General features: G+C 38.1%; 3 protein-coding genes and 1 long non-coding RNA gene across 4 annotated transcripts; 1 reads left to right on the top strand and 3 right to left on the bottom strand.

Moving 5' to 3' along the window:
• Window positions 1-5,081: 5,081 nt before the first annotated feature.
• On the bottom strand, window positions 5,082-40,146 carry LOC150076203 (uncharacterized). Its single transcript, XM_090387867.1, has 6 exons — window positions 40,036-40,146; window positions 34,721-34,770; window positions 23,109-23,210; window positions 11,504-11,542; window positions 11,003-11,047; window positions 5,082-5,208 (listed from the first exon to the last, which is right to left on the bottom strand). Exons 1-6 carry the CDS (start codon window positions 40,139-40,141, stop codon window positions 5,137-5,139), a joined length of 414 nt encoding a protein of 137 aa, XP_090243993.1. The 5' UTR covers window positions 40,142-40,146; the 3' UTR covers window positions 5,082-5,136.
• A 13,132-nt stretch (window positions 40,147-53,278) lies between these two features.
• Window positions 53,279-89,908, top strand: LOC150076204 (uncharacterized). Its single transcript, XM_090387285.1, has 7 exons — window positions 53,279-53,395; window positions 53,697-53,746; window positions 70,781-70,894; window positions 78,315-78,353; window positions 80,285-80,329; window positions 89,284-89,394; window positions 89,846-89,908. Exons 1-7 carry the CDS (start codon window positions 53,293-53,295, stop codon window positions 89,906-89,908), a joined length of 525 nt encoding a protein of 174 aa, XP_090243411.1. The 5' UTR covers window positions 53,279-53,292.
• Window positions 89,909-94,529: 4,621 nt separating this feature from the next.
• LOC150076205 (uncharacterized) lies at window positions 94,530-128,092 on the bottom strand. Its single transcript, XM_090387009.1, has 6 exons — window positions 127,970-128,092; window positions 119,929-119,978; window positions 114,166-114,276; window positions 111,349-111,387; window positions 99,735-99,779; window positions 94,530-94,601 (listed from the first exon to the last, which is right to left on the bottom strand). The coding sequence occupies exons 1-6, from the start codon at window positions 128,082-128,084 to the stop codon at window positions 94,539-94,541; spliced, it is 423 nt and encodes a 140-aa protein (XP_090243135.1). The 5' UTR covers window positions 128,085-128,092; the 3' UTR covers window positions 94,530-94,538.
• Window positions 128,093-155,247: 27,155 nt separating this feature from the next.
• Window positions 155,248-195,457, bottom strand: LOC150076206 (uncharacterized). Its single transcript, XR_016547829.1, has 6 exons — window positions 195,344-195,457; window positions 186,566-186,615; window positions 175,728-175,838; window positions 164,652-164,690; window positions 162,326-162,370; window positions 155,248-155,336 (listed from the first exon to the last, which is right to left on the bottom strand). It is a non-coding gene; the product is annotated as an uncharacterized LOC150076206 (long non-coding RNA).
• Between the last annotated feature and the right edge of the window lie 92,901 nt (window positions 195,458-288,358).

Here is a 288,358-nt window from a genome sequence, read left to right on the forward strand (position 1 = left end):
TTCATAGAGAACCGACATGGTCAAGATTCTGTTTGTCTGCAGCATGTTGGCTCGATAACACCTCCTACATCTCTGAAAATAACACCCATAAAATTCGTACACAGTGTTATGTCAGATCCCGTCGATGAAAAAGGGCCCAATCCGATCCTCGCCCCACTACGAACGGGCATGATGTATTGGTGCTTTCTCTTGCTGTTCTAGCCAAACAACCAGGCAGGTGCTTTTCGGTTTTGTATTGAACTCATATATCCCCTTTAAGGAAATATAACCATCGTATGTAGTAGAAAGTTTCTAGCGAAAATTTTACTGCATGTTCCTGCAATGGTTATATCATTGCAGAAAGGATCGACTTCGGAGACTTCGATTATTAGAGATCTGAACTTATTATAACTGTCGCTTGGTATGCATACATCGTCGAGGGTATAGGCCAGAAGCTCCACTTTTAAGATGTATGATTGGTCTTTTCTCTCATGGTACCATGCTTGAAATTCTGTGCAATCTTATTCCTATTCCTACCTAGAGGAACTGCTATGTAGGAATAGGAATCTAAGAAAATGAGATTCAGTTTCAAATGGAATATTCCTAATATTTTAGAACCATCGAATATGATACGAGAAGGCTCGTAGTTCCTGGTGAAGAGGTATGATAGCACAAAGTAACCATTAAAACCTCACAAACTGTGTGTTATTATCCACACATCTTTGGATTTGGGTTTGAGGTGGCGAATACTTTGCCCATCATGACCGTGTTTTGACGATTCACGGACTGCAAAAATTTTGTCCAGGAATTCTGTGACGCAGTTCTGCCCCTTGTATGAATGAAACTGTTCCCCAAAGCTTTCTACACAGAGCACAGGTATATCCCTGATCACCCTGATGCAAAACCGTCTTGGTGTCAAAATAAATCATAGATACGGATTTTTCAGAGTCCTCAGATTTCTGAACATAGCAGTGCTGTGGTTGATGAGCTGCCTTACATTTTTCGCAGTAATCCGTGGGTTTACTTTTGTGTTACTTCTTTTTAGGGAAGGTTTGCAAACACTCACGACAGTGGTGAAATAACGAGCATTGGTTTTTGAATTTATGAGAGTCAAAACAGATATTTCCGCGTTAATAACGATTGAAATTGCCACACAGTACTAACTCGGCTATCTCAAACGTCTATCAAGATCTAGAATTCCTATGCTAATTAATGATTCAAATATCTCTATCAACTGACCTCTTGGCATTGCTAATATGTTTACGCACTTTTTCGAAACTTTGTTCTTCCGAACAGCAACGCTCTATTTCTTGTTATCCATTTGAATATAATAGTATTCAAAACGGATTCTTATGTTATATTATTTTAATAAATTAGTTCTCACTACCGATGACGTCCAGTCAGCCATTTCTCGGCATAAAGATTTCACTTCTCCTGGCCCTGATACCCATGGCTGTTACCCTGCTCTTTTCTTCAAGAAAAGTAGTTCGTATTTAGCTCCAGTTCTTACAAATTTCTTCAATCACTGTCTTTTTCATGGCTGTTACCCTTAATCGTTCAAAGAGGCTTATATCATCCCGATTTATAAAAAAAAGGGTGATAAAGCTATGCCTAATATCTACCTACCTATTACTATACTGAATACAATTGCGAAAATTTTTGAACTCCAACTTTATAAATATCTTAGTTCCTATCTTCACCCTTTTATCAATAATCATCAGTATGCTTTTCTTCCTAGGAAATCAACTGTTTCAAATCTTGCCTTGTTTTCTCACTTCCTACAAACTAACTTGACAAAGGAAATCAAACTGATTTATCTTTCCTTGATATTTCACGTGCATTTGACTCTGTCCACATCGATCTTTTGCTGTTCAAGCTGTCATCGTATGGTCTACGATCCCCTTTACTAGATTTCCTTGATTAACTACTTAGAAATCGTAAACTATTCGTAATTAATAATTGATGGTACTTCATCGACTCCGTTTACTGTTTCGCATGGTGTTCCTCAAAGCTCACCATTGGGTCCGCTCTTTATTTTTTATATCAATGATTTTTCAATCTTATTTCAATCTGTTAATGTTGGGTGGCAACTCTATGCAGATGATATTAAACTTTACAAAGTTATTCGTTCTTCAACTGACAGAGATGAACTCCAGTCCTGTCTTGATTCCCTCTCACTCTGGCTCAATAAAAATAACTTGTTTCTAAACCCGTTAAAATGTAAATTATGTCGCTTTCGCTCGAATCGTATAGTTAGACCCCTCCATCCTTACCGATTATTATATTGGAAACTCTTTAATTGCAAGTACTGATTCGTTCAAGGATTTAGGTGTCCTATTTCAAACTGACCTTCATCCCTCTTCCCACTTTTATCATGTAATATCTCACACTTCTAAACTTCTTGGATTAATCAAGCGTTCTTCCTCTGTTTTCAAGAGTGACAAAGTTACAATTCTTCTCTACAAGCAGCTTATGCTTCCCATTTTTTGATTCTTGTGATATTATATTGGCCCCACAACAGGAATATCTTTCTCACAGACTTGAGAGAATTCAAATTAAATTCATTAAATTCTTATGCTCTCGAAATCACATTCCCTTTCACCGTCGAAATTATGGAGCTCTTTGTGGTAGCTTCAGAATCATTGCTCTTCACTCTAGACGACAACTCCATGGGTTTCTTTTTGTTTACAATATCATAAACTCTGTTATCAATTCTTCATATCTTCTTGAACAAATACCTTTTGCTATACCACGTTTGAATTCTCGTTATAAAATTAATTTCTCACTGTTCCTCGTACTCATCACTTACTTAGCAGTCCTCTGTTTCGTTTCCTTCAGGTAATGAATAACTACAATATTGATTTTACTCCTAATCCGTCTATCTATAAGAATTTGCTCCTTACTCTGTTTTCTTAATGTAAATTTTGTATATATTTTAATTCTAGATCTATATTGATTACTACTGTTTTGTATTTTATGTAATTCCTAACGTTCTCACCTTTATTTAGGGTCTGTGTGCCCTGTGTGTGAGAAACGTGTATATAAATAAATAAATATCATACTCCGGCCGCCTAATTTTCCAGATTTCAGTTCAATTAATCATGTCTGAGATTTGTTGGAATGGCAGTTCGGCTTCGCAGTATTCTACCAACCATAAACAGCAGCCAAATATTCTGATGGAAGAATGGTTAAATCGGGAACCGGATACCCTCAGATATCTAGTGGAATTTATGCCACGATGCCTGCAGGCTGTAATTTGGGGAAAAGGTGAGCCTACTAGATATTGAATTAACGTTTAAAAATTTTTGGCAAGTGAATGTAGTTATATTTTAATGGAAATAATCTGTTAAGATAACGACTCGTTCAAATTCATGATTAGGTACAGTGTCCACTGTTTTATAAAGTATTGTTAGCGTTGCTAATATTAGGATGCCCTAGAAAAGCCAGGGCTGAAAAATTGTATTGACTGGCGTTTTATACCTTGGTTCCGCGAAGAAGAAACGGTTCCTTCTTCGCCAGTTAAAATGGTCTCGGTTTGGTACTAATAACAGTCAATTTTAACCTGTTGGATATATGTTTAGCAGAATACTGGTGGGATTCATGCTGCGCACGCAAGAAAACCATGTCCTAACGCACGCCATTAACAGTGATAGAAGATACTTTGTATTTTTTACCACGTGTGTGTGTGTTCACCTGGGGTTTTTAGAGTACTATAGACTTTGATGATGAAAGAAGCTTTATAGAGGAAGTTTGTTTCTGACACAGTACACCCACAGTGACTTCGAAAGGCTTGTATACTCATTGTTACCACTTTAAAGAAACTTGGCTTGCAAATATTTTTGCAAGCCAAGGAAGTTCCATGTTGATCGAACCATCATAATAGGAAGTTCCTATTATGATATAGGAACTTCCTATTATCAACATGGAACTTCCTATTATCATAATAGGAAGTTCCATGTTGATGGTTCGATCTCTCATACTTGTTCTCCTGGAAAGTTGGGATTTTATTCAACAAACAGCAAACCGAAGGGCCAAGAACACACACACACACACACACACACACACACACACACACACACACACACACACACACACACACACACACACACACACACACACACACACACACACACACACACACACACACACACACACACACACACACACACACACACAGAAAGGGGGCTATTTTACCACGTTTAAAATAACTTCATGCAGACCGTTCTGAATAACCTTCCTGCATTTATCATCGTGAGGATGGCGGTTGTAGTACAGTAACCACCTCGTCTCAGTGACTCCAGTGAGTCGGATGATCTCGGGTGAAAGGTGCACGGTTTTATCTGCCTGAAACTCGGTTGTTCGTCTATCAAACCGATCGAAGAATACACACAGTTACAGACAATATACTGACGCTTCATGACCTTGGTTGTTTTGGAGCATAATACGTACCTGACCTAACCGTTTGAATCACTCGTTTACAACAACAGCAAACAGAAACTTGCAGGCTGCTATATATATATATATATATATATATATATATATATATATATGAGTGTATACAGAAGACAAGTGTCTACACTTGTCTTCTAATGCATTTGCATTGTGCTTTCTTTTATGTGGTTATACTATGCTTTACTTCTGTCTGTCCAGTCATATTCTATTCCTGGTGATGAATGCAAAAATTTGAATCATTTCCAGTTAGAGTCATATATTTTACATCACAAGTCTCTGTCTGTGAGTCCCTCATAATTAAGAGTAAATATTTACGAAGATTAATTTCATTTGATGCATATTTTAATTATTAGTGTTATCGGACTGTATTAAAATTCGTATGATCAAGTAAAGACGAAAACTAATGGCACACTCCGTAAGAAGTTCGCAGTGTGACAAATTCGGAAGTCGACATTATATGAACATGCTCTGATGGTATTATGTATCCGAATAATTACTGTATGATATTGTAATGGTATAAATAAAATATGAGGTTCTGAATATAAAACCTTTTACCATAATTTAATGGAGTATTGAGGCTGAAAACAAGGCTATTCCAAAAGTTTTAATTGAATTACAACAGTCAGCGATTAATATACATCAGATTAACACTGAGTTTCTTGTTGAACACTTTTTCAGGTTTCAATCACGATCCTTCAGCTGGGGTTAGGGATCATCATCGCATAAATCATCCCAATCTGCGTCTGTGCACTTCATTATAATTGGCATTGCAGTTATCTGCAATAATGAGAAACATTAATGCATCCACTTTTAACGAGAAACATGCGTTTCTCATTAAAACTTTTTAAAATCTATACCAAGCATTATAAATTTTACATATCATTTATTTTTCAACATTAACGCTAGAAACATTCATTACTTTATCCAATTATGGAAACTTGCTGCGTAAAAACGCTCCAGTTGCTATAGTAACCAATGACTATACAGTATTATTTTCAACTTGCGCATCGTTAAAAAAACATTTTATTATTATTATTATTATTAGCCGTATGGTGCAAGGAAGCCTGAGGCTTTTGCTGCACGAAATATACATCAGGTTTTTGTGTTTACCAGTAATACGTATATCGTACTACAATTTAGAAAAATAGTTATGACACTGATCAGTTCTATTCTATTATTTAATGCAATTAATAATGTTTACATATGTAAATAGATGGAAGTAACGTTGGGAAGGGTTAACATATTCAACATTGTCTGCCTGCCCCCACCTCACCCCTAAAGGAAAACAGTTATATTGTAAGTGTGCAGTTTATTTGCATAATAACTAAAAACTGGCAGATTGTTTTGTTTTGTTTTTTCTCTGTTTTTCTTAGCATTGTATTGTTAAAATGTTTAAGTAGAAGCAAAAAAGAAAGTGTCTTAATCATCCTGACAATTTTTGCTATGTGTGTAGACGGTTTACAAAAATCAGAAGAAGAAAATCCTATTGTGCAATTCGCATCAGTTCCTCCCTTCAAGGAACATAGGAAAGTATGTCCAAGGTCCCCGGTACAATAAAGTACCATGCCTTTGTTTGCAATAATATGTGTTGATATCAAGGTAATTGGATTAGTTACTGGTTTACAGAGAGGTTTCAGAATATACTGTTGTTTCTATATTTGTGGGACATCGTGCAATAGAAATTTATTGCGCAGTAGTGAGAAAAGAGGGAAACATTTTTACCAAGGAGAAGTAGTATAAAATATGTTCCATTGGTTGAATCAAAAAAGGTTCTTCTTTGACCTTTGCATATAAAGCCTGGATCAATGAAGCATTTTGTTAAAACTTAGATAGGAGAATCTACTTCCGTCTTTATCCAAATATGGAAATAAATTCTGCTCCCTAAGGAAAGTGTTATCCGGTTTAACAGATGCAAAACTGAAAGAAGCAATTTCATTTGGCTTCAAATAAATAAAATCCTCAAAGATGATGTATGTGAAACAAATGTGAGATACTGAACCAGCGGCTTGGCAATTTAAATCTATTATATATGGATTTCTTGGAAGAAAGAAAGAAGATAATAATTATGAATCTTTGGTGTCACTTTACTGCAATGTTGTCAAGACAATGTTGTAAAGTTGCGGATATAATTGAAGATTCATTTTCTTTTTTCCCATCTCAGTTTTTTCCCTCCAAATTGTGGAGAACTAAGTGAAGAACAAAAGGAACGCATTCATCAGGTCGTATCCATGATGGAAAAGCTGTAATATATTCGCAGGGATGCTGCCTTGAGAGAGCATTACTGCTGGTTCCTTAAGAAGGAAACCAAAATGGACTATAAGAAAAACTCTGAGTGGCAAACATTTGTAAGGAAATAGAATGTATGCAGCACATTATATGTTTGAATATAATGATTGTATCATTATTATTTATTTATTTATTATTTTGTTTTTTGACGGTATTATGAACTGTCTCTTGCATTATGGTCTGTCACTTGTGATTCGGCTGGCTCTTTATATGCGGCCTTGCATTGTAATCCAGGAGTATTTCATGTTTCAAACACTCCAGTAATCAACAACTCGCTGGGTATAAGAAAACTTTCTACAGTCTAGTGTAAATCGCTTCCCCCGTAATTTGGATTTATGGCCCCTAGTTTTGGAATTCTTTATATTGAGGTTTACCTTATAAACCTCAATCAGGTCCCCTCTAAGATGCCTGGTTGCCAAGTTCTGTAGCCCAAATAATCAGTCTTTCTTCGTACTGTCGCCCTTTTGCCGATTTTACGAGTTGCCCGTCTTTGGATCCTTTTAAGAATGCTCAATGTCTTTTTTTCAGATGACATCACCACACTTGGACACTGTATTTCAAATATGGTCTTAAAATTTCCTTATACATTTGGATTATGATTTCCCTATCTCTACAGAATATTGTTCAATAAATCATCGATAGGACACCGCGGGCTTTCCTAGCCGCCTGGTTACACTGCCGAGAAAATTCCACATCTACCCATATCATATCTCCCAGATCCCTTTCTTCTTCTACTTTTTTTTTAATTTAACCCCACCTATACTAAGCAGACCTATACTAAACAAATATCGAGAGAGAGAGAGAGAGAGAGAGAGAGAGAGAGAGAGAGAGAGAGAGAGAGACTGCACCTGCATTACGTCTCAGACAAAGTCACAGCAACAAAATATGTCAGAACTATCATATACCCTTGGCTACTTTATGCAGCAAAAATCTGGGCGTCGGCATCACCCACGAACACAAAACTCATCTGGGCAGCGGAGTACTGGCTCCTAACTTAGGTAACCTACAAACACAGGATACCACCCCAAGCCCATACGACTGAAATAGCCCTGGCCCTGGGAATTCCCAGGCTGCTTTCTCTCATTGAAGAAAGAAGCCTGGTAATCACAATAAAGATGCTGACCAGTCTCATCACATCTCCTTCATTCTGGGATCTTTGTAGCGGGAGGATTCCATCTGCCCAGCTCAGTGCCACTCCAACAATTTTCCCTCCTCACTCACGCCTCAACTTATCAGATCTCTTCCTACCCTACCTTACTCGGCCGAATCCAGGACATCGATGCGAACTTAAAGAAATTTGCTGTTGAGCGACCCTATAGAAACGTGATTCTGGGCCCTACACATTCCATGCCCTTCAATCACTCAACGTACACAGAGGGCATCGTCGAAACCATCAAGTCAGGTTCCCGCCAATAAGGAATAGTCAATGAAGGTCCGGACAGTCTGCAAAACGAAAAGCCTTCTCTTCATCGCATCCAAGCCAACATTCTCTGCATTCACCACTTTAATGCTTCGGTTAATTATTGAGAATACCGGGGAAGGAGCCAGCAGTATAGGCATCAACTGCTTCTGCTCATGATGTTCTCTCCCACGAACTGTGAAGTCAAAAATTTCTGTAACATATCTGGTTGTTATCATCTCTGTGTTAACCACTGTCCTTTTGGCCATGAAGGGAAATTGCAACACTATTCAATCTTGTAACTGTTACAATTGAAGGTGGTGCAATAAAAGATTCTCTCAAGTGTATAAGCGGGTTGCTATTCCCCATGCATTTTGGTGCATTAAATTTTATTGAAATCCATGCTTGGAAAGTCAGTAGAAATATTGTAGTGCAAGAATGTCCCGTTACAACAAATATCTTTTTGACAAAAATATTTCTGGTTCCTCATAAATTTTCCTTATTACTAGCGCTTTGTAAGTGTTGCTTTTAATGGTTTTGACCAAAAATTTAGTACAACGAATAATTATCGTAGTACGCCCGTGCCTAAAATGTATTGGTTTACAACTAAAGAAAATCTGTACTGGAAAATCTTAAATGACACCGGAAAGATCATATTGTAAAGCTATGGCAGCATTCCCTTGAAGAAATAAAAAGTAAAGTTTTAAAGGATGCGGCAAAGATTCATTACAATGCCCTTTACGTTTTTGTAAGGGGTGTAACTATTTTTTGTGAACAATTAAACGTCAAAATTCGTTTAAAACATTTCTTTCTATACATTAAAAAAAGTTTTCCTCCTAGTGATATTTATCTGAGCCAATGGGAGAAGAGGTCGAGGCAATTACATCACTACAAATGAAATTAATTATTGACAACTGCCTCCATAGCGTTCACCAACCTATTGCACGTGCTTCAATCCCTAACATTTGATTTCCCAATTGTAACGTTTCTTGTATATTAATGAATATTGTATATTTGTAAATAGTTTAGTATTTTGTAAATATTTTAAATATTTGTATAGTTTGTAAATATTTCAGTTAAATATTTTAGTCCTGCTCTTTCGGATGCAACAATATTCCTCATGCATTATGGAACCCGAAGCAAAAGGCCTTTTCCTAAGTGACCTATGTAAACGCAGGTAAATACTTACATATTGATATTTATTCGACCTTGAGAATACCACGCACTACAAAGGCACAGGTAAATAATTACATAGGTCATATCCTGATTAGATATCAATCAGTGCGTTTTACATAGAAAAGATTTTACTTACTCCGTATACCTCTACATTTTACTCAGAAATGCGTACGCGGGGGTGGGCGAGCAAAGCGCCCTAGTTGAACATTAAAAACAAAATGAAATCGAATATTAATATGTGAAACGTAACAATAAGCTGAATCTAGTCTACCGTATTTCTCTGATTGTGAGGTATTTCTTATAAATAAACATGCTTTCAAAACGACACTCCAAAAAGAATCTTTTTATTTTTCGAATGCACGTATTTCGTCATTTTATTGATTTCAAAGTCGATATTTAAGTATGATTTCAATAAATAATAATTCTTTAGAAATAGTTTTCAGCGACGAACTGCAGTACAACGAAATGATTCGTGCACCCGACCCTTTCCCAGTAGTTCGTTGTATTTTACTGTATTGCATTCTTACGAAATTTTACGTATCTTTATCAGTAATTCACAATGCTGTTAAAACCATATAATAAGAATATTATTAATGTTATGTAATAATCGTTGGATTCTCGTGTTTAATTATTAAATGGAAAAAGAAACTGAACTGTAAATATAAATGTTGATAAGATAAATTAAATTATATTTAGAAAAATACGAAACTAGTCGTAAGGTAATGTTTCAGAGGCTCGAAACCTGTTGGCCGGTTCTCGCAGGCCAATTCTCGCAACGCCGCCTGAAAGTTATCGAACTGTTCATGATGTTTTCGCTATTTTATCTCTTTTGGCCCATAGTCACAATAGATTAAATACTCCTGGGAAAGACTGGGTTGGTAGAAGTTGGACAGCTGTGATCTAGTGACATCTTAGCTTAATGCACTTTGAAAGGATTGAAAGGATACAGCTGATTTGTGGCACCAATAGCTCACTAATCATATGGTGCTTCAGAATCATTAAATCATGTTATTGAGTTTTAGACATGGAATAGTCTACATTTAATTTGCATTTTGGTAAAGCTTTCTCATAAGTTGTATTTACTACATATTTCATTACAAGATGAAATAATTTCTTCAGGTCTCTCTCTCATATCCTCGTCTGGCTAATGACATCTGTGTTTTCGTCTACTATATCACACAAATGCGCAATATATATGCATAATGATCTGAGTATAACTTTGGGATAAGAACCTCACCTTTCGGTATCACTTCTCTATGAAAATAAACTAAAGTGAATAATAAGCAATACACTTGAGTCTTAAGCTGGAGTTATAAAACAGAAGGGTTGTTCAACCTTCCCATTATCGGTTGAACAACCCTTCTACGATATCAGTTCTGTTTTGAGTCGCATCATGAAAATTGTCGTCTCTTCTCGGAATGTAAATTTATTACAGCAACTAATTATCCAACAGATTATTTATTACAATGCATGCAGTGCAACGAAAGAAAGAAGTCCCTATCCTTTGAATAAAAAAAGATTAACATTTTTCTGGCAACTGAGTGTAATCATTATTTATACTTGCACTTGTGTTGTTTTAATAAAGAAATAAACTTAGGTTTTGAACTAAAATTTATCTTAATTAAGTATTTTGGAAAATATGAAAATTACTAAACGGAAATGAATATGAAAATGACCAGCTTCTGTTCATAAACAACCTTATTAACTTACCCTGATACCCTCAAAACACTCAGTTTCTTCAGCGGTGCAATTTTTCTGAAATAAAACAAAGAAGTAAAATAATAATAATAAAAATAATTTTTTATTATTTTTAGTTAATTGTTTATCACAGAATCCCGAAATAAATAAATCCATTTAATGGATTCCGTAAGTTGTTCAATTTCTTCCGATAAACGTATAAACGATCTTCGCAATCCAAGATCTATCTATCTTGGATTGTGCGGATAGATTATGTGCAGTTGTATGATCACAAGTTGCGTGATAAGCGTATAGTATTTATACCAGATAAATACTATACGTTTATCTGGGGCTTCTTAGTCGATTTGGACATGAGTATGCACAATAGGCGATGCACAAATTATAAATTCAGTTAAAGTTCTTAAATTCATCAAAATAAATATCATTTGGTGCTGTGCCATTCCATTATGTTAACAGAATTAATGCATTGTTTCAAGGTAGCAAGTTATAAGTAATTTCTAAAAAAAACCTTACCAAGAAAATGTCCAGAGTATCCAAAACATCATTGAAGAACTAGCAAAAAAAAAAATAAAATAAAAATAAATAAATAAAATAAAGAAAAAAATAAAAATAAATAAATAAAAAATAATTTAAAAAATAAAATAAATTAAGAATTATCATTACAATGCTCGTCATATCGCTCTGTCTCGCTCTTTCTCAAACACACACAATACAACTTTTAATTTAATTTTATTTTTGTAAAGTACAACGCAGTTCAATACAAACATCAATATTTATCGCACATTTAGTTTATTTGCATCTCTCTCTCTCTTCTTTTGAATGCCAAAAAAAGCCCAACTTGCTATATCGACTTAGCAAGTTCACTATCCTAGTAATAAAAAAAAAACTACCTGTTTCATCAACACATAAATTGTGAATGAATTCGGCAAATATAGTAAAAATAATTGTTTCCTAACGAAAAAAAAAAAAAAAAATTCAAACGTTCAGCTAGTTTTCCAATTCTCACGCGCAGATTTAATAATGTCCATGCTAAACTGCTAACGGTATTTTACCGTTAAATACCAACAGAAGGCGCTGGTATTTTATACATACGAGGCAACAATAAAATACCCAGACTGGTGTAATGAAAAGAACCCAAAGTGAAGGAGCTGAAAAATGGTTTTAATTTTATTCAAAGTAATCACCTGATTGAATACACTTCACTTATTACAGCGTTCTAAAAGTTTCTGAAAAGAGTCAGCGAAAGCGTCATGATATTCAGTTCAGCGGATATGTTTTTCTCAAAGTCCTCAACATTCTGAAATCTCTTTCCTTTGAGGGAAAATTTCACCTTGAAAAAGAGGAAGAAGTCAGCTGATGCTAGTGCAGGGGAGTAAGGTGGACTTTCTCTTCACGATACTATGTTTCGTCAGAAATGTCATCACAATAAGTACGGAACGGGTGAGGGCATTGACATGCAACAAGAATCAGCTGCCTATCTCTCGAAATTGTAGCCTCATTCTAGAAATGTACTTCAATAGTTCTTTCAATTATACACTGGTCAACACGTAAAATGTTACAAAAACGATAATACCCAATCAATAGGACAAGAACTGAGCTCCACACTTATTCTGCACTACTATTCATCAAAACTGAACGCGTGGAAGGATCCAAAGGGATGTTTTATGCCTTTCAGTGTCCAGGATATGGAGGGAGCCAACAAATCATGTCACAGACTGTTACTTCTGTATGGTGCCTCCTATTAGAAAAGGAATAATAATGAAGAAAAAGTGGACAGTGACGTATCTAAATATACCATCTGCAATTGGTCCCGTGCCTCACGGTGAATTACTATCTATTCTTGGACCACTCGACCGTTTTTCTGTACACTCTGATAAAGATGAAAACACTGATGAACATCTACTTGATATACACGAAGAAGTACAGAAGCCATCTACATCAAGTGATCCAACATTTTGTCCAAACCTTTATCCTTCTGCACCACATAAGATCAAAGAAAGTGCGCTTAATGACCTCATTAGGGATCTCGAACTGCCGAAGAATAAGGAAGAGCTTTTGGCAGCGAGGCTACAACAGTGGGGCCTTCTAGAATAATCTAGATCATTCTGTGAAAGTGACAACATTTCGTACTCGAAATAAAGATATGATAAATAGTCTTTATTTCGAGCTCACACACTTCCGAAATGTCTGACTATTCACTGGTCTAATGGCAGCAATGAACATGAGGCACGTTCCCGAAGAATGGTGACTATTTATAGACGCTTCTAAGGTTAACCTTAAGGCTGTATTATTACACAATGGAAATATGCTGCATTCAATATCGCTTGCGTCGTGCCAAGGATTTGCACTATGAGAAGAGGAGTTGGTCTTAACGAAAATCATTAAAACCTGGAAAGAATAATGTAGCATTTGAACCTCTGGTAGATCCAAATAAAAAATTGTGCTTCCACCACTCCACATCAAACTGGGGCTCATGAAAATTTTGACGAAGTCTTTGGAAGCGAACGGTTCTGCATTCACACTATCAGAAGCATGAGCGGAAAATATGTGGTGATTTAAAGGTAATCGCCATGCCCCTTGTAATCGCAACTTTTCAAAGACGAACAGTTCAAATTTGCCCTTAGTGATAGTGAGAAATCAGCGTGGAAAGATTTTCTAGGAAATGTTAAAGCCGACAACTACAGGCAGCTTGTGGAAGATCTCATTATTTCCAAAACACTGGGGTACGACATGTCATTGAAGATGCATTTCTTGCGCTCACACCTGGATTTCTTCCAGCCAAAGTGTGGTGCCGTCAGCGACGAACATGGTGAGCGATTCCACCAAGACATCGCAGCGATGGAACAAAAATACAAAAGCAAATGGAGTGCTGCCATGTTAGACTGTTTTTTGAAAAATACAATCAGCTTCTTGGACTTCTGTAAGCGAAACTTTTTGGGCCTTCGTGATGATTTTGAAGTCCACTTCCTTCTCTGATGCTTCATCTCTGGGTCGTATTGGAACACCCAAAACTCTTCCCCAGTGACAACATAGTCGAGGAAATTAGGAATGGCTTGACAAGTCTGGGTGACATCTTTGCATGATGACACTTTCGTTGCTCCTGCTCATCCGCGAGGCTGTGCGGCGCATTTTGTACAGAGCTTCCATTCCCTAAATATTTATGCAGAATTTGACGAATCGTTTCCTTATTCATATTCAGCTCATCAGCCATTTTGTTTATCTCTTGGCGCAATTTCCCCGAGTTTTGCAACTCTATTCTCATTTTGAAAGGTTGACGGATGCCGACTTTTTGGGTCATTGCTAATATCCTCACGCCCGTCTTTGAACTGCTTGTACCATTCAAACACACTAGTAGGACTTAATCACTATAAACAGTTTTTAACATTTAATACGTTTCTCTTGCAGTTTTCTCAGTTTAAAGCCAAATTTGATGTTAATTCGTTGCTCTTTCAAAATCGTGGTACAGAACGTTAACGCTACAACGAAATTGGTTGTTACTTGGTTGTTCTCAGCCTACTGGACAATCTCTGTACCACCATTCGCTGGAGGACATTACAAATCGGTACATAGTTAGACGAGAAGCCCTCGAGGGTACCATGGTAGTTATAATCACCATCCTTCCACATCCCATGGAAGGACTGTGGAAAAAGCCTGAGTTGAATCCTGTGAATAATGCGCAGAATTTTAGTGGGCTGGTTTTCGCAATGTGGCTGAGTTAGTCGGTCTCATGCAAGAGTTGCATAAGTTTTATTTCTTGGAAATTTAAGTTTCTAGTACAGCAAACAGTAAACTGACCGATGGATTACTGAGAATGACGATCGCAGAATAAGAGATTTATGACCGAAGAATTACAGAATTATGATCGAAGAGTTAGAGAATTATGACCAAAAAATTACAGAAAATATAATGATGACTCTTAGCCTCTTTTGTTTTGAGCTTAACACACACACCTAACCTTCAGTCAACATTGAGCTTTTGAGAAAATGAATTGATGGAAAAAGGCCTCAATGTAAAATGGCTGCGAGAAGGGATAAATTTTTATTATGTCTGCAGTTCTGACCAGAGGGATGGAAGCCTTATGGATTAACTTTAGACTTGAATGACTCTGCATGACTTATGGGGGGGGGACGTTTTTCAGCATGATCTGCCCTAGTTAACATAAGAAATTTGTTTTGAAACTGCTGAGTCCAGGGAGTCGTTAAAATGACGCAGATTAGTGGCATGGCCAAAATTACATTTATGCCCTCCTTCGGAACATTTGTATCCCACCTGTTATTGCTTTCTGCACGGTCAGAAATAATGAAATAGGTGCATACATTATACTGCTCGTCAAAATTAACAGAACGCGTACAAAAGGTGGTGTAACTCATGAAGCTGGACAAAATTTGGTATGGTGGTACTCCATAGAATAACTATGAAATATGGAGACAGAGACACTTTGGACAAGTATAAAGGAAATTTATAGGAGTTGTATAAGAATTATCAATGAAGGTCACATTACAGGAGTCGATACAAGGTGCTCAAAATAGCGTCACATGATGTCAGTATGGTGTATGATCCCCTCCAACGGCTAAACAGGCGGTGAACCATGCCTGACAGCGACGAAACGTGATCAATATAAGGTTGTCTATAAAATTCTGTGGCAACAAATGCCATTCTTCCACCAGCACAGACGTTAGCTTACAAGGAATTGGTTGTGAGGTGCAATGCGACGCCTAAGGGCATCTCACACATGCTCGATCGGATTTAAGTCTGTGATCGTGCTGGCCACGGAAGTCGTTGTATATGTTCAGTTTCAAGATATTCCTCCATCACTTGAGCTATATCTGCAGTAGTGTTCTCCCCTAAAACGTCGCACAATGGATTCAAGGATCTGTTCTTGTTACCTTCGGCGGAAAGTTACGGTATCCCTATCAAAAACATGAAGAGGGGTGCGGCCGTTGATCATTATTCTTACACGAGAACACAACCTCCACCGTAAGTGTCGCTTTTTCTAATGTTGGAGGGATGGCACCGCATTCCTCGTTGTCACCAGATGCTAATTTTGTCGAGTAGTGTACTAGAAGACACATACCACTAGAAAAACGTGTTTAAGCCACTATAAGTTACATATCAGGATTATTAAATGTCAAAAAATATAAAAATAAATAATTTACTTATATGGTAATGCTATTAAACGAATTTTAGCTTTTTATTAAGCCAACTATGCTCGACAAAATTAACAGAAAAATGTTTTTCATGGATATTTTATTGTGAAGAGTGTCACCGAAGGCGAATATTTGATATAATACGCATCCTGGCATGCAAATTCCGAGTCCAATAGAAATAGATCTACTGCCTTACAGAGCTGCACATTATGCAAATTATTCACGCCTATAAAAACAACATGTGAAGTGATGTTACAACATCACTTCATTCCCGTTTTTAGCTTGCTCAGCGGGATAGCACTTCTCCAGTACTCCGGATGGCAAGTTATCGTCTTTTAGTCTAACCATTATAATTATGACGAGTGTTTCTCTTTGAACCATTTTACGAATTTCATTGGGATAATGCTCTTCTTTCTTTTTATGCATTCTTTCACTCTCTTTCTTTTTTCTCGCTCTGCTTCTCTTTCGTTCTGTCTCCTGGTCAAACTTTAAAATGAATATCAAGAAACGTTCAGAGAGACCAGCAAAATTATGTTTTCGCTTTTCATCAACTGAACTTTTTTAAAGGGAGGAAACTGGAAATATAACTCCGTTAAGAACCTTTTTAAAAGGTGACCGCCAGACAAAGGATGGGTTTTCAATACAACCGCTGCAACTTAAAAATATTCATTACAAGTTGGAATTTCATTTGGAGTTTGTCTTGTTTTAACACATCACATTTCACGTAATAATCAACAGCTGAATTAAATAAGGAAATATAACTACAAAATTAATCTTTTCTTGAGAGGTTGAACAAACTCGGGTCTACACTCCAGATAAACACAAACTAAATATTTTCTTAAGTTGAATAAAAACAAACATAAGATGTATGTTTTTTTTTCAATCTTTTTGTAAAAAACTGAATAAACGCAGGGCTACAGAAGGCTGCTATTCAGTTTGTCTTTTTTTACCCAGAGCAAAAATTTATCTTTTCTTAAGCTACAGATAAAAGAAGTTGATTTTTTTTTAGGTAAAGTTGGAGTTTGTTTCTTTTTTTGCACAAACATTTCTTAGGACTAGCGGTGAGACATAATTCTGGTAAGACAGTCCGACAAAGTGTATGAAACCGCTTAATAACAATTCCTTCAATTAATTATAAACCATCTACTGGGAAAACTAGTGGAAAATTAAATATTTGATTTAAACATGAAAAAAAATCTTAATGAGTCTAATTAAAAGCAGTATCCTTGTAATCAAAAGAAATACTCAGAATGCCACCTATAGTAGTGCATCTATTTTTCATTCATATTCATATGTTAAAATTAGCGGACCCCAGGGTTTCCCTCATTAGCCGCTCGTAAACATCTTGTGGTGAAGCCAACGCAAATTCCGGCCATGCAAGGCGGCCAGGATCAAATTACATCTTGCCACACTTACAGAGGTCAAGACTCTGTAAGTGCAATTGAGAAGAAATAGAAAGGGTACATATACAAGTTAGGTAAAGTATCGGTAATGGATGGGATTGGGTAAATAGAGTAGAAAAGAGAAGGATCACAGAGGTACCCATCATGAAATAGAAGTTAGTAGAATGAAAAAGGAAAAGTAGCAGTATAGAAAGTGGAAGTTCTCTTACTGTCACGTCTTCAAATTCTGAAGAAATGAAATTGTTTACAGCGTATATTTACATCATATAAAACAGCAGAAAACAAAGAGAGTGGAAGTAGTCGACTGTCCCCTGTCACCTCTACACTCTCTGAAGAAATGAAGTAACGTACAGCATATAATTACATCAAATAAAAGAAGGACTCATCGTCCAAACATATCTTCAAACCTTGAAGAGATGCAATTATTTACAACATGAAAAGTTGCAACTATTTACATGATATGGAAACAGTATATATAATATCGGGAGTTGGTTTCCAGACATATCTTCAAGCTTTGAAGAAAAGCAATAATTTAAAACATAATTTGCAGCATATTGCAGCTTATATGGCATTTACCATTACATAGTAATCGCTAGTAACAAACAAGACATCAAACTAACACTATAAGACTACAAAAATGACAAGTTAAATAGACAATTCAGTTACATCAATAAACTTCAGATGTAAGTAATTAACATATAGCAGTTAAATGAAGTAAAAAGGTAATAAAGAGTTTTAGCTAACAAACATCATATCAATTCAATTAATACCTCACAAAAGACCAACAACTGTGGTCCAACGATTAGCCCAGCCAGAGCTAGTATCAGGATCAATTTAACAATATTAAGTTATGTCAAAAGCATTTGCCAAAACAAATAAAGAAAAATTGATTGTAATACATAGCAAATATATCATCTGTATAACACATAGCATAAAATCCTCGGCTTCCAAAGCGAAAGTTCGAAAGGTCGCCAATTTCCCATAACTTCCAGTAGGAAGTCGACTATCAAAGAGTGAAAGTTCAGAGGAACCCGAGTAAGAATTGTTATAAAAACCTTTAATTAACAATATAAATATATAATATACATACAGTTACAAGGTATCACACGATCTAGAAGGATCAATAACTTATAAAACTAATTCAATAACTTATAAAACTCATCAAAAGTCCTATAATCGACTTCCATATGTGAAAGTACGAGGGACCAGCTATATGAGAGGCAGCAGCAATGACTTACGCGTAGTCGCGAAAGTTCATGCGCACCGTGAGATTCACTAGATCAGTATAGTAGCCACATATGCAAGTGATGCCTTCCAAAATAATCCAAGAAACATTAAAAAACTTTTTCCCATGTATCATTCCAAGGTTGAAATTTTTCACAAACAATTCACCATATGCATATCAAGAAGTTTGTTGCAATTGCTCTCTTCTTTTGAAAGCACGATTGGCAAATGTATTGAATTTTACAAAGACAGTTTGAGAAGCAACCAACATCGTTTTATTGACGTGAGAAAAGTCATCAACATGATCCTCTAAGTCCATCCGCAGGTCATTGTAAGATGAACAGTGATACAAGATGTGATCTACAGTTTCTTCTTCATCACAATGACATAACGGCGAAGTTGCCAGTCGAAATTTATGGAGTTTGCTGTTTAAACTACCATGACCGGTAACTAAAAACGTGGTATGAAGGCTCGGGAATATCCAGAGGGAATCTTTCATTGCCATTTATTGACAAAAAGCATCCGAAGCCTTTTCTTTTCTTGGGTTTGGCTATTCTCCAAGTTAAGACTGATGCCACCAATTGTCGCAGGAATTTGTTTCCAAATGGTAAACTAAATATCTAAATTGCACCTGGTACTGTATTGGAAGTTTACCAAGGAGCCCTTGAAGAGCTGCAGTAGAAGTGGTTTTGCAAGCTCTGGACATCAGGAGCATGGTTGCTCTCTGAGCTTGTTGCAATTGCTTAATTATTATCACTTTATCAGATCTATAGCCCCAGGCACCGGCCTAGGTTAAAATTTACAAAAATATACAGTTATAATATTACTGTAAATAATAGCAAACAAAATACGTTATGTTTTTTAATTGTTTAAAATAGAAAATACTGTAAATAATAATAATAACTGTAAATATAAATAATAGCAGTGCATCGATTGTAAAAATTAAAAATTTCATAAAAAAAAAATGAAGGAATTTTTTTGAGTCTAATTAAAAACTAAACCCTCTTTATCAAAATCAGGACGCCACGTAGCAGGCGACATTGAGCAGTTGCAGCGCCATCTTTTGAAAAAAAAAAGGAAATTGGAGGGAACATGCAAAATGCGATAGACAATGAAAAAATACCCTTGTAAAGGAGTAAAGTGGCCCTGTTGGGGAGGCCATATAGTCTGTATGCAAATGTGTTAGAATCCCTAACATATTTGCTGCCACCTACTGTCTGCCAAATACTAACAGTGCATCTAGGTGACCTGGCTTTATGTTAGTTTCTCCAAATACGATATGTCCATCAACTCGAGAGAATTGCAATTGGATTCATCAAGAAGTTTGCCTAAATGGAACAGGAGGGCAGTGGGTCAGTATGAGTTTCTTTGCTGTTTCATCTGATAATTTAGCAATTAATTTTAGTAAATAGAACTTCCAAATTGAAGGAAATATGCCTTCATTCAAAAATTTATTAATTTTGGTAAGACAGGACAAAGTGTATGAAACCTCATAATAAAAATTCCTTCAATTAGTTATAAACCAGACTGAGGTTTTCATTTTAGCGACAGTGAGAATAACTTCACTTTAAGGGAAGAGATCACTCAAAGCAGAGATCAAAAAAGAGATCACAGTAGGGATCAGAGAAGAGATCAAAGAAGAAGCAGCCAAGGAGAGTACGTACAGAGATCAGTACGAATTTGGCAAATGCTCAGGAAGGTCATTGGATTATCTCTAGATATGGGAACCGTAAATAGAATTAATGGTATCACACCAAGTAGTGGTTTCATTAGTGCTAGCATTCAGCTATAAACAGCAGGTGAATGGACCTTATTCTGGCTCAGTTGATATATAACTCTATCTCTCCAGGAGTTATGATTATCTGAGGTGCTTATAAGCTCTTGCCATGGATTGATTTTACACCTATTGATAGTTTTAACATAGTGTCTCTTATTTCCTAGTAGGTTTCCCTAAGGCGATCGATATCAGAGGACGGCCAACTTCTCTGATGACACTGGAAAATCTTCCAGACATGATGAATCTGGCGACATAGGAGTGTTAGCTCGTGGTTCCACCAGAGGGGGATGCTCAGAGAGCACGTTTTTTCTAGAAGAAAGGCTGCAAGATCAGTGGCAGAATAAGTGTTCAGAATCAGATTTAATATTTTATTTATTTATTATTCAATTTATTGCATACGCTTCACCCCTGAACGGCCTTCAGCTAGGAGGGTGCCATTATAACTTAGACAGCAAACATAGAAGTCGTACTTAAATTACGCGTATATAAACATTATTTTCTATAAAATAATACAACAAATAACATCTAATGTGAGCAAATAAAGCACATACACATGTATACAGTGACACAAGCAAGAGGTAGAGACATATAAACGCATACACATCCTAATATATGCATATACAAATAGTACATATACATACAAACAAATAATAATTTAAAACAAATTAATTCTTCAGCAAAGTAGAATTCATGGGAGATTCCATCCTGAAGGAGATAATCAGGAAACTTCTATAGTTGTACGAGGTGGTACATGTCCTGTATCTTCTCAGATCTGTATGCTTTCTCATCACAGAACTTGTGGGAATCAATCTTCAGGGTGTTGTAAGTTTGGAGGATATTAGACGGAAAACATCTTCTAAGCATAGTTAAATTCTGTAATAAGCTTCTTGGGGGAATGCATGCACTATTGCAAAGGACCCGGGAAAGCCGAAATAGACGTTTCAAAGTGATACCTTCGAATTCAATTTAACGAAGAGCATTGGGGATCTTGAAGAGGAAGACTAAATGTAGAGGTTATAGAGGAGGTGATAGCCTGGTTTCATTACAGCAAAGAGATTTCTAGTTTTTCAGTAAAACTATAAACTGGATTTAGCGCTGACATCAGTCATGATTGATAAGCGAGAAGTTCCAACAAGAGAAATAACACAATCTAGGTAATACAGATGCTGTTGTTATTTGGTTTTTGGGAGCATTAGCAACTAAGGCCATATTGTTCCGTGGATATGCGGTGGTCATTTCCTGACCTTTCCGCATCCTCCGTATTTGGTGGTAATACAGATGCTGAACAATATCAGAGATGGGAGGGCAATATAGGGATCTCCAAAGAACAGTGAACTAAATAAGCCTGAAACATTGATGTAGATCGAAAATTGATGGTTCCAAGAAATAGTGCCCAGATTTGTTAGAGGATGGATCTGTTCTTCTACCTTAATATCCAATATTTTAATCCAAGGCATGTATTTATGTAGAAGGCCGGAGCAGAGGACCAATTTCTGGTATTGGTTTAAGGCACTTCAAGAAGTATTGGTATATCAGTAATGGATTACGCCGTCCTTCGAGCTTCTCTTTTGTCATCCTATTGAAATGAAATGAGGTCGGAAAGTGATCTCTTCATCTCAGGTGAGGTCTAGATCCGTGTGTGATGTCACCCTTTGCACTCGTTTTCCGCTTACTAGGATTTCAATATCATTTCTATTTCTCTCTTTGGTTATTGTACTCTGAGCTGATTTTGAAGTGTTCATTTGGAGTCCATTTGCTTCTATAGCAAGTTTCCCCTCTTCTATAGCAAGAAATGTCTATATCAAGATAGACTTTTATAGTTATCTTCTTCTAAGATAGGCTTCTTCTTCTAATTGACTCCTGTGTAATATATATATTGTTTTTTTCATAGAAAGTTTTCTTCCCGATTGTTTTAGTCAATCAGTGGGTAAATCGAAATTCATCATAATAACAGCTCACTTGCAGTATATAATTATATTACAAAATAAAATAATAATATAAAATCATTATAATAAAATTGTAGTTTTAATAGTAATTTATCAGAACACAGCATTTTTTGTAATATTTTAAAACTGAATTAAAAATTCAGTTTAAAGTTGTTCTTTAACTCAATTTAGCACTCATGACGAATCGGCACCTAAGACAAGGAATTCATATACCCTATTTACACCTTTGGAAACAAGAACGATTTGTTCAACTTAATATTCAGTTTCACAAGAATGACATAACAGTAAGTGAAGTGATCAATATACACTAACTTCCACAAAACATGAGGTTCTATTTACCAAAACAATCCTCTAATGTTTGTTCGTGGAAGTTGTTTGTATATCTCTTTTGGGAGCTTCGAGAGGTAACAAGCAGCTGGGCATTATGAAGGGGATAGTCATTGAAACCTGCACTGGGGGGCAGGTGGCCTAACTCGTAGGGACAGGTTCCCCGGAGTACCCTGCTGGCTCTGGATGCCGCTTATTTCTTTCGCTGATCAGTCCACTCATCGTCACGTAATTCCTGTCCAAAACTGACGAGAACTTTATAATAAAACTAGTAAATTAAAATTAAAAACTCACAATTTGCTGTTCCCCAATCGGGCATTTACAAATTTCTACAATGCAGGGAGCCAGACTATCTTGGTTGAATCTTTTGCAATGATTTAGTATTAATGTCATCAACTGGAAAAATTAAGAAAAGAAGTTTGAAATAAAAGAGAGAAAATTATTTAATTCTCTAAACAAAAAAATCATAACGTGTGTACTGATGGTCTGAAAAATGCAAATAAGTTTCGTGAGCATTACCTATACTGAAAAACATCACTAAGAAAACGTCTTTTTGTGGAATTAGCACAATGATATACACCGATGAGCCAAAACATTATGACCACCCACCTAATATGATGTTGGTCCTCCACGTGCAGCCAAAACAGCTCGTACCCGGCAAGGCATGGATGCTATAAGATTTCTAATTATAGTTCGACTTATTACCTACATATACATCTTCACAACCTGGTCTTAATTCAGGTATCACCAATAACACTTGGCTTCTATAATCTGAGTAAATACTGTACTAAAATCATACAAAATATGATGCCAGGTTTCCCCAGTACCACAACAACAATTAGGGCTCACCACAAGACCAAATTTAAACAGTTTGTCATTTAATGACCCATGCCCTGTCAAAATGTAAGACAGTTGCATACTTGGATAAAACCAACTATTCTTTTTATGACAATTAGATGAATTGTAGGATTCCTTAAGGTACCAATTCAATTGACTTAAGGTACCAATTCAATTGACTTGCCACATCGTGGCAACTTTATTCATAACATCCGTCTTGGTAAGTTTAGTTTGATCTTCGAATTCATTTAATAAATTCATATATGAATAATTTAACCCCTTTCTTAAAAATACCAACAAGATCTATAAATAATATACAAGTCCAAAGGAATCTGCCCTGAAATAACTTGCAGTGCATTCGTAGAAATAGTTTTATAGACTACTAATCGCTAATAACATTGATCTTTGAATAGAGAGTAATTTCTTCCTAAATTTTATATTATCCATCCTCTCATACCAAACAATAAATCCATAGGAGACAATGGGCAGAAATACCGCCTTATAATATAACTGTAACACTCTCCTTTTCGGACCCCAATCTGTTCGAGTAATACGTATTACAGCGGACGTGAATTTCTTAATCTTTTCACTTATAAAGACCAGATGTGGCACAAACAGCAATCTATTATCTAAAATAATTCCGAGATGCTTAAGCTGTGATACTGTTGGTATCTGTTTACCATGTAGTAAAATTTTTGGTGGTCTACCAGGATCTGGTTTTCCTTTAAATACCCTACCCTAGCCCATCATTACTGTCTTTGAAGGGGTTACTTTCAGTTTATGTTGGCTAGCCCAAACTAGATAAAATTGCCTCAGCTCTTTCTTCTAAAATTTTCCTAGATCTATCAGGTATACACAAGACGAGATCATCGGCATATGCAACTTTGTAGCAAAACTCATGTTCTTATCATAACCATTGGTTCAGTACCAGGTTCCAGAACACAGAGCCTTACACTGAGCCCTGTGGGCAGCCTCTGGACCTTGCTTTCATAAACACCTTGTGCTGAGCCTTCAATAATATCTGTCTCCCATTTGAATAACTAACATTGTACGGTATAATCATCATTATCAGCATCATCATCATCATCATCAGCCATTTTCAATCCACTGCAGGATGAAGGCCTCTCAAGCAACTTTCCAGTTCCTTCTGTTTTGAGCACTGGCCATCCATTTACTACCCACGAACTCATGAATTTCATCTGTCCATCTCCGTCGTTGTCTTCCAGGTTTTCTTCTAGCTCCTCTTGGGTACCATTCTGTTATTTTCTTAGTCCATCTGTCATCATGTCTTCGAGCTATGTGTCCTGCCCAGGACCATTTTAGTTCTTTAGGTTTGATAAGAATGTCCTTTACTTGAGTTTGCTGCCTAATCCATATGTTTCTCTTCTTATCTAACAGTCTGATTCCCAATATAATTCGTTCCATTCTTCGCTGTGTAGCTCTCAGCTTCTCTTCTATTCTTTTGGTGAGTGCCCAAGTTTCACTTCCATAAGTCATGGTGGGGAGTATACATTGGTTCATTATTTTACGTTTCAGACAAACTGGGATATTGCTCTTCAGTATGTGACTATATTTCCTGAATGCTATCCATCCAAAATTTATTCTTTTCTTGATTTCCAGCCATTAACCATTATTAGTATTAGTATTAGTATTACTATTAGTATTAGTATTAGTAATCGCCGCATGGTGCAAGAAAGCCTATGGCTTATGCTGCACCAGCCAAAAAAAACAAAAAAAAAACCCGAATAAAACAATGGTAAAAAAAATAATAAATAAATAAATAATAATAATTAATAAAATAAAAGGAAATTAAACCTATCATCCTATGCGCTTCCCTCACCCGAAAGTACTATCCAGATGACCTTTGAATATCCCCAAACTGTCAGCCACTACCACCCATGTAGGCAACTTATTCCAGTAATTTGTAACTCGCTAAAATAAAACTTCCGGCAGTAAAATCTAAACATCCCCCCCCCCCCGTAATTTGAATTTATGTCTCCTAGTTCTAGCATCATTTATAATCTTGAAAATTTCGTCCTCATTCATTTTACTGATGCCTCTCAGAGCCTTAAACATCTCAATCAAATCTCCTTTAAGGTGTCTAGTTTCCAAACTCTGAAACCCACATATTCGAAATCTTTCTTCATAAGGACGCCTTTTTGCCGATCTCACCAGGCGATTTACCCGTCTTTGCACCCTTTCAAGAAGCTCGATGTCTTTCTTTAGGTGCGGTCTCTATTCTTGAACACAGTATTCCAAGTGTGGTCTAACAAAACCCTTATATAATGGGATTACCACGTCCCTATCTCTACTTGCAAAAGTTCGATAGATCATCGATTGGACACCATGGGCCTTCCTTGCAACCTGTTTACAATGCTCAGAGAATTTCACGTCTGACCGTATCGTAAACACCAAAGTCCCTTTCCTCCAGTACTGGGTTTAGTTGAACTCCACCAAGTGAATAAGTTATTTTGGGATTACTGTTTCCCAGGTGTAATACCTTACCCTTTGTTGGATTAAAGCATAGCTGCCATTTTTCTGACCATTCCTGAAGTCTATCTAGGCCTTTCTGAAAAAGCTAAGCTTGACAGTGATCATTAACTACTCTACCAATTTTAACATCATCTGCAAATTTATACATCACGCCCTCTGTCCCTTCATCAATGTCGTTTATGAAAACCAAAAACAACAGTGGTCTTAATACTGATCCTTGGGAACCCCACTTCTTACATCAACCCAATCCGAGGAACAGCCATTTATCACAACCCTCTGCCTCTTGCCCTGAAGCCATCCTGCTATCCATCTAAGGATTTTTCCAGTGATACCAACCTGTTCCAGCTTATAAAGCAATCGCTCACGTGGGACTGAGTCAAAAGCTTTGCTGAAATCTAAATAAACAATGTCGAAATAAATTATTCCCCAAATCCAGTTCGTGAGTGACCCTTTCAAAATTGTGAACTAGATTTGTTAAACATGATTTTCCCTTTACAAAACCATGCAGAGTATCCTTGAGAATTTCAATTCTGTCCAAATGATCCTGAATTCCACCCTTGATCATTGCCTCCATGATTTTCCCTCCCACTGAAGTCAGACTGACAGGTCGATAATTTCCCACTTCACTCTTAGAGCCACCCTTATGTATGGGAGATACATTAACACTTTTCCAATCCAAGGGAATCTCCCCAGAGTCTTGTGATGCTCGCATAATTAGCCTCAATGGTTCAATGCACTCACTTGCCGCCTCCCTTAAGATTATAGGGTATATTCCATCAGCTCCAGGAGCCTTACTGGCCTGTAGGCTAGAAAGTTTTTTCATTAAATAATCTTGCGAAATTTCAATATCATTAATTACATATTTTTCAACTTCGCTCACACAATTTCCCATTGCCACAAGAGGTTTTTCATTTGTAAATATCGATGCAAAATAAGTGTTGAGTTTATCTGCAACGGCAGCTGGTGTATTTATTACTGTCCCCTTTCCCTTACGTAAAGGTCCGATCTGGTTTGTCCTGCTCTTCTTGGCATTTATATATGTGAAGAATTCTTTATCCCCCATCTTTGCTCTGTTTGCTAGTGATTTCTCATAAACTGCCTTTGCCTGTCGAACCTTTTCGGTGGCTCTATTACAGATCATCTTGTAGATGTTATTATTACAGCTAATGACTTGTCCCAGATAAGTATATGACACCACCTTTTCAATTACTGCTCATTCAATCATTATTTCCCTTTCTGTGGCATACTTGTTCATCATTACTTTTGTTTTAGCCATATTCATCTTTAGTCCAAAATCCTTACTAACTGTGCATAACTGATTAAGATTTTCCTCTAATTCTTTGGGATCGTGGTGTATGACCACAATGTCATCTGAAAATCGTAAATGATTTAGGTACTCTCCGTTCACATTGACTGCTTTCTGCGACCAGTCTAATCTATAATCTTCTGAAAGCTTCATGAAGAGCAGCAGTAAACAGCTTCGGAGATATTGTGTCTCCTTGTCGAATTCCTTTCTCGATTTTAAATTTGCTACTGTCTTTGTCTAGTCTAATAAAGGAGATAGCGTTCTCATATATTTTCTTCAAAATCATAATATATGGTGTATCTGTGCTTTGTCTTTCCAGTGCCCAAAACATTGCCTTATGCTGTATGAAGTCAAATGCCTTTTCGTAATCCACAAATGCCAGGCATAATGGTGTTTTATATTCATTTGCTTTCTCCATTAGCTGTGATATTACGTGAAGGTGATCCATAATTGAGAATCCTATCCTAAAAACCAGCTTGCTCTTTTGGTTGATTCTCATCAAGTATTCTTTCTAATCTGTTAGTAATGACCAACTTGTAGATGTGGGATAACAAGCTAATTGGTCTATAATTTCCAATTTATCTCCTTTCTTATGCAGCAAAAATATGATTGCATTATTCCACTGCTTAGGCGTCACACCTTTTCTAATGCACTTTGTGAAGAGCCTTGCCAGTTTTTGTGTTATGTCTCTTCCTCCCAATTTTAACAACTCTACAGTAACTTCATCTTCCCCCGGGGTTTTCTGATTCTTCATTTTCTTCAATGCACGTTCTACCTCGTCAGGAAGAATATCGGGTATGTTGTATATTCCTTGTACACTTATACCCAAATCATCTGCAATTGCCACTTTGTGGCAATCCAGAGATTCATCTTGCAACCACTGGTTTATGACTAAGTTACAAATCACTGGACCTAAGACTGAACCTTGGGGACATCCTCTATTAATGAACCTTTTAAATTCTAAATGTTGAGAACTTGCAACAAACTGTCTACCATTTAAATAATTTTTAATTGTATTATATAATCTGGACAATCAATGATACGTAATGACCTGAGGACGCGTTCGTACCAAACAGTATCAAAAGCGCTCTCAAAGTCCACAAACAAGGCTAACACATATTTACTGTTAGTTTACCTACGATAATCCATGAGATCAATTATAGCATCCTCTGCAGAGCATTTTCGTTTGAAACCATACTGGTACGGAAAAGTCAAATTAGCTATGTTAAGCAATTCTTCCAATCTCAATAGTAATAGCCTTTCAAAAACTTTACCCAGATTTGCTAAAAGAGAAATAATTCTATAAGCTCTTGGATTTGACCTATCCTTACCTGGCTTCAAAATCAATTTTAAAAGCGCGATCTTCCAAAAATTAAGAAAGATCCCTGCCACAAAACATTTATTGAACATATTGAAAACGGTCTCAGGGAAATACTCAATAGTTTTCACTATACTGTAATTTTCAATCATATCCAGCTCAGGAGTCTTATTACCATTAAGTTTAGAGGAAATTTATATTAATTCATTAATGTTAAATAACTGAGTATTACTCGGCCCACAATATTGGTTATTTTTTATTCTAATTCTTTTCTGGACCGTATTATCATCCTCAAAAAAATCAACTTTTAAGAATTCATCAGTAATCGTTTGAACTATAGATAACCAATCAGATGTTTCTGTATCCCCAGTATTAACAGTATAAATGATATTATTAACACTTAATTTATTCCTTGTTAACTTAAATAAAAGTCCCCAAGGGTCATCATTATCAACACTAGATTTAGATGATACCAAATCTTTCCAAGCTTTCATTTTATGCTTAAAATCTCTTTATGATAATTCGTTTTCTTTAATTTGTGTAACTCTTTATACCTTCGAGCCTTATTTGACCCCCTGGCCCTGTACCTTTGATATAATCTCCTCAAACCAAAAATCTCTTTACGTGATTTAGCCATTTCATTAGACCACCATGGAGTGTGCCTTTGCATTTCCTTTTTTCTTTTGCAGAATAGTCTATAGCAAAAGATATTGAATTCTGCACATAATATGCGCATTGGAATGCGCATATTATGTGCAGAATTCAATATCTTTAGTCCTGAACTTAATAAACATTTAGTTTATTAAGTTCAGCATCTGGGTAAGAAAAACTAACATTTAAGGAACGTTTAAATTTCTCCCAATTTATTTTCTTATAATTAAATCTCCTGCATTCATCAAATATCTTAAAACTATTAATATCACTTTTCAACGATAAGTAAAATACAATAGCTCTGTGATCACTGTTAGTATAATCAGTTACCACATTCTAAAAAAAAGATCCTCCTGTCCATAACCTGCGTTGCCAATGTTATGTCAATATTAGATGATCCGTGGATATTATCAAATGTTGAGGGCTTTCCACTCAAATTTAACTTTGATTTGGCATTAGAATCAATTAGTAAATACAAAATTATTACCTGAAATAAATTCATTACACTTTCCAAATACTGTATGAAAGAGTCAATACTCATAGTTGGGGGGGGGGAATATACTCCCGCCAATGTTTAGGCAGGTGGTAGACAAGAGAGTTCCCCGCACATGGATGACTGGACCCAGGGTATCCCAGCAGAACATCGCCTAAAGCATGACACCGCCGCCACCGGCTTGTTTTCGTCCCACGGTGCATCCAGATGCAATCACTTCCCCAGGTAAACGACGCACACGTACCCGGCCATCAACATGATGCAACAGGAAACAAGATTCACTGGACCAGATGACCTTCTTCCAAACACTCAAGGTCCAGTTTCGATGATCGCGTGCTCACTGTAGGCGCTGTTGCCGGTGAACTGGCAACAGCACCTACAGTGAGCTGTTGCCGGTGAACCGTGGGTAGTATGGGCACTCAGAGCGGCCCCATTTTCAGCAGGGTTCGATGTACTGTGTGTTGTGACACATTACTCCCGTCATCAGCATTCCAATTACCGGCGAGTTGCGTCGCAGTCGCCCTTATGTTGTCACGTACCATGCGGGAGAGCCTTCGCTCACCTCGAGCATCGATGAGCCGGCGGTTCGTCGGTTTTCTTTCCTTGGACCACTTTCAGTAGGTACTAACCACGGCTGATGGTTATGTTTCGGGTATGCTCTCACCCAGTCGTCTGGCCATTACAATTCGTCCTTTGTCAAACTCGCTTAAGTCCGCTGCCTTTCCCATCCGAAGAACAATAGTAACACTGATTAACGGAGCTCAGTATCGGGTGTTTTTTATAGCGTGTCCCGACCCGCGCACGCGCTGTAGTTCACGTGCAGTTGCTTCGATTTGCTTAACGACTCGCTGGTCATAATGTTTTGGCTCATCGGTGTATAAGCGCTTTATCTTTCAAAAAGGAATTTTATTTATGTTGTAATTTATTACATTGTATTTTAATTATTTTAATGTTTTTTTACCTAATGGATTATCTTTAATCCTTGTATAAATAATGATTTCATTTCAAGAACTAAACAAAGTGTAATAATGGCTACCATCTCAAGGGTAGCCATTATTAATTTGGAGAGATTTTTTTAAATTAAAAACAACTTACGTGTTTTGCTGTTAAAAATATCCTCTTGTTAATGATGGAATCCCTCCTCGTTCCCACCTATTTGTTCTCCTGTATTTGTGAACTTATTTTTCTTGACCTCGCTTAACTTTCAAGCATTTCTTCTAGTTGCCAAAATTTCGCTGTCAGAGTATATACCAGAATTTACAGTTCTGTTATTAAATTATTGATCCCTTTAATATCATATTAAATGCAAGATTCAGCTCTTCGCAATAATATGATCAAGACTAATTAAATTGCTGTAATGAAACATCTTTCTTCATCTTCCAACTAATGACTCCGTGATCACCTGCCAAGAATTCCTGTAGTTTAAGCCATGTGACGTCATCTGATTTGTGACTATTGATGAGGCCAAGAATATTCTTGCTCCTAATATTTTCTCAAAAATGATTGACAAATGAGGTGAGTGTTTTTTATTTGACCGATGCTATGTAAGCTTTCTTCCTCGCATTATTTGCCACTACTAATACTACTACTGCTACTATTAATAATTGAATACTTACAGTACGACCAGAAGTTACAGAAATCCATGCTGAGAGAATCACTGATGTGATAGTAGATGTATGGGTGATAGCAACTGAAGAGACATGTCTGGTTTGCATAGAGAGCAAAGACGACGTGTGACGTCGTCGTCACTGCTGATGACATCACACGTCTGTCTACTTTCAATTTTATTTTCCCAGTGCTTATAGCACACCAGAGTGATTCGATACTGCACTTTGTCACCCAAACCAACTGGATGCACTGCCTTAGATTAAATATTATAAGAGTGTAACCCCTTCACCTCTCCTGTCCTTTCTGTATACGTCGTACTCCTGATATTCAAATTCACCGTGGTTTATGTCTGAGTGACATCACATCTCCACTTTTCCTACGATGTCTGCATTCAACTTCTTAATCATACTTAAAATTCATCAAATTTATCTACAATGCTTCTAGCTTTAGTGTACATGCACGTGTTCTTAATCTTAGTCACTTTAACACAGCCCATGTGTTGATTTGTTCCATGATGAGGCATAGCAGGGCCGGAAGTCCCAGACACCTTGCTTTCTAGGCTGCTGCATGTACCAATAGCGGCAATGGAAAATTACTTTCACCTTTGCCTACAGCTGTAGTGAACTTAACACATAGAACTAACACAACGAAGAAAACACAGGCATTTAGACTACATGGTTAAAAGCAGCTGACCAAGTCTGCGCGTGTAGCACAACGATGTCGTCACTGTTCTCCCCACACCCAGTGGAAAAGGCCTGGGTTCGAATCCAGTAAATGACGCGAAGATCTTTTATGGAATTTTTTCAATCCGTGGCTGAGTTAGTCGTTAAATAAGAAAGTGTTTTATCCGGAAAAACTGGGGCTTTTCGTTCAGCAAAGGCAGGCAAATCGACCAGAGATCGCACGCAATTTACAGACACAATACACATGGGTATTTGAAAGTAACTTTCCAGGTGACCCAAATATAATAGTTTACTATATTTAGTTTAGTCACCCTGGCCAATTGCAACTTTCTACTAACCCCAGTCCCAACACATTATAGTATTGCATCAAGTGATATTTGTGAACCGGTACATATTTTCAAAGAATACAATTTCTTATAGATTTCACGTGGATTACTACTCAAATATCTTAAATTACGAATCACAGAGACTTGCCATCTTTTTCTAACCCAGTCCCTCAAGGTATGCGACCACAATCCCCCGACAACGTAGCAACGTTCAACTTGGAGACACGATTGATGGCACCTTTTGAGCAAACGATTGCAGAAAGTATTTTTAATACTATAGGATTAAATGATTCTGGTAATTAATAAATGTAGCGCGATAGATATGAAAATAAGCAGCTATTTTCTTCCCTGTAAACTGAATTTTAAAGCTTAATACATGATATTATTGTCTTTGTATTCACTCCAATGATATTTGGAAAGACGAATGTATGCTTCCAAATTCTCCAAAGCGACCAATACTTCAAAGTCGAATGGAATGAAAGGAAATGAAGGATTGTCCTTTCCTAGTCTTACTTTCCTAGTCCTTTCCTTTTCTTACCGAAGAACGTTATATGGTGATTTTACGTGGATTGCGCGTTCCGTACGGAATTGAAACGTTCGGCAAACTGGAGGCTGGAAACAGCCTATGTATGGTCTCAAATCTTTCCAATACAGTTATTATTTAACAGAATCAGCAACAGAATCAACAGTGAATTCCTGTGCTTATCGGAGACATTGATGTCTCCGATAAGCTGAATGTTCCTACGTTGCGAGGGAGTGATGACTTGTCTTGTCGTGGATGGATGCTGCGTTAGATGAAAAAAATGGCAAGTGTCTGCGATTTGTAATTTAAGATATTTAAGTAGTAATCCGTGTGAAATCTATATAGAATTTTATCCTTTAAAAATATTTACCATTTAACAAAATACAGGTTGATACAATACCATAGTTGCTAATTTGTTGTGATTGGGACGAGTAAAAAGTTGCAATCCGTCAGAAAGCTAAAGTACAGCGGCTACTGTAGTTTAGCTTTCTTTAGACATGGAATGCTTTGGTATTATTACAATTTCTTTCGTTGCGTAAGCCCAAGTGGAATGTTCGTGTTAATCTTGTGAAATTTCAACCCTGCATTCAAATGGAATCTGAGACTTGTTTGTTGTTCATTAAGAAGAAGAAGAAGAAGAATTCTTTATTATATACAGAAAGCACATTGCTGTATACAACTCCCTTCACGGCTACAAGCCAGGGGTTTACATAAAAGCGTGAAGAGCGGATCTGACTACAGAAAGGGTGAAGAGCGGATCTGACTACAGAAAAACGTCCGAAATTAACAAAGTATTTGCTAGTAAGGCAACCCAATGTACAGACAATCAGAAAAAAAAAACTGGCAGCAGAGTGTGAGAATGGATTTGTTACTATATGCTGGGCAGATAGCAATATACGCGAAACTGTATTACAGCATTTTGAAGTCCAATTTTTATCAAATAAAACACTGTCCATTGAAAAGCAACTGCTGGCTTTACTGGTGGAGGTGCCCTTCTTCAAGCTTATGGGCAGCATCATTGGATCACATTTATATCGGTGCCACGGAGTGTTTCTAAAAATAATTTGATGATCAATATTTCCTTGATGTGGGCGCACTATATTTGAATACCGTACTCACGTAGTCAGTGACGTGACCACCAGTGAAGTCATTACTAATGACATCACTGGTAGTTGTATTTTTTTGGCTCTCTGTGCAAAGCAGATATGTCTGAACATGTTCAGTTATTATCACCCGTACATCTACTGGCATTGTGGGTTTGAATTGAATTTGGATAGATATATTAGTATATCTTGTCTGTAAATAGGTGTGTTCTATGACCGGTTATTTTGCAGATAAAAATTTTCCATTTCTGAGAGGGAACTGTCCAACTCGCTCCTCAGGTACTGGCTAACTGAGCCATGCATAAAACACCCATATAAATTCCATGGGTCCAATTCCATTGAGACAGCCTTTGAATCCAACCATATTGCAAACAAGATGGTGTCGTACACGATATTACGTAGGTGTAACTAATAAAGTGGATAGTGAGTGTAAATTGGCAGCAAGGGAAAGAGGAAAGTGTAAAATATCATACGCTTTATGATTAACATTGAGTATTTTATTCAATTTTATTAACGAAAACAAATAGGCTTGTTTTAAACTTTAAAGAAGTCGAAATGGACTTACCCGATCTGGCACACGTTTTAGCAATCCCAAAGCTGTAGAATACAGTCTTGCTGAAATAAAAAAAATAAATGAAGTAGTCTCGCTCTCCCTATTTTTATCAAAATGCAACTTGCAGTATTATCAATATTTACTATATTGTTGCTTAATGCAAAGATTGGACATATTTGGTACCACTGTTTCCAAGTTAACTCAGGAACCAAGACGAACGTGATGTTAGAAGGGACAGACAAATGAAGTGGGAAGTGTTTTTATTTGGCTGATACTATATAAGCTTTTTTTCATTGCATTATTTGCCATAAATAAAACAAGAATCGTTGAGATACATGCTATGTGAAAAAATAATAATGAACAATGATTACAATATCGAAATGTTAATATGACAAAATGTTCTATATTTTATAGCAGCGTAGCATGTTTATTATGTACCCAATATTATTACAAACTAGTTAATCCACACAGTGCCTAGCAGAACAGAGATGCTGTTGAAATTAAGTATAAAGACGAGGGAGTTCGAAAAAGATTTGTATTCAACCAGAAGCAGTTGTGATAGAAAGTTGAAACAAACAAACATCCTGTATTACACTTTTTTTAACACTTCCGCAGGCCAGTTTTGCAGAAGTCCTCTGACAGTTCTTCAAACCGCTACTTGGCAGCAGAAATCATCAGCAGCAAAGTGTTTTCCACGAAGAAAGGCGCTCAGGGCAGGTAAGAGGAAGAAATCCGAGGGTGCAAATCGGGGAAATAAGCAGGATGCAGCAATATTTGAAATCCACATTCGTGGGCAAATTTCACTGTAACATGCAAGGAATGCGCAGGGTCATTATCGTGGAGCAGGCGTACACCTTTTCATGCTTTCAACGAATTTTTTCTTTTATAGTATCACGTAGAGTGGAGTTTGGAATAATACTTTGCTTCACAGTACAGCTCTTTTGTAGGTAATCTGTTAGTATTACACTATGCTAATTTCAAAAAAAAAAAAAAAAAAAACTGAGAACACCCTTTGATAGCGCTTAGTTGCACCTTTGCCTTTGTCTTTATTGGGTGGGGTGATTTTACATGCGTCTACTGTTTCGGTATTTGTTTAGTTTTGGGATCATAATGATGGATCCAAGTTTCATCCACGGCGACTACTAGTAACAGTAGTAGTAGCAGTGGCCAATGATGCAAGAAAGCAAGCTTATGTTGGCCAAAAAAAAAAAAACAGAGCATTTCACGCATCCGTACGCTGGAAGAATTTGTCTGGTTCTCCCTTGAATTTATTCAAACCATCCAGATCCATAACAACTAACAGGCTGTTACGACAATCAGACATCCCCTGACTTAAGGAAAACTTCTACACATCTATCCTGCAACCACCATTCTTCAATTTGAATTTATGCCCCTTCAGGCATGTAGTCTCAGGAAGTGGAAGAATACCATTAATATTCAGCTTACTCAATCCGGTGCTCAGAGAATTTTATGTCTGACTACACAATTACCCCCGGGTATTTTTCATTCTCCACCACCCTGAGTGTAGTACTACAAAGTTGATAAGTTACTCTGGGGTTACTTCTACCCATGTACAGTACCTTGCATTTGTCAATGCTAAACTTCAACTGCCATTTCTCAGCTATCTACCCAATTTTCACATATTTTGTTGTAGTAGCTCACTCCGATGACTGTCATTAACATCAACCTTTGTATCATCTTCAAACTTAAATATTAAGCCGGATATACCTTCATCGATATCGTTGATAAATGTGAAACAACATTGGACCCAGCACTGAACCCTGGGGAAACTCCACAAAGAATATTAGTCCAAGAAGAGCAGTGCCCATTGATAGCTACTCTCTCTGTCATTTTCCTCTTAACCATCCCTTTATCCATAGCAGAAACTTGTAACAGTATCAAAAGCCTCCCAGAAATATATTTGATGACAAAATAATTAAAAAAAAAAAACTCCTCTTGCTTTTCCTGGAACACTTACAACATTTTATATGCGCATGTGGCCTTTCCTTCTTCTGGTAAGGGGGTCAGAAGTCTGGGAACCCATCTGGCAGACACTTTAATCATACGCAACTGTTGTTGGATGATATTGTCCACAGATTATGCACATTAATTTGGAGCTCTGCAGCTAGTTCTTTGATGCTAATAGGCGATCTTCCAGGATTAATGCCTCAATTTTTGCAACATTCTCTTCTGGTACAGAAGTTTCTGCGCGTTCTGGGATTTGTTCATCAAGCACTGAAGTTCTCCCACATTCGGATTGTTTATATCAATGTGCAAGAACACTGAAACCCGGGTAGTTTTTCCATAAACAGGGGCCACTTCTTCGTGGATTGTTTTGGGTGTTTCCCCTTGAAAAAAGAAGAGCCGAATCACTGATCTCTATTCCTCTGTATTTATTGTGATACTTAACTTTATTTCGTGACGTAAGAAAAAAAAAAAAGAATTGTCAGATCGAAACCAACAAAACTAGTGTGATTGCGATAGAGATTACAAGACATCAAATAAAATATCTTTCTATCACAACTACTTCTGGGTGAATACAAATCTCTTTTGAGCCCTCCTTGTATTACATAAATAATACATTTATAATGAGAGCTTTTTTTTTTGCCCTTGTGGGGATGGAAGTTGTACGACTCTTCTGTTTGATTATTATTATCGCTTTCTTATCTTAGTGGGTTTTTCCCATTCCACGACGGGTACTGGTATCAGGTTAGTGGGGTGGTGGTGGTTACTATTATTGGTGGAGGAACTCTCTGGGTATCCTACATATGTTCAAGCTTGTGTCTATCTGTGGTTCCATGTATGTGTTCTCTGGGAGGCCTATTTGCTGCTAGGTTATGGTGACTCTTTGACGCCATGCCGATTGTTGACACGTTAATCGGGACGGCCATTACTTGTTCCATATGCCACATTTCTTTGATTTCATTCATTAGGCCTGTACACTTCTTGATCTTATCTTCGTAGGTTTTCTGGAGGTTGCTGGTGTTGGGCACCGCTATGTCGATCAGTTAGGTAGTCATTTCCTTCTTGTTGATGAGGATTATGCCTGGTTTGTTGTGCAGGATCGTCTTGTCCGTTAAATATGGTACGGTCTCGGTATAGTTTGCGAGTAGCAATCTTCTTCCTTGCATCATTTGGCTTTACCAATACTGATACACTACTAATAACACAATCCAAGAGATGATTAAGGATTTGTTATGGGAACTTCTAAATCATTCTTCTTACAGCCCTGACTTCGCTTGTTTGTGCCACTTAAACAACAGCTTGGTGGCAAACATTTTGCTGACGATGCTTAGACTGAAAGTGGCATGGGCCACTACTGATGAAAGTCATCCACTTTCAAATGTGGATGATTCTCCTTGTGCAAGTTTGCACAAACCGACTTTTTTTTTCCTCATGCAGGGTATGCTCTGAACGCTTAGCTATCGGCACGTTAAATTCTCCCTGTAATTTAAAAATGCTCATGCAGGCATAGAAATATCACAGCTCTTGTTAGCACATTGAAAAACGCACACGGTCGGCTCTAATAATTTTGCATATCTTGACACGTTAATCTCCCTAAATTTAGGTAAATAGACATGTACGAAGTGAGTTATACTAGTATTTCAAGCCCGAATGTTTGCTAGTTCTTAAATTAATTAATTTTTTTTATATTTTGTGATTCACAAAAGGAAAACGTAAATGTGTAATAATCTTGTTACCAATTATTCACTAATTGGTTATCTAATAATATATAAAACTAACTATTTTTCACTTCACTGCACATATCAAACAACGTAATATTCACTTCAAGTTTTCTAATACTTTTGTTATGATAATACTTGAAATGAAACACGGGCTCTATGATTTAATAAATTAAACAGTCAAATAATACAATACAATTTAGCTGTGATTAATATAATAAGAAAACAGTAATAATTCTTGATTTATGTATTTAGTAAATTGATGAATGATAAAGCAACATAGACGTTTTCCATTACGGTTGTTATTATATTAATACCGCTTTTATACCATGTGAAATTAATAATATAATTTATTAGGCTGTTTGCCTAAATTACTATACATTAAGGTGACGTTTCGGGTAAGTCTCTCGTGATGGTGACATCATTCTACGAACAGACCTTCTGTTTTCAGGAATAATAATTAATCAATCCATTCCTTTTGTTAAAACAACGAAATATTTAGTTCTTAAAATTGATATCTGCTTACCTTCTTACCACATGTCACGCACTTTGCGATAAAAACAAATCTCTGGAATGTTTGTTCGTATTTCAAAAGAGGAATGGGGGACTTAGTGCTAAAACTCTTCGCTTAATGTATGAGGTAGTTGTTCTTCCCATTGCCACTAACGGAGGCGGAACTTGGTTTCATCGTTCCAAGCTCTTCACTGTTCAATCTAAGCTAAATTCAATTCGCTGTCCTTGTCCCGTTGCGTTTGTTCGCACGGTCTTCACTTGTGCTCTCCAAATTTTTGTTGACACCCTTCCCCTTGATTCATTTGATTCATTTGAGCTTCATTTAATCTTCAGAGGACTTTCATTATACATTCGGAAGGGTTATCCACTTGAATTCCATGGTAATCGGATTGATCAGGAAGCATATCAAAAAGCCGAAAAATCTCGTTGTTTTGAAATCATGATCTCTCGCTGGCAGGAATGATGGTCCTCTTCCTCTAAAGGCAGAATCAATTCTTTCCTATTGATTCTGTTTTTAGTAAGGCAACTTTAAAATGGCTAACCCCCACATCTCTTCACTTGTTACTTACTTTCCGGCCATGGTTCTATTAACACAAAGCTTTTTATTTTAATTTATCTACAACTCCACTCCATTTCTGTGGTCTTCCTGAAGATGTTGCCCATAATCATTTCAATTTTCCTGCATATGAGTTCCTTAGACAAAAATTATTTTTCACCACTTGTCCTGCTATTCCTAGGCACGAAAACATGTTTATCACCTCCAGAAACAATTTTCGAGACTGAAAGAGTTTTCTTTCAAAGTATTCTCCCTAAGAAAGACGTTAACTACTCATTCTTCATCGTAGACTCTGAAAAACTTAAATTGTGACTATATGGTGGGCTATTGTTATAATAATTGTAATAATTTCGGTAATTTATTATTACTGTTATTTAAATTCAAGTTATTTAAATACAAATCTTTTGTGATTATGATTAATCATTTCATTTTCATAACTTAGACACATTTTCCTGAAAGATAATAATAAACTTTTTAGTAACATCGACGTATATATTTTCATTCTTACAAAAATAAACTGGTATGAATTACATAGCTAACAACGAACAAACAAATATAACGAATATGTAACTTACGACAGCACAGATATCTTCTGGCGCACTTGGTGTAAAGGGTGATCTGTCCACAAATCTGAAGAACAGAGAGCGTCGCCAATATCGAGATTATCAAAGCGGTCTTCATCTTTGTGGATGCCATACTGATTAGCATTAAGAAATATTCAGTCACATTCACAAAGTGATCTCTAAGCGGATACTACACCTGGATCGAAACTACATAGGAATCTGCGCTTACGTTTTCTGTTTGTTCAGCTTGAAATTCAGAAGCTGTGATTAGACGACAGTTAGTGCTGATAAACAATAAAGTGACGATGCTGGGTTGCATAATATTAAACAAAAATGTCCTCACTAAAAAAAAAAAAAGATGGGGAAACAACCAATAGAGACGCTGACAGTGAAAGCAGATAAGAAGAAATGACACCAATGAGTTAAAGTTAAGATAGATTGTTCTAAAGCAACAGAAAGAAAAGCGGAAAGTATGGATTCATTTTTTGAAATGAACCACTCTTTTACCACGTGGATAATACAAAACTAGTTTATTAATTAAATGATTTACCTAGTTCCTAAACTTATTACAAAGGTGATCTTCCAGGACCCTTGCTGGATCCGATAATCAGACCATACAGGACCGTTAACAGCTCTTCACCCTGGTTTGTCTGAGTAAGACTCTTAGACAAAGAGCTTATTATAGGATGGAAGGCCGGTAACAGTCCAGTCTAATGATGGAATCCTGCAAAGATCCTGAAACGTTAGTTTTTGTGAGAGTTTTAGGAATTAGGTCAAAGCACTTAATAAACTAATTTTGTATTTGGAAAAAGAGTAGGCCATTTAAAAAATAATCGATGGATAATCGCTGCTTAAAAAACAAAAATATGATACAAAGAAGTGCTTATAATTTGTTATAATTTACTATTTATGCATGTTTTATGTATGAATCCAGCAGTGTCATTCATTTAGATGTGTTAATTAAGTGCATACTAATGTTGTCATATAAGAGCCTCTAATTTTGTATAAAAATTTATTTCTTTTGTTTTTTCATGTTTTTTTTTTGGTTACCAAACGAAGGTGTAAGTTATTCTCAGATTCGATCCGCTCTGCTTGTAAATATGATGTAGCAAGTGAAGCACATACACTGTTGTAGTTGGGTTTTAGGAGCATTAGCGACTAAGGTCATATTGCTCCGTGTATACTGTCTATAAATTTCTTGCATTTGTGGTCGATTTACTGTTTGCTGGAAGAAAAACCCGAGTTTCCGAAAGGAAAAACCATGCTACCCTCGCCTGAGACCGACTAATTCAGCCACTTTGTGAAAAAGACCCATGACAATTTCTCCCGTCACCAACGGGACTCGAACTCAGTTCTTTTACGACCGATGTGGGGAAGACGGCGATTCTTCCATTTGTGCTATCTACGAGGGCTGCATATACAGCAACAATGAAATTTCAGCAGCCTCAAGGAACAGGAATACAGATAGGATACTTACAGTAATAACAGTCAAGGAGTTAAGGAACACATGATAAAAGTTGCACATGAAAAGGTGTGCGCTTGAACACGTTTAATGACACAAAATGATACTTACAATGGATAGATTAATACACCTCAACAAAATTAACAGAACAAAATGTTTCTCATGAATCTCTTATTGTGAGTAGTGTCGCCTAAGCGGAATATGTCATATTATAAGCATCCCGGTATGCAAATTCTGAGTATCCAATAGAAATTAATCTATCACCTTACAGAGCCGCACATTATGCAAATTATTCATGCCGATAAAACACGAGTTGCGACCACATCATTTCACTCCCATTTTTTAGTCTGCTCAGTGGGAAGCCACAACTCCAGTACTCAGGATGGCAAGTTATCGTCCGTTAGCTGATTCTTTGAAATAGTGTTCCGTTGGACTACTTGAAGACGGGCAGTCGCAGGCGGAGGTGGCAAGTTGGCTTAATGTGTCTTGGCACTATGAAAGCAGGTTTCAGGATATAGTATCCATTACAAGAAGAGCTGGCCAAGGTCGCCCGAAAGCTATGTCAACCAGACCAGACCAGACTCTATCTGGCTCTAACAGCACGAAGGAACCCTACGATGTCCTGTCATCAATTGCCTCTTGAGGTTGCTGCGATCAAAGAGGTCGCAACAACCTCATTTCCGAACCGGACACTCATTTCTGAACCGGAAAAATATTTTCGAACCGGACTGTATTAAGAAGGCTTAATTGAAGTGGACTCAAGGCAATGAAGCCAGTGGTTTGTGTCATTAACCCAAAACCATCGCACAGCTCGTCGAAACAGGTGCCATGAACATGTGACGAGGAGCACTGACAAATTGGGTACGGTTCTTTTTTCTGTTGAGTCCCGCTTTAGCCTACAAACTGATTCTAGACTTTTTTCCATCTGGAGACAAGGAGGAATGCGATACCATTCCTCCATCATTAAAGAAAATGGGCACTTACGGTGGTGGTGGTGTTCTCGTGTGGTACGAAATAATGATCAACGACCGCACCCCTCTTCATGTTGTTAGACATGGGTACTGCAATTCAGAGGTTCGGACAACAGATCTTTGAACCCTGTGTGCCACTTTTTAGAGGTGCAGTTGGTCCAGATTTTCTTTTCATGCACGACAACACCCATAAACGTAGAACTCACGTGGTTTAGGAATATCTTGAACTGAAGGTATACAACGACTGCTATGGACAACACGATCACCAGACTTAAATCCGGTCGAACATGTGTGGGACGCTCTTGGGTCTCATTGCATGCCCACAGCCAACTCCTCGGTCACCTGGTGAGCTAAGGTCTGCGCTAGTGGAAGATGGGATTTGTTGCCCCAGGATCTTCTGGCCACCCTTGTATCGAGCATTTAACCGCTGTGAGGCCTGTTTAGCCGTTGGAAGGTATCATATGCCGTATTAATATCATGTGACCATATTTTCGAGCATCTTGTGGCGACTTCTATGATATGGCCTTTTTGGTAATTCTTATACAACCCCTATAAATGTCCCTTATATCTGTCCGAAGTTTCTCGCTATGGTGCACCACCATACCAAATTTTGTCCGTTTCATCAGAAGCTGCATGAGTTGCACCACGTTTTCTACGTGTTCTGTTAATTTTGTGGTGCAGTGCAGCATGGAAATCCATCATGATTGTGGATATATTCAGCTAATCCTCACCCCTCAGCATTGAGCCGTCAAGGTATCGAATAGCGTCTCCTGGGGGTATTTCCCACCAAGCCTGTTCTGCGAACAGGCTTGATGGGAAATAAACTGAATTCGCAGAACATCTGTGGTCTCTTGTGGCTGCGGTAGCTCTGCAGATGGCATCCATGCTCAATGAGGGAAAAATCTGAAAAATCTGAGAAAACCTCTGCGGTGTTTTCAGGCGTTGCTTATTGAAAAAAAGGCGTCACGAACCCTAGTAGAAAGGGGGAGGTAACAGATTCTCGGTTCTCAATGAAATTGCAGCCCACAATCAGATTGCCGTTGACGAACAGAGATGACGATCGACTGTCAAAACTGATCGCTCTCCACACCATAACCAGCTGGGCCTACAGTACTGGGTGCTGTTGTTGTTTGGTTTTTAGGAGCATTAGCAACTAAGGCCATATTGCTCCGGGAACATGCGGTAATCATTCCCTGACCTTTCTGCATCCTTCGTATTTGGTGGTGACGGGCTCGAACCTCGGTCTAATCAAAAAGCGTGTGCTACGCACTGCTGCTCCTTCCCACCTGGCTACGGAGGCGCCTGTACTGGGTGCAACAATCGCTCTAGGATCACTGCGTTCACTACATCATCGCCACCAGTATATGAGGAGATCATCGGGCCCCATGCAGAAGAGACTTTCATCCCTGAAGATCCTTGACGCCATTCTGTATGCCACCGAAATCCAAAAGTACACCAATGAAGGGGAGGATCCTGGCTCTCTCCCCTTCGTTAAAAAAATATTGTTCAAGGCTGTGCTCTCAGCAGGAAAAGCAATTGTAAAATGTAGCAAGAAAGGCAATTGTTTTCTAAGGCTTACGGTGTGCTGTATTTTAAAAGGCATGGGGATACCGCTAATGTTGTTATACACATTCTAAAAGAACGAGGGATTCACATTCGCAGAAAACGACTGGGCTATTAGGAATGCAGAATAAAAGGCTTTATACAACACATAAACCGCTTTATACAACACATAAATCATGCAGCAGCAGCAGTGTCCATTAATGATTTGGGGTGGGAAGTTCTCAATCATTCTTCTGACAAGCTCTACCTCGCCCCTGGTGATCTGGTGGAAAAGGGTTTTCGGACGATGCCGAGGTTGAAAATGATGTATGTTACTGGTCATGACACCAACCAATGTCTTTTCAGCAGCGGGTTTCAGAATTTGATAAAGCAATGTGGTACAAGTATTTTTGGTAAGTGTTTTGAAAAATAAAGGCTGTGTTCAGTTTAGGACAAGAATCTGGGATGCTTTGGTAAAAGTCTGGCAAGAGTGTTGGGGTGTTTGTGAAATTCAGCCTCGATAAAATTCAAAAGGTTTGCCCCAAACTTACAAGCTATGTTCTTATTAACTGGTCATGGTTCAATTAATGCAAAGTTGCATGATTTAGGAATTAATGAGAGATCTAGTTGCCATTGTGGCGAAAGAGAATCATGGGAACATATTATGAACAACAATTTCCATCTACGAATTGAATTGGTATCTCGGGTTAGTAATCTGAATCTTATGGCAGAAGGCTGCGAGACATTTCTAGTTGATAAACAGGAGAACTTCTTGGCCTTCCAAGCCTTTGCAACTGCAATATTTCTTAGGCGGAAGACTCTTCTGCATTTGGAAGCCTTGGATTTGTAATGCGGTATGGTGTATACCGAATTACCTAGAATTCTGTGACATCGTGGAGGTTTGCGTCTGCTATATCCACTGCAACTCCAACTCCTTGAGCCGACCGGGCTAGCTGAGTGGGTAAAGTACCTGCCCGGCAACCCAAAGGTCGCGGGTTCGATTCTCGCCTCGGGCTTGGATCAAAGTACTGCAAAAACCTTGGGAGGTGCAATATGGCCACAGAAGCCGATGCGCCAACAACTACAAAAACAAAAAAAAAAACAAATCGTTGTGCTGGAATTTCTGTTCTCGGCAGCTCCTGGCGCTGGTATTTCTCTTCTCGGCAGCTCCTAGCGCTGCTGGCTTTCCAACAGACTGTGAACAGATGCAGATCTTTCCAATGAAGTTTGGACTTTGTTTGAAATTTAATCATATGTATATTTTATTTTTTATGTAATTTGATTATTTTTCAATTTGTTCATATTAATCTTTTTTGGTCGTGGCAGATTTTTTCCCTCCCTGTACTTGGGCAAACAGGAGCGGGAGTATATAAGAGTATTGCTAAATTATGTGTAAATGACAGCGGGGTTGTCATTGGATGGCTGGGACCGCTTTATGTAATAAATATCAATATCAAATATCCCCCTCCCCCTTCACCTTATGACTTACTGGCTGTCCCTCGTAAAATGCAGCTTGAAGTTTTGTGTTCTCATACTTAATGCTTTCTTATTTAATTGTACAACGATTGGGAATTTCTTATTGAAAAATTTAATTGATTAAAAATATATAAAATTGATGGCACTCTGTTTTATAATATAATATGAGAATTGCTCATATTATATCATAAAAAGCCAGGACGATAAAATTGAAATGGTGTGCTTTTTATATCTCAGTTCTAGAAATGTTCCGATTTTTTTTCTTCAGGGTGCGTTTAATCCCAATATTTTCATCTTTTGTGAAAAAATTCCTTAATTTATGCAGTTTTCATGAGAGCAAGGAATAAGCCTCTTCTTCGCCTGTTAAAACTGCCTCAGTTTTAAGCATACAGCAGTGCAATATAATAGTGTACTGTCAGATATTTGTTTAGGAGAATACTGGTGGTATTCTGGCAACATTTATTCATGAGGCCAAACTACATTACAAAACAGGCATTTGTATGCGAGAAAACAAATGTCTTGGTGCACGCCATTAACAGAGAATGACGCTTTGTTTGCTTATCGCGCGTGTGTGTGCTCACCTGTGGTTTCCAGGGATATCATGTGTTTTTCTGGTAGAAGAAATTTTGAAGGGGAAACGTATCAGACACGCAGAGAAAGCCTTGCGTACTCATTGTTACTACCTTCAATAAACTTGAATTACAAATATTTTTACAGCCCATGTAACAACATAATAGAGTTCTGCGTTAGTAGATCAGTCTCAAGCGAAGGTTCCATGGTGTTTTTCCTCCCAGATACTCGGGTTTTTCATCCAACAAACCGAGCCAAGAATACACACAATGCCATATAACACACGCCTATTTTGATGTGCTATATATTTAAATGCTAAAAAAATGAACTGATGCATTCAACCACTCTCATTTTTGTTGTTATTATGTTCGTACCCTCTATAGTAATATACACTGGTGTTCAAAGAAAGTGCATCACCTAGGAATTTCACATTTCTAACCCTTTTTCGTGATGGTATGTTACATTAATGAATAGCATCACAAATCGAAATATATTCTATATATCCCTACATCAGTTGAAGGACAACATAAAGCCCGAAAGCATTTTGTATTATTGGTTACTGTATGTATTGACATATTATGTTTTTACGGTTTATTGTGTGCATTTAACTTTAAATCTAGTTTAACAACTCGTCATTTTATTTTACTTTCCGTTCCGCTCTATGCTACATAATAGAGAATGTAGAATAATGAATCCAGAACACGAGGCCTCTTTAACTAAAATAGAAATATAAACAAAAGATATTTATTAATAGTTAAGGCAAAGCTAAGTAATATTTGACGGGTACTTTCAAAATATTCCAAAATAAGCATTTGCAACCTTTATACAACAGTTTTGGTAAACACGACAATTATGGCTGAAATGTTATCAGAAGCCCTCAATTTGCTTCAGTTTATCATATTAAATAGAAAACAAAATGAAAAGTTCACCAGGTGCAAACTAATATTTAGTTGAACCGCCTCTGGCCGTGATGACAGCAGCACATCGTCGAGGCATTCACAAGATCAATTTCTGAAGATAATCAACTGATAGTTCCTGGTTCCAAACAAGAATTTTGAAGTTCACGAAGGGCCTTTGGTTTCTTTCTGGCAACTGCAGATTCCGCACGATGCCAACAGGTCTGTGTCTATAGGATTCAAGTCCGGTCGGGCTGTTTCCTGGCCAGCTAAGAGTTATAATGGACCGTTCTTCCAACCATATTTTTCACCTGTAACAAATATAAACACATTAGCGTCGAATCTCTAATGCAGAAATGAAGCTAAAGTAACAACAGAAGTGCCTGCTTACACTTTTCGGCCCCCGATGACTAGGATCAGAGTGGTCCTGAAAGATGCACTTACTTGGCAGGTTGAAATGGTCTCTAATGGTTGGCAGCAATTTGCCTTCTAATATAGCCAGGTATCCATTGGCATCTACAGAACCTTTTATAAACTGCAGGTGACGTACTCCGCGATACGAAATGCACCCTCATGTCATTTGACTGGTAGGGAATTTCACTGTAGACACCATACAGTCTGAATGGTATTCTTAACCACGTCTTCGGCGAATCGTTTGTCTTCCATCATAGCCATGCAGGTTGAATTTCTTCTCATCCGAGAAAATAAGTGACTTCCACTGCTCAGAGGTCCATTTGACATGCTCCTTACACCAAATTAATCGGGCCTTTTTCATTTTTTGTGTGAGGATGGGCTTCTTCTTAGGACGACGGGCCATAAGGCCATTTTTGAAAAGGCGCCTTCTGAGTGTTACTGCACTTGCTACCATTCTGTATGTTCTTACAATTCTCTTTTCAGCTCACGCGAAAAAGCTTTACGGTTTTTAAGGCTAAGCGTTTAAAAACGCGGTCCTGTTTTGGTGTTCTATTTTTGTTGGTTTTCAGAACACCAGATAGTGATTAAGGGGAACAGACGGTGGCATTCGTATTGCGACACTAGAGGTGCAATTCTTGGAGCCTCGCTAAGACGAACTACTGCGAAAGCATTTCTTCCTTTACTTTGGACTTTTTTGCACCAGGGCCAAGTTAATTGGCTTGGACAAGGGTCGCATTGTTTTATCTATCGTAAACATAGACAAAGAGACAAAAGGGAAGAGAGAAGACGAAGAGACTGTCAAAGAGACAAGAGGGAACAGAAAAGACGAAGAGACTGACAAAGAGACAAAAGAATGTAGTAATTCCAGACACACAGCACAACCGCTACCACTTAACATAATTTAGTGTAAGTCGATATCGTACATTAAAAAATAATAAAATTTGTGACTGACATTGCAAAAACTGTTATGAATACTACAGATAAGAACTAAATAACACAAACACAACATTACATACTTTCTGGCGCTTACAGTGTCCTGTATCATCATAATGTACCACGGCGGAGTTGAACTAAATTTCTGGAGCTCATCGTACAGGAGGCCTCGTGGATAGTACAGTTAGTAGAAAAGACCTGCGTTTGAGTCCCGTCGACGGAAAGAATTTTTATGGGCCTTTTTCAAAACATGTTTGAATTAGTCGGTCTTAGGTGACGTCACAAGATTTATTTTTTCTCCTAGAAATTCGGGGTTTTTGTCCAGCTAACAGAAAATCGACCACAGAACACGCGTAATTTGCAGAGTATAATGGAGTAATATGGTTTTTAAGACATTTATATGTATGACATATGAGAAGAAAGAATTTTTATGGTTTACACCAGCATTGCACGGCACATCCCTGCTATCGGGTCATGGCAGCGTTAACAGTAATTTGTTTAAATTGGGACTGCCTCATTCTGCACTTTGTGAGGGCTTGAAAAGAACGTGGATCATATCTTATTTGATTGTCACTACAATTTGGACTGTAGACAAGAACTTCAACTTATTGCAGGACTCTTCACTAGTGAAAATAAATCCTTACTTGTTCAGTTTCAGGTTGCATTTAATGGCCTTAATACATTTGCTACACGTGTCTTCAAAAGGAGAGATGAACTTCGATCAGTTAACTCAAGATCGACTGTTGTTATTCTTCTATTAATTTTGTACTTCAATATTGGTGAACTGAAAAGTTACTACTAACTGCAACCTCTCACAGTGACGAATTCTCACGACTTCTACTAGATGTTAACAATATTTTGCTATATGTATATTATTATATATTAGAACTACTTTTGGATTTCTATTGCATCTGAAGATTCTTCTTTTTAATCCTTCGGAAAGCTACTCCAATGGATTTTCCTTTTGGGCTTGTATTGTTTGGTGAACTGTTGATGCCAATTGAACTTACTATTGATTGTACACCGGTGTGCAAAACTGAAGGACCAACACTATTTCTAAAAGTTACAACAAAATCAAACGAAACAGCCTGTGGCGATTAGCATAACTGTGGCCGTTCAATGAATACGGAGATACAGCTGTTTGAAACTGGTGTGCACAAAGCCATTATGAGAGGCATTAAAGAATGATCAATGAATTACTGTTTGTATTTATTGACTTTTTGAATGATCAAAACCCAAATATCTGACAATTTTTTTAAAGTTCACAATAAATGTACGAAAATCCCAATGCCAACCCCAAAAATTGCAATTTTTGTGGTAGTATGACGTGTTGTTCTTCTGAGGTCATCTTGGCGTTCCTTTATGAAAGCAGCAGTATCCAAAATGCAAGCGAACAATTCGTCTCTTGTATTCACCTTTTCTTTGTATACTGCGCTTTTCAACCATCCCCATAAACAAAAATCTAACAGAATGAGGTGTGGAGACCTTGCTTGATGGCGAATGAACGGGACCGCCGCGGCCTATTCATCGTTCAGGAAAAGTTCGATTTAGATATTGCATCTCTAGACGGGTATAATGTGCATGCTGAAAGTAAACACCAATCCTTGTAGCGAAGGAAACATCCTCCAATAGCAGTGGAAGTTCGTTTTGCAGAAATTCTAGGTAAATGGCCCTGTAAGACCATTTTCTAACACAGCCCCAATCGATGATAGCGCACCGCACGTTTACAGAGAACCGATGTTGAAAATTTGTTTCTACAGCAGCAGCAGTAGCACTTCCACCACAAAAACCGTAGACAAACATCACATCTGCGTATTGAGCATGTGTGAAGATGTGCGGCATTCTTAATAACACTTCTAACACCAAACAGCGTCAATTATAACTGCTTCTTGGTTACATCTGATTCAGGGAGCTGTGCGCGCCAGTTTCAAACAGGTGTATCTCCGTATTCATTGAGAATTGGACACATGTTTATATGGACTTTTTCACTCAGAATAATCGATATTATGACCTCTCAAAATATTTACTGTTCCTCCTGAATCAACCTGTATAAGTGTAAAGGGATGTCCAGATATAACTTGAAGGACACTATTAGCAGCGGTTCGCCAATACCATAGCTCTTTGAAGGGAAAGCAGTTTGGCCTTAATCTTAACATCCGTCACTCTGATTAACGAAACACCTGCAGCATAAGATACGATGGGCAGAAAAATAATTTTATAACGCAACACCAGTGTTTTAGGCCGTAGAGCCCATTCAGCTCTAATATGACGAATAACATTCAACTTAAAGTTCTTGATTTTGTCAGCCAAAGCTTTCATATGAGATAAAAACGAAAATCTTTCGTCAACAGTTACACTTATGTATTTATGTTGTGCTACGTACAGGTTTCTATTGGTTACAAAACTTTTACAATTATTACATTCTACGTATTTGAATCGTTGTTTGTTAAAAGGGCATCGGTCATTTTTCAGGGCAATTTTGATTTTATTTAGTTTTCGTTTAACATGAAGTAGCTCTATCAATTGTTGTATCAGTCAAAGCTATTTTATATGAAAAATCAAGCATTAAAATACTTGGTTTTTGTTAAAAGGGCATGAGTCAGTGATTGATTCCATTGTAGTGTTTCAAGACACCGCAAGACAGCCATCTTGTTTTCCCCAACTTGTTGCTTTGTTTAGACATTAAATTTAGCTGTTAGTTGAATATTTTTATAATCTAGCAAATAAACTGTTTATTTAAGTTTATAATTATTTAAATTTAGTATGATTTTAAGTGATTCTAGTAGTGTTAGTGCAACAGACATTCCAAAGAGAAAAAAAGGAGACATTCTGATGAATGTAAGAGAAATAAAATTAAGAGGGCTGAAGTCAAAGAAAGGAATATGTTAATTAAACAGGAATTCATGTTGTTTGTTATTTTTTAAACGAATATTTGAAACAGCTGTTTGCCATAAAAATTTACCGAACTTTCCCTTATTGTAGCTCTGGTCAAAATAAAAATAAAACACTTTAACTTACAGAAATAAGTCATTTTGAGAAGATTCAGCATTTTTACCCAAATTAGAATACAAAGCTTCTTACAGTAAGATAGGGATTTTGAAACAAGAAAAATATTAAGGAAACAAGACCAATTATGAAATATCAAAACTAGTTATGAAAAGTAGTGAGCCTGGAAAATTTATTGTTCACGGAGTGAAAACAGAAGATATTTTGGATTTTAAAAATTGGTGGAAGAAACATGTGTGGCGCTGGTGGCACCAGCTGTATGCCACTTAAATTAGTGCGCTATTAAAATTAATTAATAAAGAAGGTGTGTCGGCAGTGTTGCTCAAAAAGAAGTTATATTTTAGATAAAATAAGTGTGGGTGAGTGATAGGTTTAAGATTTGGGACCTAAAGGTGGTTTTATTTTTCGGACTGTGAACTTTTGTAAAATGGCTATCATTATTATATTCGGACATAGGAAAACAAAGGAAATTTCAAGGTCATTAAATTTTTAAGGAACTATAATCAGTCACTGGGAATTCTTAGTAGAATAGTTGTACTACCTGATAGCTTTGATGTAGAAGTTTTCAGGATACCAAACTGTATTTAAAAATACTCACGTGTTGCTGAGTTATACATTATTGGTATTTTCAAGGTCACAGTAATTCTACCGAGTCAGCCATTTGGATGTTGCCAGGAGATAAAAGAACTACAGCAGTGCCACCTGCTTGTTCAGTGGTGACTAGAAATTTGGCATAGATTGCGTAAAATTATTAAATTGTGACATCACGAGGAAGCTTCATCACTGAATAAGAGCTACTCCATTTATATGGCTGCGGCAGGTTTAGTAGATCGGCAGCTTAAATCCCAAGCCCGGATAAATGGTGAGGGTTGACGTCAGGAAGGGCATCCGGTCGTAGAAACTATGCCAAAACCAATAGATGTGTTCTGGTTAAGAAGTTAATCCAACTAGAGGAAAAGAAGATAATGTAAAGTGTGAATTGGGAACATTGAATGCCGACCCCATATAACGTTGGAAAAGGCGAAGACAAAGAAGAAGAAGAAGGAGGTGGAAGAAACACAAAAAATATATTAGTTTCAAAAGAAACAAGCATAAGAAAAAATAAAATTTGGAATAAGGAATAGTATCCATTAAAGAGATAAAAATTAGAATTGATTGAAATGGTTGGTTATATACGTGCAGAGCATAAAATTATTTATCAGCAGTTGCTCAATTGACCATTTATTCGAGAGAGAGAGCTGGTGATGAATAAGTTTTTTTTTTTTTTTTTTTTTTTTATTATTTCACATTTTGTATTCAAAGGTTTATTTTCAAATAAATATTTATGTGTTAAATGTATTCAGTTTGCTTGCCCCATCATAAAGTAATTTAAAATAACGTATTTTATGCTTATTATAAATAAAAAAAAAGTTCTAGTGCCAAAACCAAAACCCGCTATTTGTTAAAAGTGCATCAGTCCACAACTTTTAAAATTCAATTAAAAATTAAGTAATTAGTAACGTTCCATTCCTTAGTGGTAAATGATTAATACGAAAAGAGAAAAGAGATGCACTCTCGGAACTTTTGAATAAGAATTTGTGTTAAAACAGTTTTCTCAATTTCCCAAAAACGCCAATCTCTTGACTGATGAAAAACAGGATTCATTTGGGGGAGAAAGAGGGAATAATTAGCGAATCAGATTTAACTCTATTCTGCTGAATTCACTACTTCTTTACGTGTACACAAGTTAAAAACTTTTCCTTCTGAATTCGTTATCTTTCCTACTTTTTTTCCAAGTAATACTGAGAAATTTTACAAGAAATATTGAGTTTGCACTGCTGCGCAAATCTTCCTTATTTGCCCAATAGTAATGTTCACCGAATCGCAACTGTGTAATCTGATGAATGGACAGAAATTTTTGAAGGTGTTCTTGGTCTCAATCTATTTATTTCATTTCTACACTTGTGGAAGTGCAGCATAACTGTTTTTGTGATATTTAACTCCCATAACAGACCTAGAGATGAAAAGTATTCTAATAATTGCAATGCTACTGATAACCGTAATTCCGTTCTGTAGCAGCAAGACTAATTACGGACGTTGTGCCAATTCAATATTGTGCCACGGTAAGTTATGCCTCGTTAATTTTTTGAATAATAGAAAATACCATAAAGATTTCAGTCGAATTTTGTCTTAACATTAAATATTCGTATGTATTGATTACATAGGTTTAGAGGAATAAATTGTTAATTAATACTGACATTTATTAAAAATTAATATGAATAAAAAGATCCTCAATTTAATCAGATATGCCCGTTGAAAGTGAGTTTATTGTTACCAATAACCATTATTATTTCCATCGTACTAACAGGTGAAAGAACGTTAAGATATGAAAATGATTTGAACAATTCATTTTTTGTATTTCAGAAAAACGGATTAAGACAGCCTATGACATTATAGAACAGTTACCTAAACGAGTAAGTAGCTATCTGTTTTTAATTTGAATTCTGATAGCGACTGATTATACTTTTATAATCTTCATTCAGACTAAATAATATCTAAATGATGTCTTTTGTAATTATTAAAAAAAAAAACAACTTATTAATTAGTTGGAAGAAGTATAAACTACTAAAAACATTTTGGTTTTTTCAGCAAGAATACTAATGGTGCAAATATGAGGTTTCCCATATTTGCGCCATATGTACGCTGTGAAGAAATACAGTACTACTGTAAATGCCAGAAAAGTGTTTGTGTGGAATGTGTAGCATTGTGTTGTGTGTCCTGGCATTGGGCCGCAGAGCCCCTGGTGGGATACCACGTTGTCCACACACACCGTTAGCAGGTAGCCAGGCTGTCCATTATTCTCTCACCTCAACAGACAACAAACACTTCTTGCAGTAGTTTTTGATTATGACGTTGTTCTATTCTACAAATGGATTTCGCTAACTATTAAATTGTAAAAATTACCAAATATAATTTCAGTTAACGACCTATAAGAGTATTTCGAAGATGGCTAAAATTCCAGTGAGCGAAATCGAGCAAGAATAAAAGCTTCAAAGCCACCGTAGAAGCCTCCCATTTCGACAAAAAGAACAGGTTCAAAACCATAGAGAACGATAAAATGCAAAGTTTAATAAAATCTGCTTCTCAAGATTTTGATCAACATCAACCTTCTGCATCGACTTATTGTCAAGAAACTGGACCTCAACATCACGAAATTATATCAAGAACTTCCAGAAGATTTCGATCCAAAAGATTTGAGCTCAAATGAATTACCTGAGGATTTTCAATTGATTCCTCAACCGCCTGGACAGAGTATTCTGAACAACCAGCTTCGATTGCATCACCCAAAAAGAAACAAACTCATATTTCAGCTCAATCGCCTGTTGTAGATCCTCCAGAAGTTTCAACAGTAGCCGAGCATGAAATCATTTATAAGAACTCCTATAAAGAATTTGAATGACAATTTCTGAAAAATACATTTGGAGTTGTTTGTGATATCGGTGATCGATTATGGTATAAAAATGATATAAAATTATTCTCTCCAGGAAGTTACGTTACTTCTCAGAATTTCCAACTGCAGACGTAACGACTATAAAGGCTTTTAATACTTGTCGACCATTCCAATATTTTTGAAGAGAAACAGTTTCGTTTATTCTGCCATTCCACCTCATCTGCCTCAATTGGATTTAGTAACCGAGGGACTAATTTTTACTCATGTAATATTCATGCAAATTAGAAGACTAAGACATTCGGCCAATTCGGAATTTTGGGCTGAATTATAAATGTTGCTGTAAATGTTAATTCGATGGTCAATCATTTGACTCGGAGTACAGATGAAGACTGTTGCGTTAACATTCCTATCAAACGTAAGAAAATTCTCAAATCGAGTTCTTAATTGACTTGGTTCGTAAACGAAATGTAAGGGTTTGTTTAAAGTATCTACTTATGACTGCTTTATATCGTTTGTATGATATCGAGATTGACGAAGCATTCTTCGATGAAGACATGGAACACGATGATACTCCTACAGGTGATGAAATGAGTGAAACTATACCTATTGAAGAAAGTTTACTCGCTCGACAACAAACTCTTTTATGGAGCGATTACAAATATTTACGAATAGCTCCTGGTGGATGAACGAAATGTTCCGCAAAGTTACTTTTTGACGAACACGCCGAAGAACTGTCCTTTCCTAGCATTTACCTTGGTCAATGGTCAAATCGTGATTAACATCATCATCATATTGAACATGCAACCTTCAACATGCCACCAGGGCAATGAGCCCTTATGCACTTACAGGATCTCTAACAATTAAATTGAAATTTTGCATTGATTTATATATTCAACAATATAACATATCAATATATAGACCACATTTAAAAAAAAAATCTAGAAATTTGTCGTCTTATCTTCAGCATAACTTCATAAAACCTTATAAAATCAATAACCATAAAATATAAATTTAATCGTAATCCTACGCCAAACTCAGATCTGGCTCTACTAACAGAGCCCACCCAGCAAAAAGTGTTGAACACCATTCAGATCACAAAACAACAGCTGATCGTCGCCATCAATTTTCTACCTGCCTCGTCAACCACTGGTGATGATGGAGTTCCCCAATTCATGCTCAAATGCCTAAGTCCATACATTATTCAGCCACTTTTAATTATCTTCAACCAGTTACTCTCGAACCAGATTTTCCCACAGCAATGGAAAAATTATCTCATCAAACCTTTAGCCAAAGTTCAGTCGCCATCGAAACCTAAACACTTCCGACCCATCTCCAACTCCTCTAGCCTGCTGAAGCTCCTGGAGAAGACCTTACTCCCCATTCTCACCAAGCAGATCTTGCCCAGTAATCCAGCCCAAATTTACTACTCCCTTCCAAACAGATCAACGATCACCAATCTGCTAGCTACCACGAATACTATCTTGTCAGCATTCGAGAAAAGGCACGAACTAGCTGTTACTTACTTAGACATTGAGGCTGCATTTGACGCCGTCCAAGTAAACCAACTACTCACTCTCCTGGAATGCCACTCCAGATCACAGGGAACATATTATTCTTTCTCTCCTCTCTTCTGAATAACAGAGTTATAAAGCTTCATACAGGAGATCGCACCCTTACTAGATCCGTCACCGCAGGAGTCCCACAAGGAGGGGTCCTTTCCGGCCTTCTGTTCTCATCTATTATCTTCCCACTGGTTGCACATTCTCGATGTCTACTGAGCTATGCAGATGATATCAAGATACTCACTCCCATCATCCCTGGTCAAGACCTTGATCTGGTAAAAACGGAAATTTACAATACTCTCATTGCAGTCACATCTTACCTCTGCCAGTTTGGGCTCAAGATCAATCCTGCTAAGTCCGAATTCATGGTGTATTCATTGAAGCAAACTCCTTTGTCTCTCCAGCCTTCGGTCTGCAACACCCTCATCCCAACTGTGTCCAGCCATCGTGATCTGGGCGTTGTATTCGACTCCAAACTTCGATTTAAGGCCCACATAGACATGCTCCTCACACGTGCTTCAAGACTCCGGTGGATATCAAAACAGCATCTCCTTCATGTCAGAGATAAAAAGATAACCGTGAGGTACATAAGAACAATCATCTTTCCACCTTTACTCTATGCTGCTGAAATTTGGGCGTCAGCAGCACCGTCAATAAAGAAACCACTCTTTGCCACAGAATTCTGGCTCCTAAAGTGGGCCAACAGGAAGTACAACCTTCCAGCTCTGGTTCGTACCACGCAGCTTGCCAACTCTCTCGGGATTCCACGGCTTCCCACTTTAGTCGACGACCACGCCTCCTAGCAACAGTCAAGATAACAGACATAATCGCAACACCTTCATTCTGGGACACCTGTGGCTGGAGGATCCCCCCTGCTGCCCTTAGGGCCAATCCCGAGCTCTACTCGCATTCAGCACGACTCCATCTCTCGGACAGGTTCCTCCCTCAGAAGATGCTCAAGCAAACCCAGGCACTTGACGCCGACCTGAACAAATTCGCTGTTGACCGGACTTACCGGAAAAAAATTATGACTAGTAGGACTAATCAGCAATGACTGATGTGTACTTTGCATCTGTTCCTGTCTGATTGAGCTGGTGCTCTTATCTCGATGTTATGTCAGCTCAATCAAACTTAACTCTCGTAAGGAGTTCTCTCCTTTGTATCAAAATATGTTTTCATTTGTAAAATTACTTTTTTTTGTAAATAATTGTTAGATTTTCCCGGAAGTTTCGGGAGGCTGTAAAAATGTAAACCCCTGGCTTTTTGGCCGTGAACGGCATTAAAGATTATCTCTCTCTCTCTCTCTCTCTAAAATTTTACCAATTTTGACATGAATTTAGCCCTTCAACACACGGAACAAGTTTCCTTTGCCTCCGGTTGACATCTCTAACTGCTAGGAGGCATACCTTCCACCGCTAGCCTTTTTAGAATTATATTTCTCCAATTTTAAAAACTGCATCTGCATATTTACAGAATTTTCTCTTGAATGAAACAAGAAAGGTAAATTATCTTCATTAAGCAAAAGCGTCCCTCTCTCCAGATCAGCTCTAAAATCAATGTAGTTAATGGGCACCAGTTTCCATTTCCCCACAAAAAGAAAGACCAGGTGGAACCAAACCAAACTTACTGAGCCTGGACATTAAGCCATGCCCAGTGAGCAAGAAAGAGACATTAAGAGTAAACTGCAGCCACGGCTTTGCTTTAAAGTTTGAGGCAGTGACGGAGGGCAGGAATCTATGCGTCTCTGCCTTTCTCAGAGCTATACCATCTCGTTTGCCATATGTTTATCAGCTCATCATTGATTCTTCTCCTATCCCCTGCCAACTGCTGCCTCGAAACACCCTCCCCACTCACCGGGCAAGACCGAATGCCAAAAACTTCAGTGGCGAGCCTCTCCTCGGAAAATATATTAGCCCAGCACGGGCAATCCTTAAATCATCAAGCATTTTCCCTGCTAAAATCTGCAGTACGTCAGTAGAGTAGTGCGATATACCCTGGTTATGCCTAGAAGAGCAAATCTCTTGGCTGACAAAAAATGTTTTCTAATGACGACATTCGAGAGCCTCTTACACTAAGCCCCGTCGGAATAAGTAATTATGGAGACAAAAACGCATTCATAAAACATGTTCAGAGAACGACTCTTTATCCCCCATTTCACTCTAACCACACGCCGGAGTTGGCGTAAAGTAACTTAACCTTCTGTTTTACATATTTAACATGTTCAGTAAAAACCATTCGCTCCTCCAGGCAAACCCCCAGGTATTTGACGCGTGTAGAACATCTGAGTGAGACATCCCCACACCTGACAAGCGTGGTCTAGTCAAGCTAAGTTTCCATTTCAACAACATAATTACTCTTTTATCCTTAGATATTTGTAATTTATGGTTTGCACTCCAAGTCAATAGTTTCTCCAGAACACAACTGGCCCTCTCTTCCAATTGCTTCCCGAAATCCCCAGAAACTATCAAAACCACGTCATTAGCTAGGCGATGGACAAAACCTTGCATATGTCATGCTCTAAAAACTCATCTAATACAATATTCCATATGAGAGGTCCGAGGATCGAACCCTGGGGGACAAGCACATTCCACCTTCCTACCCACCTCCTCCCATCTAGATTTTACAACCTTACAATCGGAGAAATAGTCCCCAAGAACCCTATATAAATTTGCAGAATAGAGGGCAGTTCTAGCTTTGCGGAGGATGCTACCCCACCACAGGGCATCGAACGCCCCCTTAAAGTCAATGAACATACCGAGTACGTATCTCTGAGATTTATCCTGAACTTTATCAACCAATTTCTTAATGTCATCCTCCGTAGAGGAGCCCTTTTTTAAACCATAATTTTTGTTACAATCAAGTCCAGAAGAAACATACCTTGGATAAAACTTTCCTATTATAAGCAGCTCAAAGATTTTGCCCAAAATGGGTAGCAAAGCAATCGAATGATACGAAGTCGGTTCGTCCAAAGACTTACCTGCACCCTTGAGGACCCTTTTCAAAATCGTAGTCTTCCATAACTGAGGAAATATGCCTTCTCTTAAATATCCATTGTATATATCGAAAAGATGTTCAGGATACGTTAAGTGGAAACGTTTAATAATTTCTGCCTCCAGAAAATCAATCCCCGGAGTTTCCCGTTCTTAACAAGCATGACAGCTGAACACAGTTCCGCTATTGAGAAGGGCACTTCACTCTCAGAAGATATATATTCACATTTAGTTTTAAAACTTCCTTTTGAAAAATAGAATTCTCCTCATAAGAGTCGGATACAATTAAATCAGTCAAGATCTGCTGGACAGATCGAGCCCACGTCACCGTATCTCGCTGGCCCTCTACACGCATACTATATGTTATATCACTAAAATTAACTTTATCTGTAATAATCTTATATACGGAGCTCCCAAGGATCCCTATTCCCAGCAATCTCCACAAAGACCCGCCAGGCCATACCTTTATGTTTCTTAATTGCGCTAGAGTACTCTTTTCTGAGATCAATATAACTCTGTTTCAATTGTTCAATTAAAACGCTATCGGCAGACCGCCGGGAGCGCTGGAAGATCTTCCTTGAGGCCCTCACCCTTCTTCTCAGATTGGGCAGAGCTGGGCTCCACCACGGAACACTACGATTGGGGCGCCTTTCCTTTCTCATAGATCGATTGCTAGCCTCTTGTGATATTGCAGTTACAACTTCCACCATTTGTGTAGCAGAAAATGATCCCCAATCAACAATCTCAATAATGGATGCTCTTATATATCTTTCAAACACCGTCCAATTTATAGATTTACCTAGGCGCCTCCGTAGCCAGGTGGGAAGGAGCAGCAGTGCGTAGCACACGCTTCTTGATTAGACCGGGGTTCGAGCCCGTCACCACCAAATACGGAGGATGCGGAAAGGTCAGGGAATGACCACTGCACCGGAGCAATATGGCCTTAGTTGCTAATGCTCCTAAAAAAAAAAAAATAACAATAAAATAGATTTACCAGCATACCTATCTGTTTCAATCCAAGCTCGGGATTGGCCAGTCACACAGTAATCATACGTGATGCCACTGTGATCACTAGAAACCAAAGCTCTGTGAACCTTCCAGTTAGTTACTTTATAAATGGCGGCATCTGAGCAGAATATAACATCTATGTACGATTCACTTTGAACAGAGGAGAATGTCGGCAACTGCTGCGGATCATTAGCCACGCCACAGCCCTTGGAAGAAAGGAACTCCTCGAGATCTTGACCTCTCTCATCGGAGAATCTAGCCCCCACCCCAAAGCGTGGGGCGAGCATTTGTATCAGCAGCTATAATCGGTTTTCCTCCTAGAAGAATCCACTTTTTACAAGTACTCAATATAGGGGTCTACGATGTCACCATATTTAGAATACAGGGACACCAGGTACATTAAATTGAATCGCAACAACTTTAGCCCACCGTGCATTTATCTGTAAAATCTTAAGAATAAATCCCGACTCGAGTCTACTCACAGTTAGTTTTCTTTTTATTTATCTCTAAAACCAGTTGATAATCAGGACAGGATTTGTCGATAGCGAGATGCTCAGCAATAACGTTCTTCCTCCAACAGCTGATCCATCTGCTTGTCTCCACCCCTCCAAATAAAAATGGCTTTTCACAGAACAGTGTCCACAGTAGGCATCATTTCTACAATATTTGGCCACATGCCCAAATGCCATACATTTATAACACGGTGTTACTAACACAATTTCCCTGACTGGGTGGGAGTCCCAGTTCACATAAATCCGACCCTTTCCCACAATTATTTTATGGTAACAAACAGGCAATTCTATAATCCAATTAGATATATTTTTATTTTTTACCTTATTAATAGATAACACCCTTAGTTCACCAGACACTTTCTCCTTACTAAAGCCACAGTCTTTAAGATTTCTTAACCACAGCTGTTGGATAAAGATTTCCTTATTCATCTCCTGATTCACATCATATATTAATAACTTTGGATTTAGCCTGTTAGGTTTCTCTAACTTTAGACCGAAATCCTGAATTTGCACACAGTTCTTTATTTTATTCAAGTCTTTGCTCAAGAGATCAAGGAAGTGCTACACATTCGAAGATGGCCGTGGTTACCTCCTGAGGCAACTGATATGACTGATACGCATATGAATTAACACCTTCACCTTGTTTAACTGTCATTTCCACTAAAATTTCTTTTTCCTTATCTTCCAATTCTTGCCGTTAAAACTTTATTTTCAATATTTTCATTTGAAATTCATTCGTTAAACCTTTATTTTCAATACAGGGTTATTCAAAATGAAGTCCGGGGTTTCAGAATTTTTTTTGGGAAAGCGCATGTGTCCTAATCATTTGTAGCTATCTCGACTCTTTCCCTCAAGTTTCGTTCCCACGTTCGCGATGTTCGCTATGCTGCACGGCTAACCAGCAGATGGCGTTGGACGCATACCGCTGTGCAGTCGTTCGTTTGCCTGTGACGCCAGTTCTGCTCTGTTGCGACATGGCCTCGGAATGTAATGAGAAAGCTTTTACTGTGTTGGAGTTTCATGTAAGTAAATCTGTTACCGTTGTGCAACGCCACTTTGCTGACAGAGTGATTTTTTCTGATGAATCGACTTTCCATTTGTCGGGGAAAGTGAATAAGCAGAATGTGATTTTGGGCGATTTCAGTGCGATTTCACTAAAGGCTCTCATCTTGAACATTTATGAGGTATGTAAAAAAACTTCATTACTATACTTGCATTCTGGAACTATTTCTTTCTTCCTATGTCTGCACAGGAATTGTTTGAAACCCCGGACTTCATTTTGAATAATCCTGTATTTCTTAGTGAGGCGGGCCTTGATCTCCTTGTGTTCTAGCTGTTCAACCTGCATCATCCCCAGAAATTTTTATGTTCCTTCCGCTGTCATGGGTCATCTCTTCATCGGTTTTCAGCTGTCATGGGTCATCTCTTCATCGGTTTTCAGCTGGTAGTTTCGGCGGACTGCGTTTCTGTGAAGCAATCCATGGGTCTTGCATTTATTTAGACCATATTGCATCCTAATGTCAGTGCTGAAACTCTTCGGTGATCCGGAGTTTTTACCAAGAAAAATCGGCATATTGGAATTTCTTTCGTAATTATTCACAGGGTAAATTTCTATACATCATACCGAAGAATAAAACTCAACGAAAACGAAGAAGTCTAAATTTAATTAGCCCAAGAAAGATTTCTCTATGTGCGATGACCATAACCACTTATTTCTGATTTACCGATTATTCTGCACAGATTTTTTGTTCACTTAATTAACGTTTTATTAACTCTTCGTGCCACTGCTAAAACTAGCGTAATTTTTTTTTGGTAAATCCGGTGGTCTCGAAATGGAAAGTCATCACAAGTGACAGAAAGTTCTCAAGGGGCTCTCGGGGCACACTAATATGTGCCTCTGTAAAAACTACACGCCTTCAAGCGTTGTCAAATGGCAACGAATTCATTATTACATATACAATATTTTCTGCTTTTGATTACTGAGTGTGGAGCATAAGGGATTGGACTATATGGTATGCTAATTTGTAGAGCTTGTTCTCAGACTGGAAGATGAGCTGTTAAGACCTTAGTATGCTACCGTCACAGAAAATGTAACTAGAAAACTTCTAAAATTTAATGAATTTGAAATACTGATTCATCAATGCAGATATTGTATGGATATTGGATATGTCATTCAGACATACGGATGCAGAGTTTGAACATGGGGAGTACAGAATGTACAGAAAGAACAGGAGGGGAGGGGTTATGCTCTTAGTTAAGAAGCATATTAAATCAAAGATAGTGCTCCCAGTCGACGCTGGGGGCTAGTGCAATGTTAACTCAGTTTGGTATGCCAAAGTACTGGGAAAACGAAAATGAGAGTGGAAACACTCTAGACGCCTACTGACTGTGATGTAGTATAACAAGTAGTTATATAGAAGGGGGCCTGTAATTCGTATCTTGTGAAAAAGGGGGATTTAACTGCTCAGGTATTGACTTAATTGTGGTTGGTCATTCACACACTAGCAACACTTTTGTGAATTTATTGGATGACTGTTTTCTACAGCAGCATGTTAGAAAGGCAACAAGAGGAAGAAACATTCTTGATTTGGTTATCAGCAACCTTCTTCATGCATTAACAATCTGCAAGTAAAATACCCACAGATGGTACTGATCACATAGTACTGACATTGGATATACTTGTTGTTATAGGGTTTTAGGCGCATCATCAACTTAACCCATACATAATATGTGTGCAACTTTTGTGTGTTCTATGGTCGATTTTCTCTTTGACGAAAGAAAACCCAAACTACCTTCGCCTGAGACCGACTAACTCGGCCACGTTCTGATAAAGACAAAAATTCCTCGTTTCTTGACGGGATTTTTCCAACCGGTTGGGGAAAATGGCAATTGTGCTACTCACGAGGGTGTAGAAGTTCAGGCACTTTTCAATTTCTATGTAGTAGGACCAACTGATAATGTTACCAACAAAAAATTCTAAACGCGAAGCATTCTTGCAAGTAATGACAGGAGTTGCGAAGGTTTTCATACCAACTAAGAAACTGCACAAGCTTAGACATAAATAGATGTCCGATGGACTGATGAGATTTATGGCATAGGCGAAAAATGCATGGGATGCATATAAATTATCAGATGACACAGAAACCTAAGATACATGTAAACTCTAATCAAGTCACAAAAGAGGTTAGGTAAGTTAAAGTAGATTACGAGAAGTCTCCGGAAGAAAATAATAAGAAAATCAACAAAAATATTTTTGCTTATATTAAGAAGAAGAAGAAGAAGAAGAACTCTTTATTGCATACAAAGCGCACATGCCGTACACAATACCCTTCACAGCTACAAGCCAGGGGTTTACAGTAAAGGCTAATACAAGGTTACAAAGTCTAATACAAGGTTACAAAGGCTAATACAATATTACAGTAAAGGCTAATACAATGTAATAAACAAGGATGAGATAGGAGAAAAAAATAATATTATTACTAATTATACAAGTGTAGGAAAGCAAATGAAAAATTTACATATGAACATATATACACAGCAGCATGTTATCATGTTAAATTATTCTCCAGGGAGCAGTCCTTTTACAGTGCTGGAGTCATCTGACCAGGAGCAGAAAGTTGGAACAATGTAGTGAGGGATCCATGGGAGTGCTGGGCAGGCCCTTGGGAGCAGGTTCTAATGTCCTGTGACGTGTAATGTCCTGGCATCGCAAACAGTCTGACGTTTAGAGATTCTGCTATCTGGGTGGTCCTTCGTGCAGGGGGAAGCCGAAATTTCCATATGGCCCACTTCAATAGCCAAAATTCGCCTGCAAAAATCCGTCTTAGATGCGTTGCGGCAGTTGAGGTCCAGACTTTTGCTCCATAAAGAATGACCGGATAGACACATGTCTTAATATACCTGCTCCCAACGGCCTGGTCATGGACATGCATAAGTTGTTACTTAAGCACCCCCCGGAGTCGACAGAATTTTTTTTGCAGGTGGTCTATGTGTGGTAGAAAGGAGAGCTTCTGGTCAAAAATCACGCCTAGATCGGCGTGTTGTTGAACAGCAGAAATCGCGGATCCTCTTATATTGGGTTGCACCATTGTTGGGTTCCGTTTGAGCGAGAAGGTCAACTGTTTCGACTTCTCAGGATTGATGTGAAGGCCGAAACCGGAGAGGAAGGCCTCGAGGTTCTGGATTTTCTGTACGATTAAGATTTGTGTAGTCAGCAGTGTCTCTGAGGTTGATAGCAGTGAACAACTTTATATCATCGGCGAAGGTGATAATATCAGTTCGGCCCGTCACGAAAGGCAGAAGAACAGCTGAGAACAAAATTCAAGAGAAGACCCCCACCTTGTGGGACTCCAGCTGTAATAGTTCTGGTGTAGCGTCGACTGGCATCGCGAATGAAATACCACCACTTTGCTTATTGGAGGCTTGAAGTGGTGAAACCCATGTTTAGTCTCTAGAGCAAAGTTTCCGGCATCCCCCTCCCCCCCATACTTCTCCTTCAACCCATGCACGGTACTATGTACTATAGGTTTTGATACCTTTCGTATTTGGGGTTTTCATAAAAAAAAAAAAAAAAAAAAAAAAAGAACAATAATAGTCCTGTTTTCAAGCATAGTCTGAATAAACCAGAGCACGTCTCCGCCAATGAGGTAATACTCACATAGTAGCCTTGCCAACGCGTGAACGGATACGGAATCAAATGCTGCCTGGACGTCGATATAAGTAACGGTGGTTTCCGCGCCGTGCTCAAGTGCCTCGAGGATCTTGGTAGTGGTCGTGACTAGATTTGTCGCGGTGGATCTTGACCGGGTGGCATAGTGGATCTGCGGTGGCTGATGTGGCATTATTTGGGTGGTTAACGTTTTCAGAAGAGATTTCTCAAATATCTTTAATAGGCTTGATGCAGAAGAAATAGGACGGAAGTGATTGGGCTGAGAAGCAGAGCGTATTTTTGGCAGCGGTCTTACTAGATAGACATTCCACATAGGAGGGAAGAATTATTGATGAAGGATTTTGTTGAATAACGACAGAATGGGATAAACAATAAATGTACTCAGGCATTTCAGCATAAACTGTGGAATCCCGTGGGCGCCGGATGAGGCCGTAGGTGCTAACCTATTTATTGCATCGATCAGTTGATATTCGGATTAACAGAAGAAGAAGGAAAGAGTTGAATCACATTGATTCATCTCATGTCGATTGTTTACTTTTGGTGATCCTACTAAGGTTACTGGCAAACTGAATAAGTATTTTGCATCTACATTCCTAAATGAAGAATTCCTTATGAATGAACAAAGCAAGGATTTTATCAAAATCTAACAGTGAGCTAAATGACTTTGCGTTAACTAATAGGAAAGTGAAAGGGAATTTGTTGAAGCTAAACATAACAAAAGCATCTGGGGTGGATGAAATCTATCCAATTATATTAATGGATGCAATAAAGGAGGTAAATAGGCCATCATCTTTGGATTTAAGTGAGATCCTATTGCCTGGAGATGTGCAAATATATCCAATTAATAAAGGGACATCAAAAAATCGACAGGAGAAATTACAAATTACAGACCTGTTAGCTTAACTTCTGTTTCACGGAATAATGGTCATTGAACAAAGAATTAAGGCAGAACTATTTAGACAGGAATGCAATTATACTGCTTTCACAGCATGGATTTGCTAAGGGGCAATCTGCCTGACCAGTCTAATTGGATACCATAATGCAGTAAAAAAGGGAACAGGACGCAAAAAATAATTTTGATATCCTTGGATTTTAGGAACGTTTTTGATATTGTTGCAAATAAAAGACCGCTATACAAATTGGAGCAGTGTGGCACTGAGGACAAGTTACAGCTATGGATAAAGGGATGGTTGAGTGGGAGAAGGCAAACAGAACTTTGGTTATTAATGGACACTGGTCTTATACACTAATCTTATTAGTTGAGTACCTGAGGTTCAGTGGACCCATTGTTGTTTTATATATTTATTAATGCTTATCATGAAGGTATATTTGGCTTAGTGTTTAAGTTTGCAGATGATATAAAGGTGGCAGGGTGTTAATGATAGTAATCGAAGTCTGCTACTAAAACAGGATGCATTAAATTAATAAAATCAGCTAAGACACAGTAGATAAAGTTTAACATTATCAAATGCAAGGTACTGCACATGGATAGCCGTAATCCTTTGATAAACATACCATCTGTGTGGTGCTACACTCGGGATGACGGAAAATGAAAAATACTTGCAGGTAATTGTGTAATCAGATATGAAGTTCTCTGAGTAATGTAAATAGGGCAGCTCGTGTACAGTGTACATGAGCTGTCTATTTGTCAGCAGTGTGCAGGAACTTTTTTAAATTTTCGTTGATGAACAGGACTTTGGCAGCAGAGATAAGGGGGTGATTTTCCCATTGTGCAAGGCAATGGTTACGGCGCATCTTGAGCATTGCATACAGGTCTGAAAGCCTAATTTGAGGAAGTATATAGATGTGCTTTAACATGTGCAGCAACGAAATGTGAAGGTAACGAAAGGGTGGTCTTTGCAACGTCTGGAGACTGGACACCTGCGAAGTGAGCTGATTGAGGTGTTTAAAGCTTTGAATGGAATGAGAAAGCTCAATGCTGATGGCATTCTTCCTTTTGCTTAGACTACACACATGGGGAAGCATAAATTCTCATTGAAAGTAGATGGTTTCAAGGTTGATGCGCGAAAGCTTGCTTCAGCCAGCGAGTGGTTGATTGTTGGATTGAACTACCGTGTGTTGTTGTGGAAGTGAATAATTTGAATACATTCAAGGAAGAACTATGTAAATTATTAGAAAGGTGAACAGGGGATATGGAATTTTTTTTTAGTCTAATGTTTTATAAGCATGCTTTCTTGCATTATATGCCACTTCTAATATTTATACTAATCACTTACTCTACACAATCGTAGGTCATTGCCTCGAAATTTTACCAAATGAACAAAGTTCGCTCCTCTCCGATGTCATAGAAACCAATCCTGTAATTACACATATAATATCTCGCTATCAACCCAAGCTTTTTCTCTCTCTCGTCACTCTCACAAAGTTTTTGCTACCAATTTTCTCTTTGCTCTAATCAACTTCAACAACTCACTCTACAATATCTCTAACTTATACATCAACTCAAGACGTTCATAAGCTGTAGCCAGCCAAACCCGCTATGTTACTTTCCTCAATTCCTGTCCCAACAGCACATCTAGAGTAGGCGAGTCTTCATTCTCTCAGTGCTCACCGGTGTATAATACAATACAATAATAACTAAATATTATTGCTGACACCATTTCATGGCAACGGTCTTCCCCTCTGGAGGTGCCGTCTTTCAGCAGGATAATGCGCCATACCATACCGCCCGTATTGTTCGAGACTGGTCGCGGAACATGAGGAAGACTTCCAGGTATTGCTCTAGTCTGCGTGGGTAGCACAGTGATATCGTCACCGTCCTCCCCACACGGGGTAGAAAAGGCCCGGGTTCGAATCCCGTCGATGACGCAAGGAACTTTAATGGGCTTTTTTCACTCCGTGGCTGAGTTAGTCGGTCTCAGGCGTAGATAACAAGGTCTCCTTCCCCCAGAAACTTGGGTTTTTCGTCCAGAAAAACAGACAAATCGACCATAGAACACATGCAATTAACAGACATAAATACACAGCACAGCAAATGAATTTAATTATTCAGGTGGCCTAAAAATAATAGTTTAGATATTGTCCTGGCCTCCAAATTCCCTAGACATCAATCCCATCGAGCATTTGTGGTTTGTGTTGGAACAGCAACTCCGATCTGCGGCGTCTGAACCAAGGACCTTACAGGAGTTAAAGGACCTGCTGGTTACGTGTTGGTATCAGTTACCACAAAACACATTTAGAAATCTTGTAGCGTCCATGCCCCGCCGGGTACGAGCTGTTTTGGGTGCACGTGGAGGACCAACATCATATTAGGTAGGTGGTCATAATGTTTTGGCTCATCGGTGTACAGTTAATCTGAATATTCCCAATTTATTTATCTTGCTCTCATATTTTGTACACTTTTTATGACTCTAATTACTTGTCAGATTATGTGAATAAATTACTCTGCTGTTCAATTTCAAAGCATGCTTATAATAATTCCAACCTACAACATTTATTCTACATATTGTTCGTACTTCTACACAGTGCTGGGGTACTTAACATACCCCAGGGAAGTAATGGTGAATTACAGTGGACACAAGAAAGGAAAAAGGCAATACTAACTTAAAGTAGGATATAAAAGGCATGCATACCCAATGACAAGCATTAAGATAGAAAGGCTCAATGATCCCTTCACAGAAATTGTGTAGTAGGTTGTCACATAGTGGGGAAAGTTGATTTGCGAGAGAGTTGAAAGTCTTGGACTCCCAGACTTAATTGTTAGAAACTGTGCATCCCAGGAAGACAGAAAGCAATGCGATCATTCGTCCCAAGCTTGGTAGATTACCAATAATTACCTCAGTTCGTGTTGGTAGCTGAAAACGATAGTGAAATAACACCGCATAATATGTGAAATAACATTTCATAAGTGTTACAACCAGGGCAAAAGAACAAAAGGAAGACCAAGAAAAAAGTGGCTTGATAACATCAAAGAATGGACAGGGGGGGGTTCTTACGACAAAAACTATTTCACAAAGCAAGAGACAGAGTTGGCTGGAAAATATTGGTCTCCAACGTTAAAATGAACCTGAAGAAGACGACGAAGTGCACTACCAACAATTATCAGTAAGCCTAAGTTCTCCACGAAAATCACCGCTTATTGTGGCTTGGAAAACCAAAGCATTGGACATTATAGAAATGGCCGAACATGATGTTGGACGACGAATTACAGCATTCAGTCCAGATATCAGATGGATGCACCTAGGTGTGGTATATTTCCAAATAATGGTTTTACTCAGATTGTATTACACCAATGATGAAGTATTTAGTAGTGATCGTGTGGTGGTCGGGGTTGTTTTATATAGTTTGGGGGTTTGTCCACTTGTTTTCTTCAACGAAACTATGAATGGAGTTATGCACTGTGATATTATGAACAATTTGGAAAATGGCTTGTGTCGCCCTCGTGGGTAGTTAAATTGGTATAATCATCGTCCTGCCCATACCGAGTGGAAAAGACCTGAGTTAGAATCTCGTCGGTGACGTGATAACTTTTTATGGACCTTTTTCATAACGGGACTTTGTGCATTCTCAGGTGATGGTAGCATGCTTTTTTCTTCCGGAAACTCGCGATTTTTGTCCAAAAAACAGCAAATCGACTACAGAACACACGAAAATTACAGGCATATTATGTACGGCAGCACAATATGGCTTAAGCTGCTAATGCATCTAAAAGCCTACAGCACCCATCCAACCAACCAATGGCTTATGTCAGCTTGATAAAACCCATGAGGGCGCTTGATTTTGTGCGTTTTAGCACTACAGGTGATAGTGGATTCAGACCAGCACATTAGGCTGACACGAACGCCAACACTTTTTTTGGGCCCGATCTGCAGAGGTTCTGCTGCGCCACCACAGATGAACAAGGTGGAGATGGGCAAATGCTTAGAAGCCACCAGCGATACCACACACACACACACACACACGCACACACACACACACAGCTCATATCTGAATATCTGAGTCGATGCAAACATCTACTATTAGGATTTAAAACAACAGTCGAGATCCAAAACAAGGTGTTCTAGTTCAATCACAAAACTAGCCGCAGCCTTGCCAGAGGGGTAGAGCAAGGTCCATTACTCGAAATTTATAAAACCCTGTCCCCTTCATTTAACGTTATTAAAGCCAGTGGGGGGGATCTTACTTTTCTTTCTTATTTTTTTTTCTAAATACAATCTAAAAAAGACTATTTTATACTTCATAGTAGTGGTCCTCTACACAGAGACTAATCTGTGTAGAGGACTAGTTTTAAGAATTTGTTTTTTTTCTTTAATCAAATTTACTTTCTATTACTTCCGTGTTTCTTTGGTGTTGCAGTTAACCGAAGATGCTTTAAAATTTATTGGAAATTTGATCAGGAACGAATCCTTTGCGACTTTTGCTCAATTGATCCCTGAACTCTGTAACATCACAGAAGAACAGCGAGAATGGGTGAGATTTTAATTTATTTTTGTTCGTTTTTTTGGTGTTGGAAAAAATGGAAAAAAATCCTGCTGTATTTATTTATTAATTCTAATAATTGTCAAAACCTTTAAATTTATTCAAACTTCTCACTTCCACACATTAAGTGTAAGTTTATTCCAATAAGCGATTACTCTCTGGGTGACAGAAAAATTTGGCTGATGTATTCTACAACCTTTTACTAATTAAATCTTCAATATTTTACTAATTAAAATTTTTCTCCCCTGGTGTGCGTGTCATATGAGAAAGAGTAAAGATGCAATTAGCATTATACTTACTTAACCAATTTTAAGCCTTATACACTTCAATTATGTCACGACACTGATGTCTATTTTCAGATACTGCAATTTACTGAATCCCAGTCTTCATAAATAAGACCAACCCGACCTAATCTCATTTCTCTTCTCTGCACCCTTTCCAACATATCTACGTCCTTCCTAAAATCAGGTTTCCAAATCTCTGTGTAGTACCTCCATATGTGGCCAAAGCATTGTCTTACACAACGGAATGATCATCTCTTTATCGCTGCTGGAAAAGGTTCTGGAAAGGTTCTCATGAACTTTTCTATGCCTGTTTGCAATATTCAGAAAATTTAATATCGGACTGTACAATTATTTCTCAAGTCGTTGTTCCTTATGCCTACCTGAATTTTGTGCTACAAAAGTGGTATATTTTTAAAGGGTTACCACTGTCCCAAATTCAGTACCTTGCATTTTTCAATGCTAAATCTCAATTCTTGTTTTCAGCCCCTCTGATTTGCTTATTTAGATCTTCTTGAAGTAGCACATCCTGATTACTGTCTTTAATCACTTTGCCCACCTTTGTATCATCAGCAAACATTAGACTTAAAAATCGTACATCAATATAAGGTATTCCCAGGTTTCCTCTTGCCCGCAGTTCCAGCTCGGGTTGTCGGAGATTCCTAGCTCGTGGAGTTTCCCTCTGAAGGAGCCATGTCCCGTAAGAAGGAAGGTGGTGGGCAAGCCACGGGAAAATCAGGACGGGGAGATAGGATATACCCTGCTGACATTGGGTATAAATTTTTTGGTGACTTGCCCTTTTGTGGTAAGATCCCATCTATTTTGCCAGATAGATTGCAGGTGTTCCGTTAACCTCTTATTTTCTGAGGATTTGCTTTTCTGTGGATCTGTTGTGCAGTCTAGATAAGTTGTGGTTCTTCCTTTCGAATGTTGGTGCACCAGCAGTCCACAGCGCACAATTTCCAGGTCCAGGGAAAGGAAGCCTGCCAGGACCTGGAGTGCATGGTTGCTCACCGTGCAGCAGGCTGTAGTTGTTGTCAATAGTATGGATTGGTGGATCGACTCCAGCTTCTTCTTGTTGACTGCTGTGTTTGCTTTCTGATACCAGGTGCCTGCACCATAGGCCAGGATAGGGATGAAGAGAGCTTTGTATGGAAGGGAGAGCGCCCTCTTCTTTAGTCCCCAGTCCCTCCTGGTGATTTTGGTTATCAGGGCGGAGAGCCTCCTTGTTTTGGTTCGGTGGTAACAGAGATGAGATGTGAAGTTCAAGTTTCGGTCTAGTATTATTCCTAAATATTTAGTTCCCATTTGAGTTTGATGGTCGCTCCATTTATTTTGATTAGTGGAGGTCTACCAGGGTTAAGAGCACCCTTGAGGAGTAATGAGTTTGTTTTTTCGGTTGAGATCGTTAGAAGATTTCTCTAGGACTAATCCTGTAGCATGTATGTGGCATGATTGCCTGTGGCCTCCAGTGGAGCCTTGCTGTCTGCTTGAAGCATCATAATCAGATCATCAGTGTATGACTGTATAGTGACATTTGGAATATCCAGATTTAAAAACTGATCAAGCACCAGGTTCCACAGGAGCGGCCCCAGGACGGCTCCCTGGGGGTAGTCCCTTTAAACCAGTCTGGATACAGAGGTAAAGGGAGTGTTGACCGTGATTTTTCGGTTTTCCAGGTACGATTTCAGGCAGCGAAATAGATTTGATGGGATTTGAGCCTGCCGGAGCCTGGCCAGAACACTGAGCCACTAGAGGGATTCAAAGGCTCCAGCGAAGTCAATTGAGATGAGGAGGAAATATTTCCTGTTACAGTTTCTGACTGCATCGATGATCAGTGCGTCAGTGGTGGAGCATCCCCTCCTGAAACCGAATTGGTTTCTTGACATCAGTTGAGCATTTTGGTATCAGTTTTCAATTCTGTGGTAGATGAGTCACTCAAAGAGCTTTCTCAGCATCGACAGCAGAGCGATAGGTCTGTATGAGCCTGGGGGGGGGGGTCCTCCATTGATCAAGAATCGAGGGCAGTCCATTAAGTATAATTCTACAACTAAGTGTTTAGATATGTATCTTGATGACGCCTTAAATTTTCTACCTTATGTAAGGTACATAAAAGAAAAATGTAAATCAATTCTAGCAAGATTGCGATTGATAACCAGAAAGGAGTGGGACTTGAGAGGTCACTCTCTCAGACTATATTACAATAGTGTACTTTTGTCTATTATTAACTATTGTGCCGTTGCTTGGGGATATATAGCTACTAAGTCTGCTGTGATTAAACAGTTGTTACAGGCTCTCCTGTGATGTCTAGAGCATGTAGGACAACATCTACTGTGGCTTTACAGGTTATATTGAGGACACTACCAGTACATTATGAAATCAATAGAGATACACGAATTATCATCTGAAGAAATTACACCCTATTTCCTTGGAAGATGTGCAGCTCGATTTGAGTGCTTCTTTGGCTTATGAAAGGAAACGACTGCGTTCCAGCTACATTGTAAAGTTGCAAAGAGATTGGAATACCTCAGATCTTCATAGTGTAACGAGAGAATTTTTTCCTTTTGTTAGAGAGTTGAAGAAGAAAGAATTTTTATGGTTTTATCCAGGATTGCATGGCATATTGCTGCTGTCCGGTCATGGGAGCATTAATAGTAAACTGTTTAGATTAGGACTGTTTCCTACTACAATTTGTCCGTGTGGGGTTGAAGAGAAAGTATACCATAACTTACTTGATCGTTACTACTATTTGGAATATAGACAAAAACTTCAACTTATTGCATGAATCTTCACTAGTGCAAAATAAATCCATACTTGTTCAATCTCATATTGCATTTAATGCTCTTAATACATTTGCTACACGTGTCTTCAAAAGGAGAGATGAACCTCGATCAGTTAACTCAAGATAGACTTTTGTTGTTCATGTGACTCTTTGTACTTTAAGGTTGGTGTATTGAAAAGTTACTTGTAGCTACGACTTATCAAAGTAATTACTGATATTAGATAGTAACAATGCTTTGTTATATATTATATATTAAAACACTGCTTTTGGATTTCTACTGCCTCTGAAGATTCTTCTTTTTGATCCTTGGGAAAGCTACTCCAGCGGATTTCTTTTTGGGCTTTTTTTTGGTGAACTGTTGAAGCCAATTGGACTTGATATTTGTTAATAATTTGTTAATATTTGGTAATAAGTGTATATATTTGTGAATAATGCATCTTGCCCTATTGATGGATTGTGATGGAGTGAAATTTAGTCCGTGATCTTTGGACTCCTGTCTTTTTAAGTATAAGCAAAGAGCAGATAAAGGGGGAACTGCTGACTATAATACGTTGATGGAAAGTTGGGTATTTATGATAAAGATACTTGCTATTCTGGACTGAAAGAAACATGGGAGCATGTCAGCTATTTGGTGAAGATTTGGTCCAGTTGTTTCAACGCACTCTATCTGAGGACAACTCAGTGGATGCGGCACAATCAAATAAAGTGTACACCAGTAAAATGGTGGGCAACTGAACTAAGCTTTTGATGAAATCAATCTATAAAGATAGGAAGAAGACTCAGCGAGTGTAGAAAGGACAAACACAAAAGATATGAGGAGTCTGAAGGAGGAAGTTTTCAGAACTCGAAGGAATTATGTATATATGATTGCAAAAAAAGAAATAAGAGGCTTGGAGAACGTTGGTTAAAATGGCTGGTAATGATAACCATTGGGGACTACTAGTTTATTGGATACTGATAACAGAGGAACAGGACAGATTAACGTGAAATGTGTTACTTGAGAGGAATGTATGAGTGTGATTCTGGATCGATTAATTTGTGGTTCATACACTGACGTTTCGTTGCACATAAGCAAAATATATTGTTGAATAGAGACAATAACAATAAAGTGGACGAGCCACCATTATTTACCTTAGTTGAGTTGGATCAAGCAGTGTGCAAATTTACGGATAACAGGTATCCAGGGATGGATCTACTAGAGAGAGAGAGAGAAGTAATTAAAAGGTTTTATCGTTTGTATCTGATTTTATTACTAACAAGGCTTTATATTTGTCTTAGAGATTGTTGCTTTCCACGCCTCTGGAATGATGCAATGCTAAAAGTTTTGTTAAAATCACCCTTCAGACTTAAAAATAACAGAGGTTGGAAGTAGGATTGGAAAAAGTGGAGTGTCCGATGAGTCTGGATTTAAGCTTTTTAGACTCAGCTCATCTCATCTGTGTTTCTGTTCTATGGTGGCCCCAAGACCATCATAGAACAGAACAGCAGCACAAGGAGCTTTTTATACTGCTGGAAGTCTGTTGGAGGAAGTATAATGATATATGTATTTTGTGGCGTACCCTTGGTTTTTCGATTCTGCTGCAGGGCATTATGAACGCCAGACATATCTGAATATCGTTACTGATCAAAACTATCCAGTGGTATTACACATTTATCCATAGGGACTGGGTTTTTTTTTTTCAAGGAGAGAATGCCATTGTCCACTACGCTAAATATTGGAAAGTAGTTTGAAGACTTCAAGTAACTGCTAGATAGCTGTCAATTGCACGAACCATCTGTTGAATGCAATGGAAGGGTACGTTGTTCAGATCAAGGCATTGCCTATATTGCTCCATCGATAGGAAAGTTAGAAAACAGGCCTTGTGGGTCGGGTTGCATATCATCCAAGTTTCCTGTCGGTCGTTGCAAGAAACTTGGATGAAAAGACAAGTTGTTACATGAATAGACCAATATTGCTCGTATCACTTTTCAGCACCTTGTTCGTCAGCCTTTAGCAAATGGTCTTAAAAAGTGGCAGGACAGTGCACATCTTTTCGTTATCCATAACTTCAGAAAGTTTTATCTGATCCTAAGCAGAAAATCAGGATTGGTATCAGTTCATTTGGTATATTGGATGTCATTCTGCGTAGTCTTTATTCATCATTCTGAAACAAACCTATATAATTTTACTACCGTGAAATAAAAAATTAATGAAATTTTTATAAGTTTTCCTCAATCATATTACTGAAACAATATCATCGCAAGCAATATACACCATAACAAATGTTTTCATAGGTAGCACAGTTGGTAGAATTGCCGTCCTCCCCATGCTGGATGAAAAAGGCTTGCTTTCCAGCCCCCGTCGACGACGTGAATAATATTTATCGACCTTTTTCACAACATGGCTGAGTTAGTCAGTATCAGGTGAGGGTAACATGATTATTTTCTCCCGGAAACTCGGGGTTTTTTTTTCCAGAAAACAGCAAACCCACCACTTAATAGCTGGAGAATACCGAATCGCCCATTGGGTTACAATCAAGTACCATACTCAGTTCCTCACAGCACTTCTCGAGTAGGCACTTCAAATCATTAGAATATTTACGTTACTTTTCTAGTGAAGGCTTATTGTAACTTTCAAGTTGTTGGCGGGATGATCTTTTTCCCAAACATTTGAGAAGTCGTTTGGGTGAAGCTTCCTGATGATGACTCTCAGTGAGAAGTTCCTTCTCTGGTCCATCAGAAAACAACACCTGGCAAAGTTTTCTTTGCAGATCTTGGGCTACAATAGTTGGAATGGAATAAATAGGTTTGATACGAATCACTCCAAATTCGCAAAGAATATAATATATTGTAGGTAAATCCTTAGACAGTTCTAACTACTTCCGCCTCAATAATTTTAACTGCGTCTAGCATCTAATTATTGTTCCTTCTGTATAATTCTGCATGGCCTTTGTAAATAGGTTACATAATATTATATTAAATTATATTATATTAGGACGCATAGCATTATATTATATTATACGAACAAAAGTATTCTGACATGGACTGGTAGTTGAAAAAAAGGACTTTAATTTAAAAAATCTGATGCGTAATAGAGACATCTTTGGCCTGTTTGATAACCTTAACCATCCTTCATAATTTCTATCAATTTCTAATTGGTTTCATGCCAAAATTTGCTACTACTGTCTTGAAAAACAGGTGCCATTATTCTTGCAAAACATGTGACAGTTTGGAAGAAGACCGTTTTCGCCCCAGCCTAATACACCGCTTCAATTTATCCCACATGTTCAGTAGGATAAAGGTGTGAACTCTGAAGGATCAGTCCAGCCTTTCGACACCATTATCCACAAACCAATAGTGATATGACACTTGCTGTATGCCATGGAGCGTTGTTGTGAGATACTTGGAAACAGAAACAGGTATCGATAGGAATAGTTGCTATCGTACTACCACAAAGAATACCGTGAATACTTGTCTAAAGCGTAGAACAAGATCACGAATTTCATGGTTTAGGCACAACGACTGAACTGAGAATAAATCCCAGCTGAAACACTATCATCTGACCCTACCATCAAACATCAGGAGGTAGAAATAATGCACTTTGATAGGAAGCGTTCTCCAGTCTATCTAGATCCCAAAACACGTTCATCAGTACAAAACATTGTAAAGATTTGCCACTCCATACCATCTTTTACCACGGTGTTAGAGACATGTATGTTGGAAATAACAGTAATTCGAACACCATTGCAATAGTCATCTTGATAAAAGTGTAAAGTGTACTTATTGTCTAACGGCACCAGGGGTTTTCCCCATCTCCGCGTTGCTTTTATTGTGGGTGTACCAGTTGACTGTGGGTGTACCAGTCATCTTGATATTGAGTTCATGCCATTAAACCCCAAGGCTATGCAGCTCCAGAAGTGATTAAATGTTGGCACGTTTTGAATTTACTCCTTATTTATCGCAAACAGCATGCGAGAAGCCTAAACTATCCTCTTTATGGTTCTTCGAACGCGTTCCATAATTGCAGTTCCGAATCGCAGTTGCGAGCACAAAGGATAATGACGTGGCATCCAGTCACCATTAGAAATTGAAAGTCTGTGAGTTCCAATTCACTACATGTACTGACTTCAAATTATTATTACTGCATAGACAAACATACACGACATTTATAATTTTACCTCTGGGTTCAAATACATGCTTTTAATAATTCCGAAATAGTACAAAGTATTAAAAGTGCGGATGTTCAAATAATTTAAATCACATAGAGTAAGTTCAGTGTAAAATCCTTGGCTGTCATTGCATCTCTGATGGGTGTTGTTGTCTTCTATATCTTTACAGATAATAACTTTTATTTTGTTATTATTAATAGGTATTTTCAAAGGTGCTGGACTGGCTAGATGGATTCTTGGTAAGAATTGTTTGATTTTTATTTAATTATTATCCCCTAACTACTTGTATTAGATATAGTAATAGCATATGCATGTACGTTGAATATAGTTAGTACTGTATTCACGTACTATGTTAAGTAGTTCATTGAATTTAAAAATTTCTGTAGCACTTAATGATATATTAATCCGCACCATAATTTTATGTTATAAGATTAGAAGACTTTAATGCACATAAATAAATGCAGTCCGCATGCGATGAATAATAACATAATAACTAATAATGAAACTTAAAGGTGGATATATATAGAACAAGGCCGATGAGGTCATTAAAACTATTCCTAACCGCGAGGACATATTCAGAATTGTTTTGCTTATAACCAGTACAAGTGCATACTTCCTCTGCTCATCAGAATCATTGCAAAAGCTGAAACATTTCTTCCATCAGTGAGGTAGACGATTCATCTCAAGCTGTAATCGATCAAGTACGATGACATAGTGAATCTCTGACAACGGTGCTGATGGGGCTTACATATTTATAGTACCCAGGGCCGCCCCAAGCTTTCTTAGTATCCTAGGCGAAAATTTTAAATTTCCCCCTTCAATATTGATTAGTGATGTAAAAATCTATCTTTGCTGCAAAAATTATATAGAAGCAGTTGGTTCTAAAAGACCGTTTTTATTTCAGTTAATTGTTTATTTCGAATAATTTGAAGAAGGACTCCGTAATATCGATTTTATGTTGTGTCTTTAATTTTATATGTTCAATAAAAGAATAAAAAAAATAAATAAGAGTACAGGAGAAAGGATCCTACAATTCAGATATAATTGTTGTAGGATATATTTTAAAAATATTAAATAATAAAAATTCATGGAAGGAACTAATATAATGTGATGTATGACATAACAATAGAACACTTTATTTATAAAACCAGACTTTTAGGGTTCTAAAGAGTGCAACTACTTTATCATGTTATATAAAATATAATGTTCTACACTGTCACTTCTACGCTAAACAATAAAAATCTTCTCACTAAAGAATACTGTTCTCAATTCTGTTTCATGAACAGAACTATTGAAGATTGTTTATCATAACCTTCACTGCCGTTTTCTCCCAGAATTCCTATAGATCAAGAATAAGGAACTTTGAATAGGTTTAATTGCACTCAGGTTTGAGGACTGTGATCTTTCGGTATTGAAACACTTTGAATTCGTCTTTATTAAGTGACAGAAAAGCCAAATCCTGTTTCTGAGTATTCGTGTTTGAGTATTATTTAGAGAATTATCCTTATAATATTGTTCTATTGTCCTTCCAGGCGCCGTCTCTGCTTCCAGAGAGCCTAGGCGATCGCCTGGTTCACCTGTACCTCGGGCCGGTCCTGATAGTACTATAATACTTTAAACAACTTTATTATGAACAATAAGGATACTTTGTTTGTTTTTATTCTTTTAGGTGAACACCAGATAAGCTTTATGGTACGCTTTCTAAAACTCGACACCTTTTTAAATCTTTTTAAAATTATTTTTAAAAGGCTCGGCCTTTTTAAAATTTCTGGATTTTAGCGAGACATACCTCATGGTTGAGCAGTTTTGGAGAAGCATATTTCAAGAAATATTAAGCACTAACAAGGAACTTATTTGCATCTGTAAGCGTTTTTTAAATTATTTCTTTTATTTTTTGTAAATTGTGCGGGATTTTAAAGAATTGTTATGTGCCAGATTGTACAGTGTTTTCTGTACACATTAATCCCATTATTACAAAATTTGCAGGAAATATCTTTACAGATATTACATTAATTTTTGAAAATTCACTCATGGAAGGGTTAATTATTATCAGAGAAAATTAACTAACTGGCTGACCATAAAACAAAACTGTAATGTTTCATATGGATGTATTGTTATTACTGGAGATGTTTGTGATCCCCCGTTTAACTTATTTCTTTTTTCATTCCAGCCAACCTTAACCACAGAAGAAAGAGAAAAATTTGAGAAAGTCAGAGTAAGTAAACGATGCAATTTCTGAAGTGAAGGTCCTTATTTTATTAGTTTCGGCCCATCAGACTGTCACAGAAAATTTCTCATTTAAGCCAAGCCGAGCTTGCTACCTGGGAGTCTAAACGCTGTTGGAACTCAGGTGGCACTCAAGTCAAGTGGACCTGATTTTGGTAATGTCCGGTACCTCTATGACAGCCAAATCCTCTGCTTGTACCTTCACGATGGTGGGACTGTTAATAATCCTGGCTATAACTCGCATGTGCAAGTTTTCAAATACGGCATCTAACATACTAGAGCTGACCACCCAGGAGTGAACCAACGTAAGAAGGGGTTCAGGTGTGGCGGCCACACCACACGAAGGAATGCCATCCCTCTGTGTTACCAGGCAATACTAGGTGGTAGATGACTCTCATCAACCACTGCAATACTACCACTTTGCTTATTGGAGGCTTGAAGTGGTGAAACCTATTATTTAGTCTCCTGAGTAAAGCTTCGCCATTTCCCCCATCTCTTCCATCATGCTGTATGATTGATGTCTTTTGAGGTGATGATGATGGATTTAATGGCGAGATCTAATGTTCCTTACGTTTCGAGGGTACAGCTCTAAAACGGTGTTCGCAGACCGACCGCTAGATCGTCCACCGGACAAAACCTATTTGTAAATCTCTAGGGGCTTCCGGATCAGCTGGTGTATAAATTGCTGCTACTCTGCCAGATAGTAACTGGAGGAAGTGAAAGTAGTCTGTATGCGGGGTGCATTGTCAAGATCGCGTTATGTTAAGGAGCTAGATATATTCTTGCCATGTGTACACCATATCCAAAAAATTTCATTACTTCATACAGAATGCCCTCACCACCTTTTCTTTCAACTGAATGCATCATCAGTTGTCCTACCAATAGAACATCCTTACCTGCGAAAAGATCTAAACCTCTCAAAGACTTCCTCGTTCATTTTACAAATATACATGATCTCGATTCTAATCTCAATAATGTCCATATCCATTTACAGTCTACCAAACCCCATGTACGTTTTCTGACAGAATCCCAGTTATCGTTTGATTTAACCACTGACTCATATTATTTGTCTGATTTATATTATTCACTGTATGATACCTTAAGCTTCAAAGGTGGCACTGTGGGGGTTTATCTTTTCTTCTTTTATTAATTTAATATTAATATTAAATATCTTATACTTGTTTTGTTCCCTAATAAATATATAGACCCATTGTCTATATCCTCACTTACACATCTGTCTTTGGATTCACAGGAGAATACAGGTTCGAGGGAACTTCTCAATTATGTATAATTCCCTTCGGTAAGGCTGAGTGTTCAAGAATAACAAACTCACTAATTAATAAATAACATAGTTTATTTACATATATATATATACAACATGATAAAGTGATCAAAACTCAGGCACATACTAATATTATTCAAATTTGCCTATGTAGTATCAGATATATATGCAATTTAATACATTGGGTTATTTACTAGAAGGGTTATTTCATCCTACACAACATAATTAATATCCTTACAGAAAACTGCTATAGTTTCTTCTTTCTTCACACATCATCAATAAATACTCAAGAGGTTTAGTTAATACCTTTTCTCCTATGTAAGTCAAAATCTTACTTTATAAATTGATTTAGGAATTTCACTCTTAACTTTTGATTTATTTAGTGCCCCTTTTATCTTGGGGAATATAATTTCACAAACTTTCTCTAATCAAGATAAATCGTACATTTGACCTCAATTTCTGGACTAATGCTTGTCCAAAGGGTTATCTACATTCAGAAGACTATTCTTTTCTCTGTATTTCTCTACCCTTCCCTTCCAAAATATATCATACATATATGTTAGACAATAACTAATAACAAATATCAAATTTCTCTCCTTTACTTTTCTACATATGTCTAATCATACATTAATCAAAACCATAACTATCATCTGACTTATCCCTATATTTATGTATACATATTTATCGTTTTTGTACATCCTTCCCTTAGTATCTTACTAAACTTCTACTAATCCGATATTAGGGTTCCTACAGTCCTTTATGCGTAAGGGAGAATACTATATAACTAGTCACTTACTTAATTTTACGAATCGGACTTTTCTGTTTTGGGGACTTCTGCTTCTTGTTTGGGACTGGCATCATCGTTGGCCAGGCATTCATCTAAGGGCTTCCAGGGAAATTTCGTGCTGGTTCCAGTTCTACTACTCTGATAAAACTCACTGTTCCATCTGGTCTGGGCTGGCTCTTTGACGTACGGTCCTATTCCGTCGTTACAAGGACAGTAATCTTTCCTTCTGCGGCCTTTCTCCACCTGATCGGGCTACTAATTCCGCTTACGACTTTGTCCACCTTTTTAAAACTCATTCACAAGGAGAAAGCTCACAGGGTGTTTCCCTCGCTTCCCCGCCCCACCTTTTAAGAAACTCATTCACAAGGAGAAAACTCACAGGGAATCTCTCACTAACTCCGACAAATATCTCAACTTTGTCTACCTGCTTACTCATATTAACTAACTCCGACAAATATCTCAAATTGTCTCACACTAAACCATTTTTACCAACACCGACAAAACTCAACTCTGTGTTTTTTTCTCTCCCCTGGTTCCCTCATTTTGTTCATCTCAATTCTGTACCGCCCCTAATTCACGCTCGCCCTAGTTCCGGGTCTTAACCAATCTTCTCATTTTATCAAACCTTTCTTTCTGTTCTATTTCCCCATGTATTCTTTCCCAAGCTGTCCCTTCAGTGTTCGATCCAACCTCTCATTTTAATAAATTTGTAAATTTCTCAGGCTGCCTGCGTCTTTGAAGTCCGTCGCCATTTCCGCAATCCCAGGTTCACTTAGCACCTTTTCTTCATAAGATCCACAAAGCTTGCCATTACCGACAGCTAGACGCCAGTCTTAATAAAAATACGAGAATTTGTCATGTATTTACTTCTCGTCCCGTCTCCAGGTGTTACCGATCAAAGGAATGTTCCGACAATCTCAGCCCTCTGCCCTATTGTTCTTTCAGAGCCACCAATTTTTCACACTTATACACCAACAGCCGCTGCTACCTGTTCCCGTTGTTTTGTTGTTTTGGTTTATTCCCGTGTACTCGGAGCTGAAGTGTAACCCATCTGTTACTAGTCTTTCCTTTGTTTACTCCTCCCTTCTTGTTCCTTGTCTAATTTAATCCCTGGCGAGTGATTCATTATCTTAAATAATATTTGTGACTGGTAAGGTTTCACCGTCCCATACTGTCATGCCAGAAGCTTTACTTTTAATTAATCTCTCCTGTGTATGAAATATTTTACTTGTAAGATTTTATATCTTACAGTACTTTTGCATGCATATGTCTGTTCTGATATTCCCTGTCATAGACTTAGTAATTTTAAATGTCATCTTTTCGATGTTCTCTGGCTTAAAATCTCTCTCTCTCTCTCTCTCTCTCTCTCTCTCTCTCTCTCTCTCTCTCTCTCTCTCTCTCTCTCTCTCTCTCTCTCTCTCATTCTGTCAAATTTATCCGTTGATTCCATCGTTCTCCTAACTCTAATCATGATTTCTCACTCTTTGACTTCCTCTCTTTTAAACTTGACTTTCTCCAGTCTAACTTTCTTAACAGTGAGGTGATAGTAATGTTCACAGCTCTAGCTGCCTTCCGTTTTTTAGTGACACGGACCAGACTGGTCGAGATGCTGAGGCTTTTACAGTTACTAATGATTGCACAGGTTGTTAATTTATCAGTAGACCTCCAAACAATCCTAATCACACAGTCAACAAAAGCGTCATTTTTATCTCACAAACACCTTTCTAAATACAGTGTCGAGGTGAGTGGTGCTCTAGGCACCTCAGATGACTACATGGTGATAGTCTCTTCTCTAATGGAGTCTTTATCTTGTGGCCATTCTTAACCTCGTGTTGTTTGGCATTACAAGAATGCAAAATGGAATGATCTGCGAGATTTATTTTCTTCTTTTCCTTGGTCAGATTACTGTTTCAAATGTTCTGATGTCAACGTTTGTTCAGATCGTTTCAGTGAAACTATCTTTGCAAGGAGTCTGCGCGGGTAGCACAGTGGTATCGTCACCGTCCTCCCCACTACGGGTGGAAAAGGCCTGGGTTCGAATCCCATCGATGACGCGAGGAACTTTAATGGACTTTTTTCACTCCGTGGCTGAGTTAGTCGGCTTCAGGCGTAGATAGCAAGGTTTTTCTCCCCAGTAACTAGGGTTTTTTCGTCCAGCAAAACAGGCAAATCAACCATAGAACATACGCAATTTACAGACGCAAATACAGGTTAATGTATTTAATTACGGGTAACCCTAAAATAATAATAATATCCTTGCAGGGAGTCTGCGCGATAGTACTGTGGTGTTATCACCGTTCTTCCCACACCGGGCAGAAAAGGCCCGCCTTCGAATCCCGTCACTGACACGAGGAACTTTTATGGGCTTTTCTCACTCCGTGGCTGAGTTAGTTGATCTCAGGAGTAGACAGCAAGGTTTCCCTCCTGGCAACTGGGGTTTTTCGTCCAGCAAAACAGGAAAATCGACCATAGAACACACGCAATTTACAGACATAACACACAATGTGCGGCAGATGAATAAAAATATTCGAGTGGCCTAATATGATGATTTTTATTCTTGCAGGGATTCTACACTCCACTTTAAAATTTCATCCTTTTTCAAAACCTAGGTTTTCCAATTAATGTTATAAAGCTGTTTAAGACAAGAACGTTGCATATTGTAATTGGCTTGAATCCTAATCTTTAGGTTAATTTTCTGCCTACACTAAAACTCGCAACAATTGTAAAGCAATTATTAATCAGTCCAAACTAGATTCCGAACAGGCTAAGAGTAGAAAAATTGCTTCTTGTCCAAATTGGTATTCGAGAAATTCTGCTCTCTTGTCAAAAAGTATTGGCCGTAACTTTTGCCCATCTCTGTTCCCACTTCTGTCAAAACCAGATGGTTCTATTGCCACGTCCTATAAACCACCTCCCACCATTACTAGTGCGCTACATTCAATGCCTCCTATTGTCAGCGTTCCGTCAATAGGATGTCAAAATGATTTGACGAATCTTGGTACTAAGAAAGCTGCAGGCCTTGATGGTATTTCTCCAGTTGTTCTCAAAACTTGTGCTCTTGAGCTTACTCCTGTTCTGTGTCGCTTTTTTCACTTTCTTTTTCCAGAAGTGTTTTTCCTTTTTCTTGGAAATTTGTTCATAGCCAGCCAGTTGTTAAAAAGCTTGACAAATCCCTCCCATTCAATTATTGTCCCATTGCTCTCACTTGTACTCTTTCTAAAGTAATGGAGAAATTAATTAACCGCCAACGTTTATCTAGAAACGTTACAGCTGATCAACGATAGCCAGTATGGATTCCGTCAGTGTAGATCCACAGTGATATTCAGGCTTATGAATATCACAGTCTGCACGGGTAGCACAGTAGTATTGCACCGTCCACCCCCACACCGGGTGGAAAAGGCGCGGGTTCGAATTCCGTCGATGAGACGAGGAACTTTAATGGGCTTTTTTCATTCCATGGCTGAGTTAGTCAGTCTCAAGCGTAGATAGCAAGGTCCTAATCCACAGCACAGCGAGTACTCAACCATCTCTCTACCTGGACAACAATCAACAAATTGCAAATTAACCCTGCCAAAACTAAGATGATGGTGTTTAAAAACCGACTCGACTTACGAAGGCCCCCCCCCCCAAGTCAAAATCAATGGAACCCAGCTAACCTTCATAGAACAGACAAAAGTCCTGGGATTAGTAATAGGTAACCGCCTGTCTTTCTTCCCCCATCTACAGCATCTGAGTTCCAAGACTAAAAAGTTCTCCGCCGCAGTTATACGGATCTCAAGAAGTGAGTGGGGACTATCAAAACGAACCCTTCTTCTTTATTATAAAGCTGTCTTTCTCCCAATAGTAACCTACGCTGCCGGGGCGTGGTTTCACAGAGTTTCCATCATTAAGATGAAAGAAAAGCTAAACTCTATACAAAGAGCTATGTTTCTGGCGACCCATCGAATCCGCCGTACAGTTTCTACAGTAGCTCTCCAAGTTATAGCAGGCACTCTCCCTCTCGACCTTTATACAATCTACAAGGGGATCTGCTATCGAATTAAAAAAGGTATTCCGGCAACGATCCTAGATATAGAACTCTCACTAACTACGGATATAAAGCAGGAGAAATCTCGATGTCTCAATAAACTCTTCAATGTATGGCAGACCAGATGGGATTCTTCTACTGTAGGGGTTGTAACTCGGAGTTTTCTTCCGGAGGTAACCTTTGCAACCACTAAAAAGAACGCCCGATGGTTCTCCCTCAGACTCGAATCTTCCTTTCTCATTACCGGACACGATTCTCTAAATGAGAAATTGCATACACTGACTGACACTTCCTACTGCTTTTGCGGACAAAGTGAAAGTTGGAAACACTTGCTTCTGGAGTGTGTACATTACAACGACATCAGAAACCGTCTCCAGAATAAGATCCAGGATTCCCCCCCCAGCCGATCTGCATCAACTGATATGTACCCAGAACAATCTCGAAGCCTTCCAGACCTTTGCAGCTGAGGTATTTGCCTGGAGGAGGACACTTGATCGCCAGTCACCGACGTGGAAATCCCGATCATTAACAATGCCACTGCCAACTGAAAGTCACTTCTTCTATTGACTGTTACTTCAGTGCAATTTTTTTTTTTTTTTTTTTTTTAACCGGCATTCTGCACTGTTTCCGGGTCCTACCCTGGTACTAGAAGCAGCCTTGGCTCACGTTTTCTTCTTTCTCACTCTGTGTAGGATAGATATCCACTCTCCCATTTTTTTATTTTTTTTTATTACTCTCTCTCTGCTGGCACCCGACTTACATCTTCCTCTTCACTGTAGCCAGGGTATAGGATTAAAATTATTTATTTCTTTTCATTTACTTAACTTCATTTTTTTTTTTTCACTCGCGCTCTGTTCTGACACCTGGGATTTGGACTGTCACTGGTGCCAGACAGCACTCTCTTTCCTTTTTTATCACAGGGAATTTATTTATTTATTTTTATTTTTATTTTATTATTTTTTTATTATTATTTATTTATTATTATGTTTTATTTATTTATTTTATTTATTCATTTTATTATTATTATTATTATATATATTTTTTCCCCTCTCTGGAGTGGGCTCCGAGAGAAATCTGGCTCACCTTTTAGCAACATCAGGTGGTTCAGAGTCTCGTATCGAGACATTACGTGCTCAACTGGGACTGGCCCACCTTCCCGTGGTGTGGACGAGTACCCAGAATCATCTGTCCAGGTGACTGATGCTTCTGGGTAGCCAAGAGGCCAGAACAGAACAACAGAACACACACATAATACACACAAACCTACGTCACACACATCTGGCCAGTTTGTAGTGATACTGATCTTCACAGAGATACGAGGCGGAGATGAACTCACGTTCTAGGAGCCGCCTTTTACAAAAACACATGTCCATGTCCACACAAAGGTCCTCACCCCCAGAAACTAGGGATTTTTTTCACGAAAACTGGCAAATTGACCAGATAACACGCAATTTACAGACACAAATACGGGTTTATGTAACGAATTACGGGTGATACTAATAAATAATTTGATTTTTGGCTTATGTTACTTATCTGTGGGCAAATTAAATGAAAAAAAGTTTGGTGAAACTCAAACAGTTGCTTTTGACATAAAGGTCTTCTAAATAAGCTGTTGTTTGGTTTTTAGGAGCATTAGCAACTAAGGCCTTATTGCTCCGGGAATATGCGGTGGTCATTCCCTTGACCTTTCCGCATCCTCCGTATTTGGTGGTGACGGGCTTGAACCCCGGTATAATCAAGAAGCGTGTACTACGCACTGCTGCTCCTTCCCACCTGGCTACGGAGATGCCTCTTCTAAATAAGCTTCCATAATATGTTTCAGAACTGTTTTTTGCAATTGGGTATCCAGTTTTCTCTCTGACCGGTCACTGTGGTTATGGTAGATGGCTGTCTTCTAACATCTCCACTAATGCTAGTGTTTAGCAAGGTTCAGTTCTTTCTCCCACTCTTTTCCTCTTGTATATTAATGACCTTCTTCCATTGACCATAAATGCTATCCATAGTTGTTCTGATAATAGCACATTGCATTCCGTCTTCCAGTTTGAGAAACCTTTTTCTGTACAAACGACTTCAATTTTTCGAATTTCCACTACCAATTCCTTAAATATTGATCTCCAGGTACACTGGATAATTACTCCAGTAATTATCCAGTGGAACAAAGATAACTTAATTGATTTCAATCCTCCCAAAGCTCAGTCCTATGCGTATCTTGGAAGCTACTGATTTATAGACAAGATCATATAAAATATTGCTTCCTCTTCACCTAAAAAACTTGGTTTTCTGTTTCTATGGGCGTTTATTTTCTTCCAAATAGCTGTTCACTGTGTACAAATTGCAAATCCGCCCTACCATGGAATATTTTTCCCATATCTGAGGCGGTGCGGCAAAACCTCTCTCAAGCTTCTAGATTTCATTCATAAGAGGGCAGTTAGGTTAACTAATGACTCCTCTCTAACAGTCTCTCCACTCTCTGTCTCATAGACGTTCTGTTTCTGTTGCATATCTTTTTTTATAGATACTTCCATGGGCACTGTTCTTCTGAATTGGCTTCTATAATTTCCTCTCTCTTTTCCAATGCAGTCCGAACTCTTGTCTCAACTAGTCAACAACCAATCAAAATTCGTGTCCAGTTGGGTAAACAGATTTTTAATTCACAGAAAAAAAAGGGCAACTATTTACTATGCTACACATATAAAAAAAAAAGAGGTTTATAGAAAAAATATGTCTTCATTCTGCCTTCACAGTGTTAAATTTTACTCCATTGAGTCGGACACATGTTTGTATTGAAGCGCATTATTTCTGGTACATTTACGTGCATACTGTGTTTTAATTCATTCAAATTTTTAGGTCGTCCTCTATGCATGTGTTTTTAGGTACACCTACAAATATAAATTTAGCGGAGTGCAGTCGAAATACTTTAGGGAACCACCCTTTAATATTCGCTGGCCATCTACCCGAGTAGGTAAAATAAATTAACCGCTATTTCATTTTTTTTTTCACAATCCCTGTAAAATATATTGGAGCACCGTCATGAATACTGCAATCATTTACGAACTTTCTCTCAGAGTTAAGTCATTCAGGTAAGATAATGAAATTTCTTTCAACGTGGTTAGGTACATCTCCATTAATTTAAGGGACAAAAAAAAAAATAAATTAAAAATCAAATACGTAATTTCAGAACCTTTACCAAAGGACTGGTATAGAGTCAGGAATTCGACATGTTTTTTAAAGGTAATTATCCCAGTGTAACAATGAATTTATTGTATTTATCTCTTAATAAATGCCATTATTTTGGCGATAAATCATCCATAACTGTTTAGGACAAAAATCAGTGCATAGAATTTGGTTGTGTGTTATAAAGTACGTACATTGCTTTTATAAATAAAAAATAAATTCTGTTTTGTTGCAGCTACGTGCAATGGCAATTATTTTGAAGTGCATGGATGAATCTGAGGAAGAGCAAGACGAATAATAGTACTACTGGATCCAATGATGATTGGATTTATTTCGAAACAAATTCATTCTTATAATTACCAAGTATCTCTAATAAAACTGAATCATTGAGTGCTGCTTTATTTCCTTTATTTCACCAAACTTAATTAAACTTGGGTAAAATATTTTTCCTTCATAAATCACATTGTACTAATGAAATGCCTATTCACACTGATAAACATCGGTTTACTTTGAAGAAAGGGGACGCTACCAATTTAAGACGTTACACGACGTCTGTCAACTGGGCAGTTAGCACAGGAATGATAAACACATTAGAAATATGGAATAGTTTTGAATCAATAGCCAGAGAAGCCATTAATTCATATATATTCATAATACATCCCATATAAATAAAACACAAGAAGGATGCCAATATGAAGTACAAAGCTGACCAAAGCAATGGATCAGAAAATATCGGATGGGAAAGTTGGAGCGATTCAAAATACTGAAGCGTATAATTACATTAATGAAGTAATCTTCATTGTACGTAGAGGTACTATACAATGTATCCATCACCATGCATGCTGCCAGGGGTTTCACATGGATAAATATAATAAGATACAGTAAGAAGATAACAACAAAATAATAACAATGTTTATAACAAAATATTAAAATTGAATAAATGAAGTCCAATCCAGGAACAGATACTATGTGAACCACTTCTCCATACATCTAGATTACAGGAATTCGTGGTTCACAGAATAGAGTGAAACAGATCGAGTTTTCAAATTCGTTCCCCTACTGGGTGGAGAGCCGATCACATGCTTTTGTTAGGATCCTTCTCCTGTACTGCTTTTCGCAGGCAAACCGGTTCAGATCAACGTCCAGCGAATGTATAATCGTCAACATTTGTGTGGGAAGAAATCTTTCATTCGTGTGCAGTCACGCATGGGTCGAGCACAACTGTGGCTTTACTCTCAGCGCGAGAGGAGGAACTCTCCAGCAGATGAAGTCCCAGATGTTGGGGACGGAGATCTTTCCCTTCAGCATTTTCACAGTGAAGGTTAGGCATCTCTGTTCCATCTTCACAAGCAATCGTTCCAGACCGAGAGCCTTGGCCATCGCAGTAGTACGCTACTGTGGAGATAACTGAGACTTCCATGTGACCAAAACTTGGCTGCATATCGTGGCTTTGGCGTAGTTTTGGTCGAACCACCCCAAATTTCTGCTTGGTACAGGATGCGTTGGAAGATGGCGATCTGGATGTACCTCTTGGTAGTACATGGGTTTGTGGCGTATAGAAGGTGCTATTTCGCCATCCAGTGATTGTGGCACATTTGAAGGCGCAGATGTTCAAGTCAGTAGTTGAATCGTAACTTTGTGCTGAAGTCACTCCGACGTCACGATGTTTTGGTACACTTCTGATGACGTCACCGTCCTCCCCTCCCCGGTTCAAATTCCTTAGATGATGCGAGGAACTTTAATGGGCTTTTTTATTCAGTGGCTGAGTTAGTCGGTCTCAGGGGTAGATAGCAAGGTTTCTCCCCCCCCTTGAAACTCGGGTTTTTCGTCCAGCAAAACAGGCAAATCAACCAGAAAATGCACGCAATTTACAGACATAAGACACATAGCAAAAATAATAGTTTAGTACACTTTTGATGATTTTCCCTCCATGCGTAGGCTGACTGATTGTCGGCTCGGGCTTCAATGAAAAGACCATGCATGCGGACTTGTCTGGATTAATCTTCACACCAATGAATTTCAGGTAGTTTCTAATTGCGTAAGGCTGTTGTTAATTGCACGTTGTCCGAAGGCTTTATTGTGGTTAACATCTTTGAATCGTCCGATATTATGTCGGTTCTATTGTTTACTAGAGGGGCACTGATAGCGACATCAGGAATTTGAGCAGGTCGCCTTCAGTATTATAGAAGAATTGGAGATGTTTTAGGAGTGTGGAAATGTTGACACTGTCAAACGCCGCTTCCAATTCCAGGTAGGTTATCATTACTTCAGAACTTTCTTCGAATGCAGTGACATTATAGTTGATTATCGTTTGGAGGTTACTAACAGATCATTGATCTGTTAGTCAGTGCATAATGTATCTGAGAAAGTTTTTGAGGTAGAATGTGACTAGTCAGCGTTGTGGGCATTGTCTTCTCTAGCAGTTTGAGGAGGCATTAGAACTGATTGATTAGTCTTAAGTGCTTGGCTGTGGTGGGGGTATTGAACTTTTGTAGCGGCCTTATAGTGTAGATATTCCACACTGATGGGAAGAATTCTCCATTCAGTATATTAAATTTAAGTGTTTAAGATTAAGTGTTTGAGCCCGTCCGTTGATAATTGACGGCGTGAAACACTTAGTCATTAACTGAGGGATTTTGTCCGCTCCCATAGCGTTCGTTACCAGCATGTCATTGATTACAGTAATAAGTTGATGCTTTGTGATTGCTATCTTAAGGAGCATGTCCCTATGTACGCGGCCATCAGGGATACGACGCACTGCATCAGGATCATGGCCATTTCCGTCAAACCTCGTGATAAAGTTCATCCACAACTCAGGATCAACCTAGTCTGGAAACTCATTACAGTAGTGAGAATGGGCAGGATTTCTTTTGCAGGTGTAGGGTCCATATGCTATTTAACTGCCCTTGGTTTAAGGCGAGTGAAGTGTGCCCTAGTTCTAGAGTATGTTACCCTATCTGTCACTAGGGCCGAATTTTTCCGCCTCTTGTGGAGCAATTGTTTCAGTTTAAAACTCTCGTTGAGCGCGGGTGTCCACCAGCCTCTAGACCGTTCTGAGATGGTAACTTTCCTAGAGGCTGCAAAATTAGATATTAAAGCAATACATGTGTCAAAAGTTCAAAGCCCAGTTCCGCATCGCAAGCCTCCAATACTAGCCAAGGGATGGCTGTCGCAGCGGCGAGGCATTTGTCTGCGTCCAACTCCTTTGGTCTCATAATGCACTTGGTGTGCACTTTCCCATCAACATTTAAGTCTGGTGCTGGCAGGTCAAGAAGGAGTCTGCGCGGTAGCACAGTGGTATTGTCACCATCCTCCTCACACCGGGTGGAAAAGGCCCAGGTTCGAATCCCGTCGATGATGCGAGGAACTTTAATGGGCTTTTTTCACTCCGTGGCTGAGCTAGTCGGTCTCAGGTGTAGATAGCAAGGTTTTCCCCCCAGAAACTAGGGTTGCTCGTCCAGCAAAACAGACAAATCGAACATAGAACACACGCAATTAACAGATAAGACACACAGCACGGCAGATGAATTTAAATATTCGAGTGGCCTCATAATAGTTTTAGTAGCTAGGTGAAGGAGGCTCACTAAGGGTACGTGATCTGAGTCGAATCTGTTTCTGGTGTGTGGTCAATGATACATGGATTTCAGGCAAACATAAGATCCAACAAGTTCTTCCCTCTCGTGGGGAAGTCATGGATTTGGTGTATACCGATAGTGGCGAAACTGTTTACATTCTCGCATGGGGATTGAACAGTTAAGGGGAAAATATCAAAGTCTCTGCAAATCAGGTGGACGGCTGATGAGTGGAAGCCTTGAATAAACCAGGTGGTTACTTCGTCAATGGTTTCTGCATCTGATCCTGGTGATATATGAATTACTGCAATATTAATGCGGGTGCTATTGAATACGCAAGTTACTAAGAGGCCTTCGAAGTGAGCAGAACTGCACCAAACATGAATTACACCTTCACTTGAGGGTCTTACAGAAAAGTGCTACTCCACCACCTTCACTTGAAGGTGGCGGAGTGGCACTTTGGAGTGGTGCCTAACCGTAGTGTAGACTGCAGCAGTGGAACATATGGAAGTCTCCTCTCCTTCTTCCAGCCACGTTTCTCTAAGGCAAATTACCTCATCGCTTCGTGACAGTAGTAGCTGTTCCAGCGTTTCCAGCTTATTGCGTATACTACCCACATTTTGGTAAAATAACTTAAAGATAGAAGATAGTAGGCCGTGAAATTTTTTCCGTATCACTTTTTAAGTGGCTTTGAGCAGAGGAATGGCAGTTGGTGATAAACTTTCTGGTGAGATTATCTCGGAAACAGTAATCTTGCAGGAGTTTTCACGTGCGACTGTCTCGAGTGGATGGACATTGGTCCAATAACCAAATGACATCCAGCTAACGGGGATCGGAAACAGCTTGTTGATTCGAGTAGCCAACGGATTATGGCAAGACTTTTGCAGGTTAAGAAAGCGACAATCAGTCAAATAACAACTCGACACATCAGTTGCAACCAAACAGGCAAATCAGAACATACAATTCGTCATGTTTTTCGAAGATGGAGTATCGCAGCCGATGACCGAAGAGATTTCACTTATTGCCAGTACATAAGTTAAAGTTATGCTGTCCATTCTTGCAATACAATATTTAAAATGTAAATATGAATCACCCTGATACGAAAATTCTTTCTTTTTAAGTCCACTCGCAATAATGCAGTTGTATCTGGTTTGTGAATGCTGACAAAGACACTCATGGCTTAATATATTAATATTTTATTACTTTTTATAATCAAGGTTCTATTGAAAACACAGCTTAGTGAAATATTTTGTAACAGATCAGATTTTCCTTTAGAATGAAATTCACAAAGCAAAATATTTTATTTATAGTATAGAAACTTAAATGCTGTTTTAATAAAGTTTTCTTTTCAATTCTTCATTCATCATTAAATTCTTCTGGAAAGCCCATGCATCTCATGGTTATTGGCATCAACTTAGTCTAGAGAAAAAGTGAGAATTTGGAACGTATTAGTAGAAGTAATAAATTAATTACACTAAGTTTTTTTTAATTTAAACACCATATCTAAAAAACAAAACAAAAAAACATGCATATTTTTGAATTAAAATCCACCGAAAGGTTGTCATGCAACATTCCAAAAAGTTTCTGAATATTAAATTGTGTTGAACGGCTGCACAAGGGTAGATAAATTGGCTTCAGAATGCTCTGGTCGATTTGCCTTCTCTGCTAAAAAATTATGTCAAAGTTACAGTTTCATTTTTGTCCCTTTTTACGATTTTAGGATGCAAATATTCTCTTGTTGAATTGTAAAAGATCATTCACAATTCCACTTCCAAATACGTTCGTCCATTGTTATAGAATGCAAGGGCCCTTTAGATTCCTTTAGTTGGGAAAGCGCTCTTCATTGTCTTAGGGAGGCATGCAGTCCGTGACAGCTGTATTTTTTTTGCCAAGTGGCTACTTGGTTGATCGTTCTGTTTCAAGAACTGTCAATGGCGTTCTCCTTCAAGGGCCATCCTAGTCAGTGGTAATTCGCAAGCTAAACTCGAACTGCACCTGGTCACCATAACAGGTAGCCTTATTCCTTGATCTTCTGAAAACAAGTAGAAAATATTTCCTTCAAAGAAAAATTGTAATTAAAAACTTCCGATTGTTAAATTACCTGGAAAAACATTTAATGGTAATTCCAACCACATATCTAGTGGTGCTCGCTGATTTTCTCTTTTGTTTCAGACTTCATGTTAAATACTTAGCACAAAAAATTAATATCCATGCTCACCATTATCATTTGTGAGAGCTGGGGCCTAATTATAACGTCTTGAAGTCTGCTTTAAAAATCTTAAGTTCCTGCCGCTTTTCGGTTTAATAGAGCTAAACTTCTCATCTTTCAAGGAAAATTGGCATCTACATAATTTTTTCTGTCCTTTGATTACGCCCTAGAAATCTACCAGACTTATGCAGTGTTCCATGGGTCAAGCACAACTGTGGCATTGCTCTCAGCGCACGAGGAGGAACTCTCCAGTGGATCACGTCCCAGACATTGGGGGGAAGATCTTTCCTGTTCGTATTTTCACAGTGAAAGTTAAGCGTCTTCTCTCTCATGTTCCATACCGAAAATCGTTTCATACCTTTTCGTTTCTAATCAACCACCTTAAAAAGAAAACATCTTTCCTAGCTTCATTACATTGAGAAAGAGCAATTTTAATTTCATCCTCACTGAAAAGAGGATACCTATGAAAAGTGTGTACAAACAGATAATCTGCAATACAGGGTGGATGAATTAAGTTTTGAAACCCATACGCTTTCAAAGAAGCATTTGCAATTGACGATCCTTAAATCGGTCTATATTCAGTGGGATCATAGCATCATCGAAAACACTCTTGATTTTTCTTTTATGGAATCAATCAATAAACTTCAGAGACTGCATTGTTTTGAGGAATATTACTAAAAAGAAGAATCCTCTAAATGCAGGAAATATATTGGCATGACATCCCAATGAATAATATGAAACAATTTGCAGTTTGACGAAAAATTGTAAATTTTCTCATTTTTATAATAAACATCTCGTAAATGGATTGTTGAAAGTAAATGTAAACCATGCACCATCTTGATGTATGAGTCGGGATCCATAAATATTCGAGACCTATAAAATTCTTTGTGCTTCGCCAAGAACTTTATAGATCTCGAATATTAACTTTTAAGTTGGAAGAACATGATTATTGGCATGTCCTTTAACCTACGAACGAAATGTAGGGCTCTATTATACGTTAATTGAGATGGCATCTTCTGGAAGCAAGAAATGGCATCAAGAATCATCCATACGTTTGCACAATTCCTCATTGGGAGAATGGTTGGTCCAAGCGTTGCGAACATTATAGAGATGGTCTAAAAATAGTTGCGAGAAATCAAATTGACCCTTCTTTGCCATTGCGCTTTGTTCTCAACAACCGCAACAATTTATAGAACATGTTCCTTTCGAGCAGAATAGTGTTCTTCAATCTATTGGACATTGATCCAGGAAAATTCAGTGGACAGAAAATAATGAGGCATTTAAATTTTAGTTATGTTTTCTATGCTAATACATACGTATTAAATGACCTATGATCTCGTATTTATGATCTACATCTATCGTTTTATACATTATTGCTTGCATTATTATTTTGGCATATTTATGTTTTACGTGATATTTGAGCATCAGTATCTTGTGTATGTCTGCTCGGAAAACTGCCACGCTGTAACGGTAACAACTTTATGGCTATAGCACCTACGAACGAAATGTGGCAATAGAGTTCCAAGATTATTGCTGTTTTGATCATGTTCGATCAGTTTGAAAATAAAGTAGAAGTGGCATATTGGAGTTTAGATTTCCTTCAACAGATGGTGGTACATCGATTTCTTCAATAATCTGACAAGTTAAAAGTCTCGTAATCTGTCTCGTTAATAGCGTTAAAGTTCCGTGTCATTTTGCAATGGCGCAAACAACAAATATCAAATTTTGTTTTAAACTTGCAAAATCTTCAACAGAAACGTGTGAAATGTTAAAAATTGTCTATGGTGATGAAACATCAAGCCCAACAAATGTGTCTGAAGGAGGATGAGGAGATGAGGTTGGGTGTTTCGGTACGACCCAAAGATGAAGCGTAAGAGCATGCAGTGAACTTCAAAATCACTATCAAGGCCTAAAATGATTCCCTTACAGAATTTCAGGTTCAAGAGGATACTGATCAGGTTTTTCGACAAACAGAGTTGATTTACAAGTAATGCGTTCCGGAAGAGAAGATAGACCCGGTTAAGGCCACAAATTTAAGAGAAACGCAGCGCAGCTGGTTATTGTTGCATGACAATCACCAAACCATTTCGCACTAGTCGTGAAGACATTTCTGACAAAACTTAATAGTACATGTCAACCATCCACCCTATTCTCTAGATCTAGCACCAGCGGACTTCTTCCTCTTTCCCAAGGTGAAAACATCGAAATCCCTCTTCAAAGGAAAAATATATCAATGTTGAGGACATAAAGAAAAAAGGAACTGCAGAACTGAACGTAAACTGTTTCGATGCTTTTATGCCATTTAAAAGCATAATAACTGCATTAAAAAATGCGGTGATTACTGTGAATGAAAATAAAACCATTTTGAGAAATGAAATGTAATCCGCTGTTCTCGTCAAGTTTCCCAAAGTTGTTTAATCCACTTTTTTGTTTTACCTCCTGTATGTTAATGTTTTTCTTCCAATGACGGTAATTCGTACTCCCAATTTTCTCACCTATTTGGGTGTTTTGGAATTACCACACTTCTGACCAATTTTCTGAAATCACAGCCTTCAGAACTTCAAGTCCTTTTTGACAAATATTTTCAGTCTTCTTAGTAGATGCACTCGCATATACAGTGGCGGACAAAAAAACTTCATCACTTGTAAATTTTGCAAATAATGGGTTTTGCGCTGCATTGTGGGTTGCAGAAATGTTCGAAATGGGATATATATCTCTGTGAATGAAATCCAATATAAAATGCGTAATTAATGGAAACATGAGAAATCATGCAAATGGCAATCATGACAACCAAACATAGATTTTATTACATTTACGTGAACACACTGAAATGACAAGTTAACGTAATAGTATTATGCACTGTAAATCAGCAAAGTAAGTCCTCAATATTTTGTGTTCCTTCTCGAGCTGCAATTACAGCTTTGCAACGATTGGGCATAGAGTTAATCAACTTCTGGATATACGGTTGCCCAATTTCGTGTTACCACACCCTTACAGTACTCTCTTGCAGCTGAATCTTACTTGTTCGCTTCTTCTGAGCAATTTTAGACGATATTATGTACCAGAAATTTTCAATAGGGTTCAAATCTGCACTGTTGCCGGGCCTGTCCAGCACTGTAATGCCAGAATTTCTGAGGTATGACTGCACCTTAAGGGAGAAAAATGAGGGAAAACATTGGTATATGTATGTTTTAAGCCTTGTGAGACAAGAAGACAAACTCATCAAATCTAAATAGCATAAAACTTGTAAATTTTGCTGTGTGGCAAGGTGCTGTGAGGCAAACTGTTGAAAAATACAGTTTTGGACCTCTGTGTGGTGATCCCTAATAACGGGTTTCAGGCACTCCTCCAAGATAGCAGTGTAGGTTTCGAATTCACCGTTCTGTTAATAAACTTAATTCGCCCCACCCCTTTACTTGTTATGCATCCCCAGACCATCTGACCGGCGGGGAACTTTACGGTCGGTGTTATGCAGTTAGGACGGTATGCCTCCGATTTTCATCTTCTGACGTATCGCTTCCCATGCAGGTTGAATTTCGATTCGTCAGAAAAGATGATGGTGTCCCATTGCTCTTTTGTCCAAGAAACATGCGTTTTAGCCCAAGCAAGTCGCTTCTTCCTCATTTGTTGGGCCAACAAAGGCTTCTTCTTGGGCCGATAGGTATGCAGACCACATTTAGAAAGCCGTCTTTGGATAGTTCGTGCACTTTTTTCAACACCAGACGCCATCTCAAAGTCCAGATTTAGACCAGGAGCACTAGCATGGCGATTACGAAGGCATAGCCGTTTCAAATATCGATCTTGGGAAGGCGTAGTCGCTCTCTTACGGCCTGATCCAGGTCTTCTCTGCACCTCACCGGTTTCACACTTTAATTTCAGCACCCGGGATACTGTTGACTTGTGGCAGCCTATTTTATGAGCAATAGCACGTGCAGAAAGCCCTTCCTGGAACAGAGCAACAGCTACATTTTTTTCTTGGTGTCAACTAAACATATGGAGCCATGCTTACACCTCCGCAAAACAACAGGATACTAATGAGTGTGTGTACCCTTCCAACGCCGTATTTATAGAACCGGCTGATGCAATCACTGTCTGATGCAATAGAAGCGTTATCTGAAGCAATATCTTTGCTTTGCGGCAAACAAAATGGCTGTAATCAAACAATATCTTATAAGTTTCACTACAAATGTTAATTTTTTTAAGGTGATGCAGTTTTTCTGTCCGCCACTATAGTTCATGCACTCGAATATACTCGAATGATATACAGTAGGTTCCAATAACTTATAATTTTGGGATTTACCATAAAATATAAACTTTTACAATGAATTTGATGATTTACTTACCCTAATTTCTTCAAGCAACATTCGTTCACTGTCATTGCATTCGCTCTATTATTGTGCAAAATAAATAGCATTATAATAGCAGTTTCCAGAATACTACACAAATTATAATCTTGTTATATCAATATTATTTGTATGAGAAATATAATTATAGGGAGTTTATAATTATGATGCAAATAAGGTAAGTTCTGATTTAATTTAAATAATGATTATTGTCAGACATTTCGATTATTTAGATCTGATTTGCCCATAAAAATACAATTTCGCACATTGCATTGACTAATTAAATATTAAATTAAAAACCGACACAGCGGGAACTTCACGATTTCGCATTTCTATGCCTAACTTGGAGAAAATGAAACTGGAAGTTTAAAGGGCAAGGATATTGGCCACGAAATTTTAAATTTCATCACATTTTACGGATTTATTATTGTTGCATTATATTGTAGAATTGCAAGGAGATTTTTCAACGCAATTATTAAAAGTAAAGAAATTTTATACACTGTGTTTTGATTAATTTTCGATCATGGAGACCATTCCTATTTCACAGAATAAAAAAGAAATTGAGTTTATTCTTGTTCCACAGAATAAAGCCCATAAAGCTTGGACTTTTGTTGAACTTAAACACAAATACCTCTATCTACGATTATGCGTGAAATGGATAATAAGTTATTATTATTATTATTATTATTATTATTATTATTATTATTATTGCTCTTGTATTATTTCTCCCTGAATGGGGGTTCCACCTCGTGACGGGTATTGCTGCCAAGTACACAGGGTACTTGTTGCTATGTCTGGTGTTGGTAGAGGAACTCTCTGACTATCCTAGAGGTGCTCAGGATTGCGACTTTCTGGAGTTCCTTGTAGGTGTTCGCTGGGAGACCTATCGCTGCAGGGCTGTTATGTAGGGTCTTTGGCACCGTACCTGTGGTTGACAGGATGATCGAGATGGTCGTTACTTGTTGCATATGCCACATCTCTTTGATCTCCTGTCTTAGGTTCGTGTACTTCCTGATTTTTCCCCATGGGTTTTCTGCAGGTTGCCAGTGTTGGGTACCGCTGTGTCAATCAGATAGGTAGTTTTTTCCTTCTTGTCCACAAGGGTTATGTCCGGTCTGTTGTGCGGGATTGTCCTATCCGTTATTATGGCGCGGTCCCAGTACAGATTGTGGGTTGGGGTCTCTAGTACTGCCTGGGGTTCGTACTTGTAGTACGGTACACTTTCTTCGATCAACTGGTATTTCCTTGCTAGCTTCTGACGTATTACTATTATCACTGCATTTGAGCTCTTAGAGTAAATTGGAAATCTTTGTCATTTGTAAGTTTAATATTCTTTCTTTTGTTGTTTATTTCGTGCTAGTGTATTAACTGAAACGTCTTGTTTTAAAACTGTCTCAACTCCAAAGGTTGACAGATATGAGTCACAATATTTGCAAAAAAAGTAACCTACCGCTGCGCGTGCTAGAGGTGGTATGCCATGGCTGCAACAATGGGTATTATTATCGATGCTCATTGAAAGAAGCAACCTAGAAAGGAATGGCGAAACGAAAGAAACAGCAGTGGAGATGCATAATGTGCAGGAAAGAAGAGAAAGAAGGAAAATGTGATATTTCCTACTCGGCAGAAGAATACCACGATTTGCTGCATACATCAACCGTAGCAAACGAAGACTTAGAGGTTACGGAAAAGCAGGCGAATACCCTAAGTGTAGAGGACATACTAAAGGAGCTATCCAGTAAAATTCATTTGCTGGATTTACTATTAGAAATTGTACCCATAAAGAAACAAATGGAAGACCTGAAGAGGAAGCTGAAGTTATCAAGAAATCAATTTCATTTGTATCTGATTCCTTTGACAAAATGCAAAAAAAAAAAAAAAATTAGTAAACTACAAGGCTCCAACGCTGCAATCAGCAAACGAATTGTGGATCTGGAAGCTTCATTCAAGCAAAATGAGGAAATTCCAATTTATTTAACTTAAGAATTGACTCAACAGAACAACAGCTGTTAGCAAATAAAGTAGAAATAGCAGGATTAACTGGATTAGCAAGGCAAGATCTAGAGCATGTTATACAGCAGCTAGAGTTTGCATTACAACTAGAGCACAATAAAGAAGACGTAGTATATTATTATATACCTAACAGTAAGAAAAAAAATGCTAAGCCTACACTAATCGTAAATCATGTAGTAAAGAAAAAATGGATTAGAAAGGCTTAGAAATGATCTTAGAAATGGATTAGAAAAGATCAGGTATGCTTTTTGAGGACAGTACTCACAGATTTCTAATTCACCCTTACATTTTATAAATAATCCGAATATTAAAGCTCTGATAGTTGACAAAAATCAGTTCTTTCTGGTAGCTCTAAATATCAGGTCATTAAGAAAAAAATTGGTTTAACTTCTTGCAATATATAAATGCAATGAAAGAATTTATTTCACGTATAGTTTTAACAGCGGTTAACATAAAAAGTGATGAAATTTCTAATTATAACATACAAGGTTATGACAAGGTCTATATGTTGATTGATTTGAGAATGGGTGGAGGAATAATAATATACTATAGAATATGCTTTAAGGCAGTACAGGTTTACCACTTAACTCAGTCTTGTGAAAGCTGTTGTTTGAAATTATTAGGAGAAGACCCTGAAAACACATTCATGATTTGTGCTTTTTATAGGCAACCATTAGATTCTATAAACCGTTTTCAAATAGAATTAGATAACACAATTTGGCAGTGGGATGACATACAGGTTGATAAGACTATACTAGTAGGAGATTTTAATATTAATTTACTTACCAATGAATGTGATAATGTGATACTCAAATAATCTGCGATCTTAAACAATTATGGATTTAAACATACCTTATTTGCAATAACTAGGCAACAAAGAATGGAGGGTGATAGAACAGTAAGCTCTTATTTAGATCACCTTATAACAAGTATAAAGTTGAAGTATGCTAATTCTTACACACTATTAAATCAATTTTCAGATCATAGAACATGTATACTAATAGTAGCTATGTACTCAAAGCAATATCCATGTGAAGATATAAGATTAACAAATGTTAGGAAGAAAAATTATTTGTCATCAGGTAAACTGAAACAAAACATAGATAATATGGTAATACAAGAAGAAGCATCTTACACAACAAGTGTAAACGTCTTTTCAAATAAGATAATACAAATAATAAACAATTCGAGGTTTATCATTTGTAATAAATTAATACAGAAAGAAAAGTAAATCACTCAGCTTGCAACATAAATTCTAGGAGTTGGAGAAATAAGTTTAAGAAACCTTGGATGACTAACGAAATAGAAGAATTAATGGTACAAAGGGATAAATACTTCAGGCAGTATAGGAATTGTCCATCAAAGATAGAACATTATCACAATTATAAAACACTTAGAAATTAACCGACGGGTATGATTAAAAATAAAAAAAAAAAAACATTTATTACAATCAACATTTTATGGATAAGCAGATAACTCAAAAGGATAAATGGAATATTATAAATATCCTGTTAAGTACAAGGAAGAAATTATCAAGGGGAAATCAAATTAAAACGCTATTAGAAAAGATTTCTGCTACAAACAAACAATATGAGGCTGCAAATCGGTTTGCCAAGACTATATTAGATCTCAAAAGGTATTATATTCATTATTTCCAAAAAACATTTAACCAACAAGATAGTTTTCCACAGATAGTGAACTCTTAAGATTTAGTTTCATTTAAAATAATTCCAATATATAAAAAGGGATCACCAGATGACTACTACAAGCATAGACCAATAACAATACAGTCAATTATAAATAAGATAATAAAAAATTATATTTTTTCTCATATTAGCAAATACTTACATCAATATGGACTGCTAAACAACTCTCTATTCTCATATTAGAAGGGCAAGAGCACACAGACCTTATTAGAGAACTTAGTGGATTCTTTTAACTTACATTTAAACAACAATAACTTCATCATGATTCTATTTATAGATTTGACCAAAGCAAAGTTATTAATAAAATAAAATAAAAAAATAATAAAATAAAAAATATTAGGGGAAGAATCAATCGACTTTTAGCATGTTTTAGCGTGTAATGCTAATACTAATGCTAATGTTATTTAACCAAAAGAAAAATAACAGTTGAAGTAGAAAATCATAATGTAAAGAGAGAAGTACCTCAGGGCACTCATGCAGGGCCAATCATGTTCAATATCTCTATAAATGACATATTTGAAGTAATTAAGAAATCTTTCACAAAAATTTATGCAGATGACAATCTTATATACAGCTGGAAAGAACTTAACAAATAGGACTTGTGATTTACAGCTGATGTAATACATTTGCAAACTTGGCTACATGATAATAAATTAGCACTCAACTTTGAAAAAACAAACTTTTTGGTAATTAGACCTCCTCATCAAATCTTGGATAGTCATCCTTCAATTAAATTACATAAACATGAATGCCTTCATGATCAGAATTTCCAGAATTGCAAATGTCAAACTGTGGTAGTAGTTTCAAATCATTGTTATCTTGGGTTATGGATTGACTATAGTCTAAGTTGGGCAATGCATATAACAAATTTGCACAAAAAATGAGATTTTATGTGTACTTTTTTTTTTACTACATTAAGAATAAATTAAATCTTAGACAAAGGTTACCTTATATTATGCATTAGTGGACTGACTCCCAACTCAATTATTTAAAAAATATATGGACACGAGCAAATATAACTGAAATAAGGGAAATAAACAACTTAATTAACAGGATTTTGAGACTTTTAATGGGAATAAACATTTGGAATGACCTGAATCAGAGAAGGCAATTTTTGTTGAAATATAAAATATTTTATCTAGTTCAAAAACTGAAGTTAAATTTAATCCTGAAAAATCTAAACATTATTTTTGAAGAGTTGAATCTGCAAAGGAATTTCTCACATAATTTAAGGAACCCAGTAGCAATTGTTTTGCCTCACCCTAGGGTACTAAATAGATTTGGAGAGAGGCATACAATGAATATAATAAACAATTTGTTGGCTAGGGTTGATTTTAGGTTCAAGAGAAGTTATCTTATCTCGAATTAAAATTCCTAAAAAAAAAATTTGATACTTAATGATTCAGCAGATTAGAATTGCTATGCAGATGAATTACTATCTCTGTTGGCAGTGTGGAATTTACTACGTGTTGTAATTACATTATCTTTTCTGATAAATAACACATTTGTATGAAAAATTGTTGTATGTGAAGAATTATAACTTGTCAAGAAATTTATCTTTCTTAACAAGTTCATCTATTGTAAACAAATTCTTTTGATGAAAATAAATCGTATTATTATTATTCAGTTTAGTAAGTTTGATTTCACCTCCTGTACAGCTGGTTGGCTAGATGGGTGTACATAGTATTATAAAAACATAATTAAGAAAATATATATATATATATATATGTTATATTAAAAGGACGATTTACAGTGTTTGACAATGTACTTGACTGGAGTTGGTATAGTATAAGTATATATATTAACATGAGGGATATAACTCAGGTTTGAAAATTTATGCACAGGAAAATTAAGTTTGCAATATGAATTCAGTTACTCCATTAAAATGACAACTCAAAGCCTTCAAATGCAGAAGTTTCTGAATGTATGCGTATATAGATGGAATGTGATGGACTGGTACATGAAGTGACATGATCGTGTCAGGATCCACTGTAAGCAAAGGCTTCGATGCGAATCTTCCAGGATATTTTTTCTGTATTTCTCGTCTTCCATTAGTTTTTTGGGATCAATTTTCAGCTGGTTGAAATGTTCAATAATATTTACTGGGAATGTATACTTGATCCTTAGATAATTTCTTAGATGAATCCCCAGGGACTCACATCTGGTAAGTATGGGGTTGGCACACCCAGGGTCCTGATCTGGATATCATCATTCTTCTCTTTCTTGGTGATTTCCTTCTACTTTTGACTCTCTCTCTCTCTCTCTCTCTCTCTCTCTCTCTCTCTCTCTCTCTCTCTCTCTGTCAGGGTAACTCGGGATTTTTTTTTTCTGGCTGGTGCAGCATAAGCCTCAGGCTTCCTTGCACCATGTAGCTAATAATAATAATAATAATAATAATAATAATAATAATAATAATAATAATAATCCGAAGATCCGTGTGGGATGAAACCTTGCGACTTTGGTTAAAAAAGGTTTGATGAAATTTTGGTTTCATCAAACCTTTATTAACCTCTCTTCTTCTTTTTCTCTCTGTCTTTCAGCCCTGTAAACTTCTCTGACTTTATATTGTAGTATCGGCATAGAAACAGAATTTTATTTTATTTATTTATATAAATAAAGTCGTACCCTGAAAGATTGTTGCGCAAATATTACCACAATGCAATGCCTCTTACATTCCACATAAAATAGCATTTATACTGGTACAGTTTAGAATAAACGTGTTTCCTATTGCTTCCTGTATGAGGTGTTGCATGTTTACTGGCTTTTGAACACATACTGTATTCCTCTCCGAAAATATTTTTGGTAATGTGCTCGGTAGCCTACTACGGTGTTCAAGGAAATGATAACGGATTTACGTTTATAGGATAAAAGTCGAAATGGAGAATATTACGTGTGTCTTGTCTTCAAACTCTTTCTCTTCTAACTGGACTCCGTGTCCAGGGCATTTATGGCGGTTTTCTGGGTGTTCGGACCAAGCCTGCTGGCAGCCGTTCTGCCAGTGGGAAAACCGCTCAGAATTAATAATAAACTTGGGTAACAGACAGCAGGTGGAAATTCTCCAGAGTTATCTTCATTTAAAGTGTAACTTGAAAATTTCCTCTTTGGATTGGAAAATTTCCTCTTCGGATTGGTGTTAGACCTTCAGTTCTGAGTAAGTGATTTGGAAGTTGTCTGCAGGCTTGAGTTTCTGCATGTTTTGATCGGGGTTGTTTCTATGAGTTTTCTGAAAGAAGGGATACCAGGCGTCTGGCTTTTTCTTCCTCTGCCATCCACCCGTTCGGCATTTTAATTGAATGGTACCTGATCTATCTCTTGTCATCAACTGATATGCGTTGTGGAAAATAGTTATGTACCGACTGAGGTACTTAAAAAGAAGCACATCACTATATACTGAATGTACATCGGCATTGTAACAATATTAAGAAATGAAAAGTGCATATAAAAGATCCTAAACGGATTGGATGATTTTCCTTCCAGCAGCTCAGGTTTTTTTTTCCGGAAAACAAAAAAACCGACCGAAGAATACATGTTGACCCCTCACAGCCTTCGTTGCTTTGGGAATTAACCAGAAGCACATTGCTGACATATCGTAATATGTAGAGTTTAATAAATTTTCATAAATTCTGAGAAATTTATCATTCCAATTCACCAGCCTGCATAGCAATCTGTTTGAGCTATTCAGTGAATATTTCAGTTGTTTGAATCTTAAGGGTTTTCTTTACTATCTCTGTGTTACTCACAGAGATAGTGTCTATTCTTCATTAACATTCTTCTGCCTGTTCAAAAAGACAGTGTGAACATGTCAGCAGTCAGAGCTCGCTCAGATGTCTTAACCTAATATGGATTGTATTCCTTATATCATTGGAATTTCATATATATAAGTCAGAGAGTTATTCAACGCTCTCGATGCCATTTGAGTTGCTGTTGAATTTCGCATGTGTATGCAATACCCATTCTTTACTTTTCGCAGTTAAGATATAAAATTAAAATAGCAAAACGAATGCCAAATTTGTTTTCATATTTTATTTTTATGCTATCGGTTTATTTATTAAAATTTTGATATTTTAATTAACGTGTTGTCGATTATCCCCAGAATTTTCTATGAAATATTCTTTGGTGGTGGAGTTCACGATTGCTTTATATATGGTGTGTACAAATGTTTTATTTATTTTTGATATTCACGTTTTATATGTCGCCAAACGCGTTTTATTCATTTATTTTGATATAGTTTTTAACATTTTCGTACAATTATCCAATTACTTTCCGTAAGATAATATACGTGACAAAGGATGAAACTTGGGACAGGCCTCGCCAAGATGGCTGCAGTCTCAAATACGTGTACAACACGAGCAGTTTCAACAAATATATAACAAAATATATAAAGAAAAATATAACGAATATTAACAAATATTTCCTTTTCTGTTGTAATTCATAATAAATGGCAGCTTCTTTAACTTTTAATCGTATTAAAATTATATATATATATATATATATATATATATATATATATATATATATATATATAGAAGGATACTCAGCATGGTTTTGTAAAGGGAAAATCTTGTTTAACTAATCTGGTTAGCTATTTTGACATGGTCACTCAAGAGCTGGACTTTGGGAATAATTTCGACATTGTTTATTTGGATTTCAGCAAAGCATTTGACTCAGTCCCACATGAGCGGTTACTTTATAAGCTGGAACAGGTTGAAATCACAGGGAAAATCCTTAGTTGGATGGCTGGATGGCTTCAGGGCAGGAGGCAGAGGGTTGTAATAAATGGTTATTCCTCAGATTGGGTTGATGTAAGAAGTGGGGTTCCCAAGGATCAGTATTAAGACCACCGTTGTTTTTGGTTTTCATAAATGACATCAATGAAGGGAAAGAGGGCGTGATGTCTAAATTTGCAGATGATGTAAACATTGGTAGAGTGGTTAATGATCGCCACCAAGCAGAGCTTCCACAGAATGACCTAGATAGACTTCAGGGTTGGTCAGAAAAACGGCAGCTATGCTTTAATCCAGCAGAGTGTAAGGTGTTGAACCCGGGAAACAGTAACCCCAAAATAACTTATACACTTGGCGGAGTTAAAGTAAAGCCGGTAGTGTAGGAAAGGTAATCTGTTTTTTGGCATATATGTGCTCTCAATTCTTCCATGGTTATTATACCTGACAGTTCAGCACCCCCACTTAATACACTGATAATAACATATTTGTCTATTTTTCATTATGGTTGCCATTATCGTATCCAAAGTTTATGGATACCCCGGATCCATAACCCAGTTTAACATTTTTCATTTTTAATACCTTTCTTGTTTGCTAAGACTTTCAGTAATTTCATTACATCTTATTTTCACCAATAGTATATATATTAGTAATAAAAAAGAAAGTTAATAATTATACGACTGTAACTAATATTTATGGGTCAATGCAGTTGCAGAGCAATCATGCACTACAACCATAATGTGTAGAAAATGTTGAGGATAATAATAGAAAATAATAGAAAAAATAAATCAATCAAATAATACCATTCAGGGATTTAGGTAAACGCTAAGGATTTAAAAAAAAAAAATTATTATCGCTTTTTACACACAATCCAGATGTAATAAAACAGGCCTACGTGCTCTGGATTCATAATGCGAAAATTTATTTTTATTTTGTTATTTTATTAATGCTCTGTGTAACAAAATAAAAATAAATTTTCGCACAATCCAGATGATTTCAACTGGGGCCAACCACCCAGACTGAAGGCAAAAAACGACAAGAAGTTCTTTGTTTCTGTAATGATCAATATATGCTAAGTAATTTAAATCTAAACCAAATCTAAACCAAATATTGTAATTAAAAATGGTTAAGAAATTTTAGAAATTTTAGAATCGAAAGTAAGAAAATATAAGTAAATTATAAATAAATTATAAATGTAAGCATATATTAATCATCGTTGACCCGACAGAGAACGTAATTGAATGATTACAATAAGATTAAATATATAATACATACTACATATTCACCGTATCCAGGACATAATATAGTAACGATAATAGTCGTCAAGATAATACGTGGTGCCCCCTATGTGATGGATATGGTAAAAATAAATAATTAAATCATTAACCAATTAAATTTAAGTTAACGCAAAGAGAAACATGCAGACAGTCAGAAGAAAAACTAAAGGAGTATGAATAATAGACCCTGAACTCCATAAAGGCGAAAAATAGTGGTATAGATAAGAAATAGTTTCTCCTACGTCCTCGGATTGCCCTAATAATTTCGGAGAAATAAAAATAAAGAGTGTAGGACAGCTTAAAGACATTACAAGATATAAGTTGTGGCTCGGGTATGCCCGGGATCGCAAACCCGTTCCTATAGTAGGACCCTGAGCTAAATTTGCATGTTACCTCAGCGTGAACTTCAGTAAACTTAAATGAATTTAACTATGTAAAAAAAAAAAAAAAAAAAATGATACACTGTAATTTGCAAGTTTTCTATGCCGTAAGACACAAAGAAAGCAAAGTGTATCCTATGTACATAATGTAGACGTAAACGTATATAATAAAAGAGACGCATTTAATTTCAATGTAGTCGGACTTACAAACTGGAGAACTAATATATCAAAATCAGTGCATGCTAATATCATTTTATCCCAATGTCTGAGGATTCCTTATATTTGCAATAATAATATAAACTGTTCAGCAAACATATTAGTATTGTACAACAAGTTGATTAATAATAATTTCCCCATCGCTTACCTGAAATACCACTTTAGGAAAGCGATATGCATAATTAATTTCAAAAATTTGTTCTCTGAACCCATTGGTTCAATACAATTGTCATATTTAGTGCCATGTATATATGTACATAGGATACACTTTGCTTTCTTAGTGTCTTACGGCGTAGAAAACTTGTACCCACTGGCTTGCAAATTACAGTGTATCTTTTTTTTTTTTTTTTTTTTTTACATAGTGAAATTCATTTAAGTTTACTTAAGTTCACGCTGAGGTAACATGCAAATTCAGCTCAGGGTCCTACTATAGGAACGGGTTTGCGCTCCCTGGCATACCCGAGCCACAACTTATATCTTGTATTGTCTTTAAGCTGTCCTACACTCTTTATTTTTATTTCTCCCATATTATTAGGGCAATCCGAGGACGTAGGAGAAACTATTTTTTATCTATACCACTATTTTTCACCTTTGTGGAGTTCAGGTTCTATTATTCCTACTCCTTTAATTTTTCTTCTGACTATCTGCATGTTTCTCTTTGCGTTAACCTAAATTTAATTGGTTAATGATTTAATTATTTATTTTTATTTATTTTTACCAAATCCATCACATAGGGGGCACCACGTATTATCTTGACGACTGTTATCGTTACTATATTATGTCCTGGATACGGTCGATATGTAGTATGTATAATATATTTAATCTTATTGTAATCATTAAATTACGTTCTCTGTCGAGTCAACGATGATTAATATATGCTTACATTTATAATTTATTTATAATTTACTTATATTTTCTTACTTTTGATTCTAAAATTTCTTAACCATTTTTAAAAACTATATTTGGTTTATATTTGGTGGTTTAGATTTAAATTACTTAGCATATATTGATCATTACAGAAATAGAGAACTTCTTGTCGTTTTTTTCCTTCAGTCTGGGTGGTTGGCCCAGTTGAAGTCATCTGGATTGTGGGTAAAAAGCGATAATATTTTTTTTTTTTTTTTTTTTTTTTTAAATCCTTAACGTTTTCCTAAATCTCTGAATGGTATTATTTGATTGATTTACCTTTTCTATTGTTTTCTATTATTATCCTCAACACTTTATATATATGTGTATATTGTTCAGTACATATTAAAAAATAAATGTATAGAAGATAAGAATGAAATAACAAAAATAATTCTTACCAAACATTCCGGTATAAAATCCACGATAGCTGTGTAGAACTGCATAAAAATATATCTAATTAGAACCAATTGCGTTTTTATTATGATGCAGTGCAATTTTCTAAATATATATTTATGAAATTAGTTTCATTGTTACTTCAAAAGAACCATTCCATCAGGAAATAATGGAAAAACACGGAAAATAAGCGTTAAGTACTTTTTTTTTTTTGTGACTGCATTTTAAATCAAATCAGGATATTTCATTTTGTTAAATCGTTAATTATATAGTACAAGAAATTATTTAAAAAATTATTTTTCTATGGAGAAGGGTTGCAAAATACGTGAACGAAATTCGGTTTGAAAGCAAAGATATTTTGTACTTCATTTTAAAGTTCTTGGAGATGGTTAACGAGTCGAAATTTATATGCCTAGAACTCTCAAGGTCAAGAAAAAAATGACTGAAGGCAACGTTGCCAAGACGTGAAGATTTAGTTGACAAATTCGCACGTAATTTAATGAATTCAATAATACAACTCGTGATAAAAACTTAAGTGATCTATGAAAATACGGTACGTGATAGAAAAAAAACCAAAACGAATAACATTTCTGAAATCAGTGTTAAAACTGAGTTAGCAACAATTGTTTTACAAATAGCGAAAATCATGCAGAGGGTGTAATTAGCCGATTCCCTTTGTGGTTGCTACCTGCCAGTGTACGTAGGATCTGAAGTTAGGCCGATTGGATATACAAAGGGTACTAGGAAAGTTTTGCAATACAGCTTTGTTTATTTAATTTTTTCAAAGTAATTTCCTCTACATTCAATACACCTCTCCATCCTCCGAAACCAATCTTTAAACCAGTTCTGCCAAGTTTCACTAGGGAGTAAAGCACACTCGTTGTCCCAAGTCCGTAGAAGGTCCTCATCACTGGAAAACCGCCTCCCTTTTAGCTTCATTTTCACATGCGGGAACAGTGCAAAGTCGCAAGGAGCAAGGTCTGGACTGTAGGGAGGTGCTCGAGAAGTTTCAGTCCTGTCGTGGTCGGTGCAGGCTTTGGCGCGGTGAGCTGGAGCATTATCGTGATGGAGGTACCAGGTGTCCATTCTTGACTTTGGCCGCAGGTTCTTCATAGATCCAATGACTTTAGGCAGGCATTGTTCAGTATACCACTTAGCTGTGACTGTCTTCTGCGTGTCCAAAACAACACGTTCCACAATTCCACTCGATTTGAAAAATACAGATATCATTTTCTTCTTTACAGATCGGGATTTTCTGACAATTACGGGTGTGTCGTCATCATCAAAGACCCAAACTTTGTTTTGAGCCTTGGTCGGCAGATCGTAATAGTACAGCCAAGTCTCGTCACCTGTCACGATGTTGTTCACATATCGAGATTGTCCCTTATCAAACTTTTTTAACATCTCCCGGCACCAAGTCACACGTCGTGTCATCTGCTTCTTCAGTCAGTTGATGTGGCACCCAGAGAGAACAAAGTTTCTTCACGTGCATATGATCTTGCAGAATCGAACGAATTGCTGGTGCATTTAGGCCCAAAGTATCCTCTATCTGTTGGTAGGTCACTCGCCTGTTTTCGTCAAGCATTTTCCTCACAGCAGTAACGTTTTCCTCCGTAACTGACGTTCGTGGCCTTCCCGGCCTCTCAGAATCCTCCAGAGTGAAATTTCCCCTTTGGAATTCTCTATACCACCTGAATATCGTTGTACGATGTGGACAATCATCATCTAGTGCAAGAGTCATTTCTTCTAAGCACTGGTCTATGGTTAAACCACGCACGAAATTATACCGCAAAACTGTCCTTATCTCATTTCGTGACCCCGATGCCATCGCAAGCACTTTACACTCTCACTACTAATGAATAACTGAGCCCATCGACTTGGCGCGGCGGCTACTATGCACGTATGAACATGTCTCAACATGCAGCAACAAGCAGCTTCCTGTGATTCATTGTTGCGTCATATTGCAAAACTTTCCTAGTACCCTTTGTATATTGTTAAAAGCTAACATATTCTAAATAATTTAGTACGTTACAAATATTGGTAGAATAACTGCTAACCAAACAGACGAAAAGAGAAGTGTGGAATGTAAGTAATAAGCTGAGGCCAAATTTGGGGAAGCGGATTACGATCTCGGTACTAGCTCGTTAATGGATCTAGTACCCTTTCTTCGTTTAGGACAAAGTTTATTTGATTCCCTCATGAATTGCAGGCTCTCTCTTGTCCCAGGATATAAATTATCTCACTGATTTGGTCATTTAGATAGCTTTCATTTTCGATCTGCCCTGTAAATCTGAAATTACACAGATCGTCATACAGAAGATCTTCGAAAACCATCTACAAGATTTAAGATAACCTACAAGAATGACTTTGGAATACACTTCACACGCTTTGTAAGAGGATCTTTTAAAAAACATCATTTTATTCAAAATGATATATCCAGTACAACATTAATAAAATGAGGTTCTAATACTATTAAGCTAAATTTTATAATAATGTCCTAGGCTAAAATTTATAATATAGAATTACACATAATTCAAGGGGCCATACCAGAAAATATCATCAAAATACTCGGCCACTTTGTTCAAATGTTCCTAAAACCTGCTAGTATTAATTATTAATACTGTACTACCAGGTTTTAGGAACTAGAATTCAGTAGTTCAGGTAAATGAGAATAAACTCCTTTAGAAGTCAAAACTGAAATAAATGCTCGTATAGCGTTTTCGAGACTAGCGAATTACTTTTAGTGAAATGGGAAATATTCCGTTAATAACACGCAGTAAAGACATTAATTAATCACTAGACAGTATTATCAATATACTCACTTTTTCTTGCACTTCCATTGAACAACTGCATCCATGTCTAAGGCAATCCCTTATGGTTTCCAATGTTTTGTTGTACTCCCTGCAGCATAATTTTAGAGACCTTTCAAGAAACTACACAAATGAAATCGTCTTATTAATGCAAAAGATGAAATACATTTTTGGTTAGAAGCAGAGCCATATGAATTGAATTCAAAATCAATATAAAGAAAATTATTATCATCTAATTATGACTTTCTTTTTAACTTTATGTTTTGGTATAATTTAATATTATTCTCTTTCAATGAGTGATGCCACATTTCTGAAAGAAACTTTTAATATATAAATATCAATGCATCAATTTCTTGTAGATTAGAAGAAAGGGTGTTGTTTAAAGCGTGTTATTAATTGCAGTCGCCACCATAGAGACAAAACTTACCCCAACTGAATATACACCGCACGACAAATGTAACAGAACACGTAGAAATCGTGGTGTAACACGTGCAGCTTGCGATGATCAGGAAGCTTCATCGCACGCTGGACGAGTTACACCAAAATTTGGTGTGGTGATGTAGCATAGAATAAGGATAAAATGGGGAGAGAGCAAGAAATTTTGGACAGGCATAAGAGACATTTATTGGGCTGGTATTGTAAAAGAATTACGCTGATGCCACATCACGTGACATCAGCACGGTGTAGGATACCATCCAACAGATAAACAGGCCGAACAGTGATGAACCATGCTCGATATAAGTGTGTCGATAACATTCTGTGGCAACAAATTCCATTCTTTCACCAGCGCATACCTTAACCCACCAAGTAACAGAGCAGTTGGCAGCCGATATGCAATGTGACGCCCTAGAGCGTCTCACACATATTCGATCGGATTTAAGTCTGATGATTGCGCTGACCACGGCAGTTTTTAGATATACTCAGTTTCAAGATGTTTCTCCACCAGTATAACTCCATGTGTAGTGGTGCTGTCGTGCATGAAAAAACTTTGGGCCAACCGCACTCCTATATAGTCGCCCGTAGAGTTCAATGATCTGTTCTCGGTATCTCTGCTTAATTACGGTACCTCTATCAAAAACGTGAAGAAGGTTGGGGCTGTTGATCATTATTCTGCACAAGAGGAGAACACCGCCTTCACCTTATACATCCCTTTCACTGATGTTGGAGAGATGGTACCTCTTTACTCATTATCACCTGATAAAATAACGTCTAGAATTGTTTGTAGGCTAAAAGGAGACGCATCAGAGAACAGAACAGTACCCCATAGTTCCAAGTCATATTCATGGCACCAGTTTTGACGGGCTCTGAGGTGGTTTTGGGTTTATAGGACACAAATTACTGGCATCCTTGCATAGAGGTCACTTGAACTGAGCCTTCTTAACACAGGTCAGTTGGAAATATTTTCACCTGTGTGCGCAGCAACTTCAAGAGACAATTGACGACAGAGCATCATAGAGCTCCATCTTGCTGTTAGTTCTAAATAGCGAGCACTTCTGGTTGGCGCAGCCCTCGGGAGACCTTGGCCAGCTCTTCTTTTAATGGTTCCTGTCTTCTGAAAGTGCTTCCGTAGTGCTGAAACGACACTGCGTGACACATTAAGCCGACGTGCCACCTCCGCCTGCGATTGCCCGACTCAGGTCATCCAACGGCCTGCCATCTCAAAGAATGATGAATTGCTATCCGGAGTACTGGAAATGTGTCTGTCCCTCAAAGTTAAAAAAAACGGGAAAGAAGTGACATTATCACAATACGTGTTTTTATAGGCATGAATAATTTCCATGTGTGTGGTTCTATAAAGTGGCAAGATCTATTTCTATTGGATAATCGGAATTTGCATGCCAGTATGCCTATTATATGAAATATTCGCCTTCTGTGACACTTTTCACAATAAAATATTCATGAAAAACATTTTGTTCTGTTATTTTTACCGAACAGAGTGTTTCAGATGAGCTATAATGCAAAATTATGGCAAGAACAAGACTGTCCCTTTTCGATAATGGAGCTTAGTGCTTTAAGGAGGAATGTAGTACCATGAAGTCAGCATTCTATCGAAATTAACAAGATTGCTTCATCATGCACTGCAGTACTCATTTTAGCCAAAGGTGAGTCAAAGCGAACAATTGATATATTTGAACAAATACGTTTAGTTCGTAACTACAAGTGAACCATTACTCCTGGGAGAATAGTGTGCAATGATATACAAAATATTGAGAACTGCTTTTTGAATTCTCTGTTTGTTTGTTGTTTTTTATTTTTGATTGGAATTTGGGTACATTTTAGGCGGGTAGCATATATACGAAAACTTCCTATTGTCTTCACCACGCCCGTGCACATGTAATTGTTCAACTGGATCTGTTAAAAAGTAGAGTAGTTATCAAGTAGGTGTGCAATCCAGTTGGGACTCCACTCTTGTCAGCAGTATTCCATTAGTAATTTTGTAGACCCAAGCAGTTTTCGACCAGTGAATCACCTCTGGATGGAGGTTATTTGGTTGTTGAATTAATCTTGATAAATCCGAGACATGATCTTATTATGAAAACTCCAGTAGGGTTGGACTTTCCAAGATATATATATCGGTATGTCTGGCACGATCTCCATGCTACATTCCCTCAATATTATGACTTGTTTATTCTCGTATTGAATTGCACAAATATCGCGTCCCTATGCATCTGCCCACCTGTGTCCTTTTTTTTACCCCAAGTTGGTATATTTAATACATTTACTGCAAGAGCTCTCCATTTCACTAAAAGTCTGTAGACATACTTAATATATGAACATTCAGTGTATAGAAGCGGTAAGCTCATGAGTCACAGAGAAATAGTAATAGAGGCATATGACGCAAGAACGCAAGCATATGAGCTTATGTAGTTTCAGCCAAAAAAAAAAAAAAAAAAATCGCACAATCATTCTCTCTAAAAGTGTGTTCTGTTCCTCCTTGAATTTATTTAAGCTATCATTTCCACAACAACAGACGGAAGTTTGTTCCAGCAATTAACAACCCGCTGGCTAAAGGCAAATTTCCCACACTTCTTCTACAGCGTTTTTTCCTCAATTTGAATTTATGCCCTCTCAGGTTCATAAACTGACAAGTGGAAGAATCCCACCAGAATTCAGCGTACTCAACCCATTCAAGGCCTTAAAAAACTGCAGCCATTATCGACCCACTGCAGGATGGGAGCCTCCTCAACAATTCATGGTGAAGGAAATAGACCATAATCTGCGACGCTGGTCCACTGCGGGTTGGCAGATCGACCGTATTTAGCAGACAAGGTCTTTAACTCAGGTCTACTCAAAGAGCGTGTGTCACTGCACTCCCGCTCTTACCACTCGGCTACGGAGGCACCTCAATCAGGTCACCTCACAGGTGCTTCGTCTCCAGCCACTGCAATTTTCAGAATTTAAGCCTCTCTTGGTAAGAGGATCCCTTCATTCTCTTCACCAATCTTGTTGCTCTTCTCTGTACACGCTCAAGGAAATCTACATCCTTCATAAAATGAGGCCTCCAGACCTGTACGCAGTACTGAAGGCGTCGCCTGACCATTTACTTATAGAAAAGGATAATCACCTTCGTTTCCCTGCTAGGAAAATTCCTGTATACCATTGACAAAACCCTATGGCCTGTTTTTCCAGCCTGTCTGCATTTTTCAGAAAACTTTTATGACTGCACAATTATTCCTAGGTCTTTTTCATTTTCTACCACCCTAAGTGTACTACCACACAGCTGGTACGTTACTCCGAGATTACTTCTACCCATATGCAGTACTTTGCATTTGCCAATGTTAAACTTCAGTTGCCACTTCTCGGCCCATCTGCCCAAATTAACCAGATCCTGTTGCATTGCACACTGCCATTACTGTCATTAACAACCCTGCCAACTTTGTGTCATCTGCAAACGTCGACACTAAGCCTGATATACCTTCATCAATATCATTGATAAATATAGAAAACAACAGTGGGCCCAACACAGAATCCTGTGGGACTCCACTAATAACATTAGTCCACGAAGAGCAGCGTCCATTGATTACCACCCTATGTCTTCTCCAACTCAACCACCCATTTATCCATTGTAGCAACTTACCCTTAATACCATTCTGCTCCAATTTGTACAGTAGTCTTTCATGCGCAACAGTGTCAAAAGCTTTCCTGAAATCCAAGTATATGATATCAGTTATTTTTTGCATTCATTCCTTTGCAACCACATCATAATATCCAACCAAATTGGTCAGACATGACCTCCCTTTAACAAACCCATGCTGTGTCTTAACTGTTACTGCAGTCTTGTCTAGATGATCACGCAATACTTCTTTAACCAGTGACTCTATTGTTTTCCTCAGAACACAATTTAAACTAACAGGTCTATAGTTGCTTGTGCCACTTTTTGAACCCCCTTTGCGAATTGGCGATACATTTTCACGTATCCAGTCCGTGGGGACGTCCCCTGAGTCCAAGGATGCGCTAATAATTATGGCTAAGGGTTTGTTTAGTTCCTTTGCAGCCCCCTGTCATATAACTGGATAGATCCCATCCACCCCAGGTGCCTTCCTTATGTTTAACTTCAACAATTTCTCCTCCACTTTGCTCTCAGTTATTACAAAATCATTAAGCACTCTGCTACAATTTGATAAACTTCTGGCATTTTCTTTCTTTAATAACTCCTCCTGTGTGAACGTAGATGGAAAATACTAATTTAATTTGTTTGCTATCTGAGCAGGATCATCAACAGTCGAACTATCGATATCAAGTGGACCAATCAGATTCATCCCCTTCGTTTTAGAGTTTATATAAGTAAAGAAATCCTTGCTGTTTTTCTTAGCATCCTTTGCCAAAGATTTCTCGTAATCTGTCTTCGCTTGCATAATCTCCTTTGTGACTTGATTACAGACTAGCATATATCTGCCATAGGCTTCTGTGTCGCCTAATAATTATATGCATCGCATGCATTTTTCTTCTCTGCCACGAGCCTCATTAGTTCATTTGACAACCATTTAGGACTAAACCTTGAACAATATGTCTTAATCGGTATGAAAAGTCTAGTAGCTCCCACGATTAATTCCTTGAATGCTTCCCAATTAGAATTTGCTGTTAGTAAAATCACCAGTTGGTCCCACTGTACAGAATTTAAAAACTATCTCAAACCACTGTAGTCACCTTTATGGAAGCAAAAACCCTTTCCTTTTGCCCTTATGGTAATTATATCTTTAAGTAAATCCCACATCAGTACACTGCGATCACTGCCACCTAATCTGCAAATTCTTAATACACGAATGATCACTTCTGATAACCAGATTAGGAGTATTATCCTCTCTGGTTGCCTCTCGAACATACCACAGAAAACAATCATCCAATAAATCCACAAAATCTCTAGTGTGCGAATGATCAATCCACAAGTTCCAGTCAATACGGGTGATGATTTCTAGTCATTATGCGTTTCAATGGCGTTTCCAACGGAATCATGCAGTGTTCTCTTTTAGCAATTTGACCTGCACTTGTATAACGATTGCCGAAGCAAAAATTCCGAAACTATTACAGTTATGTCGAAGATCTGAAATTTAGCTGCTAATTGAGTTGGACCGATAAGCTCATGGAAGGGGCTTCCATGTGCCCCTTCCATGAGTCCCTGGAAAATTCTCCAAAACTGCATTTTCCATTTTCTCATGCATAAAAGAAGGAAAAAAAAGATAAGAACGACGAATATGAAAAAAAATCTTTTTAAGAAGATAAAATTATAATTTAAGAGACAACTAAAACTTTAAAAATGAAGAATTTAATACTTACTCGTTCTGGTATTTTATCGATCAACGAATAGGCTACTCTCGACCGTATTGCTGGAAGAAAATGGAGAATCAGTGACGATACATACAGAGAAATTATAAATTTAGAAGATCCTTCAAGAAATGATTTTTTATGTACGATGTGACCCTTTTATCCAGTTTGTTCGAATGTTCTTGGCTGCGTTGGGTTTGTTGTTTTTATACAGGCGGTTGAAAAAGAAACCCAACTCACTGATGTAATCATTTATGTTTCAGATTATTAAGTAGCACAAAGTTGTAACGTGCATCAAAGGTTTTCGGGAAGGGTGGGGGAGTTGTAGATGTAGTATCCAAAATACAACCCCGGGGGCTCACATCTGGTGAGTATGGGCTTGGTAAACCGAGGGTCCTGAACTGGATATCATCATTGTTCTCTTTCTTTGTGATTCCTTTGTACTCTCTCTCTCTCTCTCTCTCTCTCTCTCTCTCTCTCTCTCTCGGGGTAACTCGGGATTTTTTTTTTTTTTTTGGCTGGTGCAGCATAAGCCTCAGGCTTCCTTGCACCATATGTCTAATAATAATAATAATAATAATAATAATAATACAAGGGGTTTCCAGAAAGTAAGGAAACACATTTTTATTTCTTAATAATGGTGAAAGGGAATGAGATGAAACGCGGTGGACCCGTTAATACAGTTCAAAAAGACCTCCAGTGCAGTGTTCCGGTACTGTCGCGTCACAGCAGATTCCAGTTGCAAAATGGCGAATACCGTGCGAGTGTGGTCCAAAACAGGTGTCCGTGAAGTTATTCGTGTTTTGCAAGCAAAAGGGTACTGAAAAAGGGTTTTTCAGTACAGGTATTGATAAACTGATTCATCGTTGGGACAAGTGCATCAATAATACTGGGGACTTTGTGGAGAAGTAGTGCATTTTCACTTATTTCTTAGTATGTAATTTCAACTTCGTATTATTAAATATCATCGAGAGAACAAAAATATGTTACCTTCCTTTTCGGGAACCCCTCGTATAAGGGGAATGCAGTATTGCGCTCTTCTTTTGGAAAGATAAATTTACAAGAAAAAGCACTTGAAAGATACCTATCTTACAAGTCTAGAAAAATAATAAATTTCTGTCTTTGCAATTAATAATTTTAAACAGATAGGGTTAGGCTAATGGCTGGTGTATCTGATGTTGCCACAGGCGTTCGTTTGAAGTAGAGTGCTGTCAATGGGGGAAGTTCGGAGTAAGAACAGAACAATTGATGTGTCAGTTGGAGACTGTTCTATTTACTTGTAAATATAATAATTCTGTACATAGGTAATGGTCGATGGGGAAGGAAAAAAGGCACCGTTACCGAATTGCTCCTTAAAGCCAGTAAGTGGTTGACTTAGGATAAATCGTAGTACGGTGAAGATGAAGGAAAAATAAGATTTAAGAATTGACAGTGGAGAGAAAATGCTCGCCAGAAATTGTCTGTACTTCAGGGTAATGGAAGGTAACTTAGGCTTCGTGTAGGTAGAAAGTGAACTACACTGCTATGAAGTTTTAAACGGAAAGGGAGGCTAGGTCTCGCGAAGAGCATAGCAAAAAAGGATTAAGGGATTAACAGAGTGGCTATTAAGGAAAGTAGTCGACAGAAACATTTCCGTACCAACGCTTGTGCTTATGAAGAATTGTGGCTTGTCCATACAGAACACGTTAAGGACAAAAGAAGACAAGAACGAATCAGAATAAAGATGCAGAAAGAGAAATTTGAAGTGATTGGTCAAGGAAAGGAGGGAGAGGGAGGTACAAAAAGGAAAAACGCGGAGAGGTAAGCGACAGAGAAGCCACTGGAAAATCGTGGATGCATGGCAAGACATGATTAGTTGATAGACTTTTTTGGAGGGTGCAGGAGACAGGGGTACCGTATCTTCTGGTGATGTGATGATGAAGGTTGGTAAAGATGAGGATCCGGTGACATTTTCAATCCCTTTAGCTGTAGTGATGTCTGGAAGAGCTTGTGCTATTACTGATTTTAAAAGTTTGTGTTGCTGCTTTGCATTATGTGCTTTTAATGGTTAAGTCTTCTGAGGGGTCAGGAGGTTGCCTATGGTTCTAATTCCTGTCCAATTCCACGTAGGATAAATGATAGGATCACCAGTTGCAGGTTCTGTTAACATTTTATTGTAGAAGAGCGGTTCTGAGAGTATTCCGGGAAGTGATCTTCCCTCTTGAGTGTGGTGTGGAGCTTCTTCCTGTGGCGCAGAGCATCTTTATAGAAGGCGGATAGTTTGATTGTTGCTGGTACCATGTCCATTCTTAATATTGTTCACACAGATAGTGTGAACCTCTTGTGGTGATTGCTATAACTTATCTGTGATGGTTGAATATGGGTGTTTCATTGCAGCGTCTTCAAGAGAAAAATGATCCGGAAGGCTGGGATTTTGTCTTCAAGTGAGAGCACACCCTGGCCGCTGTGAGGGATCGGTTGGCAGACTTTAGAGCAAGAAATCGAGTTAGTTTTATTCCATAGGAAGCTTCGGACAGATGCTTGGATTTGGTGGACAAAATCAATAGGTGGAGTGAGAACTGTGAAGGCGTGCCAGAGAACGCTTGCTGCCATCTGTTTGACAACAAGCACTCTCCCTCTCAGTGAAGATGTAGCACACACACACACACACACACACACACACACACACACACACACACACACACACACACACACACACACACACACTTTTCCATTTCCCGAGTACTCTGTGGAGCGACTCAGCAGTACAGGCCAGTTCTTTTGGAAGAAAGGAAGGGCATTACCGTAATACACCCCCAGAAATATCTATCCTTCACTGGAACATGTGCATCAGATGAGGGAGTTGGTTCTTGTTTTCCAATTACCAGCCCAAAGGCCGCTGTTCTTACAGTGGTTTAGTTTTGCTTTTGATGCTTGAGCATAGAGATCATGTGCCTTTTAGATGTCTCCAAGCTCACTCTCCAGGCATATTGCAATTGTGACGTCATCTGCGCATGCTGAATGGGTTATCTTTAGGTAGGGCTCTGGTATCAGCTGTTTGTTGTTTGTTTGTTTATTTGGTTTTTAGGAGCATTAGCAACTAAGGCCATATTGCTCCGAGGATATGCGGTGGTTATTCCCTGACCTTTCCGCATCCTCCGTATTTGGTAGTCACGGGCTCGAACCCCGGTCTAATCAAGAAGCGTGTGCTACCCACTGCTGCTCGTGCCCACCTGGCTACGGAGGCCGCCCTGGTATCAGCGTTCGTCGGGATTGTAGACTGTTGGCAATTTTTTTAAGGAATGGTTCTATGGCAATTGTGTAGAGTTTTCCAGAGAGTGGGAAGCCTTGTTTTATTCCTCTGGAGTAAGGAAGATTGCAGGTGAACTGATTCTTCAGTTTTAAGTGGGATTTGGCTTCCCTGTATAGCAAGTTCGGATGATGTAAGATCCATGTTCAAAAACTTTCGTGATTTCAAAGAGGTAGCTATGCTGAACTCTGTCGAAAGCCTTTTCTAGGTAGCTATGCTGAACTCTGTCGAAAGCCTTTTGATTTTCATAAAAGACCTTCATCGAGGTCATTTATGAAAATCAAAAACGAAAGTGGTCCTAATACTAATCATTGGGGAACTCCACTTCTTACAACAACCCAATCTGAGGAATAACCATTTATCACAACCCTCCTCCTCCTGCTATCCAAGTAAAAATCACCCTGTGATTTCAACCTGTTCCAGCTTATAAAGTAATCGCTCATGTGAGATAAACTGCGTATATTTACGTTATGTATTTGCTCAAATACATAACACAACAAAATACTGTCATCATGAAAATGACTTAAAACACTGAACAACAAATATAACAAAAATATTCTTAAGAAAGCAAGAATATTGCCTCCTTAGGAATATCACCACATACAAAAAAAAAAAAAACTATACGTGAAGTAAAATAGACATGGAACCTAGCAAGCAACGAATAAACAGCCACCTAGAAACAACATCATAATTCTTTTCTAACTTAAGCCTATTTGCCGGACAACTTGTCCACATGAATAGCACAGTTGTTAGAATCGCCCTCCTCCAAACAACGTGTGGAAAAGACCTGCGTTCGAGTCTTGTTGCTGACGTAAGGAATTTTTATGGGTCTTTTTCAGAGCTTGACTGAGTTAGTTCGTCTCTGAGGGTAGCGTGGATTTTTCTTCCGGACATTAGGATATTTCGTCCAGCAAACACAAATCTACCACAGAACACACGCAATTTAGAGAAAGTGTACACGGAACAATATGAGCTTAGTCGCTAATGCTTCTGCAACCCTACTACAACAATCAGACAACTTAGGAATCTATTCCTCGGTATCGATATATCTTTAACTTTCTCGTCTTACAGTAAAGCCATTACTTTTTTTAAATAGTTACAAAAATACCCAAAAATGTGACATCACAGATGTTAATAATACAGTGCATTTAATTCCTCACAATAAGAGTGTAATTCATATATTGGAAGAACCACAGTAAGATATGGCTCGTGAAATATATCAAACAACAAAGCTTATTACAATAAGGTAAGTTTAAAAACTTCATGTCATACCACCGAAGTCACTACCCATATTCATTCTTCGAACAACTAACCTAAATTTGATTCCGCAAAAGTTTTAACAAAATTCCCTTTTCAAATGGACTTCTATAGAATCACTTGCAATGGAATGATTTAAATATAACACACAATATTTAATTCTTAATGCCAATCTACCCTCAGATGTCTCACCAATTTGGAATTTTAGAAACATCAACTTCCTTATCTGGACAACCTGGATCGTGGGAATTGAAACAGATACACTGGTGTTCAAAGAAAGTGCATCACCTAGGAATTTCACATTTTTAATCATCGTTTTTCGCGATGGTATGTTACATTAATGACTAGCATCTTTCGATCAGCAAGGTGCGACCACTGAAGTTTGAACCCTACCTAATGTAAACCAGGAAACTCTTTCTGCCATGGATGATGTTATAATCACTAAGCAGCAGCTCATTGACGTGATAAATGGCCTGCCCAACAAAGCTACTAAGGGCCCTGACGGTATACTACTGTTTATAGTTAAGGCGTGCTCTATGTACATTGTGGATCTTCTCTTAAACATCTTCCAGAAGATTCTAAAGACAGGCACCATACCGGAAATCTGGAAATCTCATCATGTCAGAACAGTCCCTAAAATTAGAAATCCAAAGACTCCTAAGGACTTCCGTACAATCTCCATAGGATGCACATTATTAAAGATATTTGAAAAACTCAACACCCTGTGATTATTCAACACTGTTTTGCTCACCGGCCACCCTTCCTCCACATAGTCCGGCACCATAGGTCCACGACCTCTAATCTCCTCGATACTCTCTTTAGAGCACAAAAAGCCTTGAATGACAGAGCCCAACTGGACATAATCTTCTTCGATATAAAATCTGCCTTCGATGCTTTCTACATTCCTACACTTATAGGCATCTTAATAGAATATTTCAAAGTATCTAACCAAATTATCAGCATTCTGAAGTCCTTACTACAGCGGAGACACTTAATTATAGCCAATGGAACTCACCAGAAAACAACCTATGCAATGAGATGTGTATTTCAAGGAGGGGTAATGTCGACAACCCTCTTTGCAATCCTATTTGAACAATTCCTCGCAAAAAATTCAAATTTTAGCTCCTTCGCTGATGACCTAAAATTCTTTATCAATTCAAAAGACCCCAAATTGATACAAGAAATTAATAATGAAACCTCCAAGCAAATTCAACAGTTAATTGACATTTTACAACGAGCTGGACTCCAACTCGACAATGCCAAATCAGCCCACATGGCAATCACGAAGAGGAAGGTCAAGAATGACATTCGAGTTACAGTTAATGGTGAGACAGTCTCCTAAGTTTCATTTCATGCTGACCTGGAACTAACGTGGGATGAAGACTTAAATTTCAAGGAACACTTCCTAAAGGCAAAGAAGAAGACCTATGCTGCTTTCTGGGCTATCCGCTAGGAGCTTGCAGGCTGTCGCAACACTAAACTGATTGGACAATACATTAATATGCAGAGGACCAGGAATCTGGTCCTCTGCATATACCTCTCGATGTAACAAATTTCTGTCAATGGAATATTGGATTCTGTGGTGGCTGAACCGTCTGGGAGGGAACTCGTTCATCATCTCGAAATTCATTCTCCTAGTCAACCTAGGCAAGACCTCCTGGAAGCTCACTGTCCTAAAAACACTCACTAAGTTGTTAACTTGCCAGATTGATGTCCCATCAATAGAAGATATCATCGCACTAACAAGAGGAAGAAATAGAAGCCATCACCCACTTAGGATGAAGCTATCAAACTTGGACTCTCTAAAAGGAATGTTCCCATGTACCATTGAACACTCAGCACCTTCTCCATTGATCTGGTAAAGTTTGTAGTCAATAAAACCTACAGAAGCCAAATTATAAACCAAATCTCGAATTGGATTGCTGTGAAAATTGAGCAGTTTTATCAGAAATTTCTATGATATGAAAGTTAAATGCAATAATATAATTAAAATAAATAAATCTGTTATGTTAGTTGCTGGTAAAGAAGTCAACCTGTGTATTTAACTCTCCAGTTATTAAGATCTATGTTATTTCAAAGTGAATACAATTAAGTAAATGTATATATCTATTTTATAATTATTACTATACAATAATTATATTGTAAAGATCTGAAAATTTATATAAAAGTGTATAATGTATATTTCAAAATTTCTGTACACCCTCCTAGCCCACTAGCTGTACAGGATGTGAACCTTGCGTTAATAAACTGATAGTAATAATAATAATAATAGAAATAGAAATATAAACAAAATATATTTATTAATAGTTAAAGCAAAGCTAAGTAAGTAATGAACAGGTAATTGCAGATAGCCACGCTTAATTCCATTTATGTTTTAAAATATTTGGAACGATCTTTTACGAGGTCTTCAGAGAACGAATCAAACGGATTTCGTACTAATCAAGGAAGATTGGCTTTGGTTATCTAAACTCGCTTATTAGCTAGTGATATGGTCCTTCATACCTAGCTGGAACACAACAGCCCAGTATTCGCAGGGCTCAGGGTAGGACTCCACCGGATAAAGAGTCCCATTTTGTATGTAACCAAACAGTCCCATTTTTCGTCAAACTACTTCAAGATGTGCTGCGAAATTAGGAAACAGTCCATTCAATTGAAATTGCAATCACCCATTACGATTGCCGAGAATAGAACATATATGATCTTTTCAGCCCAATTGGTCTTCAAGTGACAAAAGTTTGAGACCCACTGATTTTAACTCTACCTATTCATATTCCGCAAATAACTACACTGGTGTGCAAAATTTAAGGACCTGTAGCTTCTCATAGGAGTGGTCCAGTTATGGAAAAAGCATACCAAAGGAACCTCTTGAGGTACAGAAATGACGAAGGAAACAACACCGACACAACAACGGAAACAAAACAGTACAGAGGGACTTTATTCAAAAATGGCAACACAGCACTGGCTGCCATGATACAGATGCATCACTGCCAAAAATGGACCAAAGGGAAGAGGTGGTCCTCAGTAGGAGATATGGCCACCCCTAATGTCGATGCAGTCTTTGCACCGCCTTTCCATACTTAGAACAATGATGTTGACAAGTTCTTGCTGTAACATCGTCCATTCCTGTGTCAGTGCCATCTTCAGCTGGTGAACATTTTCTGGCGGGTGTGGACGTGCCTCTAGGCGTCACGTCCAGATTCGCTGCTGAGACTGAATCTATTCTCATCAGTAAAGAGTACCTTAAGTAAAGATTTTGTGGTTGTAACCTTAGAAATACTGTTGGTCCTTACGTTTTGCACACCAGTACTATATAGAGTCAATTAGTATATAAAAAGACAACAATAATAAGGGATATATATGTATGAATATCTGATTAAATTTCAGTGTGTTGTTTTAAAGACAAATTTTTATCAGTTAAAAGTAAGCTATAATTAATCCTATGAGGAACTAAAACAAACAAAATTTACTTAAATTTTGGAGTGGTAGAAGTAAATAAAAATTACATACGATGGCATATTATTTTAGACGTACAATATGCATAATTAGAGATTGACAGAGAGACTTGAATAATCGCCGAAACTACCAATGCCATTTCTATTGCCACTATCAGTGCGTTCTTCATATTGTAATTAAAATACGTATCAAGACTGCAGTTCTAAACTCGAACATATTAAATAAATCCAGACCATTTATACAGTAGATGAAACAACCACTGTTCGTATGCAAAGAAATACAACCAATCGTCCAGTTCTGTAACTGCGTCTGTATAAACAACGATATTTGCAGAACGTATTACGCATGCGGTATTTGGGCAACGTAACCAAGCAACTCAATAAAAACAAATTGGAGATTCCATTTTTCTGAAAGAGCAGGAACGTGATCTATAATTTAGTCAATACGCAACTAAATTACAAAATAAAATAGATATATGAATCGTTCTATCGAATTTATCAATTATTGGAAAAAAAGCCTCAATTGGCTTGGCTGGTTATATCTTAGAATGCCATCGAGATACTTCTTGAAAATAGATTATCTGTAACAGTGTGATGGACAATGATTCTTTTGCATTAAAAGCGAAACAACCGCATTCTTTGAATCTGCACAGTGCGACAGTTGGAATGCGAAACTGATGCTAAAAAAAAATAATGATCCCATGTATTAGTAATCTTACCTTGGTTTATTCAAAGTAACTTCCTCCAGCGTCTGCACGCTATATACAACGTTTATGAAGCGACTGGAAAGAGTGGTGGGAGGCCGTGACTATTACATTGTTCAATTTTCTTTACACAGCTTTTTGAATGTTATCAACATCATGAAAATAACAGCCTTTCAGTGGTGTCTTGAGCTTGGGACCAAAAATTGGTCTCAGAATCTTCTGAGACCAATTCTCAGAAAATTCCAAATTCTAGAGTGTGTAAAGCGGTGTGTTAGCAGCGCATTAAAGACGACACCATTTTTACATACGTAAAAAACTTTTAATCAGCATTATATAACAACGTATACATACAAATTCCAAATTTGAATTTTCATACACAGGAATTATGATACAAGACAATTAACCATTTTATTCACATCATCAATCCTTTTCAAATGTTCCTCATATGTATGTATAACCTATGTTCATAGCACAACCCTTCCTTTTTCTTCATTGGTATTCACTCGCTCACACAAAATTTATAAATTTCAACTATTGAATAGTTCAATGATATTTGCGGGCCACCAGACAGCTGACAAAATGCTCTGGTAGTCCCAATTTTCCAAAAAGGCAATATTTCGTAGTAAATAGTACGAAAACATCCTTGGAGAAGAACAAAACGAGTTCAGGAGGGAAGATCGTGCTCTGACGCTTACTTCACACTCAAGCTCCTGATAGAAAAAAGAAAAGAGTTTAATTTGGAAATCCATCTCTTATTCATAGACAACAAAAATGTCTTTCACAAGGTCAACCGACCAAAACTATTTGAAATCTTAAAAGAAGACAATATTATTATTAAATTACAGTTGCTCAGAGCGAAACGGATACAAAAATAGATTGTGACAAGTTTAATAATAGGAAAATATACATATATTAGATTAGATACATACAAATAAAAGCTTTCGGTTGTTTAGTCAACCTTCTTCAGTTAAACTGACAGTTAAGAATGGAGCAGGCGTGCACTGCCAATCTTGTACGTGAAGTGCGTGATTAATTGTTGGATGTTGAAGCCTGTGGCTGTGATGTATGCGGACGTGGCCAGCGTTTGTCAATTGACAGGATTCCTGTTTCGGTGATAGGGTGGACTTGACAACAACTGTTCCTGTTCACTGAGGTATTCGAGCATTTGTTGTTTAACGACTCCAACCAGGCGCGTCGCCGATAATGGCGGGACTTATCCACAATCACGACATCGCGGGGTGGGTCAATGTCGTGGTGGGTTGCCCAAACGTGTTCGGCAATAGCTCCACATCCGCTAAGCAGATTGCTCTTTTGTGTTCGGAAAGGCGTTTTTCGAGCCGTCTCCCATTTTCCGATGTAGCAGCTAGTGCAGTCACGGCAAGAGATGCGGTTGACCAATCCGCTTTGTAGTAGGGTGGGGACAGGTGTTTTTACCTTAGAGATGAGGGATCGTAATTTTCTACCTGGGAGTTGTACGCATTTTATCCCATATGATTTTAAGATTCTACAAACCTGTTGCGATAGGTTTGGGTAGTATGGGATAAAGGCATTCGTTGCTAAGTCATCACCTTGGATGTTTCTGTTGGTCGCTACGTGGCGCGTGGCCGTAGGTGACACCTGTCAAGGGTATTGATGGGATAGCCACACCTCGTAAGATCCGCCTTGACTTTAGCAATTTCGGTGCGCCTTTCATTTACAGAGCTAGAGTGTGTCCAGGCACGAGTTAGCAAGGTTCGTGCAGTGGCAAGAAGATGGCTACATGCATGTGCTGACTGGAAGTTGGTAAATTGGCCAGCACACATAGGTTTACGATGGACAGTTGCCTTCAAGCACGTGCCCTCGCGCCGGACAAGGGTGTCTAACTATGGTATGGTGTTGTCCGACTCTAGCTCGATCGTAAATTTTATGAAAGGTGATAGAGAATAGAGGTGGTCTAAGATTCGGTCACTTGAATTTCTGGGGATAACCACGAACATATCGTCCACATAGCGACACCAAAAGGTAATGAGATCTGGTACATATGTAAATGCACGACCCTCTAATTCCTCCATTAGAGGGTCGTGCAAAAGCCACGAGCGCCTTTATCCCGTACTACCCAAACCTATCGCAACAGGTTTGTAGAATCTTAAAATCATATGGGATAAAATGCGTACAACTCCCAGGCAGAAAATTCCGATCCCTCATCTCTAAGGTAAAAACACCTGTCCCCACCCTCCTACAAAGCGGATTGGCCTACCGCATCTCTTGCTGTGGCTGCACTAGCTGCTACATCGGAAAATGGGAGACGGCTCGAAAAACGCCTTTCCGAACACAAAAGAGCAATCTGCTTAGCGGATGTGGAGCTATTGCCGAACACGTTTGGGCAACCCACCACGACATTGACCCACCCCGCGATGTCGTGATTGTGGATAAGTCCCGCCATTATCGGCGACGCGCCTGGTTGGAGTCGTTAAACATCAAATGCTCCAATATCTCAGTGAACAGGAACAGTGGTTGTCAAGTCCACCCTATTAGCGAAACTGCAATCCTGTCCATTGACAAACGCTGGCCACGTCCACATACATCACATCCACAGGCTTCAACATCCAACGCCTGCTCCATTCTTAACTGTCAGTTTAACTGAAGAAGGTTGACTAAACAACCAAAAGCTTTTATTTGTATGTATCTAATCTAATATATGTATATTTTCCAATTATTAATCTTGTCACAATCTATATTTTTTGTATCCATTTCGCTCTGAGCAACTGTAATTGAATGATAATAATGAATCCAGAGTGCACAGGCCTCTTTAATCATAGAAGACAATATACCAAACCAGTTAATTGAGGCCATCCTCAATATCTATAAAAATAATAGAATAAAAATTAAGATTGAATCACAAACAACTGAATTGGAGAGAATAAATACAGGGGTGTGACGAGGGTGTGGACTGTCCCCGTTTCTATTCGACGTATATATAAATCATATTATAAGAGAATGGAGGAAAATCTCCAAGACAGGTATCGAAATTAGCCGCAAAACAAGAATGGACACATTGCTTTTTGCTGATAACCAGGTGCTAGTAGAAGACAATGAGGAATCATTGCAGAAAGCCATCTTCTCATTAAACAAAATAGCAAAATCATTTAATATGGAAATCGAAATCTCATCTTCAAAGACAAAAGTGATGGCATTCACAGGATGAGATCCAATAAGAAGCAAGACTGCATTGACAATGATATTATCGAACAAGTTAGTACTTTCAACTACCTAGGATACCAACTGTCATATGAAAAAGGAAAAGATATCGAGCAAAAAATAAATAATTACATAGGAATTACTAAAACTATAAATCATATTTTCAAATATAATCTGGTGCATAAGAAAACAAGGACACGGATTCATAACACCCTCGCCAGACGTATCCTAACCTATGGGTCTGAGGCATGGACAATGAGCAAAGGGGACAGGAAGAGGTTGACTAGTGTAGAAATGCTTTCCATGCGCAGGTTATACCGGACTTGACAGGAAAATAAATCAAGACATCCTGTCAGAACTGTAGACAGCTTCAGTACTGAATTATATAGACTCATACAGAAACAGATGGATACAACATGCAGAGAGAAGGGAGCACGGACCTTATCCAAAAGAGATACTAAACTACAAACCTCAGGGAGGGGGAGACAGAGGTAGAACCCTGCAAAGATGGAGAGAGACCGTAAGACCACTAGGCTAATATTGGACAGGAAGAAGAACTATTGAATAGGAAAGGTACTTCTCTTCCTTTACAGGTTTGCACACATGCTTTTTTCATCAGTTGTCTCTTCCCTACCACAAATCACCAATGTCTATCAAATCAACCATCGAATCAATCATCACTTATCGCCTTACATCAGCAGTATTTACTACAAATCTTATTTCTATCAATCCACCTATCTATTGAACACATATCAAATCAATTACTATTTTCATCACTTACATCAGTAATATTTACTGCAAATTACTCATTTCTATCTTAGATACTCCTTTAGTTAGCATCTTAGCTACTTCCCCTTTCTAATACAGGGCAGGATTCATCTTTTCTCTCAAGGTCTCTGAATAAAAATAAATTTATTCTTCCCTTTATACGTTAACTAATTACCTAGAACCTTAGCTGTTATATTGTCATCTGTCAAAACCTTGTCTAGAATAATAATGTAGGTTACCACATTCTGATCCTACTACGCCTATGATTCATCCTATTATTAATTCCTTTATATATATATTTTTCTTTTCTTTATCCCTTTACTACCCTTACATTGTTTCATGGTCATTAACTCTATCTGTAATGTAACCCAACTTAATAACTCACTTGTACATGACTAAAGGACTTCCTTTGAAAGACACTATCAAAATAATTTTCACAGAGATTTGCTCACGAGTCTAAGAGTTCGGGGTTCGACAGCTAGATGCTCTGGCTGAGAATTTTGGCTTTAAATGCGTTACAAGAGGAAGAGAAAACAAAAGAGGAGGAGGAGTAATGATACTCTATAAGAATAATTTCTCTGTAACTAAAAACCAAGAGTCACACTCCGAAAATTTTGAAGCCGTCTCAGCAACCTTCAGAGAAGGTACAAAGAATGTACAAATTTGTATTATATACCTTCCACCCAACCATGACAGCGAAGCCAGAAATGAACTCCTTACTTGGCTCGTCGCAAACTTGAACCCAAATGTAGAATCTATTGTGATGGGAGATTTGAACATGCCTCTTCCTAAGTACAAAGATGCAAAGAGCGAATTGGATGATACTATGGAAACCCTCTCGATGAAACAACTTGAAACGCCCCTCACAAGAGGCAGACAGCGCCTTGACCTGGTATACTATAATGCTCTAGACATCACATTAACTGACAGTACGACTCGCTTCGCTTCGGATCACATCCCTCTCTCAATCCAAGTCAACCTGAGAAGTCAAGCTTGTAGACAAAAAGAGAACTGGAAGAGGGAAAACAACGCTGATGTTATCTTCTCAACCAAGTATATAAAACCAGACGTAATCTTGAAACGGCTCGTGAATTTCAACTGGTAAAATCTCTTCCAACTCCCCGTAGACGATGCCTTAGAAGCACTTTCGGATGCCCTTCACTTTATTGCTCTTGAGGGTGCATCAAAACGCATAAAAATTTCCCATCGAGCAAATTCCTGGTTTAGTCCACAAGTAAAATATGCTTTTAAAAAGAAGCAAAAACTCTTCAGAAAATGGAAAAAAACTGAACACCCACCTGATTATATTCGATATAAAGAAGCTAGAGCGCGGTTCATTCGATTGAAACGTCAAGCTCACTATGACATGGTGCGATCACATTTAAAGAAAGGAAGCAGGATATATAATAAGAAAAGGCGTACGGATATAATGCCCGAGCACATCTTCTCAGAATGGACCCAAGCCACCTTTGGAACTCCTCTGGCAGAAAATCAAGTTGAAAGTGAAGTCAACACAGAGAAAATCCGTGAAGCAATCAGAAAACTGAAGACAGAGGTCTATGCTGAACTGTCTCAAATCAGTATTGCTAGAGATGACATTAAAGCCGCTGTGAATAGCCTCAGGAATAAAGCCACAATTGGGCCTGATAAATTCCCGCTCTTCATGATTAAGATCAGCAGTGTATACATCATAGATCTGCTCCTTCACATTTTCCACAAAATTTTAAGTGACAACCACTTTCCGAAGATATGGAATACATATTTCGTTAAACCTGTTCCCAAAAATAACAATCCTAAATCCGCCAAAGACTACAGGCCTATTGCAATTGGATGTTCGTTTCAAAAAATATTTGAGAAATCCATTTTAAATACCATCAACCATCACTGCTTCGGGCATAGACCGGAGTACCTTCATTCAGTGATTCCACAAAGATCTACTACCACCAATCTCATGGAGACTATTTCGAATCCAACACTCCCTTAACTTCAGACAGCAATTAGACATTGTCTTCTTAGACGTTGCATCCGCTTTCGACAGTATATCCATCTCGGCTATTACTATCATCTTGGAGGAATATTTCCATATAACTGGGCACGTATTAGCTATAATAACGAGTTCTTTGAGGGAGAGATACATCACTGCCATAAATGGAACTTCCAAAGAGACCTTCCAAGTCAACAGGGGAGTCCCACAAGGTGGTGTCCTCTCTGCTACTCTCTTCGCAACAGCACTGCATCCCTTCCTGACCCAAAATCAAAGGCAATTTGTCGTATATGCAGACGACTTGAAATATTTCGTCACCTCGAATGACCAAAATACATCTTTACAATGCAACAACGAAGCAAACTCCAAAATCGCCGAGTTGCAAGAATACCTTAATTGCATGGGGCTTCGACTAAATGAACACAAGACAGCACAAATGGTTTTCACCAACAAGGTATTTAAAAATCACATATCAATACGCGTAAATGGCAGTGTGGTCAAAAAAGTCAGGACACATATTGATCTTGGTCTGAAATGGGACGAAAACCTAAACTTCACACCCCATTTCGGACATGTAAAGAAGAAAACTTACGCAGCGCTATGGACCTCCAGACAAGAACTAGTAGGTATCAGGAACCCTGACCTTGTTAAACAATATATTTTAAGATGTGTCATCCCCATCCCTCTCTACGCATCTCAGATTTGGTCTTCTGCCCCAGATGCTACCATCAAGGCTTTCCTGGGTTTAGAGTACTGGATGCTGAGATGGTTAAACAGGATCACTACGCAGCCATTTACAATCTCAAGAACCATTTTATATGCCAACTTGGATGTCACGCCTTGGTCTCACATTATTGTCACCAAGAACATCCTCACTCTTGCAAAACTACTGACCGGGAGAGTCGACTCGCCGAAAACTGACCACCTGCTGACTCGGCCCCGCATGACGCAAAGGTTGGAGAATAGAACAACATCCCTTCCAATCAGTAGCGCGCTCACACAGCTGGAAAGCCTTCGGCGATTTTTTCCTTTGAACACCATTAAGATGTTCAACGATCTACAAGCAGACCCAGAAAGGCTTTGCGCAGAGAAGAGATACAGGACCGAAGTGTTTCAAAAGGCATTACTCCACCTATAAATGTTGAGTGATGCCGACTGAGGGAAACAAAAGAGAATGCAGGAAATGAAGAACGAACTGGTCGGGACTGTTTTTGCTCCTGTTATGTTTATATTGGACGTCTTCTCTTTCTGTGAACTCGCTGTAAATAGTGCTGTAGATGTGAACATTCTCTAATTCCTTGTAAAATTGTAAATTATGCTTGTGCTCTCTTTCTATCTGCCTGTCATGTAAAATAAGGCAATGATGTGTATAATATAATTAATTAGACAATGTATGATTTAGAAAATGTATAATTTAAACATTGTATAATTTGTATAATTTATAAAGACTGATTTATATAAATTATAAATAGATAATTATGTATATAAATTATATTTGCATATATGAATGTGCACCCCCTGGTTAATAGCTGTAAGCGGGTGTCTCTTAGGAGAAAATAAAGATAATAATAATAATAATAATAAAACTGGAACACCCTTCCGTTACAAAATGGCGCTACTTTCAATTCTTTGGCACTCTGGTTTCCTTCGTGGAAGGCAGGCTTCTCACATCCGTTTCAAATTTTCTGGTGGTCTCTCTCTTCTTCGGGGACTCGTGGACTGGACACTTCTTACGTAGGCTTCTCTATTCACATATTTGCATACCTGGCTCACTCAAGACGGGATCGAGTCAAGACGTACTGGTAGTTTCTTACACATTCTTCACTTCGGAAATACTTTAACTTTAAATGAACATGTTACCCGCTCTTCCGTATTTCTAAAAAAACATCATCACTTTCAGGCAGCACATACTCGCGTTCTCTTCGTCTCGCTACCCTCCTTTTTTTTCTTCTTCATCTTGCTACCACGATTTGCGAACATTAATTCTAACTCTTGCACAACTCTAACAACTCAACTCCCAAACTTTCTTCCTCCTTCGACTCACATCCACACTCTTTTTCCTCAGGAGTTTGAACCTCCTCCCACAGTACTTTCAACTAATCCAAATGCTATGCATAATTTTTCCCTGCTTCCTATTTGGTAAAAAAAACATACCACAACTCTCTCCCTCGTGAATAAACCAAATCCTTCCCTTGTACATTTCCTGTTTAATTAAAGCCCTAGGATTACAATTTTTTATTATTTTCAGATATTTTTATCTTTCGTTTATGATCGACGCATGAAACATCGCCACTATGCCTTGTAGGTGTACTTCTCTCCTTCGTTGATTTTACTCCAGTTTCCTCCTCTTTTAATGCCATCTGTTTTTATCATGTCCTGCCACCTAAATCGTGATCTCCTCCTTAGTCATTATTAATTGGAACATTAAGTTCTCTGTAACCATCTTTTTCTTTTCTTAAGTTGCAATAAAGATTTCTCTCTCTCTCTCTCTCTCTGTCTTTTGTTCTTTGATTGTAAATCAAACAATCAAACATTAAATAAAAATTACAGTAAATAAAAATTACAGGCGATGTAAATAAAAATTACAGTAAATAAAAATTACAGGCGATGTAAATAAAAATTACAGGCATAGCATTTTAGTAGAACAATATGCATAATTAGAGACTTAAATAATCGCCGAAACTTCCAATGCCATTATTACTGTGTTCTTCATATTGTATTAAAAATATGTGTCAAAAGTGTAGTTCTTAACTCCACAAGACGTTTACGTAAATCAAGACTATTTATACAGTAGATGAAACAAGCACTGTTACAAGATTATGCAACCGATCGTCCAGTTGAGTAACTACATCTGTTTAAACAGTAAAAGACTCAGTTTGTGAGATAGTAGAAATACGTGTATCCAATATTTGCAGAACGCATTGCGCATGATCACTTTTCGAGCAGTTCAATGAAAACAAAAAACGAGATTTTGCTAAAAGAGCAGGCATGTGATCTATAATTTAGTTACCACGCGATTAAATTACGAAATGAAATGAATAAACGAATTGTTTTATCGCATTAATCAATTAATATGAAAAATTTAAATGACTTCAGCAGCTGTATTTGAGAATGCCGCAGAGATACTTCTTGTAAATAGATTATCTGTAACGGTGGGATGGACCACGATTCTTTTTGCATTAAAAGTGAAACTAACGCATGCTTTAATTGTGCGTAGTGCGGCAAGTGTAAAACGAGACTGATGCTGGAAAAATATGTGAGAAGATGCTAAAAGACTAATGCTAGGTAACAATAAAACGAGACATGCTAGAAATAAATAATGATCTCATGTATGAGTAAAATAACCTCGGTTTGTTCAAAGTAACTTCCTCAGGCGCCCACGCACTGCAGACAACGATCACAAAGTGACTGAAACGACTGGTGGAAAACCGTGACTAATATATGGTTCAATTTTCTCATCATAGATCTTTGAATGTTATCAACAGCATGAAAATAACATCCTTTCTGTGGTGTCTTGAGCTTCGGGAAGAAAAAGATGTCGCGCGGGACAAAGTCTGATAAATATGGTGCGTCCGACAGTACACAGACATTTTTTGTAGCCAAAAACTGCCTATCAACGAGCGCCTTGTCTTGTAAGAGGAATCAGCTGCTATCTTCTCCATAGTGAGGCCGAACACGACGCATTCTTTGAAAACAACATTTCCAAACGTTCAGGTAGTATGCAGAGTAACAGCTTGGGCATTTGGCACGAATTCGTTTTTCACAGTTCCCTTGTTATCAGAGAAAGTGATGAGCATGGTTTTGATATTTAACCTTTCTTGACAAAGTTTTTTGGCTTAGGGAAAGTTTGCTGACTTCCACTCCTCACTTTGTCGCTTCGTTGCAGGGTCTTAATGAAAATACCACGTCCAATTACCGGAATTATTGAATTCAGAAAATTGAGTTTGCATTAAGCGGCCTCAGTAAGTTCTTTACAGTTTGAAACTCTTGCCGATCGTTGAGCGGCTGTTAACAAATGTGGAACAAACAGCGCAGACCCACGTTTTCTTCAAATCCTGGGTTATCCTTGGTCGAAGGGTTTCCTTATTAATGCTCAGATCTTCCGAAATCAATCAGATTGTTGCACATCGTCCAATGATAATTATTACCAGCACCTTTTCAATCAGCGAGGTGTTCGAACCGTTTTCGCTGGGCCCGGATGTTCGTGGTCTTCCAGTGATTCTCTTCCATAGGCGAAACGATTATGCCATTTGAAAACACGTGCACGAGAAAGAAAATCCTCTCCATACTTTTGCTTTATCATTTGAAACGTTTCCGTGGCACTTTTGCCCAGTCGAACACAAAATTTATTTGTTCTTTGTTCCATTGTCCCTCCGCCACACAGACACACTGGTGAGACGGGCAGTTCCACTCACAATATTCCCGTGATGTTGAGTGTAGTGCTCGAAGAATAATCATTCTTTCATTTCTTATTTACTTCTATTATTTGGTAGCAACGCTATAATCAGTTTTTAAGTGTTGTAGTGAGAAAGCATACACCTGCAATAAGATATCATTAGAATTTGCCAAACCCCACTGTTTACCACTGCTTCAACAGTTGGAAAAATTCATATAATTATTTTAAATGTTCAGGAGCTTATACTTCCTAATGCATTTTGTGCTTTTTGTCTGTGTTTGTGTGTTAATAGGGCTATTTTATTTTAGTACAGGCTAAAAACCTTGGAATAACTGGGGGCAAATGCTATTCTCTGCACCGTAGTCCACCTAACTGTATCCCCGATTCAAAACAACTTAAGTGATTTTTCCAATCATTCCTGGAAATCGAAAGCAGGCTTCTCGAAATGAGTTACATTCGGCTAGGAATCGTGCCGAAAAAACTGCCACGGAAGACCACCGATGAGATACACTAAAGAAACAGTTTTACAGTGCATTTCAGAGATATTGAAGCTCGTTATCTCTGCAGATGTCATTGCACACTACCCATCGTATAAACAGCTGCAACACCAGACCGAATTATTAGAAGCTACAAATTTTTCCATTAACATTCTGAAAAGTAATATATTGCTGCTCCCCTCGGTGTGCATTGGGAAACCTCACTCCTGGTAGTAATAGCTAATTCCAGATTCCACTGAACAGAACACAACCTGATCCACCATGCTTATTATGTCAAAATTGCGTGTGTTTTCTGGTTAGTTTGACTGTTTTGCTGGAACAAAATGTCGGATATGCAGATGGGGAAAAAAAACCTTCCTGTCCATGCTTGAGACCGACTAACTCAGACATGTAGTTAAAAAAAAGCTCATAAAACTACCTGGCATCACAGACGAGACTTCAACCGGACCTTTTCCATTCGATGTGTGGGGGTTGTTGAATTTAACTAATGTGCTATACATGAGGACAGAATCTTTCACAAGTATGATAATAGGTTGTTTATTCGGCAAAAAGTAGTAAGATTGCAGCCACTGAAAATCAACTGTACTTTTACAAAGATCATACGCCATCAAAGACAAACCAAATTATGTACTGGGGTCCCCTGAAAATGATTACATCTAACCATATATTTATTTTGTCTGTAAATTGCGTGTGTTCTCTGGTCGATTTTCCTGTTTGTTGGACGAAAATCCCCAGTTTCTGGGGTAAAAAACCTTGCTATCCAACCCTGAGACCGACTAACTCAGCCACGGAGTGAAAAAAGCACACTGGACAGTCATTAGATGAACACACCTAAATGGGGCGTTGAAAATTTGTCAGAATTCTATTATATCAATATTCTGAAGACTAATACTGAAGGCATAATACGTTATGGGTTGAGATTAACTATATAACAACAGTATAAATACACTATAGTTTACCCATGAATTTAACTACATACGTAGTGTAACGGCATCGTTTAGATTTTTCTCATATTGTAGCTACCTTCACAACGAGATACCAGACTTGGAATAAATAACGCTTCTCTAGTAGAGGAGACTGCTGTTATTTATTCTCAGTGGGCACCACCACCCAGACGCGTTTCAGAGTTTGTTGGTTCACCTATCAGTGGGCAGGCAGGAATCCTAGTAATGAACACATGAAAACCATAACCAAATGCAGACCATAAAAAAACAGACCCATAAGTTATAGTACATATCACTGATATATATTGATATAATTATTGATATTATCACATTGATATGTGATATACAGAAGAATTCTATCTTACTTGCATTGGGCAGGTCTGCATTTGGTTATGGTTTCCATCAATGAAACCATAAAATGGAGCTGTCTGTTGTGATATACAGAAGAATTCTATCTTACTTGCATTGGGCAGGTTTTAAACTGCTTAGCTTTCAGTAGGATCACACACAGTGCGTCAGGAAGGCAATATTTTTACCCTTATTACCCTCATAACCTTCGTTGAACGTGACGTGATAGCAGAGGACATTTATATCCTAGACATCCTTTGCAAGAACACTGCGCTGCTAGAAAAAAATAACAGAACGGGTAGAAAAGGTAGTGTAACTTGTGCAGTTTGAGGCGATGGGGAACAAAATCTTGGTATGGTGCTAACGATGAAATGAGGAGACAGCAACAAAATTCGGACATATAAGAATTCTTTTGAGGTTCTCATCGGAACACATTACAGAAGTCGAAGTTTCTCGACTTCTGAAATCTGTCCAAAAAGGGTCACATTTCAAAAGTCGATACAAGATGCTCGAAAATATGGCTTCGTGGCGAGGACAGGCCCACACTACGAGTTACCACCCCCAAGTCGCTACTACTAGCCGGGCATCGGCCTACTTCTTTTATAAGCGATTTAACAAACTCAATAAACTAACAAAACTTGTTACAGTCTAGAATCAAATCCTTTAACACAGAGGCAGACAGAGTCTCCGTCGCTCTAATGTTTTCGTACATCGGACATATCAATACCATGTAGTAGCCGGTCTCCGGCACTCCGCAAGCACATAGCTCAGTCGAGGACAGCCCCAACTGAAACAACCTTGATTTCAGGCCATGTCCAGTGGGAACAGTGCATACCGCCAGTCTGATCTGTAGCCAGGAACGTCGTTGCCGGCTCACAGTGTGAACAGAAGGCATAAAGGTATGTGTAAGTGATGACCTTTCTTAGAATTGGTCCACTGCATTTGCCAGATGACCTCCAATTCATCATTGATACACCTTTGTTCGAATGTTAAATCGGGCTGCCCAGCAGCCTGCCCCCATTGGGCCCGACCTGATGGCAAAAATTTGTTTAGGGATTCCCCTCTTAAGGGCATAATGCAGGGTATACTGTGCCATGACCGGCTTAGCAGGCATCCTTCTGGCGAGCATGCATAATGCATTTGTGACCACGGTCCTGCAGGCCCTAGTGATACCCAGGTTATCAAGTCGCTGAGTAGACAAGAGTATTCTTCGGATGTGTGAATGTCCAATTGATCCTCCCCAAGCCCCCCTCCCCACCCAGCTGCGTACGTCAAGATCGGGATAAAGATGTTATCATAAAGGAGGTGGTGCGGACCCCATTATGGCCCAATCTACGTGTTTCCCATCACTGGAGCTTGGCATACAACCGTTTCACCGTGTCTCTCAAGTAAGTAGCATGCGCTACTAAGATCATGCGGTCTCCCATGCACATACCCAGGTACATGGTTTTTCTTACCACTCTAAGTGAAAAATCCTCAGAGCAGCAAACCGCTGGTCTGGTCCAACTGAGGCGTTCCCTCACAAGAATGGAAATGGATTTTTTCCTGGAAACCTGCAGCCTATGAAAACTGGCCGGAAATATCAATTGGGACAGAGAAGCTTCCACTCGCTCCTCCACTCTTGGCGTGATTCACCGCCTACCTACCAGTTTGACAAGATCATTTTTTATTATTTATTATTATCATCAGTTTATTTCTCTTAGGAGAACACCCGGTTACAGCCACAGGTCACTACCACACAGCTAGCTTAAGCACAAGCCGGACTCCTATCGGCCAATAGCCCTCCTGTCTGTGCTCAGCAAAGTGTTGGAGCAGCTGCTCAGACATAGGATTGAATCACACTACCTCACAGCTAGCTTAACAGCAAACAAACAGTTTGGCTTTAAACCTGGAAACTCAACCCTCGACGCACTGGAGTGTATCCTTAACATGGCGGAGAGCTGCCGACAAAAATACTTTCTCCTCATCTCTATAGACTTTTCAGGGGCGTTCGACGCCCTCTGGTGGCCGAGCGTCCTCGCAAGACTCAGGGCAGCCCAACTGCCATCAAATCTATTCAGCTGCATAAGAAGCTACCTAACAAACAGACGGATCCTGGTACAGGCCCCTTACTGCAAGGTAGATCGACAGATACACCGAGGATGCCCCCAGGGCTCAGTATTAGGCCCCCTCCTGTGGAACTATGTACTGGACGAGTTCCTCTCCCTCGACTTAGGGGGTGTACAGGCATTGGCCTATGCAGACGACCTATCCCTAGCCCTTACTGCAGATTCAAGAGCCCAACTAGAAATTCTCGCGAATGCAGCAGTAACCACACTGCAAGAATGGACGGAAAGGCATCGGCTCACCATTTCGGCCACCAAGACTAAATCCATCTTACTTAAGGGCTACCTAACCCCAACTAGACCGCCGCAAATAAGAATCAACAATAGGACAATTAAGCTAGTCACAGAACTAAAGTACCTGGGAGTTATCCTGGACCGTAATCTGTCTTTCACCCCACACCTAAAATATATACAGGCTAAGATGAAAAAATACGCTGGCATGCTTGCCAGAGTCACACGTTGCGACTGGGGCCTGAAAAGGCGCACACTTGCGATCCTTTATAAAGCAGCCATTATCCCGGCAATCGCATACGCCTCCGGTGTCTGGTTCCACAAAGCCTCAACAGCGGTAAACCGCAGACGACTGGATATCATACATAGACCCATCCTATTGACACTCACCCGAGCATGCAAGACAGTCTCTACTCATACACTACACGTGATCACGGGCGCTCTCCCTCTTGATTTTGAGGTGATTCGCAATGGCATGCTTCAGCAACTCAGACGTGGCAAAGTCACAACCTTCCAGGACCACACTACGGACCCGGCTAATAACTGTAAAGTTGAGAAATACGGGCTGCAAACGTACTTGACATCGATATGGCAACAACGCTGGACGATTTCTGACAAAGGAGACATCACGCGAAGGTTCTTTCCGAACTTGCAAAAGGTGTACCCAAAATATCCGACATGGCTCTGCCCTGGTCTCCACGTCACCTACCTTCTCACAGGACATGGAGCTATCCGCCACAAGCTAAACCTCTTTGGACTGACAGATAACCCAGCCTGCGCATGTGGTTCCCTCGAGACCTGGGACCACCTGCTACACGAGTGTGAACTGTACGAAGATCTGCGTGGACACCTCATCACACGAGTCCAGTTCAACCCCAAAAATCAGGAGCACTACCTACTGGAGGACGAGGGAACCTACAATGCCCTGACCAACTTTGCTCAGTGCCTCTTTGTAAGATGCCAGACTCTTCCTTTGCCGGAAAACCTAGGACAACTAGGATAAATACAACAACTATCACAACAAATGATGAACCAAGATAAAACTGGACTGTGCCTGAACTGCACTCTCCCAAATACTGACCGATGGAGGACACCGATTCCATTTGAGAAATGTTAACCAAACGCATTGACTACAATCGGACCTTCGGGAGTCCACCCTGACTGTGACTGAAGCCTATCCTACTGAATATCCACCAGTGGATGGACCTGGATCCCACGAGTAACTACTTAATAAAAGACCAAGCATGATCTGCACAAATGTCAGACAGACCTGGACTGAAAACCTGGACAGAGATATCTTCACTCCACTCCTGGGAATACCAAATGGGGCAGCCCTGACGCCTTGGCGCCCGACTGAAGCCACCCCACATGTATGCCCTGTTGGCGAATAGGCCAGCTCCCTTGCCTGGCCTACTTTCTACCCTTCCCTGGCGGGGGATGAGAGGACAGCCCTGCTGTCACCTCCCCTTCTCGCCACCCCTTCTTTTCCTTCTGGTGGGGCATGGGCATGCCCCACTGTAAACTGGAGTTGTCTTCCCTATAGGCTCCATACTTCTATCTATCTCCCCCCCCAGTCTTCAGTCTCCCTCCCCACTCTACCTGCACGCTAGTGAACGCCCCACACAATCTAAATTCCACAACTGAAAATCAATTTCGCCCACCATTTCTTTTGACCTCCTAGCACTTCCTCCTCAACGTGATCACATTTTTATTTATTATTTTTTTATTTTTATTTTTATTTTTTTAAATTTTTTTATTTATTTATTTATTTTTTATTATTTTTTTATTTATTATTATTATTATTTTTTTTTTTTTTAGGTCCTAGCCACTGAAATCTCAGGAAATTAGGTGGCAGGACCTGCCAGAGTGAACTATATTCAAGTGGATACCTGGTCTGCCTCCACGGGGCGAAAGTGGGGCAACGTCGGGCCTCAGTAGAGGTCTGGCGGCTAAATGACCAGATGAACAACGGTACAAGGCATCACACATATACAAAGTCCATACACTTTTAAATCTCTGGCTTTTCCAGTAAACTGGTTCACCTACAATGTAAACTACGCGGAGATGGGGGAAACCCCTGGTGCCGCTTGACCTTAAACACACTTTACACTTTACAGCCACAGGCTAGAGGGTGAACATACATACATATACAACTATGTTACAAAATATACATCTATGTTACAGTTATGAAATACATGAAATACATAATATCTGATTTATAATTATCTGGAATGTAGAATATTTGAGTTATTAATTACTCGCAAAGGCTTTTACTACCGTAAACTGGTAAGAACATAATACCATGACAATTGAAGCATACCTTCTGCTTAAACAGACACAAGTGGGAGTTTCACCATATTTACATAAACACAAATATTTACAGCCAAACAACGTACAGCATTTGAAACAACAGGAATGACCGCAATACAGTAAAATAAAAAATTTGAACGTTCAAATTTCCAGCAGTCGTCTTCTTCTGTGGGATTAGAGTTGTGTAGGTAGGACAATCCTGACATCTATTTCTTCATAAGGTCGGGTTTCCTAAAGCCCAGTGGTTTGTGTCTGGCCGAACAAGGTGCTGAAACTGTATCCTTACATCTGTATTTGCGAGTAAAAGTTTCTGAGAACTTCCTTTCTGTAGGATTTGCAATTGCAGAGCTTTTCAGGATTGATATTGAGGTTGTTGAATAGCTGGATGGTGTTTGCTGGAAAGAATCTTCCGAGGCTATCTAACTGCGTAAATGCCGATTTCAGTTGTGGTTTCTTATCTACAACTCTTCTTGGTTTTTCGCCGGGTATTTTTATCCACTCTCGGGCTTTCGGTGCGTCCAGTCGTCCCGTTAAAAGCTGAGCGAGGGTCATTATGTTCCTTGACGTGATTATTTGTCTCCAGGGTGTGACCTCTAAATTGGAGTATAGTATAGCTCTTGAGATGGTAAAGGGTTTAGCTGAAATTCTGTTCAGCCATCTCAAGAGCCAGTATTCGAGTCCTAGAAAGGCTTTGATACTGCATTCGGCAGCTGAAGACCAGATTTGTGCCGCGTATAGGGGAACAAAGTATTATTGTAGTTTTGCGGTTCCCTGGGTTTCCCCTATTACCGCGAGTATAGGGGAACAGGAGTAACACATCTGTTGATGTATTGCTTCATCAGACCGGGGTCTCTAATACCGGTGAGCTCCTTCCCTGGTTGCCCAAAGCGCCGCGTATGTTTTGTTACGGATGTATGCGAAGTGCGGGCGGAAAGTCAGGCCTTCGTCCCACTTGAGTCCAAGATCAATGTGTGACTGTGCCTTTTGGACGAGGATGCCGTTCACAAATATTGCCATTTTGTTTGGCTTTATTTTATTTGTGAAAGTCATTTGTGCCCTCTTTTTTTTCGTTCAACTGCAGTCCGATACAATCTAGATACTCTTGAAGTTCTTTTATTTTAGTATTAGCCACTTGGTTGTGGTAGTCAGCTGATTTATGATCTCCTGAGGCAATAAAAAATTTATATCATCGGCGTATGTGATGAAGTGCTTCTTGTTTTGGGCTAAGAAGGGTTCGAGGGCTATGGCAATAAGTGTGGCAGACAATACTCCTCCTTGCGGGACACCTATATCAACCTCATACGTTGCGCACATGTTTCGTTTCGTTTGTCATCGCAATTTGTCTGCGCCAAAGAGTGCTCTTTAATAAATGGAGGGCATTTCCTGTAATGTGAAAGTAGTCCCGCAGAATGACTATGAGAGCTAGCTACAACCTTTATGCCATCCACACAGTCGCAATTAAGTACACATCGAGCACCCAGTTCCAAAGTGTCGGCCCCAGGAAAGAACCTTCAAGACAGCCTTCTCACAATCGATATACGGCGTTCTTACCATTACCTGCCTTCCGTGGAAACAGTCCTTCAGAAGGCCGTATAAGATTCCTGGTCAGAGGGATGCTCCAGCCCTGTGGAAGACACTATTCAACCTCAGATCATCGAATGCCCCCCCCCCCCCCCCTAAAGTCCATTAACAAGCCAAGGACATAACCAGGCTGTTAGTTTGTCCATTTCATCATCAAACTCAAACAGTTACGGCTCAGTTTACCTCTGAGGAATTAACAAATGTTTGGAAGAAAGTTAATGCTACTAAATGTCTTGGTATTAATCTCATTGAAAACGCTTTTCTACTCAGGTTTCATAAATTGTCTCCACATTTGCTTCTGGCAATATATAATAAGTGTTTAGTTGAGGGATATTTCCTTGACGAATAGAAAGTTGGCCTATTGAAGTTAATTAGAATACCAGGAAAACCAGTGAGGGAACCCGGGTCGTACGACCATTGCTCTTTTATCTAATTTTGGTAAGGTGTTAGAACGGCTTATGGCATTTCGTGTCTCTGAGTAAATGACAGCTTGTGATATGGTTTCTGCGCATCACTACGGATTTCCACCTGGCAGATTGTGTGAGGATGCTCTGTTCGACTTTATAACATATATTAGAGGTTCTACGTCTAAGTACGAACTAGCGAATTATGTGGATATTGAGGAAGCTTTTGACTCTCTATGGTGGGAGTCTGCCTTGAATAATTAAGAGTTTCCGACTGCCCCTTGCAACTATATAAGTTGTTCTGAAGTTATTTTACAAAAGATATGTGGTGGTAAAATCACAATATTATTATATTAAACAACAGGTATTGCGAGGATGTCGGCAAGGATCAGTGTTGGGACCCCTTATTTGGAATGTGGTATTGCACAATTGGTTAGTTCAATCTTTTCCAAACACAAAAATCATTGCTTTTGCAGAAGACTTAAAAATAATAATTGCTCATATACCAAGAGTTGATTTGGACAATAAGGCTAATATGGTATTGAATAATTTGTACTCCTGGGAAAATATTACAAGCTTATTATAAGTTCTACTAAGAATAATATGATGCTTTTTAAAAATAGTCCGGATTTCAACCTACCATCCACAAATTAAGATTAACGGACGACAAATACCACTTGTGAAGGAGACTAATTTGGGCTTTTTAATTGATTATAAGTTAACGTTTGCTCCACAATTAAAATGTCTTAGTAATAAAGTAAGAATATTCGCCAGTGCAATTATTAGGGTGTCTAAAGCAGATTGGGGTTTGTTGAAGAGGACTCTTTTTCTGTACTACACAGCAGTTTTCCTCCCCTTGATAATGTATGCTTCTGGAGCCTGGTTTTATGGGGCTACGATTATCAGGATACAAACTAAGTTAAATTCAATGGCTGATGCTCCTTAGTATTTTGAGAGTATGTCGAACAGTTTCAACAGCGGCTGTGCAAGTCTTGACCAAAGTAATTCCGTTGGACTTGTTTCTTGTATACCGTGGATTGCGTTATTGTATAAAGAGACAGATACCCACTACGATTTTAGCTATTGAGATTAATATTTTACTAGTAGTGTTTTACTTAATTTTACATAATTTTACTAGTATTATGAATTTTATTAATAGTGACAGAAAGCGGTGTCTTAATGAAATCATAAACAAATGGTAAACAGGATGGGATACCGGAACTACAAGAAGAGTTACACGACAATTTATCCCTCACGTTACGTTTTCTTGGTTAATAGTCATCTTTTGAGTTGTTTTACTCCTGACTTGAAGCACTGTTCTTGTTGACGGGCCATGGATCTCTGAATGGGAAGTTGTTTGCAATTGGACTGATTGATACTAATAGGTACCTATATGGCGCTAATGAGGACTGGTATCACATTTTGTATGATCGTTCTATCTATGAGACCTACATGTTGGCACTTTGAGGAGTTATTGGATTCTTGATACCTGGCACGAAGTTTTACTTCTCTCTGAGCAGTAAATTTGACGATTTTCAAGAGTTCCCGAAGGCAATATTTCAGCATAGAAGATCTCTGTATAGATAGTTGATATTTGTTTTAGCTCAACATATACCTGATTGGTTCTGGGTGCTTTGAGTGAATGTGAAGGAGTGATAGTTTTTTTATTATTATTATTTATTCTTTTATTCTGGATTGGGCCTCCAGAGTTTTTTTTTGTATTATTTTTATTTATTTTATTTTAAACTTTTTAAAATTTTTTTGGCTTATAATCTGAGACCTTAGGTGTTCCATCTACTGGAACTGTTTTAGCCTGTTTTGCAAAGTCTGTATATAGTGTACAACGAAACGAGAACGGACGTTCTGGGAGCCGCCTTATCTAAATATATACATACATGCATACATGTCCATTTCATCAAGTGACTAATGGCATCCTCCAAAGAGGAGCCAGCCTTAAACCCAAGTTGTTTGCTGGACGCCAGCCCCTGAGTCCCATAGCGGGCCACCAGCCGTCCAAGAATCAGCTGCTCCAGCAACTTCCCCATTACGGGTAACAAAGCGATTGGCCGATATGAAAGTGGTTAATTCATAAGCCTCTCAGGACTTTTGAGGATAATCCTCAACACCGTCATCTTTTAGACTGGAGGGAACACACACCTTCATGAAGACAGGCATTAAACATATCGAGTACAATGCCAGGACTCATCTGACATACCTGCTTAACAACAGGTTCAGTTTGGTCCTGTGCCAGAGCCTTACCATCTTTGGTTTGTTATACTAGCAAGATCGAGCTGAATGCGAGAGAAGGGTGGCTCGCCCCATCCGTACCATACATGTCATTCTCATGTACAATTTCAATTTATTGTTCATTATCTGGAGTGTTCTGGCAAAACAGATCATCCAGAAGACCAGACAGAATCTGCCCACCACAAGGTCTCTCTTTCCGATATCACCATTGTGGACATCACTGCACTACTATAGATTTTCTCTGTGATGAGTTTATTTATCAGAGACCAGGGGTCAGCAGAGCCTCTCCCTTACAAAGTCCTGCCATGAAGCATTCTTAAAATCTAATATTTTCTAGGTGGGTTGATTTCTTTTGTCCTGGCATTGTCTCCAGTTCACTCACCGTTCTAGAAGCCGTTCCCTTTGAAACTTTTTGCGAGCACTCTGCACCTCCCGTCTTGACTGTGTTAGTTCCGCAGTCCACCATGGCACTGATCTTTGCGATCAGCGCATCCTTCGGAGACAAACACCACTAACATCCTGTAACACTTTACTGACTATTTCAGCCTTCTGTGTCGCAGATAGATCACTCCATTGCAGACACTTCTTCATCGAAATCTGCCACAGAGCGACAAACCTTACCAAAAACCGCGTTTCTAATCGAGAACCTCCCGGTCTCCTTCCAACATCTCGTTGGAAAGTCAGTTATTAAATCAAGGCGATCACTCTGTGATCACTGGTCAAGTATTCATCCACTTTCCAGCCTTTAACAGATCTCAAAATGGATCTGGAACAAGCAATGATATCGATATAGGATTCTCCCACCATTGAGGAGAAAGTTGGCAGTTGTACCAGTTCATTGACAAACTGTGAGGCAGCTAGGAACTCCCTTCAGATTTTGTCCCCTTTCATTGGAGCCCAAGCCACCCGAAAGGGTCGACCTGGCATTAGCATTCATACGAATTATTGTATGAGCCGATCCAAGTGTATGCAGTGCCTGCTCAAGATATCGAATGCATACCTCCATGTACTTCGAAGGTCTACAATAAAGAGAGTCCTGACATAGCCGACTGGTCAGGAATGAGAGTGCATAGCACGCGTTCCTTTAGTGGACCGGGGTTCAAGCCCGTGACTACTAAATACGATAAATATTTGTATTGACGAGTTATTGTAAACTCTACTGATTTGGTTGTCATGCTGGAGTATAAACAGAAATTTATTTTAATTTTTTTTTAAAAACACCCTCCCTATGGCCCCAGTTACTTCAACACGCACACATCATATGCTGTACACAGTGACGAGTTCACAGTAACTGTGAGTTCTGGATCAGATATTATTATTTCTGCAGATAGGAACCGAGGGACAGCTGCCACTCGATATATCTTTGGATAACTAACAACTTTATTCTAGAGTACATATGGCACCTCCTTCAATAACAAATTAACAACTTCTCTCTCTCCTCAATGACGTGCACCAACTTCGAGGTAACATTCATCGCCCTCTAACCATTTATCGCATTATAGTATACTTGTTCTTAGTCTCCATAATCTGTTCACCGCCTTACAATGTTTAAAGTCGGGGGCAAACTCCGGACACACCTTATCAGCAGCAGAATGATCAGTGGAACCTTCCTCCTCCAACAGTTGACACACGTGGATGAAATGAGTGACCATAGAATGATTCACTCCTACAATGCTTAGCCACATTGCCAAAGGCCATGATAACATTGTGTAGGAACAATGCGATCCCTCAATCTGTGGGAACTCCAATTTACAAAGAGTCTAGTTCAGGAGATCAAGAATATTCTAATCTCACTGGAAGTCTGAACAATAAAATTAAAGCGAGGTCTTCTCCTGGCTTTATTCTTAATCAATATATCAGTTTCAGCCCAAAACTGTTCTTCAGAAATCCCAAATTCACTGAACTTTTGAGTCCAAATCTCTTCCATAAAGTATTCTCTATCCACGTCCAGCTTGAGGTCTAAGATCGCAAGTTTTGGTTTCCTCTTAAGTGACTTCTCAACCTGTAGGCCCATCTCACTGAGTTTAAATAGTTCATAATCTTATAAATGTACTCCTCGTTTGCGGCTTCGAATACCACATGGCGATCACGAGTAGGTCTCACATCTGTTACTTTGGCATCCTTTAAAGCTGGACGAACAGTTTTAAACAGCTCCGACTTCACATCTTCACTGGTTTTGGACTTCTTCGTCGTTGCCTTAATGATTAGTCTTAGACTTTATTCTTTGCTCCGAAATTGACATCGTAACTTCAGAATATGTCCTCATTGTAGGTTGTCTCCCTATATGCCTGGTTTCCAGCTTCACTTTCAACACAGAATTTTCCAGAATTGTCTTTTGGAGTACATCATCCAGACGATTCCATAAAATTAACAATTCATCAACAATCGTAACGGACAATTCTTGCGCAAGGATTAATGTTCCGAGGCTAGAATTAACCTCTCTAAGTTCTTCAAACTCATTTGGAGTCAGTGTTTGTCATAATTCAATATCCTCTTCTTCTTGAGCTACATTCGATGCTGATCCTCCACTGGAGCCTTCTGTGTCCCTTCTCCTGCTGTAACCATACCTCGTGTTCGCAACACCCTCTTTTTTCGAGCACCAGTCGCCATCTCTTCTTCATCTGCCTTCGCCACCGTTATCTACCTATCCGTTATTTATCTATCGGTTTAGGTCTTGTTTTAGGCTTCTTTTTAACTTGTTCTTCAGTACTGAGCTCAGAAGTGTCACTCTATTCTTCCCGTACGCAGGTTTAGCCGGTCATAGAACATCACTCACAACCACCATCTCACCATCTTCCTCTGATTCCCCCATCCGAAGTTCAAAACAGTAGATCTCTTTGATGCCAAAACAAGACACAAATAACAAAATAATACTATTTTATAAATTAACTTAACTAACCTAATATAAATATGTTAGAATGATATGAAAGCCCAAACAAATATCAGAATATAAAGCACAAGTCAATGAAACAAAACACAAAATTTAGAAAGTTTGATCAAAACAGCTCACTCTGCCAGCTGGGATTGAGCCAGGTCCCCGGCTCAGACCACTTGGGGGTAAAGCTGTTCAGAGTAGTTTAGCAGCAGAAAAAAAGGAAGAAAATTGTCAAGATGATTTTGAAACAAGAATCCCAAAATTTGCCTTGCAAAAAACCATCTGCTAGTCAAATCACTCTACACCTGGACCTTTCTCTAGTACAGAAGGCACTAAATTATTTTATATTAAGTACTGAACGAAGAGTTCCTTAAATGACCACAACCACTGATTTCAACTACTCGTGTAGCCAACGTGTTTTAATGATTATCAGCTCATGGAGCAACTTAAAACATTTGGCAATGCAGACTAATTCTCCTGCAGTTTCGCATTTATAAACCTTGGTTCTTGCTTCATGAACAACGCCTTCCCCCATTTTTTAATTTTACTATTCCCATTAGGAGTCTTATAAAACTCAATCAGATTCCCGGTAATATATCTCTGTAGTTCTCATGAAGTCTCCCCTTATAGTTAGCAATCTTTAACCGCTTTTCCCAATCTCAATGCTCATTATTTTGACTTTTTAAAGAAAACCTGGACTTTTCTGGTGTTAGATCTGTTCACCTGAAATAAGTATTTCCTCCACTGACTAACAGTTGCCTTACAGAAAAAAATAATCTTTATTGTTTGAATGCGAGGAAAACATTCTAATTTAGTGAATGGAAATTTATTAGGTAACGTAGTTATGAAACTGAGTGCCTTTGACAACAACCGTATATGTTTATACATTGAGATATAAAGCAATTAGGACAGATAACGTATGATGTTGTATATGTGCAATGCTAGAATGGTAAGGACAAAAGATTTAAGTGGCTTTCAACACGGCATGTCATCACAACACGGCATGTGATGGACATGTTGGCGTGACTATTTATAAAATTGTAATACTGCTAATTAAATTTCACATAATTAAATTATCTACCATACTGTATATAAAAGGAAATGAGATAGAGGCAAAAATCTGTTTTTATTTTTCAATGCAACTAACTCCTCTGAACTTCAATACACTTGTTCCATTTTGTTGGCGATGAGGAAATACCAGACAAATAAAATTGTTTGACTTGTCTATCAAAGAACGCAGAAACAGCAGACTTCAGTTCATTTTCATCAGCAAAGAGACGTCTACGTACGTATGTTTTTGTTGAGGTGTCAAAACACGAAATAGTTACTGGGGGCCAGATTTAGGGTGTAAGGTGGAATGGATAAGTTCCGTAAAATCAGTCACTCAAAGCAGCAGCAACAACATGTGAGCTGTGCACTGGTGCGTTGCTGTGAAGAAGTAGCGCACTTCTGGATAGTTTTCCACAGCATTTTTCCTTCATGAATTCCTTAGGTTATACAGTAAGGATGCGTATCACTGCCTAGTGACTGTCTGCTTGAGTTTCAAGTAGTGAATGTACAAATTTCCCTCAGATTCATAAAAATGGTGGCCATAATCTTGCCAGTTGAAAGTTTTGTCCGAAAGTTTTTGGGTGAGGAGAACCGTTGTGATTCCATTGAATTGAATCTTGCTTGATCTCAGGATCCCAGTAATGAACCGAAGTTTCATCACCCATAACAATTCTTGAGACGAATGTTTCAGGATCCTATCCATAAAGTTCTACATTCTCCTCACAACACCTTACTCTAAATTGCTTCTGCATAGAGGTCGGAAATCTGGGAGCCTACCTTGCGCTGACCGTACTCATCCCCAAATGTTCATGGAGGATGGTTATAACTGTTCCTCAGATATGTCATAATCCCTAAAGATTTGGGACAACTTTAAACATCTGTCATTCAAAACAAGGATTTTCACTGCTTGGCACATTTCTGAGTGGTCGCTGTCACAGGCCTTTCTGGACATGGATCATAATCGATGGATTCTCTACCCCCACCTGAAGTGTTTTGATTAGAATTTTACCTAGTTCTCTGAAGGTGCACTGTTGCCATACACAGCCACCATCCTTTTATGAATGATCTTTGGCTCATTTCCTTCTTTGGTGAGAAACTTTACTGAACGATGCTCCAATTTCATACAGCTCCAATTTGATACAGCTGTCTTCCTCCTCTCTGTTACAGCAGCACAACTTAAAAACATAGTGGGATCAAATTAGTATGATTCAAGTTGAAATATGATAAATCATGAATCGTTGAAATATAACTACTTTATTGAACTACCCTCTTATGGACATTGGTCCAATAATCAAATGACATCCAGCCAACGATGATCGGAAACAGGTTGTTGATGCGAGAGGTCAACGGAGGATAACATTGTTCTTGCAAGTTAAGAGAACGCGACAATCACAAATTTCAACCTGATACATGAGTGGCAACCAAAGAGGCATTTCAGAATATAAAATTATTATTCATTTCACAGATGGTGTATTGCAGCCAACGACCGAAGCGATTTCGCTAATTGTCAATATCATATTTTAAAGTTACGCTACCCATACTTGCAATAAAATATTTAAGCTTCATATATTCATAAATAATTCGTAAGGATTCATGAATAATTAAGCTTCATATATTAATTTTTATTACTTTTTATAAGCAAGATCTTATGCCTTTAGAATTACATAAAGAAAAATATTATATTTCTAGAAAAGAATATTCAATTCTGTTTTAGTGAAGTTTTCTTTTCGATTCTTCAATCATCATCATCAAATTCTTCTGGACATCCCATACATCTCATGAACAATGGCATCATACTACTCTATAAAAACACGAATTTGGAACGTATTATTTTAAATAATAAATTAATTACATTTATTTTAGACTTAAACACCATGTTTAAAAGAAATTTGTACATTTGAATTAAAAACCACCGAGAAGTTCTCCTGCAATATTCCAAAGAGGTTCTGAATATTAAATTGTGTGGAATTATTCCACAAGGGTAGATGAATTGGCTACAGAATTTTTTAAAGCATTTCTTCTTGTGTTACCATTGGTTGGATGTTCTCCGTTGAATAGAAGAAACAGCATATTCCTCAGTGCAATACTATGTATGAAAATAGATATAAACTAGCCTTTATTAATTAAAAGCTCGGTTCAATAGCATTATTTTATTGCAGTTTCGATTCTCTATATATGGTCGAGTACAGCCAAATTAATATAATGCTAGCTATAGCAGAACAAAAATAGGTTCTTCACGGTTACTTGATCTGATTTTCAGCATTGATTTTTCATGCATTGCGAATCTGCAGATAAAGGAACCACTTGGTGGCAGTGACCACAGTGATTTTCTTAAAGATGTAACTACCATCAGGGGTAAAGGGAAAGGATTTTGCATTCGTAAAAGTGAACACAACGGTCTCAGACAATTTTTCAATTCTATCCATTGGGACCAACTGATGATATTACCAACAGAAAATTCAAAATGGGAAGAATTCAAAGAATTAATCTTGGAAGCTACTAGGATTTTAATAACAACTAAGAGATACTATTGAAGCTATAGATGTCAGGTGAACTAATGAGACTCGTGGTAGAGAAGAAAACTGGATGGCATGCATATAAGTTATCAGGCGACACAGAAGCATGTGGTAGATAGAAGCTACTCTGCAATCAAGCCACAAAGGGAGTTAGATGAGCGAAGGAAGATTTCGAGAAATATTTGGCAAAGTATGCAAAGAAAAATAGCAAAGACTTCCTTACTTATGTAAACTCTAGAATTACTATAAAACCAAGAACAACAAAGGCTCAATATATCCTATGCTTAAATCAAATTATATATACAGTACATGGTTAAAATATATTTAAATTTGTTCGATCCTCATGAGCCTAGAGCAAGGGTCCCCAAACTTTTAGAGAAGCGGGCCACATATGAATTTTTGGCGGCCAGAAATTATTCCTAATTGCTGAAAAGTACAGGGTTTCCATAATTTAAGTATCGCTATTTAGAGCTCTCTGTAGCTCTAAGAGGAATGCCACCAAAATTATTAAGTAAACTATTCAAGGCATGGAGAGAAGGATCCCGTGAAAAAAAATAGTTACAATATCTGCCGATAGGGGATAATATTGGGCTGTACAAGAGGAAAGACACGACAAAGTACTAACAAATAAATAACTAAGACAAACCTTAATTTGTGCTCTTTGCAAAAAAAAAAAAAAAACAGAAAGACACAACTAAACTGCCAGAGGGAATGGTTTCAGAGCTCCAAACTCACTCACAGTTTACTCCCGATGGGCGAAGATGTCGCTGATGGTGAAGTTGGTTTTTGATGTGATTACCATTGTTCTGGACCAGAAATTGCATTCGATGCGAGTGTGCTCGACTGCAGAATGCAACATCTCCGGAGTAATGTTCCACACGTGTTGCGTTACGTTGTCCTTTAAGACAGCCAGGTTAAGGACAGTTCCTCGATAGACATTGGCCTTGAGGTGACCCCACAGCCAAAAATCACACGGTGTAAGGTCAGGTGAACGTCGTGTTGGCCATGCAATCGGAAACAAATGACTAATGATTCTTTCTGCAGTAAAGTGATGCCGGAGGAGCTCTACTGATAATGCGATATGAAGAGGAGCCCCATCTTGCATAAAAATTATCTCATGGAGGCACCCTCTTTGCTGCAGTTGAAGATTAATGAAAATGCTCAGCATGTGATGATATCTTTGTGCTGTAATGGAAAAGGTGGCTGCTCCTTCTGGGTGCAATTCTTCTTCTTCTTCTTCAATTCCTCGAAAAAGTATGGCCCTAGGATGAAACTTGAAGTCACACCACACCAGACAGTGATTTTCGGGGAGTGCAATGGGATTTGCTGAATAGCATACTGTGCTTCTGAAGCCCATATTCGGCAGTTTTGAATGTTGACAGTCCCACTTTATAATTAAAGTAACTTCGCAATTAAAGCCCGATCAGGCAGAGTGAGACGCATTGTTAACTTACAGAATATGCTTGCGATGTTCGCGTTGTGCTCTTATAGCTCTCTGCTGCTGGGAAAATTAAATTAACTCAGATTTATGCAAGTTTTCTGCCTTTTATTTTTTAGTTTTGATTTAAAACTTTAGTGCAATTCAGTTTCTTTCTGTTTTTTTTTTTTTTTTTTTGCAAAGAGCACAAATAAAAATTTGTAATTTCATTAAGGTTTGTGTTAGTTATTTATTTGTTGGTACTTGTCATGTCTTTCCTCTTGTACAGCGCCATATCTTGTACAGCTAAGTTCCAAAATCTTCCTATTGGCAGATTTTGGAACTTCGATTTTAAATATTTTTTTCAATGCATCATTAGATTGAAGACCTACCAACTCTAATCGTGAGTTCTCATCAACATCGTTGACGGGTACGTCAAACGGAATTTGAAAAAGTTCAAACGCCTCTGAATTATTTTTAAAATTAGAAAATCTAGCCGCAAAACTGTCCTGCAACAAACTAACATTTTGAACAAAATTTTGAACTAGGCATATTTTTAGATAAATTATCGCAACATGGAAAATGTGAAAAATTATTCCGAAGTAGTTGACTTTTAAATAACTGCAGTTTTGTTTCAAATGCTTTGACATTATAATATAATTCATTGACAAGTTTGTCTCGTCCTTTGAAGTTTCATATTAAGAAAATTCAGGTGTTCACATGTACCTGTTAAAAGGCAAAATTCCACAACCATTCGAGATTTAACAGTTCTGGAACAGGTTTTAATTTTTCGTAAATTAAAATAAATAGATCTATATGGATCCTGAGTTCAAAACATGGCTTCAACACGTGACTCAATTATCGTACTTCAGTGTAGTATAACATATCACCGTATTCAGCCTCAACAGTTTCAAGAAAAGTTTGAATTGCCGACGATTCAGACAACTCTTGTGTATAAAATTTGCTGTTGATATTACAATTCACACGAGTGAATCTACACCCAAACATTTTCCGCACAAAGACTGCCGGTGAATTATACAATGAAATTATAAAATAAAACTTAGTTTTATATTATAATATAAAACTATATTATTAATTATAATATAGTTTAATAAGGTGACGTTTCGGGTATCTTACCGATACCCGTCATCAGACCATATCGTTGGGAGAACAGAAAGGCCTGCAAATTTGAATATTTTAGGATATTACAGTTACCAATTACCAATAATAAAATTACCAATAATACAATTGCAATTACCAATATTAAAAATTTACAAATTCCTATTCTAAATAATTAAGTTTTGAATTGCTGTTACAATAGAAAACAGGAAATCTAAGGTAATACAAAGATATTAAATTCATACCTGTCGACAGCCTCCTCCAGAAATTTTGTGCATAAAAGGTGCCAGCAGTTAAATTATAACATAGGAATTAACTCCGTTTACCAATAGGACAGTGTCATATTTTTATCCTGGATCCGGGGTTCTTCTATAGTAGAACCAGCAGTGCCCTTTGCTCCAAAGAATGGAATCCTTTATTCTACACTCCACCTTAAAATCTCTTGTTAAACTTCGGTTTTCCAATAAATGTGCTAAGGCTCTTCAAGAGAAGAACGATGCACATCGTAATTGGCTTGTTTCCAAATTTCCAAGTTAATTTTCTGCCTACACCAAAGCTGGCAACAATTTTAAAGAAATAATTAATCAGTCCGAACTGTATTTGGAAGAGGCTAAGCGTAGAAAACTTGCTTCTTATTCAAATGGTAGCCGACCATTCTGGTCTATTGCCAAAGCTATTGGCCGCAGCTTTTGCACATTTCTGTTCCCAACTTTATCAAAACCAAATTGTTCCATTTCCACTTCAGCCAAAGATAAAGCTGACCAGATCCTATTTTTCTTCCAACTCATGTATTGATGATCTTAGAAAACCACATCCGACCATTCCCAGTGCTCTTCTTTCAATGCCGCCTGTGATCTTCCATCAAAAGTATGTTACAAGGTTTTGATCAAGCATGACGCTAAGAAAGCTCCAAGTCTTGATGATATTTCTCCAATTGTTCTCAAAACATATGCTCCTTAATTTACTCCAGCTCTGTCTCACCGTTTTCACTTTCATTTTCAAAAGGTGTTTTTGGAAACACCTCCTTCTTGGAAATTTTCTTATATCCAGCAAGTTCCTAAAATGTTAACAAATCTCTGCCATCCAGTTCTTGTCCTATTGCACTAACTTATACTCTTTCTAAAGTAATGGAGAAATCAATTAACTACCAACTCTTAATCTATATAGAAACCTTCCATCTGATCAATGATCGCTAGTGTGGATTCCGTCAGTGTCGGAACTGCTGATATTTTGGCTTATGTCATCCATCTAAGGACAAATTAAATGGAAAAGTTTGGTAAACTCGGGCAGTTGCTCTTGACATTTCGAAGGCTTTTGATCGAGTTTAACATAAAGGTCTAAATAAGTTTCCATCAAATGGTTTGCCAACTGTTTTTTGCAATGGGGTATCCAGTTTTCTCTCTGACCGCTCACTGCGGTGGTGCTTTATGACTTTATGTATTCTAACTTCTTCAGTAATACCGGTGTTCCCCAAGATTTAGTTATTTCTCCCACTCTTTTTCTCCCGTATATAAATGGCCGTGTTCCATTGACCGGAAATCATATCCATAGGTTTGTTGATGCTCGTGCATTTCATTCCCTCTTCCAGTTTGAGAAAACTAGCTCTGCTCGAGCAGCTTCAACTTCTCGAATATCCACAAGAAATTTCTTAAATGCTGATCTTTGGTTAATTCTCCAGTGGGAGAAAACCTATTTGATTTCAATTCTTCTAAAACTTTCCTGTCTTACATCCCGGAAAAAGGATTTTTCTGTTCCTATGTTTATCTTCGAAGACACTCTGATTTCTAGGCAGGATCATGTATCTCTATCGGGGATTACCCTGACTTCTAATCTCTCTTAGCATAAGCACATTCCAAATATTGCTTCTCCTGAATCTAAAAACTGGGTTTTTTCTTTCGCTGCTGGTACTCTCGAAATAGCTGTTAACTCTGTACAAATTACCCTGTAAATTACCTGTAAATTGTCCTGTCAAGAAATATTGTTCCCACATCTGGGGCGGTGCCCCCTAAACCTCTCTCTCCAGCTTCTATTTTCCATTCAAAAGAGGGGAATTAGGTGAATTAATGGCTCATCTCAAACAGTCTCTCCATTCTCTGTCTCACAGAGTTCTCTTTCTGCTCTATGCCTTTTCTATTGATACTTCCACGGGAACTATTCTTCTAAATTTGTTTATATATTTCTCGCTTTCTTTTCCAAAGCAGTCCGTACACGTCCCTCAGCCAATCAGCATCCTTTCATTGTTCTTTCAAACTCACAGAACCAACGTTTTTTCTTCTTCATTTATTCATCCAACTTCCGTTTTCTGGAACAACTTTCCCTCATGCGTATCTCCTGAAAATTATTATCTACAGAAGTTCAAGTTTAAGTTCAACCTTCAACCCTGGCACACTATAAACTATTATAGGTCCTAACACCTCTCGTCTTTGGGATTTCATAAAAAAAAGTCTGTTCCTACTCTTTTCAGAAACTTTTATAACGATATAATAAGTGCATTCAATCATGTAGTGATTAATTTGAATAAATAAAAGTAAAACCATCTTGACCTTATGTAAGGAGAGTCCAAAAATGTGAAATTCTTTTACTACCAACTACGAAAGGAAGACGACTACAGCGAAAATTGAAGAGACGGTTCGAAGAAATTAACGGAATTTCTGGGAGCAATAACAGACTTCGACCATTGCCTGAATTATGGAATGTAATACGCTGTTCTCGTCAAATTTCTCAATTATCCACCTTTTTCCTCCTGAAAGTTAACGTTTTCCTTCCACTGACTGTAATTCCTATTCCTTACTGGACTTATCAAAACTACATTCGTTTTCTAGTTCAGATATCCTGCTCTGCGCATTCAGGTGCATAGGAAGGTTTGCGGGTATACAGTACCTTAAATATCCATCGGAAACACAATTTCCATAAATGGTGACCTTCAGTTATCTCTTCAAATATGCAGTCCTGTCATTTTCCACAAAGAAGATGCTGCTGCTTTTATGCTCATCGGGAACAACTCTGATTTTTAGTTAAGTATGATCAGTGGCACTCCAATTCCATACAAAATCACATATCTTTATTGTGGATAATCCTAAATTCAAATCTTTCTTAGCCCGTTACCGATATTGATTTTCCTGCCGAAAAATAAAAATAAGCTTTGTTACATCTGTAGTGGGACCTCAAAAACGTCTCTTGAACTGTTGGGTTCAAAGATTTTTTGATGCAATGCTTTTTGGACAAGCAATTTCAACTACTGTCAAATCACAATTTATAAATCATCTGAAGAGCTGTATGATATAACTAGCCAACGTGTACAGCTAAACATCAGATTCACAGCACTAACTCTTAATTTTCTTTTTTCTTTTTTTTGGAGAACTTCCCTTCTGGCCAATTTTCTGAAATCAGATCCTTCTGAACTTCAAGTCCGTATTAAGAAGTATCTTCCATCAACTCAGTAGCATTCGAATGATATAAGTGCCAATAACTTATAATTGAGGCCCCCGTAGCCAAGTGGTCAGGAGCGGGGTGCTCTTTGAGTAGACCGGGGTCCGAGCCACTGACTGCTAAATACGGACGATCTGCCCATCCGCGATGGAACAGCGTGGCGGATTATGGTCCTTTTCCCTCAACCTGGATCGTTGAAGAGGTTTCCATCCTGCAGTGGATTGATAATGGCTGCAGTTTTTTAACTTATAATTTTGGGATTTACCATAAAATGTAAAAGTTTTACTATGAAATTAATCATTTACTTACCCTCAGCTTTTCAACCTCCATTCGTTCGCTTTCTGTGCATTCGTCCTATTATTGAGGAAAATAAATATAATTATAAGGGCAGCTTCCAAAATGCTTTGCATATTAAAGTCCTTGTAAATCAGTATTATTTATATAAGAAATATACATAGTGAGATTATAATTATGGTAAGTTCTGATTTAATTTAGATAATCATTATTGGACATTTCAATTATTTAAATCTAATTCCCCTTCAAAATACAATTTTGTACACTTGTACACTCTGGCTAATTAAATATTACATTAAAAAGTAGACGCAGCGGTAACTTCACGATTTCGCTTTTCTCTGACCAGTATGGAGAAAATGAAACTTGAAGTTTAGAGGGTAACAATCGAAATGAATCCTTTGAGACGTAATTGGTATAAATAAGCAATAAGTAATTTACAAAAAATATGAATATTTTGTTTCATCGGAACACGAAGAACAGAAGATTTAGATGAAAGAGGGAGGAATCAATCATTCAAGATAGTACAATGCCACCCATTTCACTTCATCAAACGAAAGTATACAACAGTATACGCGTTTGAGTCAACCGTGTTCAGATCCGCACGATTTTTCGATGCTGTTCTTTTATTCTCTCTCTCTCTCTCTCTCTCTCTCTCTCTCTCTCTCTCTCTCTCTCTCTTTTCTGTAAACTCCTCTGATTATAATGTGGCCGTTCTCCAGCATTAATGATATGAAGGGCGCTACCCCGGGATATAATACCAAATTGCGGAAGGACTGTTGCAGAACAGATGTGTGGAAATTTTCATTTAGGCAGCGGGTGGTTGATTGCTGGAACAAACTTCCATTTGGTGGAATGTGATATAAAAGTAGACCGATATCATCCAGGGTAGCGCTCTTATACCAGCACCTGAGACCAACTCAGCCACTTTGTGAAAAAGTCATACAAAAATTCCTCATCGACAAAACTCGAAATTAGGGCGTTTCTATTCGGTGTGATGAGGACTGCAATTCTACCCATCACGGCTTTAATCCCTAGCCTCGGCTGCTTTCCCCCCACATAGTCCAGCATTAAAAGATTGCATAGGAAATATTTCAGAGTAGTTTTTTTAAGGCCATGTACTCAGCATCCTTCTTCATTCAGAGGATCTCCATGATTGAAAATCGAAAGCAGATCGCGTATGAATTTTAGTTCATTTTCGTATGATTCCAACCTGTTCCAGCTCAAAGTAACAGTAACCGTTGATGTGGGACTGATTCAAATTCCTGAAACACAAATAAACAATGTCGAAATTATTCCGTAAATCCGGCTCAAGAGTGACCCTGACCAGATTTGGTAAACATGATTTTCCCTTTAAAAAAACCTTCAGAATTCCATTTCTATCCAAATTAACCTGAATTCCAACCTTGATCATTGCCTCCATGATTTTCCCTACTACTGAATTTAGACTGAACGGTCGGTAATTTACCACCACACTCTTAGAACCACCCTTATGCATTGGAGACATATTGACACTTTTCCAATCCAACGGAATCTCTCCTGAGTCCAGTAATGCTCTCATAATTAGTGTCAATGGTCCAATACACTCGCTTGTCGCCGCCTTTAAAATTATAGGGCATATGCCATCAATCCCAGGAGCGTTACTCGTCTGTAGGCTGAAAAATTTTAATGGCACTTTTTTGAGGGCTGACACCATTCAATGTATCCCACTAATAATTAGATGTTTCTGATTGTTATCAGCCTATTTAACTAAGTCCAAATAATAAACATAAAGGCGTTTTATGCTAAACTTTAAATTCGTTTCGAAGCTCTCTATCGGGCTAGCTGTTATACACGTGCAAAAGAAGGCTTATGTTGACCTTAAGGAGAAAGGATGTAAGAATAGGTATAGTAATATTGAGGTACTATTACTTTCACTGAGGTACTATTACTCGGATACAATCAATGTATCCCATTATCAATAATTAGCCGCATAATCATTATATTTTTATTTTATTTTATTGCTAATTATATGTTTATTTCTAGGGCAATGTAAACCAACACGGGATATCTTAGTCTTTAAGTATTTATAGGTTCTTTTGGCCTTATGGCCCACTGGAGCACTTTTATGCCAATGTTTTAATACACTTTGAGTACCTATATAGTATCAATTATACTCTTACAATAGTAATTAGATTACAGACTGATGTAATGTTCAATCTACAATTGAAGGTATATATATATATATATATATATATATATATATACGAGTACATATATTAAATTATCATCAATTGTTCAATACATACATATTAGAAAATAAATGTACAGAAAATAAGAAGGAAATAACAAAAATAATTCTTACCAATAATTCCGGTATCAAATCCATGATAGTTGAGTAGAACTGCATAAAAATATATCTAATTAGAATTCAAATTCAATGTGCTTTTATTACGGTGCTGTGAAATTTTCTAAATATATATTCTAAAATTAGTTTTATTGTTACTTCAAAAGAACCATTTCATCAGGAAATAATGGAAAAACACGGATATTAAGCGTTAAGTACTTTCTTTTTTTTTTAAACGCGTTTTAAATAAAATCAGGATATTTAGTTTTGTGAAACCATTAATTATATAGTACAAGGAATTAATCCAAAATTATTTTTCGAATAAAATGTTGGCATATACAATGTAATTTATATTTATATGTTGAAATTAACGTTGGTGAGGCCAACGTAAATACCAGCCATGCAAGGCGGCCAGGATGATCTACTAAGCCACACTTACAACGGTCAAATCCCTGTAAGTGCAATTGAGAAGAAATAGAAAGGGTACATATACAAGTTAGATGAAGTATGGGTAATGGGTGGGATTGGGTAAATAGAATAGAAAAGAGAAGGACCACGGCGGAACCCATTATGAAATAGAAGTTAGTAGAATAAAAAGTGAAAAGTAGTAGTAGTATAGAGAGTGGAATTCGTCTTCCTGCCACTTCTTCAAATTCTGAAGAAATGAAGTTGTTTACTTCGTATTTTACATCATACATAACAGCAAACGGCAAAGAGTGGAGGTAGGCAACCTGTCACCTCCACAAACTCTGAAGAAATGAAGTAATGTACAGCGTACAACTGCATCAAATAAAAGCAGGAATCATCTTCCAAACATATATTTAAACCTTGAAGAGATGCAATTATTTACAACATGAAAAGTTGCAATAATTTACAACATAATTTACAGCATATTACAGCGAATATAGCATTTACACTTATTAAGTAATTCCTATTAAAAAACAAGCTATCAAACTGGCATCATAAAACTGTGCAGAATTTAAGAAGTTAAATAGAAAATTCAGTTACATCAGTAAACTTCAGACGGAAGTAATTAGCATAACCTATAGTAGTTAACTCAATTATAAGGGTAATAATGAGGTTTAGCTAACAAAAAACCAAGGTTGAAATTTTTCACAACCAATTCACCATATGCATATCAAGAAGCTTGTTCCAAATGCTGTTTTCTTTTGAAAGCACGATTGGTAAATGTATTGAATTTTACAAAGACATTTTGAGAAGCAACCAACGGCATTTTAATGACCTTAGAAAAGTCATCAACATGCTCCTCTAAGTCCATCCGCAGGTCATTGTAAGATGAATAGTGATACATCTTACAATGACCTGCGGATGGACAAGGAATACAAAGGAATACAAGTGATACAAAATGTCATCTACACTTTCTTCTTCACCACAATGACATAATGGTGAAGTTGTCAGTCTAAATTTATACAGTTTGCTGTTGAAACTACCATTACCAGTAATTAAAAATGTGGTATGAGGGCTCGGGAATAGCCAGAGGGAATATTTCTTGACAAACTCCCTAACAACTGAGAAAAAAAATCTTTAGTGATTATACCGACATCAGTTTCAGTGCAATCGTTTGGCATTTGTTGACAAAAAGCATCCGAAACCTCTTCTTTTCTTGGGTTTGGCTATTCTCCAAGTTCAGACTGATGCCACCAGTCCAGTTGTCATAGGAATTTGTTTTCTACGTTGATAAACTAAATATCCAAATTGCACCTGGTACTGCACTGGGAGTTTACCTAGGAGCACTTGAAGAGATGCAGTAGAAGTAGTTTTGCAAGCTCTGGCGATCAGGAGCCTGGCTTCTCTGTGAGCTTGTTGCAATTGCTTAATTGTTATCACTTTATCAGATTTATAGCCCTAGGAATCAGCCCCATGGGTTAAATTACCAAAAATATATAGTTATAATATAACCTTAAGGTTTCAATCTTCAAACCACATTCTTTACATGTAATTTGGCCAAAAGAATATTGCATTTGTCCTTGACATATTTTACGTGCGGTAAGAAACTCCTTCGATTGTCCAATAGTATGCCTAAATATTTCACTTTAGCACTATATTTGATTACCTGCTCATTATATTTAATTATAGGAGGACGTTCAGGATCCAACTTTCCCTTTAGAAGCATTTGATACGTCGTCGTATTAGAGACCTGAAGATTGTGAATATTTGTCGAGTGCTATAAATTAGCTAGTACGAGATCTGCAGTATCCTCTAAAGTTTTCCTCGAGTTAACTTTAATCAGAAGTACAAGATCATCTGCATAAGCAATCATGCTTACACCTTGAAAACTGTTTCCCAGCCATATATTGAAAACCATGCTTCAACACAGTGGACCCAAATGGACCCATATGGACATTCTGATATACAATGTAATTGCCTTCCCCACGGAGAAAAGTTGAAAAATCGATATATTGTGGTCGTCCCTTTATATTTTATTTTATATTTAATTATGGCTGTACGAAAATTGATGTACCATACCTGGCTTTCTCGACAATTGTGGTCGCCCGTCCGTTTCTATTTTTCTTTATAGCTTGCTATATGCCAATCGTTGTACAATCTTGGCTGTAAAATAGGGAATTGCTGATACTATACTAATGACATAATTTTATTTTGTGATGAATATTACTTGTTTTATTTTATTTTAATTACATACTGCTATTTTTTATCTCTCCTTTTTTGTTTTCCTCTATTCGTTATTTTTTTTATTCATTATATTGGCGTTATTTTAGTAAACTAACCCGGGTATCTTTTAGTAAACCCAGGTATCTTATGAGTATATCGTTGAATGGACTGGGTTGTACATAACGTAAATTTGCATTTCTAAGTTCTGAGAACATAGAGATAGAGACATCTGAGAAACTTAAAATAAGCTGTGTGGACACGTTGTTATTTTAAGATCTATTTCGTCATCTCTATAAGGAATTGTGATTGTACAATAGTTAAGTTAATAAAGATTTTTATTATTATTATCTTATTTCTCCCAGATTGGGGGTTCCACCTTGTGACAGGTATTGCTACCAAGTACACAGGGTGGTTGTTGTTATGTCTGGTGTTACTATTGGTTTGGGAAAGCTCTGAACACCCTACAGGTGTTCAGAATTGCGACTTTCTGGAGTTCCTTGTAGTTGTTCTCTGGGAGACCTATTGCTGCTATATAGTTAGGTAGGGTTTGTCGTTACTTGTTGAATATGCAACATCTCTTTGATCTCCTGTCTTAGGTTCATCTACTTCCTGATTTATTCCTGATAATAATAATAATAATAATAATAATTTTTATTATTATTATTATTTTAAACAATAAATTGTATCGCATGGTATTATTATTATTTTTTTTCTTATATTATTTCTCCCTGATTGGGGGTTCCACCATGTGAAGGGTATTGCTACCAAGTATACAGGGTGGTTGTTGTTATGTCTGATGTTACTGTTGGTCGAGGGACTCTCTGACTATCCTTCAGGTGTTCACGATTGCGACATTCTGGAGTTCCTTGTGGGTGTTCGCTGGGAGACCTATCGCTGCTAGGCTGTTATGTAGGGTCTTTGGCACAATACCTGTGGTTGACACGATGATCGGGATGGTCCTTACTTGTTGCATATGCCACATATCTTTGTCCTCCTGTCTTACGTTCGTGTACTTACTGAATTTTTTCCCCATGGGTTTTCTGCAGGTTGCGAGTGTTGGGTACCGCTATGTCAATCAGATAGTTAGCGTTTTCCTTCTTATCCAAAACGGTTATGTCCGGTCTGTTGTGCGGAATTGTCTTATCCGTTATTATTGCACCGTCCCAGAACAGCTTGTGGGTTGGGGTCTCTAGTACTGCCTGGGGTTTGTACTTGTAGTAAGGTATACTTTCTTCAATGAACCGGTATTTCCTAGGTGGCTACTGATGTATTATCCTGGCTACCTGGTCGTGTCTGTGAGTGTACTCAGTCTTAGTGATCACCTTGCATCCCGCGGTGATGTGTTGGATCGTTTCTGAGGCCAGATGGCATGGTCTTCATGTTTCACCGAACACTCCGGGTTCCTTGGCGATATATTTTCTATAGTTTCTGGTGTTGATTATCTGGTCTTGGATGGCGAGCTTGAATCCTTCAGTTTCGGTCAAGAGCGTCCCGCTTGTGAGCCATGCATTGGAACCAATTTTATCTATGTATTCTTGATGGAGATCATTGTAGTGTCTGCCCTGGAGTGTCTTCTCTGCCCATTTTCTAGCTTTGTTTGTGCCTCTTGATTGCGGGGGACTCTTCGTTTAGGTTGTGTGAAGTATACCGTTTGTCTATCTTCTGTATTGCCTGGTGGATTGCTGCTGTGTGTTTCTGGAAGTAATCGTTTAGGTCAACGATCGCTGTCTTCTATTGCTCAATGAGGTCTACCAGGCCTCTTCCTCATTCTTTCCGGGCAATTGTCTGTCTCTCCACGGCAGATCTCGGGTGGTGTTGACAGTTCTTGGTCATCATAGTCCTTGTTTTTCTCATGATATTCTTCAGCTCGGTGTTAGTCCAATATTTTACCCCGAAGGAGTTTATTAGCACTGGGACTGCATAGGTCTTTGTCACTTTAACTGTGTTCCCTACGTTCGATTTGCCTTCAGCAGGCATTTGAGTCTCTGATGATATTTTTTGGTCAGGCAGGCCTTAATTTCCATGTACTGTAAATACTGAGCCGGCTTCATCCCCAAGTATTTGTAGGCCTCTCCCGTTGCCATTGCTTCGTTCTCTTTACCACTCTGCAGCTGGTAGTTTTAGTAGACTAATTTTCCCTGTTGCAATCCGTGGGTCTTGCATTTGTCTAGACCAAATTCCATCCTAATATCATTGCGGAATTCTTCGGTGATGTGGAGTAGTTGCTGAAGGTGCTTCTTAGTTCCCGCATAGAGCTTGATATCATCCATGTACATCAGGTGGATGAGGGTGTACAGGTTCTTCCATCTTTCTTTGAGATTATATCCGTACTTGCTAATGTTGAGCATGGTAGATAGCTAGTTAAGTGCAAGTAGAACCACAATGTGCTCAGGGCATCTCCCTGAAAGATTCCTCTCCTGATGGGGATTGGCGTGGTTGTGATGTTTTCGCCTTTAATGGTGTTAGCTCATTTCACCATCGTTTCTCCTTTCTCCTAGGAAGTTTGTCATTATCGGATTGACTTTGGATATGTTCAGCGCCTCTATTAGTCAGCTATGATGCACGGAGTCGAAGGCTTTTGGGGTAATCGGTGCAGGCTGTGTACTTGTTGTGGCAATTCTTGTAGACTTGCTCCATAACCGCAGCATCTATGGTTAATTGCTCCTTTGCATCCTTTTCTCAGCCGCTTGCATCCTTTCTGCTGTTCGGCCATTATGTTCTGGCTCTGCAGGTGGTCTGATATCTTCCTAGTTATGCAGCTGGTCATGATCTTGTGCATTGTTGGGAGGCATGTGATTGGCCTATATTTTGCCGGATTTCTTCTATCTTCGTCTTTTGGCTTCAGAAATGTGATTACTTGAGTGAGAAAATTCGGGATTGTCTCTGCGTGCCTTATCATTCGGGTGAACTATTCTGCCAGGTGCTTGTGTTTGCAAGTGAGCTTCTTGTACTAGTAGTGTTGGACGTTATCTATTCCTTGAATGAATTCGCCAGTTGTGAGAATTCTTGATCATATGTTTTCTTCTTCTTCCTGTATCTCCAACCCTCACATTTCTTTACATCCTTGGTTTCTTTCATTCTAATTCTATCCATGAGGCTCGTCTGTTATGTCTTACTTCCCTGCTCGATATGTTTCTTCAGAACTCAATCGCCATCTGTTCGGGTGGTACGTTCCTTTCTTTCCTGTCCTTTCTGAGACTCCTCCAAAAGCCTCTTTGGTCATCATCGAAGATTCTGTTATTTATTTTCGTCTGGGATCTCTCTTTATATCGGCATTGTCTCTTGCTGAGTGCAAGGAGGTTCTGCTTCAATGTGTCCAAGTACTCTCCTATTCTCTGATTTTTTGTCTAATGTTTGTTGTGGACGCTGTCCCTCTTGAGGATGCTCTTTACTTCCCCGATTAATTTTTTACTCTTATTGCCTCGTTGGTACTGGGTCAATTGGCCTATCTTGAAAAGTAATTCTTCTATCTTCTGCTGAAGTCTTCTTTCCCAAGCTGGCAGTTCCTTTTGCTTTCGGTTCTTCTGATGCTTTTCTCTCGATTCTCTTCCATTAATCCTCGTGGCTACTACCGCAGCACAATACACGGCTGTGTAGATGGCCTCCAGTATTTCACCATTGCTGTCGAGGTAATGCGGTATTATGTGCCGATTGAGGTGGTCTGTGACTCTGCAAAAGATTCTGTTCGGCCACTCCTTCAGTATCAAATGAGTCTTTTTGGGGTCCATTCCTTTGAATTCTGTTAGGGCCATCTTCCACTCATCTTCTGTTCTGGATATCACGAGCTCGTCTCTTTCCACTCCAGCTGCTGTGGGTTGTATTTCTTCTTGCTCTTCCTCCTCTGGTTCGTTGGTGGTATGTTCTTCCTCTTCTGGTTCAGTATTCATTATTCTTTGTAATTGATCTCTCACATCCTGCTTTATTTTTTCCAAGATTGCAGGAGCTATCAGGTTCTTTGTGACGATGATCCTTCTCTGGTTCGCTTTTCGCTGTTTGGTGACGTGAATATCAGGGAATCGATCCAGACACTGGATATGATGTCTCATAAGTTGTCTTATCAGTCTCCAGCTTCGTTATTTCGTAGTATGCTTGCACTATGTACGTATTCATTTCGATAGTCCAATTCATGGGTTGGCGTTTTCTCCCTTCCTGGGTGGTACTAGTGCGGTTGCACAGGAAGCACTTCCAGTTGGTGGGGCTGGATGGTCTTTCCCTTCTCTTGTGGTATCCATATGGGGGGACAGCCCCACTTGTTCCATTGTCTTCTTCGGGTGACCATCTCTGATTTTTCGAACTAGCCCCTCCCTAAACCCTGACCGCGAGTGACTTTATCCTGTGCCACACTCGATGCAGTATGATTACTATTTTTCTGCGACATCATCCATCTATGGAGGTGGATTATTATTATTATTATTATTATTATTATTGTTTTTGTTGTTGCTCTTATATTATTTTTTCCTGACTGGGGGATTCCACTCCATGACATGTACTGCTACCAAGTACACAGGGTGGTTGTAATGTCTGGTATTACTACAGGCGTTCAGGATTGCAACTTTCAGGAGTTCCTTGTAGGTGTTCTATGGGAGACCTATTGCTGCTAGGCTGCTATGTAGAGTCTTTGTTACCATACCGGTAGTTGACACGATAATCGGGATGGTCGATACTTCTTGCATATGCCACATCTCCTTGACGTCATGTCTCAGGTTTGTGTACTTCCTAATTTTTTTCTCCATGGGTTTTCTGTAAATTGCTAGATTTGGGCACCACTATGGCAATCAGGTAGGTAGCCTTTTCCATCTTGTCCACAAGGGTTATGTCCGGTCTATTGTGCGGGATGGTCTCATACGTTATTATTATTATTATTGTTGTTGTATTATTTCTCCGTGATTGGGGGATTCCACTCCGTGACGGGTGCTGCTACCAAGTAAACAGGTTGGTTGTAATGTCTGGTGTTACTGTTGGTCGTGGAAATCTCTGACTATCCTACAGGTGTTCAGGATTGCGACTTTCTGGAGTTCCTTGTAGGTTTTCTCTGGGAGACCTATTGCTGCTAGGTTGCTATGTAGAGTCTTTGGCACCATACCGGTGGTTGACACGATGATCGGAATAGTCAATACTTCTTTCCTATGCCACATCTCCTTCACCTCAGATCTCAGGTTCTTGTACTTCCTAATTTTTTCCACATGGATTTTCTGGACATTGCTAGTGTTGGGCACCGTTATGTCAATCATATAGGTAGTCTTTTCTATCTTGTCCACAAGGGTTATGTCCGGTCTCTTGTGCGGGACGGTATTATCCGTTATTATGGCGCGGTCCCAGTACAGCTTGTGGGTTCGGGTCTCTAGTACTGCCTGGGGTTAGTACTTGCAATACGGTACACTTTCTTCGACCAACTGGTATTTCCTCGCTAGCTTCTGATGTATTATCCTGGCTACCTGGTCGTGTCTACGAGTGTACTCAGTCTGGGTGATCACCTTGCATCCTGCGTTGATGTGTTGGATCGTTTCTGAGGCCAGGTGGCATCGTCAACATGTGTCATCTGACATTCCGGGCACCTATGCGTTGTATTTTCTATAGTTGCTGGTGTTGGATGGACACCATGAATCCTTCAGTCTCGGGGAAGAGCGTCCCGCTTGTGTGCCCTGCATCTGAAGCAAATTTATCCATTTATGTTGATGGATGTAATTGTAATTTCTACACTGCCGTGTTTTTTTTGCCCATCTTTCTAGGTTCGTTTGTGCCTTCTGGATGGTACGGGACCCCTTGCTTAGTTTGAGTGAGGTATAACACTTATCAGCGGCCTCCGTAGCCGAGTGGTCAGGAGCGGGTGTGCAGTAGCACACGCTCTTTGAGTAGACCGGGGTTCAAGCCCCTGACTGCTAAATACGGTCGATCTGCCAACCCGCACTGGACCAGCGTGGCAGATTATGGTCCAATTCCCTCAGCATGAATTGTTGAGGAGGCTTCCATCCTGCAGTGGGTTGATAATGGCTGCAGTTAACTTTTTTATAACACTTATCTACATTCCGTGTGGCCTGGTGGAGTGCTGCTGTGTGTTTCTGGAAGTAATTCTTCAGGTTAGCAATCGCTGATTTCTGTTGCTCAATGAAGTCTGTCAGGCCCGTCTTTCTGAGTTATTGTCGGTCTCTCCATGGCTGATTTCGGGTGTTGTTGGCTGCTCTTGTTCAGCATTGTCCTTGTCTTTCTCATGATATCCTCCAGTTTGGTGTTTGTCCAATCTACGACCCTGAATGAGTATGTTAGCACTGGGACTGGACAGGTATTTATGGCGTTAAGTGTGTTCCCTCCATTCCGCTTTGATTTGAGTAGACTTCTGAGTCTCTGATAGTATTTTTCGGTCAGGCAGGCTTTACTTTCAGTGTTCTGTAACTGCTGAGCATGCATTGTCATCAGTTATTTGTAGGCCTCAACGTCTGTTATAGCTGCCATGCCTTTACCAATCCGCAGCTGATAGTTTCGGTTGACTAATTTTCCCTAGTGCAATCCGTGGTTCTTGCATTTGTCTAGACCAAATTCCATTTTAATATCATTGCTTAATTCTTCGGTGAATCGCAGTAGTTGCTGGAGTTGCTTCTCGGTTGCTGCGTAGAACTTGATGTCATCTATGCATATCAGGTAGGTGAGGGTGTATAGGTCTTCTCTCCTTCTCTGAGGTTATATTGAGTTTCTGAGGCCAGGTGGCATCGTCGACATTTGTCATCTAACATTCCGGGTACCTTTGCGATGTATTTTCTATAGTTGCTGGTGTTGGATGGCCACCATGAATTCTTCAGTCTCGGGGAAGACCGTCTGCTGATGCTGCTGCTGCTGTTGGCGTGATGTATAGCGGGATAAGTGCTAGACAGAACCACAGCGGGGTCAGGGCATGAAAGAGCGGAAGTCTAGTGTCATGGGCTGATCTGCATAAACTATTCATATCTACAACTAAAACTGTTATGATGCTTCTTAAGGGGAAACTAAATTATGCGCGACCGCTAAAAGCTTTAATTAAGGGGAGGCAGATTCCCCTAGTATCTGACGTGAAATATCTAGGTTTAAGAATTGATGATAGATTATCGTTTTCTCCACATTTAAATTAGTTACATGAAAAAGTTAAAAAATTTAGTGCAGCATTAATTCGATTAACTAGGTCAGATTGGGGGTTGAAAAGGAGGGTTTTAAATTTATACTACAAGGCAGTCTTCTTACCCATAGTTACGTACTGAGCATCAGCATGGGACTTCAGAGTTACTAACGTTAAATTTAAACAGAAATTGTTATCGATTCAGCGCTCAATGCTTTATGTTATTTCTAGTTTGTGCAGAACAGTCTCAACGAATGCTATGCAGGTTTTGGCCGGGCATTTGCCTCTAGACTTGTACATTGTGTATCGGGCCCTTTGTTATTACTTAAAAAAAGGCATTGTGGTTTCTTTCATGAATATCACATCTGATGTCACTATAGAGATAGCTAAAGCTAAGAAAAATGTTCTAACACAGTTGATTGGTATGTGGCAACAGAGATGGGATCTTAGTGCAGCTGGGGAGGTGACTAGATTGTTTATTCCAACAGTTAAATTTACTTATGATAGTAACAACAAATGGTTTTTTCCTTCTATGGTAACATCGTTTATTTTAACTGGCCATGGCTCATTAAATTTTAAACTACATTACTTTGGTCTGGTCAGCTCTCCTTTATGCACTTGCGGTCAACCTGAGTCATTTATTAATGATTGTAGTTTGTATGTTGAACATACAGAAAGGCTAAATGTGTGGATTCGTAATTTAGTTAGAGGTTGTGAAAGTGATCTTATTGCTAATGGAGATAAATTTCAAGCACTGCATGCGTTTTGTGTAACTGTTTTTCAACGGAGAAGACAATTTAATGCTTACTAATTAAGATTTTGTTATATATACTTTGATTATCTGTTTTTTTTTTATTTTTATCATTTATTAATTAATTAATTTATTTATTATTATTTATTTTATTTATTTTTCCGGCTCTCAGGTGTGGGCAGCCTGGGAGCGGAATCGCTGGCATCCACCTATATAGCACTACTTCCGGTGGGTGCGGATTTTAGTGCATGAGGCGCTGTTAAAACAGTATACCAGGCCCAGTACCAAGTGATTAGGACGGCTATTAGGGAGCAGCTGTCCAAGTTCCATACCAGTAAAATTTACAAAAAATACTCGGTAACTTTGTTAATATTCCTAAAACCAGCTAATATTAATTATCTGCTAATTCAATTAGAACTAAGTAGTTCCGGAGAATGAGAATAAACTCCTTCAGAAGCGTGAACTGAAATAACTGCACTTTTTAACTGAGTACGGCATTTGCGAGACTATCTAAGTTTTTTTTTTTGTGAAATGGGAAGTATTCCGTTAATAACACTCAGCAAAGATATTAATCATTATACAATATAATTAACTTCAGTTTTTGTGTGGCCAATAAAAATATACTCGCCTTTTCTTGCTCTTCCATTGAACAGCTGCATCCATGTTTAGCACAATCCCATATGGTTTCCAATGTTTTGTTGTAGTCCCTGCAGCACAATTTTAGAGCTCTTTCAACAAACTACACAGATAAAATCGTCTTATTAAGTCAAAAGATGAAATGAAATTTGAATTAGAAGCAAAGCCTTATGAATTCATTATAAATGTAAAGAAAATTATTATTATTTGATGACTTTCTTTTACAAATTTATATTTTGGTATAATTTAATATTATTCGCTTTCCAGGAGTGGTGGCGGTACATTTTAAAGATTTAAATATCAATGCGCCAATTTCTCCTATATTAGAAGGAAGTGCACTATTTAAAACAAATTATTATGATGTTTAATCATGTCATCCCAATCATTCAATAATGAATATATACTTATAAATTTTCATTGTATATTCTGCCACTATGACAGAAACTATGTTCATGTTAAATGGCAAGAGTTGTGAATGCATGGTTCATCATCAGCCATTTTCAATCCACTGCAGGATGAAGGCCTCTCCAGCAACTTTACAGTTCCTTCTGTTTTGAGCACTGGCCACCATTTATTACCCACAAACGCATGAATTTCATCTATCCATCTCCGCCTTTGTCTTCCAGGTTTCCTTCTAGCTCCTCTTGGGTACATTCTGTTATTTTCTTAGTCCATCTGTCATCATGTCTTCGAGCTATGTGTTCTGCCCAACACCATTTTAGTTCTTTAGTTTTGATACGAATATCCTTTACTTGAGTTTGCTGCTTAATCCATGTGTTTCTCTTCTTATCTAACAGTCTGATTCCCAATATAATTCGTTCCATCCTTCGCTGTGTAGTTCTCAGCTTCTCTTCCATTCTTTTGGTGAGTGCCCAAGTTTCACTTCCATAAGTCATGGTGGGGAGTATACATTGGTTCATTATTTTACTTTTCAGACAAACTGGGATATTGCTCTTCAGTATGTGACTATATTTCCTGAATGCTATCCATCCAAAGTTTATTCTTCTCTTGACTTCCAGCCATTTATCATTATTACAGCTAATAACTTGTCCCAGATAAGTATATGACTCCATCTTATCAATTACTGCTCCTTCAATCATTATTTATCTTTCTGTGGCATTCTTGTTCATGATTACGTTTGTTTTAGCCATAGTCATCTTTAGTCCAAAATCCTTACTAACTCTGCATAACTGATTATGATTTTCCCCTAATTCTTTGGGATCGTGGCTTATGACCACAATGTCATCTGCAAATCGTAAATGGTTTAGGTACTCTCCGTTCACATTGACTCCTTTCTGCTACCAGTCTAATCTTCTGAAAGCTTCCTCAAGGGCAGCAGTAAACAGCTTCGGAGATATTGTGTCTCCTTGTCGAACTCCTTTCTCGATTTTAAATTTCCTACTGTCTTTGTCTAGTCTAATAAAGGAGGTAGTACTCTCATATATTTTCTTCAAAATCATAATATGTGGGATATCTATGCCTTGTCTTTCCAGTGCCCGAAACATTGCCTTATGCTGTACGGAGTCAAATGCCTTTTCATAATCCACAAATGCCAGGCATAATGGTGTTTTATATTCATTTGCTTTCTCCATTAGCTGTGATATTATGTGAAGGTGATCCATATTTGAGAATCCTGTCCTAAAGCCAGCTTGCTCTTTCGGTTGATTCTCATCAAGTATTCTTTTTAATCTGTAAGTAATGGCCCTTGTGAACAACTTGTAGATGTGGGATAACAAGCTAATTGGTCTATAATTTCCAATTTCTGATTTATCTCCTTTCTTATGCAGCAAAACTATGATTGCATTATTCCACTGCTTAGGCGTCACACCTTTTCTAATGCACTTTGTGAAGAGTCTTGCCAGTTTTTGTGTTATGTCTCTTCTTCACAATTTTAACAACTCTACAGTAACTTCATCTTCCCCCGGGGCTTTCCGATTCTTCATTTTCTTCAATGCATGTTCTACCTCATCAGGAAGAATATCGGGTATGTCGTATGTGTTGCTACTTTGCAATCCATCTTCCCCACTGCTGGTATCATTCCCTCGCTCCTTGTATAATTCTCTATAGTAGTCTTCTGCTATTTGAATTATGCCTTCTCTGCTGTTTATAAGTACATCATCGCTATTATTCAGTTTCAGTATCATTTTTCTTTCTGTATTACTCTTCATGGCTGCTGATTTAAATCATTTGTTTCCCTTAATGCTTGTTCTACTTTTCTTGTGTTAAATCGTCTTATGTCCTCTCAGAGACTCTTTCTAATGGCTTTGCATAACTCAGTATACTCAATTTTCTCCCTGTCAGTGTTTTTCTTGCTCTTCATTTGTCGTCTTCGGTTCAACATGACAAGTGTTTCTTGACTAATGTTTTCTTCTTTGGATTTCTTTTTCCCCATAGGTTTCTTGGGCTTTATCACTTTCAGAAAGTTGTAATATTCCTCGTCGATATCTTGGTACTGAGAAGTCTGCAGAAGCTCAAAATTGTTCTTAAGTTCCAATACATACTGCTTTTTCTCCTCTTCCGTTATCTCAAAGACCTTCATATTATTTACTCGAGTCAGTTTTTTTCTTTCCTTTCCTACATCTATATCAAGTGTACATTTTACCATTCTGTGATCACTTCCAACATTTACCTTATTCAGGACTGTAACATCATTCACAATATATCTTCTGTTAGTGAGGATGAAGTCGATTTCATTAGTTGTTAATCCATTTGGACTCTTCCATGTCCACTTTCTGTTCACCCTTTTCTTGAAAAAAGTGTTCATTACTGACAGTCCTTGAGATTCTGCAAATTCCACAAGTCTTTCACCCCTTTCACCAATTCCAAAATTTCCTATAGTTCCCCTTTCTGCGCTGCTTTGTCTTTTTCCAACCTTAGCATTGAAGTCCCCCATAATAATAGTGTAGTGGGTTTTCTGCTCATCTAGAAGACTCTCAATTTCGGTGTACATTTCTTCAACCTCTTCATCATCATGGCTCGATGTTGGTGCATAAATCATTATAACCTTTAGCTTGTACCTCTTAGAAATCTTGAGTATTAGTCTTGATACCCTTGGTGATGTAACTTTGCATGGTTATACAGAGCCAAAACTTAACTCAACTGAATATATACTGCTCCACAAAATTAACAGAACACATAGAAAACGTGGTGTAACTCGTGCAGCTTGCAATGAAGTGAAACAAAATTTTGTTTCTTTGGTGTTTACTTGTTTCTAGCCTCTTTGTCACCAGGAAAGCGATCACCTGGAAAGTCTGGATGATAAGATGGCTGGTGAAGTCAGTTTTTAGACATTTCGATAGATATTGCAAGAGGTGGGTTTGTTCATTGATGTTGATATGATGGTAGACTCAAGAGAACTTGCTTTGTTTTGGTGAAAACAGCAGATGAGAATTGTTGTAGAGCAGAGAACGATAGAGAATTTTTATTCATTGTCGCTTAATTTCCTTTAGAAAATTTGCTAACAGCAGTTGTAGTGTAGATCTGTCGTCGTGGTACAGGTTGCAGAGATACAGAATGTGCGTCCAGGTTTCCTCAGCTCTACTCAAACAGAGATTGGTGTCAAACAAGCCAAATTGAAAGAGTTTTTAGTTCATGGAATCGTGCCTAGTAAGTATAAATGACGTTGTTAAGCGGGGAGTAAGCCATTTGAGAACGTTCTTGTTGAGAGGGAAGGTAACTACAGGAACAAAAGAGCGTGTGACTTGACCAGTATTACTGTAATCCCGTAATACTCCGCACAACCTGCAAAACAACTGCCAGACTTATTGATAGCATGCTCACAAATAGAACTTTCCAGGTGATAATGGGACACACAGTGAGCAATAAAAATAACACAGCAATCGCCTACCTCAAGGTTCTGTCCTTGCTCCATTACTTTTTAGCCTTTACATTGAAGACATGCCTGAGACTCACTCCAGAAAGTTTGGTTACGCGGACGATTGGGAAATAGCAAGGAGACATAAATCAATGAAAAACAAAAGAAGGGATTCTGACAACTGACCTAACCACCTTGGAAATATTTTTTCATAAGTGGAGGCTTCAATCTAGTGCAGCCAGGACTGAGGCATTTTACTTTCATCTCAATAATAAGATGGCGGATAGAGAGCTGAACATAAACTTCTAGAACGCCCGTCTTAACCACAACAAATATCAGAAATATTTGGGTGTTACACTAGACAGAATATTATCTTTCATTGAACACTTGTCAAGAATTGAAGCAAAACTGAAATCAAGGAATAACAGTCTGCAAAAGTGGTACTACATAGGGTTCGTCTGCTTCGACCTTACGTTTGTCAGCCCTCGTCTGGTCATTTGCATAGTACTGTATTCCAGTCTAGCTGAACAGTAACCACATAAAATAAGGTGGACGTACAGCTAAATAACACCATGTGCATCATAACTGGAACAATCAGGTCCATCTCTACCATTTGGCTTTCTGTCTTGAGCCACATCCCGCCAAAACATCTTCGAAGATAGTGTGCCGTCATAAGAGAACACAGAAAAACAATCCTGAACTACCAACAAACCGTGACATTCGAGACCTAGGAATAATCAGGCTCCATTACAGACATCCACCAATCTTGATGGCTAAAACATTGCAACAAGCTAACTTCAACCCTTTGGATACCTGGACGCAAGAGTGGCTACAAAACTCCCCTTCTCGATGTCATATCATGCCTTGTATCTCTGAAACATCACTTGATTTTGACCTGCCTCGTAGAATATGGCTAGTAATAAACGGAACACGAACGCGCCATGATAGATGTGCAGACCTTCTCCACAATTGGAGCAAAATTCTTTCCCGATGTGCGACTGGGGAGCAGATAGACAGACAATTCATCACATAATAGAGGATTGTGCTTTGCGCGCGTACGAAGGAAAAACTCGAGACTTTTTTAATGGCGACTGATACGGCAATCGATTATTTAAATAAGCTAAATGTTGACCTGTGATTACTATTTTTATTTAATTTCATATCCATCACTCTTGAGTCATGTAATCTGATTCCATGTATATTGTACAAGCCAAACGATAAATAAATAAAACCGGAATCACATCGTGAGTGCCATCCATTGGCAAGTTCATTCCAAATTCTTCATTTCTCGTCTTTGATGTCAGCAGTTAGATTACATGAGATGTAGAGAACTCGTCAAGAATTCCGCGACCTGCATGTCCAAGATGACCTGCAGGTCTAGTGGTAAAACCTCACCAAGAACCTGCAGAGCAGTAGAGGACACTGCCCTGCAGGCCCGGAGCATGGCAAGCAGAATAATCCGTTGAATTGAGATAAGCTTGGAACAAAGTTTAATATTAACGGATGGAGCTATGAAACCAGACTCCCGAAGCGTATGTTGTTACTGGAACGAATACTGCTGTATAATATAATAAGAGAGTCTTCCTATTTAGTCCCTAGTCCGATTTGGAAATGTGGATAATTGGTGCAGTGACTTCTTAATCGTCAAGGCGAGGTAATTAATGTGAGAGGAACAGGTGAATCTGTCATCTAAAATTACGGCCATATGTTTTAATTCAGGTACCAAAGGGATTTGCTTACTATCTATCTTTATATTAGGAGGTCTTCAGTAATATACTATAAGGCGCCCTTAAAAACCACCAGTTTTGCTTTTATGGCAGCTATTCATAATTTATTTATAATAGACCACTTGATTAGCTCAGAAATAGTTATATTGGCTGATTGTTCTAGTTGAAGAGGCGATTGACCTAGAATTAAAAGAATGAAATCATCGGTTTAGGGGAAGGCAGAGATATTGTCAGGTTTCTGCAAGGGCCAGCTGTCCAAAACTATCTTCCAGAAGAGGGGTCTAAAAACGGATCCTTGGGGACATCCTCTTGAGATGTTCCTTGAGAGAGACGGCTGTTTCTAGATTACTTGGATGAATCTATTTTAAACATAGCTTCTGATAACTTGGAACAGTTGCTGAGAATATTTGGGAGCGCTTTCCTACTAGAGGGGAATTGAAAGCTCCCTCGAAGTCGATGAATATAGCAAGTTCATATTTAGCCCTCGAAGCTGAAGTATGGTTACTAAAGAGATCAAGGCGTCTCCATAGGGTTTTCCCGTTCTTGAAGCCAAACTGGGATGAAGAAATTAAGTTTTCACTTTCAATTAAATCTGTTATTCTGGGCTGACTGTTTTTCAAATAACTTGTCAAGGTTCGCTAAAAGAGAAATGGGTCTGTATGCTTTGGGATCAGATTTATTTTTTCAGACTTGTGAATAATTTCGATCAAAGCTACCTTCCAGAGATTAGGGAAAATCCCCTTACTAAGTTATTTATTGTACATAGTTAAAAGTATTTCAGGAAACTTGAGAATTATAGCACTTTCCACAAGATCTATATTTGGATATTTATAGATACAGTATTTATTTTGCTTAGGACCAGCTTTAACTCGGGAAGACTGAAGAGGTCCGTTTCATATGAGGAGTGGTAGGTTGTGTTGAAATTCCCAAAAGATAATTGCGCAGCAGTTTCTGTAGTGAGATGATCTAGGGCAGCAGTTCCCAACCGATGGGTCGCGAACCCCTGGGGGTTCGTGAAAGTTTTCGTGAAGGTTCTCACTAAAAATTCTGTAATGGGGTCTGTTTAGATTTACATAGGAATATTATTGTGAACTACAAAATACAACTAATAATAAACAATAAAGTAAAATTAAATTAAATAACAAGTAAAGAATTGGCAAAGAAAGAAACCACATCTCTCACCATTCCTTATAATTAGTTTACTATCTTACAATATATCATGTTAAAAAATGTTTTCCATACTAATTTTTTTTTTTTCATTCTCAACGGACCATTGTTATATATAGGTACTTTTTTAGAACCAAGAGAACTTGGTACCGTGCATGGGTTGAAGGTTGAAAATATGAAAGAAGATACTTGTTGACATTAGACTTGAATTTCTGTAGATTGTAATTTTCAGGAAATACTTATGAAGGAAGGTTGTTTCAAAAAAAAAAAAAAAAAACAGAAGTTGAATGAATAAATGAGGAAGATGAAAAGTTGGTTCTGTGAGTTTGAACTGGGACAGTAAATGGATGTTGGCGGGTGGCGGCAAGTGTTCGCACTGTTTTGAAAGAGAGAGCGGGAATTATAGAAGAAAATTCAGAAGAACAGTGCCCATGGAAGTATCTGTAGAAGAGGCATGCAGCTGAAACAGTACGTTTATGAGAAAGCGAGTGGAGAGACTCTGATAGAGATTGGACAATCATTAACCTAACTGCCCTCTTTTGAATGGAATCAAGAAGCCTGAGAGAGGTTTTGGAGGCACTACCCCAGATGTAGAAACAATATCCCATGGTAGGACGGATTTGCGATTTATACAGAGTCAGAAACTGGAAGAAAAGTAACGCCAAGTGCGAAAGAGAAAACTTTTTTAGAGAAAAAGTTTTTTTAGAGAAAAACTTTTTTAGAACTTTTTTAGAGAAAACTTTTTTCTTAGATGCAGGGGACGCAATATATGTAACGTGCTTTATGCCAAAAGAGAGAAGTCAGGGTAATCCCCAAGGTCTTGCCTAGAAATCATAGCGTCATCAAAGATAAGCATAGGTGCAGAAGAATCCATTTTGCGAGATATAAGACAGTACTGAATTTTAGAAGGATTGAAATTAAGTTATATTTCCCCCACTGAAGATTTACCTGGAGATCAGCATTTAAGGATTTGACAGTGAATACTAGAGAAGTTGAAGCTGTTTGAGCAGGGCAAGGTTTCTCAAACTGGAAGGTGGAATGCAATGTGCTATCGTGAGCAAAGCTATGGATAGGATTTCCAGTCAATGAAAGATCATTAATATACAAGAGGAAAAGAGTGGGAGAAAGAACTGAACCTTGGGGAACACCAGCATTAGTGGAGAAGTTAGAAGATAGAGAGGCGTCTACCACCATTCGCAGTGAACGGTCAGAGAGAAAACTCGATATCCAGTTTCAAAGAACAGCTGGGAAACCACAGGATGGAAGTTTATTTAGAAGACCTTTATGCCAAACACGATCAAAAGCATTTGAAATATCACGAGCAATGGCTTGAGTTTCAAACTTTTCCGTTGAATTTGTCCATAGATGGATAGCATAAGCCAGAGTATCACTAGTGGAACCACACTGACGGAATTCATACTGGCGATCGCTGATCAGATAAAAGATTTCCAGATAGTTGGCGGATAATTGTTGTCTCCATTACTTTGAAAAGAGTAGAAGCCATCGAAATGGGACGATAATTGAATGGAAGGGATTTGTCACCCTTTTAGGAACTGGCTGGATATGAGCAAATTATTTCTAAGCAGAAGGAAAAACAGCTTTGGAATAAGAAAGTGAAATAAAAAACGACACAAAACAGGAGTAAGTTCAGGGGCACTATTTTAGTGAACAGGTGGATAAATACCATCAGGACCTGGAGCGTTCGTAGCATCAGATTCATCAAAATCCTTCTGACGTACTTCTGACGAGACCACAGGAGGCATTGAATGGAATGTACGCAGAATGGTTTGAGATGATTTACCAAGATCATCAATACATGAGTTGGAAGAAAAATAGGATGCTAGCAGGTCAGCTTTATCTTTGGCTGATGTGGTAACAGAACTATCTGGTTTTGTCAAAGGTGGGAACAGAGTTGGGCAAACATTGCGGCCAGTAGCTCGGCTACCATTAGGGCAAGAAGCAAGTTTTCTACTCTTAGACTGTTCAAAATCTAGTTTGGAGTGATTAATACCTGCTTTACAAAGTATAAATAATATTTCATAAAATTTTTTATTACGCAATGTCGCTTATAAAAACGTAGTACTGGAAATATTTTATTATAAAAATTCATAAATATTATACGATTTCAGAGAATATAGGCTTAGTGGGTCGCATTAAAAACATTATGTTGAAATGAGTTAGCGATAAAAAAAATATTAAGTTGAAAGGCGTTCGCTAGTCAAAAAAGGTTGGGAACCGCTGGTCTAGGGAAAGCAAGCGTTTCAGGATGATATTAAATGAATCTTTCCAGTTAGTGGTTTATGTGTTGTTGTTTACTACAGTTTTGTATGCTTCATGAGAGTGAAACTTATTTTTGCTAATTTTATATAATAGACCCCGGTGATCACAATTTCTTGAGGAATAAACTAAACATCGCCAAGAGGCAAGTTTTTATTTTGCAATTGTTTTTACATTCCGAGTACTGGAGAGGTGGCTGTCCCACTGAGCAAGCTTAAAAAAAAAAAAAAAAAAAAAAAAAGGAAAGTAGTGATGTGGTCGCAACTCGTGTTTTTTAAAGTCACGAATAATTTGCATAATTTGTGGTTCTATAAGGTGGTAAATCGATTTCTATTGGATACTCGGAATTTCATGGAAATACTCATTAAAACCATTTTGTTCTGTTAATTTTGTCATGTAGGGTATTTCAGATGAGCCAAAATGCAAAATTATGGCAAGAACAAGAAGTTTCATTTTTGTTAGTGGAGCGTAGAGTGTTTTAAAGGAGTGCAGTACCATGGAGCCAGCATTCTATAGAAATTATTAAGAACTGCTCATGGTGAATAACAGTAATCATTTTAGCCAAAGGTGAGTCGAAACGACCAATTCATATACTTGAATAAATAAGATTATTGAAGCCTCCGGGGGTTTCCCCCAACTCCGTATCAAGAAATGTGATGGATGCAAAACTCTATAAAAGCTAGATTCTATAAATGTCATTGAGTGTTCGCGTAGTATTAGTGTGGGGTTATGTTTACAGAGACAGGGAAAGCCTACTAAAAAAAATGAAAGTAGAAGATAGGAAGGGGGTACGACAAGAAGCGTTGGGGGCTAAACTGGTACAAAGAGTGGAAAGGAGGGAGAGAAGAGGGCCCCAGGACTGGATGCCAATCCTGCCCTGGGGTTGGTAGTAGACAGGTAGCAATGGGGTTACCCACAAGGCGAAGGGGGCAAAGGAAACTACCCGGGTTTGGGGAAGTGAGAGAACAACGAACCCATGATAGAATAGTGTACAATGAAATACTAAATATTTTGATCTGCTTTTTGAATTCGATCTCTGTGTTTTTTTTTTTTTTTTTTTTTTGTTTTTTTTTTTTTGTCACTACACGGGTCCAGACATAATAGTTCAATTGGATCCTTCAGATGTACATCAATTTTCCTGAAGGAGTGGAATTCAGTTTGGATTCTACTCCTGTCGTCAATATTCTCTTCGTGAAGGATTTCTACGTTCTGAAATGTGTCCTTGGGTTACAACTGTTGTACTGCATTGTTATTTGACTAATTGTAGCCTTTCTGTTATCCTGCACAAATTCTGTAAGCTCTCAGCAGTTTCCAACCAGTGAATCACCACTGGATGGTGTTTTTTTTTTTGTTTGGTTTTTGAACAAATCTTGATAAACCCGAGACATGGTTGTACATGAAAACTCCAGCAGGGTTGCATTTTCTGAGATATACATATCGATATATCTGGAACCGACCTCCATGCCACATTCCCTTAATCTTTGGTCTTGGCTATTCTCGCATTGAATTACACATATATCGCATCCTTACGCATCTGCGAACCTGTTTTTTTTATCCCATGTAGGTATACTTAATAGCGTTACTGAAAGCACTCTAAATTTCAAAAAAAGGGTAGCCATACTTAATAAAGTGACCATTCAGTGTATACATCGATGAACTCATGAATCACAGAGAAATCGCCTATGCCTGATGATTTCTAGTCGTCATACCTTTCAATTGCATTTCCAAACTGAATCATACACTCCTATTAACGATTGCCAAACAAAAATTATAATAAATAAAAAGGAATATATGGAAAAAAATTCTGTTTATGAAGAGAAAATAATAATTTAAGAGAATACTTACACGTTTTGGTACTTTTCTGATTATCGAATACGCCATTCTCGATCGTATTGCTATAAGAAAATACAGACTCAGTGGCCAGAAAGAATAATTGTAAATTTAGAAGATCCTATGCTTATATGTGTATATATACGATATGACATTTTTATTCAGTCAGTTGACAGCTTCTTGTTCTGCGATGGGTTTGTTGTTTTTATACCGACAGTGAGTTCAAAAAGAAATGCAACTCACTGATGTAAATCGTTGATGTTTCTTTATGTTTCAGATTATTAAGTAGAAGAAGTTTGTAACGTGCAGCAAACGTTTTCGGGAAGGGTGGAGGAGATGTATCTGGACTCTCCAAAATGTAATGGACTTTCCAAAACATAATGGTGTATTCCATCATTAACATGCATGCACTTTCAACAACTGACATTCCATTCATAACACAGAAATTTCCTCCCAATATTTAAGGGTATGTAGGAATCAGGCTGGTTGGAACCACGATCGATACACTCTCGCTTTCATAATATTATCCCGGGTCGTTATGCAATCTGGGACGGATGAGTTCAATCTCCTTATCGTTCAGTCGCTTTAAAGTAAGCAGGTCTAAATTTTAAAAATTCTTTTGCAAATATGAGATAACTGAAATTCGTTTTAAATATCATATCACATGTATTAATAGATGTGAGTATTAATAGATATTTAATTACTGATCCCGGCAGTGCTGCCGTTAAACTTAATGAGTCCAATTTAATTGTCCGTGATAAAGATTTGTGATTTTCTGTAGCTTCATAAATACAGGGTGTCCAAAAAAATGTATACCCATTTTGTCAGCCCATAACTCAGTAACTTTTTTTTTTCTTTTTCAGTTGCAAGTTGGTGATAATAATGGAGAAGACCAGACTTATATTTGCACAGCGGAAATTTGTGTTGAAGTGGAATGGGAAGTCGGAAAATATCAACGAACTGCAGAGACAGTTTAGGAGTGAATACCACACTGAAACACCAATGCTTCTCACAATTTCGCGTATTCGTGATAAGTTTGATGCGGATGGCATCGTGCAAAATGTATAGAGGCAACGATCAGAAAGACCTCGCACAGCCACAAGATCACAAGAGGTGCTGGAACTTTTCCGACAAACATCAAGGATAGCTCTCCGATAAGCTGCTCGTGAAACGGCAATCCCCAAATCCAGTGTGCATAACATTTTAAGGCGTGCAAAAAGGAAAAGCTACATTTCAAGATTCGTGCAGGCCCTGAACGAAGGTGATCCTGATCGTAGGGTTGAATTTTGGGAGTGGTTTTTAAAAAAATCTGCAGAGGACGCTCTGTTTTCCTATAAGATCGTTTGGAGTGATGAGGCAACATTCAAGTTGAATGTTACAATTAATCGCCACAATTGTTCGTACTCTGCAACCGAGAAACAACATTTGAATTTACCAGGCATTACAGTGTGGCGTGGATTATCATCCTTGGGTTTGATTGGACCATTCTTTTATGATGCAACTATTACTGGTGCTCTTTACCTCAACTTGCTTCAGGAATCAATCGTCTCACATAGTCGTGAGCTATTTGAGGATGATGAATTTTATTTTCAACACGATGGGGCACTTCTCCATTTTCATCGTGATGTTAGGGCTTATCTTGATGAAACTTTCCCAAACAGACGGATTGGACGAAGAGACAGAGTTCAGTTCCCTGCGCGTTCGCCAGATCTAACGCCATTGGAATTTTATTTATGGGGATACCTCAAAGATACAGTTTATGCCAAAAAAAACAGCAAAAATCGCTGAATTATGGCAAGCTACTGAAGCAGAATGTGCAGCAATACCAAGAGATATCTTCGATGATGTATGCACTTCGATTTCTCGTCGATGTCAACAATGCCTGGAGGAGAATGGAGGACAATTTGAATACTTGCTTTAATGCATATTTTTCCTCACATTTTTTCTTCATTATAAAATTGAATTTATGAAAATAGGCATAGAAGGTATTAACAAACAAAGTGTGTATACATTGTTTGGACACCCTGTATATATATTTATTTACTAAATAAGGGTGTCCCAGCCAGCTTTCCTCGCAACGCCGCCAACTATTGCAATACTGCACAGGTACTTTCTAGCATAAAATGTACAACCATTAATTGGTTATCGGTTATCATTCCTTGCACATGGAAACGGCCAGGGATCGTCTCTGCCAGAGTGCGGGTGATATCAAGTATTGCATCAGTCGCTTGCTATCGTACTGATAGCATCAAATACAGCATTAATATAATACCCCTAATTTGGAGGGTATGCTAGCTGATTAGTTCATATTATAAACAGCCAACTAGAAGGTTACCTTCTACTAGATCCCCGGTCATGTAAGCAACCCAGGTAATGAACATGCGGATGATGCTGCGAAACATCCCGACTCTGGATCTACCAGTCAACCGAAAGTGCCCTACACTGACAAAAAATCCATTATTAAAGCAACATCTAGGAAGCAATGGTCTCGCATCTGGCGAAACCTCTAGAAAATCAATAATACACTGTTGCAGATAAAAATAGAGCCACAACTCTGATCATCTAGTTTCAGGAGAAGCAGACCACAAGAAGTGATACTAGCAAGGCTCCACATTGGTCATTCGCATCCAACTCATTCTGTATTTGCCTATGGGAGAGAGCCTTCATCAAAATCTCTTTTGCGAGTCGCAGCTAAAATAAAGTATATTCTCATTGAATGTCCGCAACGTTCAACTGTCCCAAAATTTAGCTTTAGCTCCATATGCGACTTGCAGGAACCCTTAACCTTATTTCATATTCCTGGCAACGAAGCAAATTATGAGGAACTGTTTAACTATTTGAAAGTCATAATTTTTTATAATAATCTCTAATTATAATAACATGTGAAATTAGTGATACGTTAATCATGAATAGGGAATAGGCAAAATATGGCCCAAGAGGCCCTTATGCCCAAAAACCCCAAATACAACAACAACAAAAATTGCAGTCAAATAAAACATGCTTCCAATCCTCATACGATCCACAGACACAACCACTAAACCCAATTGAAATGATTTTGTCTTTAAGGATCCAGATTCTGTTAATATAAAAGGCGTTTTCATAGCTGGATAAAACCACAAGGTTTTATTATTCAGTACAATATGTTGTACGTCTGGTAATAAAGATCTAGGCACTGAACTGTTGTACTGGTACTCCACCTACTTTGCCATATAATATGCAGTTTGTTTAATATCCTTTTCTTTTAAGAGTTAATACTATTGACCATATCAGCAATTATACTCATAATGTCAACAATCCTACCCTTCTTTAAATAGTAAATAAAGTCGTCCAGATATGCTACATATAAATCCAAAGGTAAAATGCCAGCTAACCCTTGAAGGGCATTCGTTGACACTGCCCTAAAACACGGTATATTGCCAGTAATATTATTCTCTCTATAAAATTTTGTTCTTTTTTATTTTTACTTTAATTACTCTCTTAAACTAAATTCCAGCACCGTAAGCGACTACTGAATGGAAAACTACTTTATAGTATAAACGGAAAGCTTTTTTATTCAAACCCCAATCAGAGTGGGGTTTGCATCCTTTAGTAGCACTCTAATTAGGGCTACTGCCCTAATTAGAGTGCCACTAAAAGCTTTAATTTATTAGGAATTTCTTCTGAGTGTATTTCAAAATTTAGTTTGTCATCTAATATCAAACCCAAATATTGATGGGTTCTAAAATCAATGGGTCCATAGCTGGATAAAACCACAAGGTTTTATTATTCAGTGAAATATGTTGTACGTCTGGTAATAAAGATCTACGCACTGAACTGGTTTATTTAAAAAAATGTACAGTTGGAGAATGACGATAATTAAAACAACCTTTTAAAGCTATCATCATCTTAGTCTAATTTAAAGATATAATCAACTTATTTTTTGAAGACTAAGTAATTATATCATCCAAAATTTCTTTCATTCTAGTCTCCAAGACCGATTTGAAAGAACCTGGAAAACTATGTCATCAGCATAAGCAATTGCATTGCAGTGTTCCTGATTCCGAGAAAGCCACTGGTCTAACTCAAAATTCCAGCATATAGGTCCCAATGGGGTGTAGGGGCGTGTGAGACCCCCATTGCCCTTATCGATATTTTCGCGTTTGAAACGCTATTAGTGTTTTTTCTTTTATAGTTAATTTCGTGTTCTTCATAATTCTATAAAGTTCTTAGAACGTTATAGAATTATGAAGAACAGTTCATAGTGACAAACACATTCTACACACTTTCCCATCACAATGAGTCAAATGCTCCCTTGAAACCTTCGTGGATAGCACTGTTTGTAGAATCGCCATCCTCCCCGCACCTGGGTTCGGGTCCCGTCGATGAGGAGAGGAATTTTTGTGGGCCTTTTTCACAACGTAGCTAAGTTAGTCTCAGGAGAGGGTATCCTGTTTTTTCTCTCCCGGAAACTCGGTTTTGTCGTCCAGCGAACATAAAATTGAAAGAACACACTCAATTTACTGGCAGTATATACAGATAAATATGGCCTCTAACATAGACGTACGTCTAACATAAGTATGTTAGACGTCTGTAATTCAGCTCCAGCTCCTGCTTTATAGTGATTTTAAGTAGGTTTTTAAAGAAAATCAAGCAGATCAGCTCAAATTTCAAGAAAATCTGCTCAAAGTATTTATTGCCTTAAGAAACAGTCCACAACATAGAAATAAAAATTGCAGATGTCCCAATCCCAAATGTCTGTGCTCACAAAGACCTTCGAGTTGTTTTTGATAAAAATCTCTCCTTTAATTCAAAAAGCAAAATGGTTAATCAAACAAGAAACAGCAGGACTGAAGACAGAAAAGCAGTCATTAAGCATGTTCAAAGATGCATCTTTCTCATTCTGTCCTATGCTTCCGAAATCTGTTCTGGTGCTTCTCAAGTAACCGTCAAGAAATTCCTTGCCCTTAGAATAGTGGATTCTTAGATGGCTCAGTAGTAAGCTTCGTTTTCCCCATACAATATCCAGGCAACAGCGTTATGAAAACTTAAAAACAAAGCCTCTACAACAGATGATCAACGAGTCTGGAGTCATGCTCCTTGCAAAGTTAATTACTTCTGCATGTGATTCACCAAACTTAGCCAATATAATAGCTGCTCCCAACAGGGAAAATTCAAGAAACCACAAACTCAAATCCAACCTCTCCAGGGTCAAACAAATGGACAGAATTTTCCTCAAAGCATCCCTTCACCTCATAAATCACCACAACAGGTTACTCAACTCTGAACCTACAGGAGTCAGACATCCGATAAAATGAAGAGAAATTAAAACAGCAGCCTGCCTCCAACCCAGTAACTGTAACTGAAAGACAAATGTCCTGTTCTGCAAATTCTTTTTTAATTCATAATGTTATATTCATAATTCATAATTCATAATTGTTAATGTTTATATGAAACCTGCTGTGTACTCGATTATTTTATGTTATTTCCTTTGTATTATTATCTGCCCTTAGCCATGTGCTGTGATGGGCTTGCTGTATTTGTAATAAATGAATATTTATTTATTAATTATTGTTATTAATGCTCCTAAAACCCAATAATACAACAGCAACAGCTCCCTCCCTCGAAGTCCACAAACACTGCCATAACATAGTTTTATCAGAGTTATTATCATAATATGTAAATATGTAATTAGAGTGAAAATGTATTTAAATTTTCTAAACCAGGTACAAACGTAGCAGACTTAATATAAAGTGTATGGCTCTATGATCACTTTGAGTAGCTTCTGCTAAGACTTGTCAATCCTTAATCTTATTACCGATGTTAGCAGATGACAAGGTTATATCAATACTTGATTGCCCATTAATAGTTGGGAATGAATATACATTTTGAATATTAAAGTTTAAAACCATATATCAGCTCTTCAACTAGTCTTCCTTTGCTATCTGAAATTCCACTCTGCCCAAGTAAAGACTTAGCATTAGCATCCATAGTCATTATAAGATTCCAGTTACCAATGACACTCATGAATACTTCAATGTAATTTACTGTATCAAGTATATCTTATGAAGGCGGACAGTACATTGAAATCAAATCCACCATTATCCTGGTGTACAAAGTAGGGTTCTTGAATACAAATGATATCATATTACTCTTATTTCGTCAATTACCACCCTTGAACGTTGATAATTTACTAGTAAAAGTTTCAGAATCTCATCTGTGATATTTGTTCTCCTGGCATCATTAGAATTCAATGGTTATTCAGTATTAATATTTTTACTTGATATAGCATAGTTTTAGATACGATACTCGGGGCAATGTTTATCCCTGACTGAGTTTCTTTTCTAATATAGTATTTTCTAAATGTTATATAGCTTTGGAATGTTTTTAAAATTATCAAAATCCATTTTACAGATAATAAACAGAAATATATGCACACGTTGATAGTTAAAGTTGATGCAATTAACGGTCTTTAAAACTAAAAAAAAATGTAAGAAACTACGTTTCATCGTTATGTTTTTTTTTAATCTCTAATGGGTTTTCTTTCCTTTTCAGCAGAACTAATATTTTATTTATTTTTTCAATAATAGCTGTAAAAACCACACCTTTCTTATAAATATATGTTTAAATGTTTAAATTAAAACTACAAAAAACCATACAATATATATTATAATCCGTTAAGAAAGGATGAAATATTCGTAAACTCCAAGCATAATTTAAAAAGCTCATAAATGTTTTCCAAAAATTAACAAGAAAGTTTACCCGTCTCAGCTTTAGCGCCACTACTTTTAGAATAATAATCAGGGCGCCATCACTGCTGTGATAATTTACTTGTATATTAAATATTTATATAGTACTGTATATTTAACAAGTCAAAATTTCGAACCCGTTTCTCCAAATCGAGTCTGGCTACACCTATGCACTCATCGATTTCTTTGCCTCAACTTTCGTACCAATCAAGGAAGATTGCTTTTGTTCACATAAATTCGCTTATTAGCTGCATACAGGCTCGGGATATGGTCAATCATTTATCTAGCAGGAACCAATAGCCCAGTATTCACAGAACTCAGGGTATTAGGACACTGGATAAAGAGTCTAATTCTGTATGGGACCATACAGTCCCATACAGAAACTACTTTAAGTTGTGCTGCGAATTTAGGAAATAGTTTATTCAATTCAAATTGCAATCACCCACTAGGTGATTGCAATTTGAATTGAATAGACTATTTCCGAATAGAGTATATATGGTATTTTAACCTTAAGAGTGTTACTCAAGTGACATTTGAGTATATATATATATATATATACTGAGTGATCACTGAATTATGACCATCTACCTAATACTTCGTAGGTCCTCCTTTTGTCCTCAGTACATCAGCTATTCGACGTGGCATTGATTCAACAAGAAGTCGGAAGCGTTCGGGAGGTATGGGCAACCAAGCTCTGTGTAATACGGTCAACAATGTAGGTATGGAGGTGATTGGTGTATCCAGACGCCTGATATGCCTTTCCATAGTGTCCCACAAGTGCTCTATGGGATTGATATCGGTGAAGCTCGGAGGCGAATTCATATTCAAAGGCCGCCGTAGCCTAGTGGTTAGGCGCGCGGGTGCATAAGTACACGTGCCTTGAGTGACCGGGGTTCAAGCCCGTGACTACTGAATACGGTGCTGTTTCTTTTATTCTGTCTATCTTGTGAACTCCTCTGACCGTTTGGTCGTCCCGGAGTATAAACAGAAAATTTATTTATTTATTATATGCTGGAAGTCAGAACTGTGTTCCTCAAACCATTCCTGCACAACAAGCGCCCTTGACTCGGTGCATTGTCATTTTGAATGACACCATCGCCATTCCGGAAAAAGTTTAACATAGCAAGGTGTATACAATCAGCAAGCAGTTGACGATAGCGGAGATCACTGATACGTTGTTCCACATGCACCAGAGTTCCAAGTTTCTGCCAATGGCCCCACCGGCCTGCACTTTTGATACCATGCATGATTGATGAAGAGCCTCGTGTTGTTGACGCCAAATCCGTACACGACCATCCACGGTGTGGAGTAAATAACGTGACTCATCTGACCAGCACACCTTCTTCCAGTCTTCTAACGTCCAACTTGCATGTTCTTTGCACCAGACGAGTCTTTTACGCAGATGAACCTTGGTTAGGAGAGGATGCCGTATGGGTCGTCTGCTGGTATAGCCCATACGTGCGAGCGTGCGACGCATGGTCATGCCAGATATTGTTCCTGGTTGACCCATGTTGTATTGGGTAGTCAACTCTTCAACAGTGCTGCGCCTGTTCGCCTGTACGAGTCTTCGGACCCGGCGCTCACTTCTAACATCAACCTTTCGCTGACCTTTGCAGTTTTGCCGTCGGGTCGTTGTTTCACCATTTTTACGCCAGTCTTGGTACACTTTACTACAGCGGCTCTCGACCACCCCACCAGTTCAGCCGTTTGGGAAATTGACGCACCAGCTTGTCGAGCACCCACAATCTGTCTTTTATCAAATTCCGATAAATCCTTACCCACCACGCTCGGAATTTTACTACCTACTGAACCACTGACACCTTATCTATGCTACGTAGGTCGACTAACTCCGCACTCTCGTACGTCACGTGGTCAATGTGTCGCATTCAATTTCATAGTGGTGGTCATGATTCAGTGATCACTCAGTGTATATAATGATTATCTGACTAAATGGAATTATGAAGTTTTCAAGACAAAATTTTATAAGTTAAAAGTAAGCTAAAATTAAATATATGAGAAATTAAAATAAACGGTATTCGAGTGGAAGAAGTAAATAAAAATTACATACGATGGCATAATATTTTAGACGCACAATATGCATAATTAGAGACTGACAGAGAGACTTGAATAATCGCCGCAACTACCAATGTCAGTTGTATTGCCACTCTCACTGCGTTCTTCATATCGCAAAAAATTATTTATCAAAAAGTGTAGTTCTAAACTCCAAACATCAAGAATATTTATACAGTACAAGAAACAAGTGTCGCTCGTATGCAAGGAAACATAACCAATCGCGCAGTTGTTTAACTACATCTGTTTAAACAGCGAACGACTCACTTTTGTCAGCTGGTAGAAATACAAGCATCCAATATTTGCAGAATGCATTGCGCATGCGGAATTTTGGCAACGTATCAAGCAGCTCGACGAAGAAAACAAATCTGAGATTCCATTTTTCTGAAAGAGCAGGCACGTGATCTATAATTCAGTCATTTTGCAATTGATATTTCAAAAATATAATGATAAATAAATAAATGAATTACTCTATTGCGTTAATCGATTATGTGGGGGAGATTGGAAAACAGTGAAGCAATTGGAAAACGAGACTGATGCTAGAATAAAATGATGATCCCATATATGAGTAAACTAACCTTGGTTAGTTTACGTAACTTTCTCCCATGTGGCGATCAGGAATCAACTGGAACTACTGATGGAAGGCCTAGTATACTCTTCAGTGTTCTCCTCACAGTTCTTTGAATGGTGTCGCCGTCATGAAAATATCTTGCTTTCAGTGGTACCTTGAACTTCGGGAACAAAAAGAAGTTGCAGGCGGCTAGGTCTGGTGAATACGGTGCGTCCCACAGTGCGCAGTCTTGTTTGCTAGCCAGAAACTCCAGAACAATGAGAGCCTTGTCGTTCCAGAAGAACCCACCGCTGTCTTCTCCATACTGAGGCCAGACATGGTGGATTCTTTGCAACAAACGTATCTAAACGTCCAGTATTCAGAGTAGCACTTTAGCCATTGGCCACGAACTCTTCGTGAACAGTTCCCTTGTTATTGTAGAAAACGATGAGCATGGTTTTGATTTTTGACCTTTCTTGACAAAAGTTTTTAGCTTTGGGAGAATTTGTTGACTTCCACTCCGCACTTTGTGGCTTCGTTGCGTCTTACTGAAAACACCACGTCTCCTCATCCATAATGATCGAATTCAAACAATTGGGTTTGCATTAAGTGGCTTCAGTGAGTTCTCTATTCAATGTTCAACTCGCCTCTGCCGTTGACCGGCTGCTAACGAATGCGGAACAAATCGCACAGACTTTCGTTTTCTTCAAATTCTGAGTTATTATTTGTCGAATAGTTTCTTTATTCGTGCTCAGATTTTTTTTTGAAATCATTTAGAGCGTTGAACATAGGCCTTCCAGTGATTCTCTTCCATGAACGAGACAGACAATTCTTTCCATACTGTTGCTTCATCATTTGTAAAGTTTCCTGGCACTTTTGTCTAGTGGAACACGAAACTTGTTTGCTCTTTGTTGTATTGTCACTCCACAACAGAGACACAAAAGATAGAGGTGCAGTTTCATTCACTTTACGTTCTGTAATGGTGGTCATTTCCGGCGATCTTGGGTTTTGTGCTAGAGGAACAAAACAAAAAATGAAATAATTATATTCAGGTTACCCGTAATTAATTACATAAACTCATATTCGCATGTGTTCTTTGGTCGAACTACCTGTTTTTCTGGACGAATATATATATATATAAATATATATAATATATTTATGGGTCAATGCAGTTGCAGAGCAATCATGCATTACAACCATAATGTGTATAAAATATTAAAGATAATAGGAAATAATAGAAGAAGTAAATCAATCAAATAATACCATTCAGGTATTTAAGAAAACGCAAAAAAAAAACATAAAAATAAAAAATAAAAAAGATTATCGCTTTTCACCCACAATCCAGATGACTTCAACTGGGGCCAAACCACCCAGACCGAAGGCAAAAAACGACAAGAAGTTCTCTGTTTCTGTAATGATCAATATATGCTAAGTAATTGAAATCTAAACCAAATATAGAATTTTTTAGAATCAAAAGTAAGAAAATATAAGTAAATTATTAATAAATTATAAATGTAAGCATATATTAATCATCGTTGACCCGACAGAGAACGTAATTTAATGATTAAAATAAGATTAAATATGTAATACATACTACAAAGCTACCGTATCCAGGACATAATGTAGTAACGATAATAGTCGTCAAAATAATGTGGTGCCCCCTATGTGATGGATTTGGTAAAAATAAATAATTAATTAATTAACCAATCAAATTTAAGTTAACGCAAAGAGAAACATGCAGATAGTAAGAAGAAAAACTAAAGGAGTAGGAATAATTGAACCTGAACTCCATAAAGGCTAAAAATAGTGGTATAGATAAGAAATAGTTTCTCCTACGTCCTCGGATTGCCCTAATAATTTCGGAGAAATAAAAATAAAAAGTATAGGGCAGCTTAAAGACAATACAAGATATAAGTTGTGGCTCGGGTATGCCCGGGAGCGTAAACCCGTTCCTATAGTAGGACCCTGAGCTGAATTTGCATGTTACCTCAGCGTGAACTTAAGGAAATTTAAATGAATTTAACTATGTAAAAAAAAAAAAAAAAAATGATACACTGTAATTTGCAAGCCGGTGGGTACAAGTTTTCTACGCCGTAAGACACCAAGAAAGCAAAGTGTATCCTATGTACATATATACATGGCACTAAATATGACAATTATATTGAAGCAATGGGTTCAGAGAACAAATTTTTGAAATTAATTATGCTTATCGCCCTTCTGAAGTGGTATTTCAGGTAAGCGATGGGGAAATCATTATTCATCAACTTGTTGTGCAATGCTATTATGTTTGCTGAGCAGTTTTTATTATTATTGCAAATATAAGCAATCCTCAAACATTGGGATAAAATGATATTAGCATCCACTGATTTTGATATATTAGATCTCCAGTTTGTAAGGCAGACTACATTGAAATGCGTTTCTTTTATTATATACTTTTACGTCTATATTATTATTATGGAATATTTCTATATGAAGATCCAGGTAATTTGCTATAGTATCAGAACTATTAGTTTTTTCTAATACAAGTTCTTCTGGATATAATTTACTGTAATCCTGAACAAAATGTGGACAATTAAACACACATGGATCATTTACGTATCTGAAGATAAGTAGGTTATGTTGGAATGCTCTTTCTGTATAATATAGATAAAGGTTTGCGATTATGTTTGATGTTGGACTTCCCATAGGAGTGCCAGTCAATTGCAAGTATAACGATGTTCCGTCATATACATAATTATTAAAGATGCATAAATTTATTAGAGTATCCCAATAGGTTAATTCAACCTTTATAGCATATTTATTTTCCAAATATAGTTTCTGGAGAACGACTTTTAATTTATCAAGATTAATGCTAGTAAATAAACTGTTAAAGTGAAATGTTTGTATTTGATGAATATTGTTATTTTTTATAGCATTTATAATCGGTAAGTTATTATTTATTATAATAGTTTTATTTACGTTATTTAATATAATTTTAAGTAACTTTTCTAATGTTTTTCCTGGAATTTTAGCATAAATATCTCTACATGATGTTATGAATCTAAATGCAATAGGTGATTTATGAAATTTGGGTATGTCATATATAAATGGATATTTTAGGTTATTATAATTTTTTATGCAATGCAATTAATTTTTTGATTATTATATTAGAGGAAGATGCTATATATTTATAGGTATGGCTAGACTGTAGTTCATTTTTAATAATTTCTATATAATATGACTTACATATAATTGCAAGCAGCTTTGTCAACGGGAGTAATTAGAAAATGTTCATGTATATCTTTGAGCTGCCTGTTTATTAATTTGGTATTATATAGATTATCCGGTATGAATTTCAATTGATTATATTTGTTAGATATGATATTAAGCATTGTAAATAACCGCATGTAGTATGCCTCAACCGGTATGTTATATTTGTATGATCTTATGCACTAGTTTAATAAATCTAGATATAACAATAAATATATAAATAAATAAGTATAAATATATATACTTATATATAGAATCCCAATAATACAGAGTTTGAATTATAAAATTAACTTAATATTTAACTGTTATATATTGAACGAACCGATTAATGCCATCAAGCGATAGAACAAACCAGGAAGGACATTTACAAACCAGAGAGGACATTTACATTACACTATAAATTATCTAATTAGAGCTTATATATACTTATATATATATGTATTACAAATAAAAGTAAAATGAAATAGAAGAAAATATAGATGAAGAAATTATTAACCACAAAATGCCAAGCCTAGATGAAGAAAATAAGAGAGAAAAAATGTTAAGAACCTAAAAAAAAAAATCAAGTGGAATTAATGCTGAATTAACAGGAAAATCATATAAGAATTTATTACAGTTATACACAGAGCGTACAAATAAAGAAGAAATATATGAGCTTTCGGCTATATGGTAGCCTTCGTCAGAATTAAAATACATGAATGGCAGTTGGAATGAAGATGTGCACTGCCAGGTGCGTGAGACGCGAGGTTTAATTGTTTGTTGACGTCTGTGGCTGTGACGCATGATGACGTGGCCAGCGCTCGTCCAACCCGATATTTTCTTGATTTAAATATTACTTTAAACAGTCCCCCTCTTCGTCATAATTTTGAATTATTCGACAAAAGGAGCAAATTTAATTTTAATATTATTTATTTAACAAATTGAATTTCTAACATTTCTATTGAGGTTCATAAAAATATAATCTACACACAAATTATCGGTCTTGCAAATATTAGCAGCAATCAATCACTTTTCGTTGGTGCTTTAAATGATCTGTATACCAAACTTCGCATTAATGACATTCCAATTAATTTCATAAATTTTATTATAAAAAATCTCTGTGATTTTATCAAACAAAATGCGGATTCACCATGTTCCACCTTGATTAGGGTTAATTTGATACTTGTACAGTTGTATATTCGAATGGTGGTATTTCCACTACTTGGAAAGTGATTACACCTTATGACTTCTATTGGAACGATGTTCGTGTTATTTTACCCTCTAAGTTATTCTTTTCATTTTTTAATTTGTTCTATTTATTTATTAATATTACCAGTAATTACTTATAATTAATGCTACTTTCTCTATTTTACTTTGACTACAGAGGGCTCCTATTGTTCTTTTCTTCTGAGCAACTCCACCGTCGTTGTCATAGTTATCCCTCTGTTTACATTCCATTCTTTTTAATCATGTTCGCATAATTGTATCTTCATTTCTTATTTTTATTATATTCTACCCATTTTGATGCTGCTAAATACTACAGGTATTTAATTTTTCTTCCTTTTCATTAGTCTTTCTCCCGACATTTTATATCATATATTTTATACATCTAACACTCAAAATATACACTACAAGCTAGCGGTATTAATTTCCACTTCTACTAACACTCTCACAGCCAAGGCCCTCTGTGTGAGGTTGGGTACTTACACACCTAGCTTTTCTAGTATCCTTTATACTCTTTCCCTCTCTTTACATCTTTCTACTTTCTGCTCTTCTTTCTTCCGTCCGTTGAACTATTAGTGCAATACGAGGGTGATTCGGACATTCTCACTTTTCTTATTCTCACTATCTTCGCCTCTACATTTTTAATATCTTTTACCTCCCTTATCTTGCATTACTTTCTTTTTCTTTGCCGCTGCCTGTTTTACTTTTAACTTACATACTTTCGACTTGATTTATTAATCTAAACACACTGTGTTGGGGCTACCTTACTCATGTTTCTGGAGATCAATTTTTTATCTATTTTATTTTAATAGTTTCTCCATCAGGGGTTTGCCTTACTCGATTTTATTTTTAATAGTTTCTCCACCAACATGGGTTTGCATAGAAACACAGTGTTTGGTACATGATCAGGTGTAGTCCCCTGACGAAATACCTGACCTATGTGCCAATTTTTTTAATTTCTTTTAATTTGTTAATTTTTTAATTTTTAATAATTTTTATTTATATCTTTATTACCTTCCTCTCACTTTCGGTCATTTCCTTTTCAGCTTTCATACATATGATTTGCCTGTTAATTCAGCATTAATTCAGCCTTAATTCCACTTGATGATTTATTTATTTATTTATTTTTTTTTTTTTTAGGTTCTTAACATTCTTTCTCTATTTTCTTCATCTACGCCTGGCATTTTTCTCCATCTATATTTTCTTCTAGTTCATTTTACTTCTATTTGTAATACTTATTTCTGTTCTTTTTCTTTTTCTTTTCTTCTCCCTTCTTCGTTTTTATATATATATATATACACACACTGCCCTACCATTAATATCTGGACACTCCACCGTGGATGAGGAAGCCGGTCCTATGTATGCAACACGTCACAGAACCTGCGATAAATGTGCACACTGGTCTTCGTACAGACAATTGCAAAAGTGGGAATGCAAGATGACCCGTTCAACAGAATTAACAGACTTCCACGTGGAACGACAGTAGGAAGCCACATAAGCAAGCTTTCTGTATGAGACATCGCAGTCAAGCTGGGGATTTCTAAGTCAACGGTTAATGACATCATATGCAAATAGCAGAGGAATGGGACTGAATCTGCCAAAAACAGCCTGGTAAACTCCGAAAACTAACAGAACGGGACAAGAGAATTCTGCGAAGAACTGTGCGCCAAATCATAAATTGCCATTGTATCAAGTCACGCAAACCCTCTGTGAGAGTATTGGGACTATTGTCAGCACTAGTTCAACACGAAGGACACTCCATGATATGGATTACAATGGTTGTGCAGCTGGTCACTAGCCATCGATCACCCCAAGAAATGGTAGACGCCGATTAACATTGTGTAAGGATCGCGAATCCTGGACTGTAGAGCAGTGGAAAACAGCCCTATGGACAGACGAGTTGAGGTCTGCACTCTACTAGTCTGATGGCCGTTTCTCGGTGTGACGAATGCCAGGGGAACAGTTCCTGATTATATCCTCCCGACAATGAAATTAATAATAAGTGTCATGGTATGGGGCTCCTATCATAGTTTCGGCCTATTAGTCGTTATTGACAAAACCATGAATGCTGTGCAATACCAGAACAACCATGCACTTCCAACATTATAGAAATACTTCGGGGAAGGCCCATATCTTTGTCAGCAAGACAACGCGCTTTGCTATACCGCTCTGTTCGTAACAGAGTGGTTTGAGGACATTGGTGTGGAAAAGTTGGATTGGCCAGCCCAGAGATCTGAACCCTATCGGGCATCTATGAGATATATTGGATCGTCCGGTGCGTGCACGCCGAGATCGCTCAAAGAACAAGGTCGAATTGGTGGCAGCGTTAAACGTCGAGTGGCGGAACATATCACCTAACATTTATAAAAAGCTTGTTGAGAGTACGTCGCAAAGATTGAAGGCCGTAATAAAAGCAAAAGGTTTCAGCACAAAATATTAAATCACACAATAAAAGCTCTTGTTTTATCTAAAGGCAGATGTCCGGATATTAATGGTAGGGCAGTGTTTATCTTCAATCAGGAACTGCAAATTATTATTATTATCTTTATTTTATCCTAAGAGACACCCGCTTACGGCTATTAACCAGGGGGTGCACATTTATATATACAAATATAAGTTATTTGCATAAGTATTCATTTATAATTTATATAAATCATCGTCTTTATAAATTATACAAATTATACATTGTCTAATTAATTATATTATACATATCATTGCCTTATTTTTACATGACAGGCAGATAAGAAGACAGCACAAGCATAATTTGCAATTTTACAAGGAATTAGAGAATGTTCACATCTACAGCACTATTTACAGCGAGATAACAGAAAGACAAGACATATAATATAAACATAACAGGAGCACCAGGGCGGAGCAAAAACAGTACCGACCAGTTCATTCTTCATTTCCTGCATTCTCTTTTGTTGTCATCTGTGGGCTTCACTAAACATTTATAGGTGGAGTAGTGCATCCTGAAACATTTCAGTCCTGTATCTCTTCTCTGTGCAAAGCCTTTCTGGGTCTGCTTGAAGATCGTTGTACATCGTAATGGTGTTAAAAGGAAAAAATCGCTGAAGGCTTCCCAGCTGCGTGATCTAGCTACTGAGTGGAGGGGATGGTGTCCTATTCGCCCAACTTTGCATCGTGTGTGGCCAATTCAGCAGGTAGTCAGTTTTCGGCGAGTGGAGTCTCCCGGTCAGCAGTTTTGCAAGCGTGAGAATGTTCTTGGTGACAACTATGTGAGACCAAGGCGTGACATCCAAGTTGGCATATAAAACAGCCCTTGAGATTGTAAATGGCTGCGTAGTGATCCTGTTTAACCATATCAAAAAATGCCAATGAATTCTTCATCTATGCAAATGAAGAATTCATTGGCATTTTTGTCTACGCGATTAAACTGCAGAGGATTGTAGAACTGTTCTGAAGTCCGACGAACACTTGCCATGAATAAATGTTTCCATTCATCGGTGCATCTTCTCTGTTAGCACTACACAATATACCTATTGGTTGAATTAAACTGATTAGTTTAATTCAACTATTCGTAGCAGCACAAGCAGTGCATCGCGAAGCCATCATTTTCACATTTGTTACACTCATAACCTACATGCAAGATGACGAGACAGTAGAGCTCATTTACATCCCATCCATCCATCCTTTCGAAGAAAACTACACTGCTCGTAAAATGAACAGAACACATACAAAACTTGTTGTAACTCGTGCAACTTGCGATTAAGTGGGAAAATTTCCAGTATGGTGGTGTACCATAGAATAACGGTGAGATGAAGAGACGGCAAGAAACTTCAAACAGGTATAAAGGACATTTACAGGGGTTGTATAGGAATTGCCAAAAAAAAAAGTTCACATTACAGAAGTCGATACAAGATGCGCCAAAATACGGTCACATGACATCGACAGGGCATATAATCCCCTTCAACGGTTAATCACGCCTGACAGCAGTGAACCATGCTCTACACTGGTGTTCAAAGAAAGAGCATCATCTAGGAATTTCCCATTTCTAACCATTTTTCCTTATGGTATATTACATTAATGATTAGCATCACAAATAGAAATCAAAATAAAAGATATTTATTGATAGTTAAGGCAAAGCTAAGTAATATTTTGGAATTGTGAAATGTTATCGAAGCCCTCCATTTGCTTCAGTTTATCAATTTAAATGGAAAACAAAACAAAAAAAAGTTCACCAGGTGCAAACTAATATTCAGTTGAACCGCCTCCGGCCCTAATTGCAGCAGCATATCGTCGAGGCATTGACAAGATCAATTTTTGAAGATAATCAACTGATAGTTCGTGGTTCCAAACACGAATTATGGCTTCCTCAAATTCCCGAAGGGTCTTTGGTTTCTTTCTGGCAACTGCAGATTCCAGACGATGCCAACAATTCTCTATAGGATTCAGGTTGGCAGAGCTGTTTCCTGGCCAGCTAACAGTTGTAATGGACCGTTCTTCCAACCATTTTCTCACCTGTAACAAATGCAAACACATTTACTGTTGAACCTCTACTGCAGAAATGAAGCTAAAGTAACTACAGAAGTGCCTACTTATATCTTTCGCCTGATGACGAGAAGCACAGTCGTCCTGAAAGATGCAGTTACTTGGCAGGTTGAAATGGTCTCTAATGGTTGGCAGCAATTTGCCTTCCAATATAGCCAGGTATCCATTGGCATTTAAAGAACCTTTTATAAACTGCAGGTGACTTACTCCGCGATACGAAATGCACTCGCATGTCATTTGACTGGTAGGGAATTTCTTCACCACGTCTACGGCGAATCGTTTGTCTCCCATCAGAGCCACGCAGGTTGAATTTCTTCTCATCCGAGAAAATAACTGACTTCCACTGCTCGGAGGTCCATTTGACATGCTCCTTACACCAAATCAATCGGGCCATTTTCATTTTTCGTGTGAGGAGAGGCTTCTTCTTAGGACCACGGGCTACAAGTCCATTTTTGAAGAAGCGTCTTCTGACTATTATTGCACTTGCAACCACTCCTGTACGTTCTTCCCATTCTCTTTTCAGCTCAGACGAAGAAGCTTTTCTGTTTTTAAGGCATAAGCATTTCAAAACGAGTCCTGTTTTGGCGTAGAGACTCGTTTGCGTCCGGTTCCTTTTTTCCTATCAGCAGAACCAGTATTCTTGAGTTTGGAAAGAAATCTACCCACTATCGACTGAGTACAAGACACTCTATAAGCAATATGACAGGAAGAACATCCTTCCTCACGTAAAGCAACAATAAAACTCTTTCTTCGTGGCGTCAACTGCACGTAACTCGCCATCCTGACGCAAGCAAGGAATGACTGCAACTCTTGCAGAGCGTGCTTATATAGCTGAAAGTAATAACTGATGCAATATTACGTCATCATATACGCGTGTCAATCTTATCTGATGCCATATACTGCCACATATTGCCATATACTTACGTTATTCGGACAAAAATTACAATTTTAAGGGGTGATGCACTTTCTTTGAACACCATTGTGTAGAAAGGTGTCGATATGATTCTATGGGAAAAAAACATTCTTTCACCAGTGCAGACCTTAGCAAACCAAGTGACTGAGGAGTTAGCTGTCTGTGTGCAAAACGACGCCCAAGGGCGTTACACATATGTTCGATCAATTTAAGTCTGGTCATCGTGATAGCCAGGGCGGTCGTTGGATGTCTTCAGTTTCAAAATGTTCCTCCACCACTTGAGCTCTATGTGCAGTGGAGTTGTCTTGCATGAAAAGAAAACCTCGGCCAAAGAAAATTCATAAAAATTCGCACATAGGGTTCAAATAGCTGTTCTCGCTATCTCTGAGCAGTTACGGTACCCCTATCATAAACATAAAGAGGGCAGTGGCTGTTGATCCTTAATCCGCCACACATGTGAACGCGGACTCCACTGTAAATATCCCTTTCTCGTGCTGGAGGGATGGTACAGCATTCCTCCTTGTCTCCTGTTAAAATAATGTCAATAATCTATTTGTATCTAAAACGCCACTCACCTCTCATCAGAGAACAGAACCGTGTCCCATTTGTCTATGCTCCGAGTTACATGTTCATGTTATCTTACGATGAACACTGCGGTGGTTTGGAGTTAATAGGACACAAACCAATGGCTTCCTTGCATAGAGTCCACTTGAATTGAACATAGTTAACAAAGTCCGGTTGGAAATGCTTTCACCTGCGGACGCTGCAACCTCAAGAGACAGTTAATGAAAGAACATGGAACGGCTCCGTTTTGCTGTTAGAACCAAATAGCGATCTGTTCTCATTGACGTAGCCCTGGGGTAACCTTGGTCAGCTCTTCTTGAAATGACAACGGCGCATTAAGCCAACGTGCCACCTTCGCCTACGAACGCCTGGCTTCAAGTCGTATAAAGGCTTGACATCTGAAAGAATCATCTAAACGACAATGACTTGTCGCCCTGAGTAATGGAGATGTAGCAATCCCACTGAGCAAGCCAAAGAACGGAAAGAATTAATATGGTAGCAACCTGTGTTTTTATAGGCATGAATAATTTGCATGATGTGCGGATCTATAAGGTCACAGATCGATTTCTATTGGATACTCGGAATTTGCATGCCATGATACCTACCTACTACATCTACATCAAATATTCGCCTTCAGCGATACTGTTCCCAATAAAATATTCATGAAAAACATTCGGTTCTGTTCATTTTGGCGAGCAGTGTAGTAATCTATTTATTGTAAACATCATTTCGTGTCGTTAAATATGGTCAGGAACACACTTTTTCATGTGCAACACATGAATTTTTGACAAAATGTGATAGATTTTAAGCGAGAGAAGATTGAAAAGAGGAGATTGCAAATTACTAATCTCCGACAGGATGTGGGAATGGGGAAATAAAAATGCTAAATTATTTAATTCCATTGTTTTACAATCCCCCAACTTACCTTGGAACCTAAATGGGTTGTTGCTGTAAGTTTAAATTCGCAACTAGGACCCTCACTCTCTTGCAAAGTCCACAAGCTATCCGCTGCCCAATTATTTTATTTACCTTTTTCAGTATCAGAAGATTCCATGTAATGAGGGCTTTCTTTTATTTTTCTCCAACCAGGATAATCAACATAAAACAAAGTTTATTGCACAGTTAGAATCATACGGAAAATTCAAATACTAAATTAATCATAAATATACAATCACTCGCTGCTTTCTTCTACTCTACATAATAATTATAATGCTGTCATATAGCTCTTTCCATTCCATGCATTTATAACCATATAAAACACATGAACACATCAAGAGACTCCACTCATTCCCATGATAATGGATTTCCTGAGGATAAAATATGGCAGAACTTGATAGATGGCTCTTAACTCTAGACTATTCTCTCTCTCTCAGAAACTACTTTGTTGGAATTACAGGATTTCCGAGCTACTCAATATGATAAAGATGTTGAATTGGTTAAGAAACTGTCCTTGTTAGCAGAAAAAAATTGAAGATGAATCTAAGTATAGATCAAAACAAGAAGATTCCTTGCAATTAATGGTAAGATTAGTGTCAAACATAAATGAAAAATTTTAAACATTACTAAAACAAAATTCGACATTAATTTTCATACTGGCTAACATAGTCACGTCAGCGAATTCAAATGTTTTAATAGTACTGTAAATTGTCAAGGCAGAAAAGGGCAACGTAACCACCATATCCAAAAGAATCTCTTGGCATTTTTCAAGACTATCTGCAACTACAAATGAAACTGATCTGGTGATTACTTTAAAATAAAAAATAAGGCAAAGGTGCATGTGGAGAAATAACATCTAAATATCCAGAGGATTATTCTTCATTTAAAATTTCATTTGATTATAATTTACTTGAGATATTCTCATCTGAGAATAGCTTTCCTTTAATAACGATATTAAAAAGTATAAGACAAGAAGAAACTTTAATTAAATCCATATATTTTATAACAAAAATCACATCGCTAATATTAAAGATAACGATAATATAGCAATTAAAACACACTTCAAGAGGACAACTGCCTCAAATAAAAAAGAGAAATAAGGAATCTGGAAACAATCATTTTTAATTCAATTTCATTTCAAGAAGATTTGGACATTTAGGCCATTAAAGAAACTTGGTTATTTCCTGACATCAATAATCAAGAATTATGTCCTGACAATTTCCATCCTATCAAGAGGGATAGAATTCTGAAGATGGGTGGGGGAGTTGCTTTTTTTATTAACAAAAATTTCAGTATTTTGGCACAATCGAATTTGGAGAAATTTGAGGGTATAAAGGTAAAATTAAAAGTACTTTGATTTTATTATATTTACTTCCAACTGTTCTAGTTTCTACAATAACTAAACTTGAGACCTACATGGAGTCAATTATTGACTCTGTTAATATGGATACTAATATAAAAAGGAGATTTTAATGTACCTTTTCTGCGGGACCTTAATAAGGGGAGATTTGTTTTGGTAAATTGTTACCTTTCTAATCATCTCTTTATTATGTTCTGAAGACTTTCTTTAACTCAAAGACATTCATTTGCAACTAGAGGGGAAAATGTACTAGATTTAGTATTTTCAAACTTTGATATTAGTGTGAATTATGCCGAAGAAGATTATTTTAACTCTGACCATACTGCACAACATTTGAAATTTACTTTAGTTAATGAGTCAAATAAACCTAAAACAAATAAAAATGTTAGGCAACTTAAATATCCTATCTGGTTTACTCAAGATATAATCAGACTTTTGAGAATAAAGAAAGATTGGTTTAATTAATTCAAAGTTAGTAATAATCTCATTGATTACAGAACGTTTTCTTATTTTAGAAAAGTAGTGAAATGTAGAATTAAAATTGCTTATAAAAAATATTTAGCTTTAATAGAATCCTCGGCTATTAAGAAAAACAATGTCAGTCTATTTTGGAATCACTGGAACCGATATAAACAGCAATCAAAAATAGAAAAAAATACGTCATTACCTACAGGGAAGAATTCATGAATTTCTTTGAAAAACTATATTCATCAAATAATGGTATAAACAATGAAACGAATAATTTTCAGAATGATATGGGAAATGACCGTTTCTGTAATTTTGAAATCGCCCCAGACATATTAGTTGCAACTATTAATTCATCTATTAGTTCAATTCCCTTTGTTACAATTACACTTTAGAATCTTTGCGTATTAAAAGAATTCGTCAAATGAAATATTTAGGAATTTTAAGAACTAATAATGGATCTTACACAACTCATGTTAATAAAGTAACTGCCAGAGCCTCTAAATTACTTGGCTTAATCAAAAGGGCTTGTTTTGACATTGTTAGCCCTTATATCCCAAAACTAGAGTACTCAATTCTCCAATTCTTGGGTACGCAACACAAGCGTGGACCCCTTGTGGTATAAATAATATTAATACGCTCGAAAGGATTCAAAAATCTCTCATCGGATTCTTAGTTTATAAATCAGATTTAGACTATTTTACGTTTAAATATAAAGATTGGTGTAAAGTTTTTAACCTTCCCATGTTAAGTGATAGAAGGAATATGTTTGAATGCTTCCTTCTACATTCGATTATTGAAGGCAAAATAGATGCTCCTTTGCTACTGTCATGAATTAACTTCAATCGTCCACCTAGGCCTTTGAGGGAACGTAAATTATTTCGCATCTCTAAATTTAGGACAAATCATCTTAAATTTGAATTTTTCAACAGAACAGCTGCATTGTTAAATGAAAATAAAATTGACATTTTTATTAATAAAAATAGTGTTAAAATGAATATCACAAACTGTTGTTTTAGCCCATTCATGTTTTGTATTAATTCTTTATATTTTAACTTTACTGAATGTTATTATTATATTTCAAACTGTTTTTCACACATGTAAGGCTTTTTGCTGTTTTTTGTGATTAATAAAAAAAAAGCAAATGAACTATAAAAAAACAGAACAGTCTCCAAATGACACTTCTATTATTCTGTTTTATTCTGAACTGCCCCCATTGACGACACTAATCCGCGCTCTAACTCAAACAAGCAACTGTAGAAACACATCAGCAATTCGCTTAACCCTGTCTATTTAAAAAATAATAATTTTCAAAATAGAAAAATTATCTGAAGTTGTAAGATTGGGATTTTACAAGGGAATATTAGAACGGACATATGCACAATAACACATTCGAAGCGAAAGGAATCATACGGTGAATAATTTGGACAACTGAAATAAGCAGTGGCAGGCTGTATGGGGAAATGGAGATCATTGAGATGAGAACCGACAGTACGTATATTTGCAAAATGAACGAGGAAGTGTTTGGGAGGTTTAGATCTTTTCGCAGTTAAGTTTGTTCTAATAGTTCGACAATTCATGGTGTGTATCCATGGTGTATATCCTGAGTCATTGACGGTGATTTGAACGCAGCTCTTGAGTGTATTTCAGTATTTACGATCATCAAACTATAGGATTTTTAAAAAGTAATTCACGTTTTTATAAAGTTTACCTAATATGGACTGTGGGTAATGGAAATCAGTACTGTGGATGATGACTCGTGATAAGTAATTGTGCGGAAGATGACTAGTAAATGCTGCTTATCTGACTGTTGTTCCAACTGAGAAGTTTGGAGGAGTGTCGTGATCTTAAAGGTCGCTGTTTGTATGGATTAGGTCAATTGGTCGCAGTGGAGCTTGAATCATGAATACTTCGTTCTACCTACAGGTTCTCTTTGTGGTGACAATTCTAAGTGCCTAGCCTTGTTACAATTTGATGGTAGCAGCACCATCCACCAATGTCAGAACATGTCGAAAAGCAACGGTTCTGAACATGTGGGTTAGCGAGAACAACATTGAACAACACTGAACAACATTTCAGTGGCCATTGCAGAGTACCGAACTCATCCCTATTGAATCTCTTTGGGATGAACGGAAATGCAGATTAGAGCAGGGGGTTAGTAGCTCAAAAATTCTTTAGAAAGGAGTGGAACTCAATGCTACTAGCCTTCTAGGAATGTAAGTTATTTAGATGGTAGAAAGTCATCAACGATGCATTGAAATAGTTGAATTAAATGCCTTTATTAAAATATTCATTAATTTTTATGATGAAATTCATTTAAATTAAATAGAAAAATTATTAATTTTGAAAACAAAAATGCATTTATGTATTATTATTTATTAAATATTTTGGTAAAGTAAATTAAATATTAATTCGTAAGTTTAAATTCAATAAATAAGTATTTTTAACGAAAATTTTAATTTAATTAATTTTCTAACTGTAGCGTTTTTTTAATAATATGCATCTGAGGTTTGTTTCTTAATCGTTTGCATTACTGTAAACTTTAGTGCATGCCCTCGTCGGTAGCACAAGTCGGTAGAATCTCCATCCTTCCTGGCCCGGCTGGAAAAGACCTGAATTCGAGTACTACAAGTGATGGGAGGAATTTTTAATGACAATTTTCGTAACGTGGACAACATTATAGAGTTCGTCGGTCTCAGGCGAGAGTAGCATGTTTTTCTCTCCTGGAAACTTCGGTTTTTCATCCAAAAACAGAATATCGACCACAGACCATACGCAATTTACAGCATACGCGGAGAAATATGGCCTTAGTCGCTGATACTTTTAGAACTCTACTATTATTACATAGACATATTTATGTTTTTTATAATTTTCCATATTTTCGAAACCAAAAGAAAAAAAAAAAAGGAACCTGAATAAATAAAAATATATAAATGACTTCGTTTTCGGCTGTCAGTTAGACTCTACCATAGAACACTTGAAAATATGATGAATTTTGTTGCTTGCGAAAGTCCTTTATGCCATATTTATTAATGCCATATATAAGCGGACAATAAACAATTTAAGCCGTTGTCATGTGTCATAAATTACAGAATCGCAATTAAAGTCGCATTCTGGACAGTTATTTCAAACAATAACAGAAGTTATTTAGAACGAAATTTCAAAATAAAAGATTGCAGAAATTTGAATTACGCAGCTTTCACTATCAGAAAATGAACCAATATGCAGATCCTTTTGGCGCTTTCAAGATTGAATTGCAATGAAGTCGGAAGAAGAAATGTAGCTCAGCATGCGCAGTTGACTACTAAAACCTGTTTCAACCTGTTTCAGAGTTGTTAACTGAATCCCTGGAACGGAATAACGGGTTAATGAACAGTTATAGACACCAGTTTTTACTACTGGACCAAGCAATCAAGTTTTGAGGAAATGCGAATTACAATTTCACGTGTTCTGTGATTTCTTAAAGCAGACACGCAATCTTTTATGATATAAGCTTTGTTCAGCTGACTGGAACCTGCGTCAGAAAGTTATTCACAACGTTTGTTAAGAGAACAACCTTCCACACAAAGCTCTTATCTAAACATGATTGCAAGTCAGCTTTTGTGACACAGCACAGAGAACTGATAAAGCTGAAACTTTGTTTGATTTTGCCATGATAGCTCTGTTCAAACAATAAATTTAGAAACACGGTATGTTTTGAATTCTTTTGACATGAGCTCCAAGACGTAGCTTACTATAGATGAACATGAATGATTACTGAGTTCTATCCTGTCGTTTTGGTATATACAGGTAGCTCTGTGTGTGCGTGTGAGTGTGTTTGTATTTTTGATCTATTTCAAATGGCTACTCGGAATTTGCATGCCAGGAGGCCTATTATAACAAATATTTTCCTTCGGCGTCACTTGTTAACAATAATATATTCACGAAAAACATTTTTTACTATTAGTTTTGTTGAGCAGTGCACAAATGAGCTACAGAAACCAAGACACGTAAATAGAAACTATCGAGGAAACCTAACGTTGTAGACTTTAGTAAATTAACATCTGGTTACCGTTCTGCTGTCCACTGAAATAAATTTCCTCTCAGGATGGTCGAAGTTGGCAGTTTGGTGAATTTTGGGACATGTGGATCGCTACCTTCTGGGAGTGGTAAGAACAAGGTAATAGTGGCTATGCTTGCATAGACAATTTTTTTTATAGGTGCAGCAACAGCCTGATTTTTTTACAAATTTTGGCATTTATTAATATTATTACATTTTTTATTTATTTTGTTAAGCGGTCCCAGCCAACCTTTGCCGTGTATTTGCAAAATCATGCAGATAAAAGACAGTAAAAAAGAAGATAGTTTCTGATCAGCAGAGTACAGAAGCCACGAAAGTTCGAGTAGCAACTCTTAAATCAGAATAGGTAAGAAGAACGAACAAATCTAAAATCTATAGCTGGCGAAGCAATATTCCTGGAATGAGGTTTCCATACCACATTTCAGGATATGCAGTATTCCAGATTGGCCTAATAATTGAATTTTACAATGGCATAATCATCTATTTGCCCCTTCTGGTAAAGAAGTACGTGTATGTCATTGACAGAACCCCAAGTGCTGTTCTCGCAGCTTGTTTGAGTTGCCGAAAGAATTTCATATCAGGCTGTAATGTGACAAAAGAAAGACATTCATGTATTAAGTTTCATTCTTCATGTTTTGTTATATTTATAACAAGAAAAGAAAGCACAGTGTAGTCCACTGTGATACATAAGATTATTATTTAAAATTCACAGAGAAAAATATTTAATTTTAGTAAAAGAAGTTAAATTCTGTGCATTAATGTTTATTTTTTTTTATTAATGCTCAAATATCAAAATTTTCTGGACCTGCCATACTTCTCGTGAACAATGGCTTCAGCTTAGTCTTCACATAAAAAAACAAAACAAAACATGAATTTAAAACATTTATTAGAAAGGAAGAAATTAGTTATTTTTTGACTTCAAGACAGGGTTCCTAAAAAAAGTTACTTTACATTTTTAAACACACACATATCAGAAAAACTATGGTGGGTTTTGATACAGAATGTTTTGCTCATTTTTTTGTAAAAATGCTTGGTCTACTTTTTGTATATTGGCCACAACAATAAAGGTCAACATGCAGATAAAAGTATTAGATACAGTGTGGAAATATAATTAATCACTGTGCTATTTGGAATATATCTGGATCAATCCATAATTTATTTTGCAATAAATTATGGATTGATCATAGAGAGAGTTCATAATTTTCATCTTGCCTAAGTGATGACGATGAAAATGACAGTTACAAAGCTGTCAGTATAACAACTGTGCCATTATTGACTTCATGTGTAGGGACTTTCTTGTGGATGGATTTATAAATATTCCGAATAATTCCTTAAAGCTCAAGGTCTTACATTGACCTTTTTGCGTCTTATATTTCTGTGAATGGATTTGATTAAAAACCAGAATAGCAGAAAAAGCATCTCAAATAAGTCGAAGATGGCGATCAGAGATGTGCCAAGCCATATTCCCACGTAGCCACCCACGAAGTTGAATATCTCCACACTCTGTAACAGAAAGAAAGAAAGAAAACATTAATTTGAAGCACGCCTTTAGTTTTACGCTATCAAGAAATTCCACTGTTACTTAACAACATAATCAGGTAATTTTAGGTAAAATAATCATGATGAGGAGATTTTAATAATCAGCTAAACTACAACAAAAGCAATAGATATATTGAGTCAGGGATAATATTATTTGCTGAAGACCTGAGCGATTTTCAGGGTGCTGATGTGCCGGAGAGCATTTTGGGCACCTGCTGAGCAACAACAATTAGGGGGAGAGAGAGACCAGTGATAAGGGGGGAGAGAGAGAGAGGTCAATTTTAACATGGTCACTTATGACATTTCATAATTTTCACTTTCCCTAATTGTACTTTGTACAGTTGGAAAAGATGTCCGATAAATGTGTGAAATGAGTAACAGAATGATTTTGCTTTCAGCTGATAGTTATGAGCTGCAAGTTAAGCGGTTTGTTGTTTCCAACCAAAGTAAAATCCTGTATTCTTGGACTTCATTTTTACTGCTATCTTGCAGATAAAATGCATAGCTTTAGAAAAAGATTGATCTCAAATATTGGGAAACGTTTGATCATTAATTCTACACTGTGTTTCAAAATTTCATGAACAAACAGCAAACGTAATAGTATTTTGCAGATAAAAACAAGAAAATTTCTGAAAATATGTCTAAAATATCTTTATATCCAAGATAATAATAAATGAATCGTAAATTATCAAACCATGTAAAACGACAAAAAAAATTGATGTTCAAATTTATGTCATACAAATGTGATTGTGTAAAACAATGAAAAAATATATAACTGATATGATTTTAATTTTCTCTTAATGTTTGTTGTGTCTTTTTAAATATGAAGTATAATGATTGAGGGAACAGGCGTGATAGTTTTCAAACGATAAGACAAACCAAAGAATAGTGGATTCGTCTCGCTGAATCAGCCATCGAACACAATGGAGATCACTTTTAAAAGGCTGGTTTAAATGTTTTCATTTTTTTTATTTGTTTGTATTTAATTTTAAATGTTTAATATCTCGGAAAGAAAGACTCCTTGAGATATGTTTTTAGGAACATTTTTTTTTTCTTATTTTTAGCAATAGATTATGCTTTAATTTCTTGAATGCATTTTCGTAACCCTGTTATGTTAAAAGTAGATATTCATATTGTAAATTAATAGGTGCTGTTAAATATGGATAAAATGGCATTAAGCAGTATAGAAATACAAATTTAAATTAAATGCACAAACCTATGAAATCTAACTAAATTAAATGTAACTGTAAAGTGACTACCTTACCTCGTATTTTGGTAAGTATGTATACTTGGTGGTTTCCAAATGTGTAGTGAGAATATTAATTATCATGTCAGGACATCTGAAATAGATTAAGGAAGTCATATTTAAAATAAATCATTTACACTGACAATATAATTACATTTTTAATACACTCCATACGTTCAACTACACCACATTGCCAAACTATTGAAACACAAAGAAAAAAATAAACTCTCACAGCACAATGGTTGTATTCACGGCTATCCCCAAACCGGGTGAAAATTTTCTGTGTTCGAATTCCTTCAATGAATGCGAATAACTTTTATGGGCTTTTTTTCACTCCATCGTTGAGTTAGTCTAAGACATGAATAGAAAGGTAACTGAGGTTTTTCATCCAGCGAAACACCAGATAGAGAAAATATATGTAATTTATAGACATAATACGCACGGGTAGAGCATTATTCTCGGATGGTCCTAATGTCACAGTTTTCCTGTTCTATTAGGCACTAAATTGGTAATCGGAGTTCGAATCCAGTCAATGAGGCAAGGAGGTATTATGGGTTTATACACTATTCATTGTGGCTGCCCACAGTGAAGACGTGACCAAATGCATATTCGTTCAATAAAAGTCTCGCAGAAATATGTTAATTTTTGTCAGTACTTCGTTTTTCAAAAAATAAATAAAATCTCCATCACGTTTTTGGCACTTATGCCGTATTAGATTTTAATATCCAACTCCTGAAAGTATTTTGTTTGCTGATGTCTTCATTTTAACAAATTTATTAACTTCATCGTCCATATGAAATGGACCTTCCGCGGATCCTTTATCATGTCATCAACTGTCGTACATCGATCTACGTTTGCTATTTTCTTCTGGGTTACGGGTCAGATATGTGTATTAAAAGCCAAAGAAACTAAGGATCTGAGATGTAGTATATGGAGTCTGTAATTGGGCATATTCTTCGGCCAGTTTGCTGGACGAAAAATGCGAGTTCCGGTAGGCAAAACCATGACACACTCACCCGTGACCGACTAACTCAGTTAGGTTGTGAAAGAAGCCTGTGCGCTTACCTTTTTGACAACTTTAATATTCCTATAAATTCTTTAATTCCTGCACCCCTTTCAACTCTTCGTACGTAACACAGCAGTAGTGACCTTCTATCACTCCAAGGTCGTAGCAATTCAATAATGCGTGATAATATACTTGTAATGTTATAACAAAAAGAGGCATAAGAAATTTGCATATAAATACAGTATAGTAAAAATAAATAACATACTGTATATTTGATTCGTTTAGTTTAAAGATTTACACGTCAAGCAGTACTATACAATACGAAACTTCCACACGCATATTTACTTTTACAATATTCATTTCCACTAAATGTATTTTGAACATTTACAACATTGAACTAAATGATATTGAACTCAACGGACTTTAAAATTTTAATAAATACCTTGGTGGCCTCTTATAATCATCATAAATCAAATCACTTTGCTTCGAACAGTTATACTGAAATTTCAAATAAAAATATATTAGAATTTATCTATTTGAAGTTATTAATTTAATATCTGCTTAAAAAGGCATTGTTAAATAATATACCACGAAGATGATCCAAATTTGACTGGCCATGCAGTAGTTGAAAGAGTGTGAGTGTTACAGAAGAAGGACAGCACATTGTCTAAGAATAAAAAAGAAAAAGTAGCGAAGAATTCCTTGTTTATGTAAATTACAGAACAACACGGAAGGGCCACATTGATCCACATTGATCCACTTGCTATGAATGCTATTACCATTGATGATGCTGAAAAATTGAAAATATATTTCGCTTCAGGCGTGAGGATTTCAGATATGACAATAACAAAAGTCTTTCAAATACTGATTGGGAGCTAAATAGTAAGGTAGTATAACCATTTATTTTACCAGAAGAAACTATTATGCTTGAAGAAAGATTACTTTATACAATAGTAAACAAGGTACCTGGGACTGATGAATTCTTTCCAATTATATTCAAAGAAGGGAAAAAGTGATAACCAAACCTTTAACAATAATATAAAATTTCAAAATCATCCATGGATTCAGCGGATTTAATGCATGTCCAATCCCCGACGAAATGAAGATCTATAACGGTCTCTCCTATTGAAATACTGGTTCAATGGGTGAAATGAACAATTACATACAGACCAGTAAGTTTGAAATATATACAGGGTGTTTCAAAACTGATGGACAATAATTTAAAGGTGAACTGTACAGACTACAATATGCAAAAAAAGCCTAGTAAGCATGAGTCTTTAAGTGAATCGTTTTCGAGATATTGCACATTTCTAGTTGGAATCCTCCACTGACTTCTTTGTTTAAGTTAAGTTATGCTCATTCTCTCTATTTCCCCTCTCTCAATGCTCTAAGAGGTAGCAGGCATATTGGTACTCAATGCTCTAAGAGGTAGCAGGCATACAGGCATACAGCAACGAAGAGTATGCGGCCATACACTTCATGTATTTTAAAGCCAACGTCAGTTCATTCGAGGCTGCACATTTATGCCAAGAAGCATTTCCCTGCTAAAGGCAGCCCAACAGGCTCACATTCATCAGGGTACATCAACGCCTTAGAGAACATGGCGCTTCGCACATGGAGGTACGAGCAGTTAGGCCAGAAGCATCACACCTGATGTTGAGGAAAGGGTGTTAGAAAGAACATCCTGTAACATGTAACATCTGTAAAATCCTGTGGTGTTGAAACAAAAATTTATTATCTTATGTTTAATAAAACCACCCTTAGCAAAGGATTCACAGCTTTTTGCTAAACTAGTGCTCCCAAAGTCAGTGGCGGATCTTAACAGAAGATGTGCATTATATCGAAAACTGGTCATTTGCGGCCCAATGTTCACTGGGACTTTTTGCTTATTTTAGTGTGTACTTTTCAGGAGTCTGCGCGGGTAGCACAGTGGTATCGTCACCGTCCTCCCCACACCGGGTGGAAAAGGCTGGGTTCGAATCCCGTCGATGACGCGAGGAACTTTAATGGGCTTTTTTCACTCCGTGGCTGAGTTAGTTGGTCTCAGGCGTAGATAGCAAGGTTTTTCTCCCCAGTAACTGGGGTTTTTTCGTCCAGCAAAACAGGCAAATCAACCATAGAACATACGCAATTTACAGACACAAACACGGGTTAATGTATTTAATTACGGGCAACCCTAAAATAATAATTTGAATTTGATTTGTACTTTTCAGGACCCCTGCTCTTCAAGTTTTGGCTGGGGTCCTGCCTTTGGATCTGGAGGTGATCCACCGTGGAATACACTATCGCCTATCAAGAGGAATTCCGGCCACCATCCGGCTGCTACAACATTAATCTGATTTTTCAATACATTGATCGGTGTATCACTCCTGTACCTTTATATGCATCTGAAATCTGGTCCTCAGACCTGCCTCTCTGCGTAACAGATTCCTTGCGATGGAATACTGGATTCTGCCGTGGCTGAACCGTTTAGGAGGGAACCCGTTCACCATCTCAAAATCTATTCTTCTAGTCAATCTAGGCATGATCCCCTGTTCTCAAAAAAAAAAAAAAAAAAAAAAAAATCTGTCCACATTCTCTAAGCTGCTAACCCGTCAGATTGACTCCCCATCGATAGAGGATATTATCTTACTTCCCAAAGCAAGCAATAGAAACCACCAGAGCTGGCAACGTCCCCTTAGGACGAAGCTCACTATCCTGGACTCCCTGAAAGGAATGTTCCCGTGTAACATGAATCAACACTTTCTCCATAGATCCAAATAAGTTTGGAGAAAAGAGAAGATACAGAAGCCAAATTATTGATGAAATCTTGACCAAATCACCAGAATTACTATAAAATGCGAGCTTTATTTATATGAGAAGTGTAAATAATTTAATGCAAAAATATAAAGCAAAGCAAATTGTAATGACAGAAAAAAATATGTAGGACAACCTGTATTTGTAATTACAATATTAATTTAATAGCAATTTTATTTTAAAGTTACTGCTATTAAGTGAATGTAATTTCCTAAACAATTTCATTATTTTAAATATCAAAAATTTGTATAAAATTGTACGCTGTATTTAAAAAAAAATAATATTTGTACACCATCCTAGCCCACTGACTGTTCAGGGGTGAACCTAAGGTTAATAATAATAATAATAATAATAATAATAATAATAATAATAATAATAATAATCCTTAACCACACGATCAATCTCACAAACGAGACTCGTATGGAAAAACGAACCGTCTTCTCTATACTCACTCAAACATGGCAGCGGAGAGGGATAGACACAAGCAAAGGACCAATCACGAAGAAATTTATTCCCTAGGTCGCTACAGTTTTCCCGTCTTGGTTTTCTCCTGGTCTCCATGCTACATATCTTATTACCGGGTATGGATCTATCAAATAGAAGCTGACCCTGATGGGCATTGAGCAGGACCCCTACTGCTCATGTGGCCAGGAATAGGACTGGGAAATACAATACATGATCTCCCACGAGGCAGAGAATATCTGTACATCACTGAGCAGGAATATTACCTAGCTTTTACCAAGTTTGCCCAGGACCTGTTTGTTGCAAGGAGATCACACCTTGCCCATCCAACTGCCTTCTGACTTTCATCTTATCCTTCATCTCTAAAGGACACTCTCTTCTCTCTGTACAAGAGAGACAAGAACAGGACTGGATCGGTACTCCCTAACTGAAAACAACCTTCATGGACATGGCATTTTTAAAATTTTTTATTTATTTTTATATTTTTAATTTTTAAATTTATTATTATTTTATTTACTTTTTATCGTTTTTTTTTTTTTTTTTTTTACAGTAGTACTGTATTTCTTCATAGCGTACATGCGGCGCAGATGTGGGAAATCACAGGTGGCGCCTGACCCTAACACTATGCACACTATGTACTTTTCACCTTTAAATTATCGACCATCAATTCTGAAACACCCTGTTTATGGGAAAATAATAGAATCAATAGTTATAGCAGTAATGGAAGATAATTTTGATGGGATCAAGCATTTGCAGCAATAAAGCAAAAGCATGCAATTATGAGAGGTGTTGGTTGTTTGATTTTTTCATGGCGTAGAACAATTAGTATTAATATCAGTAGTGACAAATGATGCAAGAAAGCAAGATTATACACCCTCAGACAAAAAAAAAATTCCTATTTCACCTATCCATCCCTTCCAATAGTTTGTCTCGTTCTTCCTTGAATTTATTAAAGCTATCCACTTCCACAACAACAGATGGAAGTCTCTTCCGGCAAACAATCATCAGTTGGCTAAAGACAAAATTCTGCACTTGTATTCTGCAACCATTCTTCCTCAGTTTGAATTTATGCCCCCTCAAGTGTGTAATCTGAGCAAGAGGAAGAATCCCATTAGCATTGCTCTTGCTCAAACCATTCAAGGCCTTATACACCTCTTTTAGATCTCGCAGGTGCTAGGTCTCCAGACGCTGTATTTTCAGAACTTAAGCCTTTATTGGTAATAGAATCCTTTTATTCACTTATCAATCTTGTTGCCCTTCTATGCACTCGTTTCAGCAGATCTACGTCCCTCCTAAAATGAGACCTCCAGACCTGTATGCTGTACTAAAAATATGGTCTGATCATTGCCATATACAGTGAAATAATCACCTTCTTATCCTTTCTAGTAAAAATCCTGTATATCTCTGACAAAACCACATGAGCTGTTCAGGCAGTCTGTCTGCACTATACGCAGATAACTTCATATCTGATTGTACAATTACCCCCGATCTTTTCATTTTCTACTCTCCTGAATGCAGAACCGCACATGTGGTATTACTCTGGGTTTAATTCTATCCATGCGAGGTACTTTGCATTTTTCAATGTTAAGCTTCAATTGCCATTTCTTACCCCAACTGCCTAATTTTTCTAGATCATGGCGCAGTAGCATGCTGTCATTAACCACTCTGTCAATCTTCATATCATCTGCAAACTTAGAGATTAAGCCTGTTATACTATTGCTGTTTTCTCTATTAATAAATACAGAAAAGAACAATGGGCCCTGAGAACTGAGCATCGAACCAATGGTCAAAATGCACCAAGTCGACGCATTAGGCGAAATCACGTCTGACAGTTTGATTAACACATGGGTATCTTGATAAGAATGGAAATTTAAGGCAATGGCAGCATTGATTTTTAAGGGGTATCATATCTGAAAATATCATTAACGGATTAGTTATGAGAGCACCACAAAGATTTGATCCCAACCAAATTATTTGACATGATGTACTTACAACGTAGCTGAATTAATCGGTCTCAAGCGAAGGTAAACTATGGTGTTTCGTCCCGCAAACTAACTGAAGAATATACCAAATTACAGACAGTATTCTCACGGATATCCTGTTAGGTTGCTAGAACAGTTCATGAGCTGTTCCAGCAAGAACAAAGAGTTAACTGTCCCTTATATAATATGGCTAAGCTACATCTGGAACACCGAATACAGGATGTGAAAACGGCTTTTCGGGAAAGGCGCTGAGAAGAGTAATGGAATTGCTGGAGACACGAAACACATTATTACCACGAAAGATACGGGTTTTGTAAATTTAAATTGCAGTATATCATGCAATTATCCAATTAAGACTTTCGAGGGATGAGAGAATTTTTCCATTTCTGGGACGACACGCGCACAGGGGGCATAAATTTAACTTGAAAAAGGTTGGCTGCAGAAGTGATGTGCGGAAATTTTCCTTTAGTCAGAATAAGCGATTAACTTCCACCATATGTTACGGAAGAGAGGTTGAATTAAATTTAAAATAAAGAAACTGTTTGGAAGAATTATTAAAAGAGTTAGATGACTGAAGTGTGTTACACACTTCAGTTTCGTTTCTTTTAAAATGAAAAACAGCAAAGACTTCATTACTTCAAGACATCATAAACAGTAGAAGGAAGGGGGAATGAAACAAATCGGTCTAATTGATATCGATGGTTTGACTGTTGATGATCCCTCTCAGGTTACTGACTGAATGAGTATTTTGCATCTACATTGGCACATGAGGGATTCTTTAGGGAAGCGGATGTCAAAAGTTAAACCTCTAACGGTGAGTTTAAGGTTTTGTAATAACTGAAGGGAAAGTGGCAGAGAAATTGTTGAAGTTAAACATAAGAAAGAAAGTCACCTAGTGTTGATGGAATCTGTCCAATTATATTAAGGAGAGCAGCGAAAGAAGTAAGCAAACCATTTGCCATAATTATGAGAGCATCCCTGGATTCAGGAAGGCTCCCGCAGACTGAATTGGTGTGAATGCATCCCCAATTTACAAAGGGGAATCAAAGGATGACGAGTGATTGCAAAACTGTTACTTAACTTCTGTTCCAGGGAAAATAATGGAGTCACTGGTAAAAGAAGTAGTGCAGGATCATCTAGACAGACAAGGCTGTAATAATACTTCATAGAGAGAATGCATTTGTTAAGGGGATATCTTATCTGACCAATATGAGTGGACACCACGATGTGGCCACAAATGAACTGGATGAAAACATAATTTTGATATCATGTACTTTGTTTATGATACACTTGTACAAAGGTTGGCAGGGTTGTTATTGACAGTAATGGAAGTGTGCTACTGCAACCAGATCTAGCAAATGTGGGCAGATAAGTTGAGAAGTGGAAATTGAAGTTTAACATTGACAAATGCAAATTACTACATATGGGTAGATGTAACCCCCACAGAAACGTACTAACTGGTGGTACTGCACTTAGAGGGATAGAAAATGGAAAAGGCCTGGAATTAATTGTGCAGTGTGATATGAAGTTTTCTGAGCAATGCATACAGGCTGCCACAGCAGGTCATGGGAAAGTGGCAATGATATACAGGAATTTTGCTAGTACGGAAAAGGAGGTGATTATCCCATTGCATTAGGCAATGGTCAGGCCACGCCTTGAATACTGTGTACATGTCTGGAGGCTTCATTTTAGGAAGGATGTAGAGTTGCTAGAACGAGTACAGAGAAGGGCAACAAGATTGGTAAGGGGAACGAAGGGGTGGTCTTACCGAGGAAGGCTTAAGTTATTCAAATTGAAGCGTCTGGAGACTAGGCACCTGTGAAGTGATCTGATTGAGGTATATAAGGCCTTGAATGGGTTGAGCACGCTGAATTCTGATGGGATTCTTCCACTTGTTCAGATTACGAACCTAAGGGGGCATAAATTCAAATTGAGAAAAGACAGTTGCAGAAATAGATGTGCGGAAAATTGCCTTTAGTCCGTGGGTAGCTGATTGTTGAAACAAACTCCCATCTGTCGTTGTGGAATTTGATAGTTTACATAAATTCAAAGAAGAACTGGAATAACGTTAAGAGGGAATGGATGTGTGAAATGTTTTTTTTTTTTTTGCCTGATGTACATAAGCTTGTTTTTTTGCATCACATGCATCTACTACTACTACTCTTACTACATAAAAGACTGCAGTACAAATTGGAGTTTTGCATCTTAAGGGCAAGATGCTTGTGTGAATAAAGGAATAGTTCAGTGGGAGAATATAAAAGAGCGGTAATGAATGGACACTGCTCTTCATGGACTAATGTCATTAGTGGAGTCCCCCCTCACTTCGATTTTGGGCCTGTTGTTATTTTCTATATTCATCAATGATATTGATGAAGATATATCAGGACTAATGTGCAAATTTACAGATGATACAAAGGTTGGCAGGGCACTCAATGACAGAATGACGGTATGCTACAGCAACAGGATCTAGAAAAGTTAAGCAAATGGGCTGAAGAATGGCGACTGAAGTTTAACATTTACAAATCCAAAGTACAACATATGGGTGGTAACCCAAGAATAACGTACCAATTGTGTGGTACTGCGCTAAAATTAGAGGGAAATGGAAAAAGACATGGCACTAACTTTGCAGTATGATATGAAGGTCTCCGAGCAATGCAGACAGGCTGCTAGGGTAGCCTGTATGATTTTGTGAATGATATAGAAGAATTTTTGCTAGCAGGGGCAAGGTGATCATCCCATTGTATAAGGCAATGATGAGGTCACATCTTGAGTACTGCATACATGTTAGGAGGTCACATTTTAGGAACTATGTAAAGCAGCTGGAACGAGAACAGAAAAGGGTAACGACATTGGTGAGGGGAACATGAAAATTGCAGTGTCTGAGATTGGGCCCCTGCGAGGTAATCTGATTGAGGTATTTAAGGCTTTTAATGGATTGGGCAAATTCAATGCTGATGAATTCTTCCCTTTCCTCAGAATACGCACATAACGGAACACAAATTCTAATTGAGGAAGGATACTTGCAGAATAAATGTGCGGAAGTCTGCCTTTAGGCAGCAGGTGGTTGATTGTTAGAAGAAACTGCCACTTTGTTGTTGTTGTTGTGGAAGTTTATAGCTTAAATAAATTCAAAGAAACTAGATAAGCGATTGGAGGGAATGAATAGATGAAACGGAAATTGTTTTTTTTCTTTGACTGACGCTATATAAGCTTGCTTCCTACGACAACTAATTCTAATGTTGAGGCTAATACTATTTTAGAGGGCCGTTGGATAGAGCAATGGTACTTTTGTTGACAACAGCTCTAGAACCTGGTTGGCACCTTCTCTTTACAAATCGATATCTATTTCTTCATTTTCTATCACCCAATTAGGAAAGATATTCTTCTTCTATCTGTCTTTTAACCGTCAATACTTCTGAAGAGCAGCTGAATTCTACTACTGTTTTGGTAAAATAGCTCTAACATCCAATCACGATTGTTCATTTTCAGAATGATGACGGCTTTTGGTTGCTATTGTGGCGCAATCTGCTTTTATTACATCTAAGAATTGTGCGTAGAAGAGATGTCATGATATCTGTTTGTACAATGACCACATGCAACAGCAAGAGCACTCTGGTAGCTTGTTTTCTCCTTTTTTGTGCCTTTTGTTGTTGAAAGTTATGGGCACCATCTGTTTCAAATTTCATCTTAGAGCGGTTCATTATTTTCCACCTCAGCTGCCGCAGAAAATTTGATGCACTTTAATTTTTACCATCCAGTCACTAAAATCAAATATTTACTCAAATAACCTCGGATGATAAACCCATCACCTTTATTAACCAAAGACGTATTACAAGTCGGCATTTTTCCTTATAAATCAAAACAGAAATTCTAAACGTCACGTGCCAGAGAGTCACATAATTCAGATATGGGCAACACCGAACAAAGGAAGAGGTTTGTTCTGTATGTGGTGTTGCTGTATATGGTCACTTTATCTTTATATCTTGCTTCTTATCTTTTATCTTGGAATTCCTTTTGATAAATCTCCTTATTTTTCACTTTATTGCATTTTCTGTCTAAGACAGAAAATATTTTGTTAATACTGATATCTCGAAACCCTTTTCTTGTTTTAAAATTGGTTTCGTATTTGTCTTCACGTTATTGCTCAATATTTCTCCAAAAATTTGTTAATTTTCCTCTTGCATTTTCTCAGAAGCCAATATGACGTACTTTATCTTTTGGTAAGGTTCAGGATCAGGCTAAAGTTAAGGATCAGGAAAAGCATCATCCTTCAACTGACAATTTTACATTTCTTTTATTTCATAAATAATATTGCCTGCCTTCTTAGACAAAGAAGAAACACAATATTACAATAAGTTTAAACCTCCTTATACGCGAAATCAATTTACCAGTGTCGTGAAATATTTCGTGTAGGTAACACAGATAACTCATAATGCCACATACATATAACGTTACACTACAGTGATATAAGTGAACCACAGAAATGGCATCGTAATCTTTATTAAGCAATGATATTTACACTACACCGAATGGTCACTTTATTAGCTACACTCACCAAATGGCGAGTAGGTTCTTCTTTAGCTCTCGGAACGGCCCGGCCTGGATTCTTCTTCGCATGGACTCAGTGAGGTGTCCAAAGAGTGCCGCAAGAATGCTGGTCCATGATGATTCCACTGCTTCCAATAGACGTTCTAACTTTGATGATTGCGGGTCTCTACTCCGAAGAGTTCGTTTCATTCATCTCACATGTGCTCAGTTGGACTGAGATCTTGATTGAAAGGCCACAGCAGTAAGCGCTGGACTCACTGCCATGAACTAGATATCAGTTCTGTACAATTCCGATCTTTTGACATGGTGCATTATCATTTCGGCAGAATGCGTTCGCAGACTGGTACACAGCGGTCATTAAGGGATGCGTGTGGTCTGAAGCTATTTCAAGATAACCAGGCGCATCCAAATGTTTCTCAGCTGATATGAAGAGGCCCAAAATGCACCCCCAAAACACTCCTCACACTATTACACCCCTACCAGCCTGCGTTGTGGACGACTGACTGAATTGATGCGTTGACTCGAAATTACAGCAGGGACAGGGAGAGGATACATCAGCAACGTTTTTATAATTCTCCAATGCCCAGTCCAGATGGATTCTGTGTCCACTGTTATTAAATACTATTGTATATAAAACATTTGCTTCAATCTACACAAACGACGCTAACTCTGCCTGCATACAAGCAAAAATTAAAATAATAAATAAATAAAATTCAATCAACCTAAAAAAACTAAATATATCAAATTGCAGAACACATAAATGCTCTCAAAGCAATATCATATCCTGTCAAAATTGTTGCACAGTCAAAGGGAAAAAAATGTGAATATTAAAAAAAAGCAATGTCTTACCTTTTTCTCCACATGCCATTCAGTCCTAGGGTACATTTTATAATTAGTAATCCTACAGAATTGCAAAACAAAAAGTCAAATAAGAAAGTACTGTTATTTCACAAGATAATTTAGAAATACTGTATTATAGTTTTCCACTCTTTAATCAATTATTGCTCAGCTAAACATAATTAATTAAATAATAATAATAGAGTTAAAAACAGAAGAAGGATTAAACAAATTTTTAAAAATTCCTTTTCTAGTATAAATTATTTATTTTTAGCTTTTGCCTGTCTCGGCTTTACATACTTATATAAAAATACTAGAAAATTCATTGTGTGAATTCAAAATGTGAAAATTCAAGCAGGTTATGCAATCCGTGATGAGTGAGGGTGGAATATAAATGAAGATAAATGGAAACAGAAATTTATAAAATATCTACTTACGTACAATTGGGTCCGCACATTTTTTCACAACCTAACAGTTCTTTAGATTTAAAATTCTGATCTGGAAAGACAGATTATATAAAAATATTTTTCTATTCTTACAAAACTCATGCACGCAATATGCAATAATACTGACATTAAACCTGGAGGGAATACTCGTTAATAACCAGGCATTTGCATTACAAGGAATATTAATATGGATATGACAAAATACGGTAATATTCTCCCTCTCGTCTTGTGAAGCCTGTGACCCTATTTGGTCATCTTGGAGTGAAATTACACGCTGTAATCTGAAACCCGTTAATCTGGCCCACACTCTGGTTTTAATAAGTATTGTCAATAATCAAAAAAAGTATTTGTACTGAAAAGAGACCACGAAATATCATGAATCAATGTTTGTTGATATTGTTGTTTCTGGAATCAATGGAAGTCTGGAGATACTATCAATCAGGTGCTCTGGATGGGCTATTAACCAAGAAATGTTTCAGTGGTACGTGGGCAGTGTTTTTATACTGACACTAGTGATTTACTGTTTTCCAAGCAAAGGGTAAATGACAAATTGTGGCTTAAAAGGCTCCCAAGTGTAATTGATATCTCTCTGGTGTATTTTGTCTTTAGAAGTGCGTGTTCACGGGCCAATTTGTATGTTGTGGGACCGGAAAAATTGGAAATAGCACATTTGGGAAGCCCTGCTTCCTTCCGCCTGAGATCAGCTAACTACAACCTCGATTGAAGAGGACTTTAGAAATTCCTTCATCATCGACAGGAATCGAACACTCAGACCTGTTCAAATCAGACACAAGTAGAGAAACCACTATGCTATCAGAGGGGACAATACAAGTGCAATAAGAAAGGAAATGCTCTGTTAAAATCATTTGTACGATGGAAGGCAAATAAAAATGATAATTCAATTTTCCAAATGTAAATGAGACGTTGCCTGTGACCCTGTTTAATTCTGGTACATCGATCTGCATTGAAGACTATGTCTGTCGTTCATTTCTCTTAACTTTAAGGTGGCATTTGGTAGTATGTGGTGGCCGAGCTTTCTAGCAAGAATGAGAAAAATGAAGTCTACTGGGCAGTTCTATAGAGTTTTAAAAGATTATTTTAAAGATAGAAAGTTACGATTGTAATGAAATATGGGAAAGTTACTCAGGAAGTAACAAGAGGGGCTCCACAAGGTCCAATCAGAGGCCCCTATAGTTGAAATATTGCATTGGGTGAGCTACTGGTTCAGGAGTGGGTACGATGTGAACAGGTAGCACATGCTGTTGATTTGTTAATAATGGTGGTGGGAAGGTCTAGAAAAGAATTGGAGGAAAGAATAAAGAGGGCTATGGGACAAGTGAAAAATGGGCTGAGTCCATTAAATGGAGATGTCGATGAATAAAACTCACATGGTTCTGTTGAAACGGAAGCTCGGTGAAAGAAGAAGACCAACTTCAAAAATATTTAGTACGTCGATAGCGTATGCCCCCTTGGTCAAGTACCTTGGAGTGCATTTGGATGAAAGGATGTCCTTTTTGCCTAAACGTGCAAAAATTAAGAGATAAAGCGAGGATGATTTATTTAAAAATTAGGAAAGTCACAAGGGTAGATCTGGGTGTGAAAAGCAAGTCCTAAGACCTCCTCTATAAATGTATACTTCTACCGATTGTGACATATGCACGTGGGGCTTAGGCACATAGGATGACTAATAGCCACGTTAAAAGAAGTCTTATTTCAGCACAGAGATTTATCCTTCTGGCGGTGCGGCGGTCCTGTAAAACCCTTTTAAATCATGCTAGGCAAGTTATTTTGGGAAAATGAACCAGTGGATCTGATTATAATTAAAAGGACAATGCAATATGCAATTAAGAATAATAAGAGAATAGAACTTACGGGAATAAAATCTTGTAGAGAAGAGGGAAGAGAGTATGGAAGACACGATTTGAAAGTAGAAAAGAAAAGGTTACAGCAAGGTATAGACTGTATATGACAGAAAAGATGGAGCGGTTGTGCGAAGGAGCGTGTTACCTTTGCCTTTCTGCCTGGGGTGAAAACTATGAAAGAGAATTCATCTTGGTCTCATCCAGGAATGTTCCAAACAATGTTAATAACTGGACATGGGTTAAAGAAAAAAACTGGTAGAGCTTAGTGTAGAAGAAAATCCAATGAGTATTTGTGGAATGAGAGAGGATACAGAGCATATTTTGCGGCAGTGTGTAAGATATGATATATCAAGGAATATGTTAATTAGGCAGACTGGCTCCGACTCATAAACTTGGAGTGACTTGTTTAAGAATAGAAAATGGAATGAAGCTTTCTCTGACTCCGCTAGACAAGTAAGCAGGATTTAGAGAATTGTAAAAATTTAGTAAAAAATGCCTACGTGCTCTGGATTCATTACGAAAATTTTATTTTGTTTCTCAGAGCAAACTAAACTAGAATTACAATTAATAAGCTTTCGGCTGGGAGGCAGCCTTCTTCAGATTGAATACATGAATGGCAGTTGGAATAGAGATGTGCACTGCCAGGATGGCGCGTGAGGCGCGTGGTTAATTGTTTGTTGATGTTTGTGGCTGTGACATATGGTGGTGACGTGGCCAGCGTTTGTCTGTGGATAGAATTACTGCCTCTGTGATGCGGTTAACTTGGCAACCACTGTTCCTGTTCAAAGAGGCATCCGAGCATTTTATATTTAACGATTCCAACCAGGTGCGCTTTAGGTAATGGTGGGACCTGTCCACAACCACGACATCGCGGTATGGGTCGATGTCGTGGCGGGTTGTCCAGACATGCTCGGCGATAGCTGAGTGTTCTTCATCTGCCAAACTGATCACCCTTTTATGTTCTGAGAGACGTTTCTCGAGTCGACGTCCAGTCTCTCCAAAGTAGCAGCTGGTGCAGTCACGGCAAGAGATGCGATAGACCAAACCGCTCTGTAGAAGAGTGGGGACGGGTGTTTTTACGTTGGAGATAAGAGAACGCAGTTTCTTGCCTGGGAGTTGGATGCATTTTATCCCATATGATTTTAGGATTCTACCGATCTGTTGTGACAGGTTGGGGTAGTATGGGATAAATGCCCTCGTGGATGACTCGTCACTGTTGGCGTTGCTGTTGGTCGTCACGTTGTCGCGTGCCTGTAGATCACACCTGTCAAGGACGTCGATGGGATAGCCACACTTCGTAAGGTCTACTTTCACTCTGGTGATCTCTTTGCGTCTCTCATCTGCGGAGCTGGAGTGTGTCCAGGCGCGAGTTAGCAAGGTTCGGGCAGTGGAGAGGAGGTGGCCCCGCGTGTGTGCTGACCGGAAGTTGGTAAATTGGCCAGCACACATAGGTTTGCGATAAACTGTCGTCTTCAAGCATGTGTCTTCGCGCCGGACAAGTGTATCTAGGTATGGTATAGAGTTGTTCGACTCCAGCTCAATCGTAAACTTTATGAAGGGCGATAGTGAGTTGAGGTGGGTTAGGAGTCGTTGACCTGAGTCTCTAGGTGTCGCTATGTAGACGATGTGTTCGTTGTCATCCCTAGAGACTCAGGTCAACGACTCCTAACCCACCTCAACTCACTATCGCCCTTCAATGGAAAATTAATGGAATCACTGGTTAAAGAAGCACTGCAGAATCATCTAGACAAGATTTCAGTTATAGCTCGGATAGAGCATGGTTTTGTTAGGGGAAAGTCTTGCCTGCCCAATTTGATTGGATACTATGATGTGGTCACAAAGGAATTGGATGCAGGGAATAACTTTGATATCATATACTTGGATCTTAGAAAGGCTTTTGATACTGTTGCACATGGAAGACTGCTGAACAAATTGGAGCAGTGTGGCATTGGAGGCAAATTTGTGCTATGGATAAAGGGATGATTGAGTGTGAGAAGACAGAGAGTGGTAATCAATGGACACTGCTCTTCGTGGACTAATGTTATTAGTGGAGTCCCCCAGGGTTCAGTGTTGGTTCCATTGTTGTTTTCTGTATTTATAAACGATATTGATGATGGTATATCAGGTTTAATGTCCATGCTTGCAGACGATACGAAGGTTGGCAGAGTTGTCAATGACACTAACGACAGCATGCTGCTGCAACAGGATCTAGAAACGTTGTACAGATGGGCTGAGAGGTGGCATATGAAGTTTAACATTGACAAATGTTAAACTTCATATGCTACTAGGCTTTACTAGGCAACATATGGGAAGCAGTAACTCCAGAGTAATGTATCAACTCTGTGGTACTATACTGACAACGGCAGAGAATGAAAAGGACCTGGGGGTAATTGTGCAGGCAGATATGAAGTTCTCTGAGCAGTGCAGACGGGCTGCAAGAGTAGCTCATGGTGTCTTGTCAATGATATACAGGAATGTTTCTAGCAGGGATAAGGAGGTGATTATTCCCTTGTATAAAGCGATGGTCAGCCCACACCTTGAGTACTGTATACAGGTGTGAAGGCCTCATTTTAAAAAGAATGTAGAGCTGTTGGAACGAGTACAGAGAAGAGCAACAAGATTAGTGAATGGAACAAACGATTGCTCTTACGACATAGGGTAAGTTTTGCAGATTACAGTGTTTGGAGATTAGGCATCTGCAAGGAGATCTGATTGACGTTTGTAAAGCCTTGAATGGTTTGAGTATGCTCAATCCTGGTGGCTTCTTCCTCTTGCTCAGAACAATCACCTGAGAGGATTTAAATTCAAATTGAGGAAAGACAGATGTCGTATAGATGTGCGGAAGTTTGCCTTTAGCCAGCGGGTTGATTGGTGACCCAGACTTCCATTTTTTGTTGTGGAATATGATTGTCTAAATAAATTTAAGGCTGAGCTGGACAGGTATTTGGAAAGAATGGAAGGGTGAAATCGGAGTAATTTTTGGTTGATGCTGCATTAGCTTGCTTTCTTGCATCGTGTGCATCTACTAATGCTAATGATAATACTAAAGTTAAGATTTTTACTTCAGTGTTGCTCCTAATTACCAAATAAGACTAGGGGTTGAACATCAACCCTCTACATTTATTTTATAATGCTGCGATAATCTCAGTTACAACCTATGCTGCCAGTCTTTGGTTTCGGCTTTCCTCACTTAAAACTGTTCAAATTAAGTTATCCACTATTCAGTGTTGTTTTCTCCTAAGCATTCTTCATGTTTGATGAACATTCAACTGTGTGTTGTGACAATAACATCATTCAGTAGGTTAAGATTTTAATTAGAATACAAGACAGAAAACATATCAACTCAAATATAAAACAAATAAGACAGAAACAACCCTTTGGCCTTGCAGCGGGGAAGGCATTGCCACCCCACCAGGAGAAGATAGGTCGTCTAATCCAGTGAACTGCACCCTTTGCACAATAACAAGACGAAATATTGTCTATTACTACAAAGTTCCACCAATGTGGAGTGAGAGACAGTGAGCGCCGCTTGTTTCAGCCTCACTCAGAGCTTTAAGTATTGTGGGCAATGCAGCACAATATGTAGGCCTGGTTGTGGCTCTTCACAACGGCACATTTTCCAGGCATCAAGCCCCAACCAGAAAAGCTTCAATGCCAAGCGGTATCCAGTTAGAACACAGCAGCCCGCCAAGGCTAACTGGAGCCACAACCTTTGCCCGCTCACAGTTTGAATGGAAGGAATAAAGGTAAACCAGGGTCATCTCTTCAAAGAATTGGTCCACTTATTTTGCCTTGTGGCCTCCAATTCATCATTGATTCTTCTCCACTCCATTGATAAATCAATGTAGGCTAGTAGGGCATTTGGAAATCCATGCCCAACTGGGCATGACCAGATGCCGAAAACCTGTCGGGAAATCACCTTTTCAAGGATAATCTCGAAAAGGACTTCGCTACCAGCTGGTCAGCAGGCATCTTCCCCACCAAGAAACACAATGCCTAAGTAGCCACTGCTCTAGTGATGCCTAGTTGAGCAAACCGCTGGACAGAGAGAAGGATCCGACAGATGTGCAACTGTTAAACTTGCTCCCAAGCCCCAGCCGCATATCTATGATTGGGAAAAAGATATTACCATAAAGCAGGTGGAGGACTCCCCTTTATGACGCAATCCACGCGGGTGACACATGAAGATTGGTATACGTCCTCTTCATCTCCTCCTGCAAATAGTTGGCATGCACCAGAAAAGTCAGTTGCTCCTCCAGGTAAACACCAAGATACATTACCTTCCTTATGACTCAAAGACAGAAGTACCCAGTCTGACAAACAGGGGGCCACGTCCAGCTGGGGTGCCCGTCAACAACGCAGCAGTAAACTGGCCAGTCAGGCTTCAGCCCATTCCACAAGTTCCTTTGGAGAGTTTCCCCCACAAGAAAACAAGATTTTCCCCATAAACTAAGGTAACAGGACCCTCAACGCTGTGTGCCAGCAAGACCGCCGAAAGCCCTAGAAATGACCCCGTGGGCAGCCCCTTATTTCTTCGCCTTTCGCTGTCCTCCTGGCTGAAAGGGTGTGTGTGTGTTGGCAACACTCACCGCGTGCGTAGGTGCTGTTGCCGACACACACACACACACCCTGAAAGAATTTATGGAATCTGAATGTTACCGTACCTTAATATGACAAATATAAGTTTACAAACAAATGTAAACGGGAAGTGAAAGTAAGGCTACAAAACCTTGGGATCAGTCCAACGACAACTGTTCAATGTCAGCAATAGTGGATAACAGAAAACATCGGGGTGTTTGACGTTTGTAGTTAATGTTCACTGCCGAGTGACTCGAATTATGAGAGGTTGATATTTCTTAGTTTCTGTTACCTCGGTACAAATTATAAAACAACCCAACACATGCACATTTTACTTAAACTCGATTAGAGCCTTCTCTTGAGCTACTTACCAGCACATCGAGGATAGTATTTATTTCTAGGATTACACTGAAGCTCTGCTTTCTCAACATCCTCTTTACATCCCTCTAAGCATTCCTTTAACAGAACAGAAATCTTTTTAAGTAAAGAACTTACTGAACTTACTGAGGTCGAGTTTAGGGTACATGTATAAATTCTTGCAGCCATATATCGTCTTTAATGAAGATTTTTTCTTACGAAATGTACAAATTAAAATAAATACTGTACATAAAATGTCATATACTGTATAAAATATCCATTAAAAAATAAAGTGGTTAAAAGTGTTAAAAATACGCACACAGGCCAAAAAAACACGAACTTTATTTAGAAGGTCACAGACAGAAGAAATGCAAATAAATGACAATAAATGGAAACAGATGCAAAGAAAACTGTAATGCTGACGTGTTTCCTCGTTGACTGCACACTGTTCGACTGCAATAATCTGAAGTTAGAGTGAGGAAAAACGCGTGATCTATCAGACTTCGAAAAAGGTCTTATGGATGCTGCACGTTAAGCAGGATCCACGATACAAGAAACGAAAGACAAAAATGTTTTCTCAAAAGCATTCATCTCAAAGGATTTTAATGATTTGAAAGCCAGCGGTTCTTCTACATCTCGGAGAAGTAAAAGAAGTTAATTGGGTATTTGCAGTCTCCTGCCTATTAGTATACCACTTAATTCAGAAGAAAATTGAAAAATACGCTTGCAGTGGTACCGAGAACGTGGCGATTGGACCGTGGAACAATGCAGTGGAACAATAGAAGAAATTCATGTAGTCAGACGAATCACCATACGATTTGTTTTGCACTGATGGTAGGCAGAGACTGTGAACTGACGGACCCTTCTTGCCTTATAAAACGACCAAAACATCTGAAGATGGCACCATGGTATGGGGAATGTTTTTTGGAACGGACTGGGTCCACTGATACTGGTAGAAGTTCGAATGTCATCAGGGAGTAGCTGAATTTTGCATCAGATCACTGCACTCTGCACTGTCACACTTTATCCAGAAGGTGATGGCGACTTTATGGATGACAGTGCAACAGCGCACCTTGTGAGAATCGTGCAAGAACGTTTGGAGAACATGACACGGATTTAGAACGTCTTTCTTCTCCCCCATTCACCTGATCTCAATGCTATTGAGAATGTGTGAGATATGCCAAAGGGAGCTATTGGGCAGCGAAGTCCTCTTCCTTCAAATTTGTTGAAGCTGCTTGAAATTTTACTGGAAGAATGGTTACAAAACTTAAATTAAATCAAAACGCACTAAAACAGCTTATGGAATCCATGCTGCGCCCACTAGCTGTTATTCGAAACAATGGCAGCCCGGTTCGATACAGAATAAACGTTTGATTTTTTTAACCAGCCCTTTGTGAGTGAATATCAATAATAAATCTAACAAATATCACCGAATCGATAGTAGCTTCCTGATTCTATATGGAATCTTTCTGAACTGCAAAAAAACCTTTAGCAATGAGAATATATGCAGCTCATCAGTGGGTAGGTGATGATGCACACATTTTGCTATCATGTTTATTCCCATTTCGTCCCCCTATTCACCTGATTCCAAACCTATTGAGAATGTTTGGGATACGCTGGTTCACAAGCGGGGAACATTGTCTGAGAGGCTATTTAATATCTGGATGACAGCCTAAAAGATCATCGTATGCTATTCAGACAACAGATTTCTCCCAATCGGGGTTGGCCGTGCATAGGAAATCCTATCCATAGTTTTGCCGATGATAGCACATTGCTTTCTACTTTCCATTTTGAGAAACCTTGTCCTGCTCAATCAGCTTCAACTTCTCGAAACTCTGCTACTAATTCCTTAAATGCGGATCTTCAGGTGATTCTCTTGTGGGGCAAAGACAACTTAGTTGATTTCAATCCTTCTAAAATTCAGTCTTGTCTTATATCTCGCAAAAAGGATTCTTCTGCTCCTATGCTTATCTTTAGTGACACTCCGATTTCTAGGCAAAATGATATATCTCTTTTGGGGATGACCCTGACTTCTAATCTCTCTTGGCACAAGCACATTACAAATATTGCTTCCTCTGCATCTAAGAACTTGGTTTTCTCTTTCGCTCTCGGCGTTACTTTTCTTTTAAACAGCTGCTCACTCCGTACAAATCGCAAATACGCCCTGCCATGGAATATTGTTCCCACATCTGGGGTGGTGCCCCCAAAACCTCTCTCAGGCTTCTTGATTCCATTCAGAAGAGGGCAGTTAGGTTAATTAATGATTCATCTCTAACAGAGTCTCTCCACTCGCTGTCTCATCGACGTACTGTTTCTGCTGCATGCTTCTTCTACAGATACTTCCATGGGCACTGTTCTTCTGAATTGGCTTCTATAATTCCCGCTCTCTCTCTTTCAAAACAGTCCGAACACGTGCCGCCACCAGCCAACATCCATTTACTGTCCAACTTCAAACCCACAGAACCAACTTTTCATCTTCCTCATTTATTCATTCAACTGCCGTTTTCTGGAACAACCTTCCTTCATAAGTATTTCCTGAAAATTACAATCTACAGAAGTTCAAGTCCAATGTCAACAAGTATCTTCTTTCGTCTTCTCAACCTCCAACCCAAGCACGGTACTAAGTACTATAGGTTCTAATACCTCTCGTGTTTGGGGTTTACATAAAAAAAATATATATATATATATAACTGGCCCTAGCCAAAGTTATCGCTATTGTTATATATTTTACTTTTAAGCAGTTTATTTTTAAATTATGCAGGTGGTATCACTGAACCAGTTAATACAATAGTCTGGAACCCGAGGCTTAATGTAAAAACCAAGAAACGTTTGGTGAATCAAATATCTCGCTATATACTTTAAATCAGTTAAATGTGCACCTCTGCTATTATAAAAAAATTAAGAGTTAAAAATAAAACTGTACCTCTTGGGATCTTGGATATTTTCCATTTAGCGATGTCTTCAGAGGATATACTAAACAATTTGTGCGATAAGGAAAGGGTAGCATAATCCTTTCTACCTATAAATATAAATATTTTACTGTATTATCATTATTTATTTGCTAGCAACGAGAAATAATAATAAAGGGGCTGCGAAGGTCCAGTGGTTACAAAATTGGACTACCAGGCTGATGGACCTCGGTTCAAGTCCCGCTTTGGAGAAAGCAGACGCTTCTCCATCACGCTGTATCCATCACCGATGTAATAAATAATAAGAGTAATAACTAGGGGACTGACTTTGCCCCCTGTTCGCTACGCTCGCTTCTTTTGATAAAATAAAATACAGAAACTTTCGACACTGTGTGTGTCTCTTCCTCAGCTATGAATGCATAAATAGGTTACATATGGAAATCAAGAATGGTACCGTGTGGTCATGCTTGATGAACAAAGCGCATGCACAAAGTTTATTTAGCAGATTGTTTTACCACATCATCATCATCATATACCAGGAGGTCCTAAAAAAAAACCAACACCAATATTAACAATATTAAAAGTAGAACAACAATCAAACATCACCACCCCATGTAAGCAACACACATAAGCATAAACTTGAAAATAAAAATAAATAAAATAAAACAAAAAAGTGAAAAATTGGCGATATTTCTCATACAATGAACAGTCGTACAATACATGGTCCCAACTTTCCTTATTATGACTACAATTACAATTTTGCTGGGTTTCCAGACCAAGATCTTATAACTTAAGGATCCATGTTCTGTTAATATATAGGACGTCAACATATTAGGAAAAAACCATTGCTTATTCTGGTATGTAGAATGAACTCTTGGAATAAATAATTTGGTAACCCCCTTGTTACACTTGGAATTAAAAATAACTTTATAATATAGCCTTAGAACCCTCTTGTTTAATCCCCATTCAGTTCTTGTCAACCTTACAATAGATGAAGTATAATTCCTAACTTTATTCTTAAATAATCCAAGTGTGGGAAAAAACGATAATTCATTATCTACAGAACTCCTAAATACCTATTTTGAGATAGCAATGTTACCTGTTTCCCATTTATAAGCAAACTAAAGGGTCGTCTATAATCAAGTTTCCCTTTGAGCAACAACATGGTCGAGGTCGAGGAAACCACCAAATTATTATTCGTAGACCAATACACCAGGCCATCAATGATATCCTTCAGTTTTGTTCCAACTCATTTCTGGAATTACCCTGCACTGTCAAGACCACATCGCCCGCAAAAGTTACTTTGTGGCAATCCTTGTGATCCATTGACAATCAAGAATTAATTACCAATTTCCAAAATATTGGGCCTAATACCGATCCCTGGGGACAGCCCCTACTCAAGCTATCTTCATATTTTAAATGTTGTGATCTGACAACTACCTGCTTGCTGCTTAAATCATTTTGAATTGTCCTATATAGCCTATCAGGACACGCCAGTCTCCTTAAAGCCTCGAGACGCTTTCATACCCACTCATACCAAACAGCATCGAAAGCGCCCTTAAAGTCAATGAACACAGCTAACACATCTGCCCGTCTATTAGAATCCAACAGTTCATGTATTGCATCCTCAGTTGAAAATTACTTTTTAAAACCGTATTTGGTGAGGAAACAATAAATTGTTGTTTTGAAATACGGATAACAGTCTAATTAGTAACAGGTGCTCAAAACCTTCCCCAAATTCGCTAATAACGAGATTAGGCGAAAGGCCTTTGGATCATTCTTGTTTTCCCCAGGCTTTAGCAATAATCTCAATAAAGCTATCTTCCAAGGACCCGGAAACACACCTTCCAAAAGACGTTTGTTAAACATATTTAAAAATATGACAGAAAAATTCTCTACAGCTTTCACAATACAATTGTTTTCAATCAAGTCCATTCGTGGACTCTTATTAAACTTTAATTTCGAGCAGACTTGCACAAGTTCATCAATATTAAACAACATCATTTCCTTCCCCCAACATACTCTTCATTCAGCCTTCTAACCTCTATTTGCCATTCATTATCATCCTCTGGGCAATCCCTCCTAAAGAGCATCTGTACAATTACCTTTACCGTTGTTACCCAATCAAAAGATTCCACTCCGTTCATCACCACAGTATACATCAAGTTAAAATAATAAAACAAGCTTCTGTTACGTATTCTAGTGTTTGTTACGTATTACCACATAACCAGCATCCCTCTTCCCCCATAATAAAACATCGCGAAACTCGCTGCAGCGGACCTACCCCCCACGGTTGAAGTGACGGCAGAGGCAGATATTGGCCCATCTGGTGTCACTCTTGAGAACTAACCCTACCACTATGTAAGCCGATGCTAAAGAGGTCCACCTCCATAGATGGATGATGTCGAAGAGAAACAGTTATGCTTCGAGTGTGGTGGAGGACAAAGTCACTCGCGTTCAGGTCTTGGGCAGAGAGTTCGGTTCGAAAAGTCGGAGATAGTCTTCTGAGGAAGACAGTGGAGCAAGTGCCTCGTTACCCCGTATGGCTACCACATGTGAGGGACAAGAACAACCAGCAAAACCAGCTGGAAGTGCGCTATTCACCACCCAGGAAGGAGGAAGAGGCCAACGCATGAAGTGGAGCATCGAAATGAATACATTCATGCAAGCATTCTACGAAGAAACGAAGCTAAAGACAGACATGACAATGTACAGGGCAAAAACTACACACGAAGTGCTGGAAAGGCACCCGACGCTTCAGGTCACTGAAAAGCAAATAGCCGACCAGAGACGGATCATCGTTAAGAACAACCTCATAGCTCCTGCTGCCATCTTGGAATCAAACAGGATGTGCGTGACCAACTACAAACAAAGAATACGGACATAGCGGAACCAGAACTGGAGGAGGAACAGCAATTACAAGAACTACAACGTGGAGCAGCCGAAATGGAAATAGACCAGATCATGATATCAAGAATAGAAGCAAGCCCTAGCAGAACTCGAAGGAATGTACCCGACAAAGGCCCACTCCATACCGAAGCAGAGACCCCGACAGAATTTTGTGGCAATTCACAGACCATGAATAGGCAAATAATACCGCATTATCTCAACAACAACGACGACGTAACACCCATCCACACAGCCCCCTTACTGTACCACTAGAGCAGCCAGCAGGATGAACGGAAGGGGAATCAGAGAAAAACATAACACAAAACGCAAAGACAAGGACCACTAGCCTTGGAAAGGAGGTTACTGCAGAACATAGAAGAGATAGGAGAAATAAAAGAGAAGAGATGGGCCAACTGACCTAGTATGGACAGGATAAGAGAAGCAAGGTGAGAAAAGTGAAGGCTGTCTTCAAAAAAGACAACACCCACAATAAACAGGAGACCTATAATCAGCGAATCGAAGAATACCTTGACACCCTCTAGCAGAAACTCCTGGCACTCAGCAAGAGGCTTCCCCGTTACAGGAAAAGTACCCAGAGGAAAACAGATAACAGTGTGGGGGAAGGGTTTTTGCTTATTTATGACTTATTATTCTTTATGCGATCTCGGCTCTGCCTTTTTTCTTTCTGTGGCGGACTGGCATTCTTTCCTTTCTCGGCTCACATATCTTCCCAACTGGCCGAACCCTGGACACAAGTGTAGTCCCTTACACGACAAAACTTCGGAGGTACTGCTTGCGATTACGTTTCCAGGGACTTCGATCATCGGTTTACTGCCTTCCGATGCCGGACCAGGCTTTACTTCTCTTCTTGGCGCACTCATCTGCATACTACTCGACTGTTGCTTCTATCCCTAAACTTATAAAACAGCTACTCAATTGTTCTCTTCTGTGACCAACTTTTTTTTTTTTTTTTTATGTGAACCCCAAACACGAGAGGTATTAGAACTTATAGTACTTAGTACCGTGCTTGGGTTAAAAAAGCATGGGTTGAAGGAGAAGTATGGGGGGAGGGGGATGCCGGAAACTTTGCTCTAGAGACTAAACATGGGTTTCACCACTTCAAGCCTCCAATAAGCAAAGTGATGGTATTTCACCGGTTGATGAAAGTCAACTTATAGAACCTACTCACTCACTTCTTTCATCTTTAAACTTATCAAACTTTGCTTAACTGATTTATCCATCTTAAAACTTTATCTCAACTTATTCAACTAACTATTCCATCTTAACCTTTGTCAAAACTTACTCAACTGACCGACTGACCCTCTTTTCTCGTACGCTCTCCCTTTTTGTTCCCCGAAATTTCTACCACCCCTCTTTGCTGACCGGCCTTCGCTCGGGACCTTAACCACTCTTTTTTCACCATTTAATTTTACATCCCGTTTACTCGTTAGTATTAGATTCCCATACTGCCCCTTTTGCACACGACCGGATTACTCTTTAGGATATCTCTATCTTTCTTTCCCAAGCGGCATTCCCTTTGAAGTCGACCGGCCACTTTCGCCTGCACTCATTTCCACTACTCCCTTCCGTATCCATTTTTGATGTTGACCGGCCACATCCACCTGCACTTATTTCTACTTCTCCCCTTCCTTAATGGCGTAGGTGAAGGTTTCCATCACAGATGAGTCGACATTAGTCTTAAATTGAATTCGGACACCTGACCTACTCTTACTTCCTGTACGGAACTTATGGTGTCTTTGATCAAAGGAGGTGCTACTACTAATCCGTTCTCCCGTTCCATTGTTTGCCCCCGTGCAACCCTACTCACGCCCTTTCTATTCGATTGATCCCCCCACAGCTTTTTCTCTCTGTCTTTGCTTGCTCTTTCGTATTGATGGGAGCTGATACTTTATCTTTTGTTACTGTTTATTTTTACGATATACCTGTCCCCCCCACTTAAATTTTTAACTTTCTTTTGATTAAATCTTACAAAAGAACTCAATATCTTTACGATGATTATTTGTACCGCTTTTCTTTTCCACTAGATGCTCTACTATATTAACGTCCATGATTCATATCTTACTTGGCGCAGAAATTAACCCTGATCATTTTAATTTAATTAATTTGTAAGATCTTATATCTTACAACAGGATACGTTATGAAAACCAGAGAAAAACTTATGCAAGAAAAGCGGGAAAGAGGAGAAGGAAGGTAACGGACTCTCCAACCACAAGGAACTCGAAGAGTTCTGCAGGAAACATGCGGAGAAGCAAAGTCGGTCATGCCCCAGGATAGATCTAGAAAAGAATAAAGCCAAGAAGGTACAAGAGATGACAGAATGGAAGATTTGGAAGGCATTATAAATTACATTTTTGTTTGCAAGCGGCCCGTAGCCAGGAACTGACAACTCCGCTACATATGACATGAATAAGACCAAACGTGGCGCGAGGAACCACTGATCTTACGAAGTCAGCATGCAATGAAGACAAATAGCAATATGGTCACAAGTAACCACATAAATTGTCCAATAAGATCGTCCTGTTTACATAGAAACACGATGATCATAAAGTTGCTGAAATACATTATTTCAGCAACTTTAACTGTTACAAAAAATTAATGTCAATAGCATAAAAGCCTTCTACTTTTCTTTCCTCAAGTTCAAGCAGCACTAATTTTCTCTGGAGTAATTTTGAAAAGCCTGAAAATCTTCCTCGGTTTTAATTAATTGAACCTAGTCGCCCTCAGTCAAGTGAGCAAGATTAGGACTAGCAAATAAAAATTCATTTCTAAGGTCCAATTGCTCATTACAATAATATAAAACATGAGTCCATGTCTTCGGAGCGGTGCAGTGCAGTGACACTCCGACCTTTCCGAAACACCCAGCTGATTCTGAACATCGTCAATAAAACAAGATATGGGAAGGGAAAAAGTAGCAAAAATAGGCGAGGATAGCGGAGGAGAAGTAAAGTAAGAATGTTCATATTGTCCTCTAATGCAACAATAGCTCAATGGACGGAAGAATGAACAGTGGAAGCTGTAAAGATAAAAATAAAAGAAAAGAGTTTAAACCATACTCGGCCAAGCCAGGAGCGTAAAAACCCTACCTTCGCGTAGGATACGTCTCCACCACAGGGCATCGAACGCCCCCTTAATGCCCACGAACAAACCAAGGACATATCATCAAGAGTCATTATGGTAGTGCTCAACAATCGTCGTATTGCATCTTCTGTGGACCTGCCTTTTTTAAACCCAAATTGTTTCTCCACATTAAGTTATTGCAGTGCTTATCAACTGTCGTATTGCATCTTCTGTGGGCCTGCCTTTTTTATGTACCTACCATTAAACCTAATGATAATTAATCGTTCGTATATTTTTCCCAATACGCGTAAGAATGCTGTCGGACGATACGGCGATGGTTCGTCCAAAGGCTTCTCCGGATTATTAAGGATCTCCCTAAGGACATCAGCCTTCAATAAATATAGGAAACATATTCTCCTCTAAACAGGAGTTATAAACATAAATCGAAATGTTTAGATACATTATGTAAAATCTTTTAAATACCTGGATCTCCAAAAGATCCAAACCCGGCGACCTACCACTTTTAACCAACGACATGGCCCTATCTAATTCACGTCTCATAAATAAAGGTTCTTTCTCATCCGAATTACAATGATTATTCTCCTCCGAAACTATTTTTTAGTCTAATGTGTTTAAACTAAAATCATAAATTTAAAATAATTCTGACAAGTTCAACCCGACAGACACAGACCATGTTGTCGTTTCACCCATCCCATCCTTACGAACAAAATGATCACCGACAAAAAGCCACACCTTGAGTACTGCATACAGGTCTGGAGGACTCGTTTTAGGAAGGATGTGGATTTGCATGAGCGTGTTCAGAGAAGGGCAACGAGATTAGTGAGTGGAACAAAGAGTTGCTTTTATCAAGAAAAGAATTTTTCTACCATTTCTATCTGCATTCTTTTTGGAGATATCTGTGGTTATATATTACAAACATCCTTGCAAGAGGGATAATAAGGGCATTCCCCTTCCCATCTTTCTGTATGGTCTCTCAAGATCATGAGAGTTTCTGTGAGTGGTACGTTCTGTAAATTGCAGCTTCTGCAGACTAGGCACCTAAGAGGTGATCTGATTGAGGTGTATAAGGCCTTGAATGGTTTGAGCAAGCTCAGTGCTGATGGGATTCTTCCTCTTGCTCAGATGCAACACCTGATGGGGCATAAATTCAACTTGAGGAAAGACAGTTGTAGAATAGACGTGCGAAAATTTGCCTTTAGCCAGAGGATCGTTGATTGCTGGAACAAATTTCCATCTGCCGTTGTGAAAGTTGACAACTTAAATAAATTCAAGGCTGAACTAGACAAAATTTTGGAGTGAATGGTGGGTGAAACGGGAACTGTTCTTTTTTTATTTTATTTTTGGATGGTGCTATGCTTGCTTTCTTGAATAATATGCCTCTACTAATGCTAATTTTCTTGTAATTAAGAAACCATTAAACCAAGGTATCTTACCTTCTTTAGCAAGACATTTAAAGACTTGTCACATTCAGGCAAATAAATGCCATCAATGAATGGGTTTGGCTGAGAAGTCGGAGTGTGAATGGATAAGTAACCTGGAGAATATCGGATATCAAATTCTTTAAATGCGTCGTCAGGTATAGAAAACCCAAACATAAACTCTGTAATAAAAATAAATATAAAATTAAACACACGAAATACATTTATTATATAGTTAATGAAATATAAAATGATTCCTTCAGTATGTTATCAGTAGACATACATTTAGTTCGAGGGTTCTAAACTTGTAAATGGATTATTTTTTCAGATTTTGTTTGTTATTTAATTATAGAAAGGTTAAATCAGTCCTTGCCTAGTTGATATTCTTATTTAAATTGTTTGCTGTTCAGGTTATACAATGTGTCTCTGTGTATGATGAAGGCAGAAACTACTTACCATCTTCTGAAGTCATGTAAGTTGGATTTTCATCAGGCATTCGTTTATTGAACGTTATACAGTAACGTGGTACTCCTTGAATATCAATGATCTTCGTTTTTTGAACGTTATTAATTCTATAAATTAATAAAGGAAAGTAAATTTTCATTGGGTGACATTATTGGATTTGCTATTTGAAATTTTAAATAAAGCAATCAAAAATATAAATTGAGTTTCACTTTCGTACAAGACATATCATTTCGGAGAAATAGGAATTAATGATGCATTTTGAATTGTATCGTAAATATCCCACGCAAGTTATGCACATGGGAATAACTTGCGTTCGTGGAAGTCGCAACGAAAATGCGACACAAATTGACACGGCAATCTAAGCCATAGGTAACAACATTACAGGTGCTCTGAAGGTCCAACTATTACTTGGCTGAATGCATCGATTCTCATCCGATCACTGAAGTTAAGCTGTTTTAGTCCCGGTTACTTATTGGGGAAGTTATTGCAATGTATATCTGTCAATAATTAATTAATTATTAAGAGATTGATTGCTGATGCAGCAAAAATGAAGAAATTTTGATTTTCACAAACGAACTTCGCATTATCGTAAATTATGATGCTAATCAAAACGATAATCATACACGTTGATAAAAATGTTTGAAATTGATATTCGATTACATCTTTGTTACAAAAAAATAACGATTATTGGTTGTAAGTTAGTAATGGAAATGAAATAATGGAATACAGTAAGTTAGTATGATAGTTTTATTGATTTGGAACATGAACATCCAGAATATAATCTATTAGCCTTTGCGAACTGAGAATAGAATAGTTGTATTTGAGCAGATTGGAGAGGAAAAAATTGTGTTTATTGAAAATCTGTCCAACCACGCAATGTATAATTATTTGAAGCTTAAAATACTTTGATCAATATCAGAACAGGATTTCTTTAATTGTGTGATTAACACTTGGTTTGGCAAAGTATAAAGAATGCAACGTTCCTATTTAATTTCTTCACGATCATAAGTTTTATCACTTGTTTATATATCAGATACGAATTGTTTGTAATTCTCTGCATTTGAGTTTTACTTACTTCTTAAAAAACGCAGTTTGTCGATATCGTTTGAGATTTACGCTGGGATCCACTAAGGAATTAAATAGAAGTTCAGGAGCTTTTTCCTGATAATATTTGAGAGGCTTCTTTGGAACCTATAAAAATAGAACAGATTTTTGTATGAAACGATTACGTCTTTCGAAACAGACTTATTGTCTATTTTCAACTAATATACTTTCAGCTAAAAATTCGCTCGTATTTACTTTTAGGATACTGGTAATCTTACGATAATGGAAATATCTTGGGTATAAACGTCTCCCATCCTATTGAAGCCAAAAGCTGACACAAAATAAAATTCTGGCTGATATTTTCCCAAAAATTTCAAGCTGTAGGGCATGCTCTGCTAACGGCTTGTTGTTAGTAGAGCATGAATACCAACACACTATAATTTAATAACAAACAATTTTAATATAACACATATTTGCAAATTATTGAATGAAATGCATACATGTCCAAATTAAACAATCGGTTACGTAAATGAATTTCTACTTTAAATTATTCTCTCATATATCTCTACAGGAATTTGGCTGATATTATACAAAACCAGTGGATGGATACATTGACCCCGTACTCAGGTTGCCCAGTCTCGAATTCCTCACTATCATAGCTACGGGAATTTTCCACTCTTTGTGAGCAATGCACGAAATCCTGCATCCATAGGAGGTAAGAGTAGTATACCTGTAGATACCAACAAAATCCCGTACACTGACTGCCCAATATTGGGTATCAGCAAAAAAAAACCCCAATATATTTGGACAGAGAAGACACAACGATCACAAACTTTTCGTTTGAGACAGAGTAGCAAGTTTGTCTTGAAGACGATATTAAGTTTTCCAAATATTTGCCATCCCAATTTTATGCACCATTCACTTCCATCTGCTGAAAATTCTTGTCCAAGATAACAATAACTTTCCACTTCTTCTTCTTATTCATCGGCCATCTCTTTAGTTTGGTAAATTTGCTGAATATAATTTGTTTTTTTTTTTTTTGATAATTAATCTTCAAACCGAACTTTTTGCTTTCATGCTGAAATTCTTCCGGATCATTGCAAAAAGAATAATATCATCTGCAAATCGTAAATGATTCAGGTAATATCCATTCATCTTGAGTCCTATATAATCTATTATGAAATATTGGGATAGATTTAAAAGATGTATATCAGATCAGATTAATGGCATCGATTGTAGATACAACATTACATCAGTCTGTTATCTAATTACTACCGGAAGAGTGTAATTGGTACCATACAGGCACTCAAAGTGTATTAAAGCTTTAGCTTAAAAGTACTAGGCGGGCCATTAGGTCAAAATAACCTATAAAGACTATGATATCATGTGATGGTTTACTTCGTTATACCATAGGAATAAACACATAATTAGCAATAAAATAAAAAATATAAAATAGAATAATGATTATGTGGCTAATTATTGATTATAGGATACATTGAATGGCACTTTTTCGAGGGCTAACACCATTCAATATATCCCATCAATACTTAGCAAGGCTATCTGTTTCTGATTGTTATCCGTCTGTTTGACCAGGTCCATATAATAAACACTAAGGCAATCTATATTTAAATTTAACAGCAAACACTGAAGATAACAGCTAGCCCGACAGATGGCTTTGAAACAAACAATACAGAAAATGAATGAGTGAGTGCCAACCATAATTTTTACTTGAGTTGTGGTGTTATTTTTGGTTTTATTGCTAATTATATGTTTATTTCTAGGGAATAACGAAGTAAACCAACACAGGCTATCTTAGTCTTTATTGGTCTTTTTGCCTGATGGCCCGCTTAGTACTTTTTTGCTAAAGAGTTTGCCCTACATTTTCTCATTTGACCACCTATATGGTACAAATTACGCTCCTACAGTATTAATTATATATATAACCAACATATACATTGCAACGCAAGCAACAATTGAGAGAGAGGGAGAGAGATTGGGGAGGAGGAGGAGGATGCCCTTAGGCAGATTGATGAGAGAGATCGTCTTAGTCTGATTCCGTTCCCTCGGATGCGGACCAGATAGTTGGGGTGTTACGCTAACCGGGGAGTTGGAGGGTTCAATTGACTGCTCTCTTGAGCACTTTAAAAATAAATCCAGAGTTAGTTGCTTCGCATGCTTCCTCTTCTCAAACAACAACTCATAGTAGCAACCAAGTTCTAGCGTAACTTTACGTTGCACTTTATAGCATCGTTCAAGATTAGGGTCTTCATCAGCGAACAGCTTTAGGCCTTCATCTATAAGAATTAAAACTTTCAATATTCCTTCACTCTCAGGCTCCGTTCTTCTTTAACCTCTGGGCTTTCGCTGCCGTCTTTTCTTGAATGCGATGATGCTCCTGTGCAAAGATCTTCATTTGACAATTCTTTGTGATGTAAATCAATTAAATCGTGGAAATCGATTGCCTGCACTTCAGTGAACCCTAGCGAATGTCACTCACTTGTCTTTAGTTTGCGTATAATCTTCATCGGTATCAGAGCCTTTGAAGGAGTTGTAAAGATCTGGACAGAACTTATGCCACGAACTTTGAATACAGTTATTAGGAACTTCATGCCATGCAGCATCAATGAATTTTACAGCTCCTTTAATATTGAAAGCTCGCCAATATTGCTGCACACTCATCTATTCGTGGTCGGTCTTGTCAATTTTATCAGACAGAATGCGCTTTAAATAATGAGCCTTAAAAGATTCAATCATATGTTGGTCCATAGGCTGGAGCAGTGAAGTTGTTTTTGCCGGGGAAAAAAACATGTTGATTTTGGAACAGACATCAACAATACTGGGTGGATGGCTTGTGGAATTATCAAAAATAAGTAAGGTGTTGAACGAGACTCCATTTTCCTTGCAATACACTTCCAATTCTGGTCGTAACTGAGATCAAGATAACTTCTGAAAATAGCAGCAGTCATCCACTCTTTAGGGCTTGAGTACCAGTACATCAGGTACGACCTGTCGTAACCTTAACGAGGGTTTTGATAGAGTTATGCATACAGGTTTCAGTTTATGACCGTCTACATCAGACCAGGTTATGGCCCACCAAACAAAAATGTTAGCCGATATTTTGCACTCTTAAAGCCATGAGCGGTCTTTTCAGCAATGGAAATATAAGTGCGATTAGGCATTTTTTTCAAATATGAACCTGTTTCGTCAATGTTGAATATCTGTTTAGGTATGTACTCCTCCTTCGTGGCGCTTTCCATAAATATGGTTGCCACGCGTTGTTTTAAATTCACGTAATTTAAACTCACGTAAAGTAAGAAGTCACTGAACATCATCATTATCAGCTATTTTCAATCCACTGCAGGATGAAGGCCTCTCCAGCAACTTTCCAGTTCCTTCTGTTTTGAGCACTGGCCATCCATTTACTACCCACAAACTCATGAATTTCATCTATCCATCTCCGCCTTTGACTTCCAGGTTTTCTTCTAGCTCCTCTTGGGTACCATTCTGTTATTTTCTTAGTCCATCTGTCATCATGTCTTCGAGCTATGTGTCCTGCCCAAGACCATTTTAGTTCTTTAGTTTTGATAAGAATGTCCTTTACTTGAGTTTGCTGCCTAATCCATGTGTTTCTCTTCTTAACTAACAGTCTGATTACTAATATAATTCGTTCCATTCTTCGCTGTGTAGTTCTCAGCTTCTCTTCCATTCTTTTGGTGAGTGCCCAAGTTTCACTTCCATAAGTCATGGTGGGGAGTATACATTGGTTCATTACTTTACGCTTCAGACAAACTGGGATATTGCTCTTCAGTATGTGACTATATTTTCTGAATGCTATCCATCCAAAATTTATTCTTCTCTTGACTTCCAGCCATTTATCATTATTACAGCTAATAACTTGTCCCAGATAAGTATATGACTCCACCTTTTCAATAATTGCCCCCTTCAATCATTATTTCCCTTTCTGTGGCATGCTTGTTCATCATTACTTTTGTTTTAGCCATATTCATCTTTAGTCCAAAATCCTTACTAACTTTGTATAACTGATTAAGATTTTCCTCTAATTCTTTGGGATCGTGGCTTATGACCAAAATGTCATCTGCAAATCGTAAATAGTTTAGGTACTCTCCGTTCACATTGACTCCATTCTGTGACCAGTCTAATCTTCTGAAAGCTTCCTCAAGGGCAGCAGTAAACAGCTTCGGAGATATTGTGTCTCCTTGTCGAACTCCTTTCTCGATTTTAAATTTGCTACTGTCTTTGTCTAGTCTAATAAAGGAGGTAGCACTCTCATATATTTTCTTCAAAATCATAATATATGGAGTATCAATGCCTTGTCTTTCCAGTGCCCGAAACATTGCCTTATGCTGTATGGAGTCAAATGCCTTTTCAAAATCCACAAATGCCAGGCATAATGGTGTTTTATATTCATTTGCTTTCTCCATTAGCTGTGATATATTGTATATATTCTGCTGCATATATTGAATTAAAATAACAATAAATGAAACCGATGTCAGTAACATGGCAAATCAGTAGAGGGAAGGCAAAAAAAACCATATGTAATAAAACAAAAAAACAAAACAAAACGGGGAGAGAGAAATTGAGATAAAGGGTATTGCAGAAGGAACGCTCCTCAATACAAATTTGTACTTTAGAAAAATTCAAAATATACTATACAAAATAACGAAAATATTTTTTAAGAATATTTTAATTGGTCACCAGGTCCAAATTATGTGAAATATCACATAATTTGGACCTTAGAGGACCAACAAAACTAAAATGAAAATAATAAAAAAAAAATAATAAAGCATAACAGGTTTCTTCTGATCTGAAATGAAATTGATTGATAATCGTCTAATTTCTTGCTTCTCACTTAATATTTGAACCATCGATGCACATTCCCCAAGATTTCCTTCCGTATATTTTGTTAGTATATAGTGGTAGAATAAGTAAGATTTTGAACGGGATTCCTTCTGCCTTGAAATACACTTCCAATTCTGGTCGTAACTGAGATCAAGATAACTTCTGAAAATAACAGCAGTCATCCACCATTCGCGGCGGATGACTGCTGTTATTTTCAAAAACCGATCGTGTCATGCTGCACTTGAGCTTTGATTCTTCACCATTAATTTTTCGTTTCATCACACGAGGTCGTGTCGTCCAACGTTCCACTTTAAGCTCATCCAGTCTGTCCTCTAGCATCCAAGGTGTGATGTCTAAATTAGCATACAATACCCCTCTTTAGATGGTAAATAATTTTCCCATCAATCGTGTTTAGCCACCTTCTATAACAAATGCTAAAAACATTGTTATATAAGATAGAAAAGTGTTTCGGTAGTAATGCCAAAACTATTCTCTCCAGTCGATTGCCACGATTTGCCCACAAAAGCAGAAAGTTCCTAAGAACCCCAACCTTGTGGTAGATATTAGAAATAAAAAGACCATTCCCACTCTGAGAAATGGTCATTATTTTTTTTTTATGATGCCATTCGGAGTTTATGATATCTTTGAATGAGAGTTTATTAGAAATAATAATATCTAGTATTAGTATTAGCATTGGTTAACTCGATCTGGATACTTTATTCTGTGGACCACGAATTCTGTAATCTGGATCCATGAAGAACTGGTTCACATGGTATCTGTTTTATTTATTCAGTTTTGCTATTTTTATTATCATTATTTATCCTGTTATTTTATTATATTACTGTCCATATGAAACTTCTGGCAGCATGTCGTGATGGGTGCATTGTATCATGTGTTTACGTACAATAAAGATTAATTTATTAATATTCAACAAATAATTTACACCGACAGCAAGTTTTCCACGTTTCAAAATTGTCTATGCACAGCCAGATATGCAAATAACATTCAATGAATAATAATATTATAAAAGAAAACAAAAGCAATTCTTACATAATCTCTATCGGTGCAATTGCGTCCACAATCTATATCGGTGCAATTGATTCCACAATAACTGTAATCACTGATACGACAATGTTTTCTGTATTGCTTGCAGAATAATAGTTTTGAATATCTGCAAAGTAAATTAAATTAATTGAGAAAAAATAAGTTGTATAAACTACAGCTAAATATGAAACCATTAAGAAAACACAGTTACATATTACCGAGAAAACAATTTAATATTTATATACTTGAAACTGTAATATCGCTAATTATAAGGTTAACCAGTCCAGATCAATGTAATTAAAGATTTTCAGTTCCAGGACTGAATCTGTTTAAAATTATCTGCGCAGCGATTAAAAAAAAAGTATTATTTAATGTGGTAAGACAGAATGACTAATTTTTTAAGAGGGTATTGCATTTTGGTTACATATGCTCAAAGGATCATTGATAACTATTGTATACGGTAAATTAGCTTCCATAACCTTTTTTAGAACTTTGCTTTTGAAGCAGAACTGTGAAGTTTTGCTTTTTATTGTTGAATTTGTTTTCACAAATGGACCTTAGAGGCTGACCATTGTAATGTGAAATTAAAAAGTATATATATCAAGAGATATTAGCAAAGGGTGCGCCAAAACAATTCAATGGGTAATTCACATCAACTTTTACAGATGGATTGAGATTTCCATAAGAATGGTAACATTTATAACTTTAAAATCCGTAGCGAATAATATTTCCAATAATTAATTATTCATGTTATTCTAAAATTCCAGCATACTTACGCATATCTTCCACAGATTGTTGCTGCTGGGGTTTCGAAGTGTACTGGGAAATCTACTTCCAAATTAATGACCACGGGATAAGACCAAAACAATTCAAGGAATCCACTCGATTGAACAGCAAATCCAATTATACAACCGATCAAGATCAAAGCCTTCATAACAGTGTTTGCAATGTTGTCCGCGCTGACAACTTGAGGGAAACTGGCAATGAGGGAATTTTCCATCAGTTCTTTAAAATAGATACGGAATTCAGAAAGATCACTGTTCATTATTTTGGTCATTTTGTTGTGCGATTTCTTACGTCTTTAATGAAAGAGGATTGAAGTTTATGATAGCATGACCAGTTCTACCTTAACCTGTTGAAGGCAGTCGGAAGTCTGAAGGTATAAACATTTTCAACGTTTATACCTTCAGTTTCATAATGGAATGAGGAAAGATCGATAAAACCGGAAAATTGAATTGCCTCATGACAAAATAAAGTGCTTTCCATTTATATGAAATTTCTTTGTAATCTGAAAGCAATCTAAGTTAATGGGATTTTTGTTAAAATACATTTTCTGAGTTGCTTCGAAAACCATCTTTATTCAACCGCAACGGGTTTCACCGCCTGTCACAGCAGTTGATGAATAGCAAGTGCCCTGATACTGCATTTATATTTAAGAATGAAATATTAAGTGAGGAAATTTGCTCACATTGTTGAAAGATATGTTTTATCTATTAAGTGCGTATTTCTGAAACAGCCTAAACTTTCACAAAATATGGCACAAAAATCTTTCTTCATTATCATCCTCTTAAAATAAAATAAAAATAATAAAAATAACTTATGGCCTAACTTCTCTCATCTGGACGTTTAGCCTTGGGCCCCTTGTGGGACACCTCGTTGCCCATCACTAACAGCACGGAGGTAGGCTAGGCAGTGCAACAGAGGGAAAGAACTCTGTCTAGGCAACCCCACATTCGCCTGAGCTTTCTAGGAATGCCTAAAACAAATAATAACAATAAACATTAAAGCGTGAGTGCAGGAGATAGTTTGGGAGTGGGCAGTAAAGGCAGATGAGAAGCAGGCAGCACGAAGAAAGAAGGTATTCTCAAATGAGTGAGGTAGGGAGGGGCGAAGAGTTAGGATTTCCTTGGACTGGGGAGCCCACCTAAGCCCAGGGAAAGAATAAAAATTGCACGGCTTTGATGTCACACAAAGATCGATCAGTGCCATAATTGTGTGGGTCATCGAAAGATGACAGTTCCACCTGTCCCACAACAAGGTATACAGGCGGAGTTCTATCCTGTGTGAGTTAGATGATTAAATAGTCAGGTCCGTGTAGATTGTTGAGTTTTGGTATTAATATTCCGACTGAGCTGGAATCAAGTTCTCCTGGATTCTCAGGTTGTTCCTATGAACTGTGGGAGCGCAATGAAACTGTCCTGATCAGGGAGGAATGAGTACTCTCGTTCAGATGGAAGCCCTCTCATGGGTGTAGAAAGACGCGCTCTGGAGTCTTCATAGTTTGGGGAGTGGCACAATATATGCTTGCAGCTTTCTGGGAACCCGCAGTAGCAGTGGGGATATTCGATGATGCCAAGTTCAGCAAGTTTGGCGTTTAGGGAGCCAAGACCATTGAGAAAGAAGGAGGTAAAGAGACCAGAGGCAAACCAACGCGGAGGCTTGGGGCTGGTGAAGGTTATTTTGGGAATGAATCTCTTTTATTTTGACAAGATCTTTAGGAGTGGAATCTCAACGCGCTTGCCAGTTCTGACAAAAGTGAGTAGAAATGTTCCTTTTTTTTAATTTTCGGGTCAATTTCCAGGTTCACGCAGTAATTTAGGACAGTGATTTGAATACTTTTTTTTAAGATAGTAGGATTTGGACCAACGTCCATACACCCACCCGGGACATAGTCGTACGTGAAAACTCCTTCAGGAATTCATTGTCACGAGATAGTCATTATAAAAGTTTAATTTTATACAAGGCAACTGTTAGACCGTACACGAAACACTGCTTCCAGGAATAGAGCCAACACCAAAAAGAATCTAGTGGTTTTCTTGAAAAAGTTCAAAAGATGGGAATTGAGATTAGATAAAGTGGTTAAAGGGTGCTTGTACAAGGCCTTCGTAGCCGAGCGGTCAGGAGCGGGAGTGCAGTAGCACATGCTCTTTGAGTAGACCGGGGTTCTAGCCCTTGACTGCTAAATACGGTCGATCTGCCAACCCGCACTGGACCAGCGTGGCAGATTATGGTCCATTTCCCTCATCATGAATTGTTGAGGAGGCTTCCATCCTGCAGTGGGTTGATAATGGCTACAGTTTACTTTTTGTACAAGGAGAGACTTCAGACATGAGGGCTATAGAGGTACTTTAGACGATTCTGATTGAGGTTTAAAGGAAATAGTAAAATGAATGATTGGGAAGTGTTTATGAAACTAGACCAGAGTTATAAATGCAAACTAAAGAATTTAGTCTGGATTGCCAAATGTTTTCAGTTTCTTCATGAATTGCTAATCACTAGAAAAAGTTGTCTATATGAGTAGTTGAAATCGGTGGTTGGAGACGTTTAAGAAACTCTTCGATAATAATTTATAGCATAATTTAGTGCTTTCTTCTATTATAATCTATAGCATAATTTAGTGTCTTGTGTATTCGGCAAATGGATTTAATTATTCGGGTGACCTAAAAATATATGTTTTTTTAGTGTCTTGTGTATTAGAAAAACTATAAACAATAAACGAATTTTTAATTAAATTAATTAAAGAATACGTTAGTGTGCTGGTACAAAGATGGACCTATTGTTTGTTAGGGCCATGGATATTTTGGCTAAATGCAACTGTGTATGCAATGATATGCAAATCGAGGAATTCTTATAATAGGCTGGCGTAGCTGAGTGGTCAGGCTCCATGGTGTATAAGTATACGTGCCTTGATTCACCAAAATTCAAGCCCATGACTGCTAAATATGGTGCTGTTTCTTGTATTTTATTTACCGTGGGAACTCCTCTTACTGTTTGGTCGTCCCGGAGTATAAAAAGAAAATTTATTTATTTATTTATACATCGATCAGCCAAAACATTATGACCACCTAGCTAATATGATGGTAGTCCTTCACGTGCAGCCAAAACAGCTCGTACCCGTCGAGGCATGGAGGCTACACGATTTCTAAATGTGTATTGTGGTATTTGGTACCAACACGTAACCAACAGATACTTTAACTCCTGTAACGTCCATGGTTGAGAGGCCGCAGATCGGAGTTGCTGTTCCAACACAAACCACAGATGCTCGGTGGGATTGATATCTGGGAATTTGGAGGCCAGGGAAATACCTGGAAATCTTCCTCATGTTCCACGAACCAGTCTCAAACAATTCGAGCGGCTGTGTGGCATGGCGAATTATCCTGCTGTAAGACGGCACCGCCAGAGGGGAAGACCGATGCCATGTAAGGGTGTATCTGGTCAGCAATGATGCTTCGGTAAAGTGTAAAGTATTTTATGTCTAACGGCACCAGGTGTTTACCCCATCTCTGCGTTGTATGCATTGTAGGTGTAACACAGAGGTCTGTGAAAGCCAGAGATTTATAAAAACTATATGGGCTGTGACCTGTTGTGTAGTGTCATAGTATGTTGTATCTCTGACCATTTAGCCGTTGGGCCCCTGGTGAGACCCCCTCATTGCCACACTTTCCCCGTGGAGTCAGGTCAGAGTACCCAATAGTTTTATATTCAACATTCTGGCAAGCCCTGCCAGAGTGTCACAATGTAAGAGCTGTGTGTGTGATAGTTCTTGCAGATACGTGGGAGAGAGAGTGAATTGTGGTTATTTTAGTGCGAGGGACAGAGTTAGATAGGAGAGCTTAGTAATGTAGGTCCCTGTAAAGAATCTGAAGGGAAACTCGCGAAGGAACTGCTAATGGGTTCTAGTTCTGACCGCAGAAAATGTGCCAAATATGTACACCTGTGAATATATCGTTTACACAAGAAGGTGCATCATGTACAGAGTGCCTCAGAAGTGAACGTATGCCTGTCCGCCTCTAGGGAGGCAGAGTGCCCAAGAAATGGAAGAAAGCCTGTCTGCCACGAAAGAAGCCTGAACACAAGGAAATTGGAAGTAGCGGCCATTTCGGAACGTAAGTCTGTTCCTGTTTTTTTTTTTTTTTTTTCGAATCCTTAACTCAAGGACTCATAATCTAGTTCTGTAAGGAATTGAATGATAGTCCTTTTGAAAAAGAACATTCCTGTTGTATTCATTCCTGAAGTTCAGATAAATGGCAATAAATGTTATTGCTCATGGGTAACCAAAGGGTGGTACAGGAGTAAATAAAGGGAAGGTAATAGTATAACGGAATTAGTAAAGAAATTGTATTTATTGGGGTAGTACTGTAAGGATATGTTAACCTGTATCATTAATACCCGCTTTACACACACTAGGATCTAGAAGTTTTTGTGAATTGCAGTTAGATTTGCGTTTTGTGAGGTGAGCTGTTTGAGACTTCAGTAGGATGGAGGTCTAAGAAAGGAGAAACAAAAACCGAACCCCTACAAAGACATTCATACATACAACACGTTTCCAATTATCCTGTGCTCCAAACGAACATGTGCTAGATATAAATGAAGATGTTTCTCATTTAGAGATCCGTGTCTAGCTAAAGTGAATGAGGTGTCCAAATCCATAGAAAATAATGCTCTAGTTACATAAATATATAACAACCTAGTAACTTGATCTCATTTGACTTATCCAACTTGGTCTGCCAGAAGTTGATCAATTCATTCCAGCATCTCTTCTTCTCAGCCGAAAAATCACTCTAAATTTGGTTGAATACCCAACGTATGTAGTACGGTGTCCGACTTTTAATCCTGTAACAGAGACTACGATAAATAACAAATAAGTGCAAAGGCATGGCTCCAGTCAGCACCTGCAAAGCAGCAGTCATATTATTCTCCAAACTCGATTAACTGTAAGTAAGATTAGCCTTTGAAGAAATCGAATCTTAATGGGCGAATACGATTTTATATCAGAATAGCAAGGCTTTCCTAGATACGCTCCAGTCAGTTATGGATATTCTTGAAATTGAAGCTGGACACCATATGACTTTATCTCAAATATGTAACAAATGGGAATGAAAACTTAATTTAGGGTCTGTTATAACTCCCAGATACTTCCTTTTTTAATCATATGCATTTGCAAGGCATTGATTTTAATCTAAAGGGGCCAATTGTAGTCTAACCGAGCTTTAAAAATCATCATGTCTGCAAGTGTATTCTATCAGAAGTAAATGAATCATGCTGATCACCGAGACGGAGTACTCTCAAGTTTATTGAGTGTGCTTCGTCGCGGTGTTCACTTTGTGTCCCACGAAGATGCTGGATCTTTTCTCGGGCCAGGCTGTTCTTATCATTATTATTTAAAATAAAAACATTTAATTAAATGGAAACTGTTAATATCCGAGCAGTAACTAAGATATAATTTATGCTCCTATAAACGTCGATGTGATATAACAGAACAAAACGTCTTTCCGATGTTTGAGAAATGATAGAACTGAGTTCTATGAATATTCTAGGATTTTACATAGTCGTGGATCATGATATATAGTATGTTATGTTACTTCATTGGTTTGATGGGATCATTATGTAATATTTTATTGTAGTTTTTCTCTATAATTAGGTTTTCCTCGAACATTTTTTTCCTTGCACAAGGATGTTGTTTTTCCTAAACTAGGATAAACAGAATGGGTGATGTTAGTATTACGAAAACCGCAGAAATACATGTAAACGTATGTCTGAATACGCACAGTCAAACGCTAACACACTAGTCGCTAACTCTAAAAAAAATTATACAAAAACTGTTATTATTCACAATATACTGACATTAAAATTTATATTGGAATTATTGTATCGAATACTCATGTGTTTCGTGCACCGCGAGGCACTCTACAAACGTCTTATGCAATGACGCCATCGCGTGGCCTCGTGCTCAAAATACGATTAATAATTTAAAACACGTTTAACAAATTATTAACAAACACGATTAATAAATTATTAGCATAAAAGTCAAACATGATGTTTGCTTGTCTGGTAATAATTCTCTTTTATGGTAGTAAGTAGTAACAATGATAACATCGATATCAGAAGAATTATTACCATAGTTCTCCAGTCGTCGATAAGACTCGAACCAGAGACCTCTCCAAACGAGTGACAAGTGGTGAAACCCTGTACTGTCACGAATGGCTGTTAGAGCAGTAAACTAGCTTGCTGGAAAAGGCTCTTTTTCATTGAAGGTTTGATGCTAACAATGAGCACATGAGAATAATAGTTACTGTCGCTGATGAAACCTTAAAGCAAGTTAAGCAGGCATTATATCAATTCAAATGATATCATTTCTTAAAAAGAAATTTCAGAAAGTCTGTGAATGTATTTAAACTTCCTTCTGAAAGAAAATATGTTTTGTCATACCCAGTTTAATCAACTTACTTTTGCTTGCGCGGTTATCAGTGTAAAATCGATTTTCAATTGGTTTTCGATCATCCTGTGTACAGGACTATACCAATCAGTAAAGTTGAATGGTAGAAACAATCAACGAACACAAAAGAGAATTTCTGAATGGTAGAACCAATCATCGAAATAACAATTCATCACAAAGAGAATTTCTGAATGGTAGCACCGATTATAAATCATCTATTCAGCACAAACTAAAACTTTATGCCATCTTTAGAATTTTATAATACATTTATGAATTTCTACCGAGATTTTCGAGGCCCTTTGATTACTTTCATATTGCATGCTGCTGCTGCATGTTACAAGTTGTTTGTTGGCACTAGTGGCGCTGTTATTAAATAAATAAATTTATTGAAATAAATTAATATTAAATAAATGAAGTCCTGCAAGTTGATTCAACCTTTCTATTCTTTAAAAGGATAAAACAAGGATATAACAGCGGTACCTGTAACCATGCAGAAAGAAAGCTACTCAGGCTAGGCAGTAAAATAAAAAAAAACAGCTGTGCGTATATCTCGACTTTTCCCTCATGTCTTTCTACAGCCCAACAAAGATAAATTTACACCAAATGTGGAACATTGGTTAACACTCACAGTGTAAACAAATCCAATGATTTCAGAGTAAAAGATGGTGTACTGTTAACCATCTTATGATGAATGTTTCTCATTTTGAGGTTATTCAAATTAACTGTTAGCACAATGCGCTACTGGTATCTCTCATAATTGTACAGCTGCAATCTAAGGGATACAACGCAAAAATACACGGACCACTTGCCCAGGCCTTTCACTATGTTGTCGATTAATATAAATACAACCTGATGAATATGAGTTCAATTTGACAGAAAGGATTTGTTTGCTCTTTCATTCGAAAAGAGTGTTGTTCAAGTTTATCTTCTATTTGGTTTTGTTTTTAATACTATGTAATTGCAGATTTAACAAGTTTGTAACCTTTCTCTTAGTGTTTGAGCCAAGGAAAATATGAGCATTAGGGATCAATATACATTATGGTCTTGAGTAAGAGGTGCTAGTCCCTCCCCCAAAACATGGAAAACAAAAAAATAGAAAAATATCAAACCTTGTTCTATGGTCATGGTGTGCGTGCATGCCTGTCTGTGTGTACGTGTTTGCCTGCTAATTACACCACATGCAAATCTTTTCATTGATGAAAAGCAGTCTGTTGAAGAAAAGATATGAAGAAAGTTTACACACCTAGAAGGTTTGAAAAGTCGTTCAATGTTTTCCTTGCTGGAGTCTGACTAATTCGGCTTTGGCTGAAGTAGTTAGCCTCAATAATTTTCCCCTGAAATTCTGTTTTCTTATCCTTAAAATGAGAAATCAAGCATAGCATACACGCAGTCTTCTTCATTAATCCAGACACATCTACTGTTTCAGAGAAATCTAAATAATTTGGTGCGCAGTGCCACTCATTCATAGTTTCTGAATTTGAAACAGTGTTCATAAAGTAACTCTGAGAGGAAATAGTTCATCTCGAAGTTATCCTTCGGATTACAGTAATTTTAATGAGGTGAGTGGAAGAAATGCAATTAAAGAGTTTGTTAATATTACGGCATTGTATTTATTTATTTTTATTTATAATTTTTATTCAAAGAGCAAGGATATATGGATTAGACAAGAGTACCCACCACAATATTAACAATCAAAGCATAAACATCGATGTTTCAAGATTCAATGAATCTGAATTTCAGACCATGAACCTTATTTAGCGAAAATTATGAGTTTACCTATTTGTGGTACCGGGAAAACCAAAATGTAAAATTATCCAGATTCATCCGAAACTTTGTTTTTACGTTTTAAATTTTAGGTTTGTAGTGGTTTCTTTGTGTATTCTATTCCCGCTCTTCAGACAAAAATAATTCTTAGTGTTTCTCCAACTTAATTTATAATAGTTAACCATGTAACACCTCTCTTTCAACAAATAAGATAATTTTCTTCAGAATCATTCTGTATTTTATTTTAATATTAAATTCAAAAAGTACTCGCCGAAAGCTTCATTTTAAAATCAAAGAATATTGTCTTGTACATTAAATTATATACATACGCATTATTTACGCACAAATTTTATTATATATTCCAAATTATATTCATTATTATTACTTCCACCATTAGTCGAGCAGTACGTGAATGGCATATTTCGTTGATTACAAACTCATGTGAGTGGAGAAATTCTCCAATTAACCTGCCTTTTGCATCAATGAAGAAGCGAAACCAAAGATTGTACTTAATACTGACATAATAATAAGAACTGCAGCCATTATCAACCCACTGCAGGATGGAAGCCTCCTCAATAATTCATGATGAGGGAAATTGGACCATAATCTGCCACGCTGGACCAGTGCGGGTTGACAGATCGACCGTCAGAGGCTTTTACCACGGTATTTAGCAGTCAGGGGCTTGAACCACGGTCTACTCAAAGAGCGTGTGCAACTGCACTCCCGCTTCTGACCACGCGGCTACGGAGGCTGTCTTTGCAAAACCAATCGTGGATATTAAATTATCAATGTCCATTTTAGGAGGATATTAAAGCGTTACCAGATGCAAGAAAATGAGATGTAGAGACATAAATACATAGCGAGTGCTGCGACATCAGGTCAGGCTATTGATTTCGACGAAATTAAGAAGAGAATTTATTATAATAAAGAGAGAGAGAGAGACAGAGAGAGAGTTATTTGAGAAAAATAAAATTATACTGCATAGAACAGTTAAAGTCTATTACAGGACAATGTTTTATCCATCTTGACATCTTTGGAATGGAGAGAGCTATCGCCATTTCTCTCAAAATTCCAATAATGTTCATAATATAGTGCACGTGCCTGCGCGACTCAAGTAATGAATCTAGTACCAATTGCCATCATCCTATCTGAGTGCGTTCGTCGTAGGAGGTTGTTTCAGTTCCTTTTGACAAAATATTCCTATTTTATCACAAATTTCTTATTCTCCCATTACCTGCCGATTATATTCTATTTCTTAGAATACATATTGACGTCTGTACAGATAAAAATCTGCAGGGCTGACATGGTAACAAGCTAACTATCATGCATCCACTTCTGCTGGAAAAAAAGGTCTTTCTTGACCATTTTTGATGGGGATTCAGGAAACTCACTATCCCAGCTGTTAACTTTTTTCAGTTTATACTTTTAAGCATTTGATACCCCTTTGATTTTATATTTGTAAATATTTTCCTGTACGGTGTATATGATATTGTTCGTTGATTTTTGTTAATTTAGATTTCTGATATTGTTAGTTTTATTCATTCATTCTAATTTAATTTTGTTAAATCAACACTTGCGCATTTCATTTTTTTAAAATATTTTTGTAACGAAGAAAATGTTTTAATTACCATTCGAAGACACGCGGAAGCCTTAAGCATTAAGTTTTCAAGGAATTTGTCTTTATTGCCATTGAGCCTAAACATTAGATAAAATGAAGTCGTTATTAACGTTGAATGAATTACTTCCATTACATCAACAAGTTGAATAAATAAAATAACGAAGAGAACCTTCCATGGTCAGCCAGAAACTAAAAATAAAACAGTTTTACGTTTTCATCTGTTATAGCAACAAAAAAAATTGAAGTATTAACAATATATTCAAGTCATATACTTTTCCACGATGAAGCATTTGCAAATTATATTTGTTTGCATTTTTCTAGCAGAGACAAGGAGGTGATTACCCCTTTGTATAAGGAAATCGTTAGGTCAGTCCTTGAGAAATGCGCACAGGTTTCGAGGTCTCATTTTAGGAAGGATGTAGAGTAGCTTGAGCGAGTACAGAGAGGGCAACAAGATTGGTGAGGGGAACAAAGGGGTGCTCTTACCAAGAAAGCTTAAGTTCTGAAAATTGCAGCGTCTGGAGACTAAGCACCTGCGAGTTGGTCTGATTGAGGTGAATAAGGTCTTGAATGGGTTGAGCAGGCTCAATTCTGATGGGATTCTTCATCTTGTTTAGCTTACCAACCTGAGGGGGTATAAATTCAAATTGTGGAAAGACAGTTATAGACAGATTTACGGAAATTTTACTTTAGCCAGCGGGTGGCTGATTGCTGGAGCAAATTTCCACTTGTCGTTGTGAAAGTTGATAGCTTAAATAAATTCAAGGAGAATCTGGACAAATGTTAAGAAGGAATGGATGTGCGAAATGTTTTTTTTTTTTTTGTCATATGCCTCTACTACTACTACTACAAAATCTCGGTTCCTACTCTTTCATATTAATAGAGGACCACAGTTTCGCAAAAACTACCTGAGTCCATAGACTGAACGAACTGCTACATCTTATTAATAATGACTAGTGGTAGCAATAATTGCCTTGAGCATGTTTTTGTGGGCTTTTTGATACCAGTCGAGCAACATTTGGAAGACGCAGTATTTCTAAAATAAGTGTTTCATGTGTGAAACACTTTTTTAGATAGACTGCAGCCATGAAGGCACATCTTTTAATGGCTGCAATGTATCCATCTGCGAATGAATTCTTTCAGCAGGATAATTCACGGTATCACAAGGTAAGAATTGGACACAACTGGTTCCAGGAATAGGAGAGTGAATTTACCCCTTTTCTGTTGTTTCCACAGTCACCAGATCTCAGTCCAATAAAGCAAATTGGATAGATCCATAACTATCTAGATTACACCAGCATCTTTGTTGCTGGCTTTCAACACTGCATTGAATCTATGCACTGCGAATCCAGGAATTCCGGGAATTAAAGTTCATCCTAATCGATATTAGGTAGTTGTATCTAATAAAGTAACCACTCCCAGCGTAAATTATAGGATTACAAAACACAATTATTAGAATGAGGATCCTTAAAATTAATCATTCTACGCTTATTGACATTAAAGTTTAGATTATTAGCTTTTGTCAGAAAATAAAATTTAATAAAAAATGTATGGTCGAAAATTGAATCTTTCCTGTATAGAATTATTACATGCTCTATAGATTTCTGTAATCAATATACAATCCCAATAGTAAATGCACAGTATTTGGTCTTAAAATAAAAAATAAAAAAATAAAAAAACATGTGATTTCCATATATATCAAAGGGAGGAGGGCCCAGTGAGTATACCTAGTATGCCAGTGTGAAACAAAATCGCCCAAAATGTTGATTCGTTAAGGATAATTTGATAACATAATGATATAACGGAAAGGTATTTTTGATGTAAGAGCTCCTGGTTAATTTATCAAATGTCCTAGAGAAAGAAAGACTAATATCAATATAGTGCACATCAATCCAGTTGTCCATGGTAAAATGGGTTGATCTGCCTTGTTTCCTTTTCACAGTTTTCATGGCTGTAAACTGCTAAAAAGATAGTAAACTGGCTAATACTGGTTACCACCCTGTGGTTCCTCCAGGTTGGAAATTACATTGATCTAAAATCAAAATGGTTTAAGCGACTTCGTTATATAAGCGTAATTATATTCCTCAGTTTTTCTGTTTTCTCGATTGATATCTATACATAACCTCCTGAAATGTCACCTTTTGGGGAGGAGGCACTGACCTTTTCTTTTAGTGAGGTTGAAAATCTATAATTACATATTTTGGGGCATCTTCCTATATTTTCGCTTAGGGTCTTATCATATTTAAAGCCTGCCCTGTAACGCTAAATCGAGTTAATTTAGACATCTCGTCTTAATTAACTTTTGAGATTTTCTTTGCCAAGTAGAATTCGTTATATTCCAAAAAGGATGTACATCATTATGGGTAGATATTTAGTCCTGATATAGATGAGTATCAGGACCCAGAGTACAATAGCCCACCACATTCTTTGAGAGGACCCTGATTCAAACTCGTGCGAATGAATACAATTAATGATTCTATTCGTGAGATTGTAAACTCCTTTGACGTTCTGGTCATTCAGGACTATAAATAACAACGTATACTGTTATAGTAGAATCATCATACAAGTATATTTTGTTTTGTATCTGGATTGTTTCATTTCTAATTGTGATGAAATTTGATCTATTGATCGATAAATTATGGCCGTTGGTTTTTATGTAGCCTTCCATTATCGTTTATTATTCGCTTTGTTATACTAGTTATCAAGTAAACAAATTTAAATTTTGATAAAAATAATAATAACTTCAACATTTTATGACAATTTTTCTAGAAAATTATTGAACCACAATATTTTCTATAATAGTTTAAAATAGTATACAGCCATACCCTAGTTGTGTTTCGGAAATTAAAATTAAGCACACAAACAGAATAAATCAGTGAAAAATTTTATTTAAATCAGTGCAAGATACACAATTAAGGAAACTTTAAGGAAGTAATAAAACTTTAATCGTTTTGAAACGAATACATTTCTCTCTCTGAACCAGTAAATCAAGTCACGAACACGAAAATCGTGTAACTAGATAAAAACAATCTGTTTTTGGAACCACTATACTTCTCGTCCATTGCTCACTTCTTTTTTATTTAAAAATAGCCACCATTGTGAGACGGTTGCAAAGGAATCGATTAGATGATTCTATGTGGTAAAAACAATGTGAGAGAAAGAAATAGGTGAAAGTCAATCCTAAATGGCTAAATGTAACTTGTACAATTATAAGCAGACTGTGAAACCCATTGCGAGTTTTCCCTATATTCTCTCGCTCTCTCGAAGACCTGCCTGGGAACCCTTTTCTTATCACTTCAACTCAAGACGACCCTATTTTTTGTCCCATTTGTGATGCATCATAATTTTCACAGCATGGGAGACCACGCGGGAGGACATTTGATGTAATTTATGTTTTCTCCACACCGTCAATGAGGCGAGAAATTTTTGATGGGCAACACAACTTGGCTAAGTCACTCGGAAGCAAGCGACTGTAGCTTGATTTTTCTCCAGGATACTCAGGTTTTTCGTCCAGAGAAAAAAGCAAATCCATCACTGAACACATGCAACATGATACATACAAAGCTCGATATGGTCTCTGATGAGACTGAACCTTACAACAACAAAAAAACTGCAAGAGCAGCAGTAGCACGAAAACTTGCTTCAGAGCCTCTTCGTATAAACTCGACCAAACTCTTGTGTGGTCGTTATATAAACTCGATTTTGGGATTGCTATACTTAATATGCGCTTAATTTTATCGTTCAATATGAAATGTCTGTTTGCTGAAGGATCCCGGTGATTTGCATCGGTCTGATAAAAAATGTAAGCTACGTTACTGGATTGTGTCCAAGTATTAGGAGTCATGAGAGAGGGCATCTTTGTACACAATTATCAATTAGCAGCTGTTTGCGTACCCTTGAATGTTACACACAAAGAGTTCGTCTGATTTGGTTGCAATAGTACGTCGTAAGTCGACTGGAGGCAGAAAGAGTTTGAAGTGCTGCTCGTTACTGATTGGTCAATATACATTTCATATTCAGATTCTCGACTAAAAGTGTGTGTGTGTGTGTGTGTGTGTGTGTGTGTGTGTGTGTGTGTGTGTGTGTGTGTGTGTGTTGCGAGGAAGCAGCAATCCAGGAAAGCCTCTTTCTTGTACCAGTCCACTGCACGAGGAGACGGACCTTAGCTGTATACGCGTATTATCCTTAGTGTACTAAATTCCGCACTCACAGTGAGTAGTTGAAGTCCTACTGATATCAATATTCCCGATACCACTGAGGCCCAATTAATGGTAATAGCAAAGGATTCTTCTCCTACCCTACACAACTGCAAAAAGGCGGAAATTTAAGAAAAATAATAAAATACATAAATAAAAATTAAGAAAATAAGTACAATAAAAAATAAAACCACGCACCCATTCAGAGAAGAGCATAAATCAGTAGGCGCCTGCAATCTCGTAGCAGAGGATGCCCAATCCTAGGTACAAGCAAAAGTCCCGGCTCTTGTAAAATACAAGATGCCATATTTTCGCCCCTATTAAGGTTCTAGGGGGAAATTAAAGATAAAATTCTCGGACACATGAAAGGTGAGGCAAGTCCACGTCATCGGAGAAGGTTTAATCAAATAAGTCCAAGCCAGTAAGATCAAATCACGTAAGTCCAAACCAGGAAATTCATATCAGGTAAGTCCAAGTCATTAAGGTCATTAACTCCGCCATGGACAGTCCCAAGCCCGGCTGCGAAAGGAGGAGGGTGGTCATCCTGCCGAAATGACCAGAACCGGGAAACCGGGGAAACTAGGCAAGAAACCGCATGAAATTCGGAACAAGCTCTTACAACAATGTTACCGCATCCGGGGTAGCCGATGCGCCAGCACTGGGGACCCAGGGTGCTGGTGTGAAGTGGATCACTGGCCACAGCAATAAGCTTACTACGCCGAAAAGGACAATTAACATTGGCGAATGGAATGTTCGAACGGGGCACCACGTTGGACAAAAGGAAATCATTGCCCAAGAACTACTTAGGTGCAAGATATCAATCGCGGCATTATCCGAATTAAGGCTCACCGGGTCTGGAACGATGATCATCCAACCACCAGCACCTAATGAAGCGGTTATGCTATTCTACTCTGGTGGTGAGAAACGAGAAGCAGGAGTGGGCTTTATGGTCGATGCTCAGGCCACCAGTAGTGTGATCGCTTTCCAACCAATATCGGACCGCCTGGCAGTCCTTACTGTCAAGGGCACCTTACATCAAGACCCATATTATCTCCGCCTATGCGCCAACTGAGACTAGCCTGGACACGACCAAGAATGACTTCTACAACCAGCTCCAACATACGCTGGATTCAATTCCGCAGACAGAAGTGATCATCCTCGCAGGGGACTTTAATGCCCATATTGGCGTGGACAGATCTGGTTGGGAAACAACAATGGGCAAGTTTGGCCATGGGAAGATCAATGACAACGGCTTACGTTTGTTGTCCTTTGCCGCATCTAACAACCTGATCATTGGAAACAGCCATTTCCAGCACCCTCAAAAACATCAACTTACATGGCGAAATCCATCTGGCAAGGACTTAGCAATCCTGGACTACATTTTGATCAATGCCAGATTTCGCTCATCACTCATGGACGTTCGTGCCATGAGGGGACCTGATTGCGGATCTGATCACTACCTCATCCGGGCTAAGGTGCAGCTCAAATTACGGCATGCAAAAAGATCATCTCGGTCAGCCAAGCTGGACTGGAGGCAGCTAATGAATGCTGCCAACAAACAGGCATATCAGATCGCCCTATCCAACCGCTTCGAGATGCTGGCCGTGCCCGAGGATATAAATGAAGAAGAAAAGCAGATCTCTGATGCCATCCTGGAATGTGCCAAGCCCCTATGTCCACCTGCCCGACGTCGAACGCAACCATGGATATCAGACGAGTGGCTCGACCTCGTGGACAAACGGAAACAGGCAAAGTTGGTCGACTTTGAACGGTACCGGCAGCTAAACCGAGAAGTCCGACAAAGAATGACAGCAGAAAGAGAAGCATACTGGAACCAAGTGGCAGACGATCTTGAAGTGGCGGCATCCAAAAACGAGTATCGCACTCTCTACCGCACCCTCAGATGTCTGAGTGGAAAGACCAAATTGACTAGTGACAACATCAAGAATGCTGATGGGACCTTCGTGCGATCACCATCCGAACGCCTGCAACGGTGGAGTGAATTCTTCAAAGCTTTGTATAATCACGACCCACCTCAGGGACCGCCAGCAACAGCACTCTCGATCGACCCCCCTGAGGTCTCCATGGTCGATGTTGAGCCTACAGTAGAAGAAGTGAAAGCAGCCATACAATCCCTGAAGAATGGCAGGGCACCAGGAGTGGACCAGGTCACCACAGAAGCGATCAAAGCCGGGGGAGATGTACTGCTTCGCCGACTACACTCACTCCTCAAAACCATCTGGTGCACTGAACAAATTCCGTTAACATGGAGGAAAGCCATTATCGTACCGATCCACAAGAAAGGTGATAACCGGGACTGCAAGAACTACCGTGGCATCAGCCTCCTTTCCATCATCGGAAAGGTCTTTATGAAGATCATCCAGTCAAGACTGCAAAAACATCGCGAGCAAACCAGTCGAGAAGAACAGGCAGGATTTAGACCTGGGCGAGGATGCTGTGATCAAATCTTTGCCATTCGTCAGCTGATGGAGGAGAGGATCCGGTGTGGACAGCGAACCGTCATTGTTTTCATTGACTTTAAGTCTGCTTTCGACTGTGTCCACCGGCCTGCCTTATGGAAACTACTAGAGGTTGAACATGTACCTCGAAAAGTCATCACACTCCTCCAAACTGCATACAACGGTTTAACCAGCCAGGTGCGCATCCAGAACGATTTATATGAGGAATTTACCATCCAAACTGGAGTCCGCCAAGGGGATGTAGCCTCCCCGTTGCTTTTCAACATCGTGGTCGACGCCATTATGAGGCAAGCATTCAGAAACAGACAGGGCATACAATATGACAAGGATCACTATGTGACTGACCTGATGTTTGCTGATGATAGTGCTATCCTTGCCGGTAACGACGCTGAAGCCACGGACATCCTCTACGACATTGCCCGCATTGCCCGGCCATACGGTTTGAAGATCAATGCTGGTAAGACAAAGGCCCTGACAACAGATGGGTCGCAAGCCACCATCTATCTCGAAGGCGTCCAGATCGAGCAAGTGCAGGACTTTAAATACCTTGGGTCGCTGGTCCAGGAGAAGAAAGTTGCATCCACCATGGAAATCCACAGCAGAATTGGACAGGCGGCCACTGCGTTCGCCTCGCTCAAATGGTGTCTGTGGAAGAGGACCAACATTTCCACAAAGACTAAAATCCGGCTCTTCCGGACTTTGATTCTGCCCATTCTTCTTAACGGATCGGAAACATGGATTTGTCTCAAATTAGATTTGAACAAACTTGAGGTATTCCAAATGCGATGCCTGCGGCAGATCTTGGGCATCTCTCTTCGCGACCGCATCACTAATGATACCATCCGTGCCAGATGCCAACAGCAACCAACCATTGCTGACCAAATCCAGAAGCGAAGGCTCAGATGGTTTGGCCACGTATGTAGAATGGGCACGAACAGAATACCATCCACACTCCTTTGGAGACAACGACCCACCCAATGGAGCATCCAACGGACTGCGCCTAGGAAAACGTGGGCCAAGCAAGTGGAAGATGACTTGAAGAGCCGACGTCTCGACCTTAACCAGGCCAGGACTGAAGCCATGGATCGTAAGGTATGGAAGAACATCACAGAGCAAGTCCGAAACCCTGCGGCACCTACAGCAGCATACTGGTTGCGTGGCCAACCGCCTCCCCCAGCTGCCAGCTAAGGACCAAAGAAGAAGAAGAAGGTCAAATCAGTTAAATTCAGTCAGCTTTGTGCAGTGATCATCATCCTGTCATAAGTTAACCCTATGTCTGACCATATTAAAACCAATCCTGGGAAAAGGTATCCTGGGATCAAGCAAGTATTCCAACCAGCTATGTGCTGTCAGGGTGATCAATTTCGTAATAACAGATGCGTAGGAGAGTGGAAGATCCTAATCATGTATCACTTAAGATTCCTTCCATGGTTTGAAGTTTAGATATAAATTTCCAAATCTGTTTCAACTTCTTAATATACAGGTGAATATGTTTCTAAAATTTAAAGAGTTTGTGGAAAAGTTAGCATACACATAAAGCTGGTTGATAGTTCCAGAGGTAGCTGTAGAAGATTTACATATGTTTGTCAAAGGTCTAAAATTGAAGAAGCAAGTACAGATACGATACAGCCAACATCTGTTTGTTTAAATACTTCTAGTTCAAATCTTTGATATGCCTTAAAGGAGTCTTAATCTCCTTCAAAAAAATTAGTAAAATAAGATTTCGACGTTGTAATTGGAATTGGAGCAACGTCATCATTGTAATTGGAGCAACGATAATTTAGGTGAGCCCAAGTTTCCTCATAGTTGCAGAAGCAAAGATCTGAATTCACAGGGCTGAATTTGAAATTAGGGAACAGTGATCAGTGATTATGAATGAAGATTAAAGATTAGATCTTAACTATCTCTTAACACTCCTCTCAAAAGCAAAGGTAACATATGATATTTAAAAATTCGGGTTGCTTTTTCAGTGTGGCAGAAATCCTATCTGGTTTGCTGGACGTTTAACTAAGTATTCCTTCTGCTGAGTTTTTCTTATTTGACGTCTGCATCTAGGTTAGCTATGCCAAGATTTTCAAGGGGATTCTGTGTTTTATTCTGTAGAAAAGACCTTTTTTTACACAAGGTTACGTTCCAATAGAATTACACCTGCCAAAACATGCAGGGCAGCAGCGGACACTATCCTGCAGGCCGAAACATGGAAAGGAGCAAAATATCTGAGGTGTGGCGTATTTGTTGAGAGGAATAAAAACATCCTTGTAGTACACGGAAAGAGATTTCTTATGTAATCGCCATTCACTCTTGGCGATTATGTTAAAAGCGTTTGTATATTTTTTGGCCTTGGAAGTCAAATGGTTGATATAGCACAGAATTGAACCAGTCAACCGCAATAACTCTCAGATAAGTTGTGGAACCATTGGGATGGTACTCACATTAATTTTAATGAGCAGAGGTCTTCCAATGCCAAATTTTACCCCGAAAGTCATCATCTTGGTCTTTGAAGGAGATATACTTAGCTCATTCGTAACTACCCAATCAAGAAGGTCCTTGCTTATAACAATGAAGGATTTGAGTCCGTCTTATTAATCTCGTAGAAAAAGAAACAAAATATGTAAGTATTTTGATTTTAAATTTTTGTAGCTTAAGACTAATTACTGGTGTTTTTGTTTTGTTCCGATAATTTATTATACTATACTGTGCTTTTATGAGAATTTACTTTTGTTTGGCATGTTTCTGTTAATAAGCATCAGCTCAATTAATGTGCCCATGAACTCAAATATTTCTAAAAGGTTTGATTAAATTAGATTACATTGTGCACACGTAATACTACTTGCATTATTCAAATTACCAGACCTACATTGAATTCTTTAAATTGCAGTGTGTGCCTGTACTCTTCAAAATGACAAAATAAATGGTGTGTGTGTGTGTGTTATGATGTACGTGGTTTTGAAGCCTTCAGTATTCATCTTCATTTGAGGCTCTCAACCTGCAGGCTGTTGTCTAAACAGCAAATGGATTTCTCTCAGATGGATGCACAGATGTTCTGTTATACCTCCTAAAGGTAGTGCGTACTACATCGTGTTTAATCTTCTTTGTCTTATTTTTCTTCCTGATCTTTTTTCGGATGGCTTTCATTTGAAATGTAATCAGTAAAAACACCATCTCAATGAAGTCGAGCCCGGCAATCAGAGAAATGCCAAGCCATATTCCGACATAGCCGCCAATGTAGCTCAATATCTCCATACTCTGAAACAGAAAGAAGGAAAATGCAAAAGAGAATTAATTAAATGCAGTCATTTATTTTTACTATAAAATTGAATTAATGAAAAATTCTAGTCGCACTTAACATTTTAATCATGTACTTAAAAAATCCACCATAAAAAATCTCGTTCTTAATTACATAAAAGTCTGGAGTATCATAATAATCTTTCTTACGTTCATCCTAATGTGAAATTTGCTAATTAACTAATGATCAGTTGAATGCATATCGAAATGATATGCGCTTCTGTTAATCATTCACAAATAGTTATTCATATCACGTCCTTTTACAGCTGCTAGTCAATAAAGTTCCTTCCATCAAGAGGGAAGGGATTTTATTCACCCAGTAACCGAGTTTCTTTGGATGAATACCATGCAGTTTTAACCTGGAAAACAGGGTTTTTCATCCCTCAAAACAGATAGCCCATCCATAGAATATGCATTTTACAGGCACAGTAAACTCGCACCCCACGACCTTAGTTTCTTTGGTGAAAATACTAAACAGACAAACCAAAATCAGCATCACAGATCATCTCTCTGAAATTCTAGCAGCACAATTCATGCATAATAACTGCAAAAAGAAGTTTCGCTATGTCAAATGGTGGTGGTTATCTCAGATCATCAAAAATATGGCAGAGCTATCTGAAGTCATCAAAAAATCAAAAGAAAAATCACACTGAAGTTAGAATACCTCGATGGAAAGTAAATTAAGAGTTTAAAGTTCCATAAATAGGTTGGGGCAGTGGGTCTACCATCGTACGACACTTCAACGAGATGAAATCAAGGTATCAAGAAATACTTTGGAGCACCAAGAAAACTTGTTCTTCGGTAAGGACTAATAGTTTCAAAGAAGACTGTTATCTCTATAATTTTATGCGTTTTGCCAATATGGTCGTTAACACCATCAACGAATCTTAAAGAGTTCTTCAGTCTTAAATTTTGGATTCTGAGATGGTGGAGCAAAGCTTTGTAGAAAAAATTCCTTCACCTCCCATATATCTATAAATCAAACCTACTTACATGGTTTGATATCTTAAGGAACATAAATAGAACAGAGATTTACCTCGTATTTCGGGAAATACGTATATTTTATCACTTGCATTCCTTCGAGGACAACGGAAACACATAAATCAGGACATCTGCAAAACACAAAGGAGAATTTTACAAGAAATAACTTTGACTGCATAAATAGAAACATTTATAAACACTCAGGCAATGAACTACATAATGTATCTTGAAAAACAAATAAAAATGGAATGGTTTATATATTAGCTGTTAGTTTATGTTTTATTTTATTATATAATTTCGGTGTAAATACACCATAGTTAACCCATAAATTTGAACTACATACGTAGCGTAAAAGGCATCGTTTTAATTGTATCTCATATTGTGATTGCCTTCACAACGAGATAGCTGCTATTGCATTACTTCAAATAAATAACGCTTCTCTAGTAGAGAAGACTGCTGTTATTTATTTTCAGAGGTTACCATCACCCAGACGATTGTTTCATGAAAACACCCGTGCCAAACATCATCGATTTGATGGGTCACAGGTTATTAATAAATTACTGAGGATTTCAGAAAGTCTGTTTGAGGTGTGGAGTTATTGATAAAATATTTTATGGGATTCAATACAGCCTTAATTAAAGGGGCAATTATCTAGGGCTAAAAGCAGAGACAATTCCTATATATTACAAAAAAATTCGAGGTATGTGCACGCAGTTAAGGAAAAAAGATATAGACCCCTTTAAGGGTGGTTTAAAACGACTCCACTCGACACTGTTTAACTCAGAAAAGCCAAATTTTGGAAACCATAATGCGCAGTTGTTTTTTTTAAATCTAAAAATTGGCGCAAACTACCCGTCGGTTATTGACTTTCCGTGGAGGGTTGGTTACGGAAACATACCAGTGAACGATATCACGTATAGATTTAGTCAGATAGGCAACAGATTGTGTCAATTGTGTACCGAAATTGAAACAGTGCACCATTTATTTTATTACTGTCGATTCGCGCAGGAAGTTTGGAAGAGAATTTGTAGATTTTGTAGATTTTTGAGGATAAGACAGTTCACGCTGGAGGAGGTAATTTACTTGCAATTGGATCATCCCTTGGGCAAGAAAAAAATGTTCACGATATTTTTAATTATAGAGGCAAAATATCATGTGTGGAAGCTTCGAAAACGGAAGAGGTTTGGGACCTTTAGGGGATCTCTTTGGGACTTGAAACAAACTGTCTGTTTCCATGCGAAGGTTTTTGCAGTTGGAAAAATGGCGTGTACGGTCTATTAAGTTTCTGAAAAGTTGGGAAGAGCCACCTCTTCTGTGCAGTTTGGTTGGAGATGAAGTTCATCTAAAATACTGGTTTTAGTTATTTGGGGAAAAAAAAAGCACCGGGTGTTTTTGTATTTTTTTCGTTTATTACAAAATTCAGTTTCCTTGATAAAAATATAAGATCTCTTAGGCTCTCATCAAAACAGTTCCATGATGTAGGTTTGAATTTTACAAATCATTTGTTTGGTTTAATAGAACTGGTTCAACGGGTTATTTTTCACATTATGAGATACAATTAAAACGATACTTTTTTACACTACATACATAGTTCAAATTTATGGTATATTAGGGAGCGTAGAGGGGAACAGGCATTCTGTGAGTTCTCAGACACTCAGTCTAAAACAATGATGATCCAACATCTTTCTATTTCAGAAGGTTTGGGAGAAGTCCGGTTGGCCTCCCTCCCTAAAATCCACTCGTGTACACCTTCTCGATGGTAAGCCCTGTTACGTCACTTAGGTGGCAAAGAATGTGTAGATTGGTTCTCTTCAAGACGCCTGGTCAGCGTGAAGAGGAAAAGACCAAACCCTCCTGCACTAGCAGCGCAACGAAACAAAGGGTCCTTAGTCCCCAGCGGCTTTCACTCCTCCTCCTCCTACAGCAACGAGAGGATCAAAGTGGAAGCAGAGGGTGCTAAGAATCTTTGGGTACGACCATGCACAGAAACTGAACTTAGTCTGTTACAACGTAAGATCGCTCATCGGTGAAGAAAGGATACTACAGCTGGAAAAGGAATTAGAAAACGAAATTGGAATATCATCGATTTGGCTGAAACAAGAAGAAGAAATGAATCGCTTATAAGTTTATCAAGTGCAAATCTGCTGTACCAATGGAAACATGAAAGGAATGAAGGTGGAGTTGGCTTTCTGGTCCATAAAGATATCAAAAACAACATTATTGAATTCAAAGGTACATCCCCAAGGGTGTCAAGACTACTACTCAGGATTTCTAAGAGGTAAAGGCTAAACGTTATAATGATTTATGCACCAACATCGAGCCATGATGATGAAGAGGTTGAAGAAATGTACACCGAAATTGAGAGTCTTCTAGATGAGCAGAAAACTCACTACACTATCATTATGGGGGGCTTCAATGCTAAGGTGGGAAAGAGACAAAACAGCGCAGAAAGAGGAACTATAGGAAATTTTGGAATTGGTGAAAGAAATAGAAGAGGTGAAAGACTCGTGGAATTTGCAGAATTTAGAGGAATGTCAGTAATGAACACTTTTTTCAAGAAAAGGGTGAACAGAAAGTGGACATGGAAGAGCCCAAATGGATTAACAACTAATGAAATCGACTTTATCTTCACTAACAGAAGATATATCGTGAATGATTTTACTGTCCTGAACAAGGTAAATGTTGGAAGTGATCACAGAATGGTAAGATGCACACTTGATATAGATGTAAGAAAAAAAAGGAAAAAACTGACCCGAGTAAATAATATGAAGGTCTTTGAGATAACAGAAGAGGAGAAAAAGCAGTATGTACTGGAACTTAAGAACAAGTTTGAGCTTCTGCAGACTGTTCAGGACCAGAATATCGACGAGGAATATTAAAACTTTCTGAAAGTGATAAAGTCCACGAAACCTATAGGTAAAAAGAAATCCAAACAAGAAAAATCAGTCAAGAAACACTTGTCATAATGAACGGAAGACGACAAATGAAGAGCAATATAAACACTGACAGGGAGAAAATTGAGTATACTGAGTTGTGCAAAGCCATTAGAAAGAAACGTAGAGAGGATATAGGAATATTTAACACAAGAAAAGTAGAACAAACAAGCATTAAGGGAAAAAAAAGGATTTAAATCAGCAGTCATGAGCAGTAATACAGAAAGACAAATCAAACTGAAGATTAGCAATAGTATACCTATAAATAGCAGAGAAGGCATAATTCAAATAGCAGAAGACGATTATAAAGAGTTATATAAGGAGCGAGGGAATGATGCCAGCAGTGGGGAATATGGAGTGGAAATTAGTAACACATACAACATACCTGATATGTTTCCTGATGAGGTAGAACATGCGTTGAAGAAAATGAAGAATCAGAAAGCCCAGGGGGAAGATGAAGTTACTGTAGAGTTGTTAAAATTGGGAAGAACAGACATAACACAAAAACTGGCAAGGCTCTTCACCAAGTGCATTAAAAAAGGTGTGACGCCTAAGGAGAGGAATAATGCAATCATAGTTTTGCTGCATAAGAAAGTAGATAAATCAGAAATTGGAAATTATAGACCAATTAGCTTGTTATCCCACATCTACAAGTTCTTCACAAGGGTCATTACTAACAGATTAGAAAGAATACTTGATGAGAATCAACCGAAAGAGCAAGCTGGTTTCAGGACAGGATTCTCAACTATGGATCACCTTCATGTAATATCACAGCTAATGGAGAAAGCAAATGAATATAAAACACCATTATGCCTGGCATTCGTGGATTATGAAAAGGCATTTGACTTCATACTGCATAAGGCAATGTTTCGGGCACTGGAAAGACAAGGCATAGATACCCTATATATTATGATGTCGAAGAAAATATATGAGAGTGCTACCTCTTTTATTAGACTAGACAAGGCAGTAGCAAATTTAAAATTAAGAAAGGAGTTCGACAAGGAAACACACTATTTCCAAAGTTGTTTCCTGATGCATTTGAGGAAGCTTTCAGAAGATTAGACTGGTCGCAGAAAGGAGTCAATGTGAACGGAGAGTGCCTAAACCATTTACGATTTGCAGATGACATTGTGGTCATGAGCCACGATCCTAAAGAATTAGGGAAAAAACTTAATCAATTATGCAGAGTTAGTAAGGATTTTGGACTAAAGATGAATATGGCTAAAACAAAAGTAATGATGAACAAGTATACCACAGAAAGGGGAATAATGATTGAAGTAGCAGTAATTGAAAAGGCGGAGTCATATACTTATCTGGGACAAGTTATTAGCTGTAATAATGATAAATGGCTGGAAGTCAAGAGAAGAATAAATTTTGGATGGATAGCATCCAGGAAATATAGTCACATACTGAGGAGAAATATCCCAGTTTGTCTGAAACGTAAAATAATGAATCAATGTATACTCCCCACCATGACTTATGGAAGTGAAACGTGGGCACTCACCAAAAGAATGGAAGAGAAGCTCAGAACTACACAGCGAAGAATGGAACGTTATATTGGGAATCAGACTGTTAGATAAGAAGAGAAACACATGGATTAGGCAGCAAACTCAAGTAAAGGACATTCTTATCAAAACTAAAGAACTAAAATGGTCTTGGGCAGGACACATAGCTCGAAGACATGATGACAGATGGACTAAGAAAATAACAAAATGGTACCCAAGAGGAGCTAGAAGAAAACCTGGAAGACAAAGGCGGAGATGGATAGATGAAATTCATGAGTTTTTGGGTAGTAAATTGATGGCCAGTTCTCAAAACAGAAGGAACTGGAAAGTTGCTGGAGAGGCCTTCATCCTGCAGTGGATTGAAAATGGCTGATGATGATGATGATCGTGTATTTACACCGATATTATATAGTTAATTATCAAAATCCATAAGGATAATGCCTTTTGCAATTCGGTTTCAAAATTTTATTTTATATATAACTCCATACAGCATCAAAGCAAGTTGCAGTGTACTGGTAGTAATAGGACATTAATGGACGTTTTAATGCACCAATCAGCTTGACATGCTAATCGGTCAGATATTCATCACAATTATGCATGCAGATTTTCAAGTAAATCCTTCCATCTTTTGAAGGCGAGGCAATTTAAAGTTCACGCAGTTCATGTTCCTAACGATTTGCTCCTGACTACTGGTGGAAAATGATTCGGTCAATGTAAAGAAATTGTTATTTGTTTATGTATACATTTTTAAATCCTGGCTGAGATAGGAACTAGACTGGAGCAAACTGGTATTACAATAAGATCCTTGGTTTAATCAGGGATGGCTAAAAGAGAGAAGACAGAGAGCAGACATAAATGGGCATTTTTCAGGATGGATCAGTGTAGCAGATGGAGTGCCTCAGGATTCAGTATTGGGGCCACTCCTTTCTCCAAGGTTCTTTAATGACATTTATAAGGGGGGGGGGAACAAGGATCGTTGTGAAAGTTTGCTGATTGTTTAAGGGTGGGAAGGGTAATTAACTACCTGACCCACTTTGTTTCAAAATGACTGGGCCATATGTCCCGAAAAGGACGACAGAAGTTTAATGCTTCTAGACGTTAAGTTTTTGTACCTGAGGAACACAAATACAGGAGTTAAAAACAGGAAAGAAGGGAGGGATTAAAGTGGCAAAAAAAGGACTTAGCGGCTATGTGACAACCCGTTATGAAATCTATGACGCAGTTAAACGGATGGCTATGATATATATATCTGTATTAGGCGAAGAATTTATTTTTAAATATTATTTCTAAATTTTAATATAGAGATCAGATATGGGTCATTTAGAGGTAACAGGAGTAGTGCGGGCAGACCACGTTCGACGCGAACTCCCGCCATGGAAGAAAGTGTATTGAATACCGGCCAGAATAATCCTACTATCAGCACACGTGCCGTTGCCTCTGCCTTAGGAGTGTCTCGTTGCAGTGTACAGCGTGTCTGGCACGCCGATTCCTTACACCCCTTTCATCTCCAAAGGGTTCAGTTACTGCTCCTCCAAGATCATCCTGCACGTGTGGCTTTTGCGCAGTGGTTTCTCCAAGAAAGTGTTCAAAAGACTTGAATTTTCCAGCCTATGTTTTGTTCACGGATGAGGCTTATTTCACTTGGGAAGGCTTATTCAATCAGCACAATGCTCATGTGTGGGCTCACTACAAGCCACTCGGTGTGCGTCCCCATGCGGCACAACGTCGCTTCGCAATAAATGTGTGGGCAGGTATGGTCGGTGACTGCTTAGTCGGCCCATACCTGTTACCATCCCGCATGAACTCCGCTAAATATCGGATCTTTCTTGAACAAGTTCTACCAGGGTTACTTGACGATGTTCCAGCAAATATGAGATGCAACATTTGGTTTCAACATGACGGGGCACCTGCCCATTATGGAAGGTGTGTTCGTGACCATTTGAACAGGCGTTTTAGGCGTCGATAGATTGGCCGTGGTGGACCCGTTGTCTGGCCCAACGCTCACCTGATTTATCGAACCTTGATTTCTCTCTGTGGGGGGCCCTCAAATCTATCGTGTATGAATCGCCTGTGGAGACGGAAATGGATCTCGTCTGCGCTGCTGATACTGTCAAAGAAACTCCAGTTGTGTTCGACCGTGTCCCCCAATCCATGCTGCGTCGGTGTGACGCATGCATCGCGTCTCATGGTGGAACCTTCGAGCATCTGTTGTAACATCATGAAATACATCCATCTCTTACTCCATTGTTAATATTGTCAAATAAATGTTTGCCACTAATTACTGTCTTGTATCATTTCTGCTTCTTGTGCCTCTGCTACTATTTTTCCGTGACGTTTCCGGTTATGGGTTCCTATGCGATTTACATTCCTTTAGATGTTATCTACCTCCCCTAAACGTTTGTATCAATATTTTTGAGACACCCTGTGTATATATATAGGACATTTGCAAGTAGACAAGGATGGCGTTGCTCCTTTACATAAGAAGACAGTGCAATCTCATTTAGAATATTGTGTTCAGGTCTATATGTCATATGAAGAAAGATGGAGAGCTTAGAAAGGATTCAAAGAACAAAAAAAAAAAAAAAAAAAAAAAAATGGTGAAAGCAACTAATAATCAATCCAAGCCATTTTTCAGATGTTGGGACGTATACCTCTATCACCCCTATCTTGGGGGAGTCAGTCTAGAGGTTGTATATACGATCCTGAATGGAATCATTAAAATAAGCGAGGATATTCACCGTTAAGCAAAACAAGGACGAGTTGGGTACATTTTGGGTAATGCCTGGATCTCATGAAAGCTAATATGGGCAGCGTGATGTAGGTCTTTGGAATACATTTTCTAATGATCTATAATACACTGTCCGTACGGCCGGCGAAGCGGATAGTCTGATGAAGTTCAAAGCGAAGTTGGAAAGCAACATTTTAGCAATCTAGGCCAATTTAGGCGTTTAATGCCTGATGGACTGAATAAGCTCAAATCTGATGGAATTCTTCTATTTGCTCAAACTATACCATGAGGAGGCATAAATTCAAATTGAGGAAGGTTGGTTTGCACGTTGGATGTGCATAAATTTCTTTTCAGAGGGTGGTTAATTTTCGTAACGAATTCCCATCTGGTGTTGTAGAAGTGGGTTATTTCAATAAACTCAAGGAAATACTAGATAAATTGTTAGAGGGCGATGGACAATTTAAATGGGAAATGTTGTTTTTTTAATATGCTATATAACCATTTTTTCATTGAATAATTTTCCTCTGCTAAAATATAAAATAATAATAAAAATTCGTCTTCCTTGCATCATTCAGCCATTATAATACTATTACATGATATAAATAGCTTAAAGATCATTTACAACTGAGTTGAGAAAAATGACTTTGATATTTACCGTGGTAGTCCAGGCTCATAAAGTGCTGAACAGTTTAACTGAAATTTCAAGAAGAACATTAATTAGGATTTTATTAACTATTCAATTTTATTAATTCAACCTACATTTAAAACGTATATTATTCAATGACATAATGCGATGATTCAGATTTCACAGGGATATTAAATTGCGATATGTATTGAATTAACTTTTAAACCGTGTTTGGATTAAGTACACTTGGTGGTGATGGGTGAGAATTATGACGCCGCTACTGAAGAATCCTATATGGATTGATGTCAATGACCATTTTACTTGGCCTTCTCCTCCACTTTGTCAATGGTACGAAACTCTGATATTCTAAAATGCTTTTGCAAAGACTCATGATATGCCCACACTCCCGATCCCCACGTATGATTAAATTTGAGGTGAATTTCATGCAACATGAACTTGGTCCCAAAAGGGCATGTTGCTTGAACGGATCCATATGCCGCTGCAAATTAATGTCTTGCTTAAGAATGAGCAGCAAACACAAGAAACATCACAAAGATTAACTTTTGGATGCAATGATTTATCTTGAATCTTGATCACGCATTGTGTAAAATAAAGCCGTTCTCATAAACAATGACAAAAAGAAATCTTTGCCATTTAAGAAAAAAAAAGGCCTTATTAATAGCTATTGAGGAAGAGATGGAAATCAACATTCAGACAGGTCACCAGCGAGGGAACCTTCTATATTTCATTAGTAAGACAACAAAGGAGAGAAAGAGAGATAGACAGAAACAAAACTGCTTTACGGAAGACATAATGGGAAATGCTGATTTCTCATTGCATCTGTATCTTCTTCAGATATAAGCAGTTATCACTGCACCAGCTCACAGTTTTCTAGGGAAAGCAAGAACAATTACTGTAACTTGGTCCTTGAGGTTGTGACAGACATTCTCTCAGATATACCTGACAACCTGTACTTGCTCGCTGATGGAACTGATATTCCGGTGACACTCTAGTCAAGTGGACCCAATTTCGGCGAAGTCCGGACGGTCTGTGACAGCCAAATCTTCTGCTTGCACCTTCACGATGGCGGGACTGTGTAGAGTGTGTTTAGTGTCAAACGGCACCAGGGGTTTCCCCCATCTCTGCGTAGTATACATTGTGGGTGTGAAACAGAACACTGTCAATGCCAGAGGTTTAAAAGTATATGGATTTTGTATTTGTGTAGTGTCGTGTACCGTTGTTCATCTGGTCATTTAGCTGCTGGGCCCCGAATGGGACCCAACGTTGCCCCACTCCGCCCCGTGGAGGCATACCAGGTACACCACTGTTATAGTTATTTACTCTGGCAAGTTCTGCCACCTAATTTCCTGAGATTTCAGTGGCAAGGACCTAAAAAAAAAAAAAAAAAAAACGCTATAGATTGGGGTCTGCCAAAACAAAGGGAGTACTAGTTGGGCGATTTGATGTTGTTAAGTTTTTGGGTGTAGGGCTCAAGTAATTTGAAGTTGATTCTGACGCTAGTTGTAAGTTAGAGAAGGAGAGGGAGACTGAATACTGGGGGAAAAAGATAGCGATACGGGGTCCATAGGGAAGGTGATTCCAAGTCAGTGGAGCAGGCCCATGCCCCACCAGAGTGAAAAAGAGGGGTGGCGAGGGAGGAGGACACCAGGGATGAACTCCCCCTCCCGCCGGGGAGTGGAGGCAAAGGACCACGCAAGGGAGCGTAGCTAGGGAGGCCTAATGGCAGCAGCTGAGCTGTTCTGGTGGGTTCTGTCACTTCTGGGACGAAGGAAGGAAGGAGGGGTTTTTTTTCCTTCTCCTAAGAGGACTGTCATGTCCAGGAAGTTTCTTACTTTGGTCTTCAATGGGTGGTGTTTGGGTGCCGAACCCGTCTAGCAGTGAAGACAGACTGCGCAAACTCTGTAAAGGCGGCGTAGCGCTGCTCGTCCATTATAATCAGGTGCTCACAATGCCGGGGATTTTTTTCCATTTTAGTGGCAAACCTTAGCCGGAACTCGTCATATTCATGGCAATCATACATCACGTGATCCCACGTTTCTTCAGCCCCGCAGTGACACAGTGGATCATCTATGCCTAGGGATGTTAGCTTCACTTTAAAGGGTCCGTGGCCTGTCAATAGAAATGTAGTATGGAGGCCTGGTGAGTACCAGGGAGGAGGCTTTGGACTGATTAGGTTCACAGAGGGAATGAACGTTTTGGTTATCAATCCTTTGTTGGTGGTGTCCCATGTCTCTTGCCAGGTCCTGTACATAATTTCAGAGATTCTCTTCCTTTCCTGTTTGGGGTTGTTATCAAGGTTAAGAGTGATGCCTGCTGTTTCGGTGGGAATACTCTTCTTCAATCGTTGATACAATCCTCTTCTTATTACCTCTAGGTGTAGGGGTATACATCCAGCTAGAACCTGTAGAGCTGGGGTGCTTACTGTACGGCACACCCTTGTTACGGCAAGGAGCATAGAACGCTGTATGGAGTCTAGGTTACGGCGATTTCGGTCAAGACTAAGCTCCATAGCAAGCTATTGGGACAAATAGCTTGTATGGAGCTTGGTCTTGACCGAAATCGCCGTAACCTAGACTCCATACAGCCCAAGGCCCCAGTCTGCACGGCTTATACGGATGATCATGGCCGAGTATTTTTTTATTTTCTGTGACATATATTTCAAGTGAGGATGGAAATTTAGCTTCATATCTAAGACGATTCCTAAATACTTGATTTCTGGGTATAATCTTATGGAGGTGTTGTCAATTTTGATAACCGGTGGTCTTCGTAGTTGGAGCTTTCCCTTGAGCAATATAGATTTGGTTTTCTCTTCCGAGATCTTTAGTCGGTGAATGGCTGTCCAATCCTGGAGCTTAGTTAGTGCACAATGTGCTCGCTCCTCTAGATCAGCTCTTGTGTCACCATGCACCATAAAAACCAAATCGTTAGCAAACGCAAGGGTTTGAGTCATCCCCAAGTCCATCCCAAGGAACTCGTCCAGGACGATGGACCAAAAGAAAGGCCCCAGGACCGAGCCCTGGGGACAGCCTCGGGAGTTCTGGCTAGTGACAGGCTTGTACCTGGTACTAACATGGACAGTGCGGTGTCTCAGGTACTCCTTGGCACAGCTATAAAGTTTGAGTGGTGCTTTGGCTTGTCGGAGTCTTCTGAGAATATTTGGCCACCACAGCCGATCAAACGCTCCAGCAAAGTCAACTGTGATGGCTATCGCATACTTGCCTTGAGTGCTTGAAGCAGTATATATTAATTTAAGAAGAGAAACTTCAGTGCTGCAACCAGCTTTTAAACCGTACTGAAGTGGAGAAATGAGGTTTTCTTTAGGGTAGCATTTTGACAACCTGCTGAGTAGAAGCCTTTCCAGAAGTTTGCCGAGGACTGGCAAGAGAGCAATTGGCCTGTAAGATTTTGGCTCTTCAGGTGGTTTGTCTGGGTTCTTCAAGATGAGTTTAAGGCATGCTTCCTTCCAGATAGCAGGAAAGTGGCCTTCCATTAGGCATCTGTTGAAAGTGGCGAGCATGGTGTTAGGGAAGTAGGTTGCGAATTTCTTGATAACATCCACCTCGAGGAGGTCATTGCCAGGAGTTTTATTTTCTTTAGTTTTGTCCAGTGCAGCTTTTAGGTCGTCATTTGTAAAAGGTTCTTCAGTATTTTCTGTTGTGTAAGAATCGTTAGCGGTAACAATCTGTAGTTGCTCTTCAGTTAGCTGCGCATCATCTGTTGGAAAGAGGGAATTTAGCATGTTGTAGACAGAGTTCTCCCACGTGAAGGTCGAAGAACTATCAGACTTCACAGGTGTACTGAGGACTTCACCTCTAGGGAGTTTGTTCACAACGATATGATAGACAACTGACCAGGGGTTATCGTTTCCTGTGATCGAGACCAAATTCTTCCATGAGGCTTTTTTAAAGCGTCTAATCATGGTAGTGTAACTGTTCCTTAAGAATCGGTAACTGTTTAGCATTCAGCATTCCATCAAAGGGACTGCGTTTTTGAAGGGCCTTCTCTTGGGGATTGCCATAGCACAGGCCTCTTTGATGGCCTTGGAGAGGGGAACTGCACAGTCCTCAGAGGTGATGAGATCCGGTTGTGAAGAAGCTTCATGAAGTCTTCTTACAAGTTCGGCTTGAAAGCGTGGCGGAACTGTTACGATGGCGCGACTGTTAGTAATCCTGGGTATACCCTCCATGCACATGGTGGGTGACCACCCAGGTGTGAATCAACGTAAGAAATGGTCGAGGTGTGTGGCCCACACCACATGGAGAAATGCCGCCCCTCTGTGTTACCCGGCAATACTAGGTGGTAGATGAGTTGACTCTCATCAACCGGTGAAATACCACCACTTTGCTTATTGGAGGCTTAAAGTGGTGGAACCCATGTTTAATCTCCACATCTAAGTTCTGGTCAGCTCTACCCCGTCTGTTCCATCATGCAGTATGACTTTTGAGGTTATGATGAACATCATGGCAAGATCCAATCTTCCCTCCATTTCGAGGGTACAGCTCTAAAACGGTGTTCGCAGACCGGCCGCTAGTTAGTACACCGGACAGAACCAATTCGTAGCTCTCCAGGAGGCTTCCGGATCAGCTAGTGTATAATCTTGCTACCTCTACTCTGCCAGATAGTGACTGGTGGGAGTCCGAGTAGTGTGTATGCGGGGGCATTGTTGTGGCCACGTGATGTCAAGGACCTGGATATATTCTTACCATGGGTATGCCATATCCAAAAATGTCATTACTTCATACAACATGTCCCACCTACTTTTTCTTACTATTGAATACACCACACCATGAATTGTCAAACTAATAGAGCAAGCTTATCTGCGAAAAGATCTAAATCTCCCAAACACTTCCTAATTCATTTCACAAATATACGTGGTCTCAATTCTAATCTCAACAATGTTCATTTCCATTTACAGTCTGCCAAACCCCATGTACGTTTTCTGACAGAATCTCAGTTATCGGTTTATTTAATTACCGCTCATCTCAGTTGTCCAAATTATGCGCTGTATGATTCCTTTCGCCTCAAAGGTGGTACTTGTGCATCTGTCCGTTCCGATATATACCCTGTTAGAGACTTGGTAATTTGGAATTTCCTCTTTTCAATCTTCTCTGGCTTACAATCTCTCTACATCATTGTGTCAAATTCATCTGTTGTCTCTAACTTCCTCTCTTTGCAACTTGACTTTCTCCAGTCCAACTTTCCTAACAGTGAGGTAATTTTCCTTGGTGATTTTAATGTTCACAACTCCAGCTGGCTTCCGTTTTCTAGTCACACGGACCCAGCTGGTCGAGATGCTGAGGCTTTTGCAATTACTAATGACCTTGCACAGATTGTTCATTTACCTACAAGAATACCGGACAATCCTCATCATATAGCCAACCCGCTTAATCCTTTTCTCACAAAAAACTCTTCTAAGTACACTGTCGAAGTGAGAGGTCCTTTAGGCACCCCAGATCACAACTTGGTGATTGTGTCTTCTTCTATGGAAACTTTATCTCATGGCTATTCCCAACCTCGTGTTGTTTGGCATTGCAAGAATGCAAAATGGGATGACCTGCGAGATTCCTTTTCTTCTTTTCCTTGGTCGGATTACTGTTTCAAACCTTCTGATGTCAGCGTTTGCTCAGATCGTGTTAGTGAAAGTATTCTTGCAGGAATGGAATCCTTTATCCCACACTCCACTTTAAAATCTCGTCCTTTATCTAAACTTTGGTTTTCGAATAAATGTGCGTGCTAAGGCTGTTTAAGAGAAGAATGTTGCATATTGTAATTGGCATGTTTCTAATTCTTCAGTTTCATTTTCTGCCTACACCAAAGCTCGCAACAATTGTAAAGCAGTTATTAATCAGTCCGAACTAGAGTTTGAACAGGCTAAGAGTAGAAAACTTGCTTCTTGTCCTAATGATAGCCGAGCATTCTGGTCTCTTGCCAAAGCTAACAGCCGCAACTTTTGCACATCTCTACTCCAACCTCCGTCCAAACCAGATGGTTCTGTTGTCACTTCAGCCAAGGATAAAGCTGAACTGCTAGCATTCCATTTTTCTTCCGATTCATGTGTTAGTGATCTTGGTAAAACACCTCCCACCATTCCCAACACGCTCCATTCAATGCCTCCTGTGGTCTTCTGTCAAAAGGATGTCAGAAGGATTTTGACGAATCTTGATGCTAAGAATGCTCTAGGTTCTGATGGTATTTCTCCACTTGTTCTCAAAACCTGTGCTCCTGAATTTACTCCTGTTCTTTGACGCCTTTTTTCACATTCTTATTCGAAAGGCGTCCTTTTGCTTGAAAATTTGCTCATATCCAGCCAGTTCCTAAAAAGGGGGACAAATCCCTCCCATCCAATTATCGTCCCATTGCAATTACTTCTACTCTTTCTAAAGTAATGGAGAAATCAATTAACCGGCAACTCTTAAACTACCTAGAAACCTTCCGTCTGATCAACGATCGCCAGTATGGATT

Source organism: Mastigoproctus giganteus, chromosome 13 (genome assembly GCF_048544385.1).
Source record: "Mastigoproctus giganteus isolate SK-2022 chromosome 13, ASM4854438v1, whole genome shotgun sequence".
NCBI classification, from domain to species: domain Eukaryota; kingdom Metazoa; phylum Arthropoda; class Arachnida; order Uropygi; family Thelyphonidae; genus Mastigoproctus; species Mastigoproctus giganteus.

Coding starts and splice junctions, on each gene's coding strand:
- LOC150076203 (XM_090387867.1), bottom strand. CDS start 40,141: ATGAAGACCGCTTTGATAATCTCGATATTGGCGACGCTCTCTGTTCTT. Junction 34,771..40,035: donor CAGAAGATATCTGTGCTGTC/GTAAGTTACATA, acceptor TTTTTATTTCAG/CAAGACTGTATTCTACAGCT. Junction 11,048..11,503: donor ATACTCTGGACATTTTCTTG/GTAAGGTTTTTT, acceptor GTTTTATTTCAG/AAAAATTGCACCGCTGAAGA.
- LOC150076204 (XM_090387285.1), top strand. CDS start 53,293: ATGAAAAGTATTCTAATAATTGCAATGCTACTGATAACCGTAATTCCG. Junction 80,330..89,283: donor AAAAATTTGAGAAAGTCAGA/GTAAGTAAACGA, acceptor TCAAATTTTTAG/GTCGTCCTCTATGCATGTGT. Junction 89,395..89,845: donor TTCGCTGGCCATCTACCCGA/GTAGGTAAAATA, acceptor GTTTTGTTGCAG/CTACGTGCAATGGCAATTAT.
- LOC150076205 (XM_090387009.1), bottom strand. CDS start 128,084: ATGAAGAACGCACTGATAGTGGCAATAGAAATGGCATTGGTAGTTTCG. Junction 119,979..127,969: donor GTCTAAAATAATATGCCATC/GTATGTAATTTT, acceptor ATTTTCTTCCAG/CAATACGGTCGAGAGTAGCC. Junction 99,780..111,348: donor ATTTTATACCGGAATGTTTG/GTAAGAATTATT, acceptor GCACAATAATAG/AGCGAATGCAATGACAGTGA.